The sequence below is a fragment of the Crotalus tigris genome, unplaced genomic scaffold (assembly GCF_016545835.1).
Source record: "Crotalus tigris isolate CLP2741 ecotype Arizona unplaced genomic scaffold, ASM1654583v1 scf7180000019120.420415, whole genome shotgun sequence".
Taxonomy (NCBI): domain Eukaryota; kingdom Metazoa; phylum Chordata; class Lepidosauria; order Squamata; family Viperidae; genus Crotalus; species Crotalus tigris.
This window is the reverse complement of record NW_024097386.1, coordinates 190,299-420,415: the sequence shown is the minus strand read 5'-3', so window position 1 is coordinate 420,415 and position 230,117 is coordinate 190,299. Positions and strand designations below refer to the sequence as shown.

The window sequence follows — 230,117 nt, the reverse complement described above, 5'->3', positions numbered from 1 at the left end:
ACTATAAATCCCGTGTACTGTTTTTTCATTGCTACTTGATAAGACAAAATCAGTGTACTTTCAAAAGCACCTGTTGGAAATTCATCAGATTGCCTAACTTACATTTTAATTTAATAATTTAATTATATTTTACACAAGATATATTACATCGGCTCACATAGTTTATGCAATTTTGATGTATAACATGAAAACAATCCAACTTTCTTATGCTCTGATTAGAAATCAGTTTCTTATGTCAATTTAGCAGTTGATGGCAAATAACAAAAAATTGACAAAGGGAGAAAAAATACTAGAACGCCTCTGCCTCATTTAAAAATAAGTAAGAAAGAACATAGCGTAAGTGTAGTTATCACTTTTGATAATTATCATATTTGAATGTAGATAGATAAATATTTCCAGGATATATTCCTAAGTATGTATAATGAAACTGGTGTGTTCATAGGCAGATAATTGGGTCCTAGCCCCTGTAACCTGGAAGCTAAAAGAGAACACCTGTACCTAACCCATCTTAATTTACTTGACGTGATCAGTCACTGTAGTTTTATATCATCATTGATGGCACTTAGGTGAACTTGCTTAAACAGAACCAGGTCTTGTTAACATGGATGGGAGTCTTCCCAAGACTGCCAAAATTGTAAATTTAAGTCAGAATTAGAGTTTCCTGCCTGAGCAGGGGGTTGGACTAGAAGACCTCCAAGGTCCCTTCCAACTCTGTCATTCTGTTAATTTGAAAATATATCCCAGAAAAAGATAGAGGTGACCCACACCATATTGTTGCCCAAATAGCCACACTCAAAGGATGCTTTATCCTGATAACGTAACTTATTCTTTTTCTGAATAAGCTCTTGAACCTCTAAATTTTAAGACCTCTCCTCTATAGAAAAATGATCATGACAGATATACAATGGCTCAGTGATAACAGTTCATTGTTTTGAATGCAGTGGACCAATGTTTTTAGTATATCATATAAAAAAACAGGTGAGAACATTTTTGAGAAGCAGAAGATCATCATATTAACTACATTCAGCATGTGATCCATCAAGACCAGATTGCCCCAGATTCTGTTGGTTTGCTATTCTCAATTAAGAACATTATCACAAAGAGATCTCATTGTAGGAAAGTCACTTTTTTCCCTAAAATTCTTTAGGACTTCAAATTCTAAAATGAGAACAATCCCATCTTAACCAACATCTCCTAAATAATTCCCCAAATTCCCAGCATGGTGGGCACCAGCTGCACGCATCTTATCTACAACTAGCAGGAAAACATCACAAAGCAAGTTCAGGTTGTCTTTCTGTATGTTCTTTTCAGATAATAGTTTCAGCACATTTCTGCTTGGCAGCCAGATCAGTGGAAGTGACAGCAAAATAAGCATAGTACAGACAACCAAGTTTAGTTTAAAAGCACTATTTTTCTTGATTGCTTCTCCATCTCCCAAAGATAAAACAATCAAAAATAGTATTTATGTTTCTTTCATTCAAATAATCCCTCTTGCTCTAGTGATTCATAGCCAGAAAATGTATTTTAGCCAGGAAACTTAAAGTAATTGAGATTTTCTTTTTCTGCTACCTTAACTACAGACTAATATGCTACAGTTAGTCTTGCTTTTGCTTTCTCTCCCCCTTCCTCTCTATCTAGGGTCTGCAACAGCTTCCCCCTACCTAGCTTGTCTTCAAATATGTCTTGCTAGTAGCTTGAGATTAGTGTGAATTAAAATATTGCAAAATTCAGTTTAATATGATTTATGAATTGCTACCAGGTCATAATTAATACAAGCCAAAATTCAGTAGTGCAAAGCTAGCCCTTGCACAATTGTCATTGGAGTTTTAGATGTTTGTGCACAATGGAGAAAGATTCCGTTCAAGGAAAGGTCAGAAAAGAAGTTCAAGTTTATTCTCTTTTACTATTGGGAATAGGGTATGACTAGTTTAATGGGTATGTCTGGTTTAATGAAAAGAAGGACTAGGGATGACATGATAGCAGCATTCCAATATCTCAGGTTTTGCCACAAAGAAGAGGGAGCCAAGCTATTCTCCAAAGCACCTGAAGGCAGGACAAGAAGCAATGGATGGAAACTAACCAAAAAGAGAAGCAACCTAGAACTAAGGAGAAACTTCCTGACTGTTATGTCCCGAGCCTTTGCAAACGGCTCGGGCGTTTGCAGGCAGTCCCGGGCAGGTGCAAAGCTGCCCGGGACCAGACAGGCTGTCGCCAGCGCCGTGAGCATGCGCGGGTGCTGGCTCGGGAAAAGTAACCCATTTACCCGGGAGTTGCCTATATAAGAGGCTGCGAGGCGTTTGGGCGAGGCTGAAGCCATCTTCCTGTAAGCTGAACACTGAATAAAAGAAACTGAGAACTCCAGCTGCTTCTCGTGTCTGTTGTCCCGCCACGGACTCAACACTGGCGACGAGGATGGGATGCCTTGCACTACCTAGAAAGGAAGAAGTGTAAGCTTACCCAAGGAGTCCTGAGCGGCGGAAGAGGAACGGCGTCGACTCGGCAGCTGCCCGCCATTCCGGTGCGCATTCTGGGGGTAGGCTGGCTGATAGACCCGTCTCTCTGAAGATCCGAAGGATGGGCGAAAATCGGAAAGGCTTTCAGATTCGACGGTCTCACATCCGAGCGGTGGGAGTCCTACGTATACCTAGAATGGAGAACTACTTCACAGGGCAAAACAAACGGAGGAAAGGATAGCTTGAAGGCTGCCACCCGGCTTTCGTTTGCGGCAAGACGCCTTCGAAATCGCAGAAAACCTTGCAGCACCTGTCCCAGTAGAGTCTGTAAGCTACGCAGACCTGAAGAAGCTGCTGAAGGAGCACTTCCACCCAAAGGTGTCCGTTATCTCATGGCGCCACACCTTCGAACAAAGGGATCAACGGTCCGGTGAGTCAGCCAAGGAATACATCGCCGCGTTACGGACGGCCGCCAAGCCCTGCGAGGTCAAGGACCTCGAGGAACGACTGAGGTGAGCGAACTCGCATTGTGCTGGGTTTAGGCATCGAGAGCTACCAACAGAAGAGGACTTTTCGTAGGAAGAATTATCTTCCAAGACGCCTTAAGGGAAGTCACCGCAGAAAGAAAGCAGCAGGCGGCAGCGTCAAGACACATGCGGCGATCAGAAGCAGTGCAGAGGGGGCGTCCGCGGCACCAGCGAAGACGTCACGACGAAACTCCGAGGAGGACCATGTTTACGAAGAAGTCGACCGTTCTTCTACACCCATCGCGAAGGAATTGAGAACCAGAAGGGAGAGCTCTTTCGGCTTCCGCTCAAGGCATCGGAGAGTGGTGGAGGCGACCACAGGACGAACGACTGACATAGTTCCGCCCGCTACCTGCGGGCATGCGAGCAAACAAGGGCACATTGCAGCTGCGGCGACGAAAGGCACAACCCCAAGAAGAACGCCTGAAGGGTACCAGATTCCCCAGCCAGAATAGGGTAGGTTTTTGCGCTTCGCGAAGAAGCATCTGTAGAACAGGCACACACAAGCCCATGAAGAAAAAGCTGTCACTCAACCTGAAGCTACAAGGGGTTCCCTTATCTATGGAACTAGACACAGGGTCTGCCCTGTCCATCATTTCATTGCATACATTTAGGAAGATTTGTTCCAGAAGTGGGTCTAAGGCCAAGTTAAGGCCTTCTGATATTGTATTAACAGATTTTCAGACCTCAAGAGTGTGTGTTAAGGGGGAGGCCACCCTTAACGTGCAATACAAGAGTTTTGAAGGTCCACTAGACTTATTAGTAGTCGGGGGTGAACGAACGAGTCTCATAGGACTCGATTGGTTTGAGGCCCTGGGGATACACGTCACAGGACCACCAACAGCTTCAAAACTATCTCGTACCTCAGGAATCTGCAAAGACACACAACTGCAGATGTTTTCAGCCCCCAGTGCACATTTCAAAGGACATCACTGTGTCCTTAAAGCTAGACCCCACTTTCACTCCCATTAGGATTAAAGCAAGAAGGGTCCCTTTTGCTTTAAAAAGTAAGATTGACACTGAACTAGACAAACTAATCCAACAGGGAATCCTAGAACCTGTTGATTCCAGCCCGTGGGAGACCCCCATTGTCACGCCTCTAAAGGCAAATGGGGAACATTCGCATTTGTGCTGATTACAAATGCACACTCAATAAGGCATTGCAGCAACATGCCTATCCTGTTCCTGTGGTCAGTCACATCCTGGCCTCTCTCAAGGGGGGGCGTGTTTTTGCAAAGCTTGACCTAGATCAAGCATATCAACAGCTGCCTGTTGATAATGATGCTGCCATAGCTCAGACTATTGTGACCCACAGGGGAGCCTTTAAGGTAAAAAGGCTGCAGTTTGGAGTGAATGTCGCTCCTGGGAATTTCCAAAGCGTAATGGAAAACACACTGCGGGGCATACCGGGGGTTTGCCCCTACTTTGATGATGTCTTAATTGCAGGAGACTCCACACACATTCTAGTAGCGAAAGGCTTAGGGCGTCTATGTAATGATTTCAGGAAATCAGGCATCAAGCGCACGCAGAAAAGACAAATGCAAGATGGGGTGCCTTCTATGAATTTTTGGAATTCAAATTGATGCTGATGGGATTCATCATGCTGAATCCAAACTAACTGCTATTTTAGAAGCACCCAGGACCAAAAAGGTCCAAGGCCGAACATTCAGGACCTTCTTTAGGCCTCCTGAATTTGCTACAATTCTTTTCTTTCCACAATAAGGCTAGTGTAGCTGAGCCTCTTCAGTAGCAGGCTACTAGACAAACAAAAAAAAGAAAAAAACATGCTGTGTGGCTGTGGTCACAACACTGTGATGGGCTTCGTTTTAAAGAAGTCAAGGCCTCTTTTGCTCACTTATAACAGGTTCTTGCCACATTTCAACGAGTCCCTTCTGTGTGCATCCGCTTGTGATGCGTACCCCCTACGGGGTTGGAGCTGTCCTGAGTCACCTCAGGTCTGATGGAAATCAGGTTCCTATTGCATACTACTCCAGAACATTGTCTTCTGCCGAGCGCAACTACGCTCAGATAGACAGGGAGGCTCTGGCTGTTGTTGCTGGAATTAAAAAATTCCACGATTTTCTATATGGCAGGCATTTCACGGTCTTCACTGACCATAAGCCTCTGCTGGGACTGTTTACCACACGTAAGCAGACTCCCCACATCATTTCCCTTAGAATGCTTAGGTGGTCTATTTTTTTGTCTGCATATGATTTTTCATTACTCCACAAGCCTGGGAAAGAAATGGGCCATGCTGATGGCCTCAGTAGGTTGCCCCTGCCAGTAGTAGAAGCTGACCCTGTGCCAGCTGTCAACATTCTATCAATCCAGCCATTGCACGAGCTCCCTCTTAGTGCCAGGGATGTTACCGCTGAAACAGGTACAGATCATACACTTTCACGTGTCCGCTCCTGGGTCCTGTCCGGGTGGCCTGAGCACTGCCCTAGTCCTGAGTTTCAGAGTTTCTGGTCCAAAAGGAACGAACTGTCCCTTTCTCAGAGTTGTCTGCTTTGGGGAAACAGAGTTGTCATTCCCACCTCAATGAGGACTAGGGTCTTAGAATCCCTCCACGAGGGTCATCCTGGCATGTTCGTATGAAGGCTCTTGCACGCAGCACTTGTGTTGGCCTGCTTAGGATAAAAAAAAAAAGGGGGTGGGGGTATATTTAGGAGCTAGGTACAAGCATGCCACCTGTGCTCAACGATGTCTGCCCAGAGATGCCCCAAGCTCCTGTGCATTAGATGGGAGGAAACACTAGTCCCCTATGGTTCTAGGGAGAACATTGGACTAGCGAGCTGGCCCTTTCAGGGCCATTACAGTTCTTCTTGGTTCCTGGTTTGCACAGCCATTCAAAAATGGCTGAGGTTGTGTTGCCTGTGCTTATATCCACCACCACTGCAAAGACGATTCAGGTCACTGAGGGGGATTTTTGAATGCAAACGGGCTGCCAGATGTCATTGTGTACGACAACGGCCTCAATTCACCTCCTCCGAATTCCAAGCTTTCTTACAGGCAAACCTGATTCGTCATGCCACGTCTGCGCCTTTTCACCCGTCCACCAACGGTATGTCTGAACGCATGGTGCGCATCGCAAAGGACGCCTTGAAGAGACTCACCTACGGGGACTGGCATCACAGGTTGGCTGACTTTCTCCTTTCTTATCGCACCACACCGTCCACTTCTACAGGGAGAAGTCCAGCTGAACTTCGTTGGGGGCGCCAACTTACTACTAGACTTGACCGGTTGCATCCGGACAGACTGCCTTCATCTACCTCACATCCTAGGGCACCTAGACAACTACTTGTGGGTGCCCCGGTTTGGGCTCGCAATTACGGGCCTGGTCATACATGGGTCCCCGCTTCTGTGTCCAGGATCACAGGTCCTCTCTCCTACGAGGTAGCCCTGGACAACGGTCATGTCCTGCGTCGGCACATCGACCAACTCCGCTCTAGGCGGGACTTTTCTGATGAGACTCCTGGGTCTTTTCCAGGGGGGGAGGGGGACCCTTTGGAGCAAAGGGAAGGGCAAGAGCTACTGCCCATCTCCACTGAGGGAGCCACAAACGGCCCATCCCAAGATTCCGCAATTGCTCCGACAAGGAAGTCATGGAGCTTACCCACACAACAGGCACTCACGCCTACTCCAGCCAGGGAGTCACCCCGGGGGCATACTCACTTTCCACACACATCACACAGCACTCCAGTAATGGAGGATACCCGGGGGCATCCCAACAAATCATTCCCCGCAAGAGAGCTGGCACAAAATTCCCAAGGTTGGCCTGACCTTACCCCAAATCTTACAAGGGGTCAAACATACACAGAGTTAGTCGAGGAGCCAAGTCCCGACTACAACACCCCTAGCACAAATCAGGGAACACCTGAGTTTTGGGAAAGTACATAAACCCACACGAGCCCGAGCACAGAATGGGGTTCAGGGAATGGACAGCCTCCTGACAGGTCTTGGACTGACCTAGGAGGTTCTACAGAGACGCCCAGCAGTGGCTATCACTTCAAAGGGCCTGAGGGTCTACAGCTAGGTAGGACAACCAGGTCACAAAGCAACAGAAGCCCTGGCCTGACGAACCCGGTGGGCAAGCAAGCAGGCCAGGCATCGGGGCACAGTCCTTGGAAGACACCAGGGCACAATATAGAGAACAGGCTCACGCCTCCCTCCAGTCAGGGGACTTATGCCAGTAACCCAGAGCTAAGAAGGTCACAGAGAGCAAAGAAATCTCCTAAGTATCTAGAAGATTACATAACATTGCTGGCAATGCAAAAGCCAGTAATCAGTGGGAGCACTGGGGAGCAAAATGTCATATAAAATAAATGTTGTATGTTGGTAGTAGTTTTAGCCCGGGGGAAAGGTTTGTTTAGTCCCGCGAGCCTTGCAAACGGCCGGTCGTTTTGGGCATGCAGTCCCGGGCAGGTGCAAAGCTGCCCGGGACCAGACAGGCTGTCGCCAGCGCCGTGCGCATGCGCGGGTGCTTGCGCGGGAAAAGTAACCCATTTACCCGGGAGTTGCCTATATAAGAGGCTGCGAGGCGTTTGGGCGAGGCTGAAGCCATCTTCCTGTAAGCTGAACGCTGAATAAAAGAAACTGAGAACTCCAGCTGCTTCTCGTGTCTGTTTCCCGCCACGGACTCAACACACACCTTGCATTTCAGGAAAGGCAGAACTTTTGTTAAGTTCTGACCATCTGGTTTGTGCAGGAAATGTCAAAACACTTTCCGTTTGATTTTCCTAAAACTGGACAAAAAGAAAATGTGTTTCATAGATAGACTGAGAACACCTCAATAAACATGGCTGCCTGGCCAAGCCTGGTTTGTAGAAGCTTATCATAATTATCTTTTATTTGGAAACCTTGAAAAAAAGTTGAAAAAAAGTATCTGCTAATGGGGTTTAAATTAATTAATTTGCAAATGAGCATGGCAATCATGACTTGGATGGTCAGTGCATGGCTTATTTCTTTTTCAGCTTTAATGATATTTTTATAAACTTGATTTTTAAATTAGAATTACATCAGGACCCCCCTCCCCCAAAAAATCCACCACTGAATCCATATATCTCTGGTCACTCATATTAATTTTTTTGTTTATGTGCATATAATGTAGTTCACTATTCCAAAAGCAAACTACATACCGTGCAAAGTTCTACTAGTAGTTTACAAAGCCTTATGAGACCACATTTGGAATACTGCATTCAGTTCTGGCCATCACAATATAAAAAAGATGTTGACGCTTTGGAAAGAATGCAGAAAAGAGCAACAAGGATGATTAGGAGGCTAGAGGCTATAAAACACCCGAAGAACAGCTGCAGAAATTGGGTATATCCAGTCTGGTGAAAAAGAGGACTAGGGAAGACATGATAACAGTGTTACAATATTTGGGGGGCTCCTACAAAAATGAGGGGGGTCAAATTATTTTCCAAAGTACCAGAAGCAAGACAAGAAAAAATGGATGGAAACTAACCAAGGAGAGAAGCAATCTAGAACTAAGGAGAAATTTCCTAATAGTGAGAGCATGGAATAACTTGCCTCCAGAAGTTGTGGGTGTTCCATCACTGCAGGTTTTTAAAAGGAGACTGGACAGCCATTTGTCTGAAATGGTATAGGGTCTCCTGCTTGAGCATGGTGTTGGACTAGAAGACCTCCAAGGTCCCTTCCAACTCTATTCTATGATGTGTGGACACAACTAAAGTGAGACAACATTCCTCTTTCTGGAATTAGAAACCAGGCATACTACTTTCTATTTGCAAATTAGACCTTCCTTTTAAGAGTCCTTGTTGAGAAGTCCTCTTTTATTTTTATTTGGAGCAAGTGGGTTAAGTGATGAAGGTAAATGCAGCTGATATCATTTGTCCAAAATACTGCAGGCTAATTCACTCTCTATCCAGGAATTTGATTCTCATCTGCTCAAGGTTGACTCAGCCTTCCATTCTTCCAAGATCGGTAAAATGAGGACCCAGATTGTTGGGGGTAATATGCTGACTCTGCAAACTGCTTAGATAGAGCTGTAAAGCACTAAGAAGTGGTATATAAGTCTAAGTGCTATTGCTATTGCTATGCTCCAAGTACAAATATTACTTGGGTTATGATCAGAGACATTGAGACTGCAGGGCTGGAAGTGAAGGATATTATTTTTTTCTAGTTCATCTACAACTTGTCTTAAAACATAGTACAAAAGTTCTATTTCCTTTGTGAAGGAAAGGAATTCAAATCACACCACCCAAAGTTGTTTTTAGTGTTATGTAACACTTGCTGGAAGGAGAACTGCATTGTGAATTTCCCACATCTTGTTTCATCCTTATATATCGTAAACTTCAGCTAAAATCACAGAGTGTATAACTTATTGCTCTGAAGAATTTATTGATGCATCTGATTGTTCATTTGTGAACCAAATATAAGAAGGAGATAAGTTTAGGGATGAATAGAGAGCAATCAGTGTATAATATAGAGATAGAGATGCTTATATTTTACAGGTAGTCCTCAATTTACAACCAATTGCAAAATGACTATTTGAAGTTACAACTGATTTCAATTTCAATCTGGTTCCAAAGTTCTGGTGTCCACTCCTCCCTATGGTCATGTGACATTTTGGGGTTTAAGCAATGGACCTGCATTTACTGCACTATTTCATATGTGACCACAATTTACTTTTTTTTCCTGTTTGCTTCTGGTTTCCAGAAAAAAATGCTCCATAGCAAACAATGGGCCCACTTAACAAACCATGACATTCACTTAATGATTGCTGGGTTTGCTTTACAACGGCTACAAAAAAGGTTGTAAACTCAGGTCCGGTCACACGATGACATGCTTTACAACCCTCACAACTTTTGACAATATTTGCAGGGCTCATTTAAGGTCAAGAACTCAAGAACTTTATAATAGTTTCTCAGTCATATTCAACAACTGTTTTGTGAATGGCTATTCCCTTATTGGTAAGCTTTATTAGCTGCACTCTTACATTACATTTCTGTCAGATGCCATGTCAGTATTCCGCTACTACACTTTGAGGACTTCTGCCATGAACTCTAGGGGCCAGATGGGAGGGGAATATGCTTTCAGAGGAATGAACGTTCATTGTTCCTTTCCGTGGACAGTCTCGTGGTCAACTGCTTGGGAGCAGAGTGCAGCTGCAGGCCATTCTGAAAACATCTCTTTTAAATTTGATTGGGCATGAGGGGACCAACTATCAGAAGCACCTTTGGGATGGAAAAGTTGCACTTGGGATTTTGGCGCACGGATTTCAGTTCTGGCTTTATACTACAGTATTTCATTTGGCTTCTAGTAAACTATGCCTTTCTCAACTGGATGGTGTTAAGGATCATTCTTACTTAGAGGCTCAAACTGAGGCAGAACTGACAATTTCTCTCTAATCTTCTCTTTTTAAAGGTATTCCCTAGTCCCATAAATATTTATCTAAAACTCTGAAAAGGACTCTGTAATCCCTAGTAGCTGATATACGACCTAGTGTTTAAGGCAGGGATTGATCATTGTTGTCAAGCACATGAAATAAATATTTTAAAAAGCCAGGAGTTCAGCAAATTCATGTGAAAACATACGTGTGTGTATTCATAGATTCGTACATAAAGGCACACACATACTGGAATATTGCAGGCTTGTTACATAACCTTACTCCAAAGGAAAACATTAATGCTTAGAAAATTTCCCTCTTGTAGCAGCCTGAGGACTAACTGGGGGACAGATCTTTCATCACTCCTCATTTCATTGAGATTTTAACGGATGCTCCATCTAGATAAATAAACCTTCTTATCAGTCTGGAACATCTGCTTTCTCAGCTAATATGGAGGCTGATGCAATCTCTCTAGTATTGTTCCCGTCTTTGCCCTTGCATCAACCCTCCTGCTATGCTGCTTATTCCTTCAGACCTTTGGTAATCCTCTCTCTGAATTCCTGCCTCTGGTAACATTATCTAACTCAACTGCATGCCCCACTTCATTAAGCCTGTAATCCAGTGGTTGGATGGTTTCTTACTTGTATCTGTTTGCAATTTAAAGTAGGCACTCGCCTTAGATCAAAGCAGTGGCGGCAGCAGCGGGAGGAGAAATTAGAATCTCATGGCATTTCCATTTGATTTCATTGCCGCTGCGTGTCCCGTTTATTAGCAAGAGAAGCAAATCTCCTACATTCAGGCATTCTCTGGCTTTTATCCTGTGGCCTCTGCACGACACATTTTTGCCATATTTAACACAGATTGGTCATGGCCTTTGTCTTCTAAATTGGACAAAACTCCATATGCCAATATTAAACTCCATCAGAAGGACACGGTGCAGCCCCCCAACCTTCCCCCCCCATCTCTTTAGTGTCTTTCCACCTGATTGGGTGTTATTACCAGTTCATTCCCATGTGCTTTAAAACAAAATAACAACCCTTTTCTCTGATTGAATTTTTATGCTCAGATGTCAGCCTTAGAGACCCTAGCTCTCACTGTCTTCCTTTTATTCTTTTTATCTGCATAAATACAGCAGGGTATCTGTCAGCTTGCTTTGTTGCTGTCTTGCTGCTGACCTGCAGGAATCCCTTTTGAACAGAGGCAGAGCGAATCACTTACAGTATGGAGTCTGCTCCTTCCATCTAACTCAGTGCTGCCAACATAAGACACCTAATTTTATGGTGCTAGCCCTGCCATTAGGGGGAGCAAGATGATTATCCTCCAACAGTTTAAACTTATGACATGAAGAGGTAGTAAATTTCTATTTAATAAATGATCATTACTGCAGAGGACCAAGGAAGTTATTTGTGATATATCCTCCCATGTACCATAAATCTTTATTGTGTCATAGACCAGCATATCCCCAGGTACCTTAATTCCTGCTCAGGCTTGATGCTTAGCTCAGGGGTCCCCAACCCTCAGTCCGATGGACCAGTATCAGGCCGGAGCATGCCAGCAACCAGTCCGCACAAACAAGGAAAGCCCCATCCGGGGGATGTAGGCAGCATACAAAACCACACACCCTCCAATCGTGGAAAAACCTCTCTTCACAGAACCAGTCCCTAGTGCCCAAAAGGTTGGGGACCTCTGGCTTAGCTGACCTGAAAGAACACCTTGCCATTAATCTTATGGGTTTTGCCAATGAAAATAATTTCTCCCCCCCCCAAAAAAGAAAAGAAATTGAAAAGGTCCACATACTAATCGATGATAACTTTATGCAAAGCAGTGAACATTAGATAGGGCTTAACAACCAACTGTCAATCACATTTCTGGATCTGATGCTCACTGTGGTTGTAAAAACAGCCACGCTTAACCCACTTGCTCCAAGTGCACGGCATATGTACACCGTGGGATCAGAAAGATTTAAGATACATTGGGTTCCTGTCAATTCTGGCAAGGGATGAACAGCTGTGTGGACTCAGCTCTTCTCCCTCCCTCCCTCCCTCCCTCCCTCCCTCCCTCCCTCTGTCTATCTCTCTTAATATTCTCTTTCACATTTCCTCACATACAATCACATGCTCAAAGAGACACAAGCCTGGATGTCTTAAATTGAAACTGGTAGTAAAACATCTAGATATCATTTATATTTGCACATAAATAAATGCATAAATATCTCCTGTTTCTCAGACAGTCATATGTTTAGTCACATGCTTTCAACATATGCTTTCTCACATATATAGCCATTCGTGCACGTATACAACTTACAGATCTGATCCAAATATTCTTCTGTTTTTGTTCTCTCAATCTCTTTTCAGAAGATACCAGGCACACTTTTGCTATTTTCCCCCCATGTGGGAAGTATGCAATGAATGAACTAGATAACCTTGAAGATCGTTTCTAACTATATAATTTTATGAGACAAAACTGAAATTGAAAGGCCACTATCACAGATTATTTTTCTTTTTAAAGAGGCATCTTTAATCTGGCAGAAAGCTACATAAAAGTACAGCCTGATCAAATATCTGCGGGTATGAGATTGATAACCTTAATTTTCACACAAGTAAATGAAGACTTGTGTGAAAGTTATTAGCTGGTCATCAATCAGCAACAGTCTTATCTCTTATTTTAGCCCATCAGAGATTTTGCGACTATAATTTCCAAAATTCTGACCAAAAATTGACAATACCTGAGAATCCTGTGAATTGCAAACTAGGAATTTTTAGGATTGTATTCCTAATGCAACTGCAGGAAAAGTGAAGCAACATCTTTCTTTATGTCGTGTCAGCTGGTCCGTAGTTAGAATATTGACCCAGTTCAGGAAGATATGTAATAGAACAACTCCAGAGTTACTTAAGTAATCGGCATAGATGTCAAATTGCATCCATTCATTAAAAGTATGCTATAGAATGTAGAATACTGTTATAGTTATAAATGAAGTTAACCAGAACATAAAGAGCTGTTTCAGAACATTGTTAGCATCCAGCAATGACAAAAGAAATAAAAGCTGATGCCCCAAAGAAAAATAGCAGAAGAGAAAAGGGATATCTCCAAACTAAGCAAAAACCTCCCACTGATTTTAATAATTGCTGAAAATTAGATTCAGTCAAAATTAATGAAGGTAATTTGTGCTGACCAAGAAGCAGATCTATGACATGAAGAAAAAAATTCCAGATTAAAATTAGCAAAATAAAATCTGGCCTATTAATTAAAACTGTCTGCAGGAGAGTAAAATAAATTTACAACTTTTTAAAAAAATATTTGTATGTTCTGAAAAATACAATAAGAGTGCATGCTGTAGTTTGACGAATAAAAGCTAAGTAAACTGAAAGATACAATTGAGGAGCAACTGAGAAGAAATTTATGCGGTAAGAATTAATTCTTATAAAAGCCATTACAAATAGTCAGAAAGTACTTGGACACAAAAGAAAAACATTCCAGTAAAGTAATCCAACCTGTGATTGATATTGAACAAACAAGGACATGTCAGAAGCAACTAGCAAAAAAAAATATATCAGAAAACTACTTTAAGCAAGAACGATTCCCTGATATACAACACATTGCATTGCAAGGACAGTTAGAAAGAATATGATTGCTGAAGAAAAAAGAGAAGCTATTTAATTATAACAATTATAATTCACACTGAAGCAAGTAATAATGTCTAAAATAATGGTAAAGGTAGTTGTCAATTTATGAGCCCAAAATTTCTGTTGCTAAGTGCGTTTCTGTTGTTGTGAGTTTTGCCTCAACTTTTCTTACCACAGTTGTTGAGTTAGTAACACTGTTGTTAAGTGAATCTGGCTTCCTCATTGACTTTGTCAGAAGATTTGTCAGAAGATCACAAAAGATGATCACATGACCTCAAGATACTACAACGGTCATAAATATGTGTCAGTTGCCAAGTGTTTGAATTTTGAAGGGATGCTGCAGTGGTCATATGTGAAGAAAATGGTCATAAGTTACTTTTTTCAGTGCTAGTGTAATTGAATGGTCACTAAATGAACTGTTGTAAGTTGAGTACTTGTAATTTTGGCTGGAAGAAAAAAGAAGGTGGGCAGAAAGAAAGAGATGGGATATCAGAATATTCTTTTAAAAATTTAAAAATCTTATTTTTTTGTTTCATTTGCTTTTTTACCTTTTTAAAAAAAGATTGTAACTATCATTTATGTATGTATATAATATGTATTATGTTTTCTTTCTCTGTTTTGATTTTGGTTTGCATGTTTTACTTAGTAAAACTATGTTTAAAAATGCAAAAAAATCAGTATATTTTAGATTACATCATTTTCAACATAAATAATATTTTAGAAATGAATTGCATTTTTATAGAAAATACCTGAATAAATGTCTAGAGAGATTAATACTTTCTTTAAATAAGTTTTTACATGTCCAACAATTGTTCCATTTCATAAACAAGTTGCTACATGCATTAACTCAATTTTGAGATTCAATATTTTGGATATCTGTATTATTTTGCAGGTTTTTTTTCCTGACATGGGATTTGACACATGGACAAAAAAATGATATTTTTTAACATTACTTAACAGCTAAAAACTAGTTCCTTAGCATTGAAAAGTTAAACACACGGATCCAATTATCTACAGAATTGATCAACGCAGATTTGCTATGGATGACTGAAATGAATTATGGTTTCCTTTCATGGAAATGTTTAGTTTATATAGTTTTGTAAATATTTTTTAATTCAATGAGTAATTGCAAACAAAGGACAGAAAACTATTATTGAGCAAGAAGAAATTTTGAAAGGATAATAGAAAGTATGCACTGTAGAAAAGTTGAAGGATTCTCATTATAGGTGAAAATCAGATACAAATTGGGAAATTTGAGATATGTCATAAACTTCATGCAAGAGGCAACAAACAAAAGTATAAGAAAGTGAAACCAAAATCATGTAACTTTTCATCTTTGCAACATTTGTTTTAAAAAATGGCTTCTTGCTCAAGGTTCTTTCACCAATCTCCTTGATGGCTTGTGATGCAGCCAGTCAGATCTGGCTTCCTGACATTTCAAAGCCAATCAGGTTTACCTACACTGTGATATCAAAATCAGTTCAGAATAAGTGGACATTTTTGTTCTATTTTTCAACATGCCTTGATAAGTAATGACATTTTTCAGGAGATAATAGCTGAGTAGAAATGGAGATGATTATATCAAAACTGTTGCAGATATATATATAAATTGACAGAGGCACATAATATTCCTGCAGACTATTGCATTCTAGACATTGCCATCAGAAAGCAGTTAGTTGAGGAATTCAGTATCACCATACATATCCTTATATAAAGCTTCTGAACAGGTCTAATTTTTCATGAAAATGCTCCCTGCTGTTTTGATTTAACCCAGTTTACTGTTGATTAAGTAAAGAATCATTAATAAGCCAGAAGGCAAAACAAAAATTAACACATCTTGAAAATTAAGATACATTTTAGGGTAAAAATATCATTGCATTTAATGAGTGTTCTAATACATAAGATTGCTTTGTTTAAAAAAAGCACTTTTAAAATGATACAGCATTCCAGAGTTTAGCAATATGTTGAACTTGTCAGATAGCATAAAAACGGCCAATAATTTGGGTTACTTTCATTGCCTGTTAATGGTATTCTTTCTCCTACTAAAGAAAATAAAATTTAAAAAGGTGGAAATAAGTACAGCATTGAATGGCCTCATTCATCAGTCCATTTCTTTAGGCTTATGACCATTGGTTTCTCCATCTATGCATTGCTCTTGTGGCTGTAAAGAGCTGCTGACAATTTTTTCAGTTACTACACTTGACGCTCGTTTCAGATGTACTTGTATAATAGTTGTAACTATTATGGGCTTGAAGTGCAAGAACAAGAAAACAGGAAAACAATTCAAAAGAACAAAAGGGGAAAACAGAATAAATTGCATTTGCTTATGTATTGTCCAAGAGTGAAGAGTGACAGAAAGGAAGGAAGGAAGGAAGGAAGGAAGGAAGGAAGGAAGGAAGGAAGGAAGGAAGGAAGGAAGGAAGGAAGTATGCTATACAGGTAGTCCTTACATCAGTTCGTTTAGTGACTGTTTGAAGTTACAACAGCACTTAAAAAAGTGACTTATGACCATTTTTCACACTTATAACTGTTGCAGCATCTCCATGGTCACATGTTTACATTTGGATGCTTGACAACTGGTTCGTATTTATGATGGTTGCAATGTCCCAGGGTCATGTGACCATCTTTTGCACCCTTTTGACAAGGAAAGTAACTGGGAAAGCCAGATTTACGTAACCACCATGCTTCTAATTTAACGACTACAGTGATTCACTTAACAAATGTAGCAAGAAATGTTATAAAATGGGACAAAACAAATTTCTTGCTTAGCAACATAAATTCTGGTCTCCGTTGTGGTCGTAAGTCGAGGTCTACCTGAATATATTGCAGATAGGAAGAGAGATATAAATATAACCTATTTATTAGAGCTACAAGTCAGTCTTTTGTTCAAATCTGCTGGTATGGTTTGGTTAGAACCTTTACAAATTCTTCTTCTGTTCCTTTTTATATTCCCATAGATATTCCAATAATTTCTGTCATTCTCCTGCCATAAACTACAATGGAATGTGCAAATGACCTTGGGGAAGTAAGAAAGAGATGCTGCCTAGGAAACAATCAGACAAAAGAGGCAGGAACCCCCAGTGGCTTAAAGGTGAGAGAAAGAAAATTAGGAAGGATCCACTGTAATAGATCAGGCAGTTAAAAGGGGCGGATGGAAAGTTTGTACTTTCAGACTTGCAAGATTCTGTTAATGTAGCCTTAAAAGAGAGCATATTAGTTCATCTTGTCATGTTTCCTGTCTGCTTTACCTGGGAGGGCTGACACAAACTAGTAAGTTATTCTCTTGCTTTGATTTGCTTTCCTATATCACATAGTCCAATTATATTTCTTCCGTCTTGTTTCCAGCTTTGGCATCCCAGTCTCCAATCACACACAACATATCTTATTTTATGTGTTCTGTCAATTTCAGATTGACTTTGGCCATACAATTGTCAGCCTCTTTTTTCTTTATTAATATATTAGCATAAACTTGGATAACTATCATATTAGAGAGGTTACTCTCTACAGTTTAATTGATATGATCAGTATTTGACTGCATTTTATCCAAATATATGCTTCCTGACTTTTAAGGCAATTGTTCCTTTTTTGATTTTTCACGTCTTGACTAGTAAATGGAATAGTCCTCTGTCCAATTCCAGTCTATTTCAATTTTCTGATGTATAAGATGACCTAGATCAGAAGTAATACTATATGGAAATGACCTTGGGGGACAGGCCAAAGAAATGCAACCACGGGAACAGTCAGATAAAAGGTAGCTGAGCCCACAACAAGAATGTAGGCATGGCAAGAGGCTTGGGAAATACACTCTTTAGTTTCTTAAATTGGAAAGGGAAGAGAAAGATGTATTTTCAGACTTGCAAGATTCTGTTAATGTAGCTTTATAATAAAGTAGACGTTGAAGTAGCTCATCTGGTCATTTCCTGTCTGGTCTGACTCATAAGGCTGATACCATATAAACCCTTGATTTTTCAGTTCTGCAATGCTTGACTCTCTTTCTTTTATTATTTAGTATATACATGAAGCCCTTAGGAAAAGTTTTGAAGGGTTAGTATGCTCTTGATATTCAATTGCATAGCTTGCTCCAGACTGGAAAGAAGATGTGGAAAAAGTGTTGTGTACAAGTGAACTTACCATAACAGCTGCATAAAAATTCCTTCAAATATATCACACCTCCTGCATATACAAGTGGGGGTTTGTAGAGGTGTATGATTAGAATTATAGTCTTAATCTGATCGATTAGCCAAGTAATATATCATCATTTTGTGCAGTCCTTGTTTCCTTTTTTACATTGCTTCATCGGCTTTTTGTTCACATTTCTAATGTGACAGTAGCACAGTTTCAGCAAAGCAGAAGCTGTTTGTTTGTATTAAATCTACCAAATTTCAAGATACCTGCTAATCAGGGATTCAAGTCTGTTTAGCTGTCTCTGCTGTGGAATGAAAGACACTGCCCATCTGCTCCCCTGAAATGTGTCACTAAATTTGAAGCTCTATATTGCTGGCTCATCTAGAACAGGGCTTTTCAATCTTTTCACCCATTGTACCATTTTAGGATATGGCAACATCCGAGTACCACCAGTCACCTAGCAAGGTGTCAAAAACTTGATGACCAAAAAAAAAAAAAAAAAGGAAAAAAGTGATAAAGTACAGGTAGTCCTCGACTTACAACAGTTCACTTAGTGACTGAAGTTACAATGGCACTGAAAAAAGTGGCCCCGAAGCCACAGCCGAGCAAGACACCTTCCTGCCCACCCGGTGGCGCTCTTCCTCCTGTCCGAGGTTTCCATTGTTGTGAGCATTTCTGTTGAGGATTGGCAGTGGGGGTGGGGTGGGGGTGTTTGGTTTTTATTCCCCCCATCTGCTGGGTGGTTGCAGCAGGTTTTGGTTACTTCACATGACCCTGGGACACTGTGACCGTCATAAATAAGAATCAGTTGCCAAGCATCTGAATGTAAATCACAAGACCCTGGAGATGCTGCAACATTCCAGCTGATTGGTGCTTCTTCAGGGCTCAGCAGAAGCACCAGGATCAGCACCAAACTCTATCTGGAGCCTGGCGCTGATCCTGGCGCTTCCGCTGAGTCTTGACAGCCCTGCAGCTCCAACCATCTCTCGCTCAAGCTTGTGCGGTGCTGCTACCGGTTCAGCTCATTCCCCTCCCCTGCTACCACTTTTCTAGGATATCACCTTCCAGGTGCCAATGTATCACAGGTGGTACCCGTACCACTGGTTGAAAAGCTCTGATCTAGATGATGAACTCTAGCATCCTGCAATGAACATGAGCTGGAGAGAGTTTTATACTCTATAATGTTCTACAAAGAGTTCTCAATCTTGCCTCTAGTAGCAAAGGGTCTAGGACAGGGTTGTCAAACTCGCAATGTCACGTGACATGTCACAACGTATCGCACCTTTTTTCCCCATTGCTAGCAATGGGATGGGTGCGGTTTTGCCAGGATGCATCTGGCCTGCGGGCCAGCAGTTTGACACCCCTGGTCTAGGACAACTTGCCACAAACAACTCGCTACGGCCAACTCATCACTGTCAGCTCACCACTATAAATTCGCTGCTGCCAACTCACTGCAGGACAACTCCTCATGGCCAACTTGCCTCGGGGACAACTCACTGTGGGTGACCAGAGGGAAAACTGCCAGGCGGACTCCAAGTGAAAGAGGCTGGGAATGGTGGTGGTAGTAGCAGCAGGGGATGTGAAAATGGGAAGTCCCAGTTTGCCACCACCCTGCCATCCATCCCAATGTACCCTGTGCTCTGCACTCTGCCCATTGGTTTGCTTGCCTGCCTAGATCACCCTTGGCTGCCCGCGGTGAGTTGTCTCTGTGATGAGTTGGCCATGTGGAATTGTCCTGCGGCAAGCTGGCGGCAGCAAGTTGTCCCATTCCAAGTGGCAAAGTATCTTATATCCTCTATATTACTATAAAGAGGTTGTTTCTACTAATGTTTGAATATTTTACAAATAATGCTGCTTTTTGTTTTGCTGGTTCTGAATATTTGGATGAGACATTATAATCTAAAGAATGTTTACAGCTCCTGCTTATATTAAACTGCTTGTGAATCATTTGTAAAATTATTTATTTTGAGGTCTATCTGACAATTAGTGCATAACTTAATCTTGACATTGTTGAGGGAAAAAAAAGAAATGATGTAGTAATATACTTTGTGAAAAACACTCAATATTTTCTCCTTCCACTCACTCTTTTAAAAATCTCAAGCTGGGAGTAATTACAAATAAGGCCTTTGCAGAATAGCTTTCTCAGAAAAACAAATCTCAAACTTGCTTTCTAAGCAACGAGTAGAACTAAAATAACTTAAGGAATCCTTGTAACAGGAATAAATTTTATCTAACTCTAAGCACACATAAAATTAGATGTAAATTTAAATTTTAGGATATTTCCTTTTTACTAATATTATTTTTTGTATTTAATAATCTAACGTGCATTGATTCTGGTGGACTAACCAGCCCTTTTTTTTTTATAGTGCTGAAGCTGGTGGATTCAGAATGTCATGGATGGTTGGTGGGATTCTTGATTGGAAGTTGCTCAGTTGTTCTGGGAGCTGGGAGTTGTGGTGGCCAGTGGTTGCCATTCCAGAAAAAGCATGTCACCTTTGTGATCTGGAGGATAAGAGAAATAGAACTGTCAGGTAGCTTGAAGGAGATCAGGAACTGTTCAGGTCTGGGATTTGAAGAAACTGATGGTGTCAGGAATGATACAGGAAACATTGGGGGAGATGTGTTTGCAGCTACAATGCTTATCAGCTGTTCAGCAGTGTCTAGGCTTCCAATCCATTGTTGGAGTTTGTTTTGTTAGAAGGCAGGGTTACAGTGGATTTTGTCCTTCTTCCGCAGATGGCAGCAGAGGCATTCATAGTTTGGTGGATGAGGATTAACCTGGTTTTCTGGTGGCCTTTGATAACTGAGATGAGGCATGAGATAGCAATGGGAGTGGTGATCTTTAGGTTTGCCATGTAAAGCAGGGCTTACTTTGTCAATTCTATCTAATCTCCCAGTTTCATCCATTTTGTTGAACTGATATAATGATTAGTTTACCAGACCCTTCTAACAACTAATACTGAGGCTTTTCCTTCCTTACCAGTTGTAGGTCTAGTTCAGTGGTGGCGAACCTATAGCACTCAGAGCCCTCTCTGTGGGCACACGTACCATGCTCCGGAGATGGCAACCATCCCTCTTCAACCAGCCGCCCGCTAACTTGCCAAGGTCCCACGTGGGCGGATGCATCCCAGCACGGCTGGTTTCCCTCCCCCTGTCCTGTCCCTCCTGGCCTCGCATGCTCTCCTTTTCCCAGGCATGACCCACTGCATCACCTCCTCATCTGTTGGCCGGCCGTTCAGCTCAGAGGCGGCTTCTCTGAACTGCTGGCTGTGGACTGCGGAGCCCCAGAGTGTGCCAGTTGAGGGGCCAGTCGGCTGAGGCTGCTCACTGGCCTCTGTGTGCGGGGGCCGATGATGTCAGGCAGCAGCCACCCCGGCCCCTGCCTTGCCTTGCCCTACGACAATGACACCCCCACCCTGTCATGCCTTGCCTCACCTCACCCTGCAGGACAAGCCTCCTACCCACTGCCCCACCTGCCAGAGATCCCCTGGATCTTCCCCAACCCTGCCTGCCCCCCACAGGTGTTCTTCCCCATGAGCAACATTGAGGTGACCACGCCCACCTTGGCCACACCCACCTAGTCTGCCATGACCACCACAGCCATGCCCACCCAGTGGGCCATGCCCAACTGGCACCCGGAGATAAATAAGTAGGTTTTGGGTTGCAGTTTGGGCACTCAGTCTCTAAAAGGTTCACCATCACTGGTCTAGTTGTTGTTCGAATACTAGGGAGACAAGTTAAACAGGTAACTTAAGCTATGTTGAGTACCAGTCAGAAGCACTTAAGGCCAGTGCTAACACTCTGATTGAAAGGCTGGAAATTGAGGTAATTTGTTGGGTGCTTACTTTAGGTGAAGATCAGATTGTGTTGTGGGAAACTGGGAAGGAGGGAAGACAAGACCATTATGGTAATGATGAGCAGAAGGAATGTGGTAGACTGAGGTGCATGGCTGGCTCTTGAGGTAAGTTTTAGTGCCACACTTGCCTTACAGCTCCCAAGATTGTGCTTCAAAAGGTAAGGTCATTTTAAGGGAGGTTTAATTCCATGTGGAAGCTAAGCTATAGTTAAAGAACTCAGACTCTACTGAAGACTCATTTAGATTCACACATCATCCAAAGAAAGAACAGGCTAGTCTGCTGAGCTAATCTGACTTGTGAACTCAGTTATCAGAGATTGTAAACTTTATTTCATGGTTTAGCATGATGTGTGTCCAGACTATGATTAAACTAAACTATGACTTATTTCTTGCAGGAGCAACATGTAAGCAGAGATCCTAGATTTTAATCTAATTTCACTGGAAGTGATTCCTAATTTAATTCACAGAACCTGGAATAGCATTGCCCAAATAAATCTTTAGTTTTTAGAAGTCCCCCCCCACACACACACACAAATACTGCAATTGCTTCTTCTGGGTTTTTTAGTCCTCTGGTGTAGTTCTTCTTGAAAGAAATGTCAAAAATAGAAAAATGAAAACCCACTAAGTTAATCAACTGCATATGCTTGCCAAATTTCCCCTTTTGTTTTGAATAGGTCTGCTGCCTCGGTAACTAAAATATCCAAACAACAGAACAGCTTTTTCATACTATATGCACAGTCAACGTATACTGTAGCTCTGCAAAATCCACCACTTACCCCCAGTAAAAACCCAGAGTCATAGGTTGAGTCACTTCAGTACTAGTGTACTGCCGCAGCAATGGTTTTGTTTATTGCAGGCAGCTCTTTATTTCTGCACCCACAGAAACAAGTATATTTATCAGTGTTTTTTGGAAGGTAAAATCACCATGCAGCATATTTCGATGTTGACAAAATGCAATTGATATAAGGTAATATGTCCCATGATCATTTCTAAGATGAATGTTTTCTTCATATTCTGAAGACAATATTATTGTATTCTTCTCATTTTCAGTATTGTGCAGTAGAATTCATGTCCTGAATTTTTTTTGTTATCTTAGGTCATTATTATGCTGTCTTATATTATTTTAAGTTAAAAGGTTGCATAAATATAAAATTTCCAGACATTTTGACTATTTTTCACAAAGTTTTAGTTTACAAGATTAAGTGCATTGAATACAATATCTCAGGTATACAACTGTCTATCACGAAAAGGTATCAATGCTATACTGTGCTACACAGTGCTCAAATTGTGACAATATTGTTTTGGACTTCAATTGCACATACCCTGAACACAAATATTGACACTGGATTGGGTTGACCATTTTACTTTTTTATCTCATTAAGCAGGTAAGATTCAAAGGATACTTTTGAAAGTTTCTTATGATATATCTGCCATATAACTTCTGGAACTTAGATTTGTATCCTATTTGTGATGTATTTCTTTTATTATTTAGATTTCTTTTCCATTAAGAGCACAATTGCCCAAAGATGAATATCTTCAGAATGGGTCTTCAAGTGATATTGAATAAAAGACCAAGTGACTAAAATACATAACTTCTCATGCATTTCTGACAAAAATCTACCAAAATGGATGCACCAGAACATGGATAGCAGTGTAGATGTAAGCTTTTTAATACAGTCTTTCTCTCATCAAATATTTGCAGAAAAGGGTCATTTGTTTCTGATGAATGAATGAGTAAATTCATTGGATGGCATTAAATCAGGGTTGTTCCCTTGAAAATTATATTACAAATGTCTACCATCTACATGTTTACTGTATTCTTTGATCTTGTTTAGTTATTTTACCATTGTCATGTTCTTTTACCTCCCTCAACCTTACCAAGATTTTTTAACAGAATATCATCCACTTGCATTATATATCCAAATTATATGGTTTCTATTTGTTGACTATCACCTCAAGGAAGTCATTTGGTTCAGGATGGATTCTTTTTCTTGTACAATAGTTTTGCTGTTACTTTCAGCAAGAATCTGTGCACCCATAATTTGAAGATGTCTATGTTCTTTCTCTATAGCCTGTTTTCACAATCATGCAAGCTTTAAGAATTCGGATTATTGCTATTTTTAAAAAAATCCATATCCTTCAGGTTCTTATCTAAGTTTGCTACTGCCTTGCTTTCTAGAATAATCTACTATCCTGCACAGTAATGCTAACAGGCATGCTTAAGTTCACTAAGCCTGCTGGTTAGCATTACCTATATTTTCTTAATATTTAACAATAACCAGGATTTTTCATTTTTACTTTACTAATGAAGCCTTACTGTGGCCAACAAAGTGGTTTTATCAGCATGTCTTAAATTGTTAGTAGTATCCTCTTTTGATTTCAGCCATTAGTGTTTTCAAATCCTACAGACTGATAATGCATTGCTGTATATTTTAAACAGGTAATGAAAGGAGAAAAAAGTTCCCTGTGACACAGTTTATGAGTGGTGACTATGCAATCTGCTTGAGCCAAAGTTTATTTGTGGCATTCAGACAAATCAGTCATCAACCTGCACACAGAGATAAACAACGTCTACATATCATTCAAAAGAGATAATCAAAAAAAACAAATAGGAAAGATCAAAGCAAGCAATTCAATACTCAGATAAGCAGAGATTAACACCAGGTTTAATACCAGATCAACAAAAGCAGTAACAATATCCCATTCAAGGAACTACCAACAGACAAATAATCAAACATCAAATTTGTTACCAAGTAGGTAAATAGGAGTCTGCAAAAAAAAAAAAAAAAAAACCAAGCAAGCTCAGAAAGCACCAAGTTTATTTGATCAGCACTGGGGTCAGACTTTAAGATTCTTTCCGCTTAAGGAGGATACAAGCAATGTTTATATAGTTGTATGATAAATACTAACCAATAATGATATCAAATGCCAATCATCTTTTTTTTATATTTTCTGATAGATTTTCCACTTATAGTGAGAATATTAATAAAATGGAATTTGGCAAGAAGTAACTCTTGTGGTTAATTGCTGACTATTAAAATATCTATTAAAATAGAAGTGTGGATTTGAGATAACTTGTGAGCCAGCATCTGAAGATACCCGAGAAGACTTAATTATCTCCTTAACATGTTCAGAGGTTTCCCTTGAGTTCAGGGAACTCAATAATTTGGCCATCTTGATTCAAGAATTTGTTTTGTTCCTTCATAACATGCATCTTTGTTTCACTTCCTTTCCAACTGCCAACCAGACTAAACTTTTTAGTAAACTATATTTCATTTTAAAAACACAAAAGAAAGAATAATCAAGTATTCTGGTGTGTTTGTTAACTTTAATACATTCCACATTGGCATGATTTGCATAGCTAAGGGCTTTGCTGTTGCCAATAAAATAAAGGTAAACTTCCTTCATGATCAATGGAGCGCCCCTCCTTTGCGGTAACCTTTACGGGGCGACTTCAGACCCATCTAGGGTCCCCCTGGCAGGGCAAAATTAGCCATGAGGAGCAGAGGTCCACTGTCGCACAGCCATGCACTACAAGCGCAAACCAGAAATCCTTTTTATTTATTTTTTTGTATTTCTCAAAGTTTATGTGCATATAAAAGTTCAGGCACTCTGCAAAAATGGAAATTCCAATGAATGCCTAAGTGAACAGAAGCTGAAATAGCCTCTACATAGTACAAAATTATATACAACACCTTAACATGTGGATTCAAAAAAATATGCATAAGTGGTAAGATTGTATTCAAATGTTCAGAAAATCGTTATATTTAACTTTGCACCATGCTAAGGTCATGTTAGCTTCTATTCACATAGGGATGCATTGAAGCATGCAAAAGTTTTACATGCAAATATATTTGGTTTAAATTGTGATATTTGGAAGTCAGAGATTTTGTTCCCTTATTATAAAGCACATAATCCATTCCCTTATCTTGGGACACCTTTTTATTCTTTTGTTTTATGCCACCTGCTTTATTTTTCCCTGCTATTTTAAAATAAATTTTCTCAGTTATTTTCAGTTATCTATTTATTTATTCTATATATTTATATACAACACAAACCTCACAGTTCCCAAATATCTCAAAACTTTTGAGAATGACTTTAACTACAGAATGTGAAAATTCTAGAAAATTCTGAACAAATGCATTTGCCATACATAATAGAAAAGCTACAATCTATCAGTTCTGAGAAAAAACAGCATTTTATTAGTCAAGCCAACTTTATGTATAGAAAAAAAAATCTAGCCTGATTGACCTTGAGACTTCATATTTGTACTGATGCCAGAAGAATTTTTCTTGTATAATGAAAAATGAACTCAGAGCATGTTTTGTATTTCAGAAATCTTATAGCTCTATGTCCCTTTGTCTATCACTTCCACCTGACTTACCATAAAGATATGCTTGTCACTGCTTTGCTGCTGCACTAGAAGATTTCTCACACTAGGCCTTGCTTCACTGTCATTTCGGACAGACGAGGCCCAGTAATGATCAGCACTAACCACCACCCCATCATGATGGAGCCAACCCATACAGAACCATGGATATTCTGGGTTTCCACTGAGCACTTGAGGTTGTTTTCTTTTCCGTTCGGAGCTGAATTTTTGTCAGCAGTGTTATTCATATTTGATTTTTTATCTGTAGAAATAAAAATAAATACACAGAGTGAACATACAAGATCAAGTGACTGACCATGAAGTTGAATGAAGAAGTTGTCTCAGATCACAGGCTATTTGGCAGCATGTTGGAGTATTACTAAATTGTATCTAAGTTGTTTTGCTTTTGTTGTATTATTATTTTTCCTCTGTCTGCTAGGTATGGGAAGATGTATCTGTAGGTTTTCTCAATGTGCTATGCCAAGATAATGTAGAGGATTTTAAGTACCATAAAGCATGATTTGTATCTTGAGGAATAACTATATTCTACTTTGTCTCAAGAAAATATATAACTCTGGTATTTATGACATGACAATTACAAACATTATCAGTATGGATGGGCCAGGAGAAATGAAATGTTACTGAAGGCCAAAAAAAACCCATTAAAATAATCATCTTAGTGCAAGGGTAAGGCCTTGGGATCCCTCAGGTATGGTGGGACTGTAGTTCTCAGAATTCCTCACTATTGTTCACCCCTGCCAAGACTCATAAGAATGAATTCAAGCATATATGAGGACCCAGTGAAGTTGCTTATATAGAGAGCCAGTTTGGTGAAGATACCAGACTAGAAAGCCAGAGACTACAAGTTCAAGTTGCACCTTTGCCATAAAAGTCAGCTGGGTGACTTTGGGACAATCACTCTCTCTTAGCCCAACCCACCTCACAGTGTTGTTGCTGTGGGTTAAATAGGAGGAGTAAGGTGTAATGGATATGTTCGCCACTTTGTGTTATTTATAAAAATAATGCAAGAGGGATGTGTGTGTGTGTGTGTGTGTGTGTGTGTGTGTGTGTGTGTGTGTTTGGATTTATGCAACAAATAAATGCAACAAATAAGTTGCATAAAAATGCATTGGAATAACTGAGTAAAGCAGTTATTTTGTTTCACACAGTAAAAGTAACAGGTAAAAAGAAGAATATATTCTTATCAAAGGTATATTTCCAAATGCACTTTCCCATCAACTCTCCAGTGTGTTGGGAGGAAAGGCATCTATAAGTCTAAATGCTGCAGCTAATGGCTGCTCTGATCTAATGGTTAACCTCCCCCAAATTATCAATATATTGAATAATGCAGAATAGAAATCCTGCTAAAATGTTTTTCATTGAGAAATATTTGTTGAATCTTTTTATAGGTAAAGTAGAACTTTAAACTGTGCTGTTTCAGTTCACAAATGCATTAAAATTTATTATGCCATGTGTATGATCTAAACTTCACTTGAGCCTGATTCTAATGTAAGATGTAACTCTCTTTATTTTCAGTAGCAGTCTTTATAACAAAGTTCAAAGTGCATAACTTCATAAACTGAGTGTGACTGAAAAAGGAAGTGGGAGGGAGATACTTGGAAATCTAATAACTGTTGGACTTCCGGTGGATCTGCACGGCGATGGCGGCTACTTTGTAGCCGTCCTCCTGGGTAAGTGTAATAAACCGCTATGAACAGCAGACATCAGCTGTTCAGCGGTTCAAAATCCCCCTCCCGGGCAAAGGGGGGGCCAGAGGGTAGTCTGAATAGTGGTAGAGCCTCTTATGTACCCCCATTTCTTTTTGGGGGGGTGACAGAGTGCTCCCACGGAGTTCAGACTGTCTCCATTTCCCAGCTGCTTTTGTCCCTAGGGACAAAACAAGCCATTGCGAACACCTCCGTGTTTAAAGTGAACTGGTGAGTTTTTTTTTATAAGCGGACAGAGTTGACTAGAGGATTTATTTTTAGCTTTCTTTGACTTTATATGTATTTTAAGTTTAAAGATCTATTTTTATGTTTATATACTCTCCTTTTATTTTTTACTTCTTGTTGAAAAGGAAAGTAAAATGGCGATCGGCAGATTTTTCCGGTGTTTTTTTGGGGGGGGGGAAGTTAGAACGGTGATCGGCTTTTTCTTTTCTTTTTTGCTTTCTTAATGACTGGATGGATTTTAGAAGTATTATTATTCTTTCCCTCTTTTTAATTTTTATTTTTTTACTTTTTGTTGAGAGGGAAAGTAAAATGGCGATCGGCAGACTCTCCGGCGCTTTTTTTTTTAACGGCGATCGGCTTTTATGGATTTTAGAAGCATTTTTGGTGTTTTTTCTTTTCCCTTTCCCTTTTTCCTTTTTTTTATGATAGGAATGGAGTGTTAGTGTTACTATTTTTGTTTAATTTTTGTGTTTTGTATTCTGCACTTTTTGGCATTTTTTAAAAAAAAATGGAATGGATTTTTCTATTTAATTATTATTATTATTTTTTCTTTCCTCTTTTTTTTCTTTAATGATCCCCTTTTGAAGGATTTTTTTTGAATATATGGAGCTAATTTCTTATTTTTTTTTTTTGTTTGTTTAATTCTTGCAATTTTTAAGAAGGAAATTAGTAATAGTAGTAAAGTTGGAAGGGACCTTGGAGGTCATCTAGTCCAACCCCCTGCTCGGGCAGGAAACCCTACACCATTTCGGACAAATGGCTGTCCAGTCTCTTCTTAAAAACTTCCAGTGTTGGAGCATTTACTCCAAGGAGTAAAGTTTTTTTTTTTCAAGATGGCTCCAAAGTGTTCAGTAATCTCTACAGCTTCCAAGGTGACTTCTTCTTCAGTCTTATCATCAAGGCAACAATCTAAATTAATAGTTTCACCTTCTTCCTTGCCACAGTCAACAATGGTGAAGGATTTGCAAAACATGATGGGAGATGTTATACTCCAAATTAGGGGAGAAATGAAAGAGATTTTAGAGGAAAATAATAAGACTTTGAAGCAAGAGATAGTTTTGACTTTAAAAGGAGTTGCTTCTGTTCTTGAAAAGTTGAATTTTCGTGTAGAAGAGGTAGTTGAAAAAATGGAATTGATGGAGGAAAAATTTGAAAGTATGGAAAAAGAGATGAAAAACTTTCAAGATGAGATTCTTATGCTTCAATATAAATGAATGGAATATGCCTTAAGAATTAGAGGTTTACATGAGTCTGTGCAAGGAGATTTGAGAGAGATGGTGGCAAAGGACTTTGCTGTGATTCTGAATAGAGAAGAAGAGGAAATACTTAGTGGAATTGATCAGACATTTAGAGTTAACTCTGTGGTGGCAGAGCAAAAGAATTTGCCAAGAGATGTGGTAATTTACTTTGGGAAAAGATCCCTGCGCAATGAAATTATACAAGCCTTTTATAAGAAGAGGTTTCAAATTGCTTCACAAGATGTTATAATTTTAAAGGAGATCCCACCAAAAATTTTAAGGAGAAGAAAGGAGTTTGTTTTCTTAGCAGACGAACTTAAAAAGAGACAAATTCTGTTCAGATGGGATGTTCCGACTGGAATGGTGGTGAGCTACCTGGGGATACGTTATAGTCTTAATACTGTTTCTAAAGCAAAAGATTTTTATACTTCGGTCCTGGGGGTATGCTCATCGTCACCTACCATGTTTAAAGTCTTGGAAGATAAAAAGGTAGACTTGCAGTTTGAGGGATCTCAACAAGTAGAAATGGAGGAGCAAAAGACAACTCATGCAACATATAATTGTAAAGAAAAGGATCAACAGAAGAACTTTAAGGAAGCTCCACAACTATTGGTTCCTGAATCTGAGGGAGAAGTATCTATAATTTTTTTGGAGCAACCTTTAATGCCAGAATTGCAGTTTGAAGAGTCTATATTAATTAAAAATAGGAGGCCTCAACAAGTAGAGATGAATGACCAGAAGATAACCTATGCAAGATATAATTGTAAAGAAAAGAATCAGCAGAAGAAGCTCAAGGAAGTTTCACAAGAGATGAAAGACCAGAAGACAACTTGTCCAACATATAAATATAAAGAAAAGGAGGTCGAGGAAGTTTTACAAGTGTTGGTTCCTGAGACTGGAATGTATAAATGCAAAGAAAAAGCAACATATAAACGTAAAGAGAAAGACCGACAGGTGAAGGAGGTTGAGGAAGTTTCAAAGGTATTGGTTCTGGAGTTAGTGGGAAAACCAGGACTTACAAATTCTTTGGAGCGATCTTCAAGGGCAGATTTTTATGCTTTTTTTTCGATGCTTATGGGCAAGAGAGACTGAATTTGTGGAGGGGATTTGTTATTGTTGAAGATTTAAATGTTTAAAGGGAATTTTAATGCTTTAAGCTCTAAGTAATGTTTAAATTTGTGTTGGAGGGAGATTATAAAGAATGATAATAATATCAGTAATCATTATTATTATTATTTTCAAGATGGAATTTGATTAAATGTGTACAGCGGGATTTTAATGTTTTAAGTTTTAAGTTTTAAGTAATGTTTAAATTTGTGTTTGGTGGGAGTACAATTTGCTTAAGTTTCAATTTGCTCATTTTAATGTTTCAAGTTTTAAGTAATGTTTAAAGTTGTGTTTTGGAGGGAGTACAATTTGTTTAACTAAATGTATTCAGAATTGTTTATTATTTATATTAGATTTTATATTATAGGTATAGATGTTCAAGGAAAGTAGTGTTTAAAGTTTAGAGTATATTATAATGACTTTAATTATTATTTTTTTAGAGGAGATAATTCATTTAATTTAAGGTTTTTAGATTTGTTTAGGATTCATATGTGTTTTAAGCTTTTTTTCTTTTCTTTTTGAAATATTTAGGATAAGCCTGTAATCAACTCTGGGAGGTCTAGGGGAGGGTTAGGGAGGTTTGGGGAGATGGGGGAGGGTATGGGAGGGTGGGTTTGGGGAGGGGATTTGTTTTGTAAAATTTAAAAAAATTTCAATAAAAAAAAAGAAATCTAATAACTGTTATCTAGAAAATTATTAAATGCACTAAATAGTTGAATACACAAAATTTATATTGTGCTACATGGATGTCATATTTTTATGGTAGAAGTCAAATGGGAGAACTCATATTCCACTATTACAGAATTAACTTGTAAAAAAAAGACACTTGTTTTGGCTAGGTCTCCCTTTTATCTTGGTGTAAAATTTGATGTGGAAGTCATCAAATTTGATGCAAAGGTAGAGAAGCCATCTGGTTATGTAATGGATTTCATAACCATCGTGAGCTGAAATTTGATATCATTTTCCTTTACTTAGTATCACAGCAAAACTGGTTAAAAGCAAAAGGAGGCAAGACATTCTCAATTTCCTTTTCCTTTTCTTTTTCCTTCCACTGCCTCAGTTCCTCTTTGGCTCAGAATCACATGAACAGGGCCTGGAATATCACAGCACTAGCAAATTGGGCAGTGAAATAATAGATATCCCCATGCATTCTTTCTCCACTATTTCAATCACTGCTTGAATTATATGGCTGTGCTTCAGAAGTACCCATTCCCCTGGTCTTCCTAAATTGTGTTTTTTTATATCTGTTTCTGAGAAAGGCAACCATCTTGGGTGTAAGGTTTACTTTTCTCTGTCATCATTTTTCTGAATTTGATAGGAAAGGACCACAGAGCAATAGAATTTTTCAAATATGTTTCAATTCTTTTTTAAAGAAAAACCAAACCAAATCCCACTAAGTAGCTGGTTATGTAGAGAGATCTGATGAATGGAGACTCCAGGTTCATTTATAACTAAAAAGCTTTTTAAAATCATGGTTATAGAAAACTCAGAACCATAAAATAAACTAGCAACATTTGTGGGAGACATAAACAGTTCTCCCACAGATTCTTTACTAGCTGCTACTATACATTGTTTATAAAATGCTATATATGTTAGTTTAAGAAATGCTTACCAAGGCATTTAATGGTCAATGATGTTGTATTTGTCTGTTTCTGGATAATATCTTTCCAAGTTCCATCAGGGTCTTGAATCCATTCCACTGCTTCACAGTACAATTTACCTTGATCTGATTGTTGAAGTTTGATGATGGAAAATTTATATTCAGTATCCCCAGTTTTCACTAGTCTGATGTCTCTTGAGTTGAACCGCTCAGTGTAGGAAGGGCCTGGAAATAGAACGTAATCTTTGGACAGGGAAAGAATCTTCTGGGCCTTTCTGTCCCTTCCTTCTGGTATTACATACCAAGCAACAGAAAGATGGGTATGTTGTGCTGTTGCCACTGATATTTGACAAATGAGATCCAAAGAGTCGCCTTCATTTTGCATGGGAATCTGTGACTTCATGGTGACAGAGAGTGTGTCTGGAATTACTAAACACAAAGAAAAGACCAATTGCAGTTTTAAATTCTTCAGACAGAAATCCTTTTTTGTAGAGGAGATTGTGGTGTACTAATCAAAGACTATGATAACAATATACTGATCTTGAAGGAATTGTGAACTTGGATTCAAACAATTAAGGCTAAGATGAATGAGGGTAAAATGCTAGCATGCTAATACATGGTGCTCTGGCCTTCATGTTTTTTGAAAGGACGCATGGAAAACAACCAACAATTAAGGGTAGAATTTGTTTAATGAGAAAAGGAAGAAGAAGCAAAATGAACTTTAGGAAGTATATGACTGGAAGTTTGTTTTTAAGTAGTAAAACAAAGATGAATGGAGATCAAAACACAAGTGATCATTCCATGCAACTTTTAATTGCCCAATTGTAGGGTGCAAATTAACATCTCAGATTCTGCCATTTGCCAGTGCTGATTAAATGATGCTTTTCAAACTCAGAAAATGACTGCTGCTTTTCCCTGCTTTCTCTAATTTATTTTTACTTCCTTTTTGTAATTTCCTTAATCTCTGTTCCTTAGCCCTCAAATCTCTTTCAAATATCTTACATTTCCCCCACTAATACTACCTCAAGAGCACTAAAGATAAAAACATATCCCCATATTTTGTTTTCAAACTTCCAATAATGGACCAGAATTTCTATCTCTAAACAAAAACTCATGTGATAGCATCACTTTAGCAACAGAAATCCCAACAGTCCTCATTGCCATTGTTAACTGAATCCTGCTGATTATTAGGCGAGGCCTAGCCCTATCAAAGAACATTCTCTGCTTGGTCACTTCCAGTCTTGAGCCTCATTAAAGTAAGGGAATGCCTTCTCTTGAACTATCCCCACCCTGCTATCTCACTCCCATCTCTGTCCTTTTGGCTCCCTGTACAGCAGCAGTGGCAACGGCACTGAGGTGGAAGTAGAGGCCCAAAGCCTTCAGCAGTTTCAACTGACTGCCATAGGCCCCAGACTCCACTTTAGCCTTAATACTACTAGCATTACCACCACCACTGAGGTGTGCCACCTCAAACTCTTCTCTTCAGCTGTGGTACTGGGGCTGAAATAGGGCCTGTGGCTGGCGGCAGCTAGCTGAGATGGCTGAGGGGCTCAATCCTTTACTTTAGCTCTTGTGTTAACAGTGCTGCTACTGCCAAGAGTGCCACTGTGCAGGATAGCCAAAAGGACACAAATGGAGTCGCGTAGGCAGGTGGTAGTTTTGAAAAGCCCATGCTAAATGTAGACAAGATGCCAAGACTGAATTATTTGTTTTATTTGTTTTTCACTTTTATTATTTTTACAAATAATTCAAGGCTGCGAACATATCCAACATTTTTCCTCACAACAAGAATCCTGTGAAGGTGGGTTGGGCTGAGAGAGAGTGACTGTCCCATTGTCATTCAGTTGGCTTCCATGGCTAAGGGAAAACTTGAACTCACAGTCTCCTGCTTTCTAGTCTGGTGCCTTAACCACTTAGACCAAACTGGCTCTTTCTGGTCATTTGACTGCAGGATTATTGCAAAGGAATATTTCATGATTTCAGGAACAGGATGTAAGAACCATTTGTCAGCACTGCTGTAACTGGGAATGGTCACTAGACAAATGGTCATATGTGAGGACTACATGTACAATCGTTGAACTATATAGTACAACACATTGCTTGTGTGTGCTGCAATTTTCAAATGCTATATATTTTGCGGTCATCTGCAAGAGAAGTTGTTTAGTGTTTTCATGAAATAACTGAGCTCTTCTGGTAATGTGCAGTTGAAATGATTTTTTTTCTTCCATCAATCATATCTGATTCTTGGAGACTACCTGCAGCTTTCTTAGTAATGTTTTTCAAAAGTGGCTGGCCATAGCCTTTTTTCTAGAGATAAGAGAACATGATTAGCCCAAAGACATATAGCTGACTTTGTGCCCAAGGCAGCACTAGAATTCACAGTCTCGCATTATCTATCCTGATCCCTTAACCATTCACCAAACAGACTATTTCTGGCAAAGATATTAGGCCTGTACAAAAAAAGTTATATCCAAATTCCAATGCAAATTCTGAATAACTGTGGAGGAGACTTGGGATAATACTTCCAGCCTAACCTGTGTGTGACCATGACTTCTTGGGAAAAGAGTAAGATTGTAGACCTTGATCAATTTCAATGAAGCACAATCAACCATTCCAAATCTATGACCAAGGTACCCACACATTCTGTTCCCAAGGAAAGTTAAAACAGAATTAATTCTTTAGTTTTGTCTGAAAGTTACAGGATCTAATTAAAGGCTGAGTGAATGTTGATCATTAAGCTGATTGTAACCTAGCCAGGTAGCTATAGGATCCCACAAATAGTATTATAATGGATGTAGAATTAATTAATAGTGTCCCATGTATAAATTTGAAACTGAAGTGGAATTAATTATCTAGTTCTGAAGATTTATATGTATTATTATATAGTATGAACAACTTATGATCACTCTGAACCTAGATAAACAGACACATGTATAGTGTCTTACAAGTAGTTTTATACCTTTCACTCTCCATGTGGAGTAGAAAAAAATCTAGTAGAGTAAATCAAACATCTGACATTAAAATTTATATAGGCATATAAGTGAATATTCACCCCATACTTTACCATACCTGAGAGATTTGTTTTGGCATTGTAAGTCCCAAGATAAACACCTTCTGTGTTGGGTGTGTGGCATTCATATACACCAGCATCGTTCTCCTTGAGGTCTGTAATGTGCAGGAGAACAGAATCTTCCTTGATCTTTTCAATGTAAATTTCCCCACTTTTGACACGCTTGGAGTAGAGAGCATAAGAGAATCCACTGTCTCTAGTGCTGATGATTTGCATCTCTCTCTGTGGAGCTGATAGCAGATAAGAGGACCACTCAAAATTCTGTTCCAATTTTTGGTAGCCACTGACGTTACACCAAATAGTGATGTGTGTGCCTTTTACTCGGTAAAGAGGTCCTTTCTGAATAGACACCATTCTTTCTCCCACACAGGGGTCTAGGGACAGATTATTAAAAGATAATAGAATTAGTCCAGTTTATTACATTAAGATATTAAAAAAACACATTGTCCAGACCCATGAAGTAGAAGATGAGAACAAGACAATTTAAACTTTCTAATAACTATTGTTAGACAGTAGTAATATAATGCAAATTAGAACATTTGTGACATTCAAAAATCTTGCATTAGAATTAAAAAAAACCATGAATTCTGCTTTAGCTTTATTAAATAAATCCTATTATTTTATAATAATAATAATAATAATAGTAATAAAGAAAAGTTGGAAGGGACCTTGGAGGTCATTGAATCCAGCCCCTTGCTCAGGCAGAACTAATGGCTGTCCAGTCTCTTCTTAAAAACTTCCAGGGTTGGCGCATTCACAGCTTCTGGAGGCAGGTTTTTCCACTGGTTAATTGTTCTAACTGTCAGGAAGTTTCTCCTTAGTTCTAAGTTGCTTCTCCCCTTGATTAGTTTCCACCCGTTGCTTCTTGTCCTGCCTTCAGGTGCTTTGGAGAATAGCTTGATTCCCTTTTCCCTCTTCCCCTGAGATATTGGAACACTGCTATCATGTCACCCCTCGTCCTTCTCTTCATTAAACTAGACATACCCAATTCCAGCAACCGTTCCTTATATGTTTTAGCCTCCAGACCTCTAATCACCTTTGTTGCTCTTCTCTGTACTCTTTCTAGAATCTCAACATTTTTTTTACATCGTGGTGACCAAAACTGGATGCAGTATTCCAAGTGTGGCCATACCAAGGCATTGTAAAGTGGTATTAACTCACATTGAGTTTTAATTTTGTTCCATATATTCAGCCTGTTTCTTCCTGTGCATAGTCAAGCATCATTTTAGCTTTTAAAATATGATGTTATCATATTTATAACCAGTAGTGAGATAATGATTTAAAAATTAAGCTTTATAATAATTTAATAAAAACTAATATTCTAGAAACTTGTAGAAGGCAATATGTATAGTTTCTATCTATAATCTAGCCAAGTACTTCTTCACATTAATTAATTTAGTAAAAAAATTCTAATTCAGAAAAAAAGAAAGTGAATTAAAACAAAGTGCTGAATATCATTCAGGAGAGTTATATAATGCTGAATAAGAAATCTGTCAATTCTGATTAATATTGATCAAGGTTGGTTTTATTTCCAAGAAAATAATCAACAGAAATTATAGACTGCGTATAAGAAGGAACAACTGGATTATTTACAGAGACTAAAAGAAAGGCTGGAACTTACTAATTACAAAAAAAGTCACAAGCTATTTTGCATATATATTACTGTAAAATTAACTGTGAAAAATATGTTAATTATTTCTGTCCTTTAATAGGATGAAATGATGGATTTTTTAAAAATCTTGTTGTATCGTTTAAACCAGAGCTCAAAACTGTTTCAAGATCGAGGGCTTCATTCCTATAACATAGATGAGTTCAATGTAACATCACTTGATTTGTTTAATATTGAATCATGTTATCACAATCAGCATTTTATTATGGAACCAGCTGCACATCTTACGTAGTCAGATAGCTTGACTGGAGAAGAGCCATTGTTAACTTATGGAAAGTGATTTCTTTGGCAGTTGGAAGATATGTAGATACAAGAAGTTATCATAGTATGTCCTGAGAGTTAGGAGAGCTCTTTAGTTAGCCCCCTTCTATTATCAGTTTTACAGGGAACTCAAAAAGAGTCCTAATTACTCTGCTTTTGAATAATATTACAGGACTTACCACCCAACGATAAGCACAGTTCCCATTATTTGACATCAACAACCAATTAATGTGGTGGCATATAATAAGGTACATAGTAACTACAAGCAACTGAAGCCACTTTCTTTTGGTTTGCTGGATAGGGTTTATTTTTAGATCTAGGTTTAGGACTGACAGATTTTTTTAATTAGTCAACATTTCTTTTGAAATAGGAAGCTTGCCTTCTTTCATATTATTCAATATTTTTGGTTTTATATTTAGGATTACAGTTATGTTTGTTTTGTTGTCTTATTAAACATTATTAAATCATCCAAATAACTTGTATAAATTCCTGGGGACATTATATATTTTTGATTTATCCCACTCTTTTTAATTAATTGTAATTTAATATAATTGAATTTAAGTATTGGAGAAGGACACATCTTCTATGAAAGATTTTAAATGATATAAACAACTGTAGACCCTGAGCTAGTTTGTTGTATCTCAAGTATCCATTTTGATTGCGCCACTAAGTATACATGCATTTTCTGCTGATATTGGGGTGGGAAAAATAAAAAAAATATAGTATAAGTATAGTATAAGTTCTAAAGTGAAATAACAGCCCTCCTTTCTTTAATTAAAAAACCAGTTTGATCCCACCTGAATGTACTTATTTATGTCCTTAATCTGATCATGAGGATCAGCATCTCCAAAACCTTGTTTGATTAGTATTAATTTAAGAGAACAAGACACAAGAGCAATAATCAGCAAAGAATAGGATTCATTAAATCTTTACAGCATGGACTCATCCCAATAGCATAAATGCATAAGTCACTACAAATAGGATATAGAGATAATGAATAATGGTGCCTTGCAGCTTTCCTAAAATTGTGAAATAATTAAAAAGATCTCTTCAAACGCTATACAACTAATCCCAAATGGAAAAAGACCTGTGTAAGTAAGTACATTATCAATTCTTAGGATTATTAAATTGAACTTTTGTGAATAGATGTGATATTCTCTGAATATCAGACATCGAAGATTGGGTAGCTTTAGGTGAGCATCCAAAGATATCCAGTTGGCTAATACTGGAATGTACTTTTATCAGCAAGAAATAGCAAACCTGAACTTAGACTTCTATAAAAAGAAATTGCATTAAGTGAAACTCACCAAGCAGCAATAGGAGTATAGCTGGCAAATACAAAAGAGATCCCATTAGTACTAATATCAGTCTTCTTCTACAAGAAACATACATGCCTTTAATTGCTGAGCTCTGGCCATCAGCTTTTCCTAATAGTGATGAGGAAACTGCCACTTCTTTTTTTGTGGTTTCTAAGTTTCACAGTGGAAAAACCTGTGAAACATTTCTCAGAAATGTTTAAAAGGCCACAGATAACCATATGCAGATCAATACAACAGTGGTTTATTAAGAAGGCAGCTCTGTTGAACCTCAGCCCTCACAATAGTCTCTGCGCTTTGTATTTTCTGTAATCTTAAATGTTTTTTCCCCTCCACTCAGTGCTGTATTATAATTGCTCAAATATGTGACATGAAAACTAAACACTAAAACTTCACAGACAGTCTTTCAGACTAGAAGTTGTCAAATAAGTTTCTGCTTTCATATACCTCAATATTTTCTTATTTATTCTTAGTTCGTTCTTGGTAATTTCAATCCTTATTTAAATCTCAGTTTTCCTTAGCTCAAGGAAGGCATGGTCTGCCTTTCCTTCACAGTTATGATAATGATGATACAACACAGAGCCCATATTGTTCTTTTTCTTCTTCATGAAAAGAATAACATGGGGAGAATTTCTCATATTTTTCCAATAATAGAATGCAAAGCACTTCATTTGCAATTATCAAAAAAAATATATCAAATGTTTATTTAAAATAAGTGGAATTAATTCATGTATATTTACTAGATGACATTTTAGAAAAAAAAATGATGTATCAATTGGTAATTCAAAAGCCCTGCAGTTTAGCCAGAAATAGTTCTATAAAATGGGAGAACTGAATAATGAGCACAATTAGACATCTTGTTTATTTTTTTTTCTTTGAAGAATTGCGTATCCTTACCTGACAGAGTTATACTCCAGGTCTAAACTTCTGGCGTTAAATGCATCTAGCTGCTAAGGAATGTCAAAATAAATTAATGACTATAAATTCCAGGGGTGCCGGAATTGCAGTTGTTGAGCAAAACAGTCATGTGGGCAGTTATGTGACATCTTAATGCTTAATGACCACTTCACACTCAACAACCAAAATGCCAGTTCCAATTGTGGTTGTAAGCCAAGGACTAAATCATAAATCATGGTTGATAACCATTAACAAAACTATCACCATGAATTTAAAATATTTTATATTGATCAGCCTAACTGTGATGGCTGTAAATTCCATAGTTTATGTCCTAGAAAATAGTATTATTTTTATATTTGTTTTTTGTGCCTTTGAGTCAGTTTTGACTCTTGGAAATTGCCTAGATTATTCTCTGCAGTTTTTCTGACATGCCTCCTTCTTAAAGCTGAGAGAGTGTGGCTGGCTCAAGTCACCCAGCTGGCTTTGACCTAAAGCAGAGCTAGAACTCACAGTCACCTGATTTCTAGTTGATGCCTTAACCATTAACACAACTTAACTTGATTTTATATGTATTATTTATGATTCTGTTGGAGCTGTACTTACCTACCTGAAGCTAAAAAGCTTCATGTGCTGTTTTTTTCTTTGTTATGGAAATAACACAACATGTTTTCTTTTTCTGCATTCCTTCAGCAGTGCCCAAAATTGTATGCAATCATAAACAATATACCAAATATATTCGTATCATAGTTTTTTGTCAGTAAATTATTATCAATTTTATTTTCAATCCTTTCTCAAGGATTTTTAGAAAGCAGTTAACCTTCTGTATAATTGCTACCACAATGGATTTATATTTTCATTGTGACCTAAATGGCAAATATTAAATTGTAAATTAATTTGTACATATGAATTTAATTTGTATATTTTTATGATAAACAGAGATGAAATGATAGAGCCTTGGGGGGAGTGATCATGCAATATTAGAATTCAACATTATGCAAGCACAAGCAATAGAACACAGTCAAACTTAAGAGAGCTAATTTCAACCAACTTAGAAAGAGCTTGGGAAGGATTCCATGGATGAGAATCCTCAAGGGAAAAACAATTCAAGAAGCATGGGAAATTTTGAAAAGTGAAATTATAAAAGCCCAGTCTAGCCCAATACCAAGGAAGAAGAAAAATAACAGCTCTCAAAAGAAACCAGCATGGCTGCATAAAGAACTCTCTGATAAATTGAAAGACAAAAAGGACGTATAAAAAGTGGAAAGAGGGGCAGATAACTAAAGCAGAATATCAGCAAATAGCTTGAGCCTGCAAAGATGAAGTGAGAAAAGCTAAGGCTCAAAATGAGCTTGCAACAAAAGTAAAAAATAACAAAAAACTTCTTTCAACATGTAAAAAACAAGAAAAAAGTTAAGGAAGTGATTGGTCCATTAGTGGGAGAAAGTGGCAAGAAGGAGACAAGCAACAGGAAGAAAGCAGAAGTACTCAACTCATTTTTTGCATCCGTATTTACAGAAAGGGAAAAAAAAGTCCAACTTATCAAAAACAGTACCATAAAAAACAGATTAGAAACACAAATTAAGGTAGACAAGAAAATGGTAAGTGAGCACCTGTCCACCTTAGATGTATTCAAATCACCAGGACCAGATGGACTACACCCCAGGGTTCTCAAGGAACTGGCAGATGTGATCTCAGAACCACTGAACTATATCTTTCAAAGATCCTGGAGCACTGGGGAGCTACCAGAGGACTGAAAAAGAGCTGATGTAGTTCCCATCTTCAAAAAAGGGGAAAAAATGGACCCAGGAAATTACAGACCTATCAGCCTGACCTTAATACCTAGGAAGATTCTGGAAAAGATAATCAAACAATGAATCAGCGAACACCTAGAGGCAAACACAGTCATTACTAAAAGCCAACATGGGTTAGTCAAAAACAGATCATGCCAGACAAATCTTATTGCATTCTTTGACCAAGTGACAAAATTAGTGGATCAGAGGAATACTGTGGATATAATTTACTCGGACTTCAGTAAGCCATTTGATAAAGTAGACCACAAGCTACTATTTGATAAGATAGAAAAATGTGGGTTAGACAGAATCACCACCAGATGGATTCATAGCTGGTTGACCAGCCGTACTCAGCATGTGGTCCTCAATGGAACTGCATCTACATGGAGGGAAGTGTGTAGTGGGGTGCCCCAGGGCTCTGTTCTGGGCCCAGTACTCTTCAACATCTTCATCAATGATTTGGATGAGGGGATAGATGGGGAACTCATCAAATTTGCAGACAACACCAAACTGGCAGGAATAGCCAACACTCCAGAAGATAGGTTTAAGATACAGAAGGCTCTTGACAGATTTGAACATTGGCCGCTATCTAACAAAATGAAATTCAATGGTGAAAAAAGTAAGGTTCTACAATTAAGCAAGAAAAAACAAATGCATGGGTATACTATAGGTACTACCTTGCTCAAAAGTAGCAACTGTGAGAGGGATCTCGGAGTCCTAGTGGACACTCACTTAAATATGAGCCAGCAGTGTGCTGCAGCTGCCAAAAAAACCCAACACATTGCTAGGCTGCATTAACAGAGAGATAGAATCAAGATCACGTGAAGTGTTAATGTTGTTGTTGTTGTTAATTGCGAAGTCTTGTCCAACCCATCGCGACCCCATGGATAACGTTCCTCCACGTCTTCCTGTCCTCTACCATCTTCTGGAGTCCATTTAAGTTCACACCTACTGCTTCAGTGACTCCATCCAGCCACCTCATTCTCTGTCGTCCCCTTCTTCTGTTGCCCTCAATCTTTCCCAGCATTAGGCCCTTCTCCAGTGAGTCCTTCCTTCTCATTAGGTGGCCAAAGTATTTGAGTTTCAACTTCAGGATCTGGCCTTCTAAAGAGCAGTCGGGGTTGATCTCTTCTAGGACTGGCCGGTTTGAACGCCTTGCAGTCCAAGGGACTCGCAGGAGTCTTCTCCAGCACCATAGTTCAAAGGCCTCAATTCTTTCTCGCTCAGCCTTTCTTATGGTCCAACATTCACATCCATACATTGCAACTGGGAAAACCATGGCCTTGACTATATGCACTTTTGTTGGCAGGGTGATGTCTCTATTTTTCAGTATGCTGTCTAGATTTGCCATAGCTTTCCTCCCCAGGAGCAAGCGTCTTTTAATTTCTTGGTTGCAGTCCCCATCTGAGGTAATCTTGGAGCCCAGGAAAATAAAATCTGTCTCTACCTCCATTTCTTCCTCATCTATTTGCCAGGAATTGAGAGGGCCGGATGCCATGATTTTGGTTTTCTTAATGTTGAGTTTCAAGCCAACTTTAGCACTCTCCTTTTTCACCCACATCAAGAGGCTCTTTAGTTCCTCTTCACTTTCTGCCATTATAGTGGTATCATCTGCATATCTTAGGTTGTTGATATTTCTCCCGGCAATCTTAATTCCAACTTTTGATTCATCTAGCCCTGCCTTTCTCATGATGTGCTCTGCATATAAGTTAAATAGGCAGGGCGACAGTATACAGCCTTGTTGGACTCCTTTCCCAATTTTGAACCAATCAGTGGTTCCGTGTCCAGTTCTCACTGTTGCTTCTTGACCTGCATATAGGTTCCTCAAGAGACAAATAAGATGGTCTGGTACTCCCATCTCTTTAAGAACTTGCCACAGTTTGTTGTGATCCACGCAATCAAAGGATTTAGCATAGTCAATGAAGCAGAAGTAAATGTTTTTCTGGAACTCCCTACCTTTCTCCATGATCCAGCGTATGTTGGCAATTTGATCTCTAGTTCCTCTGCCTCTTCAAAATCCTTCCTGTACTTCTGGTAGTTCTCGATCCACATACTGCTGGAGTCTAGCTTGTAGGATTTTAAGCATAACTTTACTAGCATGTGAAATGAGTGCAATGGTGCGATAATTTGAACATTTTTTGGCATTGCCTTTCTTTGGAATTGGAATGTAAACTGACCTTTTCCAATCTTGTGGCCACTGTTGAGTTTTCCAAATTTGCTGGCAAATTGAGTGTAGCATTTTTGGAATACTGCATCCAGTTTTGGTCACCACGATGTAAAAAAGATGTTGAAACTCTAGAAAGAGTACAGAGAAGAGCAACAAAGATGATTAGGGGACTGGAGGCTAAAACAAATAAAGAACAGTTGCTGGAATTGGATATGTCTAGTTTAATGAAGAGAAGGACGAGGGGGGACATGATAACTGTGTTCTAATATCTCAGGGGCTGCCACAAAGAAGAGGGAGTCAAGCTAATCTCCAAAGCACCTGAAAGCAGGATAAGAAGCAACGGATGGAAACTAACCAAAGAGAGAAGCAACCTAGAACTAAGGAGAAATTTTTCTGACAGTTAGAACAATTAATCAGTGGAACAACCTGCCTCCAGAAGCTGTGAATGCTCCAACACTGGAAGTTTTTAAGAAGAGAATGGACAGCCATTTGTCTGAAATGGTCCAACCCCCCTGCCTGAATGGGGGGTTGGACTAGAAGACCTCCAAGGTCCCTTCCAAATTATTATTATTATCATCATCATCATCATCATTATCATCAATAAGTCAAGGAAAAATACAAGTATGATTGGCTTATTTTTAGTCTAGTCCTTCCATATTATTAAAACCTGATTGTCATTCTGACACATATTTACCAGATATATTGCATATATATTACATTAGCTTTTGGTAGCTGCAATTAGTCCACCTTCAAGACATTACCAGTTTTAATCTTGACATACTCTGGATTCTAGAACAATTTTTATAGCATAGGCTATTCCGCTGTACTTCTCCATTTATGCAGAATCAAAATTACTGTTCTGCACTGAGTTCTTTAGTCAAGGAAGGAGTCTTAATAGAGAAATGGAGAGGCTGCGCTGTAGTATCTATTATCTCATTAGAGTCCATGTTCCACAAATAGGCTGTGGATTCAATTAACTTTTATGGCTATGCTGTATAAATTTCTCAACTGGCCTCTTATTTGATAAGCTTTTGGGACTCTTGCTGAAAGAACAGTAACATCGAAGTATAGAATAGCATAAGGTGGTCCTTTGCACGTATGTATGTATATGTGTAGACACACACACATACAAACAGGGGGGCAAGGAATGAGAGAGAGATGACATTTATATTCTGCATGCTGAACTTATATGAGACTGAGGAAAATAATCACTCCTTTCTATGTTCTATAGGGCATACAATGGTATTCAGTGGAGCTGAAATTGCAATAATGGACAGTCATATTATGACTTTCTGGGAACTGAATGCTGCTTTTGTGTTAGTTTAACAAGCAAATGTAGAATGCAGCATTCTCCCTTACCTCTCTCTGTAGTAATTTCCTGTCTCTCTGAATTGCTTCTAGTTACTAGTCATGCATATTGGTCCAAAAAACATATCAAAACAAAACTGAATGGCATCAAATGGGCTGTTTAACCCTGGGAACTATTATGCTACTCTTTTCAGCCCACAACTCTGTGATTAACATGCACAATGTGCTTTGAATTAGATGGATTAATGAAAACAATGTATTAAATGGCAATGATCAACCCCCACAACCCCAAAAAGGCTTGCTTGACCTGCATAAGTCCACAGTGTTATAACTACCGGTAGGAGAGGAAACCATTTAAACAACTTGAAACTGGAACACAGCTTGTAAATGAAGCCTAGATGCTGAATTTCATCCAAAGAAAGATGTATAAAAAAACAAAAACAAGTATTTGTAGAGATTTTAAAACTGAGCTTGCCAGATCTTTTTATGGTTTGAAAATGAAAATGAGGGTTAGGTGAACATGTGCCTTCAGCTAAGTTGCTGACAATGCTATATATAGATAAAACTGAAAGGGAAAATAAAAATGTTAAACCCTGCAATAATAGATACAATAATATTATATTATATACATAATTTAATATATTTAATAGTGGATGACCCTGGAAAAAATGAAGAGAGACAGTTAGAACAATTAACCAATGGAACAACTTACCTCCAGATGCAGTGAATGCTCCAACACTGGAAGTTCTTAAGAAGAGACTGGACAGCCATTTGTCCAAAATAGTGTAGGGTTTCCTGCCTGAGCAGGGGGTTGGACTAAATGACCTCCAAGGTCCCTTCCAACTTTACTACTACTACTACTACTACTGCTGCTGCTGCTACTACTACTACTACTGCTACTACTATTTCACAATGTTAAAATTAGAGACATCTATTGAGGCTGAATGTGAAACTAAAAAAAAGAGAGAAATTTTATTCACTATATGACAGGGATGTCAAACTCGCAACGTCACGTGACGTGTTGTGACATATCGTGACTTTTTTGCCATTGCCGGCAATGGAGTGGGCGCGGTTTCGCTATGATGCATCCAGCCTGTGGGCCGGGAGTTAGACACCCCTGCTATATGAGATAAGGCGTTTGGTGCTTTCTGGTGTAATGCTGACATTGACTACTAATTTAGCATTAGGACTGTCCCTAAATTTAATGTTTATTTTGCCTGAAGCCAAGGCAGCAAATTTTAAGTTTCTAAAGAGCACCAGTGGAAGTGAACTATAACTTGTGACTTTCCTGCATGTATTCATCATCCATGATGATGTGACAGAGAATGCTAGACTATCTAGGACTTTTGCCTGATATGGGAAAACTTTCACTGACAATATATTCCTGATGGATTTGCTAATTTCTACATGTATAAATCTAGTAGCTGTATGTATTTAGATTTGGGAGGGGGTTAGTGAGTTGAATGCATTTTAACATTCTCTTGGCAGTCCATTACAAACTTGACAAGAATCTGCTTGCCAATTCCAAGCTCTGCCATGGAAATGTTGGTAACTGATAACATTTATTAAAAGTTAAAAGTTTTATTCTCCAACATTAGGCTTTAAATGACCATCTGTAATTCAATGTTCCTGGAATTTTACTCTAAAATTTTGGATTTGTGTATATTGCCCTTGCAATAGAAAACATAGAACTAATAATCTTTTATGACAGAATCATATATTTGTAGAGTGCCTCAGGGACACAAGAAAATTATTGTTTTTTTCCTGCTGATTTTGAATTTGTGCACTTATTTATAGCCATTGAGTTCCTTACTATTATGAGTCTTATTGATGTTTAGAGCCATTTTAAAAGGTTTCCTGTCAGATTTCTGCTATTGTTTTTTCTGATATTCCATTGAGGAAACTCTTAACCTTAAAATCTACATTGTGATCCACTTTCTAATAAAATGATTGTATGACTGTCTTTTACCTTCTCTTTATGAAACAATACATATTCATTTCCAGGTAACATGTTCCTGGTCAGTCTGATACAGCTCAATGACTTTGCTTTCTATTTGGTTTTGTAGCTTAGCTCGGCTTAACGTTTTCTGTCTTTGCTAAGGTGCATGAGTTCCTGTTTTATCAAACGCTGCTTATTGCTTCACAGAAGGTTAAAACCTATACGTCTTCTTGTGGTTTTGTTTCTGTATGCTCCATCTGTTTTGTTCTGACTATTTTTATTTAGAAATATAGTTCAACTATACAGAAGTTTAACTGCATTTTCTCTTATGGCTGACAGCCTGTGCATTTAACATTAAATATATTATTCACTCTTGTATTGAAGTTATTTTTTGAATAGTGAAATAGAAGCAATGACAACATTAGCCAAATATATATATATAGGGTAATCATTATATAGTGAGAAAAGAATTCATATTCATGATGGTAATTAAAATAAGCAGAGCTAAAATAATGAAAATATTTTTAAAGAAAAATAATTAAAAAGAGAAAAGATATGTATGATATCCATTTAGTAACAATATAGATTAATTCAATTGCTAAGCTTATCATTAAATCTAGACCATTCGTTGACTTCTTTCATCAGCTTCATAAAGAATTTCTTTTAATTAGATAATGGTCATATCCTAAATCGGTCCCTTAACTTTAGCAATAATTTTTTTATAATTTATTGTTAAATCATCATTTTGGCTAAGCCCCAAATTCAACAGAACTAAAGCTCTAACTATAATAAAAATTTCCATATTTTGGAACATAATTTAGCAGCATATTTATATATGTAACTATTATACTTCTTTTCAAAGTTGTTATTAACATATACTGTTTGAAACTCAAAGAAATCTTGTGAGTTAAAAAATTTAGTCTTTAGCATGTTAGAACAGTATCCCGCTATCTGATAAATTTCCCTCAAAGATAGTCTCCTAGATAAAGAAGTCTCTTAGATAAAGAATCAGGAGACAGAGCTGATACCAAATAAACACTTTCCTTCAGCATCCTACTGCCCTATTGAGGTAAGCTGGGATTGGATACTCAATAAATTTAAACAAATAAAATGGGACATTAGTATGCTGAATTTTCAGTGCCATTGGATTTTGACCTCCAGCTGAAGAGGGATATCCTTGGTAAAAGGGCTACAAACTCTCTATAACAGACAGGCTGGGGCTGTCAAATTTTTCATCTTGATTAGTAGTAGTCAGTCAGATAAATCTTGAAAAAAATAGTCCATCAATAAAGTTTCTAAATTATCCCTCTCTTCTTTTTTGTAATACCGTAGGCAGCATTTAACACATGCATTTTTTTGCCCATATTTGACACCCATGGAAATCAGAAATAGAATAGGAATTAAGCACATTATTAAATAACCTTTCAAGATTGTGTTTTTGTTTTTTTAAAAAAAACAACCGCACACAACTACAGGTACAGTACTGCTAAGTTAGAAGCATTACTCTAGCACCCTCTAGGGGTATTAATCTGTTCAATTTTTTTTTAAAAAAAATCATGAAATCTTTCAATACAACTGTTAAATTTCAGATTTTTAAAATGGAAGGAATTATATAAAAATATTGGGAAATGCTTGCTCCTGAGAAGCAGAATTAAACTTTGAGTGCCCTACATACTTAAGGGCATTTCTGTCTTTTTAAACAAGAAATGTTTTGTTCTTTTGCATAGATTATATATAATTTTGTTTATAATGTAAACCGTACTGGAGATGAGTCTGCTAATGGGGCAAAAGACCCAGTGCATAATCTTGAGGAGCAGATGGCAGTTGTGGCCAGGAGGGCCTTTGCACAACTGCAGGTTATGTGCCAGTTACATCCATTCCTAGACCAACAATCCCGGCTCATTGTCGCCCCCTAGTTATCGCCCCATCTTGACTATTTCAATGCATTCTACATGGGGCTGCCCTTGAAAAGCATCTGGAAGCTCCAATTGGTTCAAAATGGTCCACATGCTTTTGTGCAGACTCAGGCACACATGTGTCACATCTCCTGTGGAAACTGCATTGGCTGCTGATTGGCTTCCAGGTGCAATTCAAGGTACTGGTTGTCAGCTTTAAAGCCCTTCATGGCTTGGGACAGGGTTATCTGAGGAACTGTCTCTTCTCAATTACATTCACCCAACCCACTAGAACAGGGAGGCAAGGAATGTTGCAGGTCCCATCTGGCTGGATCCGGAAAAAGGACCTTCTCCATGGTGGCTCCCTCCCTTTGGAATATCATCCCTGCAGAGATTAGACTGGCCCCCACTTTGCCACTCTCTTGTAAGACCCTGAAGGGCTGATGTGTTGTCGCCTGGGAAGTGGGAGGATTATTGATTTTTATTCTTTTATATATTTTTTTATTTTTAAAAGTTTAATTTCTATTTGGTCTGGAGGCTGAAAAATGTCACCTTTCCTCAATCTTTTGGTATCGTTATGCCTATTTTTTACTTTCAGTTGATACAAAAGGAAAAAGAATAAATATCATCTAAAAATGTAAGAATAATTCTGTTTTTGTTATTGGAAATATTAAATATTGTAGAAAGAAGATGACTTTTAGTTTTAAGTTTTTACTGCATGAGTTTCCGCATGTACTACATTTCAAAACTAAACAGAAGTTTGGATTGCAGCAGAAGATTTCTAAAAGCTGATTGGAGAGGAGACTAATGACTGTTGAAGGGGACAAAAGTAATATGTACATTTATCAATTATTAAACATTTATTATAAAGAACAGCAGCTTTTCCCTTTTGCAAATGGTTTGGGTGTATTTTGAAATGTTGTAAGAGTTTCCACAAATAACTTCCCATAGATGATGGGACTTAGCAGAGATAATATTTTAAAAAGAAACACCCGTTTGACATAGTACTCTCTCTTTCTTCTCTTTTCTTCTCTTATTTCTTGATATGAGTAATATAAAAGAGTTAGAATGGCTTATATATAAGAACATATTTTAGATATTTAAATGTGATTGATTTTAAGAAAATTACAATGGATTGAAAAAAAATGTTTTGAATAAGAGTTAAAAGACCAGATTTATTAAATGGAATATTTAAAGATTAAATATATTCTTAATTATGGTAAAAAGAATGGAAAAAGTTTGGAAATAAATATGTATTAGCTTAGGGGAAACATGGACTTTCAGTAGTATACTATCTTTTTATCTCTCTTTACTCTTGTTCTTTTTTTTCTCTTTTTTTAGTCTTATTTTTCCTTAAGTATGGTAAAAGTTATGGGATGGTTTACATGAGAAAAAATAGAATCAAATATTTAAATGTAATTAACTTTGAGAAAATCTTAACCAGTAAGAATGTCTTGAACATTGTGGGGGGAAAAATGTAAACAAGAACTGTAAACAGGATCTATGATGAGACAACCAGAATGACTAGATAGAAAAGAAATATTATATTGATGTGATTATTATTTGTGGAAATATTAGAAAAAAATTATACTCAATTGTTATCTATCAAAACAATAAGAATTGTATTAACTTAAGGTTGGTAAAAGAGAACATTATGGGAAAAAGAGGAAATCAAGTAAAGCTATTATGTGGATTATAATTATAGAAACTAATTGTTAGCAAATGTTTTTAAAATGTAAACCCAGAAAACACACTGTTTACCGAATATTAAGGTGACCATGTTAAAAAATTAATAAAATATATAAAAAAAGAGTTTCCACAAATAACTTCCCATAGGTCTGTACATACATACAGGATTTCTAGAAATCTAACAATACTTTTGGAAGCCATGGAAAAAATATTCCCTTTAATTTATTCTGCTTGGCAAAGAGCACGATGTTCTATTAACTTTAGAGATTTTCAAAAGTTGAGTTATTCATGAGTTTAAAATAGAATGGCTAGCTGGGTTTTATAGATTCATGCAGTCAATCTACTTGGAAAGTCTATTTGTATAGGGACAGTCATATGTTGTGTTTAGATTACCAAATTGATATGTGAGATTTTATGGATATACCGTATATGCTGGCGTACAAGGCGACTCGGCGTATAAGACGACCCCCATCTTTATCGCTGGGCTGCATTCCTAGAACGTCGTCTTATACGCCGGAAACTACCAGTATTTCCGGCGTATAAGATGACTCGGCATATAAGAAGACCCCCGTCTTTGGCGCCGATTTCAGCACTCGCGGAAGTCGCCTTATACGCCGGCATTTACGGTAAATTACTTTTGCAATCCTAATAAAGTGAATAAAGAGTGATCTATACATAAGATTTACCTACCAAAACGTAAGAGCAACATCTAGAGAGGCGTTAGTCTCAGGCTAGTTTTTTTTAATGCAACTTATTAATGCAAAATACACTACAACCTGGTTAGACATTAATGCATTTTCTTCATAATTTGCACAATATATTTACCTGAACAGGCTGGGCAAGGTTATATTTCCACAAATTAATCAAAATGAACATTAAACATAAACTGTTGGAATTAAGATTGTTAATTGACCTGATTGACTGTTTTGTGTGGTGTGAATCCAGCCAATTAAGTATTTGTTCTAATGTAACTTTCCATACCTTCACATCTTTCAGAAATTTCAGAAATTCCAGTCCATTTAGTCTAACACATATAAGTGAACCTTTTCCGAGCTTAGGCTGGTATGCCATTTGGACTAAGTCACATTCTCTTTATCATGGGTTTTGACTAATGTGACCTTTATCAGGCTGCTTTTCAAGAAGATCCTCAAAATGCAATTAGTATAGAATGCATTCAGCAGAATGTTGATGGTTAAAAGGTATTACTATCATATAATTCCAGTTCACTGGTTGCTATGTATTGGCTACCTATTACTTTGGATTAGTGATTGCTCAGAGTCCTAACCACTTGATTGATTAAGAGAGCCTGGATCCAAGGGGAATCCTCTACTGCAGTGGCTCTTTTGTTTTGTAACATATTATCTTTGTATATGAGCCAGATGTCCTCCTGATTGTTAAAATAGTCTTGTTTTGATAGACATTTGATAATGATTATTGAAATGGGGGAATAGGTGGGTAAGAACAGAGACCTCTGGAAGTAAACAAGAAAATAAATATGCTAATGTGCATTGGTTTTATGGCAAATATTTAATTTCAAGAGCTGAACAGAGGTAAGTCAGTTACTACTGATTATAATGATCTGATTTCCACCCAGATAGTTATTTTGTGTGATATACTTATTCAATATTTGATACAATCAGCTAGTTTACTTTGCTGAAAAATATTTTGTACAAGGTTACAGTTTTTTGTGTAGTAGAATAGCTACAATATCTTGTTTACATATTGTATAGTACTATTTTTAAAGTTAAAATAATCAAATTAGGAATATGCATATACAAACAAATCCTGCTCATCTTTATAAAATAATAATAATGATATAATAATATTAATGGCTAAAAGCAAGAAAATTGAAGAAAGAGATTGAGGGACTAATTCTGGCTGCACAAGACCAAGCCTTAAGAACAAATGCATACAAAGTCAAAATTGAGAAGACAGCAACAGACAGTAAGTGCCACCTATGCAAAGAAGCTGAAGAAACAGTGGACCACCTGGTAAGCTGCTGCACAGACATTGCAAGCAGCGGCATGACAAAATAGCAACAATGGTGCATTGGAAGATCTGCAAGAAATATCATTTGCCTGTAAGCAAAAACTGGTGGGATCATAAAATAGAGAAAGTCTTAGAAAATGATAAAATTAAACTGCTCTGGGATTTCAGAATTCAAACAGACAAGCACCTGCAACAGAACACCCCGGGCTTAACAATTGTCAATAAGAAAGACAAAAAAGTCTGGATAGTGGATGTGGCAGTGGCTGAAGACAGCAGAATAGACGAGAAAGAACTGGAGAAGAAAACAAAATACAAAGACCTACAAATAGAAATAGAAAGACTGTGGTAAAGGCAAGCAAGGGTAGTACCAATAGTAAATAGGCGCCTTGCGTGCAATCCCAAAACAACTGGAGCACCACTTGAACACCATTGGCATTGACAAATTGGCCATTAGTCAATTGCAAAAGGCGGCCTTACTAGGAACTGCTTCCATCCTGCGACGATATCTGTAATACCATCAAATATTCACATCTGCCTATCCCAGGTCCTGGGTAAGGACTCGATAGACAAAAATGCCCAATCCAGTCTGAAGATCTGGCTGACTGTGCAATGATTAATAATAATAATAATAATAATAATAAATAATAATAATGATGATGATGATGATAATGATGTTGGAAGGGACGTTTGAGGTCATCTAGTCCAACCCCCTGTTCAGGCAGGAAAGCGTCTTCATTAAACTAGACATACCCAATTCCAGCAACTGTTCCTTATATGTTTTAGCCTCCAGTCCCCTAATCACCTTTGTTGCTTTTCTCTGTACTCTTTCTAGACTCTCAAATAATCTTCCTTTCTGTTCAATTACATTAATAGGAGACACCCGTGAGAAATTTGTTTTACCTTTTATTATATTATTTATTATTTGATTAAACTTGTCTAAAATTGGCAAGTTCATGGAATTTCTCCCCATTTTATTTCCAGAACATAACTAGTGACCAGAGTTATTCAGTAAATATGAATGTGTTATCTCCTAACATCTGGTCTGACATCTGAACCACTACACCACAGAGTCTCATTTAGGTTGTTAAAAGTAAACTTTTATTTTTTTGTTCGTACTTTGTGTTTTTAAATGTACTTTAGTTAGGCAATATTTCATAGAGGGCTGTTTCTATTTCGCAAGATCTGTAAGATTCTGATCAGCTTGGATGAAAACCTTGGATATTTTTCTTTCTGAAATATGCTATTGATTGCATTAACTCATAGATGAAATTTCTGAAAGGAGACCACATATTTTGGGAGGGGGGGAGATGAAGAAAGAAGGACAACTTTCAGCTGCATAATCAGACATTTTATAGTATAGTTTAAACCTCTTCTGAAGTGATTTTCATGCAATGTGCAAAAAAAAGGCAAGCTTTTTGACTCAATATATATTATAGTTTCTTCATTACTTTAGTAAAGCTAAATTTCACTGCAAAAGATTATTTCAGGCCCTTCCAAAAGTTGAGAATGACATATTAAGAGTCAAAAGTTTAGTGGAACAGAAGTTCCTTTGTTTCTCTTCCACCCACAATCGTGCTTGGCATCTGACTATACTTAGCCATATTTTCAATAGTGTCAATATTTCATTCTGAAAGGGGGCTCTAAAAAGCTCAGAACTCTGAAGAAATCCTATACTGCAAATATCTAAAAAAATTATATATTCCCCTATGTTCAGGCATAAATATTAGCATTCATATAATCTTGCAGTGCACATTTAGCTAAAGTAAGCATATGTATTATAGGCTGTAGTGAACTCTTTAATAATATGGGGTAGACGAATAGATCAGACTCCCACCCAATTATCTATCAAATATGTAGACTTTACAGGTTTAGTTTCCTTATCCACGACAGCAGCCTAAGTCTACAATTGGACTTCAAGATCTTTCCATCTTTGGAACTCATAATTTACCCAATATTTATTTGTGAAGAGAATATTTCAATTCATGTGGCCACCACAACTTAAGAAATAAGCTTTTATATCAGTTTATTAGTGCCAGGATCAATTTATAAAATTTACTAGCATAAGAGATTTTCTTGCACAAACATTGTCTTGAAGGAATGAAGGGATGTAGTTCTAGACTGCACACATAGAGATTATTCCTTCTAAGAAATACCATTGCAGCTTTATCAACATAATAAATAGAGGGTAAGGGCTGCGAATACATTTTCAGCACAATACTAAGCACAGCACAGGGGAGAACACACTTCAGTTGCAAAATCACTTTTTTTCAATCCATCATTTTGAAATAAAATCAGCTATAAACAAAATTCACAGAGACAAATTGACAAACTACAATTCTTTTTCTTCTCTAAATGTCATGCAAATGTTGGGATATAAATGCAACAGAAAAGAATCCACCCATTGGGAAAACATATCTAGATTCCTGTGCGTAAAGCAAAAATAATCTATAGTTCAACATAATAACCACAAAACATAGATTTTATAAAAAATGCCATTTATTTTTCATATAAAATCACACATATTACACAGAATCATTATAACTGTCCGATTCTTATCTTCTAAAGTTATTCTGGAAATATTTTTAAAATCATCCAGAACTGCACTTCTCTCTTATAATGAACAAAAGATATTTAATTTCCTTTATTCAAGATACTTCTGAAAAAGAATTCATTTCACATTCCAAGTGTCCTCTGTTTCTTTAAGTTGAAAATGCCAAAAAATGATAAACCAGATCAACGGAAGCCCTTAAGATATTTGGCTGTTGAACCCATGACTGAAGCTTTAACAAATATACTGAGTCCTAAATAAGAAACAGAGTGATCATAATGTAGGAGTAAAAAAAAAATCTTATGGAGATAAAAGATCTATTTGAGGAATAATATAAAACTGGCACAATTGAAAAAAGAGTGTACTATTCCAGGTGTAGTTCAGAACAGGGCATGAAGCATCACCTCAAATCCAAAGGGAAGAACTATGTCCTGTTGACCAATTATGCTTGGAAGGAACTGTCTTCTCTTTCCGGTCCAGAAGAATGGGCAAAACTAGAGAGACAGGGAATACTCTATGAATAACAAGAAATCCCGGAATCAAAATAACCCTGAGTTTCTTTCCACAAAGAGACAATGTCAATGTGCAACAAGTGCTTGAGAAAATTCAAACACTCTCCTGGGCTCAACTATTCCTTAATTATTGCATTTAGGTATGTTTTTGTTTCTTCCTCAAACTGTGAGAACAAAAAGACAATACGAAATAAAAATATGTATGAAAGTATCATTTGTGCTTCACATAATAGTTTCCTTATCACAATTTTTACTCTAGAAATAAGATGTTTTAATTATAGGCAAAAATAATCTCAAAAATTAACTCATAGTATGAAACAATAAAGGCAAAGACGTTTGTCAAAAGTTGTGGTCTGTCAATTTAAATGACATCTAGGGTCATGCCATAAATGTCAAATGTAAAACAGTTTGCTATGAAGAAGTCTTTCTGAAAAAATGATTGGTCAGCCAGCCAAACCATTTGCTAAGCCTCCTAAATAGATCCAAACTCAAACCATATTGGCTTTATAAACTTTCCATGTCACATATTTGCAGAGACATCTCTAAACTCTCAAGATACAAATCTTTCCAGGAGCATCCATTTGGATATCCCAAAATTACAATTGTAATCTTATGATCACCTTGATTAGGACAAAGCAGTAGAAATCAGGACTATAACACAGCAGAGAAGAACCAAATCAATTTTGAGCAAATATTGTGTGATAAAATCAGACAGTCCTCTAATAATACTCCTTGAAACTTCCATGAAAGATATTTCCAATGAGGTTTAGCCTGAAGCTCAAATACCTTGTTTAAAATTGTTAAGGTGATAATTCAAAAAATTATAAATATGCACTTAAATCAATGCAAGCTGAATGGGTACTTATGCACAATGAGTGATCTGTACACATTTTTCCATTTCTTAAATGAATATACAGAAATGACAGCAATAATCATTATTAAATCTGTACGCATGTCTTCAATCTGTGTATAATGTACATTCAACCCATATTACACCAGTATATTTGGAAGATCAACATTTTCTGTTCAATCTAAATTATTTTGAAAAATGATTCATATTCTTTTACTTCAGTATAATCTCTTAACTTGATTCAAATCATACTATGTTTAAAGCATAATGATTTTATTATACTTTTATTCAGACTTCTTATTGCTTAAAAATACTAGCTGTGCTTGAAGATGGACTGTCCCAAATCACAGGACAACCTTGTGGCTGTGGGATAACAGCATGTGGAAGACAAGACCTAAGTCTCTCTGTATTACAGCACCAAAAAAGAACCCTCTGTAGAAAAAGAGGAAAAATATCTGTGGGAAAATTATCTCCTTCTTAGTGAGTACATACAGTAAATGGTACACTGAAGGGAACAGCCCTTGGCATTGTGTCATGCACAAAGAAACATCTGGGAATAGGCATTTTCCTTTACTCCTATCCATTCCTTTCCATCCATCTTTCTCACCCTTACCCTGCAGTGCCAAGTCTAGTTGAAGTGGCAAGCTGGGAATCTGATCATTTGTTTGCTAAACAAAAAGAATCCATGGCAATGTATACTTGACTTTATTACAGTTCATTCCACATTACTGTTGTGATTAGTCAGGGTCTGCCCCCCAAATTAGCCATGTGTGGATAAAGAGGATTCCTAGGCATTTGGTCACTGAATTAATAATGTAGTTTTTTTTTTAGAACATTTAGCAGGCTCCATCCAGTTTCTGAAGTGTAAGTAATTACATAAAACCCACCAGCACGAAAAGAAGAAACAGGAAATCTGATGGTGCTTCTCTAAAGATTTGAGTCTCAAGCATATCTAACTGAAAGATAACAATTGTGCTTCTCAACAATAAATCAGAATGGAGTGGGCACAGTAAAAGCAAGTTTATACAAAGTACATTTTCTAAAAATCAGTTTTCAAGGCTGCTAAAGCAGCATCATTTTTAAAAACTTTTTAAAAAAATGAATTTGAATCTCACCTAAGACACAAGAGGGATTTTCTCTTAAACATACTGTATCTAAAGCACAAAAACATTTCCTTCCTTCTCTAGAGATGTTACCTAGAGGTCACTTAGTTATAAGGCAGACTTTTTAATTTTATGCAAACAATTTCAATTCCACCCTCCTATTAAATAAGAAAAGGGTTTCGCTTTTGTTTGTAAATCACAACTTTTGGTAGTGAATCTTATTTAAAAGTCTGTGGAACAGTTTTCCTTTGAAATAGCTATCCCAATAAAAAGTGCCATTGGAAAAAGAGCTAAATGCTGATAAACACAACATGTGTTCTCAATGTGAAACATTGATAGAAAAAGCAGCTCCAGATCCAGAACAAGGTCAGATGGTTCTGTTGTCAGGGCATTTTGGTTCACCACACTGAAATCTGAGTAAATCTGGCCCTTCCAAAATCCCTCTGTCCCCAAAATAAGGCCATCCATCTCTCTTCTTCAGTCCATTTCCATAGACATAATCCATCTCTCTTCTTCAGTCCATTTCCATAGACATAAGGCGCCGGCGCTCCCGCCTAGTTTCTTGAACTTCCTTCTTACAACACCAACGGGAACTACAATAGCCAATCAGACAGGATAAAAGTCCGATAACTGAAGATAGGCCAATGCCAATCAACAGTGGAAACTTGAAAGCATTCAGCACTGAGAGAGAAGGAGAAAAAAAGTAATGTTATAGACAAATCACACAGAGCAACAATTTTTTTAAATATGAAAAGAAAAAGAGTATTTCTAATCTAATAAGAACTGAGTTCTTTGTATTATTTGTTCAAAGGATCTCTTTTTATCCCTTTCCTTCTTTGAATTTGACCAGGACTAAGACCTAGATATTTCATATTCAATATGACTGGATAGCTGTTTATTAGAAACTAATTCTGAAACCAAATTGTCATTTCTTGTCAAGCAAGAGATATAAAATGACATATTTGTAAGATGGGCTAGCTACTACTAAGAATATAAACTACATCGCCATACAACCAGCTCTATCTAAAATTTGGAAATCTTCTATTCCATTTGTTTTATTCTCCTTTTTCTCTGTCAACTAGGGAGTTCTTGAATTATTTTTTTGTAGTATTTTTATTATTGCAAGATACTATGGAAGGTACTGATATTGCTGCTATTGTTATTGATCTATCAATTTAAAAAAATCATATGGTAAAAATTGCATATTGCCTTAGAATTTTACTGAATTATAAGAAATGAGGGAGGCTAGTGGAAGATGTTTGTATAAGGAAAGGCACGTATAGCTTGTCTACCTTGCAACTAAAGGCTGAGGGTAGGGAATTCTTAGAAAAAAGGTAAAGATTCTGCCCCTCATCTAATCACATTCAATCCTTTTTCTTCTTAGAAAAAAATGGCAAGCATTATTTCCTTATCCAAATTGCAATATACAATAAAACAAAAACATAGAGGAAAGATTTGACACAGCCTTCTTTCTATTAGACTGTATTTGTTGCTGCTACATGATATAAAAAATCTTGAAAGTTAAGGATAAATTTTCAGTGAGAACACTTACCATCCATCTTCACAGTTACAAGAATTGCTTTAGATTTTATTTCCTTTTCCTGTTGCCAAACACCTGCAGCTGACCGCACCCAAGGTGTTACCAAACAAAAGTGGTTGCCAAAATCATGGTCTTCACAGCCATGAACTCTAAGTCGGAACTCCATAGGGAAAATTCTCTCTAAGCTGAGATCGCTGCTCCCATTTCTTCTTGCCTGTGTCACTATCCCTTTCCGATCTAGCGAGGCTAGGAAAACAGGTTCTTTGTCCATTGCAAAAGAGCGTGTAGCGAACCAGGAGACATCAAATGACATGTCATCTGGAATTGAAAACACAATAACAACCCCCAAAATAAGAGCAGGCATAATAACCACCGTTCTCAAGAGAATTCTTGGGAATTTTAGGAAGGTATATAAATTTTATTTTTCTCCTTCAAAAAGTTAACTCTAGTGGATTGCCCAAGCTTAGTTGAATTCAGTGTATGACTGAGAATTTATAATTTATAAATTTTATAATTTTAAGCAATAACTTCAGTGTTAAACTTCCTACCAACAGAATAAAGGATTAAGATGATTAGTGTCAATAATTCTTTCTAGACCAATGTTTTTAGGCAAGCGTCATGGAGAATTGCATGAGCCATTATATAATAACTAAATTCCACTGCACTTATTGGTCCATCACACAAAAGTCAATTTGAAGTCACCACCACTACAATTACTTTGTTTCTGTACCTTAACTTCAAAGGGTTAGGCATTTTCATCAACTTTCCAATAGACTGTGTAGACTCTATTATGATCTTTCCTTATTGTCATTATCACTACTAACTCCCTTTTTTTGTAGGATAAAATGATCATCTCTGAGAATGGGACTAACAGATTTGAGCGTATTAAATGTTACTAATTAAACTGACAATATTTGAGTCAGTTCAAAGGCCTACACTTTAGTATAGTCAAAGTATACTACTTTTTGCAATTTAAGAAGTCAGTTTCCACATCTAATTTATAATGTTGTTTATCTTCCAATCCCATTGGTTTAAGCTACCTGTAAAATACCTTATTTTATATGTACCTATCCAAAATTCTTCAGATGCTTTGCCGAAAATGTTCTACCAAAATTGATGTAACTGTGGCTTTGGAAATGTGTTTCAGAGGTACACTTACTTTTAAAATATGTTGTGTATACATTTTATAAGAACCCATGCAAAATATATATAACTTAAAGGCATACAAATGTCATAAATATATCATTTTAATTATATAGTATTTTCTCCATAATCAGTGCTTTAATTACTGGCTTACTCATCAAAAACAGCAGTCCTTCCTTTAAAGGAAGATTATTTCAGAGTTAACATGTCCAATGGACTAGTAATTTCCTATACCACTGACCCAATTCAGATAACCTTTCACCTTCATATGTATATAAAGTATGTGTCACTATATATGCCAATTTTACTAGGGAATAAGCTCCCAAGAGCCTAGACTGATTTCTACCTCTAATACAGGATGACAGCTAGTCAGAATCCATCATTTTTTTGTATTTTAATAGATACAATTTTTATAAATCCATGAGTAGATCTATACTTTTAACCTCATTAGGCTATTAGCTTTTGTTGGCAGTTTAATTGTTGAATTCAAAGTAGAATATCTTGGTGCATCCCACTGTAGATGGAAATCAAATGTGGGAACTAATCTGAATAAATTTGCCACACATTCCTATAAGCATTTGTAACAATGTCCTAGAACTTAAAGGTCATTATCACAATCGGTGAATACAAAGATGTGAATTAGACATGTCCTTGACAGCAGAACTTAATTCTTATTTTATTTTTTATTAACTTTCCTATTATTCCATCCTTAAACTGTTTAATTACAAATTATATAGTATACTATTAAAATAATTTTATAATATAAAAATTTGAATTATGAAACATTTTGTTTTTCACAGGTAAAGAACCTTTGGCAATGTGTAGCACTCTATCTGCCTACAACCATTACAGCACCAAGCCTATTTCCAGCATTGTGAGGATATTTTAATGAATCACAAGCAAAGGCTGTGTTCCACTGTTAGGTGTTCTAAAGCAGCACTTCCGAACTGAATTTGGAGGACTGCATAACCTAATAGCAGCTACAAGTTTAATTCAATTTGTATAATATAAAACTGCAGGGAAATAATAATAATAATAATAATAATAATAATAATAATGATGATGATGATGATGATGATGATGATGATGATAATGATGATAATAATAAAAGCTGGAAGGGACCTTGGAGGTCATCTAGTCCAACCCCCTGCTCAGGCAGGAACCCTATACCATTTCAGACAAATGGCTGTCCAGTCTCTTCTTAAGAACTTCCAGTGTTGGAGCATTCACAGCTTCTGGAGGCAGGTTGTTCCACTGATTAATTGTTCTAACTGTCAGGAAGTTTCTCCTTAGTTCTAGGTTGCTTCTCTCTTTGATTAGTTTCCATCCATTGGAAACTAATAAAATACTAAATATATAAAATATTCTCTATCCTAACAAAATGTTTTTCAAATTTCTCTAACTCTAGAAGAATGCAGCAAAAGTCTTCAATGACTGTACTAAAGTTGTCCAAATTAGAAATCCCTCCATTCATTTGGGAAGCCAAGAATTATTTAGTTATCTATTTAATTATCTAGTTGCAACAAACAGCATATTTGTTTTTTAAAAAATGACCATTGACCAAGTTTTTATGAACTTGGAAGATTAGGGAGATATCAAAGAAGATCTTGGAAAAGATAATCAAGCAACAAATCAGAGAACACCTAGAGGCAAACAAAATCATTACCAAAAGTCAACAAGGGTTTGTCAAAAACAGATCATGCCAGACAAATAGTTTTGCATTCTTTGACCAGGTGACAAAGTCAGTGGACCAGAGGAATACTGTGGATATAATTTACTTGGACTTCAGTAAGGCATTTGATAAAGTAAACCACAAACTACTATTTGATAAGATAGAAAAATGTGGGTTAGACAGCATCACTACCAGATGGATTCGTAGCTGGCTGACCGGCCGTACTCAGCATATGGTCCTCAATGGAACTGCATCTAAATGGAGGGAAGTGAGTAATGGGGTGCCCCAGGGCTCTGTTCTGGTCCCTGTGCTCTTCAACATGTTCATCAACGATTTGGATGAGGGGATAGATGGGGAACTCATCAAATTTGCAGATGACACCAAGCTGACAGGAACAGCCAACACTCCAAAAGATAGGCTTAAGATACAGAAGGATCTTGACAGATTTGAATATTGGGCGCTATCTAACGAAATGAAATTCAGTGGTGAAAAAAGTAAGGTTCTACATTTAGGCAAGAAAAACCAAATGCACAGGTATAGTATAGGTAGTAGTTTACCTAGTGGACAATCACTTAAATATGAGCCAGCAGTGAGCTGCAGCTGCCCACAAAGTCAACATAGTGCCAGGCTGCATTAACAGAGGGATAGAATCAAGATCACGTGAAATGTTAATACCACTTTACAATGCGCCGGAATACTACATCCAGTTTTGGTCACCACGATGTAAAAAAGATGTTGAGACTCTACAAAGCGTACAGAGAAGAGCAACAAAGATGATCAGGGGACTGGAAGCTAAAACATATAAGAAACGGTTGCTGGAATTGAGTATGTCTAGTTTAACGAAGAGAAGGACAAGGGGGGACATGATAGCAGTGTTCCAATATCTCAGGGGCTGCCATAAAGAAGAGGGAATTAAGCTATTTTCCAAAGCACCTGAAGGCAGGACAAGAAGCAATGGATGGAAACTAATCAAGGAGAGAAGCAACCTAGAACTAAGGAGAAATTTCCTGACAGTTAGAACAATTAATCAGTGGAACAACCTGCCTCCAGAAGCTGTGAATGCTCAACACTGGAAGTTTTTAAGAAGAGACTGGACAGCCATTTGTCTGAAATGGTATAGGGTTTCCTACCTGAACGGGGGGGGGATTGGACTAGATGACCTCCAAGGTCCCTTCCAACTTTATTATTATTATTATTAAAAAAGAAACTTAGATCTAAGATTTTACACTTTAAAAAAAGATGCAGAATTTACACTACTCTATTCCCCCTCCCCCAATATTCCTAAAAATAAACAAAGACCTTTTGATCTTATTTTATGTTTAGCACAAATTGCTTATATGTTCTTTCATGCTATGAAACATTGCAATTGGTCATAAGCCATATATTGACCATACTTGTAATAATGCCATCTGCCAATGAATATTTTTTTTTTATTTTAAAGATTCCCAATGGTTCCATTCCAATAAGGCTATATGGTCCAGTTTTCTGAGTGGGACTTGCCTCCAGTTTTTTCCTGCTTATCCAGCACAAGCAAGCAGAATGGGCATGCTGCATGTCCCAGTGCTTAAGGAGTATCATCTTGGGGGTCCATGAAGCATGCCTTCTTTGGCACATTGCCTGCCCTCTGCAATAATATTCTCCCAGAAATCTGTATGGCTCCTACCCTAATGTTCAGGAAGCTATTAAAGATGCTTCTGTAGGATGGACTTTCTTTGGTGTTATGTTGTTTATGGGGATGTTCATAATTCTTTTTGTTTTTGTTTTATGTTTAATTGTGAGATGCCCAAAATAATTAGCTTTCCCTGTAGCTGCCTATAAATTATATAAATAAATATTGTAATACACAAATGTTCAGTTAATATTAATTCATTATTGTACTGCAATGCAGGCTTATGCATATCTGCTTGTGAATAAGATATTATATAAGGACCCGTACTAGAATTGAATTCTGAGTTACATGAATATCATTGTGTTGCAAAAATTTATTCTGACAAAAGATATTGAAAGTGTGAGGAATCTTGTATTTTGTTGTGTGTTGGAGAGCAAATTGTACTCAGGTAGCCTCCAGATGGCACAAGCCATATTGGGCTGAGCAATAACTAACATTTAAATTTTATTCAGAAAGAAACTGATACCAGCTCCATTCCTGTAATAATGATATAATATAGTAGTAGTGGGCCTGGCCTGTTATTATTTTGAAGCTAAAGTTTCTGGTGTTCTTCCAGGCAACTCCCTGTTATGTGAATTATATGCAGTCCAGCACTGCCTTTTCTTTTAATGGCAACATTTGGTCCACCAGCGAAGTTGGCAATGACATCCACTTGGTCTTTCTGACTCAGCCTATTCATTTAAGGAGAATGGAATTGCTCCAGAGTCCAATTTGTAAAGTACAAGAATAAGCACATGTGAAAAACTGAAGTTTTTCACAAATAATGGGCAAGTGGAACAAAGTATATTCCAGCATGAATGAATGAATGAATTTCATTATTATCTGTAAAAATAATAAAGGCTGAAAATGAATAAACAAATGAATGAATTCATTCATTCATTCATTTTCAATCTTTGTTATTTTTACAAATAACTCAAGGTGGCAAACATATCCAATTCAATTTCTATTTTATCCACAACAACTCTGTGAAGTGGTTGGGCAGAGAAAGTAACTGGCCCAAAGTCATCCAGTTGGCTTTCATGGCTAAGGTGAGACTTGAATTTCTGCTCCCGTCTAATACCACATTTAAAATATTATTATGATGTGAATTTTATGTAGATTATTAAAAATACAGAGTGGTGCTTAAAAGTTTGTCCATCTTACTGGTTTCAATATTTCTGGATAAATATGATCTAAAATGTTATCAGCTTTCCAAGCAAATTCTGAATTAGATAAATGACCCAATTAAATGCATGAGCCAAAAACATTATACTTGTTCATTTATTTATTCAAAAGTGTTCACAAATTTTCAAGCATCACTGTAGTTATGGGGAGAAGATGGAGCGAAAAATGTATGTGAATGTGATACAAACGTGTCTGTTCTCACAAAAGCTAAACAGGATTAGATTAGATTGGATGGGAGATCACCAGGAATTCCTAGAGCTGTGGACTTGTTTCAGACATTGGAAAAATAACCTAGAAAGCAGCAATGGTAAGTCCTTTCTGTATTGTTGCCAAGAAATCAACATGAATGTGTTGATGTAGTCATCAGGAGACTTTAAATGGATAAAGGCAATCATTCTCAGTATAGAACTTTAAATGTGGTTGCAAATTGTAATTTTCTTAAACTATTAATTGCACTAATATTTATTACCTTTATTGAACATTAACAGTGCAATTAAATATGCCTGCAGACTGAATGCTGAACTAGGTTTATCACTTATACGTATTGATCTGAACATTTAAGGAATGGCTCACATACATTTGTCTCAGATTTTTAAAAAGTTTCTATTAAGCACTTTCAATACATCAGGACAAATATTAAGGATAAAGAAAGAACAGACAGATTCTCCAAAATCTGTTCTCAACATGCTGTGAAACAAACCTAATTTGTAGAAGTGAGCATTAGACTAAATAGCTAAGACCACATTTGTATGCTGAACACCTACTAGAACTAGACACTTTATTCAAAAAAGCATCCTCTAAAGTATACTCAATTTTGCATGACCACAAATATGATGATTAAAGATGACCCTTAAGATGACCCTTTGGACCTTTTATAAAATAAAAAAATGTAGTTTTCCTGAATACCTGGGCAGTTCCAGATACTCAGTTCAAATTGATTAAATATTCAAAATTTCACTGAACATGCTGAGAAGTCTCATACTAATAAAAAAATTACTTCAATTTGTACTTTTCTGGTACACAGAAAAGTGAAATGCAGGTTTCTGATTTAGCTGTAAACTGATACTTCACCTACCACTATTCAATGTTTGCACAAACATCTTCTGTGGACAATCCAATGTGTACCACAAGATATTTGGCTATGGGGATTTAGGCTATAAAATGTTCCACAAAATTTCCTTGATGAAGCAATAAACTACAGAAAAAAATGAAAAACATATTCAAATCATACCTGGATCAAGCACTGTTGTTTCAATGGTGATGATGCAAAACAAGTTGACCAGATCACCTCGATAAATGGTTGGATTATCTGAATGCACTGAAACATTAAAAACCGGTCCTAGGAAGAAAAAAAATACAAGTACTTATCTATTTTGCTGCAGAATTTTAATTAAGCTATATACCTATGCAAAACTTTGTAGTCAAATATGTGCATGAAATCATGTCTGATCAAAAACTCACAGAAACAGTAAATCTCATGAACAAAGTCATATAGTATCAGGATATAAGTGAATGAATTAGGAACGCAAGATTCTAAAGGACTGAATATTAAGAAGTCAGAGTGAATTATACAATGTTGAATTAAGAATTCTAGACAATGATGTAAGACTAAATATAAAAGTGAAAAATTAGTGACAATAATGTATTAGTAAACAAAGATTTATAGAAAGTAGTTTTCGCTAAGAAGAGACATATATCACTGAAGTTTTGTATACAGAAAATCATCTTGCAATTGACCAAAATTGGAAGGAAAGGGCATGAGGCAAAGGAAAACTAAGAACATCATGCCTCTTCAATAGGACAGAAGGCATTTTCAACTGCTAAATAGTATATAGGGAAAATAAAACTTAGGAGGAAAAGTAAGATGTGTAGTCTTAATAAATAGTTGATGCGGACTTTGACAAGCAACAAAACACCACAAGTCAAGATTTTATGCAAGATTTCAGACAGGCATACCTGACACTGATCACTTTGATTTCATCATTTTTCATTATAGAATTGTTTTTTTTTATTAAAAGTTTTACAATTTTACAATAAAATCCCTCTCCCACTACCTCCCTACCCTCCCAAAAACCCTCCCCCCCTCTTCCCAGACCTGAATACAGGGTTAACTAGAACTAAGAATACAAAACATTTAAACTTAAGTAAACCTCAAACAAAAGTTACATTAAAAAAAAATCCAATATATATATATATATATATATATATAATAAAAAAGTCCAATATATATATATATAATAAAAATACTTATTATCTTAAACTTTAAACTTTAAACATAAATTATTCAAAAGCTAAATGATATCTTTTAATATCATACTTATACTGTATAAAATTTATCCATCTTTTCCACACCAAGAGATATTTCTCTTGCGATTGATCTTTCAAATAAGCCGAAATTTTTGCCATTTCAGATAAATAAGAAACTTTAAAAAACCATTCCTCCAAGGTAGGCAAAAATTCCTTCTTCCAATATTGTCCTATCAACAACCTTGCCGCTGTAATTAAATTTAACATTGAAATAATTTCTTTATCATCACAATCAACAATAATACCTAACAAAAACAATTGTGGAGTGAATTTTATCCTTCTCTTAAAAATATTTTGAATATTCCACCATATCTTTATCCAAAAAGCTTTTATACTTTTACATGACCACCAAATATGATAATACGTTGCATCCAAACAACCACATCTCCAACATTTAGGTTGCAAATTTGAATACATACGAGACATCTTTTGTGGATCAAGGTACCATCTGTAAAACATTTTATAAAAATTTTCCCGTAAATTTTGAGCTTGCGTGAATTTAACATTCCTCACCAAAATTATCTCCCATGTTTCTAATAAAACCGGCTCATCAAAATTTTGAGCCCATTTAACCATGCAATCTTTAACTAATTCTGTTTCTGAATCCAACTCCACTAATACATCATAAATTCTTTTTATATGAGATCGACTTTGATCTTTAATTTGTTTCAACAAATTTTCATCCTCTCTAATCAAACCCACTTTATAATCTATCTTCCACCTTTCCAATAATTGTCTATACTGAAACCACGAATAAATATTTTCTTGTGCTAATTCATCTATATGTTTTAATTGCCAATTCTTCCCATCCCAATTAAGTAATTGTTTATAAGAAATACTGTCCATCTTCACTCCTTTCCTTATTCCTTCTATTGCATGCCCCGGGATAGCCCATAATGGAATTCTTGAGTCTATTCTATAATATTTCTTCCAAACTCAAAGTAGAGAAATTCTTAAAATATGAGACTTAAAAGCCCTATCCACCTTCTTATTATAAATTAAATAGGCATGCCATCCATATAATAAATCCCACCCCTCCAAAAGGAGTATATCTACATTTGTCAAGTTAATCCAATCACTAATCAATGTTAAAACCACAAAATCATAATACAATTTGAAATTCGGTACCTTGAGTCCACCTCTCTCTCGTACATCTTGTATAATTTTAAATTTTACTCTTGGTTTTTTTCCCTGCCCAAATAAATTTATTAATACCTTTCTGCCATTCATCTAAACTTGCCTCATTCTTCAAAATAGATATCATTTGAAATAAAAAAAGGAACTTTGGCAAAACATTCATTTTAACCGCTGCTATTCTCCCCAACAAAGATAATTGCAACTTTTTCCAATCGTTTAAATCCTTTTGTACTTTAAGCCACAACCTTTCATAATTATTTTTATACAGTTTTGCATTGGAAGCGGATAAAAATACCCCAGATATTTTACCTTATTAACAATTTCAAAACCTGTCAATCTAACTAAAGTCTCCTTATCCAAATTAGTCATATTTTTGGGCAATATTTTAGTCTTATTATTATTAACTTTAAAACCAGAGACTTGTCCAAATTGATTTATCAATTGTAACAACTCCATTACTGAATAAGTTGGTTGAGACAAAGTAACAAAGTACTTTGTCTCATTATAGAATTGTTATCGCTATGTTTGACATAAAAATATTATACCATTCAGACTTAGTTCATCTTTTTAAAGAAATCTGTTTCATTATTTAACATTTGAAGAAGAATGCATAGAAGACAGTATTAAAAATTATTATGTATCATTTCCCACACGGAGCAGGAAATAAATACGGATCATGGTTTAAAAACTGTATGGAAAAAGTGTTTAAAAATATAAAGAAGTTCAACCCATCTGAACTTTCTGTTTTCAAATAGTGCACTTAATCTTGGTTATTCTTTTTGCCAACCTTTCCCTACCTGGATTTCTCCAGATACGATTGGTAGGAATTCTGTAGTCTCTGGGGAATTGCAGAAATTGCAGTCTAAAATATTGGACGGACAACTGCTGCTCTAAGCTTATTCATGCTACACTAGTTGGTTTTCTGTTATAGCCGAGTCAAGTTGATACTCTCACAGGACACATTCAGGAACACAGCAAGTTTCTATTAAGAATATTATGGTTTGAAAACTACATTACTTTTTTTGGCCAATGCTGAATCAGCTGCAAGAATCAAACGTATGTAATGAAGAGCGAAGTGCACTTGTGTTTTTGTTTAAAAAAAAAAAGTAAAAGAAAACAAGAAAAAATTAATGCATGTTTTTCTTTCACCTATAAAGATTTTGTGCAGTTTTGTGACTAAATTTTACTATAATGGAAAGAATTACTGCCATGTGAAATAATTTCTAGTTATTCAAATCTTTTTCTCTTAACTGCATATTTATAAGATAAAAGTATGAGATTTTGTAAGCAACCAGGGTAAGAGATAAAGAGGATACAAACAAAAGAACAAAGAAGTTTCTTTATTCTTTGCTTTTAGAAAATGAAGTCACAAAATGAACAGAAAATGCTGCAAATATCAGAATTAGAGATGGGCATTTTTCTCTTTTAGTGAAACTGAAATGTCTATACAGATACAGCAACTTCCACACAGAGTATAATGATAAATATTTATATGTATTAAAAACGTTCTACATACTTTCTAGTTCACTCAAAAATTCTTCTATTTAAATTAATCCTGTATCAGGTTCAGAGGGAATTACTGTATTTTTCAATACCTTACTAAACTATAAATGGAAATGAGGAAAACCAAACGTAAGATCCTGATAAGAGTATTTCTGCAGACGTTACTGGCAATATTTAAAGCAAGATTCATGGAATATATCTTTCCTATTCAGTATCACTTGTACTTAGAATCTCTTACACATAAACCTCTTAGTTCTGCAAATATACAAACAGGAGAAAGTAGAAAATATAACAAATGATAACTATTACAAAAATATTTTTTAAAGGACAAAAATAACTACAGCACTATCAGTTCAATGGGAATTTGCTACTAATATGTGGTTCTTAACTATGACTACCTGCTCCTTTCCGAGTGGACAAACATTATTTGTCTATTGATTTATTAGTTAGATGAATTTTACAAAGATTATTTGGATTTTTCTCCAGGAAAATGGATGCTGGTTTAAATACCAAAGTGGGTAGTTTCTCTTCCCTTCACTATGAAATCCCTCACAGCAATCTGCCCAGCATCTTCCCACCTTCCATCCAAACCTTTCCTTTTCACCTTGCTCTATATCAGGGGTCTGCAACCCCTGGTCTGTGGATCACTACCGGGCCTCAGCATGCCAGCAACCAGTCCGCACAAACAAGCAAAGCTCCATCTGCAGGATGCAGACAACACACAAAATCACACACCCTCCGGTCTGCAGAAAAACTTCTCTCCACAGAACTGGTCCCTGGTGCCCAAAAGGTTGGGGACCTCTGCTCTATATAATCTCTGTCTTCCCTCCCGCCTTCCTTCCAACAAGTGATTCACTTGTTGAGAAATAGGAATAAGAAAATGAAGGTCTTCTCCTAAACTAACAGGGGAAGAAAAATGGAAGAACTGTGAGGTTCAATAGGGCTAGCTTAGGCAACCAAAACTTTCAAAGCATAAGAACAATTATTATTTTTAGTAAATTATCAGTTTTGGAAGAACATTAGATCTTTCAATCAAATTCTTATCTTGGAGCAGTAGGGATGGGAAACTTTAAAACAAAAATTCAAGGACCATGTTTCAACAGAACCAACCTTTTATTGGTACACAATGGTTTATGTTAACGAAATTAAAGAGACCCGAATAAAAAAATGAATGAAGCATCTACTCTGATTCCTGTCATGGTTCCAACAGACAGAGACAAATAAAGCAGAACTCCAAAGCTTGCAAATTTCTCAAAGAACATGTTTATTAGTTACAAAGTATCAGCACATCAAAAGTGAAACCAAGTCTGGAAACACACATAATAATTCCCTAACACAAAGTTAAGAAATCCCACCCCTAAGGCTATGCAAGCAACTACATTCCCTAATACATCTTCTTGGCAGGCTTTTTATGCAACACTGAGCCTGCAGTCTCAGGAGCAGCCGATGACCTTGGTTCCCATGGGATAAAAGTTTATTTAGACTAGTGAAGCACCTGGCAAACCCCCTCCCTCCATTCTATGTGTCAACCGAAAATGAATAGGGAAAATGACTATAGGCATGCTCATTTTTAGAGTTGACAAATCCATTTTATTTCTAACACTTTCCCGAAGCTATTCTCTTTTTCTGTCATTCCCAAGAATCTAGCAGCATGGAAGAGACATGCTGAGATCTGATAGCCTTTTTTTAAAAAAAAGAAGTCTAAGGCCTAATTGAAGCTAAGACCAAAAGTTGCTTCCCCTAAAACTGGCAATCTATTAGGATAGTAGGCAACAATATAAAATAATAAAGGACTTTAATGGAAAATTTCACATTTTGGCATTTTGGTGCTATTTATTATCAGAATAAGAATACAACATACATACAACATATACATTCTGCTAAATATCAGGATGTGTTAACTGTTTCCATTTAGTATGACACTTTATTATAGTATATATTCTATTTTGTTTTAGGTTATAAAAGTCTTATTTATAATTAGGGAAAAACTCTTTTAATAGGAAAACATTTTTTTCTAATATTGAAAAACCTAAAAATAGTTCTGAGGGCTATATAACAACGCATTCATTTGGCTCAAGAAATCAAAAATAAAACATTGTGGAGGAATTTGCACGTGCAGCAAACTGCCGTGCATTGCTCCCCACAAACCTCATGACCTTTTGATGCCCTTTGTCCCAAGGAAGCAGCCAAGGGATCACTCCCTTTTTGACTTAATATCTTACCTACCTAAATAATAAGTTCCCCCTTATCTCTTCCTGTCTTTATCTCTTCTTGTCTTTATCGGTTCTTTCTCCTTTCCTAATTTACCTGTATTTGTTTTACCTGCTCTCAACAGGTAATGTGTTACTAGAAAATAATTGCTTATATGAAGGAATTTTTCAATTTCTTTATGTCAACAGTTAAAGATTAAACTTCTAAATGTAAAATGTCAGCAGTTAATGGTAAAGCCTATTATGTAAAAAGTATATAAGAAAGAATAAACTCAGAGTTGGAGAAGCTGTGTGAAGCTGTATCCTGCAGCTTCAAACCTCTGCTCAAGACATGCCTGTGTTTTTTTCTTAGCATCCTACATCTGGCGCCCAACGTGGGGCAGCCCTCCCGTGGAGCAACTGGGACAGCCCCCCCTTCCGAGGGAGCAACAGCCAACTTACTTACCAGCGTCTGGAATAGACCCCTAAGTGCACTTTCATCCTACGGGACCCCTCAGTGGTAAGTAAGGGTTGCAATTTATCTCAGCACCAGCAAAGGACACACATCAGGCATGAAAACGCCTGATGCAGACAAAAGGAAGCTGATGGGTGAGGTAGGGAAACATTCCCCTTGATATCCTAAGCGCTGGACGCTTAGGTTACAAGATTGGGAAAAAAAATAGGGCATACTTTACATCTTGAATCTTGGGCTCCAGTACAGGTATTACATCAATGGCATCAATGCCATCAAGCAGTGGAAAAATTTGGCTCAGATGCTTCAGCAGGGTAACAATTAACTACAAGCCCCACACCTGATTAGGATCAAAGTAAAAACTGTGCCTCCGAAAGCATCTTTAATTGGATTTTCAGCTCCTTCTGAAGAGGCTAATTCTTTTACCTCCTTACAGCCACCATACACCCCCATAAGGAAAATATTAGAGGAACAATCTTGAAGTAGAAAAAATATATATGGGGAATGGTCAGAGGAATTTAAAGAAACAAATTAAATTAAAATGTACTCCTCTGCAATGTGTTTTGAACAATTGGGATGTTTTGAAACTTCAAGTAGCTGTTAAGTTTAACCCTGTCAGACAATGTCTGATGGTGCTTTGTGTTGATGTATAGAAGTATAAATAATCTTTAACAAGACAACACTGAAAAATTTTGTAAACCTCCGGCTGGCTAGTTTATCTGATAACAACTAAAGCCACGGAAGAAAAAGAAAAGAAAATTCAAAGAACTGAAAGCAAGTTTTTTTTCTTTTTTTCCCCTTTTAATCTGGCTCTATTCAATTCCCTTTAGTCAAGAGGTAAGGAGAGGAGGCTGCTACATTTCCCTCACCCTTCACACCACCAATATTCCTTTTAGTCTTTCCCCAATGTCTTTTGAAATTGCTGGGATAAGTTGGAAGTAACCATAAATGTTCTCCTCCTTTTTAATTAAAAGGGGAGGCCTGTTTTAGCCTCAAACCCCAAATTGATGTGTCTTTTGTTTATGTATATGTGTGTATATGTGTGTGTGGCCACCCAGAACATTATGCTTGGGCTTGGAATGGTGAGAAAAATAGGAGATGATTAAAAGGGCCCTATTTTAAAAAAAAAAAAACCACATATTTGGTTGGAATCATCTCATGATTTTTCTCGCTTTTTGCAGGACAAGCCATATGTCTAAATCAATGTTGTTTTATTGGTATTTGTATATATATGTTTGTCTGTGTTGTTCTGTGTTATTTCCAAGACTTGGAAGAGGGTCAAACCCTCTCTGTTAACAACAATACAAAAAGGCCTTATTTAAAAATAAATAGTGTGCCTGGAGAAAGTATAAAATGAAATATTTGTATGTGGAATTGTTTATACAAGCAGTTAGAATGAAAATGAATGAATTAATTTGTTGATACCTGAGTGTGTGTGTTAGCTCTCAAACCCCACCCCCACCCACTCTCTCCCAGGCTGTAAAAGAAATAAAAAACTGCAGATTTTATTGTTGTAATTGAAAAGTAATAGTAAGTGTTTGCATGGAGAATGTGTGAGAGAATTTATGGAAAATGCATGTCAAGGAGAGAAAACTAATTTTTAGTGGTGAAAAGTTTGTAACAAAAAACTTTTCCTGTCTCTTTTGTTTTTCAACTGGCTATGTTGCTTTAAGAGCAAGAGAGACCAAAAGAAAGAAAAGGGGGGGGGGAACTGTTCGTTTTAAACTTTTTTTTCCTCTCTGCCTAGAATTCCAGTTTGCGAATGGAGATGAAATTTAATCCCCGCTCTTGCAGTTTCAGCTGGCAAAATTTAAGTTTTGTAAATGTTTAACCTACTTAATAGAAATTTGTTTGCATCTTTGATTAACTTGGAATTTAACTTATTGACCAAAGGAAAACAACCTGGAGATCTCATTTGTAGTTCCACTTGCAGCATTTACCACAGTTGAGCAAATTAAGTACTTGAGTACTCAATTTGTGGACAGAATTCCACATAGGAATTGTCATTTAACACTTTTGATATTTCTTACTAGTAAGATACTTACAGGAATATTAGCTGTGTTAGAAGCGCAAAAAGTATATTGTATTGAATGGCTTTACTTATCCCATCCCAAAATGTTTTATCTTTTATCCAGGCTGTTGCTGAAATAACCTTAGGACACAATCAAGCTTGTCCTTGAAATGGGACTGATTTAATTAATATTGTTATTCCTATCCCAAAATTTGATTTTCCATTTTATTTTCAGAATAACTTATCTCTTCTGCTGCTATTTTAGCTTTCCACACCTTTTCTCAACAGACTTTTAACTTAATCTCTTATTCTCATTATGTGTACCAACTTATTTTTAATCTTACAGGTGCTTACATCATGCCCAGGATCGACCCCAATCTTATGGCTTTGTTTTTAACTTTACAGCAGCTATCCTTTGTTTCTCACATATGTATCGGTCCTTTAAGGACTGCCTTCATAAACAAATAAAAAAGGAGGGATCAAGGGTACCTAATTTGGCATGGATAAATAATCAAGTCAATAAAGTCCTAATAACTTTAAATCAGCTAAATATTTCTTTTAAAAAAACTACTGCCTACCAGCGTCACTTTCAGCAGAAAGCTGTGCTTCCTAATCCATTGGTATAATATCAGCAATTGCCTGAAAAAACCTGGTTAGATCCAATTCCTTTACTAACTTGGGGGCGAGGCTATGCTCTGTGCTTGCTCCTACAGGCCCTCTCTGGATTCCAGCCCAGTGTGTGCAACTAGCCAAAGATGTCATGGCATCAAGTCCAGAACCCAATACTGAAAATGAAGCAGGTGACTCTTCAGACAGCACAACATCCCTTTTGCTCTTGCCATCGCAGTTGACCAACAACCTGGGACAATGTAAAGAACCTAACATCCAAAGCGCAGGAGGTCTGAGACAACAGGAAAAAGAACCTACACCAGAGAACTTATGCGTTGCCATATTTGTGGTTTTGACTGCAAATTCCTTAGTCATTCTTTGCCTCTCTTTCCTTCTTAATTGCTGTGTGGGAGCTCAAGCTCTTCCATCTCATCCTTTAGAATCACGGATGAAATATAATATTTGGGTGCAATTAGCTAATGTAACACAAGTGACAGACTTTTGTATTTCTGAATCATATGACATGGAAAATCTACTCTCTACCTGTCTTACACCTGTGTGTGTCCCAGCTTCAGTTTTTTGTGTTGTTTCAATCTTTCTGATCAATCTAGCGTTATTCAAAAGCAAATTAATGTTTTACATAACTTGGCTTCTGATTTAAAAATTGATACCTTAGGAAATTGGTGGAGTGCTCTATGGTCATGGCTTCCCATTGGCCTTCTTGGAAAGATTGTTCAATATCTCATTATAATAGTTGCTATCCTTATCAGCTGTTGTTGTTTATTTCAATGTCTTTTTTCTTTACTTAATAAGATGTCTTGCAATCTTCCATACTAAGCTAAGACCCACTAACTACTCCTGCTTAAAATGTCTTCATTAATAAAATAAAGGAAAGTGAGTTGTGGAGGAATTTGCACATGCAGCAAACTGCCGTGCATTGCTCCCCACAAACCTCATGACCTTTTGATGCCCTTTGTCCCAAGGAAGCAGCCAAGGGATCACCCCCTTTTTGACTTAATATCTTACCTACCTAAATAATAAGTTCCCCCTTATCTCTTCCTGTCTTTATCTCTTCTTGTCTTTATCGGTTCTTTCTCCTTTCCTAATTTACTTGTATTTGTTTTACCTGCTCTCAACAGGTAATGTGTTACTAGAAAATAATTGCTTATATGAAGGAATTTTTCAATTACTTTATGTCAACAGCTAAAGATTAAACTTCTAAATGTAAAATGTCAGCAGTTAATGGTAAAGCCTATGTATGTAAAAAGTATATAAGAAAGAATAAACTCAGAGTTGGAGAAGCTGTGTGAAGCTGTATCCTGCAGCTTCAAACCTCTGCTCAAGACATGCCTGTGTCTTTTTCTTAGCATCCTACAAAACATAAGTTACATCCATATTTAAAAGTTTGTGACATTGAATGCATATGCATTATTCCACATACGCAAAGCCTAACACTTGTTTGAATATGGTTAAAAGAATAGATAAATCATGGATATAAAGGGGCCCTACGGTAAGAGGGATAAGATATATAAGTAGTATAGTATTCTTTATAATATATGAAATATAAAAATATTGGGATGGTGTATGTGAATAAAAAGTTTGGATATTTAAAGGTAATTAACATTGAGAAAATTATGATTGATATAGAGGGGAAATTAAGCTTAAATAAGAATCTTGAAAACAGGATACATAGTGACTTAATAAGATGACTTTTATGAATATAATTGAAACATAAGCGGATCAGAAAAGATGTTATATGCTGATGTTACTGTTATTTGTATAAACACAAGAAAAATATTTATATTTAACCTTGTATATATTGAAAGTATTAAGAACTATATTTGCTTAATGTTGATAAAAGGAGAATACTATTGGAAGAGAAGAACAAAGAAATATATTATTAATTAATAGATTGATTATGGAATTATAGAAATTAATTATTATTGTTTTTTAAATATATGAACCCAGACAACATGCTGTTTACTAAGCACTAAAGATAATTATTGTAAAAAAATCAATAAAATATATTTTTTTTTTAAAAAAAAGAAACAAGTCAGAAAGAAAGAAGTGTTTGTATGTTTTGCTGGCAAGGGGGTTTCGTACTATGCAAGCTATGCACACTGCCACAGAGGAAGGTCTAATTAGAAGAAATAAACAGTATAAGTAAAATATATCCAAGAACAGCCAATAGAGAAAAAGAACCATTACTTTAGCTAAGTGGTAGACCAGCTCCAGCATTTTTTATTCGATCACTGTAAGAATGAATAATTTTTAGAATTCATTCTTAAATCTGTTTCCCACCACTTTTTGTTTTAATTTTAAGCTTAAGAGCAAACACTCCATTTTTTTTCTATTTTCCTTTTGAATGCATGTAAAAAAAAAACCAAGCCTATTTAATTGGAAATAAATATGACCTAAAAGCCAGCCTTACAAAACTGTTTAGAAAATAAAGTACAGTATAAACCAAGTAAGGGAAATATGGCTATGATATCTATTTATTTTGCATTACAGTGAAATTTAACAGAGACAAGTCATTTGATTTTCATCTGACTGGATAGAAGGTCTAAACCATCTTCATTGTCACATGCGTACTTTGGAAGCTCTACAGAAGATGGGACACCCATGTTTAGTCAAAGATACAGAATCTTAAAACAAGTTCAAAATTAATAAACAAATACTGCTTACTGTGAGGCATACATAAGTGCACTGATAATTTATTGCTAAAGATACTTTGTTTGACATCTATCTGAACATGCCTTTTCTCAAGAATATAACTTGTAATGCTTTATTCAATGGACTATATAACCTAACATCTGTCTTTTCTATGACTGCAGTTAATCTACCTGCCTTTCCCATTCTGTAATATTTATCTTGATATCAGGCTTTTAAATATAAAAATTAAGGAATTAGCATCTTGTCCTTTAACATACACATAAACCTTTTCTAAAAACATGATTCCATGAATAACTATTTTTTTCTGCATGCACCATTTTTGTTAAAATTTAATTATCCCACAAAATATTAGAAAAATGTCTATGCTTTAACTGTGGGCACAAGGGACTTGTGAACATAATACTAAGGATACTAAGTTCAGAAAAGTCTTGCATATGTACTTCAGCAACATCTACTTTGCTAAGAGGCTATACAGATGTAGAAGAACCAAAACATGGTTACAAATGTCTTACCTTACCTTTTAATTACAGTACTAAAAAGCCCAAATCTTTTTTAATAGCACTGATAACATTTAACAAAAAATGTCAAGTTAAATAAGTTTTATTCTCTTTCTTTATCTCATCTTTGTTTACGCCTTTGTAGTGGCATAATTTGCTAAACAGCTTGCTTTTGGAAGACTTACGAGTTCACTAGGCCAGAGGTCACCAACCCCCGGTCCGTGGACCAGTATTGGGCCACGGCATGCCAGCAACCGGGCCGCACAAACAAGCAAAGCCTCATCTGTGGGATGTAGGCAACACACAAAATCATGCACCCTCCAGTCCGCGAAAATACTTCTCTCCACATAACCAGTCTCTGGTGCCCAAAAGGTTGGGACCTCTGCACTAGGCTATATTATACACCATTTCTGTATTGACATTCTGTCATAAGATTTAAAGTGGTTTCCAGGAGCCACCTTCAGTGCTTCAGGCCAGAAGATTCTTGCTGGTATTTGCCAGACCATCAACTGTATTTATTCTTGTACTTTATGAATTTTGAAGGCAAACCAAATAGATTAACAGCATGGGTCAAGATAGTGTAATTACTCCATTAATACAGAGAGTAATGCAAACAGACTTCAAATATTAGTAATTTGAATCTACAGGACTTCTGTAAACCAAGAATATTGTCATACTACAATTTCCATTGCTAATAGTCCCTTTCATGGCAAGATTACTGAAAGAATGGTGACTGAACAACTGTATAATCACTGAATGAAACTAAGATTGTTTTATTGCAACCTAGTTTTAGGGCTTATTTCAGTACAGAAATTGCCATGGTCACTCTGATAGGTTATCTTTCATAAAAGAGAGAGGCAAGATGTTTTACCTACTAATCCCTCTCAAATTCTCAACAATGTTTTGTAATCTTGTAGTGTGGCATCTGAGTGGATGATTCCATGACTTGGAGGCATTTGGTGTTATAATGCTGTTCCTACAGCTGCAGGGTCATTACCAAAAAAAGGAAAGTTGAGGGTTTCTGTTCAGGCATAGCTTTTACATTGTCAATTTCCACAAAGTTCAATATTGTCTATAAAATTGTTTATAAACTATAAGGAGATGCAGGGAGACATTATGCAGAGGCTTGGAGTTTGGTATTATCAATATATAGGTGACACCCAATTTTATTTTATTTATTTTTTCATCCAAACTGAGAAACAGTAGAATTGCTGAACTGATAGCTGTCTCCAACTTTGAATCTGTAAAGGTGGCTGGGACTATATAAACAACTGCATCATGATATATGACATCCTCTAAGTCAGGGCTTTTCAACCGGTGGTACGCCTACCACTTGTGGTACATTAATGAGTGGCAGGTGGTACGCAGCCCTGCCTAGCCAAGTGTAGTGGGGGAGGGAAAGAGCCAGCAGAGGCAAGGACTTGCAGTGAGAGAGTCCTCTGGAGCTGCAAAGGCCCCAGGCTCACTTCTGGCTCACCCTCCCCCATGAAAAAGGAGGATGGGGGCGGAGAAAGGAGAGCCTATAAAAGGAGGCAGTTTGGGCAAGAGAGGGAGAGAGAGAAAAAGCAGCAGCCTTGGGAGGAGGCAGTCAGCTGCACCGAAGGGGAAGGAAGGGGAGGGGGAGGGTGGGGGGAGAAGAGATCAAGCAGGTTGGCCATGAGCCGATCTACAACTGCTGTGGCAGCCACCTGTGTTGGCAGCAGCAAACAGGCAAGAAATGCAGCGGGGGAGGAGTTGCCCTCCAAGAGGAATGAAAAAAGGCAGCAATGGCTAGAGGTGAGGCACAGAGGAGGGAAGGAAATGGAGAGTGGAAGGATTCTTATGTGCTTTTGTGACTTTAAAGTTCTGGGATGTGTGCAATAAGGGCTTTGTGTTCTTTAGGAGTCTTTGGCATTTTCTATTTGGCTGATGGCTGATGTTAGCTTCTATTGCTCTGCTGTTGTTAGCTGTAAGTTTTGCCGCAAGGGATTTTGAAGTATTTTTCTCCTGAATGGATTTTGCCTGTAGCATTCCTTTACTTATGAATGGAACCATTTGGGGAGGTTGCCTTAGCCGGAGCCAGTACTTACTTTTTTTTTCTTAAGTGCCGGCTGCGCTCCTTACTTTCCTTTCTAGCCAGTAGCTAATTCTTAAAGGGGAATGTGCCTTTTTAAGCTAGTTCACTCAGCAGCTTGTCTTTTCTGTCTCTGGAAGCCTTTCCTTGTTTGATCAATATATGGAAGAAGGAAAATATGGGGGGGTGGTTTTCAAATTCTTCCTTCAGAAGGAGATGGGAATGAGAAAAAGGGAGGCAGGGAAGGGAGTGAGGAAAGGAAGTCCCGCCTTAGCACTTGGCCACCAGCAGCTCTGCCATTGACTTTGCTTGTCAAAAGGTTGCAGAAGGGGATCACATGACCATGAAACATTGTGACCATTATAAATCTGAATCAGTTGCCAAGCATCCAAATATAAATCACATGACCCTGGGCATACTGCAATGGTCATAAGTGTGAAAAATGGTCATTTCAGTGCAATTGCAACTTTGAACAGGTTTTTTTTTTTGGTCATCAAGTTTTTGACACCTTGATAGGTGGTACTCGAATACTGTCATATCCTAAAAGTGGTACAATCGGTAAAAAGGTTGAAAAGCCCTGCTCTAAGTTGTAAAGCAGACTGGAGATGTTTAGCAGCTCTATAGAGAATCTTTTTAAAAATTGTAATAATGCAAAGCAAACCGGCCATTTTTCAGTCCACTTATTTTTCCTTCTGGGACCATGAATGTTGGATGGAATGAAGTAAATAATGATTTTGCATGGGAGTTTTTTGTGCTCAGAAGAGTAATGACTCAGTTGATACTGTTGATTCTGATCTTAAGCTCTCAAGGCGCACACTTGCTCCTTTCTCTGCATGTAGAAGGTAATAGCAAAGCAGAATTGAAGTTGCTGAAATATATTGACCCAAAACAAATGTAGACTATCCGCCCCACTCCCACAGGACTCCGGGCGGCTAACAATAAAAACACAATATAACTTAACAAGACAAACAATACAGTAACATTCATCCAGGGGTCAGATTTTATAAACCCCAGGCCTGCCGGAAAAGCCAAGTCTTAAGCAGCTTGCGGAAAACCAACAGGGTGGAAGTGGTCCTAATCTCCGGGGGGAGCTGGTTCCAAGACGTGGGTGCCATCACAGAGAAAGCCCTCCCCTGCGGCCCCGCCAAATGGCACTGCTTGGCTGACGGGACCTGAAGGAGGCCCAGCCTGTGGAATCTAACCGGACGAAGGGAACTATGAGGTAGTAGGCGGTCTCACAAATAGCCTGGCCCTGAACCATATAGAGCTTTAAAGGTAATAACCAACACCTTGAATTGGACCCGAAGACCAATAGGCAACCAGTGCAGCTCGCGGAGGATAGGTGTAACGTGGGTGTACCAAGGAACACCCGCTATCACTCGCGCAGATGCATTCTGGACCAACTGTAGTCTCCGAATACTTTTCAAGGGTAGCCCCATGTACAGCGCGTTGCAGTAGTCCAAGTGTGAGGTGACAAGAGCATGAGTGACTGTAAGGAGAGCCTCCCGGTCCAGGTAGGATCGCAACTGGTGCAACAGACGAACTTGTGGAAAGGTCCTCCCAGCCACTGCCGTCAAATGATGTTCCAATTTCAGCTGTGGATCAAGGAGGACACCCAAGTTGTGAACCCGCTCCGAAGGGGGTATATTTTCCCCTGCTAGAGTCAACACTGGACAGTTAACATGATCCTTGGGAGGCAACATCCAAGATCCAACTCGATCTTGTCAGGATTGAGCTGAGTCTGTTAACCCCCATCCAGACCCTCACAGCTTCAAGACAACGGCCCATCACATCAGCCGCTTCACTGAGAGAGCTCGGGGAAGAGATATATAGCTGGGTATCATCAGCATACTGATGAAACCTCACCCCGTGCTGTCTGATGATCTCACCCAGCGGCTTCATGTAAATGTTAAATAGGAGGGGGGAGAGGACCAACCCCTGCGGTACCCCGCATTCAAGGGGCCTCGGGGTTGACCTCTGCCCCCCCAGAGAGAATGATAAGTGTCTATTTAAAAAAAAAAAAATAAAACTCAGATTTAGAGATTATGTAAAACTAAACAAACTCAGAAAAAGACAGTTGTAAATTGTTTTATTTCAAATGAAAAAATTCAGTTTTAAAAAATGATGTCTTTAGTGTTTTATTTTTCATATAGATGTATATTTTTAACAGGAAGTGGTATATTTATTTCTTGCCCATCTACATTCATTCATTTTAGTCATGTGTTTGTAGGGTTATACAATTTATGTATACCTTAGGGTGTTATGACCCACAAAGTCTTAAACCCCTTGGCATAGGCATCATATAATCCTAGCAATATCATCAATTAACAGCTAGCTAAGACATTTTCTTCCATCCACTAGAAAAGACACTGCAAAAATTACATCAGAATAATGGATCACTGTTGCCTAATCTGACAGGCTTGAAAAATGCCAAGTTAATATTCTAGCAATAACTGTACAAATGTGCTTCTCTCTTCTTAAGAACCACTCCAAGACTTCATACATATTCTCTCAATACAATTTATATATAGAACAAACTGCATCTTGGTCACTGAGTTGATCAAGATAGAACTCCATTCTATCTGGATTAATGCATTATATCAAGAATATAATATAATATCATGAGACTATATTTAAAAAACAGAAAGACAATGACACTCAAGAAGCTAATATGTCTTCTAACTGAATAAGCAGTCATATCTCGGACATCCAGAAATATTAATGTCATAAAAGTGTATGTACCTACTATAGATGCATATAGAGAAGATAGTGAGCATAATATTTAAGATATGTTAATGCCAAATGAGGTACTAGAAAGCATACAGTATTAGGAATGGGGCATAGGACATGGGAATGCAAAAGAAATATTTAGACCAGGTTAGAATTACCAAATATATCCTCCTTTTTGTCTTCATGTCCTCTGGCAGACAAAGCCTTAAAATCAAATATTGTCTGACTTTTTGAGTATCTAAAAAACTACCTGAGTGGCTTTTCTTTGCAATGCCACAAGTAGTACTAACCTCGTTAACAAGTTCAGCACTTGGACCTTAATTAGTTGATCAGTCCCCTCTGATGGGCTTGGATTACCCACCTGAAACTGACAAGACCTTAAACAGTTATTCACTGAAGGGTTTTGCTTTAACACATTCCTGTAATTGAGAAACCAATCTTCTTGAAGTAGGAAAAATAATTTCATACACATGTGGACTTTAGTACTTTTTTTGCCATAATTTTTATTGCAGATGTCAGTTTAAAAAATTAGAATGTACTCCTTTCCTTTCCACTTGTCCTCATGCCCAACTGTCTGTTTCCTCCTTTGTCTGTTTAGATATCTGATAATCCTAGACCCAGATAAATGCAGGAGATAGGCTAAACAAATTTTGGGAAGATAATTTTTTATTGTCAGCAAGATCTGACTTGGAGGACACATACTTGAAATATAAGATGTAAGTAACAGATTCAGTCTATTAAGGTTGCACAAAAGAAAACCTGAAAAGCTACTGAAAAAGATAAAAGACATTATAAAAAAACCAACATTTCTAACTGATCCCAATGACTTTCATAGCAGGATATCATAATGATAGCCTAGCCAAAGCAAAGCATAAAAAGCCTTAAGCAGCAACAAGGATGCACAATTGAACACAGACTTTAAATGTCAAGCAAGAAAGGACAAGATATTGCAAACAAGATGTGAATGAATTCTTAAAAACAAAAAGAAATTGAAAATGAGAGATATTTTTAAAAGATCAGAGAAATCAAAAAAAACTTCACAGCAAAGGTAGAACTCTTCAGAAATAATTGTGAAATAGATCTAGTAGAGGAAGATGAGGTTTAAGGAAGATGGAAATACTATATTTGAAATCTTTTACAATTGGGATTACAGAATAATAGAAACATCTACAGACAGAGAATATATTCAGGAACTACATTCATTAGAAACTGAAATGTAACAATCAATAGACCACAGATGCAAATGAAAAGTTGAACAATTTAAAGCCGCAAGAGAAGAGCCAGTTAAAGTGTCAATAGTTTCATGTTAACAAATACGGAACAAAATACTAGACAATGGGTGTTGCAGAACATTTGAATATTTTTCAGAATAGTCTTTCAGAAATTATCCTAACTTGTTTTTATTAATACTTTTCTATTTTTTTTAACTGAAAGCTGCCCAGAGTCATGTAGAGGAGATGGGTGGTGTAGAAATGTGATGAATAAATAAAAAGATAAATAAATTGTAAGAAGTGATTTTGAAACAGAACTTTAAAATAAAGAAAAGAACGAGACAAATCTACATATTATCTCCATGTTAATATTACACATGCTGGCATTCAGGAAGTCTCTGACTTACAACCCCAATTGGAATGGAATTTCAGTTATAAGTCATTGCAGTCATAAGTCGAGGAGACTGGAGCTGATTTTTTTTTTTTTTTTGATAATTTCTTACAGCAGTCATTAAGTGAATTGTATGATCCTAAGTTTGAATCATGTGATTGTTAAGTGAAATGCAATCATTAAGCCAATCAATTTCCCAAATGAGCATTTTTTAACTGAAATTGGCAAAAACATCACAAATTGCTGTTACATGACTGCAGATACTAAAACTGGTAGTAAATGCAAATTGATTGCCAAACATCTGAAATGGGGTCATGTGACTACAGGATGCCTAGCACGACATTTTATGACAACCAGAGGTGTTTTATGGGCCATAAAGCACTCTTGTTAAGGCTGTTGTAACTTCAAATGGTTGTTAAATGACTGGTCATATATCAAAAACTACCTGTAGTTTGGAGTATACCATTATTATAAACACTTTGAAAACTGCAGATGATATAATTTTGTAAGACTTGTACAAAAATGTAAAAAATGGAGAGTAAAATCATGAAGATTCCTGTCTACCTAATTGCATCTAATTAATCTTCACTGAGTAATACTACAAGTTACAAAGAGAAGGGGAAAAAACTACACATTTGATACACATTTGTAAAGATGAAAACTTCTTGAAATATTAAACATTCAGGAAAACTGATATCTTGAAGCAACTTTGGAAGGAAACCAAATTAGTTATTTTTCTAGTACCAACAAGTCCTTCCAACTTCAGATAAAAATCAATATAAAACACAAAACTTATCCCAAAGAACTTATTTGAGATATTAGACTTCTTTTAAATGTTCCTATATTTACTCATTCCTAAATTGAAGGCTATTGTCTGAGTTGGCAGCACTTTGTAATGAAAGTTCTAGCATCATTAATCTAGTAAAGTATTACTTTAAATGATACTAAAACAAAATATAAATATATAGGAAAAGGAAAACCATTCAGTGCTGTGAAACAATATTCTAAGCCAAGAATAGGAAATATGCTAGAGCTATTTCACAATTTATTATAGATACAGCAAACTGTGTTTATTGAAGGAGGACCAAAAGTTAAAGAAGCATTTCCAAACCATAAGGATCTACAGTTGGTTGTCAGTTCTTGATTTATCTATTTTCTTCACACTTTCCATGTTTATTGCTACTAAAGTCAAAAACACAATACAATAGATAGCTTTTACTTGCCTCCAGGCCTACAGTGACCCACACATCTAAGAAAAGGTAAAACAGCAGGTAGGAAAGCTGCTTCATTAAACAAAAGGAGAATGTCATAGGCTGGAAGTATTAAAGTAAGGAGAAAATGAAGACATTTTTGTAGTCCTATTTTCACAGCTGAAATTTTATAGCTCTGAACTTCCAATGCTTGCTTAATTTTGCTGCAATTAAGAAACCGCTTGCCATTTTGCGACTGCATGGAAAATTGATATTTTTCCTCTTTTAAATATTTCACAATATACTTTTCCCAGACATATTTAATACTTCTGAAAATATAATCAATGCTTATTTTCCCATACATAGAAAGTATAACTTGAGTTTGCATGTGATCTTTTTCTTTCCATAGGTAAAAATATTAAAAGTATCACTATTATCAGCTCTTTATACAAGTGATATAGGGGAGAGTAATATAATGTTTAGAATCTCTAAACTATGCCACTACTCACCATAAAATCTATGGGTCTTTTCCAGATTTAAATTAATCTCTTGGAGTTTAATAGAAAAGGAAGTTAGCAAAGTTAACTGCTAAGTGCCATAAAATCAAAGCTATGCATATAGTTACTTCATTCTGAATGACTTTATCAGCAGTCGGATGGAGTACATGCAGATAGCTACAGCTGCAAGAAAACTGTACATACTATGGAAAGAGCAGGGAATGTTGCTCTCATTAGGCAATTCTGATGGAAGAGGAATTAACAATATTACACAGAATAAATTTATACCTCACATTTTTGCATATAGTCCCAAAATGTTTCAATAATCGAGTCATGTTTGATAAGATTCGGGAGCAGGACTACTGCCAAAGTTCTGAGTTACAGTTCTTTTGGAATTCTCTATTCTGTCATTACTAGTAGTAAAACACAAACCTGGAGAAATTCTGGTACTAATTTTATAAACACAGATACAGATGTATTTTCCAAACTGTTCACCAGACTAGGCTTTGTACTGACCTGAGGTCTGGAAGTCTATCTGGATAGGATTGGAGAAACCATCAACCGCCTTCCGCCATCTGCCTCCACCCCCTGGTGACCATGCAGTCACCTCACAGCGATATAGCCCGGCATCAGAAATCTGAGTCTGGTACATCCTATAGCGGAACTCATTTTCTTGAATCTTTTCCAAGACTACACCATCCACCCGGTCCTGGTCTGTCCAGTCTTCCCGCCTAACTACTGAATCTTGATTGAGAGAAATGATACGAGTAGTCCCGTTTGATCTTGTCCGATTACTAAGAGACTTCACTGCTGTAATGAGGACTGAATAACGAGGAGTCTTGATGTTCTGGGATGACACCTTGCAGGTCATTTCAAATGTATGCCCTGCCATGAAGAATGGTTTCAGCTTCACAGCTTCTACAGTCAGTGTGTAATCTGAGAAGAGAAAGGAATCACAGATATAAGCAGCAAGCAAATGGTGAGTGAACATTATGCAGTAAGCAAGAGATTATGCTGTTAATATCCTACAGACAATATCAAGGTTTTTTTAAAAAATAAAAAATAAAGGGCTGCACCACAATTAGTTAGATGTAGACATACAACACATCATAGGACAGTGTGCACCTCTGCAAATTCCCTGTGCTCAATGGTGCTTATTACCAAGCATATACAAAGCTTTAGTGCAAAGTAACAGCAGGTTTTGACAATGCATGAAAACAAAAACTGTAGGAAAACACACAGAATATTTACATACTGATAATTTCAACATGTTCTTGAGTGAAGTCCTAACTGAGTTTTAATAAGAAATTAGAGCTTTGGTTGAAAAAACTATACAAACGAGCACATGAACGGCATCAGAAAAATTAACTTTTCTGAACTAGCAGTACAGCCTATTATAATTGGTTTAGGGAATAATCTGTCAAATATCAGAATACTGTAATTCATGACATGATAATTATTCAACCTTAAAATGTATCTCAAAATAATAGAACACTGGAAATCTCACTTCTGCAATTTTATTTTAAATTATCTTTTATCTGAATGTATTTCACATTCATAATAGAATATAAGACATAGTTCAACAGAGTTGGAAGGGACTTTAGAGGTCTTCTAGTCCAACCCCTTGCTCAAGTAAGAGACCTTATACCATTTCAGACAAATGGCTGTCCAGTCTCTTCTTAAAAGCCTCCAGTGATGAAGCATCCACATGCTACAACTATTGTAAAACAGGATAGTTTTAATTACATCTATTCTTACTTTTCAACAGTGACCAACCTGAAATCAAGTTAGTAATCAGCAAAATATCATCTCTTTATATATTTTTTTCTGCCTGCATGACAATTGTAAGACAGACTGAAAATGTCCCATATGAACAGACAAAAATAGTACTCAATCGTGTACAGCAGTTAATATGTTATTCTATGGATAATAAAATGATCTTGAAGATATGGTCAGCAGTGTTACCAACTGTATTCTACTGGACCAACTACAGGACATTACATAACTGGTTGCATGGATCACAGAAAGATAAACATTAAAAATACTGCACAAATATTCTCTTGGCATCATCATATAATCTACTATGCAAACCACTCAAACAATAATAGTTGTAACAATAGCAACAACAATATTTTTTAAGAAACTGAACACACTTAATTGGATTATGTGGGACATTAATATAACAAATAAATATGTATTTATTTTTATTTATGTATTAAAATTTTATGCCACAGATCTCCCCTATGAGGTGACTCTGGATGGTTATATGTTACTGCAGTCAGCCTCAATAAGACTTGGAGATAGCATATATCAGTGGTTCTCAACCTTTCTAATGCCGCGACCCCATAATACAGTTCCCCATGTTGTGGTGACCCCCAACCACTTATACATCACCGGGTGCCAGGGGTGTGGCCAAAGAAAAGGGGAGAAAAATGGCGGACAGCCTTGTTTGGCGACCCCCGTGAAATGGTCGTTTGACCCCAAATGGGGTCCCGACCCACAGGTTGAGAACCACTGGCATATATGGAAATTAAGCTCTCCTGTTAAACTCACACATTTTGGAACACCTTAAAAACAGACCTGACCATCTAACAAGTCATGAATGATCAACTTTTCAGTTGTATGGATCAAACTTGAGCTTATACAAATATTAATCATGACTAAGTTCTACATATATGAATCTAGATAGCAATAATAAATGTTAAATAAAAGCTAAAGATGACTTACTGCAGAGCATCAATGTGAACAAAATTATCAAATGGATAATACTGTAGCCAAATAAACACAGTGAAATAAATAAAACCAGTTTAACCAATAATTTCAATTCTGTGCAATTCTAGTCCTTGACATATGATATAATACTGTACTTATTTAATCAAATTTCTACACCAACCATCCCACCTAAATGGCACAAGTCATGTTTCACCCTATAGACTTTTAGTATCTCAATACTTTCTTACAATGGAAAAGTTAATGATGGCACAATTAAGCCATGTTCTGATGGTAAAAGGAAGTTTAGTTTTTTCACCTCATAAATTATTTATTTTTAAAATTACAGGATTTATCTTAGAACCCTAAAAATATAGTATTGTAGGATGCTGCTTTTTTCTGTAATAATCTTCTTTTTAGATTGATCATCTTAAATTTAGGGTTGCTTTCTGTTGAGAAATACTGTATAGCTACTTTCCCTATCACATCATCTGCAAATTGCTTAATAGCCACACACCACTGGAAAATTTTTATAGTGTAAGAATACTTTTATATTATAAGAGACTTCTTTTATAATATAAATGTATATTCTATAAAACCAAATTTTTATTAAATAAGTTGCATAATTCTCATCCACAAATTAGAAAATTTTCACATATCATAAAGCAATAATCAGACTGAACTAAATATCTGCATTTGTAAGTAAATGGGTATAACTGAATTTTCCTGTTTGAACTTACAAGAGGTTTTATCCAAATTTAATTATCCAATAATTAATAAAAAAGTTCTTTACCAACATTGAGCATACATAATAGCAGAAAATAAACTGTATATGTATTTGAGATTATTATTGGAAAGCATTTTATCTACTTCCTTAGAAGTCAAATCACCAATTTCCATCACCAGGGAATAGATATTTAAATATAGATATTGACTCTATCACTGTCTTAGTTTCATGAAATTTCTGCAAGAGGCCACCACTTCAAATATTTATAGCCTGTTCTTCTACCTGTAAAGAATTTGGAATTAAAGAAGTATATATGCATTTCTGGTACTTGCCCAGTATTTCTTACTTCCCTTAATCAGTTTCTACAATCACATGTTTTAGCTTTACAGCACAAAAGAGGCAGGTCATGTACCATGAAGGTAGAATTCTTATTAGAAGTGAACTAGCTTGGCATTTAGAACTGTTTATACAACAATGCATTGTCTTCTAATGAAAAATACCCTGAATATCAAACACAGGTGAATCTTTTACAAGGCAATGGGGAAATAAGTTATTCCAAGCTCATAATATACTTCACAAATAAAAACTACATACTACAGATACCCTCCCTCAAGAGATACACAAGATAGTTATGATTACATTTTGCTGTGTTTGCCTTCAAGCAGCAATTTTCACAACAAGTAAACATTAGAAGATGATAACATTGACAACTATATTAGCACTAAAAAAGGAGGGAATTGTACAGCGCTAAGAACAAATCAATGTAGTAACAGAAGTAGGCTAAGTTCTCATTTCCAGTATTAAACATGATTCAAAGTGGCAAAATTAATTTTAAAATTAAACAGAAAAATACATTTCTTATATGGACTGTTTCCGCTTCTTAACTATTAAGTTCTTACTTAATTTCTAAACTATTTTATAAAGCATGCAATCCTAAATTAATTGGTATGTTCTATATCATTAATGCTAAAAAAGGATGTAGTTAACATTTAAACATACTTTTAAAGCATCTTCTTTACCTCTTCAGAGGCAATATTAGGCAAAATTGGAAAGGTGAAACATCTATTATCCAGTGACTAAAGAAATGGCAGCATACTTGAAAAGAACTCATAAGCACATCCCTTTTAAAGGACAGATTAAATGTAACGTGGAAGATCTATAATTACAAACCCTTTTCACATTTATACACATTCTGTAGAGTTCAAACATAAAGAGTCAGGAATGGCTACATTAAATTGTTAGTTCATGATAAATTTGGATATATTCCTTCATAAACACATTCCAAGCTGATTATATTTTTGTATGTTTTGTCCACAAAATACATAGCCATGTATGATTAGTTTAACTTGCAAGAAGCATTCTGTACATAGACTTCATATTTCTATGCTCAGAACTACCACATTTACTTGACAGTAAGACACTCCGTCTTAAAAAAAAACAATATACACACACACAGGCAAATAAACAGGAAATGTATTCCTGTATATTTCCTCACTGCCCAACTTCCCTATCAGCCACCTCCATCTGAAAGCAATCCAAGAGATTTTCATCTCAGCAACAAGTATGAGCTATCTGCATTTCAATATATGTATGTAAATGTATCTCCCACAAGCAATTCTCTAAAGGAGACTAATAATTACTTAAAATAAAATTGCTCCAAATAATAATTACTTAAAATTAATTGCCAATAAAATAATTTATAAAATTAATCTCTATATGCTGCTATCAATCATTCTCCTTCAAACACATGCGCCTATCTCCCTCCTCCACTTCAGCAGAAACAACAAAAAAGAGGGAGGGAGAAAGAGACAGAGGGGAGAGGAGGAGGATCGGAGGAAAAAAGGAAGGAAGAGCAGACAAGATGGAAATTGTAAGAGGAAGAGAAGGGAAGCAAATCGAAAGAAAGAAGCACAACTGGATTGAGATGAATTATGGGAAGAGGAACTGAATAAGAAAAAAAGAATGAAATCTCATTTAAGTATTACAAAAGAATAAAAATTCATCAAGCTAGCAGCTCTTCAGAGGTTATAAGTCATTTTCAGTCTAAGTCTCCTGCACTGGATTTTTGCAGCTTATTGTACCTCTTATCTATTTGTTTGTATTTGACAGCATATCCACAGAGAACCCTCTAAATCTCTGAGTAGGTTCTTGGGCAGGTAATCCACAGCATGGATTAAATGCATGTGATTAGGTCATTAATACAAGTGCTCGTGACTTAATACATTTGCATAAAATGTTTGCATGTTGTATGTGTCATAAGTGGCTTGTTTGTTATAGGTGCTACTCATTCATAGGTATTTATTTGGAAAGAACCCTCCTACTGCTATTGGGTAAACATAGCCTATTGAAAAAATTGAAGAAATTTGAAGAAACTGTCATATTTCTTAAAATTGTCTGCACAAAATTCTTGTGGATTTTTGGTGTCATACCTAGGTTGTTGCAGGAGTAAAGAGGTACACTGAAAAGTAGACTCTCATTGCCAGACATCTAATAAGCAAAGTGATTATAGACGGCAATTCAGGTGGAAAAATTGAGTTCTTATATGTTCGCTACCTATTTCCTATTTATTTTTTTACAGTTAGGAAAACTGTGATGCAGCACGATTCGAGCAAAAATGTTTGTGTATCTTATAATTTCAACTCTTCTTACTTTCTCCACTTCATCACCAACATTTGTCATGTTTTTATATGGTAATATCACTCAATTTCCTTCTATAAGAAAAAGATATGTGTAAGGATATCCAAAAGACAAAAAAAAATATTCTTTTTGTCTCTCCAACCAGGAAGCTTCCCAATTAATTAATTAAGCAAGCAAGCAAGCATATGGAATATACAGAAGTTATGCAATCACTAATATACATTTTTAATTTAAATAACACATCAGCAGATAAAGACAGACAGATAATACAATATAGATAATATATTAAATTAAGATAAAACCATAATAAAATAACCATAATATGCAGCCATAGAATTGCATTGGATAGACATTATAATTCAAATGCCTTAATCAGATCTATGCAGTAATACACGTACTTGCATTTAAAGCCATATGACTATTGTTTTTTTGCTCAAAAAGATTAACACAGTTTCTTTCTGGAAACTGTTTCATTTCCCCAGACTTTGTTACCACTGATATCAATAAGGATTAGTTAGGTCCACACATCAAATTATTTCCATGTTTTGCAAGAAGTTAAAAATAACTACAAGGCTTTTCTACTTTCCTCATTTCAGTCACCCTTTATCTGTCAAAAGAAGCAATCAGAATTAAAGCAGGAAGGATAAGCAAGACAGTTTTGTGGAAATTTTAAGCTTACTAACAAGTGAGAGAAATCAACTGATTCCTTTTCATAACAACTAAAGTTAAACAATTAATTCCACATATAGCTAAATGTAGTTTGTGTGTGCTAATAAAAACTGATATATGCATTTTACTCATGAAATTAAACATGTCTTAAGCTAATCAACCCTATTACAACGAACTCCAAGGAATTCCTGTCTAGAAGGAATTACTCTTATGTACTAACTGAGAAAAGATTATACTAGTGGAAATATATGAAGAAATGAAAATTATCATTTTCGATTTTGTTCTCTTTTACTAAGCCAGAGGCTTTCAAAAGATATCTAATTAAAATATAATATTTTAGATTTTTTTTCTCGGAATATTTTATGACCACTGGAACTATAACAAATAATACAGAACTGAAGTAAAACATTTTTTTCAAGACACCTGCATGCGGATAATTCTTTTAATTTAATTGTGCCCTATTTATAAAAAGATCTGACACTGGCTTTTAGAAATAGTACTAAAAATATTGTTCATCAATTTGTTCTTTAATATAATTTACTATATTAAATAGATCAACTACATTTGTTACTACAAATGAAATTGTTCTAAGGGGTTTACAGAAAACCTTATTCATGAATAATTAAGTTGTTCAGCAGCAATCTAGATTCAAAGGGAAAGAGGGGAGGAAGATACCAACAAGTAAGTGCATTAATGCTTCATTCTTGATATCATCTTTTCTTTTTTGATTCTAAACCACTACACTGCCTTATAAAATCTGAACCTACAATATGTGAGTGTAATATTCTCTATATTAACAAAAATATAGACTACACCAGTCATATGACTATGTTGCTTTGAAATACACTTAGATGTTATTCTTTTAAAAATATAAGATAAAGAGGCTTCCGGTTTTGCGCAGTACCACAGCAGCCGAGGGATCGCGGGGCTCACACCCTATGGCTGATTTCTGCCTCCTAGGGGACACTAAATGGTCCTGAAGGAGGGAAGTCCCCTGAGTGCAGAGAGACGGCGGTCGATCCGATCAGTCTGGGAAAAGCCTTCCAGAAACCAGCAGAAGAAAGGCTAGTTTAACTTCAGACTCTAGCCTAAGCTACAAGCAACCAAAGCCCAAAAGCACTATTTTAAGCTGACTATAAACAATATGCTTGGAACTGAGTAAGAACAGTGATTTTCTCTCTTTTACTTGATAACTGACTTCCTGGGGGGGGGGGGACAAGAAGCAAAAAGCCTCCAAAAGTGAGAAGGAGGGGGATCTTTGTCCCAATCTCCTACAGACAGAAGCGATGAATGAAACCCTTAAGTGGGGACAGAAATATACTGAAATGAAATGAATATAAGACCTAAATCTGGATAAGTTTGAAATTGGTGGAATGTGTTAAGATTTCTTTTTTAAATCATGAAAATACAAGAAAATAATTGTTTATTTTGAAAACTGAAAACTGGAAAACAAACTAGTGCTGACATCTAGTGGTGGATGAAAATAGAGTAGTCACTTCAATACAGGAACTGGCAAAGCCCAGGAAATGATAATTTGTTTTGGGGTGACCTTCAATGTCTTAATAACAGAGAACAGCTGTGACAAAAAAAAAAACTAAAAAGAAAGAACTATAAACTTTAGAAAAAAAATTGCCCTTTCTGGATTACAAATACATATTCAACTGTGACTTTAAAGCTGTCTGCAGAGAAAGGAAAAGCCTAATTTTTGGCTATCATGGAAAACTAGTGATCTGCAGAAAGAATACCAAGAAAAAACAAATACTTTCCAGGAAGAGATATATGCTATGTTGCAACTAATTCAAACAACAATGATCTCAAACCACGAGGAAATTAAAAATAACTTTGAAAATATAAATGAATGCATCTCTAATTTAACTTTACAACAAAAAACTACCAGAAAATAAAAATAGAGAGTGAGCAGATAAAACAGACAACTGATGAACAACAGAAGGAAGTATAACTCAACCCAGGTGGAAAAAACTAATGGAAATAATGGAGATGGAAAAGATAACTTATACTTTAAGATCACAAAATAAGTCTGAGGACAAGAAAAAAGGTTTGACAAAATGGATTACAGAGCTACCTGGAGAACTACGAGAACTTGGCTTCCGGTTCCGGTTCGGGGCATCACTAGTCGTACGCGGAGACCTCTCTCCTTGTCGGCTAGGTTTCCCTCCGACTTACATCGAGGAGGCTGCTGTCCGGCTGCAGAGGAGCGGCGGCTCCTCCAGCTGTCCGGACGAATCTCCGAGGGCCAACGGAGAAGAAGATTGGCCAGTAAAATGGCCAATCGCCCTGCCACTTCAGCCCGTAAGTCAGACAACATCTAAGCTTTGAGTGCCCCCGTGGTGAATCCGGGTGAGAATTTTTTCTTATTTTTCTCTCTTTTCTGCCTTTTCTTGTTTGTGTACCTGTAAGAGCTTTTGAAATTATTTCCCTGGCTTGGAAAGGCGGCTTCTGCTTTCTTGGGGAAGAAAGGCATTTTACAAATACTGAAAGACTACATTTTATTTTTATTTGGACACTAAAAAGGAAAAAAAAAGAAGGAAAAGGTTTTCTCTCTTCTTTCTTTTTAAGAACTTTACTATTTCTATTTCTATTTCTATTTCTATTTATATATATATATATATATATATATATATATATATATATATATATATATATATATATATTAATTATATATATATATTATACTCTAAAAGACAGAAAAAAGAATTGATTTTTGGAAAAGACTTTCTTAACTCACTGAGGGCATCTAGTGGCGAAAATTTAATATTGCAAATTTGTTTATTCTTCTATTGAATTTCAAAACACTAAAGATAAGCTGTACACCTGTGAAGCTGTGGGAATGGATGTTTTTACATTAAAGAAAGCCTCTACAAGAAAGAAAAAGAGATTTCCTTTTAAGCATTAATATTAAAATGGAGAAACCTCAGATACAACTGAACTGTGCACTTGTATTGGAAAAGATGTATGAGGCCACTGCAGAAATTTGTGCTACATTTAAAAACTGTACTTTGGAATTAAAATCCAGAGATGCTACTACAATTGCTCAAACTGATGTCCAGGTTACAACTGATCATGGCATAAATCAAAATGTACCAGAAGAGGAATTTACAAAGATAGAAGTGGAATTTATTCCATCTGACAATCCTTTCTTCAGCAACTTAGAGAACCAGAAGAAGCAAAGACTAAGACCTCAAAATACAAAGCAACTACATTGCAAGGAGAACAGAAAAAGACGTTTAATGCAGAGGAAGAGATTTATATTTTCTCAAAGATTACTACAAGCAACAAGAATCAATCTATTGGCTGAAACGGAAAAAAGACGTTTACTGCAGAAGAAGGGACGTACATTTTCCCAAAGATTACTACAAGCATCAAGAATGGATTTACTGGTTGAAAGGGAAGCGCTTTTATGGAAGCCTGGGTGGCACAGAAAGAAACCCAGAATTAGACTGAAAAAGAAATTTAAAAATGTTTAATGGAGTAAAAGGCAATGTTGATTTTATGGATTGTTTTAATGATAATGATCTAGAGCCAGAACTAAGAAAAATGCAATTATATACATGCGTGTTTAAATTAGTAAGTGCTTAAATTGATTAGGTGATTTTTGTGTATAATATGATCTGATAAGGTATGATAATTAATTGGATGGAATTTGAAGTTTGTGTAATGAATTGAAAGGAATTAAGGTTTTATATTATTATTATTATTTTCTTTTTTCTTTTCTCTTAATTAAGTCAGTTATAACTATATACATATGTGTTTAAATTAGTTAGATGCTTTTTTTGTTGTATGGAATGGTTTGGATAAAAGAACCTTGGCTCTATGGATTATATTAAGGATAAAAAATATATAATCATATACATATATATGTATGTATGTATGTATGTTTTGGAGTTGAAAAAAAAAAGTTCAGTCATGAGAATGTAATTTTGAAGTGTTTAAATTGTTTAGATGATTTTTGCCTATAATAATATGATCTGATAAGGTATGATAACTAATTGGATATCTGAAGTTTGAGTAATGAATTGAAAGGAATTAAGGTTTAACATTTTTTTAATTAAGTTAGTTATCACTGGAAAAAGAAATGAATGAGATTAATGATAAGAAGAGGGCTGAGAGAGATTAAAAACTTTAATATACATGATAGAGATACCTGAAGTGATAATTTGTTGATGTAAAACAATATTTGATTATGGTAATTTTAAATTGATAAAGCTTTAAAACAAGTGGAGTAGTAACAGAAATTTAAGCTAGAAATGGAATATATTAAATCTATTATGTTATTTGTGAGAAATAGAGAGATGATAGTGAATGTATTAAGTTGAGCTGTTTATTTATGTTTTTCACCTTGAATTATTTGTTTACCCAAACACCACAGTGTGTCTAAAGTACTCTTTGTTAAAATTAAAAAAAATAAAATAAAATATATTTAAAAAAAAAGAACTACGAGAACTTAAGAGGCAAAAAATGATAAGAGAAATTGAGAAAGAAAGGGAAAAAAATCAGTGAATATGAAGAGGTGAAACCTTCCTATAAAAACATCTCACCTGATTTGTCTTTTGTACCTACAACAACGTCCACAAGACTATGGGAAGATTCTTGGATTCAGAGAAACATATTGATCAGGAAAGATGTCTGGCAAAATAAAAAGGCTAAAGTGAGAATCAAGAAATTAGATGATGGGATCTATCAGAGAGAATATTTGAAAATTTATTATCTGTTTGATTATGGTTAAAGAAATAGAAAGATTTCGGATATAAATGAATTTTAGTTTAAGAGGGATGAGCCCCTCAAGTAATATAGTTTTTTTTCCTTTGTGTTTTGTTTTTTGACATGAGAAATATAAAAATGTTGGGATGGTTTATATAAAGGAAATGTTTTAGATACTTAAATGAAATTGATCTTGAGAAAACTTTGAACGGATAAAAATGCTTTGATTAGATCTAAAAGATAATTGGATTTATTTAAACGGAACATTTAAAGATTAAACATATGCTGGAATATGGTTAAAAACAAGAGAAAAATTCTGGCTATAAATGTACATTAGTCTAAGAGAGATATACATTTTAAGTAGTATATCATCTTCTTATTTCTTTTTTCTTTTTTTGATTTTTTTTCTTTTTTTAAGATATGAGAAATGTAAAAATGTTGAGATGGCCTGTAAGAGGAAAAAGACTTAAATACTTAAGTGTAATGAAAATCTTAACCGGTAAGAATGTTTTGAATATTCTGGGGAAAACAAATTTAAATAAGAATTTTAAATAGGACCTATGATAAGGCAATCAAGATGATCAGTTAGAAAAGAAGTTTTATATCAATGTGGTTATTATTTGCAGAAATATTAGAAAAATGTCCATATTTGTTATTTATCCAAATAATAAAAATTGTATTAATTCAAGGATGGCAAAAGATAACATTTTGGGGAGAAAAGCATATCAAGCAAAGCTATTATGTGGACTATAGAATTATAGAAACTAATCGTTATTGTTTTTTAAATATAAACGCAGATTAACATGATGTTTACCAAATATTAAGGTGATTATGTAAAAAAAACCATATTTTTTAAAAAATAAAAATACAGGCTAAACAGGGGAACCACAGACTTCAAAGCAATCAATCCATTCATCTGCTAAGTCAGGGGTCTTCAAACTTGGCCCTTTTATGACTTGTGGACTTTAACTCCCAGAATTCCTCTACCAGCATGCCTGGAAATTGAAGTCCACAAGTCATAAAAGGGCCAAGTTTGAAGATCCCTGTGCTAAGTTCAATGCAGTTTCACAAAAGGTCTTCAAGATTCCATTTATACTATTCCCCAAGGAAGAAATGCCCATTGCTTATTAAGGATGTCTATATTATTGTGAAACTGCTTTCTGTTAATTTTTGACAGAAATCTCTTCCTTTGAATTTAATTCATTGATTCCGGTCCTACTCTATAGAGAAGCAATCTTCTGTATAACAGTCCTTTGGTACCACTCTCTTACCTTCTTTTAACTATCTAGGAAATAAAACTACAGCCCAAGAAAATACATTATGCACCTCAAAAAGTTAAAATCTAAATAAAGGCTGGGTTCCTAAATTAGCCAGAGGATATGATTGAGCCTCAAGTGTTAACATGGGCTCTGGTATCAATTTCTAAAAATATGAAGAACAAAATCATAAAGGGCTAGAAAAAAGGGACAACTGATGACTAAGTGACTGACTGAAAGGTTATTAAAAAGGAGTCAAGAACAAACATAATAACAAAGAATAGAATAATAGAATAATAACTTTGTCATTTAAATGTACACTAATTGGCATACATTAAAATGAAATTTCATTGCATACAGCTCTCAAAGAAAGAAAACATATAATTTGACATTCCATAGGAAATAAGTCCTAATAGTTCAACAATAGTCTTATTGTCCTTAGTCCTTAATCTAATCATGGTTTGCAAAAATTTGGCTACTGCCAGAAACACACTGGGCCTACAGTTGATAAAATAAAATATACATATACATGATTTAAATGGCATGATTGAAAAATCAATAAAGGGGCAATAATGTCACAGAGACAAATTCTTTGTACAAGATGTATATCCTGCAATCTTCCAAGCAGGACCTGTGATGGAAAGGCATTGAGCTGTACCTTGCAAAAGTAATCTAGCACATACTAGACTTAAAAGTTTTTTAAAATGATAGGATATGATAACAGAAGCGTAAATGAACTGAAGTGAGTTAGCTCTACTAAAGTTACAAGACCTTAACATGTATTGGATTGCAGTTCCTATCACTCCTAGCCAGTATGATACAAATACCACATTGGCCGGAATAAAAGAATTATAATTCCACACTTTGGATAAATATCAAGCTAGGAAAAGCTGACATTTTTCTTTTTCTTTTATTAAATGAGTCAATTACCCTGAACAAAGACTTACATATTATCTACATTGTTTTAGCAATTATTACATCATTTACTTTTAGCAACCATTACATTTGCTAATCTCTGTGCTGTTCTAAGGCTTCTGTCTTCATTTTTTGTTGTTATTATTATTTTCATTATGCTAGTGTTCCTGCCTTTCTAAAAACCAAGAAATAAATTGTTACAAAAGTGCACGTGTTCAAAACCCCAAACTTTCTAAAAACATTGTTATTACAAGCACATTTCTTATCTCAATATTTTGAGTACTCATTTAAGTAGGAATATTCCTTCACATACTTTCTATATGAAATTTCCTTGTCTATTTTTATAATAAAACAAATAGACTTAACAAAACTGCAGGCAATTTAAGCTATTATACTCTTTAGCAGCTCTAAGCTGTTTACATAGCTTTACTTGTTCAGTGTTGATTTTATATATCCAATTATACATTAGCAAGGCAAAAAGCTGAAAAATATGCCGTAAACTAAATTAAGAATTGTTGATAATTAAATGAAAAGTATTTTATTGTACTTAGCCCTAATAGCATAGATTTACAATTATGTATAATAATGAGAAACCTATTAAGGATAGTTCCTAAATATCATTATCATTATAATTAAATTCTGCAATGAAACAATGTTGTGAAGTTACTTGTAAAGGTTGTTGCAAGTGTATCTGTTTTCATTAAAAAATAAAATATATCTAGACAGAATGTGTTTTTTCAGGGTCTTTTCATTCTGAAGTTTCAGTGGAAAGTGGAGAGGAAAACTATATTGTGGTATGTTGAGTATATAGATCAGGGCTTTTCAACCTTTTTACCCATTGTACCAATTTTAGGATATGTCAATATTGGAGTACCACCAGTTGCCTAGCAAGGTGTCAAACACTTGATGACCAAAAAAAAAAAAAAAGGAAAAAAGTGATAAAGTACAGGTAGTCCTCGACTTACAACAGTTCACTTAATGACTGTTCAAAGTTACAATGGCCCAAGCCACAGCCGAGCAAGACACCTGCCTGCCTGCCTGCCCGGCGGTGCTCTTCCTCCTGTCCGAGGTTTTCATTGTTGTGAGCATTTCTGTTGAGGATTGGCAGCGGAGGTAGGGTGGGGTGGGGTGTTTGGTTTTTATTCTCCCCGTCTGCTGGGTGGTTGCAGCAAGTTTTGGTCACTTCACATGACCCTGGGACACTGTGACCATCATAAATATGAATCAGTTGCCAAGCATCTGAATGTAAATCACAAGACCCTCGAGATGCTGCAACGTTCCAGCTGATCGGTGCTTCTTCTGGGCTCAGCAGAAGCGCCAGGATCAGTGCTGCTTTCCAGCTGGTTGGTGCTTCTTCGGGACTCAGCAGAAGCACCAGGATCAGTGCCGAGCTCCAGCTGGAGCCTGGAGTTGATCCTGGCACTTCCCGAGCTCTGACAGCCCTGAAGAAGCACCAATCATCTGAAAGCAGTACTGATCCTGGCGCTTCCGCTGAGCCCTGACAGCCCTGCAGCTCCAGCTTCTCTCGCTCAGGTTGTGCGGTGCTGCCACTGGTTCAGCTCATTCCTCTCCCCCGCTACCACTTTTCTAGGATGGTCGCTTACCACCTGCCAGGTGCCAATGTACCACAGGTTGAAAAGCCCTGGTATAGATAACAGATCATGTTAGCCAGCAGAAGCTATATTGCTTGCCAATAGGCTTCTGGGCCCTATTCAAGGCACAGATGATTGGGCTCTTGAGGACATCTTCTTCAAATAGATTTTGCCTGGCCCACCCATATATAAGAGAAGATACTGCAAAAGATTGGAAAAGTTGGAATATGGATAACTTTCTGAGATATGGAAGAGCATTTCTTCTTCAATCAGATCAGACCCACACTTTCATTTAGGAAACTGTTAAAGACAGCTTTCTTTTGAAAGGTGTTTGGATAAGAAAGTCAATGAAAAAGCAATAAATATTTATACTAATATTTATTTATGGTGATGTATTTTTATTAATTTTTTTAGTTTTTTATGTAAGCTACCTAGAATTGCTTAAGGAGGCAGCATATAAATATTGATTAATACATATGTTTTAATTCATTCTACCTTTTAATGGTATTTTATTTTAAGGTATTATTTATTAGATGTGTTTAACTATTTAATTTAATACTGTCGTTCTTTTTATATGCAATTTGCTATTTAAATGAATTGTGCATAAACAAGCACCATGTTAATTTCCTGCTATGTAACAGTGAGAGATGGAAATGTGAATTAAGATCAGTATTATCTCTATAAGCACATTTGTGATACATACTACCTATCTGAAGTATGCATTAAATGGCTTAATTATACTCACAAGATTAAGAAATGAAGATTTCTTTTTGCATAATTCTTACATTTCTGAAAGTTCACATAGTCTGAAAGCAATTGGTATATGCTTTCAAGTCTCAAAATCTCAAGTAAGCTACTCCTTAAAAGAACTGAAAGCATTTTTGGCTGCAACATTCCAGCCAAGGAATACTGAGTTGAAATAATTATAAATATTATATCTTGGAAAAACTAATTTGTTCTCCTTAAATTTCTTCAGAGTTCATTTTTTTAGGTTAGATCTGTCATGTAATATCTATCTTCTTATCAATAAGTTTCAGGGCGGTAAATGAGGATAACTAGAGGTAATTTTTGAGTTACAACAGTCTGGAATTATAATGATCACAAAATGGATGCTTTATGGCCCATAATGCATTTCAGGCCATTGCAAAAAATTGCACCCCCACAGTCAAATATCATGATCTGGATGCTTGGCAACCCATTTGTACTTATGACTGATTGCCAAGTGTCCCACAATTATGTGATCACTACTTGCAATATACTCTGCTGGTTTCCCCAGAAAGTCAATGGGAAAGCTGGCAGAGAAAACGGCAAGCTGCTACCACCTGACTCATAGCTGAGATTCCCTCCCAGCAGACAGTTTTTGAGAATGAAGGGGCTACTTGCTGGGAGGGTATCAAATACAAACTGATTCAGAGGATTTTGAAGATGAATATACCATTAATACCGGAACTTGTTTTTATATAGCTATAGTGAGAGTGTTGCATACACAAAGATGCAAAGATTTGGCACTATACACATTAGAGAAATTGCTGGTGAAGATGAAACTTGCTGAAATGGCTAAATATTCTCATATTTTTGCATCAAATAAACATATACACTGAATAAGGAAATTGCATGAATATATTTATATATTTCCTTATTCAGTATATAAAAGTACTGCTGTGCAACAAAGCTTATCAACTACCATTTGTTAGAAAATTCTTATTAAAATAGCATTTTGCTTTTACTGTCTTCACAACTATAATTTTGGTCATGTAATTTTTGGTTTAAAATGTATGGTTTTGTGCACAAATGCATACTTTTTCACAAGGAAATCTAGATTTTTTTAATGGGAAAAAAACAGCTTTTAAACCAGTAAACAGTGAATGTGTCTTGAACATTATATTACAGTATTCAAACATTAGTCTTCTTTTCCCCTGTAACAGTAGTGCCCATTATTCTCACTTTTCATCTACATAAAAACTTCTATCCCTTAGCTGAATTAGTTAAGAGAAAAATAAGAAGAGCCGACAGCTGTGAAATAAAAATTTTAATAACCTAAAATCAAGATAAAACAAAATTAACCAGTCTAATTACCAAATGGAATGTAATATAGCATAAAAGTCTGTAGCTCTACCTGCTTTATCTCACATACCTGGGAAACAATTAAAAAAAGATGGCAGCACTGGGATAAATTGAGAAAGACTGTCTTGTAAGCACATTAGTGCTAAAGTAAATAGAGCTGTATAAATGAAAAAAACAAGTCCTTTGATTACAACTAGAAACTTACTGATAATCACTGTAGCAAGCACAGTACACATGTTACATGAAATTCTGGTTCACTGTTTTATGGATTACCATATTTTGAAAAAAATAAAAGTTTCAAAATTTCATGTCTAGCTCACTGCAGTTATCTAAAGAAGTAATCTAAGTGCAGGAGTTCTGTGGCAAGTTACTCTGCATACAGAATGCTTCTGAGGGAATGTAATATACAATGTTCACTTCCCTCCACGTAGGAAGGATCAGAAACATTTAAATTTACTTTTTAATTTCATTTATCTAAATCAGGACAGATTGTATTTTTCATATATGGAAAACCATTATTAAATACCTTAAAGCCTCAAAAAAAAAAAAAAACCCCTGCAAAAAGCAATTCTGGCTTATTAGGATTAAATACAGCTTGAAATATTCTTCTCCTTTAAAAAAAATGCCTTATTTTTATTAACTTGAGTGCTTATGATAAAAAACAAACTTTGTTTTCATAGGAGCTCAAGTTGGCTAATAAAAATAACATGTTTAAATAAAAAAATCAACATTTCTAAAAAAAAGAAAACTACCAGATCACACTGCAAAGAAGCTTATAGCAGTGCCTCGTTGTTCATATCATCTTGACATCTTGACTCATTCATTATTCTGAAAACACAGTAGAGCTTAAAGCTTGCAAGACTGATAAGAATTTGAATAATGCTTTGAAGTTCTTTAAAGGAGGTCAGAGCCAAAATTCTCGATTAGATTATAGAGCTGCTCACAGGACATGCAAATATGTGTGAATATTTTTCATGTCAAGTTTTATTCTAACACATGAGAGTATTCGTAAATTTGGCTAAGCTACATTTGGCCAAAAAGTGCTTCTAGTCCTAAAGTCCTAAAGCTTTCTCACCTACAAGGCAGGTCAGTGTCTTTAAGAATATTTGCTGCTGCCAATGGTCATTATCCATCAAGTTGGTGCTGACCCAGACTTTTTCCAGGATAATCTGTACTAACTTAGTTCTTCAGGCTTTCCAGCTGTGTACCCATCAATACTATAATTTCCATCTATCTTGCTACTGATTATGCTTTTTTTCTTTCTTTTAAACATTATTTATTAATTATGTAAATTATTTAATCAGCTTTAACTTAACCAAATATAGCTCCACTATTCTTTACCCTATCCTATCCTGAACAAAACTTTAATTACTTTATATATGTATATATTTTATATATCTATTTACTTAAAAGTCATAACTTAAAATAAAACATAACACAATTATCAAATCCATATAAAAACAAGAAAAAAGAAAAAAGCTCATTCTTTCCAAACCCTATAATTGTCCTTTAATCTCAACACCTGGGGTATATGTGAGTATATTTTTTTTTAGTTTTTTGATAACTGCACATTCCTCAGTTTCAACACAGCTCGACAATTACTCCAAGATTTGCCCAGTCTCTTCTTCCTATTAAGCCTCTTAGTAGATATCAGTATCTTAGATCATGGCACTCTTCTGGACCATCTGCGAAGAGAGGAAGAAAATGAAAACTGTTCTCTTTCCCGACTGGCAGTGCCAGCTCAGTAATAGAGAGGTTAAGCCTTGGATGTTCTGTTGTACTGTGTTAGAGAAATCAGCTTTTTCTCTTGCTCACTGTTCAATATCTACAGGAAACGAAGTGAATTGAGAAAGATAATTTATCTTTTAACAAAGGACGATCAGTTTACGGTGCCATCTTGGGCGGAGCAGGACATGTGATCAAAGTTCTTTTATGGTATAAAGTCTAGGAGGAAACTCCCAGCATCTTTAGTTTTAGCTTCTGAAGCAGCCTATTTCCTGACCCACCTATGGTTTATGGTTTGTTTTGCAAACACTGAGAAAATATCTCACCGCAAAGTCCACTCAGGAAGACTTGCCTGAAATCAGAGAGCTACCTGATAGTTCTCCCTTTTTAGTATCTACTGCAAATAATCAAGCTAGAGGGCCTAATAGCAGCTGGAATATGATGGAAGAAGGTGCATTAACAGTCACTAACCTGAACCGCATGAATGCAGAACTATTCAATTCTATCCTTTTAAAAATAGTGTATTTTGAATGTATATTCTCACCAATGGGTGACATTAGCAGTAAAATCCAATAATGCATTTTCTGCATTGATTTATTGGAGAATTGCATTAGTGTTGTGATTTTTTTCAGCCATAGATCATACCTGATCTTTGAATGGAGTACTAGACACACTATTTGAAGAAATAGCAACAGTCACGATAAAAACCTAAATTTGATTCCAACATTTGAGTGTAATTAAGATCAAGAATATGATTATTTTTTAAAATTTCTTTTTGTTTTGTTATTTAATTTTTTTTATTAATTTTTTTTCTTTTTTCTTTCCTTGCATGACTTAACTGATAATAAAGAGATTATTTTTTAAAAAATCAAGAGATGTTGGATTACAGCCTTTTCTTTGACTTTTGGACAAAGAAAATGGATTTACTGTTCAGGACCAGAAAGACAAACACATGGTACCAAACAATTCATAGAGTTGATTATTATAGATCAACTATGAATGTCTGCTCTGAACTATGGCATCAATTAACTGAAATTGTATGTCTATAAATTTGCATCTTATATGTTTTTGTTTTACTTTTTTCTCCCTTTTATAATTTTTGGTGGGTTTTGTTTTTTTTTTTTTTTTTTGCATTTAGTTCATTTTTAAAAAGCAGTTCAGGCTTTTTTTGGTCATCCAGACTTTCCTAATTTAGTATTGCTTGGGCAGCAAGCTTCCTAGTTAAACAATAGATTCCCTTGTCCCCACCCCTCAGATGTTTACCCCTATAATGTTTGAACAATGGAAAAATATGTGGAATAAAGGATTAAAATTTACATTAATTATAAACTAAAAGAAAATTTTTACATGATGTACTATTGGTATTTAACACCAGACAAGTTATCACATGCTGCAACCCTGATGAATGCCAGTACCATGAGGCAGCATCAGCCATGACTAACGGGCAACATCTGAGTGTAAGTGAAGGATGGGTAAATTACAGAGGCCCCTGGTAAACCTTGGCAGAAACCTGGGGTGACGTTGAGAATCCGGGAATGCCAGCAGCTTCTCCCTCTATGAACACTACCACCTTGCCTGTGATAACAATGGCTAGCAAGTGCCTGAGGATTGTATTTGTTAGGCCTGGGAAATTTTGTGCATGCACACTTGCAACTGGGCATGACAGACTTCTCTGATGTCTTTTGAGGGAAAGGATCCAGACTGATCTCCACTGGGCCATTGGAAGCCATCCTTGGGGGTTGTTTGACTTCAGGGATGTCATGTGTTACGCATCATGACCTGTGCCACAGTTTTTCACAGACCCACAACATTGAAATAGGATCTGTATCGTCTCTTTTCGAGATTATTCAATTTATTCCCTGGCATGGTTTATAAATGAGAGGAATTATGTTGTAGAGTTTTTTTCCCCCTAAAGGAATCGCTTTTTATAAGAGTTCCAAATTAGTAGCATTTATTAATCATATACCCTTGGTTGACAAACATCCAAGTAGAAAACAATTCCCTAGTCAAAGAACTACCCAAGACAAAATTACAGCCCCATCAGCACTGGCAGAGTGAGCTGTTGTATGCAAACAGGGAGAAAACCCCACTCCTTTCTAGCAATGAAGAAATTACCAGTTGGGGTAAGGAACCATCTGTAAGCAAATAACCACATTCAGAGAGCATCAAGGACTCCACAGCTCAATTTTGAGCTGCATATATTGTCATCTATCATCATTATGCCCAGTCATGACCAGTGGCAGACTTAATATTTAGAATATCTGTTCCTGAACTATACAAGGTCAACAGCAAAACAAGCAAAAACCGAAATCAACGAGAAAAGAGGGGCTCAGATTTACAATATACTATAATGAGATCAGAAAAAAACATGAGTGGAAAGAAAAAAGGAAAGCAAAAAGTTCTAACTTATATGGGACTTCAAGTGACATAAACTATTTATTTATTTACCTACTTAATTATCAAATTTATATAGCTGCCCATCTCACCCAAGATGAATCTGGGCAGCACACAATAGATTTTAAAAAAAAAAAGCAAAATCCAATTGAGTTCAATCTTTTATTTGCCACATCTAATGGATAGAATTCTGCCAAACTCAAGCTGTAATCTTCTTACCACTAGATATACCCTGAGAGAATCTACCCTACTCTGCTCCCCCATCCAGCAATCTCTTCAGCCAGGTCTCTCTCTGGGAAAACTCTGAATTGTCCAAACTCTCCCCTGCTCTCCTTCAGGTACACATTCCATCAGACTCAGTCGTGGTCACCTAATCCATTCTCAAGGGCTTTTTTGAAAATCAAAAGGGATGGGGCTGAAGTAATTTTGGGAAGAACATGCTGTAGGGAAGGAGCCACAACTGAGAAGGCAGGTGTCTTGCAACCCACCAAATGTAGATTTGTAGCCATCTTGAAGTTCTTTCAAGAGAAATGGACAACTACAGTATGGTGAAGCAAGAACCATACTGTAATTTACTCTGCCAAGCACAGACATCTCTGCTCATTCACTTCTGCACCACTTTTTCAGTATAAACTGTGCCTATTTCTCCAGTGATCCCCCATCTTTCTTCAGTGGTGCTAATTTTTCTATATCATTTTTCTTGTTAGCTTATCTCCTGATTCCACCAGATGCATCAACAGGATTTTGTACTTACGTTTCTACCAATACTGGGTAGCATTCATTCAGCCAATCAGTTTCTTTGCTTTTCACTTGTGAGATCATAAGAGCATGGCAGGTACATGAGCTCACAAAGCAGAAGTAAATAAAACTGGATAGTTGGCTGAATGAAAGCTATTTACTCAGAGGTTTATGTATATCAGTGAATGTGCAGAGTGCACCTCTCCTTAGATTTGGTTTTGTTTTTATTTTAGCTGTATTTACATAGTTTTGGTTTAATTTATTTACAGTATTTGCTTATTTATCTCATTTAATATCATACTTATTTACTCAGTTTAGTTTAATTTACATACACTATTTATCATATTTAATATATTTGTCTGTTTAATTTAGTGTGGGATTAGCTTAGTTTGGTTAAGTATAGTACATTTCATTTATGATGGATGCATTCCTGTACTATGCAGGGAAACTCCTGTTTGAGATAAGAGATCCTCTATTTTATTTATTAATTTAATTATCAACACATGTGTGAGTCTAGGATTAGTTTAGGATTCAAGAAATAACATGACAGGTAACATGACATAAATAATAATAATGATGAAATAAAACAGGAATCAAAAGAATCTAGGAACTAGCAAAAGTTACTTTAGAATAATTTTTAGAATAACTTTTGAACTTAAACATTTAAAAAATATCGATACATATTCTGTCAGGCCCTTTCTTGGTGAATTCTGTTAATATGTTCCATTTAAACATGTCCTCGAGACCCACATCCAGAATGCCTGGGAAACATGACTCTGTGACCTTGCTTGGGGTGCACAGAAAAGAATGGGGCTGATTAGGAATCCCTCTTCCTAATTAATTTGTAACATTGCTTGCCTCTTTTAAATTTTATAAATGGTGCTCATCTTTTTAATATTTGGGAGCTGTTAGGCTGGCAAGACTGACTGATTTAATACTATTTTTATACTGCTGACTCCATATTAATTCTTGACAATTTACAAACAGCTGCATAAAATCCATACAACTAGTAGACAGGAGGTCCAGAGTTACCTTATGCTAAAGTAGAGATGGGAGGATCCTAACCTCTGACCATGTTGTTATCAACACTATCTCGGAGGCCCTGTCGATTATTCTTACATTTATATTGTAAGAAGAGTGCTGTTAAAACATCACTTTAACAGCAGAACAACTAAAGGCAGCTTCAGCTCGCCCTGCAACTGGCTAAAGGTGAAAGTCAGGTGATGTCATGAGGATTGTTGCTTAACAATGGCTAGTGAGGGTCTTCATGCTATGGTTAGAGCAATGTGAGAACTAGTTGATTTATACCGACTGTTCCAAATGAACAAAGAAATAAATAAAATCCCAAGCAAATTCAGTTTTATCTCCTATCCTATCGGCCTGAATTAACTTTACAGAAAACAATCTATTATGAGCTGCTAGCTGCAGAGGCAGAGTCAGTAAAAAGGAACCCTTTTCATTAATATCCAAGTGGTTTTTGTTGATCTGCTATAATTATTTCCAAGCAGTACCATTTCCAGAAATATATATACATATGTATACATATATATACATATACATAACCATGCAATGAAAGTAAGTAAATTCGAACACCAGGATAATATCAAACTAAAAACTATTTAATACAAGTGCTGAGCTTTCATAGGCCAACACTGCCGACATCGTCAGAGCATAAAAGCAAGTTAATGGGAGTTCTCTTTATGTTACTGGTCGGCTCTGCACCCAGCTTTTCGACCTGATCATTGGTCCACTCAATGTCTCTAATTGTTTGTTTTTAAAGGGCACGCATTTGCTACTACCTTGGTAGTTTCCAAAGTTGCTGTTCCCTTTTCCTATTTCCTCCCCCCAATCCCTTTCCTCGTATGCATCCAACTGTCTGCTGCTACACTATTGGTTTCCAAAGTTGCTGTTCTCCCTTCCCCCTTCCTCCCCCCCAATCGCTTTCCTCGTATGCATCCAGCTGTCACATTGTGCCGAGAACTTTCGCTCGTTCACCCCCTCGCTTCTATCTCAGGGCATGTCTGTTCCTCCCCTGTGGAGCTGTCAGCAGGCTGTGCGTTCAGCGCTGTCCTCTTGCTTCTCCGTCCTGTTGCTCCTGCGCGTGTGCAAGCATTCATGGGCAGGCCTGTCAAGCGGGTCAGGGTGTTCGTCCAGAAAGCCTCCAGTGAGCATGTCTCTGCATCTGCTCCTGTGTTTGGGAGTGCTGTCCCTTTTGGGGGATGCACCCAGGTGTGTTGGGGATCTTCTTCCAGCCACTCACTCTCGTCCTCTTTCCCACCACTCACGATCCTCCATCACTAGGTTGTCTGCAAGGCGCACATTTAGTACTACTCCACCGTTTGACAACTCTCTTGCCTTTCTTGCTTAAGTGCAAGTGTCATGGTTCCGGCTAATGAAACACTTCAAAGAACTTCCAGGCATTGTTTATCCTAAAAAGTCTTTTTATTCATGTGACAAAATGTCGGCATGGCATGAAGAGGGGATGCTAAGATCTGAAATCTCCACCCCCTGAGCAGTTATTTTTGCTAGCATTTTCCCTCCCTTATTTCACTGTCATGATTCACGTTCTCCAATTAGTTTGAAGGGCAAAGGTTTTCTTCTGTTTGAAACTCATACATTCTTCCTCCTCCCCTCCCAGCGTCTTCTGAGTTAACTCTAAAATACCACACAGCTCTGCATATTTTGTCAGAGCAAGAACACCCAATGTTAGCAGCTTTGACAGCAAGCTCCCAAGGGGTGGTCTTCTATCAATCGTTCACGGGCACCCATTGCAAGGTTGCCAATAGCGTGTGGCATCGCTTCTATCTCACTTTCTCCTGTCGTTGTGAGGTTGATTGGGGTGCATTTACTTAGGGCGTCTGTGGGGTGCATTTCTCATCCCCCTTCTTCTGTTCTAGCTATGGGGTGTGTTGTCAATTCGTTGTCTCATCAGCAAGTTGTTCTCTCCATCGTTCCATCTCTCTGACCTTGTGATGGGTGGATAAATTGCCTTCGTTGGGAATTATGATGTTGTCTTTCCCATGCTTTCAGTGTTTGTAAAACTGGGCAGAGTTCTATGTGGCAGTTTATGGAGTTCCCGTCAGAGAGCCAGGCCTCCTTGAGTAGGTGGCCTCCCTTAGTGGTATCCCTAGACATAGTTTGTGCATTGGCAAGATCGAACTCGTGGCCAAGATTGGCCATGTGGGTCCACACCTGTGAATGTTGTTCATGTCTTTTGACCACCAGTGCATGCTCATGCACCCTGGTTTTTAACCTCTTGGAAGTCTCCCCAACAAGTTGCAGGGGCAAACCTTGCATTTGATCTTATACACTATCAAAGATCTTTCTTTGTTGGGGAGTGGGTTTTTAGGGTGCATGGCTCTGGCGCTATCTGGGTATATCAAATTCAGTGTGTCCATGAAGCTGGCCCTATCATGTCTCTTGATGACCACAATTGTGTCATCGACATATCAGACCCAGAATTTAGGTTGATATTTGGTCATTACTACAGTCTCTAGCTGTTGCAGGACCGCTTTGTGTAAGGTTCCATCAGGTTGGTGGTTAACTAGACTAGACTATTAGCTCCCTTCAATGTAAAAGTGGCCCACAAACCGGACCAGCTTTGGAATGTAATTTTCTAGAAATACCTTCTTTTCTTTCCTCAAAACAAATATGAAAGCTCCTTCTATGATCATCGGAGCCTTGATGAGGAGAAAGGGGTTTGTGTGGGTAATTGAAATTGTGGGCTATGTCTTCATTTCTATTAGGGTCACCCAAGGTGAAAAGGCCACGATGGATAACCAAGACTAACACCGATTGAATTTGCCTACCCGCACTGGAATCAGTGTGGTAGATCATGGTCTATTCCTTCCACATGGCAATACAATCTCAGAAATGACCCTCATTCATTGTAGGCCATAGGACAACTACCCACCACAGTGGGAAGACCTGCCTGAAGGCAGACATTGTTAAGAATCACTGGGCAAAATCAGGCTGCCTTTGGACTTTGGACATAGGAACACTTAACATTCATACAATGAAAATGAATGCTGGACTAGAACTGCTGATTGAACTCAACAATGTGCATCGGGATATCGTTGGATTATGTGAAACATGATGAAAAGGTGAAAATTGAGTTGAACTTGATAGGGCTGGGCATTTATTCTACACTGGAGGTATCAAAGATGGATGATGTGACCAAGTAGGTTTTCTCATCAATCAAAAGCTGAAAGACTCTGTAGTAAAATTTGAAAATATATCAGACAGAGTAGCCCAATGCATCATTCAATTGAACAAACAATACAAGCTTCAAATCATTCAACCATTGCCCAATAAACCTTCTTCCAGTCTACAAGGTTTTCACTAAGATAATAGCAAAAAGAATACTGAGAACATTAAATGATGCACAGCCAAAGAAGCAGGCAGAGTTCAGAAGTGGTTATAGCACAATGGATCACATCCAGGCTGTTCAGCAAGTCACTGAAAGGCAGAACAAATACACCATGCCTCTGTGCATGCCTTTCATTGACTACAAAAAGGCGTTTGACTCAGCATTCCAGCAAGCAATAATTAATGCATTACTCAAAAAAAGGGATAGACACTGCTAACATAAACCTACTACAAACAAATAAAAAACCAACTGTGACTATTTGCCTTAATGATCTTAAACTGAAAATCAACATAGAACAAGGTGTATGACAAGGTGAGACAATATCACCTATCCTTTTCTCAGTCTGCCTTGAAGAATTATTTCGCAAACTAGATTGGGCAAAAAGATGGAATAAAAAAATGCACCTACTTAAATCACTTAAGATTTGCAGAAGATGTTCTTCTCTTCTCACAAGACTCAGAAGAGCTGCAAAGACACATACAAGAGTTGCACAAAGGAGAACTATTTGGCTTAAAAATAAACCTGAAAAAGAGCCAGGTTATGTTTAATAAATTCACCAAAACAATTATATCTGGAGAAGAACTAGATGTAGTAGACCACTACCTATACCTTGGCCAATGGATGTCAATGGAAGGTGATACAAAAAAGGAAATTGAATGGCATGTTAAATGTAGTTGGCAGGCATTCAACAAGCTAAGCGTAATTTTCAAGAACAACCTTCCCCTAGAGAAAAAGGTTTTGATCGGTGTTGTGCTACCTGTTCTAACATATACGCCGGTGAAACATAAACACTAACCTCACAATCAATACAAAAACTACAAATGGCCCAAAGAGCCATGCAACGATACAAGCTTAGCATTACAAGACAAGATAGAAAGACCTGCACATGGATTAGAGAACAAATGAAAGTATACGATATCATCAAGAGAGTAAAAGAATTGAAATGGAAATGGTCACACAGCAAGAAGAACTGATGGCAGGTGGACCAAGGCAGTCATAGAATGGATACCACTTGATAAAAATGTCCACGAAAAACCTAAAACAAGATGGATCAATGACAACAACAACTATTGGGGGCCCAATTGGCAGAAGAAAGCTCATGGAAACATGCGGAAGAGGCCTTCATCCTGCAGTGGATAGACAATTACTAAAATGGCAATGACAAATCTGAAAAAAGACATTGGCCAACCACTGACATCTGTTGTGTAACCTGATTGGGCAGAGAAGGAGTTACCTTTATGCCTCTATGTTATTGACCGTCTTAAATCAAGCCAAGCTCAAAAACACTAGAGAATTCCTGGAAATAGGCTACGCTCTTCACTCTTACCAATTGGCCACCAATAGACAAGTAGACATAAATCAACATCTTCCTACTGTGCAAAAGAGACAATCAAAAAGCCAAAAAGGGAACAAGAAGACCAAAACAACTCGGCAATCAACACTCAGCATAACACCAAGATTAACATCAGACCAACAATCAAGAAGTAAACAACACCCCAATCAAGGAACTGCCAAACAACCCAACATTAAACAGCTCAACCAAAGAAAATCTTGCAAACTGACTACAAACATTAGTATGACAAAGGAGCAACACAGGTACATTGCAAGATCTGCAAGAAATACCATTTGCCTGCAAGCAAAAACTGGTGGGACCATAAAATAAAGACATAGAAAACGAAAAAGCTAAAGTGTTTTGGGACTTTAGAATTCCAATAGACAGGCACCTGCCAATAACAAACCAATTATCAATGAGAAAGACAAAAAAGTCTAGACAATTGATGGGGCAATACCTGGAGACAATAGAAGAGAAAGACTGAAGAAGATAACAAAATACAAAGACCTGCAAATAGAAATAGAACAACTGGGGAAAAGAAGACAAAGGTAGTACTAGTAGTAAGAGACACCTTGGGTGCAATCCTAAAACAATTGGAGCACAACTTGGACACCATTGGCATTGCCAAAATCATGATTGATCAATTGCAAAAGGCAGCTTTACTCACAACAGCTGGAAGAAAAGATGTTTCCCCTTACAAAGAAATAACAACTGTATCTGTCATTACACATCAAGCCCAACAAAAAGAGAATATTTGAAACAAATATTCTGGTCCTGCCCTCAAGATGCTTTGAAGAATAGTTTGACTTCCTCTGTGTCAGCCCCTCAAGTAGTGGGAGAGACAGCCTCACAACTACATGGATTTGTTACTTTTTAACATCTTCATAAGTGGGAATAAAAGGGAACCCATCACATTTGGAGACAACACCAAGCTGGGGAGAACAGCTAACAGTTTAGAAGACAGACTCAATACAGAAGGATCCTGACAGACCTGAACACTGCGCCCTACCCAACAAAATGCAATTCAGTGGTGAGAAAGTAAAGTGTTACATTTAGAAAGAAAAACCAAATGAACAAGTAAAGAATAGGTGGTAGTTGGCCCAACAGCAGTAACTGTGACAGGAATCCTAATGGACAACCACTGAAGTCTGGTGTGTGTTGCAACTGCCCAAAAAGCCAATGCAGTCCTAGGCAGCATTCACAGAGAAATAAATTTAAGATCATGTGAAGTGTTAGTACCACTTTATACCACACTAGAAAGATCACATCATTTGGATCTCCATAATGCAGAAAAGATGTTGAGAGTCTAGAAAGAGTTCAGAGAAGAGCAACAAAGATGATTAGGAGTCTGGAAGGCTAAGTTGTATGATGATTGGTTCAGTGAATTAAATACATCTAGTCTAAAAAAAGGATTAGGTGTGACATGATAACTGTCTGCCAATATTTGAGGGGCTGTTGTAGAAAAGAGAAGGCTGACCTATTCTCCAAAGCACCTGATGGTAGGACAAGAAGTAACCGATAAAAGATTATCAAGGAGATATCCAAACTAGAATTAAGGAGACATTTTCTGACATTGAGAACAATTAATCATTGGAATGGCTTGCCTCCCTTCCAATGCTATTATTCTATATTCTGTAAGTCTTTTTGTTTCCAACATACTTATTAAAAATCATACACATGGTTACATTGTCTACTCTCTTTTGTTGCTATACAGTATTTCACCAGAGCTAATGTGATGTCTACTGTCTATTTTCCCCCTTTCTCTTCCTCTCCCCACCTTCAGCTTTCTTTTCTACCTTCTCTTCTAAGAGAAGGATGTAACTCTTTCTGTTGCCATGAAAAAAGTAAACATCCTGGCTCATTTCTTTTTCCAACATGTCCCCATCACCATTTTGGACAGTGTGTGAAAATCTGCAGCCAAAACATCAAAATTAGCAGGGTTGTCTGATTTACAGACTTCTTGAAATAAAAACCTATTTAAACATGGGGACAAAAAAAGACTACTTTGAAGGTCTTTTCACAAAGGCTCAACAGGAATCAAAATGACTGGGATTCATGAAGAATCTATCCTTGTTCAGCTTTTGCAGAGAAACACCACCAGCAACTTTGCCAAAGGGGGAGTGGGAACGTCATACACTTATAAAATGATCTAAAATGCATATCGGAGCCTACATATTTAAATGTAACCTTATTTTGGAAAACTTTTAGCTTCAGGGCATAGTAAAAGAATATTGTTTTGAGTGCTTGCTTTGAATAGTGAGTGTACAGCAGAATATTTTAAGAAATGCATATTTTGCATACAGTACTGTTGCAATCCCTAATGGCACACATATTTTATATTGTAAATTGTTATTTATGGGATGATCTGAATTAGAATATAATCTGTGCATGACCATATTTGATGGATCAATGTGGGACCGAGTGCTTGGTGACACTTGATCCAGCCACTGGGAGTCTTTTTAAATCTCTTGACAGGCTCTGGTAGAATAGCAGCTACAAGGAGGTCTGTGGTAAACAGTGGTTTTAATCCTAGGGAAAAATGCTGATTGTATTCAGAACTTCAGAAATGCTGTTTAGAATACATGCCTGAAAGAAATTGCAAGAAACCCCAAGTGGATCTATATACAGAATTTGTTGATTTTGAATGTGATTGGATTCCTTTTCTAACACAGGCTTGTATGAAAAGCTTATGGCTTCCACTGGAAATAAAAGCTTCCTCCTGCTTACATATAAGCTACTTTATGTTCAAATACAACTCACCCGACCCACTTACGAGTGCACCTCAGCTGAGAAAGGAAGCCCTGTATTGCTTTCCATGGCTTTTCAACTTGCATCTTACTTCGCAGCTTATTCTCTCTATTCTCTCCTCATCTGGACCAGATGGCTGAGGCAGCAAAACACGAATTGAAAGCACTGATTAATATAACAGATAACTTTCCCCAAAGCTCTAGGGCACATGTCATCAACCCGTGGTTCTGAAGCTGCATGTGGCTCTTTGAGCCTTCTCCTGCGGCTCCCAGTCCTCCTCTGACATTTGCAGAGAGAGAGAGACAGAGAGGGGCACTTGCACTTCCCTTCTCTCTCTGTCTCTGTCTCTCTCTCTCTCTCTCTCTCTGTGTGTATGTGTGTGTGTGTGTGTGTAAAAAAGAGAGTGGCCTCACGCTGTTCTCCAACAAGCTGACAAGCTTATTGGGCGGGGTTCCTGCCTTTGCTGCGAGAGAGAGAGAAAAAGAGAGAGGGAGAGGGGGGGAGAGAGGGAGGGAGAGGGAGAGAGAACTCATGCACAGCAGCTTCTATTTCTTTTTAATTAAACTCTTCAATCAAGCCCCCCCTCTGGTGTGTGTATGCACGCATGCAAGTTTTGTGGCTCCCAGTGGTTTTTCTGTGGGAAATGGGTCCAAGAGGCTCTTTGAGTATTTAAGGTTGCTAACCTCTGGTATAGATGAAGAGACACAAGTTTAGGCTAGGTTCTAGCAATATAGGTCATCTGTTGATTAAGAAGCCCCTGAATTTCAGATTAAGCCCTTTTAATTCTAAATAAGCTTGTTCTCAATAAACAGTATGAAAATGATATGGAGCTTTTAATGGATTTGATGAAAGAAGAGATTGAAACTATGGCCAAAAGCTTTTGCATAGCCTAGTGGGTTACCAGTGCAGCCTTTCCTGAATAAGAAGCTTTACTGGTATCCAGTGATGATCTTTTCATGTCTCATTTAGATTTCTGTAACATGCTCTACATCAAGCTGCAGAATTCTGATAACTGCATGGATTTTAGTAATCTTCTGGGAGCAGGTCCAGATGCTAGTTACATTACATGTAAAGTTCTACATAACTTAGATCCTTAGATTTTCTTGTGTCTTTCTTGTCCCCAATGCTTTTTTTGCCTCACAAAGAGTTCTGAGGAATTCAAAAGCTTGCAAATTGTGATTTTGGTTATCATTTCACAGTCATTCGGAATACAATCAGGCAGATATCCCCATACAATGTCTCAGAAATTCAACTACCATTGCTAATGTGTTTAAAAGCCTGCACTGGAGCATAAAATCAGATAAGTGTCAAAATTAGTTCATTCAAGATGCAAATCTTCAGATTAAATGGGAATAGTTTAGTCAAGATTTGCATTTTAACTAGCTGCCTTTAAGTCTTTTTAAACATTAAGACCCACTCTCTCAGTTACTTCAGGATTCTCAATGTATTATCTGAAGGCACAGATAATGTAACTGGTTCAGATTAAACTGCCTGTAATCACTTTACAACATGACATATTGAGGAATTGCTACTGAAACATGCAAGTTTATAAAAGATATTAAGATTTGTGATCAAATAACTCAGGGAAAGGAGAGAAGAACCCTAAAACCAGTAAGTACTATTACATAACTTTGAATTTAAGAATTAATTTCATTATTTCTTTTTGGGCACTCTGCACCTTTCTCACATTGTAGAACCTGTGGATACAACATGTTGTCCTTTTCTAGCAATACTACCCATCTTCAAATATTTAACTCCCTGGATATAAAAAGTGTTACATGTTCTTAGAGATGAAAAAACTCACTGAGTTCGGGTCTCTCCCATTGTCTCACAAACTTTGAGGTTTTATATTACGATGTATACTATAAGCGTACAGTGATTTCTACAGTGAAATATTCTAGCAAACACCTGAAATTTAACAATTTTAAATTATATATGGAAATCATCCAGCATTTGAATTTCTAGACTTCAGAAATAAAACTACTATCACTGGTATACATGGATAAGAAAAGATGGCAATACAGGTCAGATAGATATTTAGACAGTGAATCAAAATTGGAGTCTGTGGCACAAATATTGGAAGAATTATAACAGGGAAGGCAAACTTCAGATTATTAATTCCACTCCTGCAATTCAGGGAAATTCCTTTAAATTCAGGGAGCTCCAGGGTATTCCAATTTAATTATTTTAGTATATTTCATCAATTGAAAAAACAACATGTATATCACTGTGTTAAACGGTACTTTTGTTAATTGTAGTAAAAGAGTAGTACAGGTAGTCCTCAATTAACAATCATTCATTCAGTGACCATTCAAAATTACAACAGCAGTGAACGAAAGGACTTACTGACCAGTGGGTAAAGTTACAGCTGTTGGAGTACCTCACAGTCATGTGATTGTGATTTAGATTATTGACAAAAAAGCGCTTTTTTTGTACAAAGCTTCAAAAGAAACACTCCTTGAAATTGTATTACAAAACAATTATGTCTCCAGTTTAAAGACTTAAAGGAAGCAACATGCAATTGGCTTGAGCTTATACTGGAAACTATCCCTGCTTTGTCTACCAGAGCTTGAATCATACAAGATGGACAAGAGTCTTCCAACATGAGTTGTGGGGAAACATCACCTAATCCAGGGCTTTTCAACCTTTTAACCCATTGTACCACTTTTAGGAAATGGCAATATCCAAGTACCACCAATTGCCTAGCAAGGTGCAAAAACTTGATGACCCAAAAAAAGGGGGGGGAAAAGTAATAAAGTACAGGTAGTCCTCGACTTACAACAGTTCACTTAATGACTGTTCAAAGTTACAGTGGCCCAAGCCACAACTGAGCAAGACACTGCCTGCCTGCCTGCCTGCCTGCCTGCCCGGCGGCGCTCTTCCTCCTGTCTGAGGTTTTCATTGTTGTGAGCATTTCTGTTGAGGATTGGCAGCGGAGGTGGGGTGGGGGTGGGGTGTTTGGTTTTTATTCCCCCCGTCTGCTGGGTGGTTGCAGCAGGTTATGGTCACTTCACATGACCCTGGGACACTGTGACCATCATAAATATGAATCAGTTGCCAAGCATCTGAATGTAATCATAAGACCTTCGAGATGCTGCAGCATTCCAGCTGATCGGCACTTCTTCTGGGCTCAGCAGAAGCACCAGGATCAGTGCTGCTTTCCAGCTGATTAGTGCTTCTTCAGGACTCAGCAGAAGCACCAGGATCAGTGCCAAGCTCCAGCTGGAGCTTGGAGCTAATCCTGGCACTTCCACTGAGCCCTGACAGCCCTGAAGAAGCGCCAATCATCTAGAAAGCGGTACTGATCCTGGCGCTTCCGCTGAGCCCTGACAGCTTTGCAGCTCCATCCATCTCTCTCAGGCTTGTGTGGTGCTGCCACTGGTTCAGCTTATTCCTCTCTCCCGCTACCACTTTTCTAGGATGGTCATGTACCACCTGCCATATCACTGGTTGAAAAGCCCTGACCTAATTCATTTGCCCATTCAAGAAAAGCAGTAGTGTATATCTGTTTTGGATTTTCCCAAGAATTCTCCAGTTAATAACAAGTTGAGAGAAACTAATTCAGAGAAATCCCAGATCCTTTCATGCAATATGCCTTCTCCCCACCATCTCTTTTCATGCCACTGGACTCGTGCCACCATGTTGAGGCCTGTGACAAAAAAATAACTGAAAGATGATCATTTTCTATGGAAAGCAGGGTTCTTCCCTACTGTATTTTTTCTGTTGGAGAAAGGCACAAAGAAGGAGAGGAAAAAAAGAGTTTATATGTGCAAGTGTCTATAAATATTTTGTTTTATGGTGGATTACTTGTTTTGTGCACTTAGTCATATGAACACGCTGCAGTACTTTAAGCACGTGTCTTGCATTACTATGTAACACTCAGCTGCTGCTTCAGAACAATGTACATCCAAAAATAATTTGTGATGCACAACTTTATCCTAATTTTCTACTTTTGTGTAATGGTAATTACTAAAAACCGGAAATGTAGTTACAAACTGTAGTTTTTCTTTTCCTTTCTAAACTTTATTGTGCTCTAAATATCAACTGCTCTGACCTCTTATTAAACACTAGTTGTTATTCTCTCAAAATAAATTGTAGGAGCAATAATAATGCAGCCCTTGCCTCAGGCTTGCTCTTAAGATGTGATACACAATCCAAAGTGATATGATTGGAGAAAATAAAAGGGCATGTTTTACTGAGAGACTGCATTTCAAAATTGGGACAACCTATTCTTCTGAAAGCTGAGGGGTAAAACTCCTTACTCAAAGAGCGATGTGACAAACAGGGACATATGGATGGTTGTCTGTGCCACAGAAACATAACAGAATCCAGTATGAAAGCTCCAATTTTTATGAACCATTATTAATCAGGCATTAAATAGGGTTTTACTACTAGTTACTGAGCTATCTCCACCCATCCTTGTTCAAAAAACAAAGGCAGATGGAAAGTATATCAGGACACACTTGGAGAATTAGTGTTGATTTTCAGAAGACTGCAGTTTGTCCACAAAACTGTTTAATAAATACTCCTAAAGGTAGAAATTACAGATAACTTTATGCATATGGAGACTGGATGGAACTGAAATTCCTGGACTTAGATATGTTTTTCTGTGTGTCTTTTTTAAAGACACTGATTAGTCGGTTCTGGTCAATATCAAAGTACAGTAGACTGTTAAACAGCTGAAATCAGCCATGGTGTTCTAGAATGCTACAGTATCAATATTTATGATTTATTAGAGAAAAAATTCCCTTCCACAAAGGGAGCCTTAGCATCTTCCACTGCTAAAAACCAAGTAACATATGATAAAGATGTTTCTAACTATGAAAGGCTATCTATTCCTCATAAGGAACTATGAATGAAGCTCTTCCAGCACACATATGACCAATGCCAAGAAAGAAAAACATCAATAAAGAAGTGAATGAGGACTAGAAAGTATGGAGAGCTCAATGAAAGGACCATAAGATAGGAGCCAAGAATTTGTTGTATTTTTTTGGTTATTAGGTTATTATTTTTATTTCAACTCAAAAGAACATAAATTGGGACATCTAGCAACTTTGGAAGATATACCCAACTCCTCAAAACTATTTCTGTTATCAGTTAATGAAAAAATAGCACTTAAGTTCGTTTACGTACATGTGAAACCTGAATATACATGGAATGGCTGATATTCAACTTCTGAAATTAGTCCCTTTCTACATCATCACTATTTTCACTCTTCAAGTCTCCAGAAGTACTTCGACACAGAGATTCTCACTAGCACTGATATCAAAATACTTGGAATAAGGAGCAAAGAATTTCAATCGCTGCTCTAGTTTCTAGTTTAAAAAAGTTCCTCACCCTCAATCTATAGAAGAAATGTACATTGCTAGCATTATATACAGTGGGCCAAAAAAGTATTTAGTCAGCCACCAATTGTGCAAGTTCTCCCACTTAAAAAGATGAGAGAGGCCTGTAATTGTCATCATAGGTAGACCTCAACTATGAGAGACAAAATGAGAAAACAAATCCAAACAATCACATTGTCTGATTTGGAAATAATTTATTTGCAAATTATGGTGGAAAATAAGTATTTGGTCAATATCAAAAGTTCATCTCAATACTTTGTTATATATCTCTCATCTTTTTAAGTGGGAGACTTGCACAATTGGTGGCTGACTAAATACTTTTTTTCCCCACTGTATGCTGTGTTGTTTGATTCCATGAGAACTCAGCTATTGAACTGCAAACTGATCGAGCTTTATTCTCTGCTAAGGAAATATACTAAGTTAATCAAAGCCAGATGCCTTGATGTGAGATGAATCAGAAATTCTCTCCAGTGAGAAAATTCAGCAACCTAAGTTCCAAGTTGTCAAAAACATTGCAAAAGACAATACTATTTTCTCTGACTACACCACAGATGACAATAAAATAAATCTGCTCAGCTCATTAACACTTCCAAAGACACATTAGAGGGGAGGAATGGTGAATGATGGATCTCTGCAAAAGTGGAGTCAAGAGTTGCAGCAAAGAACAACGAACTGGTGGGATCAGGGAGCTCTACAATATTTTCAAATCAAACTGCCAGCCTGCAGGACAGATGCATCGGGCAAAAACTGCGCCCACCCCACTGCCAGCAATGGGGAAAAAAGTCATGATATGGCATGGCATGGCACATGACGTTGCAAGTTTGACACCCATGATGTAGAAGTATCCATCATGAATAAAGAAATATCTACATCTTCTTTTTAATTGCTGACTAACCAAATGCATTAGAATGTCAGCTGCCTTAAAATGGATTGTTTAATTTAGTGTCAACTCTCTTAAAGTCTTACTCTTAAGTTATTTGCATAGATTACAGACAGCAATCAGAGACTACTGAATAAAAATATTCTTTTTATTTTTTTATGAGAAGATTGTACCTACTCTGAAATAAAAAATGGCTTATAAGTTGTATATTCAATAAGATACTCGTAGATAATAAGACTACCTGGAAAACATGACCACTTTTTTTCAGTTAACTCAGTTAACATTTTATCAGACCAGCTGAAATAAGACCAATCACATAACGGGCTAAGTTATAATTTTAGTGCTAGGCAAAGGAGTTTTATTTCTCACATCTTTTCAAGAATCTGCAACAAAATTAAATTTATTTTAGCTCTTGAATTTAAACCTTCACTTTCAGGTTTTTCACACTTTAAATAATCAAATTTAATGTTTTAAAAGTTGAAGGCCTAATATCTGTATTAGTCTTTTGAAGCAAAACAATTGAGAGTCTTGAGACGTTTCAAAGGATTACAATTGAATACATTATAATTTTTTTAACTGTTATCAACATTATTTTCTCAATGTTTAAAAAGCTACAAACTTCATCCTATGCATTCAGTCTGCTGAATGAATCATGCCTTTTGATATTTAAAAAGAACATGCTTTTATTGTCTTGTCCCATTCTTTGTAACACGAAGGACACAAAAATTACTTCAAGGCCACTATGTCCTCTGGGGTACACATTCTCCTTAGATCTACTTCAGGCTGCTTCTTGGCAAAATGTTTAAAGAAATAAGGCTTGTAGTACATATATCTCTTCTCCTAATAAATGTATCTTAACCTTATACTGGTAGCTATTTATTATTCTTATTAAAGGTCACCCTACTGTCATTTGTACATTTGGCTGTTCTGCTTTCTACATTTCAAAGCTGGCTGTGGGGAATGCATGTACAACTTATTAAAAACCTTATACATACATACATACATACATACATACATACATACATACATACAGTCAGAATTGCAGAAATCCTACCTTGTGTAGACCATAAAATGCTTACAGGCGTAGAAGCCACATCCTTGATCTTTATCCAGCTGTTGTTGCGCTGTCTGCTCCATGAAGAAATTACACAATAATATTCTCCTCTGTCGGTTTCAGAAGTCCATTGGATTCGTAAACGGAAGGTGTCTACCTTTGGTTTAGAGAAAATAATTTCCCCATTCTGAGCACGTTGTTTGCTTTTTTCCCCAAGTACCAGTGTCCAGTCTGCATCCATAGTGGCCAGAAGTTCATATTCTACCACTTCATCACTGCGTGTGGGCATCCTATAGTACCAGGACACAGTGAAATAAACATTTGTCTCCGCATTCCGTACCTCCATGATCCTACATTCAAGCTCTGTCGGATCCTCAGCAAACAGCGGTGTTTTAGAAGCGTTCAAAAACACGTAGTAATTTGGTTCTATATAGGTTTTGGAAAACAAAAAGAAAGTCAAAGTAACAATTAAAAGTATGAAATAGAACCAATCCCAAATATAGATTATATTTTCACATACATCATGATTTTAAATTGCAAAGCTTCTTTAGTATTTTACCAGTCATGGCAAGGGATGTGGATTGTCCTATCAGCTAATTATATCTAATTTTTCATGGCATTACAGCTAGTCCTTGACTTATGACCACAACTGAGCCCAAATTTCTGTTTTTAAGACATATGTTAAGTGAGTTTTGCCCCATTTTATCTTTCTTGCCACAGTTGTTAAATGAATCACTGTAGTTGATAAGTTAGTAATTCGGTTGTTAAGTGAATCTGGCTTCCCCATTGACTTTGCTTGTCAAAAGGTTGTAAAAGGTGATCACATGACCTTGGGACAAAGCAACAGTCATAAGTATGAACCAGTTGCCAAGCATCTGAATTTTGATCTCATGATCATGAGGATACTACAAAGGTTGTAACTGAGAAAAATGGTCATAAGTAATTTTTTCAGTATAACTTTGAACAGTCACTAAATGAATTATTATAAGTCGAAGACTATCTGTATTTGCTAGGAAAATAACAAAAGGCAGATTGTGTAGTACAGTTTTGTTAAACTGGTAAAATAATCACACACGAATACATAGAGCATCATTTTATGTTGGTCTAGAGAAGATAAAAATAAAACATTTTTATTAAGCCACCTGTGTATACATTTTTAGTTTTCAATTAATTAAAGAATAGTGATGAAGTTTGTTACAGAAGTTTAAGTCTTGAACACTATGTCATAAACCCTCAACTGACTCAATAAAGATATTGATTCAATATATGCAAAGACTTTTCCTAAAATTCAAAGCATTCTGAACTTCACATTTCAAACTGAGAAACCTGTTTTCCTGTGCATTTTATGATATATGTAAGGCAAGAAATCAACATTTTGGATGATTATACCCAAGTATACCAGATTTTTTTTTTTTGCACAGTTTTAATTGTTGCTGTTTACTTTCAATGCCCTATTAACAGGTGAAAATATCAACCAAACAAATAAATGTTAGACAGTCACACACTCTGACTTATTCTTGATGCTAAATAGCTCTGAAGTGACATCAAGTTGCACTACGTGAATCTAACAACTTTTAAAGTTGAACTAAGTCTGATATCATGATCATATGTAATTTTGATTTTCTCCTATTCTTAGAAGATATATTCAGATATTAAAGTGGATAAATATATATGTGGCTCTCGTATAAATCACTAGAGTTCTTGCAGACAATGCTAGAGTTTACTAAACCTGTTAAATAACTGTTTTCTGCTCTGATAAGAATGAGAATAAAGTTATAGGGAAATGAAGTTTTAGCCAACTCCACAAATATTTGCGAAGTCTGTAGAAGTGGATTGCTAGGTAAAATTTTGACTTTGAGAATAGTGTTCCAGCTATGCTCTTGACACTGAGTCTCTAACTGAGGATTTAGAAGGAAGGAATAAAAGCTTGCTGGATAAGCCTCATTCCTGCACTCTGTCAACTGTCAAAGAACAGCCTTGCTGACAGTTCAATGAATTAATACCCTGCCAAGCTCTCAGACGTCTATCAAGGAAGAGCAGGAGGCTGCTGATGAAATTTGGATACAATTTATGTATCTCTGATGATGAGAATTCTTCTCCCACTTTACTCCCCCAGGCAATACAAGGTCATTAAAAATAGCTTTATCCTTTACCTTCACCTAACCCAAGTAATATAAAGAAGCAGAAATTCCCACTGGCTATAGACAACTTTTCAAAAGCAGAATAGATGTCTCCTGTTTAAGCCAACTTGAGAGTAAGGAGACTACAAGATAATATCTGAAAGGGAACTATACTGTAAAATAGTTGTACTTCTTTAAATCTGCCTAGCATGTAGTCAATTGGATTAGCCAGCAGAGAAGATGAATTTAAACTCTTCATATTACAACCTCTAGGTACTCTTATACTTAGTGGTGAAGTATGCCTTATGTTTGAGAAAAAAGGCACTAGCTTATTCTCTTATCTCCAGGTAAATAAAAAAGGAGGATAATGGGGTCATTTTCATTTCTGGATCTTTTTCAAATTTATAATTTCAATTTCAAGGTCCAGGTGAATCACAGAATACACAGTAATTCTGGGAAGCTTACAATTAAAAAAGTTATAAGAAAACAACATATATTAAAAAAATAAAAAAGCAGAAAAAACCCCCAAGTTTTAAATAACTGATAGTTGTTTAAGTCATTTTTGTTTTACTAATCTTAAACCTATTATATACAATATAATACATTATTGTGCCAGTTTATTTTGGCATTTTTATTTGCATCTTTCCTGCCTTTCAGGAGTGGGAAATAACATATCTATTACTCCATCTATATAACACTCCATCAACCAATTTTCCCACATGCTTGAACCTGTGTCTCAACTCACTCTTAGCCCAAAATCTTAATCACTGCAACATAATGATGGTAATATTAGATGCAAAGCTATTCTTAGAAGGAAGAAACAGCATACAAACCCTAGATGAGTTCATCACATGCCATGCTAAATCAGAATCAACAATATTACAATTTAGCACCCCAAATCTCAGTGAACTTAAACGAGATATTCTTGCAGGTAAATACAATCAGTTACACAAATTCTACTGGACTATACTTAAGGTAACTTGGGCATTAAATACAACAACTATTCCAGCTTTGCCCTTTTACTGTTTCAAAACCTATCCAGAATTATTGGGATTCTAACTGAAAAATAAAACATGAAGAAACTTGATTTTTTAATTATTCTAGAAAAGATCCCGGTATATCAAGAAAAACTTTATTTAACCACATGGATCTTCACGAATATGTAATAATAATAATGATGATGATGATGGAAGGGACCTTGGAGGTCATCGAGTCCAACCCCCTGCTCAGGCAGGAAACCCTACACCATTTTGGACAGATGGCTGTCCAGTCTCTTCTTAAAAACTTCCAGTGTTGGAGCATTCACCACTTCTGGAGGCAGATTGTTCCATTGTGCTTATGCTTAAATGTTAAACGTTAATTTTTTTTAGTACATTTGCAGACAAGTATCTCAGCAGCTTAAGGGTCCAGTTCAGAAAGTAGAATAAAAAGTATCAACAGCACAATATTTATATAGTTACAGAAAAATACTGAAATTAGAAAACTTTGTCTAAAGTAGTCTGATATTCACCCAGTTCTCTTTTTATATTGTATGATATCATTTCGCATTTCTGTTTCATCAAATATAGAAACAAATCTCAAGAATTATTTGAATTCAAAAGTTGATGTTTCATTCCAAGATGAAAACTTTAATGGAGCATAAATTTGAAAAATAGTATCTGCCTCTTCTTACAGTTTCATTATCCAAAGATAAAATAACAAATAAGCAAGTTAGAAGGAAAGTGTCAAGACAAACAACTGACTGTACCAGTTGAGATCTGATCGTGAAACTGTGAAAATGTAATTTAGATGTTTGTAAGTTCTGCTTTCTATATCATAGCAATACTTAAAAGTGATCATTTACTGAACATGAACTGATAGAAAAATTTAGTAGTTTAAAACATTACAATTGATTATTTTGAGATCTCTCATCTAACATCTCCAAACTGAAATCTCTAAGAAGTTTTCAAAATATAAAACAGTAAAAATACAACAAAACCCATAATTCCACATAACATTCATTAAAAAAATCAATACCAAATTAAAATAGACATAATCAATCAGATGCAAGCAAAGCAAAGGTACTTATCTTCAAATATTTGTTAAAACATTCATGATTTTGATATGAACAACTTTTTTCAATCTAAACCTTGGGGAAAAAAATGTCACCACTGAATGGCCTCTATCTTTTTAAAACTCTGTCATATTTATCCACAGAAGTTACAACTGCACAAAAGTGTCCACATAATCATCAGTAGCTCAGCTTAATTCAAAAGCCTGTTTACCTTAATAACCAATTACTCACCCAATGTCACAACTTCCACAGTGACTGGTATGGATATCTTCTCTGCTACCTTGTGCCAGCTGCCATTGTGTTGTGGCACCCACAGAGCTGCTTGACAGTAGTAGTAACCAGAGTTTTCAGTGCCTACATCACGTATCAACAGATTGTAATTACTTCGATCTACATGGCTAGGGCTGATAAAGGTGGAGTCACTAATTACTAAATCACGGTCAGCATTCAGAAAAACCTGAGCCTCTGCCATGGTGCCATCTGGAGATTCATTGAAGTACCATGTGATTTCTGTTTGGAAAATACCACTTCTGTCCGTTGTGATGTTGCAAGTAAGTTCAAGGGATTCTCGTTCCATTACAGATATATTGTTTCTGGTGATGAACAGATCTAAAGCTGCAGAATTGGGAGTGAGGGATGAAGGAAATAAGATCAAGGATTATTGTTAACTTCCAAGTATTACTTGACTTGTAGTTCATCAACTGTAATCCTGTCAGCTTGTACAATTGCATATAATTAGCTGCATATACATTAGTATTCATGGGCAAACATGTGTATTGCTGAGTAACACAGTTAAAGCACTAATCTATCCAACTGGTTTCTACTTGTATAATAAGTTTATGCAAATATACAATACAGCTTCAGTTTTCTTGCAGTTAATGCCACCATTTTTCCTCTTATACTCTGATACTCCGAGCATAAATATTTTTCAGCTGAAATAAAAACTGGTCTATCTTAAAGATATTTTAAATGTAAGCTACTCTTCAGATGTCTTTTCAACATATGATACTTCATTAAATTACATACTGTAAATTCGGTCACTTTTTCACAGAATCTCACAACTCTCCTATGGTGTTTGACATGCGCAATCCAATACAGTACAATCCAGTACTACTATAATCCACAAAGAAGAAATATCAGACGGAAACCTTTCCTGTAACTTCATAACAAAAGTAATTTGTCTAGAGCAGTGCTTTTCAACCTTTTCATTTTTAGGGTATGGCAATATTCGAATACCACCAGTCACCTAGCAAGGTGTCAAAAACCTGATGACCTTCTGACAAGCAAAGTCAATGGGGAAACCAGATTCACTTAACAACCGTGTTATTAATTTAACAACTGCAGTGATTCACTTAAATATGGCAAGAAAAGTCATAAAATGGGACAAAACTCATTTAACAAATTTCTAACTTAGCAACATAAATTTTGAGCTCATAGGTTGAGGACTATCTGTACACCTGCTTACCACACTTTTAATGGGAAACTTGTGCCTGTTTCTCTGACATTAATCCTCGCACTATTCTATCCCCTTCTCTCCCTCTGCTTGCCTCAAAGCAGCCTCTCCTATTCCCCAACTCTCTTTCTCCGTCACCTCCTCTTTCCTCATTGTCTTTTTTTTTACTCCCTTTCCCACCAAAACCTCTTCCTTTTATATCTTTTCCTCTCTCCCCCCCCCTCCTCCTCTTCTCTTCAGTGCAACTCCAGCTGACTCTTCTCCCCCAGGCTGCACTTTGCTTCCAAAAGTGCCAATCAGCTGGCGCCCCGTGCTGATCGGCTGGAGCCCCACGCCAATCCTGGGCACTCAGCAGAGCTCCGGCAACACAGCAGCTCCAGCTGACTCTCCCAAAAACCTGTGTAGCACTGTCACCATTTTTGCTCATTCCCCCACAACACTTTTATCCTTTTTTACACTTTTTTTTACAGTGCTTTTCAACCCGTTGTATGCATATCACCTGCCAGATGCCAAAGAACCACCAGTGTTATACGTACATGGGTTGAAAGCAATGGCTTAGAGTATACAATTTTCAATGAGCCTGATGAAACAAAAATTGAACAGTTTGCCATAACCATAACAAATTCAGGTGGGGAAAAAAAGAATAAAATACTGAATGGCCACCTTGCCAACTGTTAACTTTAGGGCAGACATGTCAAACACAAGGTCTGGCGGATGGATGCGGCCCACAAAGTGGTTTCATGTGGCCCGCGAAGCCATTGTGGAAACAGTGAGGGAACGGCCCCCACTGCCTTGGCCCTGGCCCAGGCTGGCCGGGAGGGAGCCAATGTACAATTTTGTGGTGGCTATCTATGCTGAAACACATTCAGTCTGGAAACTGAAGGCCATCTGGAAACAGCGAGGAACCAGCCCCTGCTGTGTCGGCCCCACCCTCTGGGTGCATGCTGGGGAAGTGTCACCCTTTGTGAGGAATGAAGAAATATACCATCACCTGGAAGTGGCCAGCAAATGGCCCTCATCTACTTCACATATCTGGCTTGATGGGCTCTGGGGGAGGGGTTTCGGCAGGTAAGTGCAGCTGGGTGCCCCCTTTGGGACGTGGGTCTGGGCTTGGTGCCACAGGTGCTCGAGGGCCAGGCTGGACATTTGACCTCTGCTGTCCAGGGCTCCCGGCAGCCCGTACCACCATCCAGTCCCCCCATGGCCTGAGAGGAACAGTGAGGCTCCTCCAGTGGACCTTGCCTTGGCACTTGCCCTGGTTCCACCCCCTTCTGCCAGAGACCCTCAGATCTGTCCCACTACTGCCCAGGCACCTTTGACGTGAATGATGTAGAGCTGGCCACACCCACCCAGGAGGCCACACCTACTCCATCCACACCCACTCAGGAGTCCACACCCATCCTGGCCACACCCACCCAGCCCCCCCGAGGGCAACTGCAATGCTGATGCAGCCCTCAATGAAATTGAGTTTGACACCCCTGCCTTAGGGCATGGTTTTGCAGTTGATGAAATACTGTGCAGATAGAAATAATTCAACTGATTCAATTAAATACCAACATATCTTAGAACCTGAGATTTCTCAATGAAAAAATTAATACTGAACAATGGTTTACCATTTCATTAAAGCAACAATCTAAAATCCACTACAGAAAGTAAGGGATAGTCCCTTATTATGTGAATATTATTGAAAATCTGAGGAGAGGTTCAAACATAATGTCATGGAACTGTTATTTCTACAAACGTATTCAGGCGTTTGTTCCTGTCATATTCTTTGTTTTTGGTTTTAATCTGTAATTATCTGCATATAAATACTAAGCATGCATTCCAAGTTGCATAAAAAAGATTGTGTTTGCCCTTGTACAATGTAGAGGCTGTATCAGTTTTTATTCATTTAGTGATTCAAGAAACATTGAATTTTATCAGGTGCCTAAAACTTTAGCAGGCACCTGAAAGTGCTCAAAAAAGGCAACGGAAATTTTGCAAACATTATAAAACCAAACCTATATTTCAAATTATAAATGTTCTGTTATATTTAAAATATTACAATAATTTTCTGTGCATATGTCTAAATATGTCATAATCTGACTTGTCAAGAAACCATCTTGCTTATTGGTCACCTCAAAAAATAATACTTGCCTGCTGTTCTATGAATTGCTATATGAATAATGGAACATTGTACTGGCCCTTTATTAAAGCAGTAATAATAATAAAGTGGTGTAAACACTAATCTCCTGACCAAAAAGAATGATTAAATTAAGAAATTCAGTACAAAATCAAAAGTTAAAACTGTAAAATGTAAAGTTATCACTAAAATATCACCACAGTAAACATCATCCAAAAAATTAAAAATCCATCAAAGCAGCCAAACCAGTTAATCATAAAATTTCTGCTTAGATACAAGTACTTTTGCTTAACAATGAAGTATGATATAAAAAGGTAATCTGAACTCTTTCAGCATGAAGCTATAAAGCCTAGTAATGTTCAGTGATGATTCTCCTGCAGCTTTTAAAATATGATAAAATTGGTCTCAACTGAACTTTTATGTAGCTTATTTTGATAAAAATAGAATAAAATTCAAACACAACATTTTGAATTTGTGTCATACCAATTCAAACGATTTTATAAACCTAGAGTTGGAAGGGAATGTCAAAGATCTGCTAGTCCAACCCTTGCCCAAGGTAGGAATCCTCAACCTATGCTGTGGAAAAGATTCTCCAACTTCAGTGCTGTTCCAATGTTTAATAGCAAATTACAATTTGTAAAATTTTCCTATATTCTTTTCTTATATATTCCCATATAGGAAAATATAAAAATCTAATTTAACAGCAAATAGGACAATAAAATGTGGTCATAAGTTAAATATGTGTGTCTGTACGTATGCATATGAATCAGTGATAAATGTATCTTAATCAGGCCAGTTTTTCAAGCTGTAGCTATACATTACACATCAAATCTATCATATTACCATAAAAATGAATATTGCATACTCACATGTTGGTTTCACCACCAAATTTACTATATCAGCAGTCTTCTCTTGGATCTTTTGCCATGAACCATCTGCACCTTTAACCCACTCACTCACTTGACACCTATAAGCACCTTCGTCTGTTGGAAGAGTCTGGGACAGAGACAGGCTGTAAATGTCATTAGCCATTGCATCTAGGCGCACATCCCCACTGATATAGCGGTCACTGTATTCTGAGCCAGTCCGGAACTTGCCCTCGTGTGTCAGGGAAAGGATTTCTTGCCAAACATGGTCACTCTTGAACTCCCAAGACACTTGCAGATGGGTGTGTTCGGTAGAATTGGTAGAAGCTGAACAACGTAATTGAAATGTATCTCCTTCTGATACGTTCCAAGTTGATGAGGAATACAAGTTTGATCCAGTAACAGTTAACCCGTCTGCAATCACTATTTAGAAAAAAGAGGATCATAAAGCACACAATTATAATAAATCTTTTCCCATGCCCATTATCTCTTCTCTTGTTTGTTTTAGTTTTGAAGACTGAAGAGGTATAAAATAAGATACAAATTTGAGAAAATAAAGATTAAAAAAGAAACTTATAAGTTAAGGCAATATGTCAGATGCTTGGGTGTTGGTTCCTTTAAACAGAATTGCAATAGTAATCAACAATTTAAAAGAATTTGGATATTACTAAGTTTCAAAATTAATAAAGAGAAAACTAACATGTTAACAAAACTATGAAAATAAAAGATCAAGTAGAACTAATGAACAAAATATGTTTGAAGATTGAGAAAAAAGTAAAATATCTGGTTAACAATATGATAAATATGAACTGTAGATATTTTTTTCAAAACAACTACATTAAGACATGAAATTAATTTTAAAAAGACATATTAAGATGGGGAAATATTGTAGAATCTGTCATAAAAATGAATGTCTTGTCGAGAGTGCTTTTGTTTCAAACAATACTTTCAACAATAATTTTAAATAATTAAAATAAGTTTAAAGATTAATATACAATTGAGACCAGATTTTTGTATACACAAAAATGGAAAGATCTGGCACTACCTGGAATGGAGGATTAGTTAGTAAAGGTGGAACTTGCTGAGATAGATAAACAGATTTTTTTTGATCAGAGAAAAGACAATATGTTTATTACTGATTGGAAATCCCTCATGACTTTTTGTGTGAAGCAGGAAAAAAATGAACTTAAGAATTTATGGTTTTAATATTAGACAGGAAAGATTATAGAAAAAAGAGAGTTATATTGTAACCATAGAGTTAAAGGGAAATTTATAATTGTACTTATAATTGCAAATAAGATTAGAAGCTATTTCGTTATATCTATTTTTTTTTTTCTATTTTCATTTTTTTCCTTTTTGGCACTTTTACCTTTCCAATTTCTCTTTTTTTTTCTTTTTTCCTCTCACTTTATATTAGGTTGTATTAGTTTTTATCTTCCTTTTTTAAAATAAGAAACTTTTAATAAAATTATATTAAAAGAATGTTCTGTAACATTTAAAGATCTCTTAGTTACATGCCCGTGTAAAAAGAAAAATTGTTTCTCTAGTTCAACCAATTCAGTTTAAAGGATAATTTAAGATTAGAATTAGGATTGTGCAAATGCTTCATAAAACATTCGAGGCTAATTTGAGCCAGCCCTATCCTATACAAATTTCACAGGTGTTGGCTCAATTTATCCCAGTGAGTTTCTTACAGATTCTAGAGCAGTGATGGCAAACCTTTTAGAGACTGAGTGCCCAAACTGCAACCCAAAACCCACTTATGCATCACCGGGTGAGACCCATTAGGTGGGTGTGGTCCATTGGGTGGATGTGGCCCATTGGGTGGGCGTGGCTGCGGTGGTAACTGCAGACTGAGTAGGACTAAAAAGTTCAATCAATCAATTCCAACTTTGCAAGATCTTTTTTTTTCCTGCGAGAAGTTGAAATTGACTGATTGAACCTTTTTTTTTTCTTACACAGTAGCAGAGGCCTAAAGCGAAAAGGTTTTATAAAACCCAGCTGAAGGCCTAGGACTGGGGCGACGGCGCGTGTGCCCACAGAGAGGGCTCTGAGTGCCGCCTCTGGCACCAGTGCCATAGGTTCGCGACCACTGTTTTAGAGACCTAACATGTCCAGGTAAATATTTATCTTCAAATATTTCTGAAAACATCTATAAAAATGCTTATCACTTTAAAAACAATTTGTAAACATCTGGAATTATATTAATACATGGCAGGGACAAATTTGAAATGGAAACTATTTGGGACAATAGCGAATTTTCTCAAGAATGCCCATCAAAATTATCCAAAAGCACAACATGAAATTATCCAGAAAGTCAAAGTATCCAGGTTTGCAGATCTCTATTGCCTTTGCTAAAATCATGATTTCAGAAAAACAGAATAAAATGAGATTCATGGAAGAATGCAAAGCAGAGAACATATGTCACTAATAACACTGATAGAGTCCTCTCAAGCATGCCAAAAAGGACCTGGGTGACTCCAAGACATCTAGATATTTTTTAGACAAATGAATTAAACATGGAACCTTACAACTATGAGGATATTGTTACATTTAGTAGAAATCAAAACTGCAGTCCACAATAAGAAAAGCATACCAACTGTTAAACATTAGAGCAGTAGTGTTATGGTCTGGGTAACCTTTCCTGCCTTGAGACCTAGATGTATCTCCATCATTGAAGAAAGAAAGAATTCTGTTTTGTATTGATTATACCACAGCTAAATAACAGAACATTTGCCTGACAGCTGAAACACAAGTGGCCCATGTAGTAATTATCTAATAAGTCTACAGGAAATTCACTGTTTCAGGGGAGCCAGCCAAGCCTAGACATGAATCCCACACAAATAGGAAGGATCTGAAATGAACAGTTCATGATATAAACTCAGATTGAAGAGGTTTGCCATGAAAGAATGGGTCAAAATATCTATTCTATGATTGAAGATAATCAATTGCAGAAAGCATTACAAACATTTACTGAATCTAAGGAGGCAACAGCTTTTCCATACTGACAAACATAAAGTATTACTTTGATTATGAGATACATCAAACCAGAATAATATTTGGTTATATTCAGATTCCATTTATACATATAGCTGCATTCAATCCTTAGGCCAGGGGTCCCCAACCCTCGGTCCATGGACAGCACTGGGCTGTGGCATGGCAGCAACTGGTCTGCACAAACAAGCAAAGCCCCATTCGCAGGATGCAGGCAGCACACAAAACCACGCATCCTCCAGTCCACAGAAAAAACCTCTCTCCACGGAACCGGTCCCTGGTAACCAAAAGGTTGGGGACCTCCTCTTTAGGCAACCCTAAAGCTAAACATAATATCTTTTTGCAAATTTGATTGCATACTTACAATTTATATGCAGTACTAAGTATGCATTCAAATTTGCAAGAATTTTGGACCAGGTTATTAGCTTCTGTTAACTTTGGTACTCCTTGAAAATGTAATTTGACCAGGGGTGCCTAAACTTTTGCCTGAAACTGTATCAGTAGGACCCACGTGTTAACATTCAATGCCAAAATTCAAAAGAAATAAAATATTTTTTCCCACAGAACTATAAATCCAATAAGAAAATATTTGAAAAAAATTGGTTTAAGTCAAAATCCTTTAAATTCCTTCAGAAAAAAAGTACACTGGTTCAACTATGGCCAGATTTGAGGCTTGGTCACATATGTTAATTTAGGGTACAATATCTACTTGCTGATTTTCTGTTCCCATCTCCATGCAAAATGACACGTAAATATATAAAGCATATAGCATATGTACATTTAAAATCTCTTCAAGTTTAGACCATTTATATTTTCTACTCAAGACATTCCACACAATATGTTTAAAATTACACTAAACCACTACCAATATAAATACCCCTCACCCTGTTGAAGTACCTTTAACTTCAACTACGTCATTGTAGTTTCCCTGGACGACACTGTCTGTGCTGGGTGTAGTACATCGGTAAATCCCTTGATCAGCAGGACGAATATTTCCAATCACGAATTCCACAGCACTGTTGCTTTCTCGCCTTAATGTGATCTCTCCCCTATTAACCCGATCTTGATATTCTGGAGACATAAACCAAGGGTCCCATGTGCTTAATATGTGTACAAACTTAGAATCCTGACCAAGATTTGCCGAGAACTCCCAATCAAAGTTCTGCTCACTAGGTCCACCATACTGACTAACATTACATGGAATCACCACTTTAGTTCCCTCAACTCGTATTAATGGTCCTTCAGGCACCTTCACAATACGACCATGGCAGGAAGCTGAAAGAGAAGAAAACCAAATGTGAATTTAAAATATTAAATTATCTAATGCAGCAGAAAAAGTTATCCTGAAAGATGGAATCCTTCATTGTGGTAATTTAACTTACATTTTAAGACTTTCAAGTTTATAAATAGGCAGTTACACTATACATCTACAGCTGCAGCATTAATTAAAGCAGAAGAGCATAAAGATATATAGACTGCAAAACTGTTTAGCTTTAATTTGGTTTCAATGCTTAACACATGTATGACTCATTCTAGGTACTTTCATCTTTAACTGATAGAAACTTGTCTTTTTTTTATTAAAAGTTTTACAAATCCAATACATTATAACCCATACCCCTCCCACCCTCCCCCACTTCCCAGAGCTGATTACAGGGTAAAAAAAAATAAACAAACATAATCTAACTAACATAACCCTACTATACTATCAATCAAATCCATAATACACTTTAACTCCTTTTCAAAACAAGTATTAACAAATTAAAAACAGAAATAATAATATAATTAAACCATAATACTAAAAATAATATAAATTCAAACATATTGAACTATTAAAAATAATCTAAAATCTATTCATAAGCAAATAATACTTTTCAGTGTCATATTTCTTTTGAATATAATCAATCCATCTTCTCCAAACCGAAATATATTTTTCTTGTGAATGGTCCTTCAAATAGGCGGAGATTTTCGCCATTTCTGCTAAATTAGACACCTTAACTATCCATTCTTCCACAGTAGGCAAAGAGTTTTTCTTCCAATATTGCCTCACAAGTAATCTTGCAGCTGTTATAAGATTCAACATCAAATCAATTTCTTTGACATCAAAATCAACAATAATACCCAACAAAAATAATTGCGGAGTAAACTTTATCTTTCTCTTAAAAATCTTTTAAATATTCCACCAAATCTTAATCCAAAAAGCTTTTATATCTTTACAAATCCACCAAATATGAAAATAGGTTGCATCTAAGCTTCCACATCTCCCAACATTTGGGCTGTAAATTAGGATACATGCGGGACAACTTTTGGGGGTCCAAATGCCATCTATAAATTGGACTTGTAGAGATATAAAAGCTTTTTGGATTAAGATTTGGAGAAACTTGTCTTTTGAAATCAATTTAGAATTGCATTTAGGGCAGTGGTTCTCAACCTTTTTAATGCCGCGACCCCCAACCGGTCGTAAGTCGAGGACTACTCAACCGGTCGTAAGTCGAGGACTACTCAACTGGTGCAGCACCATTTGCAGAGTGGGACTTTTGGCAGGCTCAGCAGGACAGAGACAGCCTGGACAATTCTTATTGGCTTTTGAAAGCCAACAGAATTAGACTCTGTTCAAGAGAGTCTATTCTATTGGCTTTCAAAAGCCAATAGAATAAAAGGGAGTAGCACAGCTAAGGAAAAGGGGGGAAAATGGCGGACTGCATTGTTTGGCGACCCCCGTGAAATGATCGTTCGACCCCAAATGGGGTCCCGACCCACAGGTTGAGAACCACTGATTTAGGGCAACAATCCAGAATAACATATGTAAAATTTCTTTTGCTCCAATGCTCAAGAGCTATTCTTTCATATTTATTCCATATCAAAAACTATCAAACAGTGGAAGATTTACTTGTCACAGAACTGAAGGGAATGTACATAATTTTTATTAACTTTGCTGGACACCAAAGAAATTTTAAATATCTACTTCTACTATGTTTCCCCGAAAATAAGACCCGGTCTTATTTTTTAGTTACCGTAAATGCCGGCGTATAAGACGACTTCTGCAAGCGCTGAAATCGGCGCCAAAGACGGGGGTCGTCTTATACACTGAGTCGTCTTATACGCCGGAAATACTGGTAGTTTCCGGTGTATAAGACGACGTTCTAGGAATGCGGCCCGGCTATAAAGACGGGGGTCATCTTATACGCCGGGTCGCCTAATACGCCGGCATATACGGTATTTATTTATTTTTGCCTCCAAAAGATGCACCAGGTCTTATTTGGGGGGGTGTCTTTTCCACCCACCTCGCAGCGACACCAGGAGCCCCACCCTGCGGGCCCACTTCTTCTGCGGCTGAAGAAGCAGCTTCATTCTGCAGCTAAGAATGGACTCGGGCCTGCATTTCGCTGTCAGAGGCCTTTCTGGAAGGCCTGTTCAGCCAAGAACCAAGCTATGGATTGAATCCTTGAATGGCGAGGCAAGTGTGGATCCATGGGAGGCCTGGCTACAATGGTAAGCTCCACCCCACCCTAGCTTGATTTTTAGACGTGCACCTCACCCTAAAACTAGGGCTTATTTTGGAGGCAGGGCTTATATTAGGCCCGCCCCCAAAAATCAGGCTAGGGCTTATTTTCAGGGTAAGTCTTACTTTCCAGAAACACGGTAGCTAGGATAGACAAAACTCAGTCTCTACCACGTAATCTGCTTCTCCTGAAGACTAAGTATCTTCAAGACCTATTAAGTGACTTTGGCTGACTCTCTTACTTCCTAAGAATACTAATCAAACACTGCCTTTATTTCCTTTTCCTTAAAAGGAAAGAAGTATTTCAGCTACAGAGACTTTGTTCAGTTTCAATTTTTAAATAAAATCATTTAAACATGTGATCCCATTCCATCATAAATGCATATATGTTTGGCTTAGCTTTCCATAATGTTATACCAGTAGGAATCCCAAATGCTGACAATATGACAACCCATTTCTTCAGCCTCATGAAATGAAAAGACAACTTTGTTCACTGAGAATAAAAAGAACCTATATTCTTTTATACAGAATACAGGTATCCCCAACTTACAACCACTCCTTTAGTGACCGTTTGAAGTTGCAACAGCACTGAGAAAAGTGACGTATGACCGTTTTTTCACACTAAACAACTTTTGCAGCATCCCCATGGTCACATGATCACAATTTGGGCACTTGGCAACTGGCATGTATTTATGACAGTTGCAGTGTCTTGAGGTCATGTGATCACCTTTTGTTACTTTCTGCAAGCAAAATCAATAGAGAAGCCAGATTCATTTAACAATCATATTACTAATTTGACAATTGTAGCGATTCACTTAACAACGGTGGCAAGGAAAATTGTAAAATGGAGCAAAACTCACTTAACAACTGTCTTGTTTAGCGAGAGAAATTTTAGATTCAATTGTGGTTATACCTGTAAGTCGAGGACTATCTGTATCTTTACAAAATAGTTTCAAGCGTTCGCATTCCAAGAATTCAGCAACAAATGCTTTATTTGCCTGAAAGGGATAAATTCCCTCCTCCCGACCAAAAAACCCCAAGTCTGTTCTTCTCAATTTTTACCATTTTGCATTATGGAAAGAACCAGTTTGGTTTAGTAGTTAAAAAAAAAGCAACCTTGGTGATTTTCGTTCAATTATTCTCTCTTAGCCCACACTATACAGTTGTGGGCAAATAGGAAATGGAACCATTATGCATATTTCTTTGGGTTTTGTTTTATTTTATTTCATTTTACTTACTTAATTATTATGCTCCCGATCTCCCCTACAAAGTGACTCTGGGCGGCTTACAAATGATAAAAAGACAAATTGAAAGATTATTAAAATATTAAAACTATGCAAATTAAATTTTAAAATTATACAAAAAATCAAGAATAAGAGATGGAAGGCACAGGGATGAAGTCTTCTTACCCAATCAAACACTCTAGCAATGAATGCCCTCTGGATAGAATTCTCCTCTATCAATGGAACAAACAGATCTTATTCCTGTGTCAGTGTTTCCTGCTACTTCATATACTTCACAATACAAGCATTTAAAGCTGACACACTGAACTGCATTTCTGGCCAAGTCTATCCAGATCTTCAGTAATATGAACTGTACAAGATATTCTGGCCTACAACTTACCTCAGTTCATTGACTCGGCACTGTGATAGCAGATATCCAAAAAGTGCTGATGGGATAACTAGTCAAGTGCAATACTATCAAATGACATCATTTTTTTAGTCAGGAACTCTGAGTCAGGAAGGTTTAGCATCTCTTTATGGCTGCTTCATGTGGTGAACCATTGAACTGAATGTTACAACATCTACCCAAATACTCCAATTCAACTATCCCTACACAGGCCGGTCTTTGGATCAATTTCTCAGGAAGGACTATAAGTGCATTTCAAACTGAAGTCATGTCTTCCTAAAGAAGAAAGATTTTGTCCAAAATCTTGTCAGCCCCTGACATGAAAGCATGGGAAGAGCCCTGACAACAAATACTCTTTGAATCACAAATGCCAGCAATTGATCCCAAGACATCATACAATCCTGGGTTAAATAAACAGGCATTGAATCAAGATCACGCAAAGTACTAAAACCACTTTATAAAACCCTAGTAAGACCATACCTGGAATACTGCAGCCAATTTTGGTCACCATACTACAAAAAAGATGTTGAGACCTTGGAAAAAGTTCAGAGAAGAGCAACTAAAATGATCAAAGAGACTAAAACATATGAAGAATAGCTGCAGGACTTGGGTCTGGCTAGTCTGAAGAAAAAAAGAAATAGGGGAGACATGATAGCAATATTCCAGTACTTGAGGGGCTGCCACAAAGAAGAGGGGATCACGTTATTCACCGAAGCACCAGAGGGCAACACAATAAACAATGGTTGGAAACTGACCAAAGAGAGAAGCAACCTGGAATTAAGGAGAAACTTCCTAACAGTGAGGAAAATTAACCAGTGGAATAGTTTGCCTTCAGAAATCGTGGGTGCTACACCACTGGAGATTTTTAAGAAGAGACTAGACTAAACTTGTCTGAAATGGTATAGGTTCTATTCTATTCTATTCTTAAAATATGCACAGCGTATCTTCATTACTGAGCTAAAGTACAACACTTCTTGCAAACAGTATTTGACAATGACAATTGTTTCCATTCTGTAACTCATTAACTGCATCATCCATGGATATCTATTACAACTTCAATTTCTGACTTTATAATATTTCTAGCAATAATAATGCAATTCATGTATGCTTGTTTCCATTTTGCTTGCCAACAGCATAATATACTGAAATAACAATAATTGTTTTCCAGCAATACTGAAAAAAAACAAAAGTAAGAGATTTCTGTAACTAATAAAACTGATTGCTACATCATTTTCATGGTTGTATTTTTGTAATATTCTTTCCCAAGGGCACATCTAGCCAATCACAAAAACTACATTTCACAAGGATAAAAAAGGTGGACGCTGCGCTTGCAGTAAAATGCTATGAAAAAAAGAATATATATTTTACTTGTATTTGTTCAAAGATCTCTAGCCTACATAGTAAAACTGGAGCACAATTTGAAAAATTATTTGAAAGTTTGCTGAAAGATCTTGAACTAGGATTCTCTTAACAATGAAAAATATGCTTTCCAGAAAAGAGCTTCAACAGTTTAAAAATGTTTAATATATTTTACTCATATTCATACTACTAAGGATTATGACAGTATGTGAAATAATGTTGTATATGTAATTTTTTAAATGAAGATTTCCAAAATGCAGCTGGTCTTTGCTGTACCAGTTTTAACTGTTACTGAACCACTTGTGGCAAAGTTTGAACTCAAGAAAACATTTCCTTCTACTTTCATATTCTATAAATCTTAAAATTCAGTGACAGAGCACACTAGAGATTTTCAACTCCAACCCCCAAAATTATTCAAGAATTTGGCAATCTCTTTCATAAATTAAATTACAGATTTTATCATGATTTGTCTGGGAAATAAATATACCACTTCCTAAAAAAATGCACAACTTTCATCATGCTTTTTTGACTTAGTTTTATCACTTGTATTATAACTTCCATCATTTTTACTTTTTTTTTCTAACCACTGAATCAAAACATTGCACTAAATGTGTGAATTTCACTAAAATATATAAGCCTTCATATACTGCAAGGGCTACAGCTTTTCTACTAAACATCATACTAGCTGTGGAGAATTCTAATAAAATGTAGGAACACAGGTTTCAGCATTTCTCAAAACTTGCTCCAGGCTTTGGTCCCCAATTTGCCTATCAAGCCAGCTATAAGTTTACTCAAGCAAGCCCAAGCAATTAAAAAAAAAAATGTGATCCACTTCTAAGTAGCTTGTTATGTTCCACTTCAAGATGTGGACAATCTACACTTTCAAAATTTTTGAGTTAAACAACTGGAGTTCTATCTAAAATTTCATAAAATGCATGCTATTTTTTAAAAAAACACTACTTAATATTCCAGAATCCCCTCCAAGATTTTTTGCTTCCTTTTGCTAATAAAGATAAATGCTTCTTCCCAGTTTGTATCTATGTGATTCCACTACTACAGAGTCCCTTTCAACTTGCATTTAAATTTTAATTAAAATGTTTACTTCCAAAAGATTAATTATTTTAATTATTTATACTTAAAATATATCTTTATTTATAAATAATCCTTATGTACAATAATCCTCAAGAAAGAAGTGCAGCCTCTACTCCATAGACTGCATCTGAATTCTAAATTAATGTAATTATGCAAATTGCCAAATAGTGGTGGAAGAATTTTCCACCTATCTTCAATCATACAGTGAAAATATGGGAGGATTTAAAAGGACCTTGGAGATCATCTAATCCAAATGAGTCACAGCAGTACTATTTACTGCAGGATCCCCATCCCAGCTTGTCATCTGGACATCTTCCAGCAAAGGCAAATCCATCATCTCACAAGGCAATCTCTTCAATTGCTGAGCTTACTGTTAGAATTATTATTCCTCATATCCAGCCAACATATATTTCCTTGTAACTTAAGCCCATTGTTTCATGTCCTGTCTTGTAGAACAATTTGAACATTCTGCCCTGACCTCTGCATCACAGTCATTCAGATACTTGAACACAGTTTCGTCTACATACAATATTTTCTTCTCCAGGCTAAACATTCCAACCATCCTTTGGGATGCTTATCATCTTGCTCTGGGCACTGAGGGTTACTAATATTATTCTTAAAATGTGGTGGCCAGAACTGGACGCAATATTCATATCAGACTATACAGAACTTTCCTTAATGTTAGCATAATGCATTAAGTGATGCACTCTATATTCTCTTTTAAAGAAAATTTGGATTAGAAGGTGTCAGTTAACTGGAGATAACTAGGAAGGAAAGAACAGGGCAAAGTCATGATATGCTGTGAATTTGTACTTTATTTTTTCTTGTTGTACCATTTACTGTAAGCAGCCCAAGATTTATAGAATAGGCAGCACAGAGATACATATAATAAATAAATAAAACAGTGCAGCACATTGCTGATTTATATTTAGCTTGTAAGACATTAAACACTAATACCGTCAGTATATTTTCAGTATATTTTCCTCAAACTCATGCCACTTTTGGAGTATTTTTTTTCTTACCTAAATGTAAGACTGAGTTTTTTCTTGTTGAATTGCATCTTATAGGTATATAACCCAATATTTCAGTTTATCAAGATCCTCATAAATCTTGATACTATCCTCTGATTGCTACATTTCCTTCCATCTTGATTTGGAATTATTAATATACACTTGTTGGCTACAATTGTTAAACCACCTTTTATTCATCTAACAGCAATAGCAATAGCATTTAGACTTATATACAACGCTCTGTGTGTGATTTACAATGTCAGCATATTGCCCCCAATAATCTGGGTCCTCATTTTATCAACCTCAGAAGGAAGGAAGCCTGAGTCAACTCAAGCCCCATCAGGATCGATCTCAAGGCTGTGGACAGAGTTAGCCTGCAATATTGCATTCTAATCACTGTGCCACCAAGGCTCCTAATCCAATCTATATTTTGTCTATATATTTATGTGTATATACTATATAGTCTATATTTTGTCTACATACAGTCTATAAATTATCTTTTTACAACCCTGTAATCCCTTAATTTGCAGTAGAATTGGGGTGACTGGATGGAGCTGGGTGTTTACTGTCTGGATGCCCTTCCTGACTCCATTGGAGTTTGCAGCAGATATTTTTCCTTTGCTCCCTAATAGAGAAATATCTGCCGCTATGTAGAATTGAATTTGCCTAATGTCATCTTATAATTCTTTTTTAAGAGCAGCCTCACCATTACCCTTATTACATATGGCTTTTAGACTGCCTTCCAACCCTAAGTTTGTTTTATACTTCAGTTTTTCTAAGTTTCTTTCTTCACATATTAGGTATTTGTACTTCAATTATAAGAAAAATTTACGCAAATCTAAAGGTATCCCTAAACGAAGAGAAGCTGGCATAACTTTCTATTTGGTACAAAGCCTATTCTAATTGTAGCTACTTCTGTTCTGAAAGTCAAAGCCATCTAATACTCAGCTGAAAGGTTAAAAGTAATGAAATAAATATTATTAGCATGTTTAGGTCTCAAGGTCATCTTCCATTCTGAAGAGATTCAGAACCCAGCATTTTATGCAACACCATTGTGGGCTGCAGCCCGGTAGTGGGCTGTAGCCTGCTGGCCATTGAGCTGCAGGACAGGCTGGCCAATGTACACAGGTGTGCATGCCCACACCCTCACTTGTGCTAGCCCACGGCCAGGAGTGCAAAAACAGATGGCCATGCCACGGGGCGCAAAAATGAGCTGCCACTGTGCTGCAAAAATGGGCCACCACCGTGTTGCAAGACACAAAAACAGCCGCTACTGCACTGCAGGGCACAAAAGTGGGTGCTGCCGCACCACAAGGCACAAAAATGAGCCAGCGCCATGCTGCAAAGTGCAAAAACAGCTGCCATCATGCCGCGGGACACAGAAACAAGATCCTGAGCCATGCTAGAATGGGGCAGGGCTAGTATATGAGGTGCTATATAACTTTTCCCTTTTCCTTTTTTAACTTGTTTTTGTGTTAGGACATCTTGGGCTAATTTCCGAGAATAAATGGCCTTATAATAATTTTTAACATACAATTGCTTAATTTATTGATAAAATAATATAGCAGTTCTTGATAATAATGAAGTAAGAAAAGCATTAAGCCTACAACTTGTTTCGGAAAAAAAGTTATAAAAATACATTGCAGCCCAATTCATGGTTATTTAAAAAAGAAACCCACTATATCAATAGTACCTATATCTCTAATATTTTCCAGGATACTTGACAGTGTCTTGCTGAGAATCTCCAAGCAATTAAGTTATGTGGTCCTCAAAGACAAAAGCTTTGCAATTTGCACGGACTGACAGACAGACAGAGGATTGGATTATGGAGGGAGGGAACCTGTTTTGAGTTATTGAAAGCAGTAATTATTTCTATAGAATCATTAAGGAGAACAATTATGAAGTCTGAGTGGAATTTTAGATTGTCAAATTCTGCTTAGCTATTTCAAATATAAGTACTAAAATAGATCCTCAATAGTCTTGTATACGATTTCCATTACTCTGCTTTTAAATTTTAATATTGATTCCTTTGGCAGGCAACTGTAGCATTCATGAGAGTACCTATTATTTAAATATGGCAGCTTTTTTCAGCATTTTAATTGTTTGTCCTGTCAATATTTCCAAATAAATATGTGCCTCTGCACAAGATCCCAAATTATATTCTTTATGAATAAACTGTAATAACCTTAAAAAAGTGACGTATTAACCTCTATCATGTTGCAAATCCATTCACTTACCATACGGTTTTCTAGCAGATTCAGTTATGCTTTGTGACTGATGAAATAATCATCCCGTAATAATTATAAAGGGACAAATTTTCCATTACTGTATTCTCCAGCAACAGAGAGGTTATTTCAGAGGATAATGCAAAAGCACTTATGAAAGAGAATTAGCCTGAGAATAATTACTTAAAATCTATTTTTCTACCAGCTTGAAATAACATCAATTGCATCTTAAACAAAATCTCAGAAAAGTGATCATAAGAGTAATAGTAATAGATTGAAGCTGTGCGTGGATTAGAGCAATTAAGGAAAAACAGATAAGGAGATTCCCACTCTCGTCTGTTCTTATCCTTCCTAACAAAACCATTCTGACTGCTTTGATACATGGCTAAATTAGCATTTGATATTATTCTCTTAACTCCCATACTTGAAAAAAGAAATAATTATTAGGCTATTTACAGGGCTGTATATGACTTACTGATGATGATGACAGTAAGTATACATCACAGTGTAGTAAGGGAATGAAATAAACAGATTATTGCAATTTTTAAAAAGCAAAGCCTAATTCCTCTTATTTAGAAGTTCAGTCCCTTCAGAGTCTAACCCTTTGTCCTATGCACATTCATACTAACTGCTCAAGCCATATTATTTCAGTCATATTTGTGCAGAGGCAGTGATAGGAGCATTGGCTTACCTGAACGCCTGAACGCCTGTTCTCAGCATGATGATGAAGAATCCACCAACGGGTTATTTCAGTCCTCCTGCCCAATCAGACCAAGTTGTCAAGTTGTCACGCCTCCTCATTATCTGGGACCTCCCAGTTTTCATCGACGGCGTAGCCAATGACAACAGTTCGACATGATGACTCTCAAGCAGGTATTAAAAGGAACTAACATAACAAGTATCCTACCCGAACCTGACTGACATCTAATAGGGGAGGACGTGGATTCTTCATCATCATGCTGAGAACAGGCGTTCAGGTAAGCCAACGCTCCTTCTCCAGCATGATGACTGAAGAATCCACCAATGGGACGTACCAAAGCATCTGGAGTCCCTAAGGGTGGGAGTCAGTTGGAGCTGGACCCCCAGATGGTGTGACTACTTATTGTAAAATACGCCTACCAAAAGTGGCCTCAGCCGACACAAATTTGTCCAAACAGTAATGTCTAATGAAAGGTGATGGCGAAGACCATGTCACCGCCCAGCAAATGTCCTCAATGGACGCCTGGGTTGCCCACGCCGCAGTTGTGGCAGCACTGCGGGTGGAGTGAGCCGTCACATGAGGAGGAATAGGCAAGGCAAGTGAGACGTAAGCGTTTGCAATACAGGCCCTGATCCACCTACCTATGGTGGAAGCTGACACCTTTTGACCCATTGAAGAAGGCTGAAAACACACAAACAGGGCTTCAGACTTACGGAAAGGCGCTGTGTGCTTGATATAATGTCGTAATGTTCTCCTTACATCCAGAGTGTGCCAACGCCGTTCCAATTCATGTGACGGGTGAGGGCAGAAACTTGGAAGGATGACCTCCTGTGCTCTATGGAAAATCGTATTACCCTTTGGGATGAATGAAGGGTCTAGCCTGAGAACCACCCTGTCCTCATGAAACATGCACAGATCCTCCCTAACCAATAAGGCAGCTAATTCTGAAACGCGCCTAGCCGAGGTAATAGCAATCAGGAAGGAGACCTTGAGTGACAAGTGTCGCAACAAGCACGTTTTGAGTGGTTCAAAGGGAGATGAGATTAGTGCCTGAAGAACTTGAGGTAAGTCCCAGGATGGATACCTATGAATCACAGGCAGTCTACTATTCGTGACTCCCTTAAGGAAGGCCCGGACGGTAGGATGCCTTGATAAAGACTCTGAGGAATCCCATGAGAGTACTGAGGAAAGTGCGGCTAACTGTCTGCGTATATGTTGGGTGCCAGCCCTTTGTTGACGCCCTCCATTAAATATTCCAGTACCCTGGGAATAGTCACCTGTGATAGACATATGTGATTCTTGTCGCACCAGCGACAGAAAGTCTTCCACGTATGGTCATAAATGCGGTTCGTTGCCGGTCTCCTGGCCACCTGGATCATAGCGATCACCTCTGCTGAATAAGACCCCCTAGTCAGGGTGCAGCGTTCAAGTGCCAGGCGGTCAATTGAAGCCATTGGGGGTCTGGATGTTGGAGATCCCCGTGTCAGCTATATTTGGTTGTCGGGAATCCTCCACGGGGCTGAGTATGAAAGACTCACTAGGTCCGCGAACCATGGTCTCATGGGCCAGTAAGGAGCGATGAAGACCACTTCTGCCTGCTCCTCCAGGATCTTACTGATTACTGCTGGAAGCAGAGGCAATGGGGGAAAGGCATACAACAGACCTTGTAGCCACCTGCTGCACAGCGCATCCGTCCCCTCTGCTCCCTGGGAAGGGAACCGAGAAAAGAATCTGGGCAGCTGAGCGTTCCCCGGGAAGACAAACAGGTCCAAGATCGGACAATCAAATTGGTCCGATATTTCCCCGAAGATATCTGGATGTAACATCCACTCCGAATGATCCACTATCGACCTGCTGAGAAAGTCTGCCTGTCAATTTGCCTCTCCCGAGATATGCTCGGCCCTGATGGAGAGCAGGTGTTTCTCTGCCCATGAGCTCAATGCTCGAGCCTCCGTCATGAGGGATTTGGACCGGGTGCCCCTTGCTGATTTATGTGAGCTTTTGCAGCCACGTTGTCTATTCGGACCAGTACATGCTGGCCCCTGACTACAGTGTGGAATTTTTGGAGAGCTAGATATATTGCCCTGAGCTCTAACCAGTTTATACTGTGTTTGAGGTCTGTTTGTGACCATCGACCTTGAGCTATCTGGGATTGGAGATGTGCCCCTCAACCAAAGAGACTTGCATCCGTGGTCACCTGAAATCGACTGGGCTCCTTGAACAGGGTCCCCTTGTGAATAGCTGATGAAGTCCACCAGCCGAGTGAGAGACGTACCTGATGAGGAACCCTGACCAACCAATTGGATGTACTGGTATGCTGTCTCTGATACGGAAGCAGGAACCACTGCAGGTTCCGGGCATGTAGCCGGGCCCATGGCACTATTGCTATGCATGATATTAGCTTGCCCAGGAGTTGAGAAAGCGTAGCCAATGACACAGCCCTGTCTCTGCTCACCCTGTGTGCCAGGTCTCTGATGCTCCTGCGCCTCTCCTCTGACAAGTACATGAGGCACGAGTCCGTGTCTATCACCGCTCCCAGAGGAAGCAGGCGGGTAGAGGGGGTCATCTGGTTCTTTTTGAAATTTATCAGGAAGCCGTGGTTCTGCAGGGTCCTTATGGTGAGGGCCAAATCCAACTGGGTGGCTGACAGGGACTGGATCAGGATGTCGTCCAGATAACACTGGACCCGTACTGGGACCAGCCTTAAGTGAGCTGCCAACACTGCTAGGATTTTGGTAAAGACCCTGGGGGCTGAGGAGAGGCCGAACGGAAGGGCTCTGTATTGAAAGTGTCGGTTGAGGTAACAGAATCGCAGATACCTACAATGATCCGGGAGGATAAGAATGTGTAGGTATGCTTCCCCACCTGATGCTGGTTAAAATGGAATGTAACGTTTGCATTTTGAATCTCTTGTATTGAAGGTGGAGGTTCAGTCCCTTGAGATCGAGAATTGCCCTCCATCCCCCAGAGGATTTTGGGACTACAAACAGGATGGAGTAATACCCCAGCCCCGCCTTGTTCGGGGGAACCTCCTCTATTGCCTTGATGGTGAGTAGATGTTTGATAGCGTCTTCCATGAGCCCCCTTTTTACAGGGTTTCTCATGGCTAGGCAAGACATGAAGTGATCTAATGGCATGGATTTGAACTCCAGGGACAGGCCTTCTCTAATAGTGCGCAGAACCCAGGAGTCTGTGGTCGTGTTTTCCCATTGGCGTATGAAAACAGTGAGTGTGCCGCCAATGGGAGAGGTTGACTCTGAGTCATTTTCCGCAATGGAAGGGGTGACCCCCTCTGCCACGAAAGGAATGTTTAGTTTGTGGCTGGTACCTGGTTCTGTCCCTTTAACCTGCCCTATCGAATGAGCACTCAGGCTTAGGAGCTGGTGGCCTGTATGATTGCGCAGACTCTGTTGCGGCCCCAGTCCGGAAGGACTGTCAGCAATTGTAAGGGAGGAACCGTCTAGTAGTTCTCCTTGCTACATGAGAAATGACTTTTTGTTTCTGTTTGTTCTCAATGAGATATGGCGTTAGGGCCTCCCCAAATAATCTGCCACCCGTGAAGGGGGCTGTGGCCGCACGCCACTTATGTTTGCTTTTGGCTCTCTAGTTTTTTTAGCCACAGAAGCCTCCTAGCGACTATGCTGGAAGCCATTGCTCGGGCTGAATGTTTGGCCGAATACAGGGAGACATCCGCCATATACTCAGATGTGGCTAATAATTTGGTCAAATCCTGATGGATCCAGGTTTCTTCCAGCGGAATTCTCTCCTGTAACTGACGAAGCCAGGTAATAGAGATCCTTGCAAAGAAGGAAGTGGCCGTTGCTGCTTTAGTTGCCCAGGCAGATGCCAAATGTGCCTTGTGCAAGGCCATTTCAGATTTTTTATCTTCTGCCTTAAGGGCGTCCGATACATCGACTGGCAGTCGAAAATAGTGGGGCCAGAGATTCATCTACCTTTGGAACCTCTAAGAGGTCTGCTAAAGTCTTTGTCATGTCTACTATTTTGCACTCAGTCACACCTTGAGTCGGCTGAGCAGCAGGTGACTCCCACTGTCCCTGAATATTTTTGAGGAATAACAGGGGACAGGGAATTTGGAGGTGTTTGTCTACTTCAGCAAACAGGGGATTAGTTTCCTGATCGAGGAAGGTTGAAGGTTTGGGACCTGGTGGGAGGAAAGCTTACTCGCTTCACAGGCTCTGCGCAGCAAGGCAGGAAAAAGCGAAGCATTGAACAGCTCTGACATAGGCTGAGATTCATAAGTGGGTTCCTCGCAATCCGACCAACCGTCCTCACCTCCCTCATAATCTGAAACATTAGAGGAGGAATCAGGAGAATGGGATGGGGAGACCATACCTGACCGCTCCAGTGAAGGATGTGTGGCAGTTGTTGGTGCAGAAGAAGGCCCGGGAATGGAAGATGTCTACTGGTGACCCACTGAGGCCATGGCTTGGAACACAGCCTGTGATATCCACTCTCAGAGCTAGCCAGAGAAAGACTGCTCTAGCAGAGGCCTTAACCCCGCAGCAGGTGGTGCGATAGCAGTGATGGGTGCTGCCGATGGGCCAGGCAAATTAAGGTCCTCCCCAAACAGAGGTGGTCCTACCTGACCAAAAGTCTGAGTCAGGACCTGCTGATGCACATTCTCAGGCAACCAAGCTCTCGAAGTGGACGGTTGAGGTGCTCCCATGTCAGGTGGTATGGGGCTCAAAAATTCAAGACCTCTTTCAGCAAACAAGCGCTGGGCCCTGGAGAATTGCTTCTCCAGGGGTCTGTGTGTATGGTCGTCCTGCCTGTCGCTTGCCGTGCCAGCCCTCCTGCCGTGCTTAGATTTGGTTTTGGCCTTACCTGAAGGTGCCTCTGGTGCCGGCTCAGCTTGGACTGGGGTGATGTCCGTGTCCAAAGGATGTGGCTCAGTGTTTTCTGCCATTTCCATCAAGATGCAACCCAAAGGTGACTTTGGAACTGACTCGGTCTGCAAGGGAAGTCAGAGACCCCCGTGAAGGAGGACTGACTTCACGTGGATTGTCGTGAGTCGGCCCACTGGCTAACCTGAACTCACGATTGGCGCAGAAGCGCCCGTCACTCCGCAATGGTTGGTGGTGAAATCACACGTGTCCCACAATAGTGGCAATGGTCAGGATCATGAAGCAGCCACTAGATGCAGAAGGGCAGACAGGCAATATGGTGATCAGACCTGAAGGACCGGTGCCGCTGTTGAATCCACACTCTTGTGATAACAAATGTCTTCAATAGGGAGGTAGTTTCTGAAACACTAAGGTTCAAAATGAAATTAATACAAATGATGTCAATGTATGAAAGTTCTGTGAACTATGCTAAACAAGTCTCCCCCCTTTTTTTGCACTCACACAAAATAGCGTCCTAGCCTGGGTGTGAAATGGGCGTTGCCCAGAGGAAATGTCCCCCAAATGGCGGACGTTCTAGTTTCCGTGAGGGAGAAGGAGGGGGGGAAGGGAACTGGAAGAGGAGACTAAGCCGAGCCTCCAATACAGTCCAAAGTAGCTAAAATCAAATGGGGCTAAATTCGAGGCTTTCTACCTATTCAGGGAACTGAGTTGGGAATCGCGCCTAACAGCTGTTAGGCGCAAAAACACTCACCGCTGCACAGCAAGGCTCCCTCCTCTTCAGCGGCAGTCATAAGCAAATAAAAAAGTCAGCAAAAAGGATTTCCTCCGTCACTCACTCTAGCAAGCCCCTCAGAGATGTTGCAGCAAATCAAAATTTTCATCAAAAAGGTGTTCCGCAGATCCAAAATGGCAGCCGCTATAAGGATCCTTTACCGAGCCTGGTCATAGAAGAAGCCACGAGGCTTCAAAATGGCGGCCACCAGACGAAAGAACCACACACGCGCTTACTGGGAAAGTAAATAAGCAATCTCCCTATAACCTGCACGAAGGGAAACTCTCCCCACTTCTTTTAGTAAGAATTCTTGTAATGATTCAGCAAACTGCTGGATTCGGAAAAGGGAAAGAGCTGCCCCCCCCCAGTCCTGGAGAGGAGTCCTACCCTAACCCTGAAGGAAGGGAAACTAGTTCAGAAGTTCCAGAAAGGAAAATAATCTCTACTAATTCTCCTAATCTTAAGAATCCACCAATGAATCTGTAAAATCTAGTCTGACCTGCTCCAAACGACAGAGAGTCAAGATATCACGTCCTCATGGGCGAAAGACCAAAATGAAAAATGGGAGGTCCCAGATAATGAGGAGGCGTGACAATTTGACAACTTGATCTGATTGGGCAGGAGGACTGAAATAACCCATTGGTGGATTCTTCAGTCATCATGCTGAAGAATTACAAGTTACATTTGTTATAAGATTACTGTACTAGCTGGATATTACACTCCATGACACCTGTGCATTAGATAACAAACTGCTGCAGTTTCATTCCATTGAAACCCCATCACATTCCCACAATAATCTATAGAAGGTGATTTGCAATTGTGCAATTAGTTATCACAATATTTTTGGCACTCCTTAAACACATTAAGTATTGGATATTGATAGCCAGTATGCTACTTTTAGCAAGAAAGATCATAAAAGATCATTAACAGAATGTACATATTAGAATCTGTATGTTTCTTTTTAAAAAAATAAATTTTAAAAAGTTTTATAAGGTTAGGGATGGGATAGGATCGGTATGAAAGTTGGAATTCAGGATGGGGGTCAGGGTTGGGGTTTGGGCAGGGATGGGAAAAACAATGGGTTTACCCCCCATTGACATAAACATTATCAAGCTTTAGCAAGCAGGCTATTATCCGGGCACATATATTCAGTAACACTGATTAATATAATAGTAAATAATAACTATAGTCAATATAAGAAACAATAATCATAAATAATGTCAGTTAGTCAGTAAATGTCCCTCATCTTATTAATATACATTCTATTTTTCCCATTCTAAAAAAAGGTACGTTCCTTATAGCATGGTTTTGGAAATATCTGTGTATTTTATTTAAAAGCATGCCAACCAATTTGTAGGTCATGCCCCTTTAGGTACAGTAATCTTTTGTTTCTAAGCATTATCCATTCGAGCCATGGTAAAATGGCTGCTTGATAATATAATCTCCAGTCCGGGAGTCCAAATCCTCCACTGTTTTTAGATTCTTGTAACATTTTGGCTTTAATTCGTGCTTTCTTCCCTTCCCAAATAAATCTCAATATTGTTGCATTTAGGTCATCAAAAAAAATCTTTCCCAATTTTACAGGGATTGTTTGAAATAAAGAGTAATTTCAGAAGAACACTCATTTTAACTGTAGCTATTCTTCCCAGTAATGAAGTCGAAGATTTTTCCATTTTTTCAAGTCTAGTTTTTTTTGTTTCAACAGTTTTCATAATTGTCCTCTTTTAATGTTGTACATCTTGCTGTTAAATAAATTCCTAAATATCTAAAAAAAAATTTACTATTTGCAGATTGGGCTTTTTTGTAAGTTGAGCTTTCTGTTTATCTGTTAGGTTTTTTTTTAATACCTTAGTCTTTTCTCTATTTATTTTCAAACCTGCCACTTCTCCAAACTTTTCTATTTTCTCCAACAGTTTAGTAGCCGTTTCTAGCGGGTCCTCCAAAATGAAGACCAAATCATCTGCAAAGACTTGTAATTTGTATTTTTGCTCTTTTATCTCCAAACCTTTAATTTCCATGTCCTGCCTGATATTTCTGGCCAGTACTTCCAACGTTAGTATAAATAGTAGTGGGGATAGTAGACATCCCTATCTTGTACCTTTTTTAATGTCAAAGCTTTCTGTGTAATCTCCATTTAGCATTATTCTGGCTGTTTGTTTATGGTAGATTGCTTGAATTGTATTTGTAAAATTTTTTCCCAAAGTCCATTTCCATCAGCTGCTGGAACATGAATTGCCAGTTTAAATTATCAAAAGCTTTTTGAGTCAGCATATTGCCCCCAACAATCTGTGTCCTCATTTTACCAACCTCGGAAGGATGGAAGGCCGAGTCAACTTTCAGCTGGTAAGAATCGAACTGCATCAGTCAGCTGGCAGAATTAGCCCGCAATAATACTGCATTCTAACCTCTGTGCCACGACAGCTCTTTATATCATTTTATATCATTTATTGAAAGATACTCTTCTAAAATCTACTTTTACAATCACTCCAGTATATAAAAATTGACATTGCTGTAAACGGACTACAGAACCTGGTTTTCAATAAGCATGTTGGCATTCTGTTTGATTATATATCCCTTGGGGTCACTTCACAACAACAAAGATTATTTTGTTTTACATGGGCAAACAAAATTGTTCTTAGTATATACAGTATTTACATGTCATGCCTCTGTCGGAGCCTGAATCTGCTGAGGAAAATGAGCTGGAACTGGAACCTATGGAGGTCGAGAGTGAGGTGTCTGTAGCTTCAGAGGGATGTGGGGAAGAGCAGGCCGAGGCAGGCCAGGGCCTTTCAGGATTGGGACAGGATGAACATGAGAGACAGAGCTCAGGAGATGAGCAAGGGCCCTCCTCTCCTGATCCTAGAGCATGGAGAGTAGAGAGAAGGAGGGAACAATGCAGGCAGGCTCAACTATTCGGGAGGAGAGCACCACGCCCCTCTCTACAAGGCACACCTGGAGACTGAGACTTAAAGAGATGCTGTGGGGAGGGGCATTTGTTGGGAACAAACGCTGATTTCTTGGAGTTTTGTGTGCTGCTGCTAATCTTGGAAACAACTCTCTGATCTCTTGTGATTTCTGCTTGGAAACCCTGAAACTCTGAGCATTGGACTGGCTGACAAACCGGATTTGGTGTTCAAAGACCTTGGATTGAATTTTGGCTTCTCTTCTGAAATTGCTCAGGCAAGCTTGTATTTCCAGACTCATTAGATTTTGGATGTACGTTTCATTCCTTGTTATCTACATGGCCTTGAGTAAATTACTCTTCGAATCTAACTGTATTTGAAACTACTTGCAGCCAGAGACTGCTGAAAATGTACTTTGTTACTTTGCTACTTTGTTCTGAGGCTTGCCAGAAACGTAGGAGCATTTGAGGAAAATTTGGAGCAATTAAAGGGCGGTTTGAATTGCCAGCTGACTACATTGCCTCTATGCCATGCCCTGGGTCATCACATTACATGAACAATACTAGTCTGACAATACTGCTCAAGGTATTGAGATAATAATAGTTTCTGTATCTGATCCATCAGTCCTCACTTCAGCTTATATAAAGATTGTCAGGATTGGCCCTGCTCACACGTAAAGAACATGGTTTTAATCAAGTGAACTCTCAGGAGCATGATTCTCAAAGCACTTTCTGTAATAACCCTTTATACAGATGTAGAGAAAGTCACTAGAGCAAAGAATTTCAGAAGGAAAGGAAGTGATTCCAACCAATAAATAAAAAACATCCAGAAGGAATAAAAGGAAAAGAAATCTTTCTTGATGGAGCAGAATTTTCATTGCTTACTATGAGGTTTCTATATTTATTCCTATTATTTTTGACAGGTACTCAAACAAATGTGAGGAATTCTGGCTATTTTTTAATTCAGCTTTTTTCTCAGAAATATCAAGAAGTTGAAATAATTGGTTTTCCCAAATATTGTTATGCCTCTTGCTTTCCCAAACCAAGAACATCCTTGCTATAGTAAAAGATTTTTTAAAAAATCAAAGATAGTGATTTGTGGTATTTTAGATATTGCTGAGAAAAATTACCAGTGTTCCTCATGCTGGCCATATTTCATAGTCAATAATAAGAATTATAGCTTTCTACCTATGTATGCAAACTTACCTTTTCTTTTCAACAGTTTCACAACATTTATGCTTTCCTTTACATCATTTTATTTCTGAGAGGCAAGTTTTTATAAACTCACTCTTCAACTTATCAATATCATTCCCATACAAATCTCTGGAATACTTCCCACATTTCAGATTAATCTCAAATTATTTCAGCAATCGATTTTCAATTCCATTTACTTTGCTAAAGGTGCTTTGTTTAGTTTTCTTTTCCCACTTCCAAAACAATGGCTTATTAGCATCAAAATTATTTTGCATTTTCTCTGACTCTTTAATCTGGTTGTTGCTGTGACTACATTTTCTATAACTTATCTTTTTTTAAATATACATGTCAAACCTTTCATATATTTTGCAGCAATCATTTTATATGCATTGTTTTCAGCAGCCACTTCTTAATTCCCCCAAGCATTTCTCTTTCATATTTCCCATTAAGGAAAACTCACATATTTCTGTGATACTGGAATGTTACTGTGGTTAACTTCCAGTGTAATTTGCCCCAAGAACATTCTCAGTCAATCTCTATATCCAAATAAGAGCAAGCAGACAAAACACTCAGTTCAGCTAACAATATAACTTGATGTTTATTTGCTTGTTTATTAAACATTGTCAAAACTGAAAAACAATTAACCAGTAAAAAGAAAAGGGAGAGACATGAACAATAGGTAAAAATTTACATTATCTATATATCTGTATCAGAAGGACAGAACTTTCAGTTTTCCGAACTTTTATATTAGAAGGACAGAACTGGGTAGTTATCATAGATTGTACCAAAGGGATAACCTTTAATTATTCCATCTTTCATTCTTTTATATATAAAACAGCAAAACAATAGAGCTGGAAAATAGCACACCAGTGATCCCTCCTCTATTCTGCATCCTGAAGGAAACAATTTGAAACAGAATGGTATTATAGCCCATCCCCTATCTCATCATCTCTGTGCACCAAACTCTGTGTTGCAATTGGTTATACCATGTGCGTCGTTTTGTGCTCTTTTGAGCCTAAAGAAGCACCCTGGGGGGTGATAGCTTAGTGGGAGCATTTGCCATTATATCATCTCAGGCTACTACATCAGTTTTACTTGCACTTTTTTTTTTTTTTTGCATGTCCATATATTGCAGGTCAACATGTCCGTTTCATAATATATATTATAGTTTTTATATATCCCATATTGTCCTCAAGTAAAGAGGCTGGTTCTGTTTCTTTTACTCTGAAATCTAGTAGTTATCTGTGCAGCCATGCAAAATCCCAGTATGTTTGTTCTATAGCCCAGTATTTAGCTTCTGTAGACAATAGAGTTACAAGGCTTAGTTTCTCATTGCACAAAGTGATAGGTATACCCCGATAAAAGAATGTGTACACAGTGATTGATTTCTTATCTGATTTATCTACATCTGAATCTGAAATTCTATACAGTACCTGATAGGTTTTTGATCTTTAGTTATAGACAATTTTAAATTAAACTGATGACATTTTTACCACTATCCATTCTTCTTCTATTGGCTCTATCTAATCTTTTGACTAAATCAAAAACATTGGCCATGTTGGGTTGTTCACAGATGCAGTGTATGCTAGTTTCCTACAGCTGCTGTTCATTACTTGCAAACTTGTTTTGGTTTCTTCCTTTGTTCAAGTATCCAATTTTTATGGATCTGCTTGACTCCTTTGCCTCAGAAACGTATCCTTCATTTCTGATTAAGCAAGCACACTTCACTGTTGTCCATTTCAGTTCCAAGATAGCAGCTAATTATTTCTAAGATATTTCATTTCCAGATGATGATTATAGGTCATTATTTTCAATTTCTAGTGACCACACAGATTTTCCCAATGATAATTTATCCCTAACCTGGTCTTTTATTACTTTCTTTCTTCTACTTTCTACCACTCATCTCTACTACTTTATTTAAATTGTTCATTATCTCCAAGCTGTCTTTTGTCCATTGTACATATAATTAGATCATTATTATAACAATGAATGTACAAAGATCCTTTATTTTTAAGTCTTGTAAATAAGTATGGAATACTATTTTCTTTTCCAAACCCATGTTTCACAACATTTAATTTAGTTTATTGGACCATGCTTTAGTTGTCTATGGATTTTTTAATGGATTTTTAATTTATGGATTTTTACAATTTACAGTCCCTGGTTCTTCAAAATCTAGTGGTTGATACATGTAAATCTTCTCTTTCAGTAACTGAAAAAAGGTTATTTTAATATTTATTATTTAATATAAGTACTCCACATGCAATTTTTTAAAGTGCTGCTATACTTAAAATTCTGTATTTGCATGTTTATAGTGCAAAAGCTTCATTGTAATCCTTAGCATCCCTTTGCTATACGGTACAAGTAGTCCTCAATTTATGACAAATGGGACAAGAATTTCTGTTGCTAACCAAGACAGTTGTTAAGCCAGTTGCACCTGATTTTACAACCTTTTCTACCATAGTAGTTAAGAGAATCAGTGCAGTTGTTAAGTGAATCTGGCTTCTGCCACAGACTTTGCTTTTTGGGAGCTGGCTGAGAAGGTTGTGAATGGTCATCACATGACTCTGGGTTGCTGCAACCATCATAAATACATGCTAGTTGACAAGCACCTGAATTTTTATCACATGACCATGGGAATGCTGTTATAGTTGTAAATTTGAAACAGTTGTTAGTCACTTTTTTAGTGTCATTATAAGTTCGAACAGTTGTTAAACAAATGGCCATTAAATATTGCATATTTCCATGAGCATCATGCTTTGTTTTGATGACTTAGTTATAACTTTCTTACTGTTTGGTAGTTCTATTAGAATTCATGATCTATTTTTCTGCAAGAATTCCAATTTTATGCCTGAGTTCTAACAACCCAGGATAGGTAGTCTTTATTTAACTACAATTGGGACAAGATGCAGCCATCAAGTGCATCACATCACCACAATGGGCTTAAATGAGATCCCATTTTCACTGTGGTCATTAAGCAAGCCGCTGTGGGTCATTAAGTGATACATCATTTTATAGCAACTTGCAATTGTACAACCATCTTCTCCCATGGCTCTGCTTGCCAGAAGCTGGCTGTGAAGCATGCAAATTAGGATCACATGACCATGGAACATTTTCAAATAAGCACTTATGTGCTAACATAAGCCTTGATTTTCTTTTAGGACATTTGATCTCATTATCTCACCTTTTCTATGGGTCTAAGCCAGGCATGTCAAACTTGCAACATCATGTGATATCACGTGATATATCAGGACTTTTTCCCCATTGCCAGCAATGGGGTGGGCGCAGTTTTGACGTGACGCATCCAGCCCGCGGGCCAGCAGTTTGACATGCCTGGTCTAAGCTCTGTGATTTTTTAAAATATATTATATTGTGTTTTATTACATCAATGACAGAGTGCATTTCATTATCTTGTTTTGAGAGTTCTATTGATAAGTATAAAATCTAACTAGTGTACCTCCAATTTGGCAATTACATTTTTAAAGAAATTTTATAATGAAATATTATTATCATATATTTATAGTTTTCTGTTGAGGGCCTTAACAACAGTTCCTTAAGTTATCAGAAACATTCACACTATTTTGTTTGGAATAGAGAAATACACTGACACATGCTCCATTTCACTTCCATTCTCTAACAATCTTCATATTTACACATTTTTAAAACATTAAACTATTATTCATTTCTGAATGTGCATACATCTCTTGTCTCAGACTGCCTTTCTGAAGAAAAAAATTGAATTAGTTTGTCAAGTTTAAGCTCAGAATTATTTCAGTTATAACTAATGTATTATTTTTATCCTGCTTTTTCTGAACTCTCCTAGTCTCCTGAGATACAGCTTTTCAAATAATGCCTTCATCTTTGTACTCTAAACTGTATTCTTTCCCATCTTGAAACATGAGATTTCCCAGTCCCAATGTCACCTCCATTTTCAAAACAAACTATTAGCTTTTCAGTGTACCAAAAGTTAAAAATCACAATATTTTGGGCTGTTTGGGACCTATGCTTTAGGTTGATCTTGAATTTGTGAATTTAATGCCCAGAGTCACTGAGTTGAATGGCATACAAGTACAATATGTAATTATTATTCCAAAGTAACTTTGTAACTGATGCCAACATTTGGCATCTATTACACATTTGCAGAATCTCTATCACATGTTTGCCATTACAGTCAATTTGTATGCATTGTTCTATACCTAACTCATTTTTTCCCACCCTGCGAAAATGCCTAAACAAGTTATCTCTTCCTGAGCTGCTTTTCTCTGCAACAGGGCTGGCAAGTTAACAAGCTCAATTCTGAGACCTTAACTAGCAGAATCACAAAGGCTACCTGAAACTGGCAAGACTTTAATCAGTTTCACACTTTGGGTTTTCTTTGTCTTCTATGTGGCTTAGGCTCCAAGGTAGGAGCATACTAGGTAAACAACCAGAACTAGCACATTCCTTTCTATGTTTATTCCCCATTATGTGCCTGATTACTCTCTTTAAGTCCTCCTCCTCTCCAATGAATGTCAATACATACATTAATTCCTGTCTTACTAATTATTCTAATGTCAGGGTGAGAATTCCAAAGGACAGGTCTGGCAAGGAAGAAGGACTATAAGATTTACCCTTTTATCTGACTTCCTCATGAGTCGAGTTACAGAAATCTTCCCTGATGTTTGAGCTACTTGGCTGTTTAGGGTTCAATCCTTCTGATACCATAAAACAAAAAAAAGTAAAATCATAAGCACAGTCATGGTCACATGATTTCCAGTTAGCAACTCTATCAATTAGTGACCACACTGACCATCCCATTAGTGGTCACTTCCATCAGATTACTGGTACTTCCATCATCCCCATTACCGAAGTGTAACATGCAGGGCTTTTTTTCTCATAGAACGCCCAGAATGGAGTTCCGGCACCTTTTTGGGATGGAAACTTGTAGGGTAAGCAAGGCAGGTTGTATGAAGTATGTGAGTTCCAGCACCTTTTTTTTTTTTTTACAAAAAAAGCAGTTAACATGCATGTTCATTAGCCTGTCTAGTTGGTCTAGAGAGCCAATTCACACTTTTTGCCATACATTTAGACCAATTAAACCTACCCCTGAAGATACTACATGTATTCATCAATCACATTCCACAAGACCAGAGAATTCTTATTCAGATCATTTTGCCTTTTAACTTTCTCAGTTTCACATTTTGGTGTGAATACAATATCATGTCAATATTCCAACTATAAGATAATATGTAATGTACTGCTAAACCAGTGGTTCTCAACCTTTTTAATGCCGCGACCCTCAACCGGTCGTAAGTCGAGGACTACTCAACCGGTTGTAAGTCGAGGACTACTCAACTGGTGCAGCACCATTTGCAGAATGGGACTTTTGACAGGCTCAGCAGGGCAGAGACAGCCTGGATAATTCCTACTGGCTTTTGAAAGCCAATAGAATTAGACTCTATTCAAGAGAGTCTATTCTATTGGCTTTCAAAAGCCAATAGAATAAAAGGGAGTAGCACAGCTAAGGAAAAGGGGGAAAAAATGGCGGACTGCATTGTTTGGCGACCCCCGTGAAATGGTCGTTTGACCCCAAATGGGGTCCCGACCCACAGGTTGAGAACCACTGTGCTAAACACTCAAGTAAAGCTGGGGGTACAATGAATCAGTGGTTAAAGATGCTGAGCTTGTCAACTGGTGCTGGGTTCAAGACCTGAAAGCCAAATGATGGGATGAGTGCCCATTAATTGCCCCAGCTCTTGCCCACTTAGCAGTTTGAAAGCATGCAGATGCAAGTATATAAATAAGTACTTCAGTGGGAAGGTAACATGCATTCCAGAGGACTGGAAAAGAGCTGATGTAGTTCCCATCCTCAAAAAAGGAAAAAAAATGGATCCAGGAAATTACAGACCTATCAGCCTGACCTCAATACCTGGGAAGATCCTGGAAAAGATAATCAAACAACGAATCAACGAACACCTAGAGGCAAACAAAGTCATTACTAAAAGCCAAAATGGGTTTGTCAAAAATAGATCATGCCAGACAAATCTTATTGCATTCTTTGACCCAGTGACAAAATTAGTGGATCAGAGGAATGCTGTGGACATAATTTACTTGGACTTCAGTAAGGCATTTGATAAAGTAGATCACAACCTACTACTTGATAAGATAGAAAAATGTGGGATAGACAGAATCACCACCAGATGGATCCGTAGCTGGCTGACCGGCCGTACTCAGCGAGTGGTCCTCAATGGAACTGCATCTATATGGAGGGAAGTGTGTAGTGGGGTGCTCCAGGGCTCTGTTCTTGGCCCAGTGCTCAACATCTTCATCAACGATTTGGATCAAGGGATAGATGGGGAACTCATCAAATTTGCAGATGACACCAAGCTGGCAGGAATAGCCAACAGTCCAGAAGACAGGCTTAAGATACAGAAGGATCTGGACAGTCTTGAACACTGGGCATTAACTAACAAAATGAAATTCAATGGTGAAAAAAGCAAGGTTCTACATTTAGGCAAGAAAAACCAAATGCACAAGTATAGCATAGGTGGCACCATGCTCAATAATAGTAACTGTGAGAGGGACCTTGGAGTCCTAGTAGACAATCACCTAAATATGAGCCAGCAGTGTGCTGCAGTTGCAAAAAAGGCCAACACATTGCTAGGCTGCATTAACAGAGGGATAGAATCAAGATCACGTGAAGTATTAATACCACTCTACAATGCCTTGGTAAGGCCACACTTGGAATACTGCATCCAGTTTTGGTCACCACGATGTAAAAAAGATGTTGAGACTCTAGAAAGAGTACAGAGAAGAGCAACAAAGATGATTAGGGGACTGGAGGCTAAAAAATATAAGGAACGGTTGCGAGAATTGGGTATGTCTAGTTTAACGAAGAGAAGGACAAGGGGGGACATGATAGCAGTATTCCAATATCTCAGGGGCTGCCATAAAGAAGAGGGAATTAAGCTATTTTCCAAAGCACTTGAAGGCAGGACAAGAAGCAACGGGTGGAAACTAATCAAGGAGAGAAGCAACCTAGAACTAAGGAGAAACTTCCTGACAGTGAGAACAATTAATCAGTGGAACAGCTTGCCTCCAGAAGCAGTAATGCTCCAACACTGGAAGTTTTTAAGAAGAGACTGGACAGCCATTTGTCTGAAATGGTGTAGGGTTTCCTGCCTGAGCAGGGGGTTGGACTAGATGACCTCCAAGGTCCCTTCCAACTTTACTACTACTACTATCTTGAAGTATAGTCCATGCATCTTGAAGTATAGTCATGCTTGCCACATGACCATGGTCAGGGATAGGCAACCTTGGCTCTTTTATGACTCGTGGACTTCAACTCCCAGAATTCCTGAGCCAGCCATTCTGGGAGTTGAAGTCAAAGAGCCATAAAAGAGCCAAGGTTGCCTACACCTGACCATGGAAGTGTCTTCAGACAACACTGGCTCCCTTGGCTAAGAAACAGAGATGAGCACTGCCCTCTAGAGTTGGATATGACTGGATAGGAGAAAACCTTTATCTTTAAAATAAAACAGACTTGACTATTTAAAAAAATATGGAAAAACATATACTGTTTGCCACACTTTATTAAGATAGTGTTGATGAACATTTTATGTTATAGATCATACAACTAATGAAAAATAAAAAAAACAAAAGTTCAAATAGGGTATATTGCATATTCCCAAATAATTTCATAACATGAATCTACAACAAGGTTCATAGGATCAGTCTAGTTCAAATTCACATACCATGAAAATAAAGAACATAATTTCTCTCCTGAGGCATTAAAATGAGTAGATTTCACATAGCATGCCAAATACTAACAGATGTGATCTGCATTTTAATCATGCAAGGAGAAGTTACAATATCTCTTCAAAGATTCTCAGATGCTTTCATTGTAAGCATGGCCACAAAGACTGCAGGCTAAATGCAACTTGCTTTGAGTAAATAATGCAGCTGTATGAATTCCTAAGTGAATAAAAGCTGACACAACCTCTACATGGTACTACAAACTAAACATACCATCTTTGTGCAAATTTGAACTGATGTTCAGCTGTTGACAAATTCAGGAGTGAATATGAGAGGTATAGAAATGGGTGAAACCCCCCCCCCCTTAAATCAGTACTTGTAACAGCTCCTTTGTAGGAGCACTGCTGAGCTAGAAGAGTTTTGCAAGGAACAATGAGGTAAAATTCAAAAGCAAGAATAGAAAAGGCATTTAGCTGGCTACAGGAAATGTTTGAAAGCTATTTCTCCAGAGGAGGAAATATAAAAGTCTGGCTGAAGGATGTTCATATTTCTGTACCTTTCATGTTTTTGTATCATAATGCAGGGTGTAAACCCCTGTTCACCTAGTGATTTGTTAAAATATAGAAATTGACTAGGGTTGTCTAAACCTGTCTATATAATTGCACATAATTATATATAATCTCAAAGTTTAGAAGTAGAAGTATAGTTTCCAGAACTTCACATAAACTCCCCAACTCACAGATTTAGAAAACAAAAGCAACTTTAAAAAGTGCTGCAGAGAAGCATCCTGGTCCTGAGGCCACTTTCACTTTACTTCCTGGCATCAGTCTTCTTACCCAGCTGCTTCATGAGCATAGTTTGAAGAGGGGATCTAACTTCCAAATGCTAAACTGTCTATCCCGCAAATGCCCATTTTATAAAATGGAAACTGTTGATCCTCAGAAAAGCATGCACAGGCAACACGTATATGCTAGATAAAAGCAACTAGATAAAAACAACAAATACCATGATCTTTAAGACAAACAAAAATAACTCCACTGTCTTGCTTCAGACAATCTCCCTCAGGTGTATACTTAAACATGAAACATAACAGTTTTATAGACAAACCTGACTTTATATTATTATATTTGGTAAAACATCTAGTATTGGAACTAGAAAGAAAAGGAACCAAACCAGAACTTGGCTAAACAAGTGTGGTTGCTATGTAAAGTACATCCTTTCATTGGCCTTAAATTTCCCCACGTTTAGCTTCAATGAATGACCCAGAATTATATTACAACAGAAGAAACAAAAACTAGTAATATTTTTCACATATATGCATATTTTCTATGCCTCTACTAGATCTCACAATGCATACCTTCATCCTCATTCTAAAAGCCCAAAATATTGTAATAATTCCTTAGAGCAGAATTTTTCTCAATCAAGAATCATCTTGGTTACACTCAGTTCTCTTTTTGTACTCTGCTGAACCCAAAAATGTCTGGGTTTTTTTTTTCTTAATTTAGTCCAATTCATATACATTTCCAGAACAGAAGAAAACAAAACTCAAACCTATTCTCTTCCTTACCATTTGGACAAGCTGGGTTTCCCCATATTTATTTTTGCACATTTCTTTTATCTGCTAAATAGGATATCTAATGAACAAACCCCTTTATGCTCTCATTTTTGTTGTCTAACTATAATTGCATTGTAAAGGACACTGCTTCATAAGGTTCATGATTACAAGCAGACAAGTAACTAATTACTGGAAGCCTTTAACGGCAGGATTTGAATTAAACCTTGATTCAAATTACTAACTGTTGTAGTATCAAAGAAATCAAACAGCTGGAAATGCAAGCAATGGCAAAGAACAATGAACATGAAATGAAGTCTCTGAAAGATTCCCTAATGCTAGCCAAAAACTGAAGATTAGGCAGAAAAAGAAGGGCCTTTGAAGTATGGAAGAGTAATATTGATTACCTGGAGATTTTACAAGTTTACTGTGAGTTTTCTTACAGAGGTATAACATGACTCACCTCCTTCCCTCAAGCTTTTCCCACCAAAGAAAGCAGCAGGTTTTTAAATTAAATTATCTATTTATCTTAATTAGAACTGGAGAGCTTGACATTTGCTCAGGTTACAGACTGATCACAAACAGCTTGCAGAAACATTCTATGTTGCTATTAAAGGGTGAAGGATAGTGAAGCATTTACCTATGGGGTTTAACACCATATGTGCAGTCACAGAAAGTGATTTCTTAAGGCAAGTGCCTCTATTTGTTTTACTGTGAAACAGTATCACACTTTCTAATATACTTGATAAATATATAACTGGTACATTTCTAATCACATAACACATGTCACAGTGCACCATGCCTCTCTGTATGATATAAATTAGTCAAACATTTCACTGAATATCAATTTCCTTAATTGTTTTTATAGGTACATTATATGCAATACTTGTGTCCCTAGTTATATGCAATACTTGTGTCCCTTTAAATTCACAATCCACAGCACATAAGGGGAAGCAACTATTTACTGACTTGCTTTTTCCAAGGTTTATATTTTAACATTATTTAAAGATGGAAAGATGAGAGAAATGTAAAATGTAAAAACAAGCCTGCTTATCGTTTACATCAGTGGTTCTCAACCTGTGGGTTGGGACCCCATTTGGGGTCGAACGACCATTTCACGGGGGTCGCCAAACAATGCAGTCCGCCATTTTTTTCCCCCTTTTCCTTAGCTGTGCTACTCCCTTTTATTCTATTGGCTTTTGAAAGCCAATAGAATAGACTCTCTTGAATAGAGTCTAATTCTATTGGCTTTCAAAAGCCAATAGGAATTGTCCAGGCTGTCTCTGCCCTGCTGAGCCTGCCAAAAGTCCCATTCTGCAAACAGTGCTGCACCAATTGAGTAGTCCTCGACTTACGACCGGTTGAGTAGTCCTTGACTTATGACCGGTTGGGGTCGCGGCATTAAAAAGGTTGAGAACCACTGGTTTACATCCTGTGGTTTAAGGCACTAAGCTAGAAACTGGGAGAACATGAAGTTCAATCCTGCCTTAGGCATGAAGACAGATGGGCCAGTCACTTTCTCTCATCCCTATGAAGGAGGCAGTGACAAGCTACTTTAGAAAATCTTGCAGGGATTAGTTCAGGCATCTACCAGTAGTCCACATTGACTGGAAAACAACTCTCCCAAACAAATAAAACTAAGGGCCTTTTTAAGAAACCATCCTCCCCAAGCATCTGCAGAAAAAAAGATTATATCAAACTGAAGGCATGGAAGATATCATCATTATGCAAAGTCTACTAGTATGTACTTACATTCCAATATCTGTTACAAGCATGGAAATACTTTTGCATCTTGACATATATTTTGTCACTTGCTCTCTTCCTTTTTCCCTCACCTCACTTCCCATGTGTGCAACTTCTATGCAATATCATTACGGTTGTGTTGAAATTTATTTTTTCAGACTCCACTCGTGATGGTGGCAATACACCATTTTCTTTATAGACAATTTAAGAATAAGTATTGTGGTACTATAATTGTTGGAACACAATAGAATTTTTTCATAACTTGCTGGTTACCTGTTCCCTCCCATTTTCTAATACTGGAGACAAGCCAGATAATCAATAAATTAGGCAACATTATCAACAATGCAGAAAGATAAATACAGCATGAAACCTTTGGGCTTCAAAAACTGGAGTCTTGCCTTCAGGGCTAATATAGAAATTGCAGTCCAAATCTGTTCTTACGTGCAGTTTAGGGAGGGTTTGCTACTGAAGGACAATAACTCCTGATTTAATGATCATTACCAATGGGCTTCACTAAATATCTCTATGGAATTATTTAATCACCTCCAAAATAAAGAACTACAGGAACATAAAATATGGCCATTCCTGAAATCCAGTATCTAGTAAATGAAATTATTTGGTAAGAACCGATGAAAATTGAAGTCTACTAACACCTCAATTTAATAAACCATATGGAAGGAAAGAATGCCATTAAATCTGTCCATGAAATCCACGTTTATGTAAATTACATAAGATATTTAATATGTAAGTTGTAATAACTTACATATAAATTGATGCAAATCAACTAGACTGATTCACCAAGCAATGAGCCTTTATGTTCTTTAGGAGTAAAGTCCAAAGTCTTTATTCAGATAGCTGATGTTTCCTTCAAACCAAGGTTTATCATTCTCCAAAGATAATGATATAATATTTAATAAAATCTATCCTCCCTTATACCCCAGGCATAAATTCCAATTAAGTTTAATCCAATAAAATTCTTCTGCACTCTGTAGCTTTAAAAATGAAAACACTCTTGTAATATTCAATTCTAACTGACACATTACTGCTTCATGACAGTTCTGAAATAATTCTCCAGATGTTACAATTAACCAATTGACTACTTCAAAATTCCTTTGTACATATTGCATATCTAGGTTTGTTTGGTCTCTTATACATATTTCTAATTTTAACTGTACTTCAAAATTCCTTTGTACATATTGCATATCTAGGTTTGTTTGGTCTCTTATACATATTTCTAATTTTAACTGTACTTCAAAATTCCTTTGTACATATTGCATATCTAGGTTTGTTTGGTCTCTTATACATATTTCTAATTTTAAACTGTACTAAAGGCCAAAATATTACACACCTTTCTTGTCTAGCACTGGAATCCGCACCAAGACAGTTCTTCCCAGAGCCTACATCTTTAGAGGTGCCATTCATTAATTAGAACATAACAGAGAAAACATAAATTAACAAACCTAAAATTAGTGTTGGAGCACCTCTGATGCTAGAATTCTAGCAAGATACACATAATGCAAATAAGTTCACTGCTCCATAAGTGAACTCTGACATCATCATAAAATGAACTATGAAGTGATTACTGGGGAGACACTACCAAAACACAGCATGAACAGATAAGAAAATATTCCTTCCCCCTCCCCTAAAAATCTTTCAACTGGAAAGTTCACAATAATTACATGCATTACCCTCTTAAAGGAGCAGCTGCAAATATCCGCATTTACTGTTTTACTGAAATGTGAAAACTCAAGGTAAATGTTTTTAATTCATTGCTAATGAGGGGAGTGGAGAGAAAATTAGGGATAATGAACTATCTGAAGAATTCTATAGATTATCTACCTCTATGACAGTTGAGAAATAAAGATTAAGAAAACAAAGGCCTCTCTTTCAACACACACAAATCAAAGATCTAGACACGATTTTTAAATTCAGAGTAAAAGAAGGATGATAATGGCACTTAGCACATTTTTTTTTCCTTAAGATTTTCCTACATTCTCCGGTTAGAAAAACCATGTGTCCCAAATGCACGAGACTTAAGGTGTGTAGGGGCGATTCCTTAAAAAAAAAAAACTGTGGATCACAAAAAAGAAAAAAAACCGGGAATCTGAGCGTGAAGTGTGCTCTGCCCACTACGAAGTCATGACTTATTTGATCCCAGTAGGGATTAAAGAGAGAGACTCCTATCAAAGACAATATGGCTCGCGAGCAAGCCCGACACTAATTTCCCCCTCCCCTTTTTTGGGGCACCGCACACGTCTCGACAGAATACCTGTATCGGCTTAATGGAAGCAGAGAAATTAGTTTATTTGGGGCTCCACACCGTCACCCTCTTGCTTGCAACAGCATTTCTCTCACACCCACTAAAATCTCTCCCTCCCGCCCCAACGCATAAAGGCATTATCCCTTTCCGCAGCCACTTTTCTTCCCTGCCCAAGACTCACCCGCCAACAGTAAGAGGAGCAGGGAAAGGGGCGCCTTCTCTGCACGGTGCCCCATACCGCCGCGTCCAGCTTGGGAGCGGAGACCCGAGGAAGCGCGCCGAAAGCCAGCCGGAACCCCCAAAGCGGCCAGTTAATGAGCTTCCTCGCTTCAGTCAAGTGAAGCCTCGGCCAGGAGGGGCCAATCCAATCCAATCCGAGGAGCAGCCAACAGCCGCCGCTCGTTCCCCGCCGGCTCTGGATTGTCCTGGGAACCGGGAGGCGCGAGCAAGAGAGGGCGGGAGCCGCCCGCTTTTTCTCCCCCGCCGCCGCCGCCGCCTAAGTCCGGCCGCGCAGCCAACCACAGACCCAAACTTTCCCTGCCCCCGCCCCGCTCCCCCTCCCACAGGTGCCGAGGGGAGGCCAGCCCGGCCCCCACCACTTAAAGGGGAGGAGGAGGAAGAAGGTGAAGCGCTGACACTCCTTCAGGCAGCCGCCGCTTCTCCTCCGACAGCGTGTTCCACAGAGTCCGCGCGTCGCCTCGGCCGGGCTGAGGAAAGCCATCGATCGATTAAGGCTCGGGTTACAAGGAAACCTAGGCTTGGCGCGCGAGCCAATGCCATTGAGCGGACCCCGCCCTCCCCTCCCTTTTTTCGGCACGGGGACCCGCCCTAAAGGGAAACCCAGCGCCTCCAACTCCACGGCGGGAAAGTGATAGTCGGGCAAAGACGGGGATGGAGACACACACACACACCCCGGCCTCGCCTCCGCCTGTCCCCGCCCCAGTTCCCAGAGTGAATGAGAAAGGAGGGGAGAAAAAAGGATTGCCCGCATTCCGAGCGACTTTCAAGCCAAAGAAATCGGGAGCTGAATCAAAGAACGCGGGTGCTGAGAGCCCGGCCGCACGTGGGCTTTACCCCCCGCTTTCGAAAACCGTGGTGAGAGGAAGGGAATCTCGAGAACAAACGCTCTTGACACAAAAGGTTGTAAAGGGAGGACTGGATATTTATTCGGGAAGTAGATCCCTTTGCTTCCACCAGGTTTAGTCTCAGGTAAGCACGGGAAGGAATTTAGTCCAAACAGCAGCTGCGTTTTCGGATCTTGCCATGTTCTGAGCCGCAGTTTAGTCCTGTCATTGATCGTTCATAAGTAAATATGTATATTATTTCCTCTTGAGTAAAGAAGAGTTCCTCTTGAACTCAAGGAGCTTCCCTTTCAATTGATGCTGGTTTACACTGATATGTAAACTGCTGAGTGAGATTCTCACTAAGATGTAGCTTGATTAGTTTTAATTTAGAGAGATCTATGTGTTACCCCAGCATTTGAACATAATGTTTATAGTTTTGTGAGGTGTGAATTTTACTCTCCGTCAGAGAAAGGATTCTTTTTTTAAGAGAAGATGACTCTGGGGAAAGGTGGTAGATAAGAAAACTAATTCAAAGGGTGAAAATATTGCTTTAGGAGTCAAGAGTTGACATCCTGAATTACAGTGATGAGAATAATGAAATGATCAGCATTTTTGTGCTTCCTATTTAATACACTTTCAGCTTAGTTCGATTACACAGGTAGTGAAACAAAACAATGTGAAGACATTTATTCCTGCATTTTCTTTTCCATGCCTTGAAAGTATTTAAGCTTACATGTCACCTATATGTTGATTCTAATCAGCTTACACTTCTAGTATTCACTGAAAAAAGTTAAAACAACAAACAGAATAACATTCTCTCCTACCATATTGTGCCAAGGAACAACAAAGAAGAAGTTGATACAACTGGTAACTTCACTGCAGGAGCAATTTCAACCCTATCAGCCCCAAAGGCATTCTGGATTAGCCAAGTCTTTAGAGCATGGGTGTCAAACTCACATGATGTGTCACAATGTATCGTGACTTTTTTTGCATTGCCTGAGCTGAGGTAGGCTTAGCCTCTGCATGATGCAACTTGACACCCCTGCTTTAGAGCTTTCCTAAATCTTAACAGTGTTAGTTCTAGTATGATTTTAGAAACAATGTTCTTTGGAGGAGGGAGGCCTACCTTCCTGACTTCTAATGGCAATACTCCTTCACATAGGGACCCAAAAGGAACTTTTTCCATATTTTATTGAATGAACAGATATTATTGTGAGTGACATCCAGTGATAACCAGGACTTGAGTCATGTGGACGTCAGCCATGTAAGGCTTTAAAAGGTGTCAACCAAAGCCTTGATCTGCATATAGATATTATTGGTTACTAGTTCAGCTCTTGCAATAGTAGTTTCACACAAGTGTGAAGTGATAACTGATGCATTCTAGACCACCTGTAGCTTTTAGGTGGAGAGATGCTGCAGGTCACATAAATTCAAGATCCTCAGATTCCCTACCAGTTACAACATGCCTGGCCATATGAACTTCTGCAGCACAGAAATCTTGATATGTGTGGCAGCTCCCAGTCATGACTTTTTTTTCATATACCGTATATGCTTTACTCTTACTCCATACTTCTCTTCCACTGATTCTTTGACTTGCAGCCTAACAGCAATGCTTCATTTCCAATATACATTTCGCAGCTTTCACCAACTTTTACTCAATTTCCAATTCTTTTCACTTCTTTGTTTCTTCTTCAATGCCATTTTAGAAAATAAAAGCTAAAATATTTTTAAACAATATTTAAATGTTTCACCAACTTGCTGTTTTTAACTTTAATCTGTTTGGGGGATTATTTTAAGTGATTAGAAAGTAGGATGTACTTGTAATAAATAAATGGAGATGGATATGTAATCCAAGTTTAAATGCTAATAAATTTGTTAATGTTTAATGGATCTCCTTTTTATGCGTTTCTCCCATAAAGCTGTTGAGTTATATCACTGAGAGGTTTTGCAGCTAATGATTGATCTGCATGACCAGCTTGCCCTAGTACAAGCATGGGCCACTGACCATTTCTTGAAGCAGGAACACTTGACATTATCCTCTATTTTCTCCCAGCCCTCTGGGAAGGCAACCTCCAACGGCCTTTCCCTGCTGCACTTCCAAAGTAATGTTTCCTGACTAAAGATCAAATGTTGCTGTCCAACGTATGCTTCATTTTGTTGTATACAAACATCTTTTGTCAAATTGGTTGCGGTGCATTGTGGCAGGATTTTCTCCTTCCCACCGTTTTGATCACTTTTTGGTGACAAGTTCCCCAGTAGAACAGTGAAAGGTGGACTTTTTTTTTTTATTTACAACATAACTAATGAAACAATTATGGATCTGTCTTTGCTATTTGGGGAGGTAAAGGTCCAAATTCATTGATGAAACAGTGAAAAGATCTACTTTCATTTGTTTTAACAAAATTAGAGATGGAAGAATGAAGTAGTGGATTTTGTTTTGTTTATAAGAAAATGTAATTGATAAGAGTTTTACCACTTCATCTTCTACTCCAAGTTTTCTTTCTATTTAATTAGTCCAGAAGGAAAATCTACCATTCTGAGGCATGAAAAACATTACTGAGATAGGATATCTAGCTGTACTGTGTCCAAAGCAGGTGAGAAGATGAAAATATAGAAATTGTTTTCTTAAGTCATCTTTGTTTACCACTGGGTTAGGCATAACAGTTTAAGGCTACAATGTAGAAAAGTGCAAAATTTTGTTTTCTGTGTCTCTTACAAGGTTGACATTGAAATACATTGAGACAGAAATTTTTAACTTACAACTTACGTGTCTTGAATTACATGTACCTAATTGTCTAAAGCAGTATAAAAGTATTCATAAGTAAAGAGATGCTAATAATTTCCAAAAATGTTTTGTAATCTCATTCATGGGATTTTACAGACAATGAGCCCTGAAATATTTCACAGTTACATCTCCAAGGCAAAGTTTCTTGCTTTCAAGTCCATTTGTTTTGGTAATCCCAGACTACTACATCTTCCAAGTAGTGCCCAGTGGTTTGCCACACAGCCTGAGATTCCTAAAATCAAAAAGGAGAAAGGAAGGAAATGTTCTTGTCTACCTTATTTAGTATACCCATTGCAAACACAAGATGTAGTTGCAAAGCATGCACTCCCCTCCATCATTTTACTGGAATTGAAGACATCTATTGTTGAAGTTTCTTCACCTCAGTGCAAAGATCACTCAGATAGATGTCCCCCACCAAAGTAGAGGAAGAAAACTCCTTTGGGTAATTTTGAATTACGTTTTTCTCCATCTTTCAGCTTTTCACCAATCAAACAGGAAGCCAACAGAAGAAATAGTCACACACTGTCATTTGCTCAGGAACATTAGCTCTCCACATAGAAGAGCCACAAATATTTTTGGTCATTTGAATACACAAATATGCACATAGTTAATACAGTGAAGATAAATAAGTAAATATACCTTTTATTGTGGGTTTTGTTTTTTAAAAAAGAAAGGGGCTTATTTACCTTGTCTTTTACAAGAGCGCCCTTTCATTTCAAGACTAATGTTTTTAATTATTGTAAATGTCTATACATGTCCTACCTGTTACAATCCCAATGATAAATGATTCATAAGAGACTTAAGCAACCAGAACCAGACTGACTAGTGATCCTATTTGTTTTGCCATCAAAGAGAAGTAATTGGTTGCGCACATATACTGTTGAATTGCCATTGTCATTCTACTGCCAGTCCTCCTGTATTATGCTTGCCTTAAAACTTACCTTTATGTTGGACTTTACACATGGGGAAGAGAAAGAGAGGCTCATTCTTCATTGGTGCCTAATGGCTTAGACAATTACTTTTCAAACTGGGTGGGAAGGGGAAATTAGATATGCAGAAAGAGAAGTGGGAAAAAGAGAAGAGTGAAATAGAAGAGATTGTAACTAAGGAAAAATACCTGTAACTTGCATTGGCCTATTTTTCACAACAGCCTATTGTTCATCTGTAGTATGTATTCTTCCACCCTTGCTATCAACTATCAAGTTTACATAATCACTAGAAACCTATTTAGGCAATTGCCAAATAAGGGATGCTAAGGAAAATAAGAGAGACTGGTTCGTGTCCTTCAGTTATGCTTCCAATTTCCAATCTCTTAAAATACATAAGCAGGTACTCTTTATGTATGAAATAAATAGAAGGCTATCAAGGTTCTGGATTTCAATGAATTATGTGTATTAGCATAGAAGGTTATGGCTAAAGTAGTATAGTATAACATGCTGATAATGAATAGGAGTTAAATAAGCTTTTGATAGGAAGAAGATATAAATGGAACCACATACATTCTACCTAGTAGGGAGGCATGATACAGTCAGGGTTAAAGGCTTGTCTCAATCTGTGTGCTAAAAACTGTTAGGTCAGTTCTAAATTACATGTTCTAGCTTGGCTTTCTCCAACATAGTGTCCTTAGGACAATTTAGGATAAATTGAATATATTCCAAATTTAGGGCCCCACTATACTTTAAAATGGGGGAATCCTAATCTATCGCCTCAAGTACCATTTAAAGGCCAAATGCATCTCTTGGTCTGAAAAAGATTACTCAGCAGTGTACATGGAAGGGCCAGTTGACCAAAAAGTCAAGAGTAGACACCACCACATGGGTGGAAAATCTATCCTTTTTTAATATATGGTATGTGCTTCCCCCCCCCCCCAATAGTCAGCAGCTACTAGTGGAATAAACTCCTTGGGGACTCCTTTCCTTAACTACATGTGTTACACTCATATAATGCAGAAACAGCACTTTGATTAAGGGGTAAAACCACAACCTTCACTCTTCCTGAGGACATTCTTAACCCCTGTATTCCACTTTTCTGGTATTAAATTATGATTAAAGCAGATAGTAATAAAGTTTTTTTTAAAAAAAAAATCAAAATGCGATTAAAAACGATATTAAAAAACTACTAAAATACAAATAGTTTCAATTTTGCAACCAAATTAAAAACAAAACAAGGTTAAAAACAAGAATCTAATTTAGCCTTTCTTGGCAGAGAATTCCAAACTAAGAGAATTCCAAACTTCTTTTTAGAAGTTACTAATGTTCTTATATCTTTGTGACTTCTACTGAAAAGTTAAAATAACCAGGTGCATGAATCAGAACCATAAATCTTAAAAAGAAATAAAGCTTGTATTAGTACCAGGAAATAGTCAAGTCTAGTTTAGCCTTCAATTCTAATTCTTCAATGATAAAACACATTACAATGTCTTATGCAAATATGAGAATGGAAAATTATATACATCCTACCTATTATAATCCTGCATGAATGTTTGCTCGAATTCTTGTGCAATTGTTTGTTCAATACTACAAATGATTTCCTTCTAGCCATTTCCTGATACCTTTTTTGAAAAAGATATCCATAGTGTTCCAGACCTGAAGTGCACACCTGTCTTCTTTCATTAAAAGAAACAGCTGAAGGTAGACAAAAAAATTCTTATACTGCTGTTCCTACCGATTTCAGAAGAAGTTAAGGATGCATTAATCTTTCAATATTTTCTAAGTTTCTAATATTTCAGTTTTAATTTATTTATCTTTTATCATCAGTTTTCAGTTTGTTTTTAAACCTATGTAAACATTTGTATCAGTTTAGGGACACAAATCGCTTAAGGTATAAAATAACAAGAGTTTTCTCTATTATTGCAAGCACTTTTCTTCTATATAATGCATTTTTAGGTTATTTACAAGAATATGCACATTTTACATATACTTTTAGACTTTGGAATCACATCACAAAATTTGTAAAAGAAATGTCTAAGAATAGGTTTGTTTTGGTTTCTTTATTAATTTGAGAAATGTAAATCAAGTACGTTTACATTAGAATGAAAATAAAATAAATGTTACCTATTCCTTCATGGAACTGGGTACATTCCTTCTTTGTGCACTGCCACATCTTAGAAAAATGTATTTAGTGTAATTTTTTTAGAGCAAAGTTTGAAAAGGAACTCTGAAATACCGTGTTTCCCTGAAAGTAAGGCCTACATCAACAATAAGCCCTAGCTTGATTTTGGAGGGTTGGTCTAATACAGTGATGGCGAACCTTTTAGAGACTGAGTGCCCAAAAACTGGCCCCACCCCGCTCCACCCCCTGCCCCGCCTGCCCGCAAGGCCACTCACCGCCTCCAGGGCCCACCACAGATTGCCCAGGCAGCCCAGCAGCACCATGGCGGCCATGCCCTCTGCCTGTGCTGCACAGCATCAAGTGTGCACGATGGGGCATGAGGGCAGAGTCTTGTCTATGCTGCCTGGCTGCCATGTCCTTGGCTGTGCTGCTCCACGTGGGCCACACTCGGGAGCGACTCTCCTCCAGGGGCCTGCTGGTGAGGGGGGTCTCAGGGAGGCAAGGCTGGGGCAACGGCACATGTGCCTACAGAGAGGGCTCTGAGTGCCACCTCTGGCACCCGTGCCATAGATTTGCCACCACTGGCCTAGTATAAGCCCTATCCCAAAAAGAAGCCCTAGTTTTGGGGCAAGGCACCCCTAAAAATCAAGCGGGGGTGGAGGTGTCCCACCCATCCCGCACCCACTTACCTTGCAGCCAGACCTCTCCTTGCCTGCATTTCTCAGTCACAGGGCTTTCTGGAAGGCCTGTGCAGCCAAGAACCGAGCTATGGATTCAATCCGTAGCTCAGTTCCGCAAGACCTCAGAAGCTTGGCTGCTTAGGCCTTCTGGAAAGGCCTGACTGCAAAATGCAGGCCCGAATGGAACTGCAGAACTTTGGCCCCATAAGAAGTGGACTGGCTGGTTGGGGCTATCTGTGCCGGAGGTGAGGTAAGGCCTAACCCAAAAATAAGACCTCGTGCCTCTTTTGGAGGCAAAAAAAAAAATACCCGTTCTTATTTTTGGAGAAACACGGTAGTACTAGTGATGTATACAGTTTTATAAAAGAGTTAATGATATGTGCTGAGCAGTAAAAAATCAAGCTTATTCCCACCACCACCACCAAACACACTTTATTTAAAGGAAGATGCTCAAATCAGCAGCTGCTTCACAGATCATGCAGATAACTAGTGAAGAGGCTGGTGTTTCTTTGTAACGATTGCTCATCTTTATATGCTTAGATCCTCCATTTACATATTGTTTACTGTATTCTTACTTTAACTTTGATGGACTGATAGACCAGTTGATTTAGGCATCTCTTCTCACAATTTCCATTTTGTAGCAATTTAGGCTTTTATCCAAGATGTCAGATTAATGTCAAAGGGGGCATCTTCTGCTGCTTTAAAGTAATCAAATAACATTTTCCTATTTTTAAAAGACTATTTATTTATTTATGAGGTACAGAATGCATATGCGATAAATTGTGTGGTTCAATGGGAAGGATCCAATTCCTATACAATAGCTGGAATTATCTTGTTTTTATTTTATTTTTTTCTACAGATTTGCTTTGTTACATTTCTTCTAATGTATCTCTGAACTAGCTGGCTCAAAGAAAGATCTCACTTTCTGCACTAGGATAATTAGTTGTGTCATATATATCTCAGAACAATATGCCAATAAATAAATGAATAAATACATTTAAATGAGAGTATTTGTATTTGAAGTTTATGATAAGACTACAGAGCAGTAGGTATTTATTACACAAATGAACTATGTCACATGAAGGTTTGCTTTGGGGGAATGGAGTCTGGAGTCCAGGAGAGAGGGGCTACTTCCCACAAGGTGAAGAGCAACAAACTGAGAGTCACATAACATGGACTTTGGTATATTGTTATATTTGTTAACTAACCTAGTTACTTTTTATTTTAATTTGACTTATTTTTCTCTCTTTTAAATGGTGAAAAGGGTTTATCGAACCATTACAGACTAGAATGTAGGAAAACATTTTATCCTATTGCTGTATGGATTGATTGATTGGTTGGTTGATTGATTGATTTATTGATAGCTTCTAACATTTCTAAACTGAAAAGATAAGTTATAATGACTAGAGAATTCTCCTGATAAGAGAAAGCTTGTTAGCACTAATTGGCATCTGGTTTGTCTCATGAACTCCTTATTTTTCCTTATTAACATCTTAAAATTTAAATCCCTTCTGTTGTCAGACTTCATTTTAATGAATATGTGTGTTATTATGGGATGCAAATATGTAACATGTAACTGATTTCCCATGGAAAGGGGAAGTTTCTTTTGTCCTGTCCAATCACCTTTTCTCTTGCATTTTCTTTGATGTCTTAGTTATGAAATGAAATGTAAGCTAAAAATCTGGGTTCCCTCTTTGAATGAAAGGAATCCCTTTTATCAGAATATTATAAGAAATTGTAATTAAATGATCTTCCTGTCTTGGTCTGCCTCATTAGAAAATATGCATGTCGAGGCATGAGGCTAAAAAGCCATATTTGAACTTCAGGATTTTGAAATGTCTTGTGGACAGGAAGAGGGCTAAGACAGCCACCTCCTTATATAGCAAAACTATATCCTTTTGACTGGCAAGATTATTGTCAGGCCTCAAGAATCAAGAACGACATGTGGAGTTACATCTGAGTAGCTTCTTTATTGTTGTTCATTTACAGACAGAAAGTTGCCAGCCTAAAGCAACTATCTAGCTACATCAGTGTTTCCCAAACTTGACAATTTTAAGGCATGTGGACTTTAACTCCCAGAATTCCACAGCCAGCGTTGCTGGCTGTGGAATTCTGGGAGTTGAAGTCCTCATGCCTTAAAATTGTCAAGTTTGGGAAACACTGAGCTACATAATTATAGATATAAACTGTGAACTGCTGGGGAAGGAGCTGTCTTACCCTTCTTCTTGCCTACCAGACTTGCCAAGCTCCACTACTTCTTGGCCCTCTTAGAAGTATTTCCTTTCTCCTGCGACTCCAGACTACATTTTACTATAGTTGCCCTGAGAAAACGGAATATTAACCATGAAACGGAAAGAACCCAACTAATTTGAATATGGACTCAATTTTCATGCACCACAATTTTCCATATGGTCGTTACATCTTTTTATTCAAAAATGGCCCAGTAATTCCTTCCTAAAACAAAGCTAGTATTTCATATGCCATTTTTTTTAATCAGAAAAATGCTAACTTTAATTTTAAAAGGATAAAATCACTTTTAATGATTTGAAATACAGGTAATCCTTGACTTACAGTACAACCGTTTAGTGACCATTCAAAGATAGAATGGCACTGAAAAAAGTGATGGTCACATGATGAAACTTCAGTCACTTGGCAACTGACTCAGTGTCAGTTGCAGTGTCCCAGGGTCATGTGATCATCTTTTGTAACCTTCTGACAAGCAAAATTAAGTGAAGCCACATTCACTTAACAATCGTGTTGCTACCTTAACAACTGCAGTCATTGTGGCAGGAAAGGTCATAAAATGAGGCAAAACTCACTTAACAAATGCCTCACTTAGCAACAGAAATGTTGGGTTTAATTGTGTTCATAAGTTGAGGATTACCTGTAAATGCTTTGGTTCTTGGATAACCGCAACACTTCTCTGCTGTCTGTATTTTCCTTCCTGTGCTTTTTTCTTCTGATAATAAAAGATGGTAAAATACCTGTACATTTCCATGAATGAGACACAGTTTATATCACACATGAAAAATTTCATCTAGGAACCTCCTTTTCTCCCACTTGCCCACAGGTCAGAGCTAAATGTAATAGCCTTCAGTTACAAGACGGTCAATTTCAGTTGAGCACTAAACAAACTTATTGTTGATAAAAAGCATTTTAACAATAGAGCCAGTTACCATACAGCAGCAGTTCTCAACCTGTGGGTCACGACCCCTTTGGGGGTCGAACAACCCTTTCACAGGGGTCGCCTAAGACCATTGGAAAACATATATTTCCGATGGTCTTAGGAACCGAGACACCGCTCCTCTATACGTCTCCAGGTGGATAAAAACAACACAGAGAATATTAAGACTTAAAGCATCAAAGGAGCAACTCCCAGCCTTTCAGGTAGAGCTAGCAAGAGCCAACAACTCAGCCTGCCTTCTCCCAGCCTTTTCACCAATCAGAAGCCACGGCCCAAACATTGGCGTCCGTGACGTATCTTCCCAGGGAATCTGTAAGCCAGCAGAGCTTCTCCAGATCGCGCTTGCGTGCAGTAGCTCACGCCTCGGTGGAAGAGGGGAGACGGGCTGGCGGGGAGTTGGGGGGTGAGGCAGGAGGAGGAAGAAGGAGGGAGGGAGGAAAGGAAGGGTTGCTAGCTGTGGAATCAGCATGCCGGAGGGCTTTGCTGTGGGGGTGGGTTCCTTTTGTATTTTGATTCCCTCCCTTTTGGAGGGAGGAATGGACATTTTATGATCTGGGGGGGGGGAAATCTGGTGTCTGTGAATAAAAGCGCCGGCGATTATCTTTTCTTTCCGCCAGCTCATCTTTATGCATTCGGTGCAATTGCTTTTTTAAATAGCGCTTTTGGATTGTATTTTTTTTTAAATCTTAGCTTTTTTAAAAAAACTGGAAAGCGCATTCTTAGAGCAAGGTGCAGACTTGGTACCTCTCTCTCTCTCCCCCGCGGCCCCCCCAATCCCCGGGTATTTTTATTTTTGGTTGGCAAAATCGGATCTGCAGCTACTAAAATGAATAGTGGCTTGCGAGGGAGGGGGACTGCTGTGGGCAGCAGAAGACAGGCTGGTGCATCCAAGGTGTTGTTCACTCACTCGCCTCCTTTCTGTTGAAACCCCACCCCGGTCTAGATCGGAGTTGCTGCTTTGCGCGGGCATGAGCCAGGATGGCCATTCATGGGGTTGGTCTTTGCCCTCGCGGCATTAGGAAGATTGAGAACCACTACCATACAGGAAAGAGGAGCTGTCTTTCTCTGCATCAAGGGAAAGCTAGTGGGATCATCTATTAGAAATGTTCTAGTTTGGGATTTTCTACATGGATCAGGAAGTTGAATCAGATGGCTTTCCCCTTTCAACTCTATAATTTTGTATTTATCACTCTTCTTTTTATTTCCCTTTACCTTTGTATGTAGGTGTGGCTGAGTGTGGTTGCCACATTTCTGTTTTATTCTGTGTCACTGATTGCTACAAGATTCCAATGAATAAGAATACTTTGAAAGGAATGTGGAGCTGCTTGTATATTCTAGTTTCCTTTATATTTTACATTTTGGAAATAATGTTACTTAAATCTTTCTTTCTGTAGTTCTGACCTAAGTAATCGCATAGGGGGAAAAAGCATATCAGATAGCATACCAGAAAGTTAAACGTTATATATTAAAGTTTGGCTTTTACACAAGAAATATTCAAACATACTTTGCTGAACTATTCAGGAGAAAGCTGCCTTGGCATTGATGTAAAAGAATGTGATTTTCTAGGATTTGCTTTGTCTGGAATTGGCCGATTATGAAAACATCACATCTTGTAGATGTGCTTATCTAATCAATGGAGTCAAGTGATTATACCCATCCAGTGTATTATTGAGGAACTATATAGATAGCTTACATTATGAAATAAAGATGCATGTATCCAATAAGTCAGCTGAATTGTTCATGTACAGAGAGGCTCAGATGGTAAGAAACAAAAACATTATGTAGCAAAACATAGCATGGAAGAAAGGTCAACCTATGTATAGTGGCAGGGGACAATGCATATTGTTGCATATGAAAAGAGGCAAAATTTCATCAATACTTATTTGTACTATTGAAATAAATAATATATATGGGACTGCTCAGAAGTGTTGATTAATAGAACATGCTGCAACGTATTAACCTAGATATCTGTGAGCAGATTACACCAGTCCTACTGGCCCATTACTGGTTTTCTATTGGCTTCTGGGTGCAGTTCAAAGTGCTGATTTTAATCTATAAAGCTTCTTAAAGCTTGGCACCTAAGTACCTTCAGGTACACATTTTCCAATGGGAATCAACCTGCCGAATTGTATTTTGGGAAAAAGTGCTTTTGGTTACTAACTTTCATAAAGTGAGATGGTTAAATGGTTAAGACACAAAAAAATCTTTTTTTTTTTTTTTTTTTTTAGTGGAAGGACCAAATTGGTGAAACAACCTCCCTTTAGAGATTTAACTTACACCTACATTGGTATTTTTCCAGAAACTTAAAAATAGAACTTTTGTAAAGAGCAAATGGTGAATGATACATGCTATTTATTTTAACTATTATCAGTCATGAATTTATGTTGATAATATGTTGCAGGAATACTTATTTAATTTGTTAGCTTCATACATTTTTGCTGTGGATTTTTAAATTTATATTATTCTAATTTGTATTTCATGCATTGTTGCAAAACTGCTGAGAGTCAGACAGATTATAGTGCTCTAGAAATGTAAGGTAGATATATACACACAGAGAGAGCAACATACTATTATCTGCTTAATTAAAAAGATTTATACTGATCAGAATGGATGCTAATTTCGAAATAAATTGTTACGCCTGGTGGAAGAATATTGAACATTGAGCTATTTTAACTGCCTATTTTTCTTTTTTCTTGAATTTTCTGAGATGCTCTACAGGAGTTTGTCAGCTGCAGAAAGACCACTTGCCAGATTAGCAAAACTAATGGGGACTTTTTAAAATGTCTATATAAAGCATGTTCTTCATTTCATGACGAAGAGTTTGAAATATCTGTAATATCTGTAGCAAGAAGTGAAGTTCAAACAGAATATTTCTATCTCTTGGTCCCTTGATCAGTTTGAATCAATCCCAGTCTCCTAGAAGGATGAAGTTTCAAAAGGACTTTGCTTCATTGAAGACAAAACAACTTCCCCAAATTTTATCACCAAGTGACCTACATATTTGCCATGTGTTACTAACTAGATGGACACACTGTATGACGTTGATGTTTCAGAGCATCCAATTTGCTTAGTAAAAAAAAATGTTGCCAAGAGATTTGGTCTTCGCTGAAAAGGGAGAGTGAAACAACACTACAGACCACTTCATTGTTTTCAAGAATCTCATTTTCACATTTAAAAAAAAGCACTCCCCCAGTTGATTCTGGGAGAAATATAGAGTTGTTAAAGAGTTCAATCCAGGAACTTATCAAGGGAAGAAGTGGCTCTGAATCATCCATTTCTGGATCTTTCAGGAGCAGAAACACCAATAAGCTATTGATGCAGGGCCATGGAAATTTTTGCAGGCATCACAGCAGTTTCTGGGAGGTACATATATTCTTTAGTGAACTTCTTTTCAATAGAGGAGACAATTTCTGCCCCATCTTAACATCCAGCAAATTTCTTTCTTAATATGAGAAACATATGTTATCATATGTTAGCAGTCATGATCAAAATGTAGGTGCATACATTATGAACCCAAGAAATGTGTCAGTATAATATACATTTCACACACTTGAATGAGTCTTCTGCATAATACCATATATAACAACAATGCAAATACTTTCCTTCTGAACAATCTACTTCATTGTGGTACAAACCTGAAATATCAATACTATTTTGAAACAAATGTGCCAGAAATCATTCCTCCCAACTCAGCAGGGGATTCAAGCAAAGACTCTCAAGCTGATATTATGAGTGGTTCGCACATCTCCCTGAAAAATAATGTCCTTGGTTTGGATTAAATTTAACATGTTCTCTATATCTAGCCATTACAGTCTGTAATCATAATAATCTGTTTATGATTTAGCACAATGAGTAAATCCCACATTGCAGATGATTAAAATATTGTTGCAATGTATGAATTCAGAAACTGTCTCTTCATAGAGAACTAGCCCTGAAGTGTCTCATTTTAGATTTTTTTATATAGGAAATTAGAATTTTACTTTTTTTTGCCTCCCTGCTATTTAAATTTTATTTGATTATCTAAATAACAAAAAATGGGTCATGAATTATAAGGGTCTACATGCATGTCACCAAAGAATGTACAATAAGAAACTATTGTAGATTCTTTTGATGTTTCTTTTGCTTGAGCCTTAACCACTAGGCATTTGTAAATCATCTAGTAGCAAAGGTACAATGGCATTCCATTGTATCAGCATTGCAGTGAAATTTTCCAAGATAATATATTGCCTTGAAAAATCTTTTAAAAGACACTTTTGTGCGATAATACATAGTCTAATTATGTGTGTCATTATGTCCACTATCTTTTTGCTTTGGTAAAACATTAATTATTGACAATTATCATTTAGACAAGCAAATTTTCAAAGGCCTTTAGAGGAAGAAGCTAGAAATCCTTGGGTACTTAATTATCAGTCTCAGATTCAAAAGTTAAAATGAACATCTTTTCATTCTCCTGGCTATATACAATTTACGGTGAATGCAAAATATGTTTGCTTTGGTGGTTGACATTCATGGATGTCAAAATTTGGAAATAATTGGTCTTCCATATATTGCTAAACTACAAGTCCCATAATCTCTCACTTTTAAGTAGGAAATAGTTCAATGAAACTGCACCACCTAGAGGGCCATAGGTTCCTATCGACATGGGCAAACACATGTAGGACGCACACATGGAACTGCAATTCTCCAGCACTGGAGATGGATAATCCACGCAGTGGGTTGAGACTGTATTCCTGGCCAATCAGATCAGTCAGCCAAAGTTGCCACGCCCCATCCTGGACCATGATCCTTAGTCTTGACTGATCTGGCCATACAGACAGACCTACAACTTTGGCTCCTGGGCAGATATAGTTCCTTTCCATTGGGGGGGATTTTTTCTAGTAGCTGAAATTGCTTAGTTTAAAAGTTAATTAGAGATAATTTAATTCAATTTAATTGATTACTCAAAAATTTCCTTGCTAAATTGTAAGACTCAGGAAGTCAGATTCCTACAGGGGAATCCACCCCCACTTAAAAGGGGGAAATCCCTAACTCCCCTCCCTAACCCAAACCCCAGCCACCTTCCAGCAGCCGGTAGCCGCCTTAAACAAACGGGGGGCTCGGGCAACCCCTCGCGTTTAAAACAAACAAAACAAATCAGACACATAGCTACTGGTTCCAGGACTTGGTGTCTTCTACCTAAAGTAAATAAGAACCTTTCATAACTAACTGTGTTTAGTTGCCTTTGGCTCCTTCCAGACTTCGGGTCCCCCATTAGTGGCCCGTACGCTTCTGGATTTAGTGGTGGGTTCCAGGCATCCCCAGTCGCGTGCCTGTCCTTACCCACCATAGTCAAGCCGGGTTCCAGGCATTCCCATTAGCGTGCCTGTTCTTATCCGTGCACAGTGACTAACTCTGACAATTTTGCAGAGTCTGCTCCTGAGTTCCAGACGCCCCCAGTAGTGCGCCTGTCCTTACTCAAAGTTGGAGCTCTCCTACTACCTGGGTCCCCCCTATCGCGGCCCAGCGTTAGTGGAGAATGGAGGAAGCAATCATTCCCTCCACTGGAGCCCCGCCTTCATCCTCTGGAGCACCTGCTTCAGAGGATTCGGAATCCTCTGCAGCCCCTAGAAAGGCTGCAAGGAAGTCATCAAAGAAGGCTGACAAACAGGCAATCAGAAGACACCAAGCCCTAGAAAAAGAGTTCGACAGAGCCCAGAAAAGGGCCAGAATTGAAAATAGGCAGAATGGGGGAATAGGTCCTGATCTACCGCTGGGTCTCCCTTCATCCCCACGGGCCATTTGGTCATTAGGGAACTCATCACAGTCCCAAACAGAGGGTGGGATAGGCGAATTCTCATCGCTCTCCCGATCCCCCTCCCCACGGAGGTTACAGGAAACCCCGAGGACCATGCTAACCACAGCACCTGCGGGGTCGCAGGCAATGGTCACTCCTCCTGCATTGACGGGGGATCTGCTAGCCACCCTAATAGCACAGGCAGTGGACCGTGCATTTGAGGCCAGGGCTCAAACTTCAAAAGCCAAGCCTCTAGGACTTAGAACGAGGCATCGGGAGGAAACGGAGGACCATCAGGACCTCTCCTTCATCTCAGACTCGTCGGTCTCTGAGGAAGCTTACCTGGACCAGCCAGGTACGTCACAAGGGATTCAAATGTCTGAGGAGGAGGAGGACACCTCACCTCAAGGGCCGTCCTTCAGCGGCCTGTTTAACCCTTCTCTTTTTGTTACTATTCTGCGCAAGGCTGAGGCCACAGCCCATCTGGGGCATGGGACACCAGCGGAGCCTGTCACAGTTGACACGGAGGCTGAGCCGACATTCGCCGAAAAGGTAACCACTCAACACCGCATACCATGCCCGACCATGTTCCTAAACACAATAAGGAAACAGTGGGCAGCGCCAACCTCCCTACCGCTTCCTAGCAATGCAGAGAGGAAGCTATTTAACGTAGCAAGGGAGCTAGAGGGAACATTGGAGGTGCCGGTGGTGGACAAACCCATAGGTCCCCTGATATCGGACACGGCCATATCAGAAGATTTTGCTGAGGCTCTTAAAGCCGAGGACCGAAAGAGTGAGTCCAACTACAGGAGAACGCACCAGGCAATAGCTTGGGCAACCAGGGCGTCTACCTCCGCGTCCTTTTTCACCAGAGCCACACTTTGTTGGCTCCGTGAGTTACAGGGCCGGGTTCCCATGGAGGATATACGCACTCACCAGGAACTCAGCAAAATGGTAGCGGCCACGGAATATGCGTCGGACGCAACACTTTTAGCAACCAAGTTTTCAGCCAAGGCAATGGCGGCAAACAACATGAGCAGGCGCATCCTCTGGCTAAAGAACTGGCAGGCGGATACCAAATCCAAGTGGAAATTGGCTTCGGCTCCGTACCAAGGGGCAAAGCTGTTTGGTGAGGCACTAACGCCATACCTGACAGAGAACAAGGACAAGCGCAAGGTCCTTAAACACATGCTTAAAAGGCAGGACAAGAGACCCGGCTCCTGGGGAAGGAAACAATCCTTTCGTACGGAAGCCAGGGTCAACTACTTTCAAAATTCCCAACCCTTCCAAGCTAGACAGGATAGGGAAAGACAGGGGGACAGACAGAACACAAGACATAGGCAAACGCAGGGAAGACGGCCCTTTCGGGGGAACAACCGCCCCTTCCGCCGTACCAGATGACTCCCACCCAGACCTTCCCATAGGGGGCAGACTAGCAGGGTTTGCTCCCCAGTGGGAAGAGACCACCACGGACGTATGGGTCAGGAACACCATACGTCATGGTCTATCTCTAGAATTTCTCTCAAAGCCCCCGAACCGCTTCCGCCCGTGCCCCTGTCCCACAAACCCAACAAAGAGAAGGCTCATGAACGAGGCCGTTCAGCACCTTCTAAACATACGGGCCGTAGAGCCGGTGCCTATGAACCAGAGAGACCAGGGGTTTTATTCTATCCTCTTCGTGGTCCCAAAACCCTCGGGGGGTTGGAGAGCCGTTTTGGATTTGAAAAGGCTAAATTTCTACATAAAATACCGCAAATTCAAAATGCAGACACTACGCTCCATCCTTGGAAGCGTAAGGAAAGGGGATTTTCTGGCATCGATCGACCTCACGGAGGCATACTTGCACATCCCTATCTCTCTGGCTCACCGCCGCTTTCTACGGTTTGCCTACAGGGGGCACCATTTTCAATACAGGGCACTTCCATTCGGCCTGTCATCAGCGCCCAGGGTGTTCACCAAGATTCTGGCGGTTCTGGCAGCACACCTAAGAAACGTACCAGTCAGAGTCCAGTGCTACCTGGACGATATTCTAATCCAGTCATCGTCCGCCCAGCAGTCTCGGGCGGACCTAAAGTTAGTGATAAAAATGCTGCAGGACCACGGCTTCTCGGTGAACTTTCCAAAGAGCCATCTAACCCCAACTACGAGAATACTCCATCTGGGAGCGGTCATAGACACAAAGGAATGCAAGGTGTACCTATCACAGGAACGCCTCAGCAGCATAAAGAAAGCCGTAAAACAGGTAAGCCGCGGTCAGTCAGTGACGCTGGTCTGCCTCTCCCAGCTGCTAGGGAAGATGATATCGACCATAGCAATAGTTCCTTGGGCAAGGCTGCACTCAAGAGAACTGCAGTGGTTCATGCTCCCGTTTCAGAGACAACAAATCAGTGCATCCCGGAAGAGGGTAGGCATACCTCTGAGAGTACGACACTCCCTCAGGTGGTGGCTATCTCCAGCTCTCCTCAGGGGGTCCCCCTTCAGGGAACCAGACAGAGTAGTAGTCACAACAGATGCGAGCTTATTCGGCTGGGGAGGCCACTTGGGGACCAAGTGGACACAGGGCCGCTGGTCAGCGGTGGATCTCCGACACAACATAAACTGGCTCGAGCTGCGGGCTATTCACCTAGCGTTAAGGCATTTTCACAGCAGCATAAAAGGCAGGCACGTACTGGTCCTGACGGACAACGTGACAGCCAAGGCCCACATAAACCGTCAGGGGGGCACACACTCTCGCTCGCTCTCGGCCGAGGCCCTCCTACTGGGGGCCTGGGCGGAACAAAATCTGGCCTCCATAAAGGCCGACCACATATCGGGGGAGGCAAACATCCAAGCAGATCTGTTGAGCAGATCAACAATAGATCACTCGGAGTGGCAACTACACCCGAGGATCTTCAGGGAGGTCTGTCACCGCTTCGGGCTTCCCCAGGTGGACCTTTTTGCCTCTCCTTCCAATGCCCACCTAACTCGCTTCTTCTCCCGATTCCCATCCAAGGGAGCAGAGCAGACGGACGCGTTACGGAGCCCATGGCCAAGGGGGCTCCTGTACGCGTTTCCACCCTTACCTCTCCTTCCGGCGGTAGTACGCAAGATTCTGCGGGAAAGGGCCGAGGTAATCCTTGTGGCCCCTTATTGGCCAAGGAGACCTTGGTTCGCAGACTTGAGGAGTCTCTCCCGCACGAATCCATGGCGGATTCCTCCGGAGAGGATCTCCCTCAAGCAGGGGGAGATCTCCCACCCAGAGCCACAATGGCTACAACTAGCCGTCTGGCTCTTGAACGGTCAATTTTAGCCAAGGGGGCTTGCTCACAGGGTGTAATTAGGGTCATACAGGCATCAAGGCGCCCCTCCATGAACCGTATCTACGAGGCCACGTGGAGAAGCTTCCAATCATGGTGCTCTAAACAGGAATTGTTACTCGAAGGGATCACAATTCCCAAGATCCTAGAATTTTTACTAGATGGCCTAGAGAGGGACCTCTCGCCAAACACACTGCGCAGGCAAATCGCCGCCCTCTCAACTATACTTTCTGCCAGCCCCGGTGAATCCTTGGGCAAGCATCCCTTAATACGATCCTTCCTCAAGGGGGCTGCGAACATCAGACCGCCAACCGTGCACAGGTATCCATCGTGGGAACTACCACGAGTACTACAAGCTCTTACCAGAGCGCCCTTCGAACCACTCAAAACATGTGACATTCGCTATCTGACCCATAAGGTAGCATTCTTGGTAGCCATCACGTCAGCTCGGCGGATATCCGAGTTAGCTTCTCTCTCAATGAGGAAGGACCTGTGCCATTTTCACAGGGACAAGGTAGTCCTAAGAATAGACCCTTCATTCATTCCAAAGGTCAACTCCCTTTTTCACAGATCACAGGAAATAGTCCTACCAGACTTCTGTCCAAACCCAGCTCATCCCCTGGAGCAACAATGGCACACCTTGGACGTACGAAGGGCACTAAGACATTACATTTCGCGCACAGCGGAATTCCGACGCTCGGAAGCGCTTTTCATATCCTTCCACCCCGCTACTAGGGGCCGGAAGGTCTCGTCCTCTACCATCGGTAGGTGGATTAGGGCATGCATCACTGGGGTATACCAGGCGGAGTCCTTGCAAGTCCCCAAGCATATCACGGCCCATTCCACAAGGAGTGCTGCCGCCTCAGCAGCATGGGCCATGCAGGCTTCTATTGAAGAGGTATGCAGGGCAGCCACTTGGGCCTCACCCTCTCCATTCATTCGTCATTACAAAATCGACAAGTACTTCTCTGCAGAGGCCTCCTTCGGTAGGAGGGTTCTCCAGCAGGTTCTAGACCAAAGTTGCACACGGGACCAGTCTATTCCCCAACCCAAGGGACAATAGGCTTTGGTATGTCCCACTGCGTGGATTATCCATCTCCAGTGCTGGAGAAAGGGCGTTGACTTACCTGAACGCCTTTTCTCAGCACGGAGATGGATAATCCACACCCACCCTTATAGACTAGGATAATAGGGTATATTTAGTGGAGCCAAAATGTCTTACTGTCAGTCAATGGCTGCGCTCGAGTCAAGACTAAGGATCATGGTCCAGGACGGGGCGTGGCAACTTTGGCTGACTGATCTGATTGGCCAGGAATACAGTCTCAACCCACTGCGTGGATTATCCATCTCCGTGCTGAGAAAAGGCGTTCAGGTAAGTCAACGCCCCTTTTGTTAAAAAAATACTACATAAAAAGGATACTAAATAATGGGACATTCTTAGAATACATAAATTCCTTTCCTTTCTTTATTTTTAGAAAGGTGAACATTATTTGTAGGACCCTAAATAATATATCTCATGATTTGATATATTAAAAGATATAAATCTGCAAATCATTATTTGGATTATTTAAATAGCTTAAATAATTTGAATTAGAAATATATAATTAGATTCAAACATATGTATATATAGAAGATTATATGTATACCACATTAATGCTAGTTTTTTAAAACAATTCCTTCAGAATTTCATTCAAAATATATACAGAATTTAAATGTATTTTACTATAACAGGGGTGAGGTTTTTCTGCATATTTTGTAGCTATTTTGACAACTTTCCAGTTGTTAGCTTAACAATTGACAGCATAATTTAGGCAAATATGTGAATTTTTTAGACTGCATTAATCTAGACAGCAATGTGTTCTATGCCACTGAAAGCTTTTTTTCACTATTTTTGTTTATTATTTATTTATTTGATTTATATAAAAGAAGACACATATCTTTTCACATATGTGTCTCTGAAAAAATTTTCCTACTATTTTTTGTGTATTATTTATTTATTTGATTTATATAATCACCCATCACACATATGTGGCTGGGGGTTTACAATAAAATAGAAAAAAAAATACCTAAGGTAAAAACACATAGCAGCCAACCTTTATAAAATCACCATCAAGGAAGTCAAGAGACATCATCAAATTTCTGAGGCCCTAGGACCAGGCATCAAACCAAGTTTTTGCAAAAGGTCAGCAGTGTTAGGGCTAATCTAATGACAGGTGGAATGATGTTCCACAGGGCAGATGCCACAGCATAAAAGGACTTCCTCGGCTCCACCAGTCAACACTCCTTTAGCTGACAACACCTGGCACACAGACACAATATTGGTCTGTAAGGGGGTGGTAACAACACTTGGGGAGAAACGGACCCCTAAGTGTACCATTTACAACTGTGAAGGACTTTAAAGGCCAACAGTGAAATTGGTGGACTTAATTTTTCCTTATAGAATTCCACACTTTTATCTAACTTTGATAATATGCCCTTTTAATTATTTGTCCTCCTTTGTGTGTGTGAACCATAAATATCTATGAAGTTCATTTTAGGTCATCTCCTTTCAGTATTGATAGTTCACTGTTCAAAAATTTTATCAACTCTGTTATCACAAGAAGCTATTTGCTTTATGAAAAAAATTAAAATTTGGAAAAGTGAGGCCACTCAGTCTTTTGAATCTTCTACTTTTTTAAAATTAAACTTTTGGTCTTTTCCCATTGCATATACATTTGCTAACAATTTCTTGCCATTCTTATAAAATTCTTTTTGAAAGTATAATCGCAATTGCCATTTGTAACAAAATTAATCTTGGGGAACATATTCATTTTAATAATGACAATTGACCCTAACCAAGATGACTTTAAATTCCTCCTCCTTTGAAGATTTCTTTTGACTTCTTGCCATAATTTAACATAGTTATTTTGATATATTTCTTGATTGTTACCTATTAAATGCAGGTCTTTCTCCACTATTAAGTTAAAGTGCTATCTACTCATCCTTGAATCAGTAGAAAAATTTGCCAGCATGAAATTGGATGTCTCCACTGCTGACCCATATAATCCCTGTATTTGTACCTAGTCACTTCTACTTTCCTGACTGCCCTCCAAGATAATTGATTACAATTTCTAACACATTTTGCACACCTGGCAGCTGCCTTTGGGCAATGTTGGAATAATGTGAGAAAGGCTACTTTAACACTGGAACAGCTGAAAATAATTTCATTGATTCTTACTCATGGAGCAAGAGAAACTAATCCCCACAAAAAAATAAGATGTTGCCAAGGCATGTTTGTCTGTATTAGTTTAGATGCAAGTGGAGGACACCCTTCAGATTATATGCAGTGTTTTGTCCTTGTGAGTTGCAAACACATCCTGTGTGTGGGGAGGGGGAGAGAATCTACTAATTATTCAGCTGAAATCATATTTTGCTAATTTCAAAATTATTTAGCAAGTTCTGTTTTTACTTTTCATAACTTTAAATATAAATTTGAGAAATAGGTTAAAATATTTTGTTGAATGAATAAAGTTAATTATGGCAATTATTGTTAATTTCAATATTTTTCTCTTTTCTAAATTTTTAGCTTCTGACAATATCAATGAAATATTTGCTTGACATTTTTCATCCCAAATATCATAAAGGAATTGGAAACAATCATTCTTTAAAAGAGAGTGTAACATTTGTTAGTGTCAGATTTTCAAATGACAGAAATAATATTTGTCACTATCATGACTACCATCATAATTTAACAATTTGTTTTTAAAATTAGTAACTCTCTGTTATGTAGGAGGCACTTTATGATCTGCAATAATAATATTTCTATCTTTGCTCCATTGATCTAAATTGTCATAATGGGATTCTTCTTCAAATATAATCCTTTTAGGACTGTTGTGGTGAAAACAGATTAGCCTAATCTGTGAAAGGAAAAATAATAAAGCTCATGAGTAAGAAAAGAAAAAACAATAGCAAAATAAATATTTCCAATGTGGGAAATCACGTGACCTCTTTTCCAAACTTAAAATATAACATGATTTTTTTAAATGGCACTTTCCAGCTCTATGGTTTTATCACATATATTTATGATTTATTTAAATTTCTTATAACCAACAAGCTTCAATGAAGTCTGGGAAATGTAAGTTATCTATAAATGATACAAATCAAACAAAACAAAACAACATTCCCCCCCCCAAAAAAAAAATAATACATGAACCCAGAGCAAAGTCAGGTTTTCAGAGCTTTCCATATTGCTAGGAGGGAAGGCCCTGTCCTTATCGCTGAAAGTGCTATACCAGAGCAAAGGGGATGGCACAATAGAGAAAGCATGCTTCCTTGGTCCCAGCTGGAAACTTTTAACAGAAGAAGCCTATTACATACCCACTCTGCCAAAAGCGAGAGAGAGAGAGAGAGAGAGAGAGAGAGAGAGAGAGAAGACTAATAGAAACAACTGGAGATAAGTCAGATATGCCATATTGGAAAGAAATCGAATAATCGAATACACACACACGCTTGAGAGAGCTTATTTATGTTGTTCATTTCCCTCCAGCTTCCTTCAAATATTTTCCTGTTTTTATGTTATCTTCACAACAACTCTGTAAATTAGGTCGGTTTGAGGCCTTATACCGCTGAGTTAATGCTAAACATCTAACTCTGAATGTGCAAAAACTATACCAGCCAGTGGTGGGATTCGTATATGTGAACAACCAGTTATCTGCGTGGATGCTGCTTCCGAAGTCCATTCTGGGCCCCAAGCCAAAAAAGCATCTAAAGGAATAAGAATCATGAATGGGACTAGTTTGGGGATATTTTATTTTCAAGGTAGCTCTTGCTCTTCTTCATTGTAGTGTCCAGAAAATAACAAGGAATATTGAACTGGGTCTTTTTCACTTTCAGCCACTTGACTCAATTTCCCATCCTTTACTAGCACACCCTTTACTGGGTCACATAATAGGCAGCATTCATGATAGGCAGCATTGCTAACTTTTTCCACCTTTTGCTATACAGTATTATGTTCAAAGGCTATTAAACAAACACAAACCAGCAGATGCCTCACCCATCCAAGTTACGAAATAGTAATGCCACTAAACCAACCTTAAGAAAACACAATGTGAGGGCCGGCTAGATATTAATCATCTATTTGACTTCATGTTTGTAAATGGAATTAGTTAGTCCCACAGTCGTGATGGCAATAATTTATCTCTTCCCCCAAACCAAACTAAGAGAAATCTGTTAATCCAGGACTTTAGCAAGAAAAATAATATCCAGTCATTCCACTTCAACTTTGTGGTGGGCAATTTAAAAGAGTTTGGCTAAGGAGTGTGAGAGATTATATTTCAGCAGTTTCTCCTGATACGTAATTTTAAATAAAACACATTAATTCATGAAAGCAATTGCCACAGAAAATTTCTATTAAATGTTTAACTAGGTGTACCAAATTCTTTTTATGTATACTACAATGCAGCTACCCCACTAGAAAACCCTTTTAACCAGCAATTACTTCTGCATGTGTTGAACTAGACAACAGGATAACAGGAAAGGAGGCTTTTCTAGGATAACAAACAATGTAATTCCTAATCCTGGTTTCATTTATTTGTTATTGTTTGAAGAGGATTTTTTTGGATTCTTTTTTATTTCCTGCTACTTTGCGCAATGTGGGAGTTTTGTTAACTAATATTTTCAGTAGAACAGACTAAATAAAAGTCTATATTCCTGTAGTTACTATTGACATGATTCTTACTTTTCTGATAGGATGGGACCTTCTGAGGTAAGTCATTTGATGAAATACATTATTTGAACTTGCTGCCAAAGAATACTAGGGAAAGTAAGACATAGCTTTTTTTTTTAATTGAAAGTTTTTAAATTTTACAAAACAAATCCCTTCCCCAGACCCCCCACCCTCCCATATCCTCCCCCACCTCCCCAAACCTCCCATACCCTCCCCCAACCTTCCCAGAGTTGAGTACAGGCTTAATTAAAATTTTTCAAAAAAAAACTTAAAACACATATGAATCCTAAGCAAATCTAAATACATTAAATTAAACAAATTATCTTCTCTAAAAAATAATAATGACAATCATTAAACACGTTATAATATACTCTAAAAATTTTCTAATATCATACTTATATTATTATCCATCATTCTTTATAAACTCCCTCCAAAACAGAAACTTAAAAATTACTTTCTTTAGATATCCATACCTACAATATAAAATCTAATCCGGTGGATCTGCGTGTGCGATGGCAGCTACTTTGTAGCCGTCCTCCTGGGTAAGTGTTTGAATCGCTATGAACAGCGGACATCAGCTGTTCAGCGGTTCAAAATCCCCCTCCCGGGCAAAGGGGGGGGAAGAGGGTTGTCTGAATAGTGGTAGAGCCTCTTATGCACCCCCAAGGTTTTTTTGGGGGGGGGAAAGAGTGCTCCCACGGAGTTCAGACTGTCTCCGCTTCCCAGCTGCTTTTGTCCCTAGGGACAAAACAAGCCACTGCAACCAACTCCGCGATTAAAGTGACCTGGTGAGTTTTTTTTTTAGAAGCGGACAGAGTTGACTAGAGGATTTAGCTTTTGCTTTCTTTGATTTTATTTGGATTTTAAGTTTAAAGACTTATTTTTACGTTTATATTCCCTCTTTTTATTTTTTTATTTTTTGTTGAAAGGGAAAATAAAATGGCGATCGGCAGGCTTTTCGGTGTTTTTTGGGGGGGGAGGTAGAATGGCGATCGGCAGGCTTTTTGGTGTTTTTTTTCCCTTTCTCCTTTTTTTTTTAATGATTGGAACGGATTGTGGACCTGATTATTTATAATGATTTTTTGATGTTGGGTTTGGATTTTAGAAGCATTATTATTTTTGCTTAACTTCTTTCTTTTGTTCTTTGTACTTTTAAAAAATGGAATGGATTTTTTCTATTTAATCATTTTTTTTCTTCTTTCCTTTTCCTTTTTTTTAACTCCTTTCTTTTTATTATAATGATCTCCTTTTGAAGGATTTTTTGATTTTTGGGAGTTAATTTCTCTTTTTCTTTTGCTTAATTTTTGTAACTTTTAAGAAGGAGTAAAGATTTTTTTAAGATGGCTCCAAAGCGTCCAGTAATTCCTACAGCTTCTAAGGTGGTTTCTTCTTCGGTGTTATCATCAGCGCAACAACCTAAATCAATAGCTTCACCTTCTTCCTTGGCACAGTCAGCAATGGTGAAGGATTTGCAAGATATGATGGGAAATGTTATATCTCAAATTAGGGGAGAAATGAAAGAGATTTTACAGGAAAATAATAAGATTTTGAGGCAAGAGATAGTTTTGGCTTTAAAAGCAGTTGCCTCTGTTCTTGAAAAGCTGAACTCTCGTGTAGAAGAGGTAGTAGAAAAAGTGGAACTGATGGAGGGAAAATTTGAAAGCATGGAAAAAGAGATGGAAAATTTTCAAGATGAGATCCTTATGCTTCAATATAGACAAATGGAATATGCTTTAAGAATCAGAGGGTTGAGAGAGTCTGTGCAAGGAGATTTGAGAGAGATGGTTGCAAAGGACTTTGCTGTGATTTTGAATAGAGAAAAAGAGGAAATAGTTAGTGAAATTGAAAAAGCATTTAGAGTTAACTCTGTGGTGGCAGAGCAGAAGAATTTGCCAAGAGATGTGGTAATTTACTTTGGGAAAAGATCCCTGCGCAACGAAATTTTACAAGCTTTTTATAAGAAGAGGTTTCAAATTGCTTCACAAGATGTTATCATTTTAAAGGAGATCCCATCTAAAATTTTAAGAAGAAGAAAGGAGTTTGCTTTTTTAGCAGATGAACTTAAAAAGAGACGAATTTTGTTCAGATGGGATGTTCCAACTGGAATGGTGGTGAGGTACCTGGGGATACGTTATAGACTTAATACTGTTTCTAAAGCAAAAGACTTTTATACTTCGGTTCTGGGGGTATGTTCATCGCCATCTATTACGTTTAAAGCTTTGGAAGAAAAGAAGGTAGAATTGCAGTTGGAAGAGTTTATACTTATGAAAATTGGGAAATCTCAGTTTGAGAGGCCTCTACAAATTGAGATGGAGGAGCAGAGGATAACTTGTGCAACATATAACTGTAAAGAAAAGGAGCAACAGAAGAAGGTCAAGGAAGCCTCACAAGTATTGGTTTCTGAATCTGCGGGAGAAGTAGGAGTTATAAACTTTTTGGAGCAAGGGTAGAATTGCAGTCGGAAGAGCCTATATTAATGGAAAATGGGAAATCTCAGTTCGAGGGGCCTCAACAAGCTGAGATGAAGGAGCAGAGGACAACTCGTGCAATATATAAACGTAAAGAAAAAGAGCAACAGAAGAAGGAGACTAAGGAAGCCCCACAAGTTTTGGTTCCTGCTGTGGGAGAAGCAGGATTTACAAACTTTTTGGAGCTACCTTTAAGGGCAGATTTTAAAGCACTTCTTTCGAGGTTTATGGATAAGAAAGACTGATAAGGAATGTATTTACTGTTGATGGACGGAGAGAAGATTACGGAGATCGAATGAAAATTTTAGATAAGAAGTTTAAGTTTAAGCACTTAGTTTAAGTACTCAAAAGAGTACTGAGTTTGCGGGAGAAGCAAGATTCACAAACTTTTTTGGAGTTACCTTTAAGGGTAGATCTCAAAGCACTTCTTTTGAGGTTTATGGATAAGAGAGACTGATAAGGAATGTGTTTATTGTGGATGGAATTTGTTATTGGTAAAGATTTAAAAATGTATAAGGGAATTTCAATGTTTTAAGTAATGTTTAAATTTGTGTTTTGGAGGGAGTTTACAAAGAATGATGGATAATAATATAAGTATGATATGAGAAGGTTCAGAATATATTATAATGTGTTTAATGATTGAGTTTCTTTTTTATTATTATTATTATTTTTAAGAGAAGTTAACTTTTTTAATTAAATGTATTTAGATTTGTTTAGGAATTATATGTTTTTCAAGGTTTTTTTGGTAGGAGAGAAGATTATGGAGATTGAATGAAAATTGTAGATAAGAAGTTTAAATTTAAGTATTTAGTTTTAGTATTCAAAAGAGTATTTAGTCTTAATGGTATATTGAATGTTTATATGTTTATTTTTGTGTTTTAGGATAAAGAAGAAGACATAGCTTTTAAAATAACATGAATAAAATAAAATTAAAACCATATATTTACCAGGACTTACAAAAAAAAAAGTCACAGCATGCTAAAGCCACCTAGAGTCACCTTGCAGTAAGATGGGCAGCAAACAAACAAAATGAATTAATTAAATCAATCAATCAATCAATCTCTGAAGATTTTCTGAATATTTCTCAGGCAGTACATTAGAACATATGGAAAAGCTGACCAAATGTGGTTTCAATATAAAACAATGAGTACTGTATCTAACATAATGGCAAGGCAGCAAAGAATGCTCTTTTGTTAGATTTAAACTTTGTTTCCACCAAGGTACAGGACATGAAAAAACTGAGCATTTGCAGGGGCCACATACTTTGTGAGTGAAATCAATCTATTTTCGTATTGAAATTGAAATATAGTTTTCTAAACAATTTTAATATACCACTCAGTTAATTCTGATTATAGGTAGTTTTTAAGAAGATATGCCTATTTAGTTTTTTCCTCAGACTGAAAAGGAAGTGGTGTTGAAGGATGGTTCAAGTTAACATTCTACTTCTGGGGAATCTCTATATATCTTAAAGAGGCCAGAATAAGACCTCTGGAGAATTGCTTGGTATTTTTCCTAATTAAAATATAAGGAAACAGAAATACAAATAGCCATAAATGGAATGTTTTATATTGTTCCATTGCAATCATATACCAGAATAAACAGTACTTATAGAATCATTTTGTAAGACACACACATACACATATACACATGTATATGTGTGTGTGTGTGTGTCTTAAATGTATGTGTGTGCCTAAAAGGTATACAGAAGAACCATTAAATAGTTATCCATAACTATTCCTGTGCAGAATAGTTGGAATGACTTTTTCCCATAGTCTCTCCTTGGTCTGATGACTGCATTTTCGGTCATAAAATCATGGATCTGGAAGGCTCCATTTAGACTACTGACTCCAAGCCTGAACTCTATAGAAATTCTGGATTAAGGGATGCCTAACTTCTTTTAGCCTCTATTTGGAGGAGGAGGAGGAGGAGGAGGAGGAGGAGGAGGAGGAGGAGGAGGAGGAGGAATAATTTACTAATTTTCTTGGTAATTGGTTCCAGTATTAAATTGCTCAATGTAATTTACATAACACATCCTTTTCATTCAGTTGCTGACCATTCTGATGTGTTCTTGTACCTGAAGCTTCCTGTGTACATGAGTCTGAGATACTAGCTACATTTGAGTAGTTATCCACAACCTTTTGGGCTGAAGCTACATGACTCTTTTTCTTGTCTTTGCTACATTTTAACATTATCCTTTTATTTTAATATTGGGGAAGCAAGATGTTTTCCACAGAGGAGAAACTGTAACAGAAAGCAAACATTCAACATTCAGTGAGGAAACCTGAGAAAGTAGCAACCATGGAATAATTTATTATTAAATGGTAACAAATTCAGCATGAGGAGTGAATGGCATGACAGTTTATTTGTTTTCTCTGGCATCTAGACCAACTTAATAGTGCTTAGCTGCAGTTTTGGCAGAGATTGTAGAATAAAGCAAATACTGGTTTGATAATAAAAAAAACTCTTACTGTTTTTTTGTGCGGGCAACAGGTTTAGCACTTAGGATACTTTCTAGTCCTGGCTCATACAGTAGATATTTTCATACATGGACTTACATAAATCTCTATCTTGGCCCTGGAAATTCCCAGCAGTTATAAAGACAAAGAACATTTATCAAGTTATAACATTTCCTAACCAGTAACCCCATCATCTTATATAACCCATTATGCAAAACTTCTTTACTGACTTAAGAGTTTACATAATTCTCTTTGGGGATTTAGTTTTTGCTGTGTTGACCACACATATTTAGCATTCTAAAAGTGGAAAGAATATAACATTTATATATAATGTTGTAAGCTGCAGAGAGTCACCTCAAGATGAGATGGATGGCAAAGAAATATAATGAATAACTAAATAAATGAAAGATTAATTTCAGGAAGAATCTCAAATTGGGCTTCTAATAGTCAGCCTTCTTCCCTTGCAAATTTCTTATGAACTCTGAGTAATCAGCCACATGGGTCATAAGGCAATGGCACCTTATCATCTACAGATGAACATAGTTCATTTAAGAGCTTAAGTATAGTCAGTTTACCATGTAGTCCAATTGAAAGGCATCAGCAGCCCACTAAGAACATTCATTCTTAACTGGTATGGTAGCTGGACAATTTGTTCCATTTGTTAAGATCACATGGATTCTCTGTCACAAAACATGCTTCATCTTACCTCTCCAATTTCATATTTGATCTCCATTTGTTCAGGGTTAAGCCTTTAGTCCATAGTTCTTGGTTCTTGTTTACTTGATCCTGTATCATAGGGTTCCCCAACCCCCTGGGCTGTGACCCACTACCTTGCCGTGCCTTATTTGCAGGTAGGCCGTGTGAGTGGTGAGCACGCAGCTCAACTCACGCAATGCACATGCACACACAGCTTAATTAGTCGAGCTGCATTTGCATGCATGTGCATGAATCAAGCTGCATGCGTGTGCATGCATGCCAGCTAATCGATCACATAACCCGGTTCCCCCCTCCCCCCAGCCAGGCCATCCAGCCACAAAGGTTGGTGACCTCTGCTGTATCACACTTCCATCCTATTTGTAGTCAAACCTTCTTCCTCCATCCTATTTATAGTCAAACCATGTGACAATTGCCCAAGCTAGGGTCAAGCCTATCACTTCCTTTGCAGGCTTCACAAAACATCACAACTTTTTTCACAAATTGACTATATTATTGATTTTTTTTCAAGACGTAAAGTGTTTTCAGGATTGTTTTTTCACTAAGAAAAAATAGTGTATGTTAAAGAGTATGATTATATTTAATGTGTACCTAGAAAGAAACTACAGTTTAAGTTGTTTCCTGAGAAGCCATGGAGTGTTCCTTAATAACAGAAGAAAATCTGAAAGATTATGCACAGCTGTTACTAATGCAGCTTATCCTTTTTATGAGTTACTGAACACTTTATGTGATTTTCTAGCTCTTTTTTTCTTTGACTGAATGTTGCATTTCTAAGGAGAAACTATCTTATACCATGGAAGTTCTGATATTTTATTTAGCAATTTATTTCCTCAATGCTAAAAAGGAAGCAAGGATGCCATCTTTTATTTCCTAGCTTACAACTTCTACCTTGCATTTTTTGGACCAGCCTTCAAAGAAGTGCTGGAATAAAAACTAGACTGCTGCCAGGAACATCCATTTCAGGATTTAATTGTCAAATGCACCTTGGACCTTGCTAATATGGCAACAAGATAAAAGCCTTTTTTATGTATATATTTATTATGTTTTATCAATAGGAATAAAATACAAAACATAAAAACAAAATAGAATAAAAAAACATACATCCAACAGTAACAACAACAACAGGAAGAAAAAAAATATATGTAAAAGAAAAAAAAGGGGGGGGGATGACCCAAACATTAAACATATAAAAAATCCACCCTGGCCGGATGCCGAAAAGAAAAATTTAAAAAACCTTATAAATTCTCCTCCCCTTACCTAATTGGTCTGTATCTTATGTAAGATAAAAAAAACTTTTCTAATTTTCAGAGTAGCTGTAATTAATTGGGGACCCTTCAAAATGATGCTTGCTTCTGGAAGGGAAAGAGGAATGTTGCCCATGGAAAAGGAACTTGTTCTTCTTCCACAATGCCTTCCACTGGCTTGCATGTGTGCACACTGCACAGCTGACTATTTTGCCAGCGAGAAACAATAGGGAACTTATGGCATATCTGCCTTTTTTGGTTCTGTTGCTGCCCTTCTTCCTGCCTTCCTTGGGCAAAACAAGGACCAGCTTCCAATCTTTCAGAGCTTTCTGCCCCAATCAACTGGCTATTGGAAGACTACAAACCTTTTTTTGGATTTTGCTAAGCTCCTTGCGTACAAAGACAGCAGCTTTAGGACAGTCTTCCTAAAACTTTTCCCTTGCTTAAATCTTCTCCCTCTCCCGAGAAAGTTTTCTTCAATAAAGAAAACCATGAAAAAAAGCAGGGGCTGGCTTCTCAAAGCCTAGCAAGGCCAGGACAAGGTTTGTAGTCTCCTGATAGCCAACTGATCTAGGCAGAAAACTCCAAAAGCAGCCACCATTTCCATAACGAATTGTCAGAAAGTTGAAAATGATGACTGCTTCCAGCAGGCATGGGGAGCTGGCCCAAATGCTGCATTGTTCTCATAGGGTGGAGTGGGGGAGAAAGGCAGGGGGTGCTACAGCATCCCTGTGGTCAGTTGTAAGGGTGAATGACCTCTATGTGTTGCAGCCATCATAATTTTGAAACAGGGTCATATGTAATTTGGGGATTCTGTCACAATTTTGAATGGTCATTAAGTTACCTGTCATATTTTGAGGATTACCTGTACTGGTTTTCTGGATTTGTCCTTACTTCAATTTTGAATACTTCCTTCACCGAGCATCCCAAACTCCATGTAATGTTACTTAGGTTAGTGTTTACTTCTAACAAAGGTTATAACAATACATGTTATTCTTATGCTGGTCTTAATTTTATTTTCACACTGGCATTTTTCCAACATTTACATTCTCAGAGTAATTTTCACTATTAATGAACAAACAAAAGTCATAACCTGCCTCTTTTCTCATCTATAACTTTAATTAATAGTCAATTCACACAAATATATTATTTGTGTCATTATTTTATACAAAAATTTAAAAATAATGCTGTGCAGGAAAAGCCTACACAGATCTGGCCTTGAATTGAACAGCTCAGTTTATGCTGTTATGTCTTCTGTCCTGGGAATATGTAGCTTGTAGGTATCAAATTAGATAAATGAACACATGTTGTATGTTGTTCCCAGGTGACTGAACATGACATAGATTTTCTTTCAAAGTATAATATTACTATAGGTTTTCCCAATCTGCATATTTGAATATATTATATGTGTATAATAGTAAAAATGCAAACATATAAATGCTCATATATGCAAGATAAAGAGATTTTAATTATTACCAAATTTGAAAATAATGCACTCAATTTTTGCACAAAATAGCTAATTGATTTTGACAAGCAGCACAAGAAATTACTCCCAAAATGCCATCTTAATTTTATACTAAAGGAGAATTTGTCTTCTATAACTTTGTTATGATTTATCCTGTGTTTTTTTACAGTGCCAAAAAAAGCATTGAATATGATCTTACTGTCTTTGAATACCACGATTGCTCAATGGTACAGTTACAGAGAGGAAGGAAAGGAGAGGAGAGATCAAATGAACGTTAGCTTGTAGAACAAGAATAGATAATCCACAATCCACATACATTTCTCTAGCTCTTTATTTGGATTTCCAGTGTGTGTAAAGTTACTGACCCATTTCACTCCTTCGGTGAGAGTTACATCTCATGCTGATAAACAATAGTAGTACCTACCAAATCAACGAACATACTGTATGCAAACAAAAAGACACACTATTAGGCCTTTGTGTCAAAAAAGCAGAGAAAGCGAGTAAGAATTTTGCTTATTAGTAAATTGCCTATTTAACAGTGCCACATTTTAAAGGTACTTGATGGAATACTTGTGTTGTAAACTTAATCGTCCTTCTAATAAATACTATTGATCAGTACTCTTAAATTCTCATTCCTTAGAATAACTGGCTTTTTTTTAGTTAAGAAAACAAGGAATGAAATCTGGTCCATTGAAACTCCCCAAATTATTTTTTTCTCATTTCCTTTAATTTTTTTTTGTTGTTGTTATAATGTTGAATTAAATGCCAACATTTTGGAATTTGTATAGAAAACTTTGGCTTTGTTAAGCATGGAGTACAACAAAAAAGATGATTTTGCAACAATGAAAAAACAGCTTCTTGATGTATGATTTAGTCTGATATTTTTGCTTTCTGCTTATAAACTATCAGCGTAATGGAAAGATTGATCAATAACCAGGGTGTAATGTTTTATTTAGAAACTGACTGCTTTCTATATGCATCATTTCTCTTTATTCTCTTTCCCTTCTTCCTCTCTCTTTTGTTTTATTTATTTTTTTCATTTATGTATAGTAAAGCAAATTAAAATTTAAAAGATGCATGATTATTAGTGCTTATCAAAATTTGTTTCAAATATTTGGCCTGTATTTTGAACTATTGAACAGTAAATAGAAGTTTCAGACTTACATAGTTACCTCTTCGAGTCCCTTCATGTTGTCCATTCAGTTCTTCTTTTCTCTGAATTATATTTAAAACATCTTTTTTATCTCAATTTCTTTTTTATGTCTACATCATATCTTTTTATACAATGAGGTTACAGGCCCAGTTTTTTCACATTAGTATGCTGTTTAGTTAACCCTTTCTCTTATTTTTGGAAAATACAAATGGCAGAACAAATAAATTCTAACGAATTAAATAATACACATACATGCATTTCTCTTTTCAGCCATCAGTATTTATCAAAAGCTTACAGCTTTTACAAATTGACTGTGTGTATATTCTAGTCACATTTCCCATGGATTAAGTTACCCAGAGATTTATAACAACAAAGAGGAAAAGCATTGGTCTAGTCTATATATGTACAGTTCATTCAGAAATTGTCATAAATTTTGCATTGTCAGATAGTTCCATTATAAAACTACTTCTATGAATGAGCAATAGTAACATTAATGTTCTTGACTTCACATTTGAATCATCTCTGTCATTTATGGGCTGTAGTACTAGACAAATGTTTCAGCTTTAAAGTAGGATGGGCTATGGGAAAGTTCTGGATTTATAATAGCTAGATTGCCCAAGTACAGTTTGATCTATTTGCAAGTGATTTCCACATGTACACCACAATGTGAATAAGCAGTGATTATTCTCAAATAAAAGAACACATTATATTTGGAGAGCTGGTTCATACACATTCCTAGATAGATGAGAGCTCGAACTGCCAATCAATCAACATTCCTTCCCATACCCTTCCCATATTTGCACAAATATATGCTGAAATTCTAATGTAATATATTAAACATATTGTACATATGATTCTTTCATTTCTTCTTTTACCATTCAGAATATATATACATATAGTAGAAGCCAAGTGATGACCGTTTCATATACACAGGCATTGACACAATTAAGGCTAGGTAATTCATCACAATGATTTCTCAAAGGCATTGATGCTTCCTGAGTTTTGCAGGGACTGTTGTAAAAAGGTTTAAATACTTTTTGAGAAGAAAAAGAAAATGAGCAAAAGTTGGGTTAGATTCTAGATATAATACATTAGGCCATAATATAGTTTGTTTGGTTTCATTTGTAGCATGAGACCATCCATTAGACACATGATGGCTTATGGCTTAGTAGGTTACTACTAATTTGATGATTGAATTGTGGTGAAACAAACTAAAAATGGCCTCTTTGAGACAGGAGGTCGTCCTTCCATCTTTTAAGAAAGCAATGGTGTAACCCCTTCTCAAGAGGCTATGGCTGGACAACATTTATCCAGTTTCCAACCTTCCCTATTTTGGGAAGGTTGTAGAACATAGTTTTTTTGGAAGAAGCAGATTATGTGGCCCACTTTCAGTCATAGTTCCAGCCTGGGTATAGGATCAAGACAACATTAATCACTGTCTTGGATGACCTGTCCTAAGTTTCTACTACTACTACTACTACTACTACTACTACTACTACTACTACTACTACAACAACAACACAGGAACAGGATGGGGTTGGTGAGTCCATCCATCCTCCATCTTCTTGATTTCTCAGTAAATTTTGATATCATCAATCAAGGTAATTTTCTGGATCACTTTCAGAAGTTGGGGGTGGGTAGCAGTATGGATTCTCCTTCTTTCTCTGGGTTTGGTTCCAGTCATTGAGGGGAAGGGGGAGAGGGAGAGATGTCCAACTTGTGGCTCCTCCTTTGGCTTTCTCTTCTTCTGCAAACTGAAATAAAACAAGCTTTGGGTGTGGGGTATGATTTCAGCTTAGGGTAATTTAAGTGATATTATGGAGGTTGTGTATACCACATGACTGGAAGGTGGTGGTGGGGGACTGAATGGGAGAAACAGGCTTTAGTTTTACCCAAACAAAGCAAAGTATCTTTGGGTGTTTGAACATCTTGGTTGCAGGGATCTTATATCTTTAGTTTCGAATGGGGTGGCACTGCCTCAGACAGAAATGGTGTAATGATATGTGGGAATGAATTTGGGAGATGAATGGAAGAGCCACAACCAGAAGAATGGTCAGACAAGAGGCAGCTTAAGAAAACTGGTTGTGGCAAATGTCTCAAGAACTATGCTTCATAGTTTTTTGGCCTGTGAAGGAAAAGGAGGAGAAATGTACTTTCAGACTTTCAAGATTCTGTTAATATAACCTTACAATTAAGTAGAATTAGTTCATCTACTGTAGTTGTGCTTCTTGTCTGGACTACCTCAATAGGCTGACAGCTGGTACGTAATCTGGGGGTCCTTCTGGACTTGCAGCTCCTGCTTGAAGAGCAGGAGGGTCTTTGACAGCTTCAGGTTAGATATCAAGGACCTTGCTCACATCACTTAGGAACATGTGGCCTCCAGAAACATGTTCTACATGAAGTTTCCCTACATGAAGAACATTCAGCTAGCGTATAATGTGATGCTATGGGTAAATAATAGAGCCAACTTTCAGCACACATAACACCATTGCTTTGCACACAACATACATTCCCAGGTAAAATTCAAGGTGCAGTTAGTTACATTTAAAACCCTTCATGGCTTGGTTAGTCAGGTTATTTATGGGACTGTCCTTTCCCAGTTGTTTCTATTCATTCTGTCTGATCCAGATACCATAGGCTAACAAGAGTTACTGGGGGCCCCAGAAAGAGAGCCTGGAACCCCTCTTAGAACATCATCCTGACAGAGATCACATTGACCTGTTGGCCTCAAAATCGTAGTTCTCTCCACAAGGTCCAAGTCATATATTTGAGATAATGGCTACATAAATAAATGGAGTAAGGGTTAGATCATTATACTTAGAAGAGGCATGCTGCAATCAAAAATATCTTCTATAAAAATAAGTTTAAGACATTACAATATTGCCACGATTAAAGATAAAAGGGTACCAATAGTAAATTCTATCAGTACTGAATTAGTTTGTTTCCATAGTTTGTTCCTGACACTTTTTTGTGATTTAATGCTAGGTAACCTCAAAAAGGATTTTTAAAGCCTTTTAAACTTTAGTGATTCCTCCCTATACCTAGAAATCTGAAATGAACTGCCCTGCAATGAGTTCTAAAATTAGAAAAGCCATACTGTTTAATTAATAATAATAATGAAAAAATAACAAAAGAATACATCTATTCTTTAATAGTTGATGCGTTTTCATTTGGTTTGTTTCCACTTATATTAACACTGTAGCTTAAATGTTCAATTATATCTCGGTATCTAAGCCCTATTAAATTCAAATGGACCCTTAAGTATCTAACAACAATATTAGTTCCAGAGTAATTTTGTGAGAATGTGAAGGTTTTTGGAGAGGGTTAGACAAGATGTTTTTAGTACTGACCATGAAAATACACATTATATTTTTCACCACAGTGCTATTGTTTCTTGGTCTTTCCAACTTGCATTTAGCCACAGCACAAACATGCCCTGGCATTATCATTTTCTTTGAAACCCCCATAATGTTGCCATCATATTATTTCTTAGACAAGCATAGATTGTTTTTGACTGGATCAGCATTAAAGGATAGTTTGCATTATTCTAACACCTTCTTGGAATAAGATGAAAAAAACTATTTTTTTTAATAGACAGATGGATATTCACTTTTGAGAGGTATTATATTTAGGGGTTTTGTTTTGTTTTGTTTTGTTTTGCCTCACTGGGTGGTTAGGGTAGGGACCTAACACAAAGTCCCTTTCCAATTTGATGATTTCAGGATATATCCCCGCAATACTAACATAGGACAATGTGGATTTCGTGTTTGTTGGTTCAAATGATTTGAATGACTTTCTCTCAAAGGCTGAACAGAAAGGTTGTAACATTGAAAACTGTTCTTTGTTGTGCTCTCTGCCAGCCTATTTCGTCTCCACATTGCAGTTCTCCCAAACAGACATTGTGCTTTCAAATTTCTCTGTTGTTGTCCTAAGGGGGTATTATTAAAAAAAAAAGCTGTCAATAAAGAGAGCTCTCAGAGTCTAGGAGCTTTAGATAAGCAGTGCCCATTAGACTTAATGGAAGATGCTTGCATAAGTCTCTCTGGCAAAGATGAGAGAAGGGACCCAGGGGCATAGATACATGTGCATCAGCACTGGAGTTCTTCTTGGATAAATGGAGGGAAATGCATTTGCACCTCTTTGTGTTTGGTGTTGAACCATCCCAGAAGTTCCTGGCCTGCCTACCAATTTAAGAAAAGCAAAATCTATTGTAGAACATCTACTTAGGTCAATTCTACTTGAGTAGAATCCAGGGCAATATTTAAGAATATTCTGTATTAAGCCCAGCTTATAACTAGAAAGCAGAACTGCTGATCTCTGTATACCTGCCTCACAACCCAAAACCTGTCAGATAAGTCAGGATATTCAGTTGTAGCTCTGCTGGTGCATGTACCCTAGCTTCCTGTTTCACCATTCTCATCTTATTTCTTGTACTCCTATTCAACAACACACTGTACATTATTAGCATTTTGTTATTATGCAAAACGCTAGCTGGATTCACATACAGCCTTAAGCTAGTAGTTCCCAAGGGCAAATGAGTACATTTGAAATTTTGAGAGTATATTATGAGCACACACCCAAGATAGCTGTATTATAGGCTGACAATAAATGACATGACAGGTGTGGCCAATTGTAAAACATCTGTGTACTAGAAGACAGCAAAACACTGCACTACAGCAATAGTACCATTTTATTTCCAAGAACACCACTGGGTTTTATGTGAGGTAGAAAGGCAATACTAGAAATACAAGCTTTTTCTGAGGCTGGTGCTTGAATTTGCAACATGTTAGGTTCCCATTCCTTTATTTTTTTTTTCATCAGAGGAATCTTTTAAAAAATAGATAGGGAGCTGGTGTGTTCTAAGGAATGTATCAGCTGATATATTGTCTCCCCAGTGTTATAGTTTGCTTTTGCCATGATTTTCAAATCACAATAGGCATATTGTTTCAACAAGCTAAGCTACCTGGGACAGGCATATTGTTTCAACAAGCTAAGCTACCTGGGATGTTTTATGGAAACATACTTGAAGCCATTTTATCTCTGAAATCTCCCACAGCTCTACAGCTACAGTTTGTGACTTTTCTGTGGATAAGTATAACATCTAAACTTAGATTAGCTTTCAGATTTAATCAGCAAGGAAAGATGTGGTGGTCTCCCATGGAGAATGAGACACGCATGCAGGTATCTCGAGATGGGAGCCCAGACCTGACTCCAACACCCTATTTTATTGTTACTAACGTTTTTACATCACACAGCGTAATCAAAAGACGTATATAGGGGTGGTTACAATGTATCGCATAACAGACACTCTCCAGATGCAAGGCTACTCAGGTGTTCTTATCAGACTCTGTCCAAATGGCTGATGAATGTATCCTGTGTCTGGAGCAGTCCGTTTGTTATCTCAAGGACCTTGTGGGAGATGTCTATGGGTATATTTGTGCAATTAATCCCACATCTCCTGCTTTTGTGTTTTTTTAATGTTACTCACTTCCAGTTCCAGAAGGGATCTTGATTCACTAATTAAGGCATCCTTCCTAGTGGAGGGCGTAACATTTTTGCACATTTGCAGGAGGGAGGTAATACATTGAATGCAACAACATAGCAATACAATTAATATCAAAATGGTTACTATAATAGAAATCAAAGATCGTAGCCAGGATCCATCCGGTAGCCAGGACCAAAGGGCACCCCAAATATCCACGGTGCCTGATCCATCGCTGCGTAAGGGATTATTTTGGAGCATAGATTCCATTTTCCTGGCTGTAGCAGAAATATTAGGTTGAAAATCATGTATATACATACAACAATGAGAATGAATTAAGGCACATACACCGCCTTTTGCTGCTAAAATAATATCTAAAGCATACCGATTTTGCAAAACTACTTCCCTTATTTCCCCCATTTCTTGATTAATCATTTTAATGCTGTTGATTGTTTCATTAAACATATGAACAGTCCAATTGTTAAGCAAATGAAGGTCCCTATAGTTCATGGCAACTCCTAGATTGGGTAGTATTCCTCTGCTGATTTGAGTCTCTAAACTACCACCCAATGTTAGGGGTGGATCCGAGGAGCCAGTATCACGTTTGTTCTGCAGGCATCCATCAGGGAGATGAGGCAAGGCATATACAGCAGGGGTCAAAAGGCCCAGTGTACAGGTGCCTTTCCAATCCTTAGGCACCTGGCGATAGGCTCTACGGCCACATAGTAGCCACATATCGGGTAACTCATAATAACCCTGGTGAGACTCATTAGCAAATGTTATTATGGATTCCATGTCAAGGCAAGCCATGTAGGTACTGATGTTTGTCCATTGATTGCTTCGATAAGTGTCATTTATCTTAGTAAGGTTGCTTTTGATGGATTTGCATTTCTTTGCTGAATTCCATATAATAACTTGTTGACAATTACTATAAGTTCCCAAATAAATGGCAGTACGGAATAGTCCTGTGCTATAAAAACAAAATCTGGCAGGTTCCATTATACGAGCGCCCACAGCATATGTCATATTCAATGTCTCTGTAGTTATGTTCCACAGCTGCTTCCATCCTGTTTCATTGAACGGGATGGCATGGAAAATAAGGCCACCATGACTGTCACCAGGAATTTGCATGCAAATCCAACAGTTCGTGACGTTAAGTGTAAGAGCAGTGCGCCTGGCATCCCGTACAAAAGTATTAAAAGCCCACAGTCCCTGATCCTCATATGCCTGGCTGAGGTGGTGTACGTTGAGCCATATAAGGACGAACACAACGAGCTGGAGTCCAAATGATCTCGCCATGGTCGTCTATTGCAGCGTAGCCTCGACCCCAGGTAATGAGGGAGGCAGGCCCTTTCCAGGTGGGATCAGGCAAACGTCGATAGTATACCTGGGGGCGTGAAGAATCTGTGGGAGAAGCAGAAAAATGCCTGCTTGCGGCAGTTGAGCCAGGGGTGCCAGAAACATTCAAAAAGTTTAAGGTAAAAAGTACAAGATTAAGAGTGTTTTGTATCCCAGGCAAGCCGGGGGTATTTTCCCCTTTCTTTTTTGCATGCATGTCTAGAGCTCTTTTTATGGTCTGATTGGCTGGTTCCACGATCGCTTGACCAATGGAGTTATATGGAATGCCAAATTTATGAACAATAGACCAGCGAGAGCAAAACTGCGCAAAGGAGGTGCTGGTATAAGCAGGAGCATTGTCAGTTTTAATTTCTTTTGGATTGCCCAGGATAGAAAAGGTACGAATACAATGATTAATAACATGTTTAGCAGACTCACCCCTTTGAGGGGTGGCCATAATAAAACCTGAATAGGTGTCAATGGAAACATGCAAATATTTCCAGGGGGCAAATGGCAAAGATTGCGTAACATCCATTTGCCAAGGTTGACAGCTCTGCGTCCCTCTTGGGTTGACCCCTTGAGGAACAGAGTGTGCTTGGAGGCTGCAGGTGGGACATTGTTGTATGATAGCCGCAGCCTCCGTAGCTGTTAAATAAAATTGTTTCATTAAAGCCTTCTTATTTTGATGAAAATATGAATGGCTGTCCCATGGGGTTATGGGAGATAAAACAAGGACAGAAACATCCTGGTGGGTGGAGGTGGCCGAAGCGGCAGCATCCGCCTTGGCATTGCCTTCAGAGATAATACCAGGGAAAAAAACAAATAGAGCGGGAATGAAGAAGGGATTGGAGTGTGAGAAATAGACTGAGGAGAGAGTCATCCAATGAGGGTGACACATATGAATCAGATAAAGAAATGAGAACTTTATATACATAAAGACTATCTAAAATAAGATTAAAAGGTTCAGAAGAAAAAGTTTGTAAGGCCAGAATTGTAGCGGCAAGTTCAGCACGCTGAGCAGAAGTTTGAGGAGGAGTAATTTTTGTGTGCCATTGTTCACCCTCCTTCCATACACATGAACCATAAGTTTTGCTGCCATCAACATACAGGGTGACAGTGTTAGGAATGGGAGAAGAGGAAATGGGAGAATGTAGAGAAATTGAAACATTATTAAGGAGTTGGAAGCGAGGGTCAGAGGGAATATGACAGGAAACAGATCCTGCCCAGTCAGCAAGAGAAAGTTGCAATATATCTGAAGAGGCAAATAAAGGTTCCCATATAGTAAGAGACATGGGGACATATAAAAAAACAATATCAAATCCAATTAAACATTTTGCTCGAAAACGGCCCTTTGTAATTAAAAGAGCAAACATATATGGCAGTGGATTGATAGATTTGCAAGGGGTATTGGGGAGGTGAATCCATTCAACAATGGAGACACTCCCCTTTTGATGTTGGAGAAGGGCAGCTGTAGGAATAGAGGGAGTATTAAATATGGCCAAAGACAAAGGCTCATTGGGAATGGCCCGGTCCACCCAGCGGGTGGAGAGGGCACTATTAATTAAGGCAAAAACATGTTTTTGAGTGGGGTTAAGAACAACAACAGAGGAGGGGGAAGTGTGGCCTCGCAAAGCCAAAAACAAGGGTGCCAATTGGGCAGTGGTGAGTGCAAGAAATGGTGCCCAAGATTTGTTGTAAAGCAACTAAAGTGAGAGGAGAAGGAAGGTGGATGGCAGGGAGTAGTGGAACAGAATGAGAGGCAAGGACTTTATGTCCCAGATATAAAAAGGGAGATTGGGTCTGAACTTTTTCCGGGGCGACAATAAAGCTATAAGAAGCTAAAAGCTGAATGAGTTGGGGAAGGACAGTTTGTACTGTGCCAGGAGGACCCGGGGCAGCTAGGAGAATGTCACCGCCTCCTGGGGCTCTGCATTGTTTTTTAAAATGACCAGGTTTTTTACAATTGAAGCAAGTGCCTTGGGGTTGATTCCCCTTTTGGGTTGCAGCTGCAAGAGTGTCCATTTGAAAAGCATTGGTTCCCACAATGCGGCAGGCTTTAAGAAAGTCTGCTAGGGTGGCCGTGGGACTGGAAACAAGTGGTTTAAGAATGGACTGGCAGTCTGCATTTGCATGTTCATAAGCCAATTTTATGAGGATTTCATTTGCTGCATCTCTGTTTGAAATTTGACGCTCAATGGCAACTTGCAGGCGTGTGCCCAAAATGTAAAAAGGGTTTTCATCGACCCGCTGCCATCCCCGGAGCCAAGCCCACAACTGTGTGCCCAAAATGTAAAAAGGGTTTTTTGCAGGCGATTCACAAAGTCTGCATAGGATTCAGTTGCAGTTTGGCGAATGGCAGAAAAAGATTGAATCGGGGTGCCAGACTCATCAACACGAGCCATGGCAGAAAGAACACAACTATTAATTATTGGAAATGCAAAGGGAGTAAAAGTTTGAGCCTGAGCATTAAGGGTAGCAAAATTGCCTTCTCCGAAGAGTTGTTCTGCTGTCCATTGTGAACCTGGGTGATTAGCTCTGTTTTGTGCCTCTCTTTTATATTCAGATTCAAAAACTACGTATTGCATTCCGTTAAGAACCATGCGGAACAGATCTTTCCAATCTTGAGGCAACATTCGATATGCACTAGCAATTGAATGTATCAGTCCTCTAGTATAGGGACTGGTTATGCCATAATCTTTTGTAGCCTTTTTCAATTCTCGGATCATAGCCAAGGGAAGTGCTTCCCAATCAACCACTATGCCTGATGCAGTCTGTTGGTAAGTAACAGGGAACAACTCTGTCTCGGATAATTCAGAAACGCTTAAATCACCATTGTTTAAAGCCTTTTGAAAAGCACCACAGATGATTCCGGGCCGGGAGACAGGTGGCAGCGTGGCAGGAACAGAAGAGGCTGTTTGTTGTTTATCAGGATCCATAAAATTTGCAGGGGCCGAAGGAGGGTTAAAACCAGCTCCAGGGGGCAAGGGAGTGGCCAACATAACAGACGGACTTTTATACGGTGGAGGGTCTAATAAAGGCTGATGAGGCGAGTCAGCATGGGTTTGAATCAGGGTATAGGCAATTTTCCAAAGGCACAAAATCTCTGGGGGGGCTCTCGGAGACTGATGGAGAACGGCGCCGATTTTCCTCCATGTATCTACTTTTAAAGATCCAGACTCCGGATAAGATGAGCAGTTAGCCCATACATAAGCAAGCAATTTAACAGCCTCAGATTTAGAAAGGTGACGGGTTAATTTCTGTTCCTGATCAGTAAGATATTTTTTCCTGCCAAGTAGCCTCAGCTCTTCCACATGCTGCTTTTGAGCGTGAGACATTCCACCCCCCATACTTACAAAGAGGAGTCAGTTGCCAGCAACTTCGTCGGGTGCACCAAGCCTATTCCAGGCAATAAGTAAAGGGTCGGCAGGGACGTATCCCTCAGTGGATCACGTCGGGGTCACCAGATGTGGTGGTCTCCCATGGAGAATGAGACACGCACGCAGGTATCTCAGGATGGGAGCGCAGAACTGACTCCAACACCCTATTTTATTGTTACTAACATTTTTACATCACCCAGCGTAATCAAAAGACGTATATGGGGTGGTTACAATGTATCGCATAACAGACACTCTCCAGATGCAAGGCTACGCAGGTGTTTTTATCAGACTCTGTCCAAATGGCTGATGAATGTATCCTGTGTCTGGAGCAGTCCGTTTGTTATCTCAAGGACCTTGTGGGAGATGTCTATGGGTGTATTTGTGCAATTAATCCCACAGAAAGGAATTGGTTTTTTTCCTAAGAAAAGCCATGGCCCATGATTAAAGAGCCATATAATACTAACCCAACTCTAACCATCTCAGCTGTTGTGTTCATAGCTAAAGCTAAGCCATGGTTTAAAAGCACACTATAAATGGGTTCACACAGTGTGTTAAGCCTAAATAAAAGAAAATATGTCTTAGTACAACTGTGAAGCTAGTTACCTAATTAGGATGACTGGAATCTAGTCCCATTTCCCTCCCATATTTCAGAGCTTTCTTGGAAATTGCCACCACTTTGCCTGGCACCATTGCTTTTATTACTGTTGTGGTTCTTTGACAGGGGTGTATGATCCCATACATTGGGCATGACATAATTTCATATCTGTATATCTGTGTTCAGAGAGCTTAACAGAAGATAGATTGTATGTACCATTATGATCAGATTTTATATGACTTTTCCTGTAATTGCTAGGAGCAGGATCTGGATAGCTTCTAAAGCCAATACACTGTATATTTAAGATGATTATCCTACAATGCAATGCTCCATGACTTCAGTTCCTGATAGTTCCTTGAACCACACAAAAACCATCTGGCTATTCATGTCTGAGGAGTTTCAACAGAATGAAGCTGGTAACTGTATGCCTCATGGTGCTCAATGTAATTGCTATCTTCAGTGTCTTGATGGAAATGACCAAGAAGGAAGACTGCTGTGTGTTTTCTCTATCTTTTATTTGTTTTGCATTTCATCTCAATATTAAAGTGAAATTCTTATGTGTGTATTGGTTTTCTGAAACACCCAATATTTGTCTAATCCATCCCCTATAAGTTGGATTTCTATAACTCCTATGATCCGTAACCTGAACTGTCAGATCTGCCATCACACCACTTCAGCTCCGCTTTGCTTTGATGGCATCCTGCCATAAAGAAAGGAGAGGGGGGCATATAGGGGGGATATAGGAAGGGAGGATGATAGGAATCAGAAGTGCCAACCAGAGACAATGGTTGAAGATCCAAAGACACAAGCATGGGAACAGAATGCAAACACCCACCAAAGAGGTATCAAACTTTAGAACTATTACCGAAACACCTCATTGGACATCAACAGGATGACCAATGGGAAGGACCTGGGAAAAGAGAAAATCACCAGAATTACATGGGAATATTCAGATCTGGCTTTGCTTACACTGTAACCATTTGACTTTAGTAAAAGAATATCTTTTGCTATGGATGGTGTCGAGGGTCTTTCTTTCTTAAACGCTTAAGCAGGGGCAGGCCTGACACTGAATCACCTTTTTGTATCTTGAGTAGAGACAGTGAAGGCTATAGTCCAATTATATTGATAGCAACAGATTGCAAAAGGATAGTGTCTAACAGCACTCTCTTCACTTAGACTTTATAGCAAAACAAAAAATCAAAACAGTAAAAAAAAACTGCACAATATAAATGATTAAAAACAAAAGAGTAAAGCTTCCTCTATAAGATCCTCTCTTCGCTGAACATATAACACAGCCCTACAGAGTGTATTAGAAAAAATGAATCACTTCTTAATAACCAGAACAGTTTTGTTTCCTTTAGCAGACCACATATTTAAATGTTTAACTAGCAGATCAAGTAATTTATTTAAAAGCCTTGCATAGCATACATTTCAACAAAACTTATTAGAATTGTTTTTTGCATCCAATTCATGTGAACATCTATCTTGAAAAGACAGCCTATTCCTAAATTATACCAGTTTTTATCTGATTAACATATAAGCCAATAATATATGCCTCAATTTAACATGTAAAATGTTTATGAATTAATATATCCAAGTGAAGGAACACTTGATTCACTACAGAAACAGAATAGGACAAAGGAAGTTATAAATTGCCATTCGTGCTCAGATTTTATTTTTGCTTCTTTAAGAACAAATAGATGATTTGAGATTATTTGGCAACAACTAGGAAGATCTTCAATCAGCATGTTTTTCATTGGACAGTTCTCTGCTCCTTTGTCCTTTTTTCTGTTTTGGGAAAGTAGTTGGCAATCCCTCTTGCAGATGGTTCTTACTATACATATACTATGAACCTCTCTCTCTCCCCCCACAGATATTACAACTTGATAGCTTTCCCATTATGATGCTAAGAACTAAAAATATAAGTATAGCCACAATATTCACCAGAATGTACATCTTAAATTAATACATGTACTAGAAAAGGTTCCTATAGTTATGACTTTCATTAGACATATTTTAATAAGATTTGAATAATTCTGAAGTGCAAAAGACTGGTTTGACTCATAAAGAAAACTTTGCATAATAAAGCAACAATGGATGGAGAGGCAACTTTTGGGTGGCTAGACTCTCTCTCTCATAGGTAAATCTTCATTTGAGTTGAAGGCCTGACCCAAAGAAGAAGTGTAATTAAACTGGGTGTGCAGGATGAAAGGAAAGACTAATATAAGGTAATTTGTTTAATAATTACATGTAGAAGACTATTGTTTCCAAGAGAACTAGATGGAATTGTCCATATTGCTGAACTGGAAGGAGTCTTTAACTTTTTATTATGCAGAAAATGGTACAAAAATAAATTCCAAGTCGAAATAAATTATCCCAACACTTGCAGTGTGAATCCAGAAAGTTACACCATTGCATGCTGAGTGTAATTTCCCAAAAGGCAGAAGGAGAGGATGTTTATCTAAGCCAATGATAAGGTTAGTTTGCCACTGTCACTGATGGATGAAGAGCATTTTCCCCCTTCACGGACATTTCCTGGTTCTTAAATAGTTCCAAAATTCATTTCACCCTCTAATTTGATTTCATGGAGACAAGTAAACAGAGATGGGACAGAGAGAGAGAACACAGTGGAGGCAAGGGGGGGGGGGGAGAAGGAGAGATAAGGAAGAGGACAGCTGACAATCTGCCTTTTAAGGCATAGATGCACTGGAGCACTGAAGGGTGGGATAAGTGGTTGCTATGGCAACACATATTCCCAAATACACACAGAGGGGAGGCATACAGTGACTCTATTGGGTGTTGAATTTCAGCAAAGGGGAAAAAAAAACACTTCATTTTTATTACTATCTTATTCGCCTTATCCCATGCTCCGAAATATTGGCTTTAACTAGGTCATCTTTTCTTACCAGAGCAGAAGCTGCGCGATCCCTTTTCACAATGACTTAACTGCCCCCAAAGAATATTGTTCAAAGATGAAAGCTCAGAGACACATTCCCATGCTCTGCTCTGGTGGATGGGGTGGGGAGGCATGGAATTTGAACAGTTCCCTGATCTGCCCCTCTAGCAGCAGCGATGTGTCTCACAAGGCAGATCACTGCTGAATACTTGCTGAGAAGCAGAAGGAGAAAAGGGGGCAAGGGAGAAATGGAGAAAGATTTTTTTTTCCCCATCTCTAATTTTCTAAGGCCTATCTCTAGTTCAGAAAATGGGGGGAAAAAAGAAATTGAAACAAAGAATGCCACTGAATCCTGCCAACAGGATGTTGCCTGCAGAATGTTGTTATAAATTTTATCTGCTATATATTATTATAAATATTGCATTGGTTTTTAATCTCTACTTCTTGGGGAGTTTTATTGCTTTAAAATGGTGTGTTTTATTTTGTATCTGTTTCAAGACTGGTATATCACCAGAGAGCCATGGCTTTACAACCACTGAGTCAGGCCAATAGACAAAATCATTGGGCTTAATTTAAACAAGTTTTCAAACATTTAATTTTCTTTGTTTTAATAGATAATAATTAAAGACCAATGCCAGTATTTGGAAAATACATTTAAATTTTGGATTGGTTTAATTTGGAATAAATTTGCTGTAGAAATATCATGACTTCCATGTAATGTTTAAATGGCATTAAAATAAAACTGGACAGAAAAAATAATGTTTTCTCATCCATGATTTATAATGCTAAGCTGAAGGTAGATTTTTATTAATTCATAAACAGACTTAAGATCTGGGCCTTTTATACAGTTTTCCTCTACAGGAGAAAAAATGGATTTCACAGTGACATCCCCAGGATACAAAGCTTTCACCAAATTACAAAAGCAAGGTTGCAAAACACAGGATACAAGGTCTGTTTCTCTCATACATAACTCACATACAAAATGATACAATGCTGTTTGTCACTTGCTCCCTCCTCCCTTGTGACTCTTCTGGTCCAAATCTGTCTGGGATTGCACTTGCAACCAAGTGCTCCGTACATTGTAGGACTTCACCTGCCAATTAGTATATCTACCAGTAGTACTCTAGTAGAGGGCTTTTCAATCAGTGGTATGGGTACCACCTGTGGTACATTGGCATCTGGTAGGTGGTATGCAACCATCCTGAAAAAGTGGTAGCGGGGGAGGGGAATGAGCTGAACTGGTGGCAGCACCACACAAGCCTGAGTGAGAGATGGCTGGAGCTGCAGGGCTGTCAGAGCTCAACGGAAGCACCAGGATCAGTGCCGCTTTCTAGCTGATCAGCACTTCGGGGCTGTCAGGGCTCAGCAGAAGCACCAGGATCAGCACCAGGCTCCAGCTGGAACTCGGCACTGATCCTGGTGCTTCTGCTGAGCCCAGAAGAAGCACCAATCAGCTGGAAAGCAGCATTGATTCTGGCACTTCTGCTGAGCCCAGAAGAAGCACCGATCAGCTGGAATGTTGCAGCATCTCCAGGGTCTTGTGATTTACATTCAGATGCTTGGCAACTGATTCATATTTATGATGGTCACAGTGTCCCAGGGTCATGTGAGGTGACCAAAACCTGCTGCAACCACCCAGCAGAGGGGGGGGGGAAATAAAAACCAAACACCCCCACCCCACTGCCAATCCTCAACAGAAATGCTCACAACAATGAAAACCTCGGACAGGAGGAAGAGCGCAGCTGGGTCGGCAAACAAGTGTCTTGCTCGGCTGTGGCTTGGGGGACAATTTTTTCAGTGCCATTGTAACTTCAAACAGTCACTAAGCGAACTGTTGTAAGTTGAGGACTATCAGTACTTTATCACTTTTTTCTCTCTTTTTTTTTTTTTTGGTCATCACGTTTTTGACACCTTGCTAGGCGACTGGTGGTACTCAGATGTTGCCATATCCTAAAAGTGGTACAATGGGTGAAAAGGTTGAAAAGCCCTGCTCTAGTATCTATTTGGTTATTCTGTTTGCAAATGGGAGTTAACATTTATTCTAGAGGTATGTAACATTGGTAAATGTGGAAAGAGCCTCACAGAGGTCAGTGTGAGGCCTCTCTTTTTTTTCTTCTTCCTTTAAGGCAATAACTGGACCATGCTTACAGTTCAACTACAGGAAGAAGATATTCTTGGCACTGGTATATTGATAGGGAGGACTGCAATCTTGTAGGAGAGCAGGAGAAGAGAAAGTTGCAGATGAGAGAGGAGGACATGTCAATCCAGATCAGTTGGCTGCAGCATGCAGTGAGTGAATAGCAGCATGGAAAAGTGGGCATGGATTTTAGATGAACAGACAGCCAAAAGTTGAGCATAGAGTTGGCTGCCATATTGGCACTTTCAGAAATACCAATAGCCAACCTGCATATAAAAGCAAAATTTTGCCCACACAGCCAAGGACTGAGAGAATATGAAATATTAGGTTTCCTGCCACATGTTTCCTTTGATAGACTTTTCTATGAGTCTGTTAGCTTGACTTCCTCTTGTAATTGACACCTTTCCATCTGGTGAGTCTACAGATAAACCAAGAGCAAAAAGAAAAGACCAGATTTTTACCTTTCTCTTTGTCACTTGAATTAGAACGTAAACGGTTAGAACTCTTGTCCACCATTTATTGAGAAATCCAGATGAAATAGCCATGGAAGGCCACAACCAGAGAGGATGGGTTTCTGCCACCACACATATAAGAAGTCGGAGTAGTTGTGTGAAATTAATCACACATATGCTAGGAAAAGATGCTGGAAGATGCTACCTTTGACACAGAGCAAGATAGGGAAGATTGCTTTCCGGGTGGACTGGGGACAGGTATGAAAATCTGTCTATCTCAAAAAATTAGCATGCTCTCCTCCACCATGGCAAAGACATGTGGATAAAGTCTTGAACACTCTTGTAATTACTTAGTTCCTTATTGAATTTCACTCTGCTCTCATTGCCCTTAGTATTCTTATAGCAAGAAAATTCACATATTAATAATGCATTGGGCTAGTTTTAAATATATTGCTTGTTATAGGCATTAAGTTTTTTTGTGCCTCTATTATTAGAATGGGAAACAGGGCATTGATAATTTACTTCCATTCATTATTTTTAGTATATCTGCCATGACTTTATTTGTTATTTCAGAGATTTTATTTGTTGTTTATTTGTTATTTTGTTTATTTGTTGTATTCATGTTGGCTTCATTTGGTGGATTTTCTATATAAATATCAGAGACATCCTTCCCAGTCTTTGGACAGTTCCAGACATAACAATTTTCCATGTGTATATTTTATTAATTTTCTAAATGGACTTATAAAAAATGATACTGCTTGGAGAACAATTAGCCAAATAATATTGCTATAGAACAGTGCTTGGCAATGTAATACAACAGAATTAGTTAAAGGAGCTTTGCTTTAATGAAAAATATAAATAGAGATTTTGTTCATATAATTGTATCTCTCCAGAGATAGTTATTCTGTTATTCCAGGTGGAGAATCAGAAAGATGGAAGGGAGACCATCTACTTCAACTTGCATAATCTGAAACAGAGCTTACAGCTGTTAACATTCCCTGTACATGGCTATCCAACCCATGTTTAAATGCCTTAACAAAGGACAGGTCATCTTATTTAAGAACTCATGCCACTGGAAAGTTTTTTTCTTTTATAATGTATTTAGCGAACAAAGCCTTTTTTATAAATTTCTCCTAGTTGTCTTTTTCCATCTGGACAAATAAAGAACAGTTCTACTCCATTTTCTGTGCAATACTGTCTTTTGAAGAATGATCTTCCCTTAATTTTTCTTGATTAAATGTGCAGAGTTCAAAGGACTTGCCCCTTGGACTTTTCTATACTGACCATTGTCTGGGCAAATTTAGAAAATTTGTTTTTCTAAAAATGATGTAACAGGAACTAGAGCTGGATTTAATATTTTGTATACAAGCATGCAGGTTCAGCTACTTAAAACCTGAATGTTACTTTATTAATAGGAATTCACGGTTTGATAGTATTTTAAAATGCAATGTACAATACAAATCAATGTATCAGATTTTTAGCTGACATTTTTCTGCTAAAATGCTAGTCTAAGTTACACTAGACTAAAAAACAGTGTGATATAATTCAGGACCTCTTTTATTATAACAGCTATAATAATAGAATCTTGTGATTCTGTGTGTCCTTCCCTCTCCTTCACTTTTTGTTTCTGTGAAATAGGAAGGAACAATGTTTACTCAAATTAGCTTCTGTGAACTGGCTCAAGTCCCACTTATATTTAATAATGGCTCTTTCTGCTGTTATTCAAGACCATTCCGTATTCCCTCTACAAGGGGTAATGTTTTCCATCACTGGGGCTAAGAATTGAAAGCACTTTTTAATTCTGTGTTTGTTTTCTTGTTTTCTAAAGGTCCCAGTCTGTAAGTGCAGAGTCTAACATAATGGGGGCACTGGAAGTCCATTGCTACAATAATTGTGGGTGTTCTTCAGTTATTAACAGTGCCTATCTTTAAAACTGGTGTAGGTATCATAGCATGGCAAACAGTTATGGGGCTGGTTAGCACTCTGAAAGTCCCATCTTTTAATTCATTTTAATGATGAATTTTACGTGGTCTTGCCTTTATTTTGAATTTTTATATTCAGTTTTTATGTTTCTAACATTTTATTTATACACCACCCAGATTCCCTCTGTGAAGGTGATGGGCAGTTATTAAATTTGATAAATAAATACATACATATTTCTTCAAACGCTGTTATGAAAATCTTTGGGGAAATTATCAAACACTTTAGCATATTGGAATTTTAATTGAGTGGTAAATAGTGTAGTATTGATTCATCAACTTTATTTTTTATATTTTTCATCAATATCTTCATTCTGTAAGCTCTTTAGAACTACATTTAACTCTATATGGTCAAATGCTTTTTCATAGTCAACCAAAACGAGCAGAGAGACATGTTCTTATGTTCATTCCATGAGTTGGTTAATCATAAGTAAGTGATTGATGGTTGAATAGCCTTTGTGAAAGTCAGATTTCCCAAAACTGATATTCATTAAGATGTTTATCTAATCTGTTGACTATCCCACATATGAATAGATTGTAGAAGATAGGCAGTAGTTTTAAGCCTTTTGGGTCTCCTTTCTGATGAGTAAGATCATTTTGATGTTTTCCATTGTTCTGCATCAAACCAATCATTGATGAGGTTGATAAGTAGTAACAACAACAACAACAACAATAATAATAATAATAATGATGATGATGATGATGATGATGGAAGGGACCTTGGAGGTCATCTAGTCCCACCCCCTGCTCAGGCAGGAAACCCTACACCATTTCAGATAAATTGCTGTCCAGTTTCTTCTTAAAAACTTCCAGTGTTGGAGCATTCACAGCTTTGGAAAGCAGGTTGTTCCACTGATTAATTATTCTAACTGTCAAAAAAAATCTCCTTAGTTCTAGGTTGCTTCTCTCTTTGGTTAGTTTCCATCTGTTGCTTCTTGTCCTGCCTTCAGGTGCTTTGGAGAATAGCTTTATTTTCCTCTTCTACGTAGCAGCCCCTGAGATATTGGAACACTGCTATCATGTCACCCCTCGTCCTTCTTTTCATTAAACTAGACATACCCAATTAAAAGAACCGTTCCTTATATTTTTTAGCCTCCAATCCCCTAATTAACATCTTTTTTACATCATGGTGACCAAAACTGGATGCAGTATTCCAAGCGTAGCCTTACCAAGGCATTGTAAAGTGGTATTAACACTTTACATGATCTTAATTCTATCCTTCTGTTAATGCAGCCTAGCACTGTGTTGGCTTTTTTGGCAGCTGCAGCACTGCTGGCTCATATTTAAGTGATTGTCCACTAGGACTTCGAGATCCCTCTCACAGTTACTACTATTGAGCAAGGTACCGCTTATACTATACCTGTGCATTTGGTTTTTCTTTCCTAAATATATATAACCTTACTTTTTTCACCATTGAATTTAATTTTATTAGATAGCACCCAGTGTTCAAGTCTATCCAGATCCTCCTGTATCTTAAGCCTATCTTCTGGAGTGTTGGCTATTCCTGCCAGCTTAGTGTTGTCTTCAAATTAGATGAGTTCCCCATCTATCCCATTATCCAAATCGTTGATGAACATGTTGAAGAGCACAGGGACCAGAACAGAGCCCTGGGGCACCCCATTACTCACTTCCCTCCATGTAGATGCAGTTCCATTGAGGACCACATGCTGAGTACAGCCGGTCAGCCAGCTACGAATCCATCTGGTGGTGATGCTATCTAACCCACATTTTTCTATCTTATCAAGTAGTAGGTTGTGGTCTATTTTATCAAATGCCTTACTGAAGTCCAAGTAAATTATATCCACAGCATTCCTCTGGTCCACTAATTTTGTCACCTGGTCAGAGATCTGTTTTTGACAAACCCATTTTGGCTTTTGGAAATGACTTTGTTTGCCTCTAGGTGTTTGCTGATTCATTGCTTGATTATCTTTTCCAAGATCTTCCCAGGTATTGAGGTCAGGCTGATAGGTCTGTAATTTCCTGGATCCATTTTTTCCCCTTTTTTTGAAGATGGGAACTACATCAGCTCTTTTTCAGTCCTCTGGTAGTTCCCCAGTGCTCTAGGATCTTTGAAAGATATAGTTCAGTGGTTCTGAGATCACATCTGCCAGTTCCTCCAAAACCATGGGGTGTAGTCCATCTGGTCCTAGCAAAGTAGCTTTACTAGTGTTTCCATATCTGCTTTGTAAACTTATCAGGTATTTGCATCTGGTTCTGGGACTTTGCCTCACCACTAGTCTTATTGTAGGAAGTACATTGTTTCAATTGTTGACACAATTGTTGTTGAATGTACCTCTGAATACTAATATTTTGAGAAAGCTACTTTGAAACAAAGAAATCAGTAAAGAAGTGCTGATATTCTTTTTCAGTTTCTCTTGGTTCAGCTGGTTGTAGTGGTATAAACATCTTTCTTTAAGAGCCCTCTCTTCTGTTTCAATTCATTTCTGGCACTTTATGATGTTACTTCTTGCCTCTGCTGTGTTTATGAGTTGTTGTAGTTGATACTTTTCATAAACGTCTTTAATCACATTATTTTATGGCTTAGTTTACAAAAAACAATCCTGTCAAACATATTTTCCCTTCTGAGTTTCTTTTTCTTTGCTAAAAGCTGCCATGTGCATCATTGAAACTTGAGTTTTATTAGTTTTTTTTAATCTTTGTGTTTGTGGTGCATTTGGACAAACATTATTACCAAGCCAAGTGTTGGAAAACATGAAATATAGTAGATTGTGAAACATTTCTTATGACTTTCTTTTAAAATCATGCATAAGACAAAAGGTGAAAAAATGATGTAAAATTTTAAAATTTAAATTTTAAAAAATCATGAAAAATCAATACGTACATATTATAGCATGTGTAATCAGTTGAAAGCAATAAAACTGAAGCAAATTGGTAAGAGTTTGCTATGACATAGAAATAAACTTGGATCTAGTTGTAAAGGGTTTGGATCCATAACAAAAAGTTAGAACCTTTTCCAGTTGTTAAAACAATGAGAAAAACAAATTCTTGGATATACGGAGTAGATGAGTGAAGATAAAAAAAAGATGAAATGCTGCTTTTAGACTGTGGAAATTATGAAGCAGGAATCTCCAAAGTGGGAGAGATTCTTTTCCCAAAGGAAAAATAAGAAGACACAAGCTTTAAGAGAAGAAGGACATAAAATGGGAATAAGCTGTAAGTGTGAAAAGAGACAAAGGAGAGGAGAGGGGGAAATGTGTGTAACAAAACAGCAACCAGACTACACACCTATGGCAATCATATGAGCAGCCAGGGAAATGGTATCATGGGAGAAAAGAAGAAGCACAACATGTTTGGAATAAGCACAGGAAGAAAAGTTTTCTCTGTCTCCAAAGCAGAGAAAGATGACTTGTATCTAAGCAAAGAAGTTGAAGAAAAAGGTAAAGAGAAGATTACCTAACTGGGGTTCCTCTCTCTGTATCAAAGTGGATAAGAGCAATTAGGAATATATAAAGAGGAGAAGGCTTAATTGGCATCAAGCAGGTCAGCAGGGGGAACAACAGCTAGCCATGTCTATGAAGAAGGAAAAGGGCCCAAATGATTGGCACCAGGTAGAAGAGAGGAAAACAAGTCCAAAACTAGCAACACCTGGCAGGTGGTTGAGAACTGCAAAAACTGAAGAGGAACAGGAGAGTTGCTGTATTTATAAGGTGGACATCTGCTTTGAAATGGCTTGTGATATTGCTTAATCATTTGTATACATATATAATTATTGCTGATAATAAAACCATTCTTGTTTGCAATAGAAGCTTTTTAATTTTTATCGATTTTTGCAGGGAGAGTGGCGGGGAATTGATCTATTAACAAACAGAGCAAAAAACCCAGCACATAATGATCATGAAAATAAACAGATCAAAATAAAATGTCTGGGTGGGGTGATAATCAAAATATTCATCTTAGTAAAATCATTTGTACCAAACTGTCAAATATTTCCAGCTGGTTTCACTAACAGTTTGCTACAGTGGAAACTGTAGGCTTTTGTTAATAAGTCAAAACATTTATTTCCCTTTTCTCTGGGTCCTTCAGAAACATTTGCTTAAATTTACAAATAATTTCTCAGATAACAGGCTGGAAAAGGTACTGATTGAGAGATGCAAATCTTAGAGAATGGACGCTAAGACAGTGAAAACCAGGTCTTCTCAATTTTAGCAACTTTAAAAATGTGGACTTCAGCTCCCAGAATTTCCTAGCCAGCATTAGAATCCACAAAACTGAATAATATTGATAATGACAATTATAGAACAGTATAATGAAAATCTTTGAGCCACTTCAGAACATGGCTATTGCTAATACGAAGTGGGAGCTACTCCTTTTTACAGTACTGAGGGGTGGCTGAATACTCTTTGATCAAAAAGTCTGCCTTTTGATTCTTTGGCATCCTTTATAATTTTGAAGACATGACCTGATTATAGTCCTGAATGATTGTCACGAAGATATAGCAACAAAATACTTATTGATGAGATGGGTACAAGATGTATAATTTGTCCAAGAAACTGAGAGCAAAGCAGAAATCAAGTCTGTATTTAATGGGTAAAATGGCACATTTGTATGAAGAAGATGCAAGCTGAAGCCCCCAGATGACTTCACCCAATCCATCTCAGTATGTTGTTGCAGTTTAAAATTAGGTACTGCCTCCCTTATTTATGCTCAAAAGACAGTTCACCTCGAATGCTCAGAGGAAGGTGGGACTTAAATAAACACAGTAAATAATCAAAATGCTTCTTTTATTTTTTTTATTTTTCTGCTGCATTTGAAGACCCATTTCCCAGAAGGAAAATCAATTAATTTTCCAGACAAATCAACCTACTAAGTAAAGTCACTTCTTGTTAAGTACTTTACAGATCACTCCAACTGCAAGTTAACGCCTGCATACCAAATTACTAACACATCATCATCATCCAAGCAAGATTTTTTTCATTAATTTACTCCCAGTTAATTTCCATCCAAAACTCATTTATCCCATTCATCTTCAGCTCTAAATCATCCAAAATAAATTATTTCATTTATTTTACTCAGATTAATACAGATTTATTAAAAAGCACTTACTGCCTTGATTGTGATTGGATAACATCTACATTTTCTATAGAAGATGTAGGTGAAAGTAAGCAGAGGATCCTTTGTCGCTGTAATGTTTAAAAAGAAGACTAGCAACATATTTTGGGAAATAGATGAAGCAGGTTTGGAATATCATTTGCCTCTTCTCCCAGCCATGTTTATTTCGAAGCTGATCATTCTGGAAGAAATTTCATTTCTGAAATGTGTCCAAGATAGAAGTGCTGCACATTAATAGAAATACATCAGAGGAATGGGTTTGAAATGGGTTGTTCTTTCTGTTCCAAATTTTTGTGTTTCTAAGTCAGAAGATAAGAAAGAACTTTGCATCCTATGCCCGTGGTGGTGAACCTATGGCACGCATGCCGCAGGTGGCACGCAGAGCCCTCTCTGTGGGCACGCGCGCCATCACCCCAGTCCTAGGCCTTCAGCTGGGTTTTATAAAACCTTTTCACTTTAGGCCTCCACTGCCATGTACAAAAAAAAAAAAGGTTCAATCTATCAATCAATTTCAACTTCTTGCGGGGGGGGGGGGAATATCTCCCAAAATTGGAATTGATTGATTGAACTTTTAAGTCCCACCCAGTCTGCCGTTACCACTGCAGCTAGATTAAGTAAATAGGAAAAGAAGGCTAAAATAAGAGGTTATCTTAGCAACAAACATTATGGAGGACCTGTGTTGATTTGTCAGCCCCACACCCTTCCCACAAACCTGTCAGTCCTACATAATTCCACTTTGTCTTCTTCCTTCCATCTATTCCCTCCTTCCACTGCACAGCGTTCATTGCCATCAAAGCACAGCATTCTGTTCTGGTAACACTATCCTCTAGCTTACAGTATGTAAGCTTAAAGTTGAATCAAAATCTACAATCAAAGAAAATATAATCTGATCAGTAATATTAGGGAAGATGTAGAAAAGCAAAAGACCCCATTCTAGGTTATAGAATGTCTCCACAAGAGCTCATTGAGGACTTCTGAATAATCTGACAGGTCAAAAGGATAGAGCATAACAGATATCTCTGATGGGATGGAAAAAATGGAAATGGGAGGTGAGAAGTACTTGTATGAAGGGGACACAGGATCCTATTTTTGAAAAAGTCTTGTATGTGCTTTATTTGTGCAGTTATCTTCTTTGCTGCCCCTCTCATTTTAAAATATTTTTTTTAGTATGCTACCCAGAGGTGTCTTGGGGAAGAGAAGGAATTATTACTTCTTGATAAACCCCTTAGAAATATGTTCACTGGTGATAAGTCTAAAATCCTACATTGAGATGGGGGGGGGGAAGTTGCATGATTAGAAACAGGATTAGCTTGGTTGGTAGTGCAGGGGAAAAGATCCTTTGTTTTAATGGTACACCAGCTATACATAAGCAAGCACTGTGATACAACAAAGAAGACAAGTAAAATTTGGGTTAGAAAGAGAGGAGAGGAGAGGAGAGGAGAGGAGAGGAGAAGAGAAGAGAAGAGAAGAGAAGAGAAGAGAAGAGAAGAGAAGAGAAGAGAAGAGAAGAGAAGAGAAGAGAAGAGAAGAGGTTTATTTGGCCAAGTATGATTAGACTCACAAGGAATTTGGTATAGAAGCTCCCAGTGTACATGGAAAAGAACAGAATCATTATCTTCTTCTTCTTCTTCTTCTTCTTCTTCTTCTTCTTCTTCTTCTTCTTCTTCTTCTTCTTCTTCTTCTTCTTCTTCTTCTTCTTCTTCTTCTTCTTCTTCTTCTTCTTCTTCTTCTTCTTCATCCTTCATCATCCCAATAGGAGGGAAGAGTAAAGAAGATAATAAGAAGGATAATAATACTACAGCCATACAACGTTACTTAGACATAAAGCAGTACTGTAAGGATTAACTGTTCAGCTGAGTGATGGCATGAGGGAAAAA

General features: G+C 37.6%; 2 protein-coding genes across 4 annotated transcripts; both read right to left on the bottom strand.

Moving 5' to 3' along the window:
* Positions 1-20,460: 20,460 nt before the first annotated feature.
* Positions 20,461-38,757, bottom strand: CD101 (CD101 molecule). Of its 2 annotated transcripts, XM_039359773.1 has the most exons (5): positions 38,509-38,757; positions 35,271-35,645; positions 32,214-32,630; positions 26,320-26,566; positions 20,461-20,581 (listed from the first exon to the last, which is right to left on the bottom strand). In XM_039359773.1, exons 1-4 carry the CDS (start codon positions 38,591-38,593, stop codon positions 26,367-26,369), a joined length of 1,077 nt encoding a protein of 358 aa, XP_039215707.1. In that variant the 5' UTR covers positions 38,594-38,757; the 3' UTR covers positions 20,461-20,581; positions 26,320-26,366. The 2 variants fall into 2 exon arrangements, with proteins under 2 accessions (XP_039215707.1, XP_039215706.1); XM_039359772.1 differs by lacking the exon at positions 20,461-20,581 and having other exon boundaries at positions 24,333-26,566.
* Positions 38,758-57,709: 18,952 nt separating this feature from the next.
* PTGFRN (prostaglandin F2 receptor inhibitor) lies at positions 57,710-170,407 on the bottom strand. 2 transcript variants are annotated; one of them, XM_039359770.1, is made up of 9 exons: positions 170,059-170,407; positions 136,242-136,619; positions 132,354-132,773; positions 128,141-128,524; positions 123,737-124,162; positions 86,379-86,798; positions 65,624-65,731; positions 58,757-59,062; positions 57,710-57,885 (listed from the first exon to the last, which is right to left on the bottom strand). In XM_039359770.1, exons 1-9 carry the CDS (start codon positions 170,111-170,113, stop codon positions 57,719-57,721), a joined length of 2,664 nt encoding a protein of 887 aa, XP_039215704.1. In that variant the 5' UTR covers positions 170,114-170,407; the 3' UTR covers positions 57,710-57,718. The 2 variants fall into 2 exon arrangements, with proteins under 2 accessions (XP_039215704.1, XP_039215705.1); XM_039359771.1 differs by lacking the exon at positions 170,059-170,407 and adding an exon at positions 140,082-140,827.
* Between the last annotated feature and the right edge of the window lie 59,710 nt (positions 170,408-230,117).

Excerpts from the sequence above, each read along its gene's own strand:
- CD101 (XM_039359773.1), bottom strand. The coding sequence starts at position 38,593 with ATGTATGTTTCTTGTAGAAGAAGACTGATATTAGTACTAATGGGATCT. Across the intron at positions 32,631-35,270 it reads TGCCAAAACAAATCTCTCAG|TAATTCCAGACACACTCTCT; the intron begins GTATGGTAAAGT and ends CTTTGTGTTTAG. Across the intron at positions 26,567-32,213 it reads ATTGACCATTAAATGCCTTG|ATAAAAAATCAAATATGAAT; the intron begins GTAAGCATTTCT and ends TTATTTCTACAG.
- PTGFRN (XM_039359770.1), bottom strand. The coding sequence starts at position 170,113 with ATGGGGCACCGTGCAGAGAAGGCGCCCCTTTCCCTGCTCCTCTTACTG. Across the intron at positions 128,525-132,353 it reads TTTGGTGGTGAAACCAACAT|CTTTAGATCTGTTCATCACC; the intron begins GTGAGTATGCAA and ends CCAATTCTGCAG. Across the intron at positions 124,163-128,140 it reads TGTGGAAGTTGTGACATTGG|AACCAAATTACTACGTGTTT; the intron begins GTGAGTAATTGG and ends AAACCTATATAG.